This window comes from Leiobunum rupestre, chromosome 1 (assembly GCF_980474605.1).
Source record: "Leiobunum rupestre chromosome 1, qqLeiRupe1.1.hap1, whole genome shotgun sequence".
In the NCBI taxonomy this organism is placed as follows: Eukaryota; Metazoa; Arthropoda; class Arachnida; order Opiliones; family Sclerosomatidae; genus Leiobunum; species Leiobunum rupestre.
Window position 1 is genome coordinate 16042831 of NC_143384.1, and position 279172 is coordinate 16322002.

Below are 279172 nucleotides of genomic sequence, written 5' to 3' on the forward strand. Positions count from 1 at the left end.
TGTCAGATACAGCCTGTATTGGTTGCAGGACGTTTCAGATACAGCCTGTATTGGTTGCGGGACGTGTCAGATACAGCCTGTATTGGTTGAGGGACGTGTCAGATACAGCCTGTATTGGTTGAGGGACGTGTCAGATACAGCCTGTATTGGTTGAGGGACGTGTCAGATACAGCCTGTATTGGTTGCAGGACGTGTCAGATACAGCCTGTATTGGTTGCAGGACGTTTCAGATACAGCCTGTATTGGTTGCGGGACGTGTCAGATACAGCCTGTATTGGTTGAGGGACGTGTCAGATACAGCCTGTATTGGTTGAGGGACGTGTCAGATACAGCCTGTATTGGTTGAGGGACGTGTCAGATACAGCCTGTATTGGTTGCAGGACGTGTCAGATACAGCCTGTATTGGTTGCAGGACGTGTCAGATGCACCCTGTATTGGTTGAGGGACGTGTCAGATACAGCCTGTATTGGTTGCAGGACGTTTCAGATACAGCCTGTATTGGTTGCGGGACGTGTCAGATACAGCCTGTATTGGTTGAGGGACGTGTCAGATACAGCCTGTATTGGTTGCAGGACGTTTCAGATACAGCCTGTATTGGTTGCGGGACGTGTCAGATACAGCCTGTATTGGTTGAGGGACGTGTCAGATACAGCCTGTATTGGTTGAGGGACGTGTCAGATACAGCCTGTATTGGTTGCAGGACGTGTCAGATACAGCCTGTATTGGTTGCAGGACGTGTCAGATGCACCCTGTATTGGTTGAGGGACGTGTCAGATACAGCCTGTATTGGTTGCAGGACGTTTCAGATACAGCCTGTATTGGTTGCGGGACGTGTCAGATACAGCCTGTATTGGTTGAGGGACGTGTCAGATACAGCCTGTATTGGTTGCAGGACGTTTCAGATACAGCCTGTATTGGTTGCGGGACGTGTCAGATACAGCCTGTATTGGTTGAGGGACGTGTCAGATACAGCCTGTATTGGTTGAGGGACGTGTCAGATACAGCCTGTATTGGTTGAGGGACGTGTCAGATACAGCCTGTATTGGTTGCAGGACGTGTCAGATACAGCCTGTATTGGTTGCAGGACGTGTCAGATGCACCCTGTATTGGTTGAGGGACGTGTCAGATACAGCCTGTATTGGTTGCAGGACGTTTCAGATACAGCCTGTATTGGTTGCGGGACGTGTCAGATACAGCCTGTATTGGTTGAGGGACGTGTCAGATACAGCCTGTATTGGTTGCAGGACGTTTCAGATACAGCCTGTATTGGTTGCGGGACGTGTCAGATACAGCCTGTATTGGTTGAGGGACGTGTCAGATACAGCCTGTATTGGTTGAGGGACGTGTCAGATACAGCCTGTATTGGTTGCAGGACGTGTCAGATACAGCCTGTATTGGTTGCAGGACGTGTCAGATGCACCCTGTATTGGTTGAGGGACGTGTCAGATACAGCCTGCATTGGTTGCAGGACGTTTCAGATACAGCCTGTATTGGTTGCGGGACGTGTCAGATACAGCCTGTATTGGTTGAGGGACGTGTCAGATACAGCCTGTATTGGTTGCAGGACGTTTCAGATACAGCCTGTATTGGTTGCGGGACGTGTCAGATACAGCCTGTATTGGTTGAGGGACGTGTCAGATACAGCCTGTATTGGTTGCAGGACGTTTCAGATACAGCCTGTATTGGTTGCGGGACGTGTCAGATACAGCCTGTATTGGTTGAGGGACGTGTCAGATACAGCCTGTATTGGTTGCAGGACGTTTCAGATACAGCCTGTATTGGTTGCGGGACGTGTCAGATACAGCCTGTATTGGTTGAGGGACGTGTCAGATACAGCCTGTATTGGTTGCAGGACGTTTCAGATACAGCCTGTATTGGTTGCGGGACGTGTCAGATACAGCCTGTATTGGTTGAGGGACGTGTCAGATACAGCCTGTATTGGTTGCAGGACGTTTCAGATACAGCCTGTATTGGTTGCGGGACGTGTCAGATACAGCCTGTATTGGTTGAGGGACGTGTCAGATACAGCCTGTATTGGTTGCAGGACGTTTCAGATACAGCCTGTATTGGTTGCGGGACGTGTCAGATACAGCCTGTATTGGTTGAGGGACGTGTCAGATACAGCCTGTATTGGTTGCAGGACGTTTCAGATACAGCCTGTATTGGTTGCGGGACGTGTCAGATACAGCCTGTATTGGTTGAGGGACGTGTCAGATACAGCCTGTATTGGTTGCAGGACGTTTTCAGATACAGCCTGTATTGGTTGCGGGACGTGTCAGATACAGCCTGTATTGGTTGAGGGACGTGGCAGATACAGCCTGTATTGGTTGAGGGACGTGTCAGATACAGCCTGTATTGGTTGAGGGACGTGTCAGATACAGCCTGTATTGGTTGCAGGACGTGTCAGATACAGCCTGTATTGGTTGCAGGACGTGTCAGATGCACCCTGTATTGGTTGAGGGACGTGTCAGATACAGCCTGTATTGGTTGCAGGACGTTTCAGATACAGCCTGTATTGGTTGCGGGACGTGTCAGATACAGCCTGTATTGGTTGAGGGACGTGTCAGATACAGCCTGTATTGGTTGCAGGACGTTTCAGATACAGCCTGTATTGGTTGCGGGACGTGTCAGATACAGCCTGTATTGGTTGAGGGACGTGTCAGATACAGCCTGTATTGGTTGAGGGACGTGTCAGATACAGCCTGTATTGGTTGAGGGACGTGTCAGATACAGCCTGTATTGGTTGAGGGACGTGTCAGATACAGCCTGTATTGGTTGCAGGACGTGTCAGATACAGCCTGTATTGGTTGCAGGACGTGTCAGATGCACCCTGTATTGGTTGAGGGACGTGTCAGATACAGCCTGTATTGGTTGCGGGACGTGTCAGATACAGCCTGTATTGGTTGAGGGACGTGTCAGATACAGCCTGTATTGGTTGAGGGACGTGTCAGATACAGCCTGTATTGGTTGCAGGACGTGTCAGATACAGCCTGTATTGGTTGCAGGACGTGTCAGATGCACCCTGTATTGGTTGAGGGACGTGTCAGATACAGCCTGTATTGGTTGCAGGACGTGTCAGATACAGCCTGTATTGGTTGCAGGACGTTTCAGATACAGCCTGTATTGGTTGCGGGACGTGTCAGATACAGCCTGTATTGGTTGAGGGACGTGTCAGATACAGCCTGTATTGGTTGAGGGACGTGTCAGATACAGGGCTCCTGTATTGGTTGCGGGACGTGTCAGATACAGCCTGTATTGGTTGCGGGACGTGTCAGATACAGCCTGTATTGGTTGCAGGACGTGTCAGATACAGCCTGTATTGGTTGCAGGACGTGTCAGATGCAGCCTGTATTGGTTGCGGGACGTGTCAGATACACCCTGTATTTTATGAATGTATATAAAGAAATAACGTAAGAGGCGGGAAAGTGCGATAAATACGCGGTATTCGATCCCTGGTGGCGAATTTGCATAAGTGGAGCGGTCCGCTCTTCTTCTTGACGAGCCTTCGAAGTGAGAGAAATCGAAGCAGCCCGCTTCGCCTATAAATTACCGAGTTCCGATGATTAATCGTTTACCAAAACCGATTTCCTTTCCTTTTTCTACTCCTGACTCGTCCCCCTGGCGACATCTTTTGGCGACTCCTACTATCGACAATTTTTAACTTAGGTTATACAAAATAAATTTTTCATTACGTTTAATAATAAATATTTTTTACAAGTAAACGTTAGTTTGTAAGTAACGCCATTTTATTACTTATTACGCCATATGCGTTTAATTTGAAAAAATAAATAAATAAGTGTCCCAAGCATAGTATAAGTACTCTAGGAAGACGCATACTTCTGGCTTAAAATATATTATATACTTCTGATATTATATTTTCTTAAACGACCAATAAGCGTTAATTTTAGCAAAATCTGCAGCCTTAGGTAACTATTTAGTATTTGAAATGATTGTATCTATATGGCCACATATCGTTATATTTAATATCGTCCGATTCCAGAGTACTTTAAGACAATATAAATTTTACAGCGCGTGACAATTTCCATATTTCAGGCCTTCACTGATCAATCGAATACTTAATTTCCTTATACGGTGAAATATACAGTATTACAGCTACGGTGTGTCACCGATGATCTTTTGTCATTTAATTAATATTGGAAATATCGAAATAAGCGGGATTTCAATTTCGGGAACAATGAAGAATCGTGGGCAGGTTCCCAAGGCCACTTTACATCCCCGCGGCATCACCAGGGCGACCAAACAGGGAACTTCTAAATTTAGAAGGCAGATTGCCTCGTTTCGGGAAGCGCTTAATTCGTTCAAATGGTCGCTTTTGCCCTTTATTCTTCCGGTCACTTGCAAATGACCGTTAGTTAAGGGAAATTACGCTATTATGGTCTACTAACGAATGCCCTGTCAAGTCGAGGTGACACGCATCTTTTATGAAGCCTAACGATCGAGCGGGTGCCATCTTTCGCCCTGTGGTTGGATCGGATCTTCGTTACTGGCGCGGATATTTTAGATCGATGGCGTGTTTGGAACTTCTTCAAGTACTTGTTTTGAGTGGAAAGAATTCGTGTCATTTGATTCAGAATATTGTCATATATTACACTAGGGGGCAAATTTTTTATACTCCTAATTACTCATTTTCGAACAACAATTTGTGATTTGCAGTTATTTCTCACAATCTTTGCGGTGATATCTACAGATTTTTTCCAATTTTTAATGTGATTCCTACTGATTTCAACACTTTTTTCGTTATTTCCAGTAAATTATCACATTGTAGGGTTTATTTCCAGTAAATTATCACATTTTAGAGTTTATTTCCAGTAAATTATCACATTTTAGAGTTTATTTCCAGTAAATTATCACATTTTAGAGTTTATTTCCAGTAAATTATCACATTTTAGAGTTTATTTCCAGTAAATTATCACATTTTAGAGTTTATTTCCAGTAAATTATAGAGGTTCCAGTAAATTATCACAGTTTAGTGGTGATTTCCAGTAAATTTTCACATTTAAGTGGTTGTTTCCAGTAAATTTTCATATTTAAGGGGTCATTTCCAGTAAATTATCACATTATAGATGTGATTTCCTGTAAAATATCACATTTCAGAGGTTATTTCCAGTAAATTATCATATTTTAGATGTAATTCCCATTGAATTATCACATTATAGAGGTGATTTCCAGTAAATGCTTGAAATTTGTTTGTGATTTCCAGCAAATGTTCCCAATTTTTTAGGTGATTTCCAGTGATTTCTTACATTATTTCAGTGATTTCTACTGATTTCTCACAATTTTTCGGCGTTTTAACAGAGGTACTAACCCCCCAAAAAGGTCAAATAATATTGCCTTATTCGTCAGGAGATAAGTGGCTATATTGAAATGGTGTGACTTTGAATTTTATTGATTTGCGGGAAGCGCAAAACCACAACTGGGGAGATCTTAACTTGCCCTTTATTTGTATTTAAATGTTAGCCCAGTAGCAGAGAACCTAGGGGAGACCAGCGGTCGTTATGTCAACACAACGAGTGCCATCTATCGTCGACTGAGAACGGCTTTCGTCAAAACCGAAAAGCTTGAATAAACATTCAATATGTAGATACTAGGAATATATAAACCTTATATATCTACAAACTTTGCTTTATTTTATCGCTTTTATTTTATTGCTTAAATCAGTACGTAATAGTATATCACCAATAACAGCTGATCTGATAATATCTGAACGTAAATGCAGATAATCTGATATCTGATTTATCATAGACATTTACCAGAAATTAAATTAAATGTTTCAATATACCGGGTGTTTCAAAAGGTTTTGCAAAACATTTGAAGGAGTTGTAGGGGTGAGTTGAGAAGTATGCCTGTTTTTTCGCATTTCCTACGATGAGTTAAAAGAGTGCCAGAGAGCTTCAAAGTGTGGCCTACTAGCCCCTGGAAGTAGGCTGCAACGAGCGCCAAACCAAGCAGCACGGAAATGCGAACATTAAGGTTTGGGTTCGTGTGATAGGTAAAAATGGACTTTGTAAACAAATCGAGGTAACCAGCGTAAAACAGTAAACTTGAACAGTATTTAAAGGCAGTATAACCCCTTTTGTTTGGTAGGGTGCACTTAGAGTATATCGAGAAGCTTCCACAAGCCTTCCTAGCGAGGGGCGGCAAGGAGTTAGTTTAGTGAGGGTGTATAACCTTTTACGGAATTTGGGGGTAAAACCCGATCAAACTAACTCCTTGCCACCCTTCGCTAGGAAGGCGTGTGGAAGCTACTCGGTATAGTCTACACTCTTAAAAACGTTGGGTTAAATGATTTTGGTTATTTCAGTTTTATCTACCTTTTGAGTTAAAAATAACCCAAATGTTGTTGGAAATCTTGAAACGCAAAATTTGGGTTAAACAAAATTAGGTTGTTTTTAAGATAATATAATAGCAACCCAAAATTGGGTCATACTATCAAATTTAAAGTTCCCACGTGCCAAAGACGATATGAGCATCGAAAATGTGTCCATCGAACTTGTAGTCTTTGGAAGACTGGAAATAAAAAAATTTGCGCCATTCTCGCATCGTTTCCATGAGTGCTTGAAAGGATTCTTAATTTTTGATTCTAAAGGTATAGAATATTTTTAATTTAATTTACTTTTTATAATTTAAATATTTCCAATATTTTAAATTTTTTTTATGTTGTGTTGATATTTCAGCGGAAGAACGTAATGAGCTCCCTTGTTTAAATGTATTGCAAATTTCCAAGGCCCTACGATATTCTTTCCAGTGTGATCAAATTTATAAACCAAATTAATTGTTAATTTATAACCCAAAATTGAATCATATATTAACCATATTTTGGGAAACTTATAAATTTAACCCAAAATATCATTATTAAAAAAAAACGATTTTGGGTGAAAACGAAAACCACCCAATATTGTGTTTGGTTAAATACTGACCCAACAATGGGTATAAAAAAAACTCAATTAATTGTTAAATTATAACCCAAAATTTAGTCATATATTAACCATATTTTGGGCTAATGTTCAACCCATATTTGGGTAACTTATAAATTTAACCCAAAATAGCGTTATGAAAATACCCCTTTTTGGGTGAAAACTAAAACAACCCAATATTTTGTTTGGTTAAATACTGACCCAACAATGGGTATAAAAAAACTCAATTAATTGTTAAATTATAACCCAAAATTTAGTCATATATTAACCATATTTTGGGCTAATGTTCAACCCATATTTGGGTAACTTATAAATTTAACCCAAAATAGCGTTATGAAAATACCCCTTTTTGGGTGAAAACTAAAACAACCCAATATTTTGTTTGGTTAAATACTGACCCAACAATGGGTATAAAAAAACTCAATTAATTGTTAAATTATAACCCAAAATTTAGTCATATATTAACCATATTTTGGGCTAATGTTCAACCCATATTTGGGTAACTTATAAATTTAACCCAAAATAGCGTTATGAAAATACCCCTTTTTGGGTGAAAACTAAAACAACCCAATATTTTGTTTGGTTAAATACTGACCCAACAATGGGTATAAAAAAACTCAATTAATTGTTAAATTATAACCCAAAATTTAGTCATATATTAACCATATTTTGGGCTAATGTTCAACCCATATTTGGGTAACTTATAAATTTAACCCAAAATAGCGTTATGAAAATACCCCTTTTTGGGTGAAAACTAAAACAACCCAATATTTTGTTTGGTTAAATACTGACCCAACAATGGGTATAAAAAAACTCAATTAATTGTTAAATTATAACCCAAAATTTAGTCATATATTAACCATATTTTGGGCTAATGTTCAACCCATATTTGGGTAACTTATAAATTTAACCCAAAATAGCGTTATGAAAATACCCCTTTTTGGGTGAAAACTAAAACAACCCAATATTTTGTTTGGTTAAATACTGACCCAACAATGGGTATAAAAAAACTCAATTAATTGTTAAATTATAACCCAAAATTTAGTCATATATTAACCATATTTTGGGCTAATGTTCAACCCATATTTGGGTAACTTATAAATTTAACCCAAAATAGCGTTATGAAAATACCCCTTTTTGGGTGAAAACTAAAACAACCCAATATTTTGTTTGGTTAAATACTGACCCAACAATGGGTATAAAAAAACTCAATTAATTGTTAAATTATAACCCAAAATTTAGTCATATATTAACCATATTTTGGGCTAATGTTCAACCCATATTTGGGTAACTTATAAATTTAACCCAAAATAGCGTTATGAAAATACCCCTTTTTGGGTGAAAACTAAAACAACCCAATATTTTGTTTGGTTAAATACTGACCCAACAATGGGTATAAAAAAACTCAATTAATTGTTAAATTATAACCCAAAATTTAGTCATATATTAACCATATTTTGGGCTAATGTTCAACCCATATTTGGGTAACTTATAAATTTAACCCAAAATAGCGTTATGAAAATACCCCTTTTTGGGTGAAAACTAAAACAACCCAATATTTTGTTTGGTTAAATACTGACCCAACAATGGGTATAAAAAAACTCAATTAATTGTTAAATTATAACCCAAAATTTAGTCATATATTAACCATATTTTGGGCTAATGTTCAACCCATATTTGGGTAACTTATAAATTTAACCCAAAATAGCGTTATGAAAATACCCCTTTTTGGGTGAAAACTAAAACAACCCAATATTTTGTTTGGTTAAATACTGACCCAACAATGGGTATAAAAAAACTCAATTAATTGTTAAATTATAACCCAAAATTTAGTCATATATTAACCATAATTTGGGCTAATGTTCAACCCATATTTGGGTAACTTATAAATTTAACCCAAAATAGCGTTATGAAAATACCCCTTTTTGGGTGAAAACTAAAACAACCCAATATTTTGTTTGGTTAAATACTGACCCAACAATGGGTATAAAAAAACTCAATTAATTGTTAAATTATAACCCAAAATTTTGTCATATATTAACCATATTTTGGGCTAATGTTCAACCCATATTTGGGTAACTTATAAATTTAACCCAAAATAGCGTTATGAAAATACCCCTTTTTGGGTGAAAACTAAAACAACCCAATATTTTGTTTGGTTAAATACTGACCCAACAATGGGTATAAAAAAACTCAATTAATTGTTAAATTATAACCCAAAATTTAGTCATATATTAACCATATTTTGGGCTAATGTTCAACCCATATTTGGGTAACTTATAAATTTAGCCCAAAATAGCGTTATGAAAATACCCCTTTTTGGGTGAAAACTAAAACAACCCAATATTTTGTTTGGTTAAATACTGACCCAACAATGGGTATAAAAAAACTCAATTAATTGTTAAATTATAACCCAAAATTTAGTCATATATTAACCATATTTTGGGCTAATGTTCAACCCATATTTGGGTAACTTATAAATTTAACCCAAAATAGCGTTATGAAAATACCCCTTTTTGGGTGAAAACTAAAACAACCCAATATTTTGTTTGGTTAAATACTGACCCAACAATGGGTAAAAAAACAACCCAATTTGGGTCAAAAACAACCCAATATTTTTAAGAGTGCACAAGCCTTCCTAGCGAGGGGCGGCAAGGAGTTAGTTTAGTGAGGGTGTATAACCTTTTACGGAATTTGGGGGTAAAACCCGATCAAACTAACTCCTTGCCACCCTTCGCTAGGAAGGCGTGTGGAAGCTACTCGGTATAGTCTAAGCGCACCCTACCAAACAAGAGGGGTTATACTCCCTTTAAAGTCGTGATGGACCGCGATTTCTCATCCCTTTCAAACTGCAACAATGGAGTTCACTTCGGAAGAACTATCGGATATTCATTTCGTGTCTGGACTGGCGGATGGCAATGCTTTGGCTGCTCAACGTCTCTTCCAGGAAAGGTACCCGAACCGGCGCATCCCCGTCTCACGGACGTTTAACAAGGCCTACTTCCAAGGGCTAGTAGGCCACACTTTGAAGCTCTCTGGCGCTCTTTTAACTCCTCGTTGGAAAATGTGAAAAAAACAGGCATACTTCGCAACTCACCCCCTACAACTCCTTCAGATATTTGCATTACCCTGTATATTCTGAAATCTGTTCATCTTCAGATAAGTTTCAAGTGATCTGATAATATCTGAACGCAAATGCAAATAATCTGATATCTGATTTATCACAGTTTTTTGCTCGTGTCATATAACTCAATTGTTCTCTGAGAATCGGTTAGAAGCGCTAAAATCAGAAGTATTATTTAAATAGATTACGAGATAAGATTCCATCTGCAGGTCATGAAATTGAGACGTCTACTTTGGCGGGTTTAAATTTACAGATATTTCTTAACATAGAAAATATACAATAGAAATAGCTTCTCTTGTTATGAGGCAAGGCTGTAAAATCTCGTGGCAAAACCTAGTAAACGCCAATTTACAAAATTTCGAGTTAGACGTGAAGTCAAGTATCCGTGCGAATAGTACACTGAAAAAACTCCAACTCCCCCAATATAATTTTTCAGTGATATACAACCGTAAGTACTACTTATATTACCATAAGAAGTAATGTAAATTAAAGTGCCAAAACGTGATTATCCCCAATTCGAAAAAATGTCCTTTACAAAGTTTTGCCATGGGAGTCAATATCGAGTTTGAATAAAATTTGTTTGGATCGAAGAATCTTTATCAATTCGGTTAATAAAGGATAATTTCATATATTACAATACAGGGTGGAAGCTTCAGCCGTGGTCCAGTCTCGGTACTTCTCCAAGTACACCAGAGTGCTGCGGAAGGAACACTTCTACAGGCGCTGGTAGGCCAAAAATAGACCAATGGGAGAATTAGAAGCGCATCTTCCATATGCTTTTTTGGGCGATTGGATAAAGATGCGCTTCTAATTATGCCATTGGCTATTTCAGGAATACCAGCGCCTGTAGAAGTGTTCGACCCGCATCACTCTGGTGTACTAGGAGAAGTACCGAGGCTGCACCACGGCTGAAGCTTCCACCCTGTATATGCAATTCTCCTTTAATTGGATCAAAATTGGAAAATTGTGGATGGTAATTTTCGATTGAAGTCAAAATTGGATCTGGAAATTTTGGATGTAATTTTTGAATCAAATTTAATACACCATTTTCGTAATCCAATAGAAGATGCTTAAATCCTAAAATAACCATTAGCCGATTTGCTCTGTTATAATTTCAAAATTAGTACTGCGCCTAACAATATAAAAATGTAAAATTTTTCTTAAGGATAAACAATATTAAAAATTAATTTAAAAAATATAAAATAAAGGTTCAATAATAGTTGTATAAAGTTACGGATATTTCTACTTTATCAAACGTATTTTAAAAATAACCTAATAACCTTACCTTATTAAGATGTATACACTTCTAATTAAGTCATATATTATTTACTTCTGGTTATACATAAAGAAGTATACGAAATGTGTGATTAAATATTCAAATTCGGGGAGACAATATAAATAATAGTTTCCCTAATTTATTCAATTGACAAACGCCGGTAAAGCGTCACGTGTTAAATTTTATCCGTCTTACCCCGTTCATAGATGTCGCCACAGTGACGTATATATTGGGCGTTTAATTATCTCGATCCCCGTCCGTTTCTAATGAAAATTGCCTCGGGATTTTGAAATTCCCTTTTGGGAGGCAACCCCTGAAATTTATTCCGGAGTCGTTAGGACCCATTCGAACCCCTCTCCCGAAACTTTCACGTACTCACTCTTTCAAATCCGTGCCGAGAAATATCCTACGCGTTTCAAGAATGTAGGTCAAGTTTTGTTATTAAATGATAACTTGTTTATTTTTCGAGCTATTGTCAGCTAATTTAGCTTGTTATTAACGTTAAATTAACTATTCGCAATAATGTATTAAATTAAAGAATGAAAATCAGTTCTAATAGCTCTTTATATAAAATACGAGAGGTCACGTGATTATGTTAGAGAGCGCGCTTATTTTTGTTTTTGTTGAGCTCGCGCGAAAACGCACGAGACCCTCTACACGGAAATATTAGGAAGCGCGCGCTCCTAAAAATAACATTTTTTATACATGTATGCGTATATATTATTTAATAGAAAGATCTATTGTCTTATCAATAATTTATTTATTTATGTTTGAGGTATGACTACGATGAATTTTTCCTTGCCACAATAAAGGGCAGGGAAAAAGTTACCGACGTGCGCTTCCACCGGTAACTTTAATTTGTTTTGGGTGAGTTTAATTTTTTTTTAGTTTTGTTCTCTTCCCGTTAAACATTGTTAAATACTAGTTACTGGATTAGAACTAAAAGTTTGATGTTTTTTGGATAGATTAAATTGTAAGAGGAATCCGGTTGTAAAATGGGAATCAAAATTCATTATAATAATCAGTTAGGCTGATATCCCAAAGTACACCCTTAGGCCCAAGTCATCTAGCGATTTTTATTGCCTTTAATTCAGGTGGCCGGGTTAAATTTCTTCATGCTACGCGAGACAATAGCTCCCTACACTCACTAATACCGTTAACCTCAACAAGTTTTTATAAACCGGGGTAACTGAAGAACTAGAGGTAAGCCCCTTTAACCGGTGGGGAGATAACTTACAAACTCAAAGTGGAAGGACTTGTTCTGAGTTCTACCCTAGTGCCACAAGTTGGGTTTGAACCCGAATCCTCTTGCTGCGAGGCGAAAGTGCTAGCCACTCCACCACCCCCAAACCCGGATACTCTTGCTGCTCACCACTCCACCACCCCCGAACCCGGATCCTTTTGCTGCTAACCACTTCACCACCCCCGAACCCGGATCCTTTTGCTGCTAACCACTTCACCACCCCCGAACCCGGATCCTTTTGCTGCTAACCACTTCACCACCCCCGAACCCGGATCCTTTTGCTGCTAACCACTCCACCACCCCCGAACCTGGATCCTTTTGCTGCTAACCACTCCACCACCCCCGAACCCGGATCCTTTTGCTGCTAACCACTCCACCACCCCCGAACCTGGATCCTTTTGCTGCTAACCACTCCACCACCCCCGAACCCTGATCCTTTTGCTGCTAACCACTCCACCACCACCGAACCCGGATCCTCTTGCTGCTAACCACTCCACCACCCCCGAACCCGGATCCTTTTGCTGCTAACCACTCCACCACCCCCGAACCTGGATCCTTTTGCTGCTAACCACTTCACCACCCCCGAACCCGGATCCTTTTGCTGCTAACCACTCCACCACCCCCGAACCTGGATCCTCTTGCTGCTAACCACTCCACCACCCCCGAACCTGGATCCTTTTGCTGCTAACCACTCCACCACCCCCGAACCTGGATCCTTTTGCTGCTAACCACTCCACCACCCCCGAACCTGGATCCTTTTGCTGCTAACCACTCCACCACCCCCGAACCTGGATCCTTTTGCTGCTAACCACTCCACCACCCCCGAACCTGGATCCTTTTGCTGCTAACCACTCCTTCACCCCCGAACCCGGATCCTTTTGCTGCTAACCACTTCACCACCCCCAAACCCGGATCCTCTTGCTGCTAACCACTTCACCACCCCCGAACCCGGATCCTTTTGCTGCTAACCACTCCACCACCCCCGAACCTGGATCCTTTTGCTGCTAACCACTCCACCACCCCCGAACCCGGATCCTTTTGCTGCTAACCACTCCACCACCCCCGAACCTGGATCCTTTTGCTGCTAACCACTCCACCACCCCCGAACCCTGATCCTTTTGCTGCTAACCACTCCACCACCACCGAACCCGGATCCTCTTGCTGCTAACCACTCCACCACCCCCGAACCCGGATCCTTTTGCTGCTAACCACTCCACCACCCCCGAACCTGGATCCTTTTGCTGCTAACCACTTCACCACCCCCGAACCCGGATCCTTTTGCTGCTAACCACTCCACCACCCCCGAACCTGGATCCTCTTGCTGCTAACCACTCCACCACCCCCGAACCTGGATCCTTTTGCTGCTAACCACTCCACCACCCCCGAACCTGGATCCTTTTGCTGCTAACCACTCCACCACCCCCGAACCTGGATCCTTTTGCTGCTAACCACTCCACCACCCCCGAACCTGGATCCTTTTGCTGCTAACCACTCCACCACCCCCGAACCTGGATCCTTTTGCTGCTAACCACTCCTTCACCCCCGAACCCGGATCCTTTTGCTGCTAACCACTTCACCACCCCCAAACCCGGATCCTCTTGCTGCTAACCACTCCACCACCACCGAACCCGGATCCTTTTGCTGCTAACCACTCCACCACCCCCGAACCTGGATCCTTTTGCTGCTAACCCCTTCACCACCCCCGAACCCGGATCCTTTTGCTGCTAACCACTTCACCACCCCCGAACCCGGATACTTTTGCTGCTAACCACTCCATCACCACCGAACCCGGATCCTTTTGCTGCTAACCACTCCACCACCCCCGAACCTGGATCCTTTTGCTGCTAACCACTCCACCACCCCCGAACCTGGATCCTTTTGCTGCTAACCACTCCACCACCCCCGAACCTGGATCCTTTTGCTGCTAACCACTCCACCACCCCCGAACCCGGATCCTTTTGCTGCTAACCACTCCACCACCCCCGAACCTGGATCCTTTTGCTGCTAACCACTCCACCACCCCCGAACCTGGATCCTTTTGCTGCTAACCACTCCACCACCCCCGAACCCGGATCCTTTTGCTGCTAACCACTTCACCCCCCCAAACCCGGATCCTCTTGCTGCTAACCACTCCACCACCCCCGAACCCGGATCCTTTTGCTGCTAACCACTTCACCACCCCCGAACCCGGATCCTTTTGCTGCTAACCACTCCACCACCCCCGAACCTGGATCCTTTTGCTGCTAACCACTCCACCACCCCCGAACCCGGATCCTTTTGCTGCTAACCACTTCACCACCCCCGAACCCGGATCCTTTTGCTGCTAACCACTCCATCACGACCGAACCCGGATCCTTTTGCTGCTAACCACTCCACCACCCCCGAACCTGGATCCTTTTGCTGCTAACCACTTCACCACCCCCGAACCCGGATCCATTTGCTGCTAACCACTTCACCCCCCCAAACCCGGATCCTCTTGCTGCTAACCACTCCACCACCCCCGAACCCGGATCCTTTTGCTGCTAACCACTTCACCACCCCCGAACCCGGATCCTTTTGCTGCTAACCACTCCACCACCCCCGAACCTGGATCCTTTTGCTGCTAACCACTCCACCACCCCCGAACCCGGATCCTTTTGCTGCTAACCACTTCACCACCCCCGAACCCGGATCCTTTTGCTGCTAACCACTTCACCACCCCCGAACCCGGATCCTTTTGCTGCTAACCACTCCATCACGACCGAACCCGGATCCTTTTGCTGCTAACCACTCCACCACCCCCGAACCTGGATCCTTTTGCTGCTAACCACTTCACCACCCCCGAACCCGGATCCTTTTGCTGCTAACCACTCCACCACCCCCGAACCTGGATCCTTTTGCTGCTAACCACTTCACCACCCCCGAACCCGGATCCTTTTGCTGCTAACCACTTCACCACCCCCGAACCCGGATCCTTTTGCTGCTAACCACTTCACCACCCCCAAACCCGGATCCTCTTGCTGCTAACCACTCCACCACCTCACATAAGTAACATAATTAACACAACATAAGTAACATAATAGTATAACACTTCCTTTTGTTTTAATGCTATTTCCCTGACCTAAGTGGTTTCAAGTTTTCACCCATATATGAAAAGGACAGAAAAATATTCGTTTCTTTTGTAAAATCAAGAATGTATTATTTTACACTTGTGGAGATTGACTATGTTGTGAGGATCCACGGCCTTCCGGGTCTATTTTCATCTTATCACGAGGGAAGGGACACTTTCAATAGATCGGTTGTCTAGGGGAATAATTGGTACGAGTAAAATAAGTGTAAGCATTTGAAAGATATTGATTTGATTTATTTTAGAAAAATGATTTCGACACTAAAATTAACATTACATTAAAAACATCTTAAGATTAATACGACCTTTTTTGATACGGGGAATGGTTTGTTCTGGTATTTGCCCAACTTATAAAATTAAGTTTGTTCAAATCTTACGACTGGCGGGTGTAGAGGCGACGGCGGCTAGTGGCGTAGCTATGGAGGTCGGTGGGGGCAGCCCGCCACGGGTGCCACCCGTTTTCGGCGAGATTTGGTTGTGACACCCGATTGTGAAAAAAAAACTTACACAAACTAAAGACTACTAAGAAGCACACCATGATATCCGCCCCGGGTGTCACCCATGCTAGCTACGCCACTGCGGCGGCTTTCGATGTGGCACTCGCGAGGATGAAGATGCGCAGCTGGTACGGGAGCATTCGGTGCCGCGTTGCCAGGTCCCTAAACTGAAATTATAACATCGAAGCCCAAAAATAATCGAATTTTCTCAAAAAGTATAGTACACAACTACGGCCAACTTTGATTACACGCTATAGAGTGGTGGCACTTGATCATAGTTGGCTGTGACTCACATATTTCTTTTGGCACAACTTCCAAGTTCCACGGCCTATTTCGTTCCTACAACACGCATGATAAGTCCGCCGTATTTGCGAGTCTGAGAAGGTACAAACCAAACAGTCCAGCGAGTATAATATTTCCATTCTTAGCTTACTAGTTTTTAAGTTAACAGAAAAGAACTTTCTTAAATTTCTTGAATTAACGCACAAATATCGGAAATATAGTAAAATTATCGCAAAAAGCGTTCTATACAGGGTGTTTCAAAATGTTATGCAAAAATTTGAAGGAGTTTTAGGGGGTGAGTTGAGAAGTATGCCTATTTTTTTCCCATTTTTCTAAGATGAGTTAAAAGACTGCCAGAGAGCTTCAAAGTGTGGCCTACTAGCCCCTGGAAGTAGGCGGCAACAAGCGCAAAACCAAGCAGCAGGGAAACGCGAACATTTAGGTTTGGGTTCGTGTGTTAGGTAAAAAAGGACATTGTAAACAAATCGAGGTAACCAGTGTGAAAAGGTAAACTTAAACAGTATTATGCAAATATTTAAAGGAGTTGTAGGGAGTGAGTTGCGAAGTACGCCTGTTTTTTTTACATTTTCCTACGATGAGTTAAAAGAGTGCCAGAGCTTCAAAGTGTAGCCTACTAGCGACCTTTGCTGGATAGACTGCTCTGGGCTCTCCTTGGAAACATACCATAATCTTTGCTGGATAGACCGCCTCAAGCAGACTTTTGTTCCAAGGCACCTTACCAACTGCCTCCAGGTTGACGATGACTCAGGTTTTTACTCCATCTATTGGAAGTCATATATTAACGAACTGTCCTGAATATCGTGTAGAACTTTAATTGCTCTATTTGGTCGGTAAGAGTGGCAAAAGTTAATAAGATTAACATAAGCCTATCAACCCTAAGTTTGAATCGAAAGGCAGTGTTGGTTCAAGCTAACGACTGTCGAAAGTCTAAATGGGTTAGAGTGTGCAATAACTGGTGGCTTTACCGGGGAGTCGGGGTCCGGCTCTTGTAACCCATAAGGGCGGTGGCGCACTGGGAGATGTTAGCTCTGATCAAATGGTCCTATCTCCACCTCCGACTTCGGTCAGGTATGGGCTGGATACTGAGCTTCGCCTCAGGCTAACGGAGAGGGTCCGTGCAAACTGGCCGCTTCGGCGGATTGGGTAGCCTGCTGTGGGGTGGCGGGCCCCCATATGAGGGCACGGTGGTCCTGTTTCCCGGCCTTTTGGAGCACACCGGGATCTCCGGTGCCAGCTGTGCCGGGTTACTTGGGCTGCTGTGTGCCCGTCGTTCCCCTTTAGGAGCTCTCTCCAAAGGGTTTGACTCTTTACCTACGAAGGTAGGGTGTCGGCTGGAGTTGCTACAGCATCCATTCTTAATCCCACTGCTGTGTGCGAAGTGGGAAATGGTCCACCCATTGCTGCACCTTCTGCTGGGTTGAGTGGCTTGCGTCAAAGGTGCGATCATCAGTAGTAGGGTACTACTACCCATGCTGAATTTGTCACCTGTCTGGGCTAGGTGGACGCTGGCGTAGGGCACTATGATGATAGGCCTCCGGTGGTATGGTCTCTATTACTAGGTACACCGGGCTATAAATTCTGACACACTGTCGAAAGTACAGCGCTAAATCCACCCGGTGGCGGAAAAGAGAAACGAAACGCGTCCCGCAATGCATGATGCCAGCTGCTTTGGTAAGAGAGAGAAAGGGGGAAGGAAGAAGCTTCAATTTATCTCTACCAGGTGCCGATACTATCGCCTGATTTCTTCTTTTTCGCCCGTCCAGTGGTGGTACAAAGGGCGCTATGCGCGTTTCAAACTTAGGGTTGATAGGCTTATGATTAGAACCATCTATGGTCTGCAATGCAAAGAATGTTAAATTACGTGAAAAGGTAGAAAGTTTTATTCGTAGCTTGCTCGTGGTTGTGTAGTTTTTTGCCAGCGTAACGCGTATAGGTCAGCCACGTGACGGTCACGTGATTATTTCGCCGAATAGTGTGGGGTTTGGCCACGTGATCTGTGACGCGAAATTAATGTCATGAAAATCGTTTCTAGGTGGGGCTCAATTATGACGTATGCCTACGACGTTACGAGCAAGCATCCAATAATGAAAAGTGGGAAAAAACTAAGCTCTAAATAAGTAATTGATGTTTCTATAAAATAAAATGAATAAAATAAAAAAGCTTGATTAGTATATTCTTCACGCGCGCTCTGGAAAAACCTATATTCCTCTGGCGACTGTAGCGCGCGCTCGTAGCCTTGTAAAAGGAAGATACTGTGACGTAGGAACCACATTTATTTATTTAAGAAATACAGCTACTAAGCTTATAGGAGCTTGTGTGCAGCCAGCAGGGTGAGCAACAGATGAGTACATAAAGTTAGAGTTTCAAACCAAAGAATAGACTGAACATATAAAGGACGAATAATTAAAAAAAAAATTTAAGCGGTATTAAGACATTATAATTGAGAGTAGAGGTATGCCCATGCATGTTTTCTAAACGATCGACGGGTTGCACAGTTGATTACGTCTTGCGGTAAAGAGTTCCAGCAGGTAATGGATCGGTAAGTCAGATGCCACTGTCTCTAGCGGGTATTCACCCTGGGTTTGTAGATCTTCGCGCCGTGACCACGTGTCCTACGGAGCGCGTCAAAGGTAAATAAATTGGTTGGTGATAGCGCTGACTGCTTTGTGTAGATGTTCCAAATTTGGACTAGGTCATTGATGGCGTGGCGAACAAGAGGGGAATCAAGGCGCAAGCGTCTGTTTCTTTCTTCTGGGATGAGTGCTTCAAAGCCTTTGGTTAATTTAGTAAATCGGTTGTGGGCCTTGATGAGGTTGTCCTGGTCACCGGACAAAGGCGGGCTCCAGATCTCGGAGGCGAAGTTAATGTGGGGCAAGACCAGCGAGGTGTACAACGTTCTGATCAGTCGTGACGTGCGGAAGAAGAAAGTACGCCTCGTTAGGCCAGAGAGGGAATTAATTTTTTTGACAACCTTGGAAGTGTGATTACTAAACGACAGGGTAGGATCCATCCACACACCGAGGTCGCGAACAGGAGATTCGAACCTGGAGAGTAAGGTACCGCCCAGAGAGTAGTCTGAACGAGGGTTTTTGCATCCAAGGTGTAGGACACCACTTTTCATGGTATTGAAAGACATGCCATAACTATTAAAGTAGTATTTACTACGATCACTATAACTAATAATAAAAACGTTAATTTTTTAATCTCAAATTTTAAAATAAGTGTTAATAATAGTTGATTTTAACGTTTTATTTAAATTTTTTATTATTTTCCAGAAATAAGTCTTAGATTTAATCAAAAAAGCATTTTCATTTTTGGTAGGCCTTGGTCACAGTAAAAATTTAGCCGGTGAATGAGAATCCTCGCACTAATTATGTTACCTGAAGTTACACACAGCGCCAAATTCGCAAGTGGGGTACGTGTGAACTTCATAATCAGTTTGATAATTTGAATTGTCAACGATATGTATAAATTTTCTTAACTTAATTTGAAATAAATAAATGCCACGCAAATTTTTAAACGCAAAATGTACAGTTAAAACATGGGCCAAATAATGATAAATCCAGGACATGACTCTGGTACCTTCACGCGTACTAAATCGGCCGTCCACTAAAAGACACAGGCGGCCATTTTAGTAGGGGGGAAAAGGAGGAAAAAAAAATTGGGGGCAAAATCAAGCAAGTTTCCGGTTTCCCGAACGCCATCTAGTGATGACTGAGTCGGAATTCGGAAATAAGTGGCGGTTGTAATTCGAAAATCCTGCCATATTTGGCCCCTCATTTTTTGATAAATTTTAACGATTCTAGGAAAGTATATGTTTAATATTAAATAATTATATATATTATACTAATTATGAACTTAGTACGTATAAAAATAAGTACTTCCTTTAATAACCACACTATATATGATAACTGTGAATAAATATTCCAGGATATTTACGACGACGACCACGTGTATTATTTTTGAAAACTGTCCCTAAAAAATTTGCTCCCAAAATGACGTAGGTCCGCGATCGCGCGTTTTTCCCAATAGGGGGCAATAGTGGTCGGGTGTTAGCGCTGTTGGACGGGTTTTTCGCATAGAGTCATGTCCTGGATTTATCATTATTTGGCCCATGGTTAAAATATTAATATTAAAATTTAAATTTAAATAACGATTTTATCATTGGAAGAAGAAACTGAGGCTTTCCTTCGTCATCATTTACGGTGACAAATCTTGAGGAGGAGCTTGAACCTTATGAGAAATATGTCTAGAGCCGCCCCAATCAAAGTATCCGTGAATTTGAAGGACCCTCAATGTACCCTCCACTAATTCGTGGCCTCTCATCCAACCTCGGTTCGAGAGCGGAGCTCCTGATAAACATGACCGCTTAAAACCCACTCCTTTCTTGGTCTAGCCCGAGGTCTAGAAACAGCATTGTGCTGCATATGCACAGGGTGATTCGGAGCGTATTGGTTCATCTCGTACTTCCCCGCAACGCGCAAGTGTATTGCGTGTTGAGGGATGACGGTGCCACTGCAATTTCACTTAAGGTACAGACGTAATAGCAGAATATGAAGGGTTATACGTACCCGAAGTTATAAACTGGAAGATATTTTCCAGTCTGATAATTTTAGAAAATTTCTAATTTTATATTGTTTTCGAATCTGATAATCTTACCCATTTCCTAGTCTGGTAATTTTTACACTGTTTTCCAATCTGGTAATTTGGATGATTTCCTAGTCTGGTAATTTATCCACTTATTTCGAATCTAGTAATTTTTCCCATTTCCTAGTCTGGTAAATTTTCCCATTTCCTACTCTGGTAATTTTTACTTTGATTTCGAATCTGATTGTTTTGCCCAATTCCTAGTTTGGTAATTTTTACTTCATTTTCGAATCTGATAATTTTGCCCAATTCCTAGTCTGGTAATGTTTACACTGTTTTAGAATCTGATAGTTTTGTCCATTTCCTAGTCTGGTAATGTTTACTTTGATTTCGAATCTGATAGTTTTGCCCAATTCCTAGTTTGGTAATTTTTACTTCATTTTCGAATCTGATAATTTTGCCCATTTCCTAGTCTGGTAATGTTTACTTTGATTTCGAATCTGATAATTTTGCCCAATTCCTAGTCTGGTAATGTTTACACTGTTTTAGAATCTGATAGTTTTGTCCATTTCCTAGTCTGGTAATGTTTACTTTGATTTCGAATCTGATAGTTTTGCCCAATTCCTAGTTTGGTAATTTTTACTTCATTTTCGAATCTGATAATTTTGCCCAATTCCTAGTCTGGTAATGTTTACACTGTTTTAGAATCTGATAGTTTTGTCCATTTCCTAGTCTGGTAATGTTTACTTTGATTTCGAATCTGATAGTTTTGCCCAATTCCTAGTTTGGTAATTTTTACTTCATTTTCGAATCTGATAATTTTGCCCATTTCCTAGTCTGGTAATGTTTACTTTGATTTCGAATCTGATAATTTTGCCCAATTCCTAGTCTGGTAATGTTTACTTTGATTTCGAATCTGATAGTTTTGCCCAATTCCTAGTTTAGTAATTTTTACTTCATTTTCGAATCTGATAATTTTGCCCATTTCCTAGTCTGGTAATGTTTACTTTGATTTCGAATCTGATAATTTTGCCCAATTCCTAGTCTGGTAATGTTTACTTTGTTTTCGAATCTGATAATTTTGCCCAATTCCTAGTCTGGTAATGTTTACACTGTTTTAGAATCTGATAGTTTTGTCCATTTCCTAGTCTGGTAATGTTTACTTTGATTTCGAATCTGATAGTTTTGCCCAATTCCTAGTTTGGTAATTTTTACTTCATTTTCGAATCTGATAATTTTGCCCATTTCCTAGTCTGGTAATGTTTACTTTGATTTCGAATCTGATAGTTTTGCCCATTTCCTAGTCTGGTAATGTTTACTTTGATTTCGAATCTGATAATTTTGCCCAATTCCTAGTCTGGTAATGTTTACTTTGTTTTCGAATCTGATAATTTTGCCCAATTCCTAGTTTGGTAATTTTTACACTGTTTTCAAATATAATAACATGGTCAATATCCTAGTTTTGTCATTTTTATATTGTTTTCGAATCTGTTAATCTTACGTATTTCAGGGTTTGGTAATGTTACTCTGTTATCAGAACTGATAACCTAATCTTTTTAGAAATCTGATAACTTGACGAATTTCCTAGTCTGGTAATTGTACGGTTCTTTCAAATCTTACGAATTGACACGAGGGTCTACCCAACACCCTGTATAGCGAAGGAATCTCCGGCCTGAGCGTTTAAAAGAGATTGAATTATTGAAGAAAGGCAGTCCCACGAAATTGGAAAGTTAATAATTCACGCGCAATTTGGGTTTGCTCTCGTAAAGACTCTGGAGGATATACGCTACTCTCCGATCGCCCCTAAATATCTTAGCGCACTCGCTTTAATACCATTCAAGTGATTCCAGATACCCACCACGCGATTCAACTTAATACTTGTTTTCTGATCCTTTTTTTTCCTTTCAAAAATTGAAGTACTCGGTAACTACCGATATACTCGAGTACTCGGTAACTCGGGCAGTCTGTTAGCGACGATCGAACCTTTCAGCCCTAGCTCCGTCCGCCAACGCAAAAAGCTTACCAATGCCTAATTAAGTATAAAGGGTGAGCCGAACTATCCTAATGGAGCTCTAGAACCAGGATCAAAAGGGGGGGGCTAAGCGTGTCGCTAAAGCGCGGGTTACATCCCCTCCGCCGTGTCGACGGGGGATGACATTTCACCTATTTGGAGAGACCCGGAGAACTTTCCCCCTAGGATCCACAGGTTAGCGAGAGGCTGAGAACAATCGGACCAGAGAGGGGGAGGGGGCTGAATAAAGGGGTTAATCCCCCTCTACTCCGACCACCAAACGACCCGGAGAGGAAGGCCTAATGAAGTTTAACTAACTATGAAAATGGAAGGCTACCAAAATCAGGTCGGCCACATTATCTTCACTTTCCGCACTCTGGACTAATGCCACTTTGATACCTTTTTCGCGTTTCTCGTGAAATCATATTCCTCGAAAATCCCTTCAATTATTAAATTATACAAAATAGATTAATTCCAATTGCGTGATTATATGCGCGGGAATATTTGAACAAAAAAAGCGTGGGAATGAGACCTAATGTCTTTATTATTATCTGACCTAATGTCTGTATGATTATGTTGAGGCGATTGGTCGCCATCATATCGGGAAAATCAAGAATTTAGTACGAGTTATCAAGAATTTAGTAAGAGTTATCAAGAATATAGTACGTGTGATCAATAACTTAGTACAAGTAATCAATAATTTAGTACAAGTAATCAAGAATTTAGTACCAGTAATCAAGAATTTAGTATGAGCACTCAAGAAATTAGTATAAGTAATCAAGAATTTAGTATAAGTAATAAAGAATTTAGTATAAGTAATAAAGAATTTAGTATAAGTAATAAATAATTTAGTATGAGCACTCAAGAATTTAGTACGAGTAATCAAGAATTAAGTACGATTAAAAAAATTAGTAAGATTAATCAACAATTTAGTATGAGTAGTCAAGAAATTAGTAAGAGTAATCAAGAAATTAGTATGAGTAATCAAGAATTTTGTAAGATTAATCAAGAATTTAGTATGGGTAATCAAGAATTCAGTATGGGTAATCAAGAATTCAGTATGGGTAATCAGGAAAAAAGTGTTTTAAAGCACATTAGGAAAGCAACGACTTACCGGGCTGATTTGATTGATTTTAAGGGGAGGAGCACACTGGCAGCTAGGAGCAACAAACACAGCACCCCACACAAGGTAAACGCAATTTGTCAAAAGTCTTCTATTTTCTTGTGTACAATTGTCATTGGTTAGACGAAAATTCTAAAATGTCCTTCCCACTTTCCGTAAAACGTGCAGCGTAAAGGTTCGTCAAATGAAATTTGTACACAACATTGCGTTAGCGTGTTTTAAGGCTAGCTGCGTTCTCCTTGTGTTTGTTGCTCCTAGCTGTTAGTGTTTGAGGGGTATTGGGAACCACGCTAAAATGGCTCCCAACATAGTATCCCTAAATAGAAATAAATAAATTCTTTATTGCTATTATTGTTATTATTATTGTCATATCAATTATGGCCTAATTATTCTAGATGGTCGCTCCCAGGTTTCTCTATTTGGCCTTCGTTTCATCAGTCCCCGGAAATTCTAAATCGTCCTAGTTCCTGCCGGTCCCCCTCCACCACCAAAACGTGAACCCGGCGCTTGCTTGTCTCCTAATTAGGTTGAGGTCACGAACTTCTCATTCGGCGCGCTGGAAACGGATATCTTTTCCTCTTTCTGTGTCCTTAAGCCTCGTCCTCACTTTGATTCCTTTAAGAATTTGCCGTCTTTCCTCTAATTTCCGTTTTATTTGGAAAAGTTCCGGATGGAGAATAGAGAGGGGGAGAGAGGGGGGTGTGCGGCGGGATCCGGGTCTAAATTGGTACTTTTCGCGGTTTGAGATTTCACTATCTCGTAGGAATAACATACATTAGTACAGCAAAACTAATTAGCTTCTTTTATCCTCGCCCCTACTTCTTCCCCCCAAACAGCCGAGACTCTACGCAGGAGGGGGGGGGGGGCAATTGGTGTTGAAAAACTAAGTAGTTTTATATTAACCTAGACCATGGTCGATAAAGTAATTTAATTTGATTGAATTTTTTTACGATGATTTACAGTTCAAGGAAATCTAATTTTCAGTTGATACCCACAAATTCAATCTAATTTTCAGTTGATACCCCCAAATTCAATCTAATTTGCAGTTGATACCCACAAATTCAATCTAATTTTCAGTTGATACCCATAAACTCAATATAAATATCACTTAAAAAACATAAATTCAATATAAAATCAGGTGATACCCGTAAATTCAATATAAATATCAGTTGATACCTGCTGTAAATTCCATTTAATTATTAGTTGATACCCATAAATTCAGTTTATACCCTCAAATTATATCTAATTAACAGATGTTAACCTACAAATTCCATATAAATATCAGTTGATACCCTCAAATTCAGATATACTCACAAATTTAATCTAAATACCAGTTGATACCCTCAAATTCAGATATACCCACAAATTTAATCTAAATATCAGTTGATACCCCCAAATTCAAGATAAATATCAGTTGATACCCACCAATATAACCTAAATATTAGTTGACACAAACAAATTCAAGATAAATATCAGTTGATACCCACCAATTTAATCTAAATATTAGTTGGCACAAACAAATTCAAGATAAATATCAGTTGATACCCACCAATATAACCTAAATATTAGTTGACACAAACAAATTCAAGATAAATATCAGTTGATACCCACCAATTTAATCTAAATATTAGTTGGCACAAACAAATTCAAGATAAATATCAGTTGATACCCACCAATTTAATCTAAATATTAGTTGGCACAAACAAATTCAAGATAAATATCAGTTGATACCCACCAATATAACCTAAATATTAGTTGGCACAAACAAATTCAAGATAAATATCAGTTGATACCCACCAATTTAATCTAAATATTAGTTGACACAAACAAATTCAAGATAAATATCAGTTGATACCCACCAATTTAATCTAAATATTAGTTGGCACAAACAAATTCAAGATAAATATCAGTTGATACCCACCAATTTAATCTAAATATTAGTTGGCACAAACAAATTCAAGATAAATATCAGTTGATACCCACCAATTTAATCTAAATATTAGTTGGCACAAACAAATTCAAGATAAATATCAGTTGATACCCACCAATTTAATCTAAATATTAGTTGGCACAAACAAATTCAAGATAAATATCAGTTGATACCCACCAATTTAATCTAAATATTAGTTGGCACAAACAAATTCAAGATAAATATCAGTTGATACCCACCAATATAACCTAAATATTAGTTGGCACAAACAAATTCAAGATAAATATCAGTTGATACCCACCAATTTAATCTAAATATTAGTTGACACAAACAAATTCAAGATAAATATCAGTTGATACCCACCAATTTAATCTAAATATTAGTTGGCACAAACAAATTCAAGATAAATATCAGTTGATACCCACCAATTTAATCTAAATATTAGTTGGCACAAACAAATTCAAGATAAATATCAGTTGATACCCACCAATTTAATCTAAATATTAGTTGGCACAAACAAATTAAAGATAAATATCAGTTGATACCCACCAATTTAATCTAAATATTAGTTGGCACAAACAAATTCAAGATAAATATCAGTTGATACCCACCAATATAACCTAAATATTAGTTGGCACAAACAAATTCAAGATAAATATCAGTTGATACCCACCAATTTAATCTAAATATTAGTTGACACAAACAAATTCAAGATAAATATCAGTTGATACCCACCAATTTAATCTAAATATTAGTTGGCACAAACAAATTCAAGATAAATATCAGTTGATACCCACCAATTTAATCTAAATATTAGTTGGCACAAACAAATTCAAGATAAATATCAGTTGATACCCACCAATTTAATCTAAATATTAGTTGGCACAAACAAATTCAAGATAAATATCAGTTGATACCCACCAATTTAATCTAAATATTAGTTGGCACAAACAAATTCAAGATAAATATCAGTTGATACCCACCAATATAACCTAAATATTAGTTGGCACAAACAAATTCAAGATAAATATCAGTTGATACCCACCAATTTAATCTAAATATTAGTTGACACAAACAAATTCAAGATAAATATCAGTTGATACCCACCAATTTAATCTAAATATTAGTTGGCACAAACAAATTCAAGATAAATATCAGTTGATACCCACCAATTTAATCTAAATATTAGTTGGCACAAACAAATTCAAGATAAATATCAGTTGATACCCACCAATTTAATCTAAATATTAGTTGGCACAAACAAATTCAAGATAAATATCAGTTGATACCCACCAATATAACCTAAATATTAGTTGGCACAAACAAATTCAAGATAAATATCAGTTGATACCCACCAATTTAATCTAAATATTAGTTGACACAAACAAATTCAAGATAAATATCAGTTGATACCCACCAATTTAATCTAAATATTAGTTGGCACAAACAAATTCAAGATAAATATCAGTTGATACCCACCAATTTATTCTAAATATTAGTTGGCACAAACAAATTCAAGATAAATATCAGTTGATACCCACCAATTTAATCTAAATATTAGTTGGCACAAACAAATTCAAGATAAATATCAGTTGATACCCACCAATTTAATCTAAATATTAGTTGGCACAAACAAATTCAAGATAAATATCAGTTGATACCCACCAATATAACCTAAATATTAGTTGGCACAAACAAATTCAAGATAAATATCAGTTGATACCCACCAATTTAATCTAAATATTAGTTGACACAAACAAATTCAAGATAAATATCAGTTGATACCCACCAATTTAATCTAAATATTAGTTGGCACAAACAAATTCAAGATAAATATCAGTTGATACCCACCAATATAACCTAAATATTAGTTGGCACAAACAAATTCAAGATAAATATCAGTTGATACCCACCAATTTAATCTAAATATTAGTTGACACAAACAAATTCAAGATAAATATCAGTTGATACCCACCAATTTAATCTAAATATTAGTTGGCACAAACAAATTCAAGATAAATATCAGTTGATACCCACCAATTTATTCTAAATATTAGTTGGCACAAACAAATTCAAGATAAATATCAGTTGATACCCACCAATTTAATCTAAATATTAGTTGGCACAAACAAATTCAAGAAAAATATCAGTTGATACCCACCAATTTAATCTAAATATTAGTTGGCACAAACAAATTCAAGATAAATATCAGTTGATACCCACCAATATAACCTAAATATTAGTTGGCACAAACAAATTCAAGATAAATATCAGTTGATACCCACCAATTTAATCTAAATATTAGTTGGCACAAACAAATTCAAGATAAATATCAGTTGATACCCACCAATTTAATCTAAATATTAGTTGGCACAAACAAATTCAAGATAAATATCAGTTGATACCCACCAATTTAATCTAAATATTAGTTGACACAAACAAATTCAAGATAAATATCAGTTGATACCCACCAATTTAATCTAAATATTAGTTGGCACAAACAAATTCAAGATAAATATCAGTTGATACCCACCAATTTAATCTAAATATTAGTTGGCACAAACAAATTCAAGATAAATATCAGTTGATACCCACCAATTTAATCTAAATATCACACAAACAGGGCCTCTGAGTGAGAACCCAGGCCCTGCTACGGAGGGAACCTTGGTAAAAAGACACGCTGTACTACGTCCTCCCCCTCGGTCATAGATTAGTTAGTTAGAACAGTCTTTTGCAGCTCCTATGAAAAGAATTTAGCATTTAGAATGGAAAATTACTTTCGTATTTCATACAGAAATCTTTACTCTTAAATTTTATACTTTAAAGGCCAGTCCTTACAAACTTAAATAATTTTAAAAACTTGGAGATTTTGGTGTACAGACACGTCGGTAGGCAACTAATCTCGTTAAGCCTTTGGATAATCTGGTTATCTTCGTTGTTTCAGTGTCCCAGTTGGCTCCTCTTCTCACGGGTTATTTATTTCTGAAGGAAGTAAAGACGGAACAACGAAGCAAATATTTTCCAGTACAAACAAGACTATATCTCTTCCGCCAATTTTTTTCCTCTTCCTTGACTCGGTTAAGAAATCTTTTTCACCGTTCAGTTATCAGCAAATCCTTTGGCTTAAGTCCTATACATGTATACTGGAGTACATTGTAAAGACAAAGGATCGTCTCAATGTACTTCGTAACAATACAAAAATAGCCAAGTTTCGGAGTTTCCCTGTACCGCGAGTTCTTGGTCTCCTTTATCTATCGGTGCCCTCTAGCGACGATAATAGAAGGTACAAACGAACCTTAATTCGTCGAAGGTTTCGTTCGGATAACGATTTTTTTTCTAGACGGGAACTAATTGCAGCTTTCACGGTTACTTTTGAAATTAAAATATGGAGCAATAAGCTAGTTTCAGCGCTGCCAGTTCTTGAAACTCAAATTATCCTACCAGATCCAAAAAATTATCGATTTCAGAAAAACATTACCGTACGCCTGATTGAAAACTTATGTTTAAAAGTAACAGTTTTAACTGGTTTTCAGCCAATTTAAAAAATTATCGTACATAATCGTACGCGCAAGCTGAATTTTCGAAAAATGTGTACTATATAGTACCAGTAGTAGATGAACCAAAGTTATCGAAATAGCGCTCAGAACTGGAGGTCGTTTTCTTTATGAAAATGATGAGCAATTCGAGTCAAATAAACGAGGAGTAAGACACTCTGCGAACTCGGTGTGCACTGCCGTACCTTTGACAGTGCTAAATGCACGAACTCAGTGTACAGATTATATGAGACTGTCTTACCCCTCGCAAATAACAGTTAATTTCCATCCACGCCTTTTGACGCGATAAATTGCACTTGGGAATTGTGGGATAGCTATTTCTATGTATAAAAAATGTTTTCATAAAAGCAAAAACTTTTTTTTTCGACCTAGGAGCGCGCAAAATTTCAAATTCGAGGTCAAAATGTAACTTCATAAGGAAAACGCCTCCAACATGGGGAGTATAGTAGGTAGATAACCTCAGTTCATTTACTTTTGATAGTACGCCATTGAAATATCGTGCGTCCTAAAAATTAGCTAGAAATTATCGACATGTACGATAATTATCGTACGTGTGGCAACGCTGTTTAGACTAGTTTCGAAAAAGCCGGCGAAGATGGTACTTTGACGTAGACCCCCACACCGCGAAATTTTGACCGGAGCGGCAATCCGGTGATTTTCCATCGGCGGCGGCGGCGCGATTGGCGTGCGCCGACTTTTTATCGGCGGAGGCGTAGAACCAAATTTTAACGGTGGCGTCGACGCGGCGTGGCGTTTATATGAAATTTCGTAGAAAATAAACTGCCATTTATTTGCACTACCAAAGTAATAATTGAAATGTGAACTACATTTTGGTTAAAGTTGCAAAGAGACTGATATCAACGGAAAATCTGGTAACCCTGTTAAAAAATAGTATAAACCATCAGCGGCGCGCCGAGAAAACATAGGCGGTGGCGGTGCAAAAAAAAACGATCGGTGTCGGCGGCGTTGGGGTTTATTTTAACCTCATACCTCAGCCTGACCTCGGTGACCTAAGACGTCAGCTTAGTCTTATCTTTGCTGTGACAAGTACCATCTTTATAGTTTTATTAAAGCCGATAGTTGGCGGGGTGGTTATTGAAACTGGCTTATTGGTGACCCTAGTGCAGTACCTGGATGGTACGATAGATGTCGCTTTCGGCAGCTTCTCCGACGTAGTGCTTTAAGTCCGATTGGTTGAGAATTGAGATTTCCAAAACTTACGAATGTTGACTAAATAACTGCCGTATCGCATGACCGAGGCTTAGAGTTAAATTTTAACTAAATTATAATAAACCTCTTTTTCATTGAACAAAAATAAGTTAAAATGCAATGAATTATGTTTAACAATAAAGATTGTAGTAGGTTCAGAATTTTTTAAAGATTTACGAATAATTTTCGTACACATGCTCGACGAAAATTTATAGAGATTTCGCGCGTTAACTGGCAAGAGAAAATTACTTATAAAATATATCTTCTACGGCAAACATGTCAATTTAAATTATTAAAGGTATTTAGTATTGTTTTATCAATAGGATATGTACATACAATTATTGTTCGTTTTAATTATTTCTAGCTAATCCTCGAACACTTCGTTCTTTATGTGTTCGCGTCGCCCATTCATGTCAACATTTTTTCACCACTCACAGTGTTTCCACTCTGCGGTAGAGATTTTCGCCTATTTTAGGGGAAATTTTACCAGTTTTCGCCGGTTCTATAGTCGATTTTCGCCGCCGTTTTCGCCGCAATTTCCCCCCATAGATTTACCTTAATTTTTTTTAGTGAGTGTCACTGCATATTTTACTTCTCTTTATTTCCAATCTTAGATTTAGGCAATATTTTTTTATATAAAAAAATACATTTTATTTCTTTAAATGTTACACATTTTTTATTGGTATATATAAAAAATGAATGGGCGGTCATAGGGGTCAGAGTAGAGGGACTACAGAGACTACGATTTTTTAGTTTTTCTGACTGAAAATATCGAAAAATATTTTCGCCGCAATTTGCGCCGTTTTCAATGGTTTTCGCCGCTTATTCGCCTTTTCGCCGGTTTTAAAATTTATTGTGCCCACCGAGACAGTTTTCGCCGAAAACGCCCTTTTTCGCCGCAAAGTGGAAACACTGACTCACACGGCCATTGTTCGTTTGTCAAAAATGTTTTGCAAAAATGTTCGCTTTTTACGTTGTGGTTCACAAAACATTTTGCCCTCAAATCTGCGTTGTTTTACTCAGAAAGTAGATGTTATACAAATTTAAGTACATCCTAGTAGGTAAAATAATTTATACCAAAGAATATATTTTCACGTTTACAGTTTTTATTCATTTCTTTTACATAAATTTTTATATATATACTTTTTTTCTAACATTTGAATAGTGTGACTTTTTTCCTTAATTTTTATCTTAAACTTAAATTCTTGATAGTAATAAAAATATTCATCTTATATTTTTTGGCACCTTTTTATATAACGCATAAAGATTTGTTTGGTTTTCTTAATCTATACCCTCTTTTGTTGAAGTTAAAATTTATTTCGATACGGTCAACATTTATAAATTTTTATTTTAAACATTTTTGTTATTTACCGTTTAGCTTTTAATTCTCCCCATTAAAGAAAATTAAGATGACGTCAAAAGATTCCGATGACCTCAAAAGATTTTGATGATGTCAAAAGATTCCGATGACGTCAAAAGATTCCGATGACCTCAAAAGATTTTGATGATGTCAAAAGATTCCGATGACGTCAATAGATATCGATGACGTCAAAAGATTATAATGACCGTAAAGAATTCTGATAACGTCAAAGGATTCTGAGGACCTCAAAAAATTCTGATGACGTTAAAAAATTCTGAGGACATCCCAAGATTCCGATGACGTCATACTTAAACTATTTTAATTTCACGGGGAAATTATCTGGCAGTATCATCTTATTTTGATATTTTTGTAGTATCAATTGGGTACGCTTTCATGACGATGTAAGTCTGTGCATTACGTTGATTCGTTTAGTTTCTACTACGTGTTTACTGATTTATATAAGCAACCAATGAGAGACGACCATCGAACTTTTAATTTGTATATTTTAACCAATCAGATTTGACTTACACTACTATTTATAGCTGCAATATGTTTGAACGCAATATTCTTGGTTTGTGGGTTTTTATTTAGTGATTGTTATCACGCTGTTCGACACTTTTAGCTTTTTTTAATTTTTGCCTAGATTAAACACGATAAACGTACATTATACAATAGAGATGGCGCCACTGGTTTGCCGAGGGGAATGTTTAGTTTTAGTCGACGTCATTAGTTACGTAACAATCACGTGCACGTTCATTACGTTTTGTTTTTTTTGCAATATGGAAGAATTTTGAAGGTCGATTTAGTATTATTTTACTAAATTAATTTGGTTAGGTGGGTTGGAATTAGTTAATTTCGTTAATTATCAATTTTATAATTACGTTGTAAAATGTTTTATATATATTTAGAGAGAAATGACTGCGTGGAACAAATTCTGTAATAGTTTACTTAAAAAATATAGAATAGAGAGGTTAAGCCATCACCCAAAAACTTGTAGAAGGAACTTGAAACGTACGTTCGTGTGTACAGCCTGCACCTCCTACGAGTTCCCCGTACACGTCAAATTGTCAGATAAAATTGAAACTACTCACGAAACCTCTATAAACCCAAAATAGTTTCCTGTAGATATGACGAATTCCATTTACACTTTCAGAGCGCACTCGGATCGATTTTATTTTGCCATTTCTATTTAAGATTAGAGTACGAGTTCAATCTGAGAGCGCTCCTAGGTCGACCTCAGTACGCTCTGAGAACGGTCAATGGAATTCGAAACTGACCATTTGCAGCACTTACTCTATCAAAATGGACACAAAGTCCCAAATAACAAGATTTTTAACGTTATTAGTAACTAATTAGTAAAATAATTGTAAATCGATCTTTTTATCGTTGGAGGGATGGAGTTATAGGGGTAAATCTGAGTATATTTAGACATTTTAATATAATATGGGACCACAAAAATATATCGTTCATAAGATATTTATATATACATATATAATTTTTCTTTTCGTGATAATGGTACATTTCAGGAATGTTCCTTTTTGCTTTGTTTACTTTTTAATTTGGTAATTGTTTGAAGTTCGCGTCAGCTATTTCCATAATATGCTTTTAAGAGGCCCTTGAAAAATAAACATTTTTTTCGTTTGATTATTTTTGCGAACGATTTATATTGGACATTCAATTCCCTTTTTTTAAATCGGGAGGTTTTTTGAATCATAGTTTTTTGCATTTCACAAATGTAATTATAGTGTTTTTTTGTATCATCCACTTCCTTTTCAATCTTCAATTTGTCTGTTTCAACATGTATAAAATCACATGCAATCGCCACGATTGGGTTTATTTGGAATGTTTATTTTTACGTAGCGCGATTTTAAACGTAAAATTAAAAAAATAATAGTAATATAAAAATGCTATATGTTTTAAGCGATATCTTTCGACTGGGGAGAGCCTTGGGGAGTATGATAGCGCGTCCAGTCAACTTGACACATTTGGTAATCCGCCATTGACTGGAACATTTATACTTAGAGTATGGGCTATTTGCGAAAATGTTTTACGTTTAATTCTTGCCGAAGGAAGAGAAAAAAAGGAACCGGAAACTGTGGTTTGTACTTCCGGTTTCGTTTTATACTTTACTCGTGAAACACTTATGGAAAAAAATGGGTATTATAAATGGTATAGGAGAAAAGATATTATTATAAGATGAAGGTCAATTAGGGGGGTTGAGGGCCCAAAAATAAGGGATGGGATCAGGTGGACACAAGCACTAAGATATTTTCTCAAAGGTGCTACCGGAAGTCATGACCCCTAGTTGATTGGGATCAAAGTTCGCCGATACTAGGACTTGATTTTGTGGAATGGTATGCGCTTGACTTCTGCCGTTTCTCCTCAAAGATCCCCGAACTCCGACGACGCCTGGAACGCTGCTCTTGCTCGCGTCGCGACCACCTGCAGCGCTGCTCTTGCCGTTGGAGTCGGCGCTGGACGATCTTTGGGGACGTCGTCTTCGGCGTCGTGCGGGCTCATTCGTGGTGCTGATGACGGCCACTGGAAGTTCTTTTTCCTGATTGTCCATTTCGTCGTCGTCCACTTCCGCCTCTTCCGGAAGTTGATCTTCCGGGTCGCTGCTGAGCCCTCCGCCGTCGTTGCTGCCTTCGGTGATGAGTCCGTACGGTTTGGTGTCGCCTCGCATGTCGCAGATGACGTTGGTCAGGGCCATGATGTAATTCTTGGCCAGGGTCAGGGTTTCGATTTTGCTCAGTTTTCGCTCCAGACTGACGTGCGGTATTACTTCCCTCAACGCCTGTGATCAAAATTTAAATCATTAGAATTGATCAGTTGTCTTCGTGAAAGACGTGATGGCTTTGATACCATTAGCGTGTAAACCAGGGATATTTTTTAAGTAGTCAGCCTGACTAGTGAGCGTCCTATCTTAATTTATTTTAGTAGTCACTGACTAGTGGGGGGGAAATGGGGTATAAAAACAAGGACAGCCGACATTTGGCTTTACCCGTCGGAATTAAAATAGGAATTTATAATCACTTGAGTTACATGACTTTGGCCGATCACATTTATTTTATTTACGTAAATTTTTCACTAGTCAAATTGACTAGTGAGCCCCCAGATTTCGATTAATTTTAGTAGTCAGAGCATTTATTTGAAAGGGGAACGGTCAAGCTTTAACCAGTTAGATAGCCCTATAGCCCGTTAGATAGCCCTATAGCCCGTTAAAAACTAAAATTTATGGCGAAAACCGCATCAAAAAATATTGAGTGGTTAATTTTTAATAAAATAAAGAAATTTCGGGAAATCGAAAAGCGCGCGTCCGCCGCGACAACTGGTGAGAAGTTGGTGAGACAGAAAAACAACGTAAAAGTGCGCGCTGCTGAAGACGCGAAAAAATGGTTTTGCACGCGTGGCGCGTTCCAGTTATAAGAGACCTAAGCCTAAATTGCGCGATTTTAAAAGTTAGGATTGTTCGCAAATCGCTCATACGGGGTTAGGGGCGCTGGCGGCGAAAATTCAAACCCAAACACCTGGCGTTATTTTTCATTTCAACTTTTTGGGCCAGAAGCTATTTTTTCAAGACAAAAAAAGGTACGTGTTAGTATATTGAACGTATTGTTAATCTTTTGATACGGAAATAAGGCCATATTTGGAAAAGCTTTGCCGCTCCTCTTTAATAGTCAAATGCCGTGACTAGTGCCTTATGTCCAACTATGATGCAAACATGTGGGCTAGTTTATTTTGGATAATATACACAATGCCCTAATGAGGAAGATGTTTTTTGGCGCTACACAACACTAAGGGCCTGCTCTTCCAATTTTTAACGGGGGTGCCGTTAGTAAATAGAAGCGGAAATCCCCCTAGTGCTGCGTAGCGCCATCTTCAGAGTAGTCGGAGTAAAACATCTTTTTTTGATCAGAACAGTTTTCTCAAAACGTATTTAAAAATATTTTCATGACTTTTTAATTAAAAAAAAAATGCTTCTGCCACTAGTTTCAATGATAAAATTGAAATGTAGAAGTAAAATTGATTCTGTTAATAAAGAACTATTTTGAATAAATGCACACTGAAAATTTTCGGAATCGATGTTTGTTAACGTTTTAGTCTCAGTTTCCATAGTAACTGGTAACCACAAAGTCTTTACGGTTTTAATATTAAATCTTTTAAATGGTACATGGTTAAATAAGGTCTACTATAGCTTCCCGTTACGTAAGGTGAATGCAAATTACTAAATTGTATTACTTTATATATAAATCAGCTAAAGTTTAATTAAAAATTCACCGACGCTTAAATGACTTCATTCAGGCGAGCGATCCTTAATTACTTCCTATTTTTGAGAGCTTGTTAATTTATTAAAAGCTAAGCTTACCAGACATTCACCAACGAATAAATCCGTCACTCTTTCTAGCTTGAATTGAAGTGTCTGGTGGTTTACTTATCTTCAATCTCCGTAATAATTACCGGAGACGACAATTAAATTTCCCGCGCGCCATCTTTCCCACGCGGTAGCTATTTAACCTGACTTTGGAATGGGATAAAAGTGCGTAAAGAAAAGCAGGGTTTCCACGGTAACCAGTCGAGTGCGAAGGGCTCTAACCTGAAAAGCGTCGTTGAGACTGTGCATCCTCATTCGCTCGCGCTCGTTGCTCTCCAGTCTTCTCAGGTTCCTCTCTCGGGCGTTGAGGGCGTTCCTCTTTCTACGACCGGAAGTGGTGGAGATGCCGGAACCGGAAGCGCCGGAACTAGCCCCGCCCCCTCCCGTCGTGCCGATGAGGTCGCCGGTCAACAGGAGGGCGGAAGGGGAGGCCACGCTGCCCCGGTCGCTTCCGGTGGGTCCGCCTCCCAAACTGCCCCCGAGTCCCGATGACGACGATGAAGAGCTGGAGGATGAAGAGCTCGATGAAGACGATGACGACCGTTTGGCCAGTTTGGCTGTAGATGGCGCCAGCGACGACATAACCACGTCATCGCTGGCTGAGCTGGAGTCGGACTCTCCGCCGTTGATTCGGGAATCGTCCTCCGCCTGTGACGCGTACATCGGCGTCTGCGGCAGATGGCTCTGCGATTGGACGAAAAATACCGACACTTTTAGTTTCAATTTGTCAAAAGTAAATATGACGCATTGAATTGGGAATAATACTGCTAGAATTACAATTACGATTTCGGTTGCCATGGTTACGCGGGACCTTTTCTGATAAGACTGTACGAAGTTCATCTTTATAATTAGGCGGTAGCGCCATCTATATTTTGTAAAGTTATATGGCTAAAAATAAATAATTATTAGCTAACTCACCGTAACTTGTGTTAAAAAGGATCGTGTTGACAGAATAAAATTATTTTTAAACAACTTCAAAGGTTTGTTTGTTACGAGTAATTAAACCTTTCAATTTCGCATCAGATTCGCGAAAAAAAACAATTGCAATATAGTAGCCACCACTAGAGACAGATGCCGCCACGGTAGAACGATAAAGTTGATAAAGTCTCCTTATTGAACGAAATTGGTCCCGCGCCAGCCAGATTTAGTTGTACCTCTATTTATTACCAACTCAATGATATGACGTATGATTGTTAGACACTTTTTGATTTTTTTATTTTTTTACTAGATTAAACACGATAACCGTACATTATACAATAGGGATGGCGCCACTAGTTTGACGAGGGGAATATTTAGTTTTAATCGACGTCATTAGTTACGTGCCCGTTCATTACGTTTTGGTTTTTTTTTGCAATGTGGAAGAATTTTAGAGGTCGATTTAGTATTATTTTACTAAATTAATGTTGTTAGGTGGGTTGGAATTAGTTATTTTGAAACCTTTACCCGAATTTCGGTACTTCAATTCTGGAAATTATTGAAATTCAAACGATACTGTGTTCCTTTAAAGGCCTAGCTTTTCCTGTCTGTCACCCTTTAAATTTACTTTCCTTCCAAACAAATACCCTGGTGGTAGGCCAACAGCAGAACACGTTGGCCTACCACCAGGGTATTTGTTTGGAAGGAAAGTAAATTTAAAGGGTGACAGACAGAAAAAACCTAGGCCTTTAAGGATAATGGTTGGAAGTAGGGGCTGATATGAAAGCTGCTAATGACTGGCAACACATTATCCTTGACCTCATTTCATGAAAACATAGCCTACATTTACTTTGTCCCTAGACATCGTAATATGACTTTCTATCCACCAGAACATATCTATTTTGGTTTTCGCGTTTGATTCTAGATGGCACCATTTTTCTTTTAACACTTGTTAAAAAAACGTTAATCTTTAGAAATGTGTTTATTCTCAAACCGCCTTTTACATGGACCAAGAATCTAGAGAGACTCATTGCTCCCAGTGATTGGAAACGTAGGCGTGGCCTAAATCGGAATCGCTGCATCGGTTTGGGTACATTTGTTCGAATTTCATTCGTCCGAACGGTGGTACAAATGTCCGAAAGATCATTTGTCCGAATGCCGGAAAACAGGATCGCATGTCCGAAAACGTATTTCATTTGCCCGAAAAATTTATCACAACTTTTGTTGGTGATTTAGTTGTTCAATTTATGTCAACTTTACTGGCGAATTTCATTTGTTCGAATAATCGTTTGTCCGTTTTTTCGAACATTAGGAATTGGTTGTTTTTTTTTTAAATATTGTTAATATAAGAAAATAGTAACATTAACGTGAACCAAACCTAACCTAAACTAAAATATCCACAAAATTAAACGCAACAATGTAGTTTTTTATTTTTAATTCTTGCACTAAAAAAATCCGGACCAAAAAAACAGCAATAAGAAATACTAATTTAGCGCCAGAATTCGGACAAGTGATGCTACCGATTCGGACGAATGAAACAAACAAGTTGTCCAATTCGAACAATTGAAACATTTGTCATTTCGGCGGTTCGGACGAATGAAATTCGAACATTTGTTCCACCGTTCGGACGATTGAAATTCGAACAAATGTACCTACCCCGCTGCATCTAGTCAAGAAACGTAATATCCGGTTTTTATTACGTATCAATGTATTCATATCTACCACGTACAGTCGCAGTGATCCCGTGGGGGTTCTGGGGCTCAAGCCCCCTCAAGGAGAAACGTACGGTGGCAGAGCCCCCACAGAAATAAAATTGAGGATAAATAGTAATCAGGAAAAACTTGCTAACCCTTTATTTTGGTCCGAATTCAGTCTTTTTACAGAAGTTATTTTGATTTTGAAGATACAAGTAACATTAACAAGGAGACTACCAAAGGTGTAAAACACCGATTTTGTTCATGAAAATTCCCAAAAGGAAAAGTTTCAACGGTCATTAGTTTTGCTATGGCAACTGAAAATGTTTTTGACAACACAAAATGGAAAATTCCTTACCGAAAAAAAACATGGGATTTTGAAAATTTCTAAAGGTGCCCGCTTGGACAATTTTATCAATTTAATTTTTATTTCGACAATTTTGATAAAATTTTTCTAGTTTTTGCATTTTAAATTTTTTTAAATTTTGGGAAATTTTAGAATTTTTCAAAATCCCATGTTTTTTTTCGGTAAGGAATTTTCCAGTTTGTGTTGTCAATAACATTTTCGGTTGCCATGGCAAAACTAATACCCGTTGAAACTTTTCCTTTTTTGGGAATTTTCATGATTCATTAAGGCCTACTTAACCCACGAGTTTGAACAAAATCGGTGTGTTACACCTCGGGTAGTCTCTTTGTAAGTTGAAATAAGCATAAAATTGATTTCGACAGAAAATCGTCTCGTCGTGTACCCGGTTTTACCCAATTATCTTAAGTTAAGCTAGGTTCCCTTAATACCTTCGCCAAGAAAGACTTAACGATCTAGCCATGCACACAGAGATTTATCCAAAGTTAGAGATTTAAATTTTGAATTCATTGACGGATGAGATATTAGGAAGAGCACTTTTAAAAAAATATAGTAATAAATAAACAAATTTTAAATTGAAAATACTGGGCCGGGCCTACCACAGGAATTTTGGACAATCACCACCGCTGCTATCATGTCATTTATAACCTGTGGGTTAAGGATGGACGGTACCTTTCTACCCGTTTTTAAGCCATTGAGTAAATGTGATGAACACGTTGGTACAAAAATAATTTGCGTTCAATGAAAATGTATCGGGATTTCGCGCGTTAACTGGGGAAACCAATTGCTCGTAATTCGTAGGAAAACAGCTGTACAAGTAAGAAATTTGTTAATTACCATTAAGAAAAGTGTGTATTATTCGTAAGTTTACTTATTTTAAAATTGGTCGCTAAGCCTTGTCCATATAAAATACCAAGTTTCCAAATTGTATCTGGAAGGGAAACGTTACTATCTTTACAACTTGGAGTAGAGAAGTTGACTGGAGAGGAAATGCCCATATCGGTAGCATCGAGTCTCTTCCCCCATCAACGCTGCCTAAGCCCTGCCGGCATGCACTGCGTTTTTGGTAGGGGCCAACGTTTTACCTGAACTCTAGCGACGAAAAAGAGAGTTATTTCCAAGGTTTCCTTGAAATGTTTGAAATTTTGTTTCAATAAAAACCCGATTTAGGGCGACGCTTAAGGCGCTTCTATACAGCGGAGCAAAGGATTCTGGGTAACGTTGAGCCTGACAGACTTCTTACAGTCTTTTCCCCTACAGTCAACTTCTCAACTCCAAGGTTAAAACTAAGAAATCCCGCCCAAGTCTGACCCAGTGGTCAGACTTTCTAATGCAGTTAGATATTCGTAATACATCCGCATTAATACGTAGGAAATAGGGCTTGTTGAAACGTACCTGTGTGGGTGTTGTGATTGTGATAGCTGGCCGTTTGGGGGTGCTGTTGTAAGGGACCCTCCTTTTGAAGGATGTGTTTCCGTTCAGGACCGGGTTGGCCAGCGCGGACTGGGACGATTCTTCGTCATCGGCGTCCATCCTCCAGACGGCGCTGTCGGTGGCGGCGGACCCTCGCACGCCGAACTGCCTGATGGAGTAATTGGGGTCGTGAATGATCTCCACTCCTTCGTCTTCGCCTCCCTCAAGGTCGAAGGGCGAGGTCATGGCGGGCGCTTTGGGCTCCAGGACGCAAATTGAACGACGGGATCGCACCATCACCTACTCCTACGGAAAAAGACAAGACAGGGATTCCAATATTAGCGTGATATACAAATATCTAGGACTCTGTCTGTTAAAAATCATTAAAAGTATTTATAGGAATACACCAACATTTGAATTTTCCTAGTTTCTCGCTCAAGCTCTGGAAAATCAAATCAAATCAATTTCTTAATGAATGTTACGAGGGAAATACAAGTTGGGAGGGGAGAAGGGAAAGTATACCTTGGGGAGGGAAGGAAGTTAAAACCAACAAATAACGCCTCGTAGTGAGGAACGGAGGAACTAAGTAGCACTGGTCAAAGTAAGTGTATTTTTTGATTTTTCGTCGTTCTGTGGAGATGCTATCGCCATCTACCTACGATGCAATACCATAGTCTAAAAAAAGATCCAGGAAGGCGACAATAAATAGTCTTATATGTGGTCGATCTCGAGCCGAGCATTCATTAAACCTTTAGCATACGAAAGTACAGGGATTGTCACACTTTGGGTAATTATGTCACTTTTGGTAGTAGTAATAGTATTTAGGTGATTTAACAGAATTTATGGGCCGAAGTCATCTTGCGACTTATTGGCAATGATTTGTTCTCACGAAGAATTTTCACGGGATTTTCACCCAGATTTTTCAAACGCCGGAGTGGACCTTGAATCAGTGGTGTAGTCCTAAAAAACAAAGAACCTGGGTACGGCCAACTTCCATTTCGATCATAATCGAAGTTGGTTGTACCGGCCGCTTTAAATGTACATCCAACTTCGATTATTAGCGTGATCGAAGCTGGCCGTGACTAGGTGACTATTTGAAATTCTTATGGTATTTTCCTGCGGTCAAAATTTATAACAAATTCACACACCCTTTATTCGAGATAAATGATTTACGAAATAGAAGCCAGGCGCGCCCTGGCAAAATGGAAAAACCAAGGCGGGGCCGCGCCCTACCTTTGAAAGAAGCACTGGGGCGACGCCCTGGCCCGACTACACCACTGCCTTGAATATATACCGAGATTTATAATTATTTCCAGGGCCGTTGCAGGCAAAAATTTCGAAACGGGGCGAGTGAGAATTTGATGCCCCCAAATAGAATAGAATAATATTATAGAAAAATGATATTTTGGAGACCCTAGACCCTAACGCGACAGTGGCGGCCGGCCAGCCAACCCTGCCTACATGTAGCTACGGCCCTGATTATATCTACTCCGTGTTGAGACGATCCACGTGCGTCGTGGTCTAATTTTACCACCGACACGAGTGTGGGGCTAAATTATTAACGGAACCACCGACCGTTGTTGCTCATTTATTTCAATTTTTTTCTTTCTGTTTTCGAGAATTTTAGGTTTTTGGCGTGGAGGTCTGACTGGTGAACAATTAGATGTTAAATGTAATAGTAGTAAATTATGGTAAATAGTGGGAAATTATGGTAAATTAGGGTAACTAGTGGTAAATTATGGTAAATAGTGGAAAATAATGGTAAATAGTGGGAAATTATGGTAAATAGTGGGAAATTATGGTAAATTAGGGTAACTAGTGGTAAATTATGGTAAATAGTGGTAAATTATGGTAAATAGTGGGAAATTATGGTAAATAGTGGGAAATTATGGTAAATTAGTGTAACTAGTGGTAAATTATGGCAAATAGTGGTAAATTATGGTAAATAGTGGGAAATTATGGTAAATAGTGGGAAATTATTGTAAATTATGGTAAATAGTGGTAAATTATGGTAAATAGTGGTAAATAGTGGAAAATTATGGTAAATAGTGGGAAATTATTGTAAATTATGGTAAGTAGTGGTAAATAGTGGGAAATTATGGATTATAATGGTATATAATGGTAAATAAGGATAAATAAGTTTAACTAAGTGTAAATAAGGGTAATTAAGTTTAAATAAGGGTAATTAAGCGTAAAAAGGGTGAATAAGGGTAAAAAATGGTAAATAATAGTGTATATTGACTTTTATAATATAACGATATGTGAAATCAAGAAAATAATTCCAAAAGGAATACATCAACTTTAGAAGATCTATTTTAAACGTTATTTTCATTTTTTTAGAGCGTAATGGACATTGGAAGAAAAGCCAAAAATCTCAGTATAAATAAATAAGTTCTTCTATATATACTGATTTATCCCAGTAGGAAATGCAAGTTGTCTAAGTATAGCCCATTTTTGGTGTAACAATAACTTAAATATAGAACCCCAGCTCCCTTCAGTTCGCTTTTGTCGGACATCAAGGCAGTTTCGCCCCTAATGAATAATGTGGTAGAGTTATTTCGAGGTACCATACTCCCGGATGACAGGGACTGTACCGTGAAAGAGGAAAATATTTTCTTTTGTGATCGGTTGTCATGACGACGCTCGCGTTCCATTGATACGGTTTCGTCTAAAGACGTCATTTAGATGGGGCCTTGCTTGACTATATATATATAAAAAGAGCGACATCTATATTCCATCGTCGTAAAAGAATGTTAAAAATACAAGGTTTGATTGGACCCTATAGAAATAGAGGAGGGAAGCTAACCTTGGTCGTACTTTGCCTGGGGACTGGTTCGTTATCTTGTCTTGTGTAAAAGCGAGCGGACCATCTCCCTAAGTCGAAATTTGGATATGGAGGGTGACCCTATCTTTTCCGAAATCTTAAGCAGCTCTATTACGCTAAGAAGAGATGCAATTTCAGCTGGTGTTGAATGTCTAATGGTGGCCATTTTATTTAAAAAATGTACCGCGATGTTCGTAATATTTATCATTACGGTTTTTGAAATTGGAGGACCCGCCCAAGGGTAGTCGTAGATGTAAATGTAATGGCATAGAATTCCCTCATATTTTATGAGCTATAATTTGAAATTAATATATAGAAATAAGATTTGTTTTTGAAAAGTACGGTCGAAATACTGGGGTTTTTGTTTTTTAAATACTGTTGAAATATTTCTTTTAAAAAATTTCAATAGAAATAATATTTGTTTTTGAAAATCAATGTTGAAATATGTTTGTTTTTAAATTTCCTGTAGAAACACCGTTGTTTGAAAAATATAGAACTAATATTTGATTTTTTTAAATTACTATTGAAATATTGGATTTTTTTAAATTACTATTGAAATATTTGATATTTTTAAATTACTATTGAAATATTTGATTTTTTTAAATTACTATTGAAATATTTGATTTTTTTAAATTACTATTGAAATATTTGATTTTTTTAAATTACTATTGAAATATTTGATTTTTTTAAATTACTATTGAAATATTTGATTTTTTTAAATTACTATTGAAATATTTGATTTTTTTAAATTGATTTTTAAAAATTACTATTGAAATATTTGATTTTTAAAAATTACTATTCAAATAATATTTCATATTTAAAAATTACTATTGAAATAATATTTGAGTTTTAAAAACTACTATTGAAATAATATTTGAGTTTTAAAAACTACTATTGAAATAATATTTATTTTTTAACAATTACTATGGAAATAATATTTCATATTTAAAAATTACTATTGAAATAATATTTTGAGTTTTAAAAATTACTATTGAAATAATATTTGATTTTTAAAAATTACTATTGAAATAATATTTGAGTTTTAAAAACTACTATTGAAATAATATTTGAGTTTTAAAAATTACTATAAAAATAATATCATAAGAAAAATAAATATTATATATATATATATATAATGACAATATATAATTTTTTAGATAAACTACAAAATTCATATGCAATATTTTTTAAATTAACTTACTACAGAATTCATATGTAATATTCTTTAAATAAACTTACTATAGTAATAAAATAAAATATTTATTATAAAATTACTATAAAATAATATATAATATTTATTATAAAATAAAAATAGAAATGATATTATTTTTTAAATTACTGTAGAAATGATATTTTTTTTAAATTACTGTAGAAATGATATTTTTGGAAATTACTATATAAATAATATTTAATATTTTTTAAATAAACTTACTTGTTTAAAAAATTACAATAGAATATTTATTTAAATTATAAAAATTTCTTTATATTTTTGGAGTTGGCCTATGTTAATAACTTATAAAATTACTAAAGAAATATTAAATAATAACTTGGTTGTAGTCCCTGGTGACAATTCAGACCAATACAACTAAAATAAGAAACTAGTTTTATGTATTTTGTCTTAATTTTTAGATAAATTTAAATAAATTTTAATTTTCGAAGTTAATGCTTTAAAAATAAGCGTTGTTAAAATTATAAATTATATCTTTTCTTAACTTATTTTTGTATTAACTGTCTATTTAAAGTAACTCAATCGATTAAGGTGCCGTTTTAAGCGAAAATGTATTCTTGTAAACAGCGAATACGAAACTGCAAAAATGTGTACAATTACGCACGGAAAAGATAAGGGGTGTGGTTTATCGTTGAGTGTCTTCCCCCTTACCTGGAGAAAGGGGGATACAATTAATACTAGGTAAAGTGGAGGGGCGTGGTTTATCGTTGGGGGAGTGTCTTCCCCCTTACCGGGGGAAAGGGGGATACAATTAATACTAGGTAAAGTGGAGGGGCGTGGTTTATCGTTGGGGGAGTGTCTTCCCCCTTACCGGGAGAAAGGGGGATACAATTAATACTAGGTAAAGTGGAGGGGCGTGGTTTATCGTTGGGGGAGTGTCTTCCCCCTTACCGGGAGAAAGGGGGATACAATTAATACTAGGTAAAGTGGAGGGGCGTGGTTTATCGTTGGGGGAGGGTCTTCCCCCTTACCGGGAGAAAGGGGGATACAATTAATACTAGGTAAAGTGGAGGGGCGTGGTTTATCGTTGGGGGAGTGTCTTCCCCCTTACCGGGAGAAAGGGGGATACAATTAATACTAGGTAAAGTGGAGGGGCGTGGTTTATCGTTGGGGGAGTGTCTTCCCCCTTACCGGGGGAAAGGGGGATACAATTTTATTCGGGAAATCACGGAACTGTCCACGTATTCTTTGTTTACCTGAATGCATTATTGTTTTAAGTTATACACGGGACTAGTCTCGGGGTATCTACTAATTAACTTTTATAATAGTGGTCTCTCGTACTAATTACAAGTAGTAGCTTGTGTTGTTTCCAAATTAAAGAGGAATAAGAAAAAAAAACGCCATAAGCCTTTGCCCCAAAAAAAGATGAACGAAGGATGATTTTAAAAGCTGGAGCCTAGTCTACCAATCAATTCCGTTTCTTAAGTACTGCCGGGAAATTGATTTCAGGCGGGCTACGTTTGATCGCTATATGGGACGGAAAATAAACAGTAATTATCCACTAGCGACACGGGAAGTTTTAGCAGACATTAATTGATCAGGGCGTAATAGACGCTGACTTTACCTTCCATTGCACGCTTCACTCTAATACTCTTCAGCCACGTCGTCTTATTAAAAAGATTTGCGGGGGGAGGGAAGGGGGGAACGAAGTATCGCACACCCCCCTCCCTATTTGGTCCAATAATAGGAGACAAGGCGGATAGCCAGAGGGCTGAATAAAAATCTGAACATTGTAAAGGCGACAGAGAAAAAACTAATAAACGCCGTCCTACGCTGCTGCCATCTATCTAGCTTCTGTATGAATTTGACCCCCCCCCCCGCGTCGTTCGCTTTCTTACAGTTCTTTTTACCGGCGTCCGCCCTCATTAATTATACTGATGATTTTTTTAATCCTAGTTGTTACGTGGAAGCTTGTGATGAGAACTCGTCTTTACTGTCTATTCAGTAGACTCTACTGATCACTATGTATCAACTGCGCCATATTGGTGGAAATAAGTTGGCCAGGTGGTCGTGTGTTTGTTTCACCGTTTCCCACGTTATTATACAGGGTGTCCACTTTTAAAAAAAAACAAAAAATGATTAATAACTGAAAAAACTTTTTTTTTTTTCAAATTTCTATGGAACATTCCTCGTGCAGGGGGACATTTACTAGTGTAAAATTTAATGACCTTGAATAATGTCTTCAATGTCATTCAATAACTATCTCGAGAACCGTTGGGTTTACGGATTTGGTTCCAATTAGAAAGTTTCTGCTCACCATATTATTAGTTCAAATAACTTTGATTTGACCAAATTTGACCAATCAGAAGCCGAAAAATTGAAGGTTAATGAATTCAGTGTTTGATAATAAAATAATCTGATTAGTTTTAATGTGACTAAATCAAATAAATAATGAATAGTTTACAACGGTTCAATTATGCCACCGTTGGCTACGATACAGGCTTGAGCTCGTTTAACGACGGAGTTCAATTATTCTAAAACTTGTTGTCGTGACCACCAATCATACAGAAATCAGGTTCAATTCATTAAACCTTCAATTTATCGGCTCCTGATTGGTCAAATTTGGTCAAATCAAAGTTAGTAGAACTAATAACAACTTCCTAATTGGAACCCAATCCGTAAACCCAACGGTTCTCGAAATAGTTTTTGAATGACCTTGAAGACATGGTTCAATGTCATTCAATTTTACACTAGTAAATGTCCGCCTGCACGAGGAATGTTTCATAGAAATTGAAAATTAAAAAACAAATTCAGTTTTTTATTGACGAAAGGTGGCACTCTAATCTGCACTGAATAAGGGCTTCTCCTAAAGTTAGGCTTAACCTTTTCCGTTGAGACGAAATAACCATTTAAATTAATTCTTCTTTTCCGTTTCTTAAATTCTCAAAATTTATCACCTTTAAAGAAGCTAATAAAAGTAAGTTATATATTTATTTTATTTTATACTGCAACAGCTTGTACTTTGCAACGCCATATTTTTTTGTGGGCCTTGACTCTTGAAAGTTGAAACCTCGCTGTTGCTTACATGTAGGTAACGGAGTACAGATACGAGAGAACCTGGTGGCCAGAATTGTCTTACTAAAATTCCCGAAATGAACTTTCCTTTGCTATAACGTAGGCAGTGTGTCAGAATTTATAGCCCGGTGTACCTAGTAACAAAGACCATACCACCGGAGGCCTATCATCATAGTGCCCTACGCCAGCGTCCCCCTAGCCCGGACAGGTGACAAATCCAGCACGGGTAGCAGAACCCTACTACTGAAGGTCGCACCTTTGACGCAAGCCACTCAACCCAGCAGAAGGTGCAGCACACAGCAGTGGGATTAAGAGTGGATGCTGTAGCAACTCCAGCCGACACCCTATCTACGTAGGTAAGGAGTCAAACCCTTTGGAGAGAGCACCTAAAGGGGAACGACGGGCACACAACAGCCCAAGTAACCCGGCACAGCTGGCACCGGAGATCCCGGTGTGGCTCCAAAAGACCGGGAAACAGGACCGCCGTGCCCGCATATGGAGGCCCGCCGCCCCACAGCAGGCTACCCAATCCGCCGAAGCGGCCATTTTGCACGGGCCCTCTCCGTTAGCCTGAGCCGAAGCTCAGTATCCAGCCCAAACCTGACCTAAGTCGGAGGTGGAGATAGGACCATTTGATCGAAGCTAACATCTCCCAGTGCGCCCCCGCCCTTATGGGTTACAAGAGCCGCACCCCGACTCCCCGGTAAAGCCACCAGTTATTGCACACTCCGACCCATTTAGGGCCGCTATAACGTAGGCAACGGTTTCACCCAATATCACACTGTATTAAATAGTTTTCTCGTAGAATTGGAGGAGCTTCGTTATTATGACGTTGGTCACGAGCCGCTGCTAACAACCTTTTGAAATTTTGAAATTTTTCATTGCCAAGGCTTAACTCTAAATTTATTTAATTTGAATTTTTACACATTTGTTTTCATTGAACAAAAATAGGTAAAAATATTAATAGTAAACACGTTTATTTTTCCAGTCATATTTCCGAAATTCAAACTATTCTCTGCCCCTTCAAGTGATGAAGTAGAATATTTAAATTCTACCACATTGAAAGGCCATCCTAACCTCAGATGGCAGAAAATGTTATAATATTGTTCGACATTCCTAGTAAAATTCCAATACATTTAATGGTAACAACGACTCCCACTAGTGTCCCAATACTATAGCGTTCGTTCCCGGATCAAATTGAGGCGAGGAAGAAAAATGATCCATCTCGAAAAGGTAGTCTCTCCATTGCGGAATAAATTTCACGGAAGCGTAGAAAAGGACAGAGAGAGAGAAATTGCATATCCTGGTAATTCTAACGAAGACCACCCCCCGCTTCCTCGCCTGGCTCAGCCGGGGGTTGATTTTAATGGAAATGGTTCATTATGATTTGACCCATATCGAAGAAAAGGGGAGGAGAATGGGCTTTGGACAGGCGACCTTTAAGACCAATCAACGTCCTCGTTCAACTCTGACCTTCTTTCGGTCGCTTGTTTCGGGGCTTTTAGCTGCCCCCCTTCGCCCATGCATTGATTAAGTCTCACTCTAATTTCGCCTTCCACGAAAATGAAAGAAAACTGTTTATTAGAGTATTTTTTTATGATATTTTATTTTTGGAAGGCGTACGTAGGCTGTCACATTAATTTGAGTATACAGTTAATTGAAATGGATGACTGATGTTATTTCGAGCGAATCTTTCTTATTAAGGATTTAAATGGCACAATGTTGGTCGTCGTGGTAGAATTGGTAAAAGTTAACCTATTTCAGTGAAATTCGTCACCTGACAGCAAATTTCACGTAACTTTATACACGATTTTTAAAATGATACGTGGATTTGGCTTTCATGTGAGGAGTTTTTGTCCCATGGCCAGACATCGTATAACTAGTGCTCGGAATTGTTTATTCATTATCCACAAAATTTCCGATTTATTTAACAAAAGTTGGTAAAAATTATATAATTTTAACTTATTTATGTTTTTTACGCAACCAAGCATTTATTTGAATTAAAATGGTATTTATTTAAATAATTGTTTGTTTTGTTTAAATAATAGGCTTATCCACTTTCGATTATTTAAACATTTTACAATTATTATTCAAATATTGGTTATTTAAATAAATATTATTTCAATATCGCCGAACTTATTTTATCCATGGATAAAAGTTAATCGAACGCCGACCTCTACGTATAACCATTTTTTTTAAAATTATATATTTCAGTTTCTTTATTTTAATTAACATTTAATTTTTATGCTATTATTTATTATTTACAGCTATAACTCGTCCATTAATTTTTTGGTGGATTGAAATTATCATAAAAAACAATACTTATAGTTAGTACATTACTTATGACTTTATGAATTTTATAAATTTTAAGCAATCTCTAGGAAAAAATGATACGTTACTTATACGTTACCAATGGTTAAAGGGGTTTTCCACCAAGTTCTACGGTTTCCCTTCCCATAATAACTTGTCGAGGTTAACGGTAATAGTCAGTGTAGGGAACTGAGGGCTCGCGTTGCTTGAAGGGCTTGATACCACCCTCCAACGGTATCAAGGCCACCTGTTTAAGGCATTAAAAGTCGCTTGATGACTTGGGCCTAAGGTGGTGCCAAGGGTATTAGCCTAGCTGATTTTTATTATTATTTATTGAAAATTACTAATTTTGCTTAACCTGTTACGTGTAAATCCATTTAATTTATAATTATTCTTGAGCTAAATTAAGGCTCTTAGACCTGACATTTTCAAACTTAATACAGAGTTGAAAAATATGTAATTATAATATTGGAAACTTTATAAATTAACCAACGTGCTTTATAAGACTGCCTGTAGGTCTTCAACTTTATTCAAATCTTTACGTTAGATAGATCGACGTAGAAAAAATGAAAAAAGTCAACGATAATACAGAGGATATAAAAAAGAAGAGATAGTTGGGCGGAGAGCTTTTGAGCGGCGTTTCGCTTCATCTAATTAGGGGCCAACCTCGGGCTGGTTGTTCCGCCTGAAATGTTGCACCGGCTTTTTGGCCTCTGTTCCGCTAAAAATGGATAACTAAATTAGCTTCATTCTTTTACGCGCGGGGGATTATTTTTCTTAGCGCGTAATTTCTGTAGAGAAGCGCCTCTATACTACTCTCTCTCTCCGTTTAGGTTGGTAGTGCTCCGCGCGCGAGTGAAAGTTTTGATTAATTACGTCACGGGCTCTAGCCCTTCTTAATCCTTCGTGATTGGTTGGCACTTCCTGGCTCGTTTATAGCTTCGCTTAATGCCGCGCGCGCCCGCCGAAACTTCGACGCGTTAAACGTCCCCGACTTGTATCCCGCTTTCTGTCACCGCGTTCGGCGTACGGCTAAAGATAGGGACGTTGTCGAGTTATGGAGATTCGTCGTTCTTGATTTAGTTTTAGTAATAACTTTTCCCGTTTCCGCTTTTCCCGTTTTGCTATTTTTTATTTTACTTTTATCCTCTTTTTTTTTTCGTTTCAGATTAGATGATTTTTATTGCATCGAGCGCTTATTAGTTTGTCTAATATGGACGGGGGAAAGGATTAACGTTTTGCGTGCCCCCTTTTAAGTTAGGGTTTAATGATACTGGCTAGGATGGGTCAGAATTATAGGTGGGCTCGCGCAGCCCTTTGTAAAGCCTTCAAATAAGAGACGAGATGAAAGTGACAGGGTCTGACGACGACGTCACTAAAACATTCGATTAGCGTCTCAGAAATATATCAAAAATACATTGCTTGGGTACGGCGAAAGTCAGAGCAAATATAGTCCGAGGTCATAAAACAACTTCTTAAAATCGTGACGTCAGTGACAGACCCTTGAAACATAAAGGCAAAAAAAATTACTATTTCAAATCAAGCGTGAGCACCCCTTGAGAATTCACTGGTAAAGGACTCGGTGTTGCCAGATTGTGGGATATTTCCCATATCGTGGGAATTTTTGGGGTCCATTTTGGCTCGGTGGGAAAAAATTTAATTTTTTTCAAAAACGGTATTTATCCTATGTTTTTTTTTTAATTTGACTATCAATAGATAGCCCAAAATTGTCTAGCGCAGTGTATTTTCGTAAATATTGGGATTTTATAAATAATTTAAAATAAACGCCTCCTAATACTACATTCGATCAATGCATAGGCCAAACAACCAAAATGTATAAAAATTGTAATTTCAATAAAATTTTATTTAAAAAAATTAATTTCCCAAAATTTTTGAAATTTATGACATGTTTTGGTTGAGTTTTCGTTAAGGTGGGGCTAAATAAGGTGTGTGAAATCGTGGGAAATTTATTATCCAGCAATGAGAATTTCGACTTTCGAACATTGACAATACTGACAAAGACCACGTGACCAAAGGGGACGATCTACCTGAAATATCGTATGCATTTTTTAAACGATTATGTGGACTTTTAATAGCCGCTCCAATAAAACACTCTATTTTAGCTTCCCCTACTATGTAGCTGTAGCTAAGGCGAAATAACTGGATAAAATATTTTATTTCGATCGATTCACCAGATTTTCGCCAACTTCAATCCACACCAAAGTCAAACTGAGTTAACCAGGTCTGACATTCACTTTATAGAAGCAATTGTTTTTCTTAAGGCTGTTTTTCATTTTTCTGAAGAGCAAAAACTCCACCAAGGCGAGCGTAAGACGCAAAAAAATTTCTGTTAGGCCTAAAGCATTTTTTTGCGTCAACTGAAAAAAAAACTTATTTCTGGCGCTGCTTTAAGCCCAAGTGACAAGGACGATATAAAGACTAACTTGAATGACCGGGCTCTAGCGAATTATTTTATAAGTCAGTTTTATAATAGAAAATATATAAAAGGAATAGCAACTTTAACAAGTTTTTAAAATGTATTTTGGGGATCTAAAGCTAGGTCTTTGCACGGGATACTTCCAGTGTATATAATAATCACTGATCAGCTAGGCTAATACCCAAGGCACCACCTTAGGCCTAAGTCATCAAGCGACTTTAAATGCCTTAAACAGGTGGCCGGGTTACAATGCGTAGGAGGGTGGTGGCAAGCCCTTCATACGTTAGACGTAGCAGTTCAGTTCAGTTTATACTTAAGAACAGGGTTCCTCTTCGAATAAACCCTTTTGTCCAGGAGTATTCGTAGTAAAAAGTTATAGATATTTTACCCATGACGCAAGGCCAACGGTACTTTATATAAAGGGCTATTGCTAGGGCTGTGCTAGTACTCGGCCTTTTTGAGATCGAGTACCCGATTACTCGAATAAGCTGCTCTCTAAACTCGTCGAGTATTTTTTTTTTCTATCCTCGTTGCTTCAAAGTTCAAATAGGGGTTTGTACAACTTTTTGGGCGGCAATAAACGGTACCTACAAAGTTGTGGAAACTGTAGTTCATTTAAATGAAAGGAATATTTTTAACATTAAAAGTTACTTTATACTCATTTTAAATTTAATTTCATAATTAATTGAATAAAACCAGCTCCTAATCAAGTCCTCGATAACCCAACTCGCTAAAAATATTACTCGAGTGTTTTTTAGATATTCGACTCGAATAAGAGAAAGTTTCTCTTTAATCAAGTACTCGATTACTCGACTCGAATATTCGATGAAAAAAATTTTTGATACTCGATAACCGCCTCGTTTGCCTAAAACCACTAATCGCACAGCGAAACCTTGATCCCCTTTAAATTATTACATTCATTTATTCGTAAAAAGCCATGACAGAATAAAAGTTAAATATTTATAATTACTCGAATCCTCTTCCTTTATTCTTTAACCAACATTGTTTTAATAATAGAAGTCACCCTTTTCCGGCGGTTGTTATTCTAATCGCCAAGAGAATAAGAGTTAAATCTTTCAATTAATTAAAAGGGAATCCGGCTGGCAGGGGAGTGGGAGCGTCGCTATTGTGCTCGCTAAACGCCGATTGGGGTTGAAGGCCCCCTTATCTCCGCTCTCCCGTAATACCCGCTTTCTTCCGCAGTACGTTTATTTCTTCTTGATTTCGCTTTTGGCAGAAGTATTTTGCAGGGGAAACTTTCAATTCATTAGCGGGCAACCAGGCAAATGGCGAAGACGCAAAAATAAATCTGATTGTGATTGCGCGGGGAGAAGGATTAGCGTCGGCCGAAAACTCACCACTTTCAGCGCCATTTTGGTGGAGTGGGTAAGGAAGAAACTGATTTCCTCAGTCTTTCATTTTTAAAAACGGAAATTCCCTTTGATTTATGTCGTCTGCTAACGTTTAATTAGCAGACGACCAAGTTAGAAAATAGCAACTTATCTAGGCCTATAATTTAGTTTTTAGGTCGAAGTTATTTTTATCATAAGTAACATAATAACAATAGGTAGGACCATACGTCTATAATATTGTTCCATAAGTTTGTCACTTTGGGGAATATTTTACTGACAAGGAGACTACCCGAGGTGTTACACACCGATTTTGTTCAAACTCGGGGGATTGGTAGACCTTCATGTAAATTGAAAAATCCTAAGGGGATTTTATTCAATGGGCAACGGTTTTGCCATGGCAACGAAAAATGTTTTTGACAACATAAAATGAAAATTTTCCCAATGAAAATAACATGGGATTTGGAACGATTCCTGTGAAATATTTTACAAAATTGAAAAAAAAAAATTAAAATACCAAAATTATAAAAAAAATTATAAAAATTGATCACATTTTGATCAATTTTTTAAATTTTTTCTCAGGGAAATTGGTCAAAATCCCATGTTATTTTCAATGGGAAAATTTCAATTTTCTGTTGTCAAAAACATTTTTCGTTGCCATGGCAAACCCGTTGCCCATTGAATAAAATAACTTTAGGATTTTTCAAGTTACATGAAGGTCTACCAATCCCCCGAGTTTGAACAAAATCAGTGTGTAACACCCCGGGTAGTCTCCTTGTGAGAGCTAGTAACGGAGTGACGTCAACACAAGAAAAAATTACCCCCTAGCGAGGCCTTGTCAAAGGCCACGTGTGACGCTTTAGCGAGCGGACGCAAAACGGTGACGAAGCCCGTAATGCAGTCTGTCTTGTGAATAGCTCTTAGTAAAACGTTTGCATGTGAAGAGTAGGAAGTGTCACACTTATGTAATAATATTATACACTCATGGTAGGACCTAGAATGTCTTTTATCTTTCTTTCAAATCCTCCTCGTGATCGAAGAATAATTATAATAAACCTAATACTAATCCTAAATAAATGAAATCAGCCCGATCTGTCATTGGTTCCCTAAATCTGACGTCATCCAACGCGATTGAAGAGCACTGCTGTGACCTTTGCCCCGCTTTCGTGTCAGGGGGTATATTCGACCACGATCTCCACTCATCGTCTCAACATATCCATTCTAACTAAAGTAGGGATAAATACTTTCTTGGTATGACAATTCGAAAAAATTAACATTGAACTGATTTTTGGAGTAATTATGTAAGAAAGGTTTAGTTCAGCACAGAGCCTCCTAGTGTCTAAATATGGTATTAATAATAATTTTCAGCATTAGCTAGGCCCAAGTCATCTAGCGACTTTTAATGCTATTAATTACAATGCGTAGGAGGGTGGTGGCAAGCCCTTCATGCCACGCATGCCAACAGCTCTCTACACCCACTACTACCGTTAACCTCTACAATTTTCATGGAAAGGAGAATAACTTAGTGGAAATTCCCTTAACCAGTTTAGAGATAACTTGAAAATTCAAGGAGCTGTTTTCAACCACGGTCACAAGTTGGGATCAAACCAAGCTTCTTAGGCTTGATGACTTAGCCCTAAGGTGGTGCCTTGGGTATTAGCCTAGCTGATTATTATTATTATTATTATTATTATTATTATTATTCTCTTGCTGCGAAGGTGAAAATGCTAAGCATTTCGCCACCTTACGGGGCGGAATGGACGACAATATACAACTCAGTTCGGTTGCGAGTCCAAGTCGGAGGTGAGTGAGAGTGTCTGTGCCGGAAAAGGTTCAGTCATAAAATTAACATTAATCCATAGGAAGTATCACACTTATTATGTTACTTATGTTTGTTACCAATACACCACTAGCTATTTCCCAAAACGCGCATACGCCAAACAAAATAAACTTCTTTGGTAAAAGAGTAAAAAATATGTGACGCATTTTCTTCAATCAAGAATACATACCTTGAACTAGGAAAGCTTATCCTGCCGTATTCCCTATGGTAAGATGTCGGGGACCATTTTCGGTGACGCGTATAAGAAAAAAAATTCCCCTCCTCGCGAGCGTCTCAACGCCACCTCCCGTTTTTACAACTGTAGTTTTGTTGTCGACTATATTCGGTAACTCTGGAGAGTCCAGGATATTTTTAAGTCAATGAAACTCGTTTACTCGTAAGAAAAAACACATATGCTCTGACTTCAAAATGACTTAAAAAAGCGGTCCCCTAGCGGCCGAGATAAGGAGGATGGAGATTATGGGGAGGAAATTATGGAGTAGACTGGGTAGATCAGAATGATCTTACCATACGCGATACGGCAGGATAAGCATTCAAAGTAGAGGTATGGATTCTTAATTCAGAATAGTGCAATTACCACTTCGCTTAGATGCAGCAAAAAAACTAGAATATATATTTGCAGGAATTCATACCACTACTTGGAATGCTTATCTCGGCAGATTTTCGTCTCGACGTGGCTGACGGTTTATTTGACGTCACTCTGTTAACTTAACAAACAACAACGTGAGAGGGGAGCGCGCGCAGAGGGGATTTTTTCTCTCGTAGGCGGGGCCAAAGCCGTCAGAGTGATCTTACCATTCGCGATACGCCAGGATAAGCATTTTAAGTAGAAGTATGGATTCCAAATTCAGAATAGTGCAATTACCACTTCGCTTAGAGTGAATAAAAAAAACTAGAATATGTATTTGCAGGAATTCATACCTCTACTTGGAATGTTTATCGCGTAAGATTTTCGTCTCAATGTGGCGGACGGTTTTTTTGGCGTCACTATGTTAACTTAACAAACAAAGACGTGAGAGGTGGGGCCAAATGCGGTCAGAGTGATCTTACCATACGCGATAAGGCAGGATAAGCATTTCAAGTAGAGGTATGTATTCCCGTTCATATTCCTAGCCGAGATATCCATTCCAAGTTCGAGGTATGTATTCCTGCTTCAATTTATGTTTCGTTCGGGTTTGCCTAACGAGTTCGTTTATGAAATACGATAGCATCGCGAAATAATGCTGATCTTCCCCGTTGAGGAATGGGGATGGTTGAACACGGCATAAATAAAAGATGACAGTAACGCCGTGGAAACCGTCAGGGCTCTTCTTGTAAGCGCGACAGTCTATTTCCGGTACCAATTTCCTCTTCGGGCTGCACTTCCGGTTTTTCCGTCGCCCCCTCGTCGATGTATCGAACTGCGAGAGGATGAGAGGACTGATATATGACAAGCCAAGCCATTCGTCTAGCTTTTCTAAGAAACATATACCCCGTTTTCTTATTCGTTATGTTCCAGACCTTTGACAATTTTTTTCGTTTAAAATGTTAAGCTTTAGAAATGTATACACCGAAAAGTTTTGACTGAAGTTTTTGTAACGTATTGATGTTCGTTTATGGGTCATTCGGTTTATGGGTTGTAAATAAGATATGTTATTTCGGTTATGTGTTATTTTAGTCTTAACAACGTATTGGTGTTCGATTATTGGTTGTAAATATTATAGGTTATTTCGATAATGGTGATTTTTTTTTATAAATGTTTGGATTATGGAATAATCGTTATCTTTTAGTCGTTTGAAAATTTTAAGTTTAAAATGTTTAGCTTTATACACGGAAAAGTTGTGATGGAAGTTTTTATATCGTTTATGGGTCATTCGGCTTATGAGTAGTTGAAAAGACTATTTTATTTCTCGTTTATGGGTATACATTATTTAGATAATGTTTAAATTTAGTTCCAGAACGTATTGATGTTCGCTTATGAGACATTCGGTTTATGGGTTGTAAATAGTATATGATATTTCAATTATGTGTTATTTTAGTTCTATAAAGAATTTTGTTCGTTTATGGTATTGTAAATAGTATAGGTTATTTCGGTTATATGTTATTTTAGTCTCTAAAACGTTTTGATGTTCGTTTATGGGTCATTCGGCTTATGGCATATAAATATTATAGGTTATTTAAATTAGGGGTTATTTTAGTTTTAAAACGTATGATGTTCGATTATGTGACATTCGGTTTATTTGTTGTAAATAGTATAGGTTACTTCGATTATGTGTAATTTTAGTTTTACAATGTATTGATGTTCGTTAAGGGCCATTCAACTTATGGAGTGTAAATATTATAAGTTATTTCGTTTATGTTTTATTTTTGTAAGTGTTTAAAATGTTAAGCTTTGGAAAGAAAAAAAAAACGTCCACTAACACGCAACAACTGGATTTTTAACGTAAGCAGCGCCTAAAAGCCCACGCTTCTGTTAAACATGGTGGCAGAAATGTAAAATTCTTTTAGTCCAAAAAATATTGAGCTTTATACTCCTTTTAACTATTTATGTTTGTTTATGGCTCATTTTGTGTATGGGATATACATTTTATACGTTATTTTAATTATGCGTTATTTTTATATAGTTCCTATTATGGATTGTATTATATTGCTTAAAAGTTATGGGTTATAAATGTTATGAGTTAGTAAACGTTTACCTTTACCGCGATTGCCCATAAAAGCGTTTCCGTCGAGTGAAAAGCAGAAGATAATAATTATGAACTCAACGGATTAGCGAAGTTGTTCTATCAGCCTGTATACAAGCGCAGATGGAATTTCCTTCGGAAGATAAGAAGCATAATTTATCTGGTTGACATTTTTATTCTTTTCGGGGCGCGCTACAAAATGCGAACCAGACCCGTTAATCATAGAGCTGCATTTTACGCTTGTCACAAGCGCCTGCTAAAATTCAAAAGAAGAACTGCGACGTCTGTTAGACAAAAAGAGACTAGCCAACCCCACTTGTCCAATTTGTCAGTTAGCAAAGGCTGGAGAACGAACCACTTCGAAAGTGCTGTCTATCAATCCTGACTTTAGGAGCTTTCGGACGTATGTAAGGGGGGGGGGGGGGTGTTTCTTATTGGAAGAGGGGGACCTGGATTGGATGAATTATTGTTGCTAGTTTTTTTATTAACGATATTTGGCATTAGGTAATCATGGTCTTTTTTTTCTCAACGCCTCTACGCCTTGGCTAAGTGCTTATCCACTAGAAACGCCATTTCTCATCGTCGTCTGCTTATAAACCGAGGCTTATACCCGATGTTTTCTAACTTTCATTCCTTTAAGAATTTTCTTTTTTATATAGAATAAATATATATATATATATATATATATATATATATATATATATATATATATATATATATATATATATATATATATATATATATATATATATATATATATATATTTATATATTATCTGGAGTGCTGGAGTGGGGGTTATCTAAATTTATATGTATACTCAACGGGGTTACCGGAAGTGATTTTACCACCCTCTATCCTGTATTAATCGTCTTTTTTCATTTCCGATTTGAAAGGTTAAACGATAAGGTTTTGTTTTCGTCATTCTAGGCTTAGATTACAATTTAATTTAACAACCTCGAGGCTTTTGGAATGATTTGGAAGTACAATAGGTTGGCTTTTAATTAATTAAACCTTTTACCCGGTTAAAATAACAAAGGGGACTGCATAATTAATAATTAAAAGGGAAAAAATTTCATTTGGAAACGAAAACATTAAAATAAAGAGCAAGCCCGAATGTTTGTGGACGTTGGCTTGTCCTAGAACAATGCTGCGTTGCGGTTGGAGCACTTCTACAGGGGCTAGTAGGTCAAAAATAGACTTGGCCGAAAATGGGCGGTTGTTTTATAATGGTTTGGGTTATATACTGTTATTCATACCAGAAGTGCATAATATATATCGTAAAGAGAAGTTTCCATCTCATTATACTGCTAATGGTTTTCACTGAATATGTTTTGAACAGTGAAAATTAAGCGTGAGGCGAAATACATCAAATACTGACTTCCTAAAACTATTCTATAGCAAAAGTATGGTTTATAAATAAGTACATATCCCTACAGTGTAGTTGACACCCAATGGAATCTACCTCGAACATGCGAAGGTACATGTTCCATTTTAATGGCCTAGATGCGTAGTTCTCTCTTTGAGTAAATTATTAACTTCAGAAAATATATACTTCAGATCATACTAAATTACTCTTGATAATGGTACCAGAAGGGTTACCGAAACCTGGGTGGAGTTGTTTATTATTAAACATTTTAAAACGCTTGTGCACAACATCAATTCGTTGTTGTTAATTTTTATTATATTATAAAAAAATTTTAGCTACTTTGAAACCATTATTTTAAACTTAATTGCTCATGCATAAAGCAGGATTTTATACTTCAGTTCATAATAAATTGCCCATAAAGCAATATTTTATACTTAAGTTCCTACTAAATTGCCCATAAAGCAATATTTTATACTTAAGTGCATACTAAATTGCCCATAAAGTAGGATTTTATACTAAATTGCCCAATGCCCATAAAGCAGGATTTAACTAAAGTGTTGTTATATTGTAATCTTCAGAAATTTTATACTTCAGTTCATACTAAATTACCCATTAAGTAGGATTTCCCTCCAGTATTGTTAAAATTATTAACTTCAGAAATGATATACTACTGTCCATACTAAATAGCCCATAAAGCAAGATTTTCTACTACAGTGCATACTAAATTGCCCATAAAGCAGGATTTCCCTCCAGTAAATTGTGAATTAAAAACTTCAGAAATGTTATACTTATGTCTATACTAAATTGCCCATAAGGCAGGACTTCCTTCCAGTGTTGTTTCATTAAATAGTTCTTTACTACCAAGAAAAATAAAATGGTGACATAAAAATCTATTACAAAATGAAAAATAGAGGGTGAAATTTGGGATTATAACCGCCATTTCGTCCACAAATGCCACCTGCTGCTTTCTACAATAGACGATTTTCGCGATACAAAACCCATTTTGCGGAACATAGCGTACGGATATCTATAAACCCTAGGATCCCTTTTTAACGCTTTTTAACTTTCCTGATATGACGTACTTCAAAAACCTCGCAAGTACTTTATCCACATTTGCAGGCGTAAAGAAAAACAAACTTTTGAAAGCTCAAAATTTCGAGAATATGGCGAAGAGTTACCCCTTCAGTTTGGCTTAAAACTTGGAGGCCCGTTTTCTAAACGTTTTCAAAGTTGGTGAGACCCCCACACCTAGATTGAGGTCGTAAAATTTTCCATCACTAATTCGCATTTAGTCGTGCTCTCGTATTTTACCTAACACCCTGGTTGAGTTCCGTCCCGGCTTAAAAGGCATCTACTTTATCCAAGTCCCCCTCTTTTAAGGTAATACGAGGTGAGGTTACGGAGTCAAGGATAGGCCCGTCTTGTCTCGTTTCCAAAATATTTAGATTCGTCCCGTCCTTGGCTACTTTCAAAGTGAGTTCTTGAAACGTCGAGTACTTGGCCCTTCATCTTCTCCGGGCTCCTTTCGCTCGTTGCGCCACCCTATAAACTTGCTTTTCCCAGAAAAGCTTTTAAAGGAAACAATATCCCCGTATTTTGCCTCCCCCCGTCCTTAACCGCCATTTCTATTTTATTTCTTACGCTATATTGAGACTGAATTTAAAGGGTTTAATCGGATTCTACTCGAATTCTCAATCACACGCTTCACGAAATGTTCATGAAATTTCTTTTAGGTTTGGACATAAGGATTTTTTTTAGTATAGTCAGCCTGACTAGTGAGCCTCCTATCTTAATTTATTTTAGTAGTCACTGACTAGTGGGGGTAAAAATGGGGGTATAAAAACAAAAAGGACAGTCAACATTTTGCTTTACCCGTCAGAATTAAATTTATTATCACTTGAGTTACATGATTAGAGGAACTGATTTCTGTCATGGTGGAGTAATAAGTAATAATATCTATTTGTTACGGAAAAATCATGAGACTGTTGTACTATTTTACTATTTTTTTAATAAATACCTGTTCTCAATTAATCGTTTACACTTGACAAAGGATTTTGTAAAATCCGAAACGTTGGGTCCCATCACGTTGTAATTGTATATATTTTAAAGTTTTTAAGATTTATTAAAACAAAATTTGTAAAATAGTACAACAGTCTCATGAGTTTTCCGTAACAAATAGATATTATTACTGAGTTACATGATGTTAATTTTTTAAATAAAATGGGATTGATGAATGATGAATTTATGATACGCCATATTCGCCATTATTTATGAATATTTAGGTAAATTTTTCACTAGTCAAATTGACTAGTGAACCCCCAGATTTCGATTAAGTTTAGTAGTCAGAGCATTTATTTTAGTATTCAACTGCCGTGACTAGTGCCTTATGTCCAACCCTGATTTCCACTACAAAATATGTCAATTTACAATAATATTTAAATTAATATTAATATTATTAGGCCTAAGGTGGTGCCTTGGGTATTAGCCTAGCTGATTATTTATTACTCAAGTTAAAAAAACCTGCCTTATAAACAAAACTATTTACTCGACCACTTAGGCTTGGAACAGATGGAATAATTTGCTTAAAAATTTAAAATTATTATTTCTAAAAAAACCATTTGTAACTCCAACAAAACCAATTTCACTCATTCTCACAAATATCATATAATTATCTCCTTTGACCAGATTTCAAATGACTGGTAACGAGTTTAGTGACAAAAATTAATTTGTTTTGGTTAAATACCTAGATATTTTAAAGATAATTTTTTTGATTTATGATTGCGCAAACATTGTAAAATTGTTTATAAATTTTTAAATATTGTATAATTAATGTGTATTTCCTTGAAGGTATGTGTGTACATTAAACAATTTTGTATTCCATAATCCAAAATTAATTTATTTAAATATTTGAAACTAAGCCTTGGTCAGAAAATCGGTATTTTTTCAAAACTTGACCGAACAAAACCATTCGTGTGATCAAAGACATAAAATAATGTTTCTCAAATAATTTCGGTTCGTGTGAATACACTTGGAGAATGTTAGGTTTCCATGACAACCGAAAGTGATCTATTCCTTTAGGTAATGTGGAAATGGTCGGGGTTGTCATGGCGACCGAACACACAGTGTAAACAACGTAGGCTCTTTATCGGAATATATATGATAAAGTTACGGTAAACAATTAAACATGAAAGGAATATATTCCTAAAATTGTTTACCTTTATTCCCTATGGCAACGCAAACATCCCCCTATAGCCTTCTTGTATTGTGTACCTGTCTCATGACGTTCTAAAACAGTGGCACCCGATTTTTAATTAACTCCCTAATTAGAATACAACTTCTGCCAATTATTTCAGTTGAGTTCACTTTCATTTTCTAAAGTTAGGTTTCTACTTTACAAAATTTCCCCGTGTTAATTTTTCTGCCGAAATCTCCCCCTTTGAATTAGCTTAATTCGATTTATAGCTAAATAAATCCTAAATGCCTAAATACTGAACAAATATCGCAAAGCCTACTGTATATGTATATAACTTTCAGGCCTAATCATCGTCAAGGTCTCTAGGCTAACCCGTTTTATCTAATTCGGCGTTCACCCGTTCGCCGCCAGGTGGCGGTAGCGTTTCCGTCGCGTGTTATAATCGGGATTTAGCGCGCGAACAAACAAGAGAGCGCACGCGTTGTTATTGGCGACCAAATCTGGCTATCGCGCTTTCGAAAAATTCCCCACTAACGGCTCCTTCTAGTGGCGGGCAGGAGCAATAGTCAACGCTGTACGCGGCCGTATTTGAAAATGCTACTCGAAATCCTGCACGACAACAATGACACTGCTTATTAAGAAAGTAACTTTTAATTTGGATAGTAATTGGCTTTCCGAACTCAGTGCCTCCTCCCAAAAGCGTAGCGGTTGTTGGAGGAAAAGCAGAATATACAATAAGATACGCGCCCATAAATGAAGACAAGACCTTATTTAGGTTCTTAAGAACCTTCTACTCTAACATTGGCTACTGCGTAGAATTTGCACGCAGCGTAATCTGCAAGGATTGTTAGTGAATGACACAGACCAAACATTTTTGGATTGATCGTTATTATATGTACTGCAAAAGAAATTATACTTACATTGCTATAAATAAAATATATTTTTTAGAGTTATTATTTATGTTTTTTAGTAGTTAAAACAATATCAACAATATTTAGTCAACGAAAAGTTATGTTTCATGAGTTTTAAAAAGTTTTTGTTTGTTATTTTTATTAATATTATACATGTTTTATACTTGAGTTTAAAAAATTTAATAACTTTTTATTTGAAAACTATTTTACTAGATGGATCCGGTAATACAACCCAAAACATATAAATACAAGACAAGTAACATTATTAGTTTATTTTGAGTCTGCTTCATTCAATAAAATTAATATCCTATTTTCGCAATCTCCAGATGGCCGTAGCAGGTGGATTTTACGGCGTGACCCTTTAGCAGATGATGCTAACAGGTGATTTAAGGGCGTGGCCATTCTGAAGAAGGCTCTAGCAGGTGGATTTAAGGGCGTAACCCTTTGGCAGATGGTGCTAACAGGTGATTTAAGGGCGTGGCCATTCTGAAGAAAGCTCTAGCAGGTGGATTTAAGGGCGTAACCCTTTGGCAGATGGTGCTAACAGGTGATTTAAGGGCGTGGCCATTCTGAAGAAAGCTCTAGCAGGTGGATTTAAGGGCGTAACCCTTTGGCAGATGGTGCTAACAGGTGATTTAAGGGTGTGGCCATTCTGAAGAAGGCTCTAGCAGGTGGATTTAAGGGCGTAACCCTTTGTCAGATGGTGCTAACAGGTGATTTAAGGGTGTGGCCATTCTGAAGAAGGCTCTAGCAGGTGGATTTAAGGGCGTAACCCTTTGGCAGATGGTGCTAACAGGTGATTTAAGGGTGTGGCCATTCTGAAGAAGGCTCTAGCAGGTGGATTTAAGGGCGTAATCCTTTGTCAGATGGTGCTAACAGGTGATTTAAGGGCGTGGCCATTCTGAAGAAAGCTCTAGCAGGTGGATTTAAGGGCGTAACCCTTTGGCAGATGGTGCTAACAGGTGATTTAAGGGTGTGGCCATTCTGAAGAAGGCTCTAGCAGGTGGATTTAAGGGCGTAACCCTTTGTCAGATGGTGCTAACAGGTGATTTAAGGGTGTGGCCATTCTGAAGAAGGCTCTAGCAGGTGGATTTAAGGGCGTAACCCTTTGGCAGATGGTGCTAACAGGTGATTTAAGGGTGTGGCCATTCTGAAGAAGGCTCTAGCAGGTGGATTTTACGACGTGACCCTTTGGAAGATGGTTCTAACAGGTGATTTAAGGGTGTGGCCATTCTGAAGAAGGCTCTAGCAGGTGGATTTAAGGGCGTGGCCATTCTGAAGAAGACTCTAGCAGGTGGATTTTACGGCGTGACCCTTTGGCAGATGGTTCTAACAGGTGATTTAAGGGTGTGGCCATTCTGAAGAAGGCTCTAGCAGGTGGATTTAAGGGCGTAACCCTTTGGCAGATGGTGCTAACAGGTGATTTAAGGGCGTGGCCATTCGGAAGAAGGCTCTAGCAGGTGGATTTTACGGCGTGAACCTTTGGTGGATGGTTCTAACAGGTGATTTAAGGGCGTGGCCATTCTGAAGAAGGCTCTAGCAGGTGGATTTTACGACGTGACCCTTTGGAAGATGGTTCTAACAGGTGATTTAAGGGTGTGGCCATTCTGAAGAAGGCTCTAGCAGGTGGATTTAAGGGCGTGGCCATTCTGAAGAAGACTCTAGCAGGTGGATTTAAGGGCGTGGCCATTCTGAAGAAGACTCTAGCAGGTGGATTTAAGGGCGTGGCCATTCTGAAGAAGACTCTAGCAGGTGGATTTTACGACGTGACCCTTTGGCAGATGGTTCTAACAGGTGATTTAAGGGCGTGGCCATTCTGAAGAAGACTCTAGCAGGTGGATTTTACGGCGTGACCCTTTGGCAGATGGTTCTAACAGGTGATTTAAGGGTGTGGCCATTCTGAAGAAGGCTCTAGCAGGTGGATTTAAGGGCGTAACCCTTTGGCAGATGGTGCTAACAGGTGATTTAAGGGCGTGGCCATTCGGAAGAAGGCTCTAGCAGGTGGATTTTACGGCGTGAACCTTTGGTGGATGGTTCTAACAGGTGATTTAAGGGTGTGGCCATTCTGAAGAAGACTCTAGCAGGTGGATTTTACGGCGTGACCCTTTGGCAGATGATTCTAACAGGTGATTTAAGGGTGTGGCCATTCCGAAGAAGGCTCTAGCAGGTGGATTTAAGGGCGTGGCCATTCTGAAGAAGACTCTAGCAGGTGGATTTTACGACGTGACCCTTTGGAAGATGGTTCTAACAGGTGATTTAAGGGTGTGGCCATTCTGAAGAAGGCTCTAGCAGGTGGATTTAAGGGCGTGGCCATTCTGAAGAAGACTCTAGCAGGTGGATTTAAGGGCGTGGCCATTCTGAAGAAGACTCTAGCAGGTGGATTTAAGGGCGTGGCCATTCTGAAGAAGACTCTAGCAGGTGGATTTTACGACGTGACCCTTTGGCAGATGGTTCTAACAGGTGATTTAAGGGCGTGGCCTTTCTGAAGAAGACTCTAGCAGGTGGATTTTACGGCGTGACCCTTTGGCAGATGGTTCTAACAGGTGATTTAAGGGTGTGGCCATTCTGAAGAAGGCTCTAGCAGGTGGATTTAAGGGCGTAACCCTTTGGCAGATGGTGCTAACAGGTGATTTAAGGGCGTGGCCATTCGGAAGAAGGCTCTAGCAGGTAGATTTTACGGCGTGAACCTTTGGTGGATGGTTCTAACAGGTGATTTAAGGGTTTGGCCATTCTGAAGAAGACTCTAGCAGGTGGATTTTACGGCGTGACCCTTTGGCAGATGTTTCTAATAGGTGATTTAAGGGCGTGGCCTTTCTGAAGAAGGCTTTAGCAGGTAGATTTAAGGGCGTAACCCTTCTGCAGATGGCGCTAACAGGTGGATTTAGGGACGTAACCCTTCTGCAGAGGGCGCTAATAGGTGGATTAAAGGGCTTAACCATTCTGCTGCAGAAAGTTCTGGCAGGCAGATTTAAGGGCGTAACCCTTCTGCAGATGGCTCAAGCAGCCGGATTTAAGGGCGTGACCTATCTGATAAGAATTAGTGCATGGCCAAAGCATTTCCTTAGTTGAAGGTTCTTACTTACCTTTGTACGTTCTCGCGACAGGTTATTCCCAAGAGTTGGCTTAAACGTGTGGTTCATATTAACCATTAGTATTTTAATATATTTTCTGCCCTGTAGGATATTTATTTCCATATAAATTGAAGAAATACGAATTTAAGATTTGTGTGGTACGAACTGGGCTTTCGTTGTCCAAAATGATCCCAAAAACTTTAGCCCGAGCCTTCTTAAGCCTTATTAGCCATTTTGGGTAGAAAATCTTCCTCGGTGATCGTTCTCCTGATGGGAGAAGCGAGGTGCGAGGGGGATGGGGCTAAGCTAATGTTGCCAGCGACGCCTGCCGACCTAAAATGAAAGCTCCGAGAAAATTTTCTTCCGAGGCAACGTGATAAAATTTGTCGCGCCTTTTTTCGCGATTGTTTGGCAGCGAAGCGAAGTAACCGCGATTCGCGTCGCTCCTCGCTTTATTTTTAACTTGACGCGGGAAATATTTCCCAACGGGCTTTCGGCTACGTTGACAGGGACTATTTAAGTTGCTAGCTAGTCGGGAAGGCGCGTTTCGGCTTCGAACTTCGCGACGCGATTTAGTTGATGTTTCTCGTTAACATGTTTGCTCCTCTATATTTTATACTGGGCTGATTCCAGACCCTCCAAATGGAATTTTAAAGCTCGCCAGTGCCCCCTGTCTCTCTTATTTCGAAGCTTTCAGGGACTCTGCCTCGAGATGAGAATTTTGATTAAAAATACGAACTAGCCGATAGATCGTTTGGGTTCCCCCTACACCCACCCACATCACACCCCTATTTTGGTACGTTGTAAGGGGAAAAAACGGAAGATTTGGGATTAATACTACTGAAAAATACTCCTGTAAAGGCTATGGCCAGTTTAATTAATTTCGCCAAAAATGCGAGTTTATAGAAACTGCTTGATTTTTTTTTATAATTTTAATATTGTTCATGGGATAGAAATTCTATTCACGCCCCCCTCATTTTAGTGCCATCTATAGTCAAAACTAATAATATTATAATAATAATTTAATTAATTTAACTATATAGTCAATTTTAATAATATTATAATAATAATTTAATTAATTTAACTAGGTAGTCAATTTTAATAATATTATAATAATAATTTAATTAATTTAACTAAGTAGTCAATTTTAATAACATTATTATAATAATTTAATTAATTTAACTAGGTAGTAAATTTTAATAATATTATAATAATAATTTAATTAATTTAACTAGGTAGTCAATTTTAATAATATTATAATAATAACTTAGTTAATTTAACTAGGTAGCCAAATATAATAATAATAATATAATTAATTTAAATAGGTAGTCAATTATAATAACAATAATTTAGTTAATTTAACTAGGTAGTCAATTTTAATAATATTCATTTAGTTAATTTAACTAGGTAGTCAATTATAATAATATTAATTTAGTTAATTTAACTAGTAACCAAATATGATGATAAAAATTTAATTAATTTAACTAGGTAGTCAATTATAATAATAATATAATTAATTTAACTAGGTAGTCAATTATAATAATAATATAATTAATTTAACTAGGTAGTCAATTATAATAATAATATAATTAATTTAACTAGGTAGTCAATTATAATAATAATATAATTAATTTAACTAGGTAGTCAATTATAATAATAATATAATTAATTTAACTAGGTAGTCAATTATAATAATAATATAATTAATTTAACTAGGTAGTCAATTATAATAATAATATAATTAATTTAACTAGGTAGTCAATTATAATAATAATATAATTAATTTAACTAGGTAGTCAATTATAATAATAATATAATTAATTTAACTAGGTAGTCAATTATAATAATAATATAATTAATTTAACTAGGTAGTCAATTATAATAATAATATAATTAATTTAACTAGGTAGTCAATTATAATAATAATATAATTAATTTAACTAAGTAGTCAATTATAATAATAATATAATTAATTTAACGGTAATAGTTAGTGTAGGGAGCTGACGGTTGGCTCTCGTGGCATGCAGGGCTTGCCACCACCCTCCTACGCATTATAACCTGGCCACCTTAATTAAGGGCTTCAAAAGTCGCTTGATGACTTAGGCCTAAGGTGGTGCCTTGGTATTAGCCTAGCTGATTATTATTATTATTATTATTATTAGGTGGTCAATTATAATAATAATATAATTAATTTAACTAGGTAGTCAATTATAATAATAATATAATTAATTTTCAATTTTTCAATTGATTGATTGATTTACCAATAAAAAAATAAATAATATAACCATCTAGGTAAATTAAAAAATCTCCTTATTATTCGTAATTTGTATTGTCATAAATATCTTAATTATATTTGAGATACCAAAAAAAACACAAAACTTTGTTGCCTTTAAATTGCCGGTTTTTTTTAAAGTCTTATTTTAAAAATAATAAAATTACAAAAATAAGATTAAAAAAAAGAGATAAGAAAACGGAAGTTAGAAGAAAAAAACTCCCAAGATTCCTTTCTGGCCTTTATCGTATCACCCAATTTTAATTAAAACACTCACCGCGAATCTCTCTGTTCTTAGAAGAACCAAAAAATAAAACCCACACGAGATATATTTTCTTTTCTAAATCCACGATTTAAAACAAAAGAAATGAGTTCTGGATTACGACTTAAAATTAAATTGAAATATGTCAGCATATACTGCTCTAATGGAAATTGAAAAAAAAATATATTCACTTTTAATTTTAGAATCGTGGAAATGGTACAAAGATCAATCCGCGTTACTTACTAATTTAAAACCATGAGTATTAAATATTTTAATTAAAATTTTTTTATTGGACGGAATCCCAAGCTTTTAAAACTTAATTTATATTCATGCGAGCTCGTAATATTTTAAACAATTGGTCAGTTTCTAGGCTAATTTCAAATTCTAAATCCTTTTAATTTATTCAAGAAATGACTGATCTCTTAATTTTCTTGGAACTAATTGCTTTATTTCGAGTAGAAATGTCGAGGTACAATTTCTACAAAATGCTTTTTAGGTGGTTTTAGCGATTCACAAACTTGAAAGTTTACTTCACTCTGGACAGCGGTGTGATGCGGTTAGAACACTTCTACAGGCGCAATAATAGACCACCAATAGACCAATAGACGCATGCAATCCGCGAACTATTTCAATCATTATTTTCGAAATTAATAGGTGATGCATTTTCAGTTGTTCTTTGATTTTGGAGTAGGGTAAGAACAGTAACCATATTACATCATATTACTCATGATTCTGAGGTAGCGAATAGTTGGATTCAGGATAAAAACGTTCCCTCAAAATGGCTTCCGGTGGCCATTTTCCCGATAAATTCTGGATAAGCGGACGACTTGATCAGTGTGCTCTCTTTACTCCAATTTTTATTCATCCCCGTAACAGGTTAATAAACGTTTTAGATTAAAAAGAGTACACTTTTATTTCGAAAATAAACCACCTAATGTCTTTCTTATTATTATTGGACTACTATGAACTTTAACTCTTGACCTATATATATATATATATATATATATATATATATATATATAGAATAGAGAGTACGTGTGTTGTATACAATTTCGCGTTGACCAATACTGTAATACGTCAAGTCCCGCTTGATACGTGTCCAGTTAATGACCCTACCCCCTTCCCTGTAAACAGCGCCATCTACTGGCCAGTCTTGTCGCATTTAGTTCCGCGACCAATATAGTGAAGGTCGATAATGTATCAATTTTTTAATATGTTTTCTAATGACTTTGATTTACGAGATTTTTTATTGTTAGCCCGTTATATCTTGTTTAGCATTTAACGGGCTTAACTGACAGGTTCGTGTTCTTGGGTTTGATTAATTACTAAGGTACGCGTTGTATTTTCACTTTAAATCTCATTTATTGAAGTGGGAGGAGTTAACCGTGCCGAATACGTCACCCGTGACATGTTGCTCGTTTTACCGATATTTCAATTGCGTATTTTAGTTACAGTGTTTTATGCCCCAATTCAACATACCAAACTAGAGTGACGGTTATAGATAAATTAACATATTGATTATTATTATTATTGTATTTTTCGTTGTCCAATAGACAAAACAATACAATGACGTGCCACTACTAAAAAAAATAAAAAAATAAAAATAATAATAATAATAATAATAATAATAATAATAATAATAATAATAATAATAATAATAATAATAATAATAATAATAATAATAATAATAATCAGCTAATACCCAAGGAACCACTTTAGGCCTAACTTTGTTGGTGTGCAGAGTTTCCTAGTTCCGATAAATATAATTATTTTAAAAATTATTCTTATCAAAAGTCAAAATTTTAGCCAGTGATTCCAACAGCAGACCGGTTTCGCCCTTTTGGGGCTCATCAGTACTGTGTAGGAACTCTGGCACTCTGAATGTTTATTAAAAATTATTCTACTACTACTACTAAGCAAACGATAAATCGTGCAGATTTTTAACTTCCCACCTTGCCCGCTACGTAGCTCTATGTACAATAAAGAAACTAATTCAAAGAATGTGTACTTAAATTATTAGATTTAAATATTGAGGAACTAATATTTTAAGTCTAGGTCATAAAAATGGCCTTCCAGTAAAAATGTAATCATCGAAAACTTAAGTTATCAGCAAACGTTATTCTATTCGCGAGTTATCTGCATACTGACCTACTCGAAAAACTTTAAAGCAAGTGTCGGCTCGACGTGTAGTAACTCTTTTTTCGATAGATGTCGCTAGTGTCGAAATAAAATAGCCGGTACTTAAAGGTACCCCTCGCGTTGATTGGATCGTTTGTAAATTGGTTAATAACATAAATTACAGCAATTATAAACAATTTTTTATATGGGATATATAATTTAGGTTAAAGTCCACTAAATAGAGTATAGGTTGTCTAACTATAATACTCTACAATGAGTCTTTGACGACGTTATCATTTGTCGATTTTAAATTTTAGCTTCCTTTGTCATTAATATATGGCACCGCGCTCTCTAGTAAAGTCGCTTTTTTCGAAGAATTGGATAGATTCATGGCCATCTCTAATAACAGAGGCCTTTTCATAATAAAGGGGGCAATGATAAAGCCGACAGTTGCTTTAAAATCAATTTGAAATTCCATCTAAATTATTTTCCTCTCATTATATTGAACGGATATCAGTATAAGTATATAAAGATTTAGAATATGGACATTATTTCGTTATCGTTGTCATGGAAACCACGAAAATTCGGTTTTCGGTTCGACGATCCGCCTACACAAAACTTGCGCAAACAAAACCGCGTTATCGTCTAGTTAAAGTAACGCTCTTAATCTTTGAGCATACGAAGTGACATTGTAAAATGAGGAAATGTAAACGTCGAGCGCCATCTACGCTGTACCGGTGTCCCTAATAATTCAATATTCATCTCTACTTTCCCATCTCTCTATACCTTTATATAATAGATTGCAACCGTCGTTGGGAAGGACAAACTTCATCACGGAAACACCTGTTGAAGACCCTTCAGACCCCTCTTTTCATCCCCTCTACTTCCTTTACAGACCCCCCCGCGTTCCCACTTTGAGCTGGCACTCTTATCTTTGATAGATTCCCAATGGTTGCGCCACTATTGCGGTTTGGAATATTAATTTTCATTTCACATTCAAGATAGGTTGACGTCCACGCGCGCTGATTTTGGAGTGTTTGGTCGGCTCTCTCCATATGTCAATGTTATTCTATACACGCGATGTTAGCTTTAATGATAGATTTATACGTATAACTTCCATATAGGCTGAATTTTATTTACCGCGTGCGTGATTGACGTTTGGGTTTTTTCGTGGTTTTCTCTGACATTTTTTGGGGGAACGGCCTATAACCCAGTTGAGTGGAAACATTAGTGTATAATATTGTTACATAAGTGTTACATTTCCTATTCTTCACGTGCAAAAGTTTTACTAACGCGTCAGACGTAGCCTTTGACAACACCTCGCTAGGGGGAGATTTTCTACTTTTGATGACGTCACTCAATTACTAGCTCTCCGCAAAATATTCCCCAAAGTGACAAACTTATGGAACAATGTTATAGACTTACTGTGGAACCTAGTATCTATAGGGTGGGATGTTATTAATGACAACGATTTTGTTTTGTTTCTGAAGTCGTATTATTTGTAAGATGTGCGTTTGGAAGGAGTTATTATTATCAGTTTTTGCTCGTGACGTGTGCCAAAGGTTTTTGGGAAAAACATTGTATTTTTTTGGAGGTTGTATGAAAGGTTGTAATATTACGCTGTAGTTGGTATTTGTACACATATGCTTGGTATCCGATTTGGCAAGTTTACCGACTCACTAAGAAATTGCACACCTGATTACTGATTACTTAATATGTCCATTGATTATCTATGTTCTCTACCGATTCCAAAATGATCAGTATGATTACCATCATTTCTGCTGATTCCAAAATTATTCCTATAATTACGGTAATTACTATTATTTCTACTCATTCAAAACGAGTACAATAATTAAGATGATTACCCTAATTTCTACTGATAACAAAAATTATTACTATCATTACTGTGATTATCATAATTTCTTCTAATTCCAAAGTGATTACAATAATTAAGGTGATTACCATAAGTTCTACTGATTACCATAATTTCTACTGATTACAAAAATTATTACTATCATTACTGTGATTATCATAATTTCTTTTCATTCCAAAGTTATTACAATAATTAAGGTGATTACAATAATTTCTATTGATTACAAAATTATTACTATCATTACTGTGATTATCATAATTTCTACTCATTAATAATAATCAGCTAGGCTAATACCCAAGGCACCACCTTAGGCCTAAGTCATCATGCGACTTTTGAAGCCCTTAATTCCAAAGTGATTACAATAATTAAGGTGATTACCATAATTTCTAGTTGATATCTTTTGTTATAATTTGATTACGTTTGAATATCACTTGATTATGTTACTGATTTCTAGTGGTTACTTAAGTGAGTAACTCCTCAGTTACTATGTCGACGAATTGTTTTGGAGGTATAATTTATTTTGGGTAACCCTTTTTTGACCAAATATTCGTCAACATGGTATTTGGAAAACTGGTATTTATTTCATTTATATTGGTTAATTATTGACGAAACCAAATATTTGCCAATTAGTATTCGTTTCAATTTATATCGGTTAATATTGACAAAACCAAATATTTGGCAATTGGTATTCTTTCATTTTATATTGGTTAATATTGATGAAACCAAATATTCGCCAATTGGTTTTCGTTCCAATATATATTGGTTAATTATTCACGAAACCCAATATTTGCTAATAAGTATTAGTTTCAATTTATATTGGTTAATATTGACCAAACCCAATATTCCCCAATTGGTATTCGTTTCAATATATATTGGTTAATTATTGACGAAACCCAATATTTTCCAATTGGTATTTTTAGCATTTATATTGGTTAACGAAACCCAATATTCGCCAATTGGTATTCGTTTCGTTTATATTTGTTAAAATAAAAATGCCGAGTACAAAAGCTAAATGTTCCAGCCTAGAAATATTTAAATAAAAAGTTCGTCTGCTATTTTTCCGACACATTTAGTTGACAGATGGCGCAATTTGTTCCCTCGCTGCGAAACCTAATTCGGGCGCTCACTGCAAAGCCTCGCCGAAAAGAGGGCGTATAGCTTAATCCCAATTTCATCTATATAAAATAAAATCAATCCTCTGTTGAAACCGAAATTAGCCATGAGGGACCTTCAACATCCGATTTATTTCGGTTGGAAACGTCCGGAATCCCCGAGGAGGCCATAATTTAGCTACAATTTGTCCTTATAAAACTTATTTTCAAATAAGAGCGCTAGCGAGGTTCGATTCCGCTTACTAGATGTCGCGACCACTGAAAGTGAGAGGAATTCAACGGGGCCCCAATTTCTCGGTAGGATCGAAAATAAATGTATCAAAGCGGATGGCCGCTCAAAGTTATATTGGCTTAATCCTCGGAGTTGCCACTGTGTCTAGACTTAAGACCTCGACCAGCTTCTATTCGTCCGAGACAAGCTTTTTTCATTAACTCTTTCGCTATTTTTTTTATACCGAGTAAGAAGTGACCGTATACTGTCGGGGTATCTGACCAAGGCTAAATTATTTTCCACCGTCGCTATGGTTACTAGACCGCATATACGTTCCACAGATGGTTTTCCATCCTCCCGACATCTTCCTCCTCCAATTCATCCCCATCTGCATCTTCATCTTCCGGATACCGCATCGGATACCGATAAATATCGGAGCGTTTTAATTAATTTTATTGTTACTAATTAGAATCTGCGCCTAAACGAGCGACTCGATTTCTGGCTTTAATGCCAGAAGTCTATTATGTAATAGGCCTAGAATAAGCAGTGATGAGTTTGCTTATAGGAGCTTGCCTCGAGCCAAGGATACCGCTTGAATGTGGGGGGGAATCATTTTAGTTCACTCGGGAAAAAATAGTGTTGTTAATTTTCCGGAAAAATAAAATGCGGGAAAATTTCCAGAAAATTTTCCGCAAATCGGAACAATAAAAAATTGAAACCTAAATTCCTTTTTAAGGGTTTTTAATTTTTTTAGCTTTGTATCGATATAAAATGTCTAAGAACAGTAAACATACTACATAAAATTAATAGTGTTACATTGTTAATCAGTTTAAAGCTAGTTTAGAGGTTTAGTTTTACTTTTAGATTCGAAAATATGAGGCGAAAATTCCGCTTTATTTAAATTTTCAAACAATATTAGACTAATCATGAAATGAAAACTTTTTTTTATTTTTTTCGGAAAAATATAGAAATATTCCGGAAAAAAGGCCTCGGTCATTTTCCGGAAAATTTTCCGACTTACAACACTAGAAAAGAATGGTCTCATTTTGACGAACTTTTCAAAGTAATCGTTAGGAAAGAGTTGGTTAATCAAGGTTTCTTTCTGGACCCCCTTTGGAAAGCTCCTGTCTCGAGCAGTTTCATTTTTATAACCTATATGGTTATGGTTTCTTCGAACTTTTCTCCTTTCTCGTCAACAAAATTTGTGAAACTAGGCCAATATGGCTTATCTGAATCTTAAAAAATGGGTATATTTTACTAAGAATATATTTGTTAATACTCAGGGTTGTAACAGGTGGTAAATAATGGTAATTAACGCTGTGGTATAAAACATGAAAAGTGGTAAATAATGATAGATAATGGTAAATAATATATTTCCATGAACAATTTACAGTATTTAAACTTTAACATAATTTATGGAGTTCAAACTTTTTAAGATTTGGAACAGACCCTTAGAGTAATGAAAATAACGTTTGAAATAGATTTTCTAAAGTTGATATAATCGTTTTGGAATTATTTTCTCGATTTCACATATCGTTATATTATATAATTCAATATATAATAGTATTTACCATTTTTTACCCTTATTCACCCTTTTTACACTTAATTGCTCTTATTTACACTTACTTACCCTTAATAACCCTTATTTATCCTTATTTACCATTATTTACCATAATTTACCACTATTTACCATAATTTACCACTATTTACCATTATTTACCATAATTTACCACTACTTACCATTATTTACCATTATATACCATTATTTACCAGTATATACCGCTATTCAGTGCCGTAACTAGGGCGGTGCCAGCGGTGCCCAGGCACAGGGCGCCGACCTTGGGGGGGTGGGCGCAGAAATGACCAGGCCAGGCCGCCAGGACCAAGGTTTGGGCCATCATGCCATGCATGGTTTTTAGAAGCATAAGTCAGGGCCGTATTTCCGCCTAGGCCTAGGGGCCCATCCTTGGAAGGGGCCCCCTAGTGACCGTAATTACCGTAAACGAAAGCATGAATCTATAATAACAATCGAAATTTAAATTAACCAATTTTCTACCTGGCAGTTAACGGTCGTAGCCTTAAATCTCAATATTTCAAAACTATCACATATTTAGTCCACGTTTGTTAAGAGCGTTTATTTAGTAATATAACCGCAGAGCTCCGACTTCTATGCTGAATTAGGGAAATTCAGGCACAGCCTAGTTCCATTGATCAGAGTAACTCCAGCTCGTGAAACAAAGATAATATAACTACGTACCCTAGATTCAAAATCAATCTCCTTGCACGTGAACGCAGGCTCTTACTGAGTTCCCGGCGGAAGTCGGGAAAAAACTGCCTCCATGGAGCTGGGCCAGGCAGGGCTACCGACATATAGTTAAAACGTAAAGTTTTAGTGAAAATTTGCCCCGTGGTTTTTGACTCGCGGTTTTCAAGATACCAGATATTTTTGCGTTATATTGTTTTAAAATAATAATGGATCATGCCTGTAGCTCTAAAAATATTTCTAAACGAAAGAAAACTAAAGGCGAGTAAAATATTCTTGGGTTATCTATTGCTATGGAGCTCGATTTTTCCGACTTCCGGCGGGAACTCAGTAAAAGCCTCACGAGAAAACGCGCTATCGAGAAACTCCGTGATTTCCAATCTAGGGTACGTAGTTATATTATCTTTGTGAAAGAAAGGTAGCCCGGTATTCATCGCTAGTTTAAACGGAAGCCTCTCTTTATTTCTTGATTTAGAGGGTATTTAAAAACTATTAGTTTTTGCGTAGTACGGTTCGCAAATCGCTAGTGATTGGTGGGTGCAAGAAATCGAAACTAAGTTATTTTTTATCTAATTAAATTAAAATATACGCTTGTGAGTGACTGAGTGTTAGTAGTAAACATCCCAATGTCTTCTAATAACTAAATTAACACGTTTTTGATGATATATTTATAACCTTAGTTTAGGCAAAGATAATTTAAACTCGTACCCTAGATTCGAAATCACTCTCTCACGCGTTGCCGATAGCGTTTACCCACTTCCCGCTGGAACTCAGAAAAAATTCGCTCCATGGTTTGCGCCTTACCGCAACCAATGGAGCCCGATTTTTCTGAGGTCACGTGCCGGGGAAGGGTAAACGCTTCGGAACAAAACCGTCAATGGGAAAGCTCTCAGTATTCGAATCTAGGGTACGAGTTTAAATTATCTTTGGTTTAGGTGTAAAATATACTCGCAAATAAAAATAAAAAGTTTTTTTCAAAGTCAATTTGGGTACGCGAAGGGTAAAAATAAGAGCAATTTTAGGGTTAAACTCTACTAAAATAGGTAGGTTAAAAAGTAACATCAAGAATTTTCACTCAACCCGTTTCGATTTGTTTCTAAACGGTTCGAAATGTGTTCTATCTTGTAGTGTAACCGTAGCTATGAGAGTTGTGTAGGTGTGTGTCACCTACTAGGTTAATTTTAAAGGCTTGGGCTAGTGGGCTCCTATAAAGGATTATGTCGGATGGGTTTGTACGCTATAATATTTTTACATCAGGAAGTTTGCTATTTTAGTTTATATAATAATATAGAGCCACGTACCGGCAAACGCTCGAAGCTCATAAACTGCTGGACTTTCATCTGCTTAGCAGACGCTTTGTATTTTTATTATGGCAAATCGTCCGCTTACCAGACAAAAATCCAGCCGTCTATGAACTACACGGGTTTGCCACTACGTGACTCTATTTAAACTATATATACTATACTATATTTCTAAAGGGGGAGGGGGCGGACTCCTTATAGGCCTAGGGGCCCAGCATCTCTAAGTCCGGCCCTGGCATACGTACAAAACGGTACAATACCTATTATTTATCAAACCAAAATTTAGTTTTTGAATAATAGATTTTTTTAGACATTGTCACATTGTTTATTTTATAGTCAGAACCGGGAAAGATTAGAACATTGTTTAAGGACGCAGTTTTAGAAGCTCGCACCGGACACAGAAAAGGCTAGTTACGGCACTGCCGCTATTTCCTATTATTTAGCATTATATACCATTATTTAATACTATTTACCACTATTTACCATTATTTCAAATAATTTCTCATTATTTCAAATAATTTCTCATTATTTACCATTATTTACCATTATGTACCATTATTTAATACTATTTCCCATTATTTACCATTATTTAATACTATTTACCTTTATTTCCCATTATTTCCCATTCTATTTACCATAACTTACCACTATTTACCATTATTTACTATTATTTACTATTATTTACCATTATGTACCATTATTTAATAATATTTACCATTATTTCAAATAATTTCCCATTATTTACCATTATGTACCATTATTTAATACTATTTACTATTATTTACCATTATGTACCATTATGTACCATTATTTAATACTATTTACCATTATTTCCCATTATATTTACCATAATTTACCACTATTTACTATTATTTACCATTATGTACCATTATTTAATACTATTTACCACTATTTAAGAATGACTACGTTGAGACGATCTTTAGCTTTGTTCCTGCAGTCCCACTCACGCTCTAACAATAAGCTCCTCCCCCTCCCTTAAAAGCCAATCATATCAGCCCGATATCTCAATGGTTCCCTACATATGACGTCTTCTGACCCGATTGAAGCGCACTCCGGTGACGTTTCCCCCCCCCTCTCTCGTACCAGGATAGTCAATCTCCATAAATATAAAATAATACATTCTTGATTTGCCAAAAGAAACAAATATTATTCTTGCCTTTTTGTACACGTATTTTGATTCCAATACCCTCTTCAGTCGGGTTCCTTTTAAAATAATACTTCCAAAAAAAACATCAAACTTTTAGTTCTAATCTAGTAGCTAGTATTTACCGATGTTTAACGAGAACAGAACTAAAAATAAAAAAGTAAAATAACATCTTGTTCGCCAGTCAGACCTCCACGCCAAAAACCAAAAAACCTCGAAAACAGAGAGAAAAAAAACTGAAATAAATGAGCAACAACGGTCGGTGGTTCCACTGACAAAGAAATTTCTACCCTTTTCTCCCAGAGGGCGTCTTCCGCCTCTAACTGCGAAAATTGGAATTTCTGCTTTCCTTTCTATTCTTTAGGACTGAGTTTCCAACGGTGCTAAAACAAATGGCGGAATAACCCCTGTCAAAGAACGCCACCTGGAGGCTATTGATAAAACTAACCGCTGGGTACGGTCTACGTCGTCCGCTATCCTTTGTTAAATTGGCGAAACTTAAGCCTTGGCTCAAATTCCAAAAAGAGGGGCTGGAATAAAAGTAATCATTGAGAATTGAACCGTTTGATGTAGTTCTCCTGTTTTTATTCTTGCTGTATTTGTTATCAGCAGTTTATATTGCGCGTTTTGCATTTTTCCAGATTATGTATACGTATTTTTGACGTACATTTATTAGTTTTGTCATTTTAATATTTTCGAGGGAAAATATTGTGGACCAAAAAAATGAATGGGTTCCCAAATCGAAGCTAGTTGGTGCTATTTATTTGGAGGTTATTGGTTCGATTTTATTTTCTTTATCTTACCCAAAAGTAATGAAGTGTGGAATAATTTTGATTTATTCGAAGTTTCAAAATTTGAACGAAACTTAATTTACTAGTCGAGGGGCTTATCATTTCAAAAAATAATGTGCAGCATATTTCTGATTTCCTTATATTTTCTTTGTATTATGAAATATTTCTTTGTATTATAAAATATTTCTTAGTATTATAAAATATTTCTTTGTGTTATAAAATATTTATTCGTATTATAAAATATTTATTCATATTATAAAATATTTCTTTCTATTATAAAATATTTCTTTGTATTATAAAATATTTCTTTGTATTATAAAATATTTATTTATATTATAAAATATTTCTTTGTATTATAAAATATTTATTTGTATTATAAAATATTTCTTTGTATTATAAAATATTTCTTTGTATTATAAAATATTTATTTGTATTATAAAATATTTCTTCTTATTTCTTTTGAATTTCTCCCATATTTGTAAACCAGATTTCTGAAGTGGTTAGCCCCTCGTCATTAGTTAGTGAAATTCGTCTATATTTAATCTACAAGAGAAATAGTTTCCTTTCCTAGTGTAATATCCTCTATGATATCTCTTCATATTTGCAAGCAATCACTTGACTACAAAGATATTCCATTTACAATGAAGCAATTTTCAACTAGATTAATCTATTTCATGAAAATAAAGTTGCTCCATTAGAGAAAATGTGCTAATTATTTGGGGTTCCTATTAAACAGATTGCCGGGCTATAGTGGTAGTCTTCCGTGGCGCTTTTGGTAAACATGTTTACTCCCGAGTCTCATTACTAAGCGGAAGGAAAACAGCGTCCCACGTTGAGAACACCCCTCCGAAATTAAATGGCTCCATTTTCTCTAAAAGCGCGTACTTTTGTAAGGTCTTAGAGAAGCCCAAACTGTCGACATTTTTACGTTCAAAATAATAATAACATTTCGCCCTCCTCCCGTTCAAAACTGTTGTAGTTTATAACTTATAAAGGGCTATTTTCTATTTTGCTTTCCGTGGATTTGAAAAACGGGTCGTCACGGCAACGGCATGTCCCTGAAAAACGTGGTTAGACTCCGCTACCGAGATTATACTGGGGGCTATTCCCGACGTCGACCACCAGGGGTCAGTTTACCTTTTAATACTTTTATCCCATAGCCGTTGATATTTTTTGGTGCAGGCGAGACTCTGTATTAGGTGATTCCCTGAGGGTCGTCGGTTTGCTCCGTCGCTACAAGTCGATTTTGGAGCCACCTGTAATATTTATCCGTCAGCTCCCGAAAATAGAGATTGTCGAAGTTAAGGGATGGACCTGACCCCGTCTGTCCGTGTCCCTGAGGGTTTCTCTCGCTTCGCGGTGTTGCGAGAAATGGTGTAATGTTCCCTCGGCTATAGCGGGTGGGGTCCCCCTTCTGGCTTCTCCAGGGACGACCGGGCCAAACCTAATCTCTAAGACACTTATCTCGCTATGGACGGTGTAGAGTTGACGCTCTAGTCGTCGACGCGCCCGTACCAGAACTTACATACCCGTTATAGTATACCCTTTCTCGACTAGTTAATCCGGTAATATCCCAAAGAAAAACATGCCAGGAAGGTCAGGTTCGCATCTGATTTTCAGTTGTTCAAAGTTCTTTGCGATAGTTCAATGTGAAAACAACTATACAAAATTCAACGTTGATGGGGTATCAGATTGGTTAGCACTTTCACCTCGCAATGAAAGGAGCCGGGTTCGATATCGGCTTGTGGAACTGGGTGAAAGCGCTGAACAACTCCTTCCACGTTGAGTTTGCAAATACCATAAAAACCTGTTAAGGTTAACAGTAATAGTGAATGTAGGGAGCTGTTGGTTCGCGAGGCATGAATGGCTAACCACCACCTTGCTACGCATTGCTACCAGGGTTGGACATAAGGCGCTAGTCACGGCATTTAACTACTAAAATAAATGCTCTGACTACCAAAATTAATCGAATACTGGGTGCTCACTAGTCAATTTGACTAGTGAAAAATTTACCTAAATATTCAAAAATAATGGCAAATATGGCGTATTATAAATTCATCATTCATTAATCCCATTTTATTTAAAAAATCACATAATGTAACTCAAGTTATAATAAATTTAATTCTGACGGGTAAAGCAAAATTTTGGCTGCCCTTCTTGTTTTTATACCCCCATTTTTAACCACACTAGGCAAGGACTACTAAAATAAATTAAGATAGGAGGCTCACTAGTCAGGCGGACTACTAAAAAAATATCCTTATGTCTATTCCTGATTGTAACCCGGCCACCTGAATTAATAGTTTTGAAAGTCGCTAGATGACTTGAGCCAAAGGTGGTGACTTGGGTATTAGCCTAGCTGATTATTATTATAATGATTATTATTCCAATCGTACTAAATTAAAACCATAAGTAACGTAATAACCATAAGATGATGTTTCGTATTTTTAAGGCTAATGTTTCGAGCGAACGTTTTTTCGACACAATCTGACTAGGACTTGTAGCTAAATTTGGTCTATTTTTGATTGGACATATTTTAGACACTATTTGTGCTGAACTAAAACTTGATTTCGTACATGTAATAGCTCCGAAAATCAAGTCGGTGATTGTCATTCTTACATTTTTAGGCTATTTCAGCTAAAACGTATTTCAGGTACCTAAGAATATGGGTCTGCAGATATTCTAAATACAATCCTCTTGTACTTCGTCTGTTTTGAATTGCTCGTGCCATTCCCTCGAACAGACTAGCGCCATCTGTGATTAAAAAGCAGATGACCTTTCGATAAGAAGTATAAGATATACAAATGTATATTTATCGTTTTCATAACTATGTTTATTTTTACTATTGTACTAACGCTTTGACGTCTTCGTATCTAACTAAAACAGTAAGCGCCATCCAGTGCCGTATTTCCGCCTAAGCCAACCTAGGCCGTGGCCTAGGGGCCCATCCTTGGAAGGGGCCCTACAGTGACCGTAATTACTGTATTCAAAGGCATAAATCTATAATATCAATCGTAATTTATGTTGGAGAAATTCCTAGGTATAAGATTTGGTTTTAAAGTTACCAAAATTTCTGCCTGGCAGTTTACGAATGCAGCCTTAAATCGCAATGTTGCATAATTATCGCATATTTAGTCGACGATTGTTAAGAGCTTTTATTTAGTAATATAACCGTAGAGCTCAGACTTCTACGCTGAATCAGAGAAATTCAGGCACAGCCTAGTTCCATGGATAACGGTAAATGCAGCGCGGGAAAAGGGGGCCCAGACTCCTTATCTGCCTATGGGCCCAGGATCTTTAAGTCCGGCCCTGGCGCCATCTATCGGATTCTAAAATAACTATTTTGCTACATATTATAAGAAAGATGTTATTGTTCTGAATTTAAGGCTGCGCCTAAGCAAAAATTTATTTATTTCTACTGCAGGAGAAAGACTATGTTGATACCATTTGTAGCAAACAGTAGCATTGTTCCCAATGCACCTCACGCTCTGCCAGTATGCTCCTCCCCTTAAAAGTCAATCAAATCAACTCGGTACCTCATTGGTTCTCTAAAACGACAATATGCTCCTTCCCTTAGGAGTCAATCAAATCAACTCGGTATCTCATTGGCTCTCTCAAACGACAATATGCTCCTTCCCTTAGGAGTCAATCAAATCAACTCGGTATCTCATTGTTTCCCTAAAACGACAATATGCTCCTTCCCTTAGGAATCAATCAAATCCACTCGGTACCTCATTGGTTCTCTAAAACGACAATATGCTCCTTCCCTTAGGAGTCAATCAAATCAACTCGGTATCTCATTGGCTCTCTCAAACGACAATATGCTCCTTCCCTTAGGAGTCAATCAAATCAACTCGGTATCTCATTGTTTCCCTAAAACGACAATATGCTCCTTCCCTTAGGAATCAATCAAATCAAATCGGTATCTGATTGGGTCTCTAAAACTGACGTCTTCCGACGCGATTGAAGCACGCGCTAGTGACGTTTTTCCTTCATTCAATAAATACATTCTTGACCTTAAAGACAGTATTAAAACAATGTCATTATCTTACTTCTTTAAAACCTTAAAATCGATTACCCCTTACAAACGAAAATGTAATATTTTCCCTAAATTATCTCATTCTTCGTAACCTTTGAAACTCACTCATTCTAGCATAACGCAGCGAAAAATTTTATTGAACTTTGTCCAAAACAAGGCCTCGTATATATTTCACTATCGTCGCGTGGGCCGCTTTATCTCGTAACGACAGAGAGCCCCAAATGAATAACGTCTTTTCATTAGCGCCGCCAACGCCAACATTGGAAAGGCGATTGTGCAAAGGGATAATACTTCGCCTGCATTTCGATTTTCGACCGGGTACCTCCCTAGATGTCCCTAGGCCCAATTCCCTTTACTCGATTTATATTTTTGAAACGCGTACGGGTACGCGAGCGTACGTCGTAAGCTTCTAAAGACGCCGAGGTGGGGTGATTGGACCCCAATGTGCCTATAAACTACTCGATTCGATTTGATTAAATTATCATCTAAAGTTTCCCTTTTCACCATTTTCCTCCAATTTTAGTAAAGCGTTACTGATTGTAACATAAGTAACATAATAGTAGTAAGTATGACATTGACTACAAAGGGTGTATTTAAAGGTTATCTTCCCATTGCGGCGAATGCCATTCGTCCGAATTCCCATTAGACCGAATTCCGCCAATGTTTTTGATGAAATTAGCCCAAAGGCGGGTTTTGTATTTTTCTAATCGACCGACGCAATATTCACAATAGAAATATCCCTGTCTCTACTTGATTGTGTAGCAGCCAATTTTTACTCTAAATTTTTATATCAAAAATAAATTGCTTAAAATTTGTATTTGTATTTAATAAAATTTAATAAAATAGCATAGTATAAAAACTGGGTGTCTAAATAATAACAATTTTTAGTTTTCGTCTGCTTTAAAAAATTTAGTGGAAATAGTTAGGCTTAGGAAAGGAAAGGAAGTTGTGGTGGTAATGGGCAAATGAGTTGACCACTTTAAAAATTGCCTGGTTAGGTTAGGTTAGGTTAGGTTAACACTGCATGGTGTTCTGACAGATGCTGAAACGGATAAAACCAAATCCTAAACCCGGAGAAGTGCGGTTTTTTGGTCGAATGGGACAATCCCATTAGACCGAATCCTAAATTCTCCCAAGTGCGGCTTTTTCGGCCGAATGGGATTGGGTTCGGTCGAATGGGTTTCGGCGCAATGGAACAGATTCATTTAAAGGGGGAAAACATTTCTTTAAGTCTCAAGGATTCAAAACGTAAATTCCTTTTAGGTGAAAAAAGTGGTGTACACAAGGAGAACGCAGCTAGCCTTTAAACACGCTAACGCAGTGTTGTGTACGAATTTCATTGGACGAGCCTTTACCCTGAACGTTTTACGGGCGGGGGAAGACAATTTCCGAATTTTCCCCTTCCGACGGCAGCAAGCGGTAAAGCGTCTAACCAATGTAAACTGTACACAAGAAAATCCACGACTTTTGACGGGTTGCGTTCTCCTTGTGTGCGGTGCTGTGTTTGTTGCTCCTAGATTAAACTGACTATTCTCCCGAAGTTAATTTTTGTAATTACCTGATCCAAAGTCCAAATTTGGATCCCTCACGAATCAAATTGTTATTTCTATAAAGCAACGTGGCCTTCTTGTTTTAATGTTGCTCTTACGTCACAGTCTCTTACTTTTACAAGTCTACGAGCGCGCGCTACAGTCGCCAGAGGAATATTTTCTAGCCCGTGAGCAAATCGCTCGTGCGAAGAATATAGTACTATTTAAAAAATTTATATACAACGACATTTCAGGTGCACAAGGAATTTTATTTAAACAAAATTCCTTGTGCACCTGAAATATCGTTGTATATAAATTTTTTAAATAGTATATTTGCGCAAGCTAAAGCTTAAAACCATTTTAATAAGAATATAGTAATAAAGCTGTGTTTTGTGACGTCATAGCCACATATTCTATGTTTTACCTTTTATTCATTTTATTTTATAGAAACATCTTTTGGCGACCGAAACGAGTATAGATGGCGTAACTGCGCTAGCTTCTCACGGTAGCGCCTATGATCTAGTGTCTGCTACGGACAAATTAAAAAGGTTTTTTCTTAAATATAACTTATTTAAATATAAGTTATCGGTGCAAAAATGATATTAAAATGCGAGTATCATCATTTATAAAGTCAAATTTACGAATAACGATGAGGAGAAACTAATAGCTCAACCTATCTAGGTTTCAATGGCGAAACAAAGGGGGCGTAGCGATAGTTTTCGGTTTGGATCACATTATTACGATCAAATATGTATAAAATTGAATTTGATACGTTGTGATTGGATCAAATATGACACATTTTGGATTGAAATTTTCGTCTACCATATTTTGGATATAATTCGGGATCCAAATTTGATCCAGTATCGTAACCGTGTTCGAGAAATCGCAGTTGACAACCTATTTGAAATATCAGACAAGACATATTGAAAATTGAAATGATTTCAACCGTAGAAAACGACGTTTAATTTGTCCCAAAAAATGATCAATGATCGAATCGCAACATAAAGTTGACTATTAGAAACATTCAGTTCGTTTTTGAAGCTAGGTTTTTTTAGAATTTGAGAGCTAAACGAGTTGTTGTAGTTATTTATCCCCATCAGACTTAACTGACGGTTATTTTATCAAAGAAACCCGGCCACCTGTTTAAGGCATCCAAAGTGACTGTAGTTTACATCTGCCCCAATACTAGTTTTGGGTGACGTAGGGTACGCGACGATTGTATTAATAGTTGTAGACTAAACTAAGATTTTAGTTTCTTATTATCTTATAAAATGTTTTCCATTTGTCATTTTTGTTTTTTCTCCAGTATTTTTTTTCTATTATACCATTAGGTTAGGTTAGGTTTAGGTTAGGTTAGGTGAGGTTAGGTTAGGTTTAGGTTAGGTTAGGTTAGCAATTTCTGGTTCTTTTGTAGCTGATTCGTAATTAATTACCTTGTTTTCTTTAGAAACCAGCCATCTTTGTCTCTTTGTATCTTCTCCGAATGCACATTCCCTGTTTTTCATTGAAATAAAAAAATTCTGTTTCTTTTGTAGTTATTCCGTATTTAATTACCCTGTTTTCTATTGTAACAAGCCATTTCTCGCTCTTTTGTAGCTGCTCCGTATTTAAATATCCTGTTTTCCATTTAAACAAACCTTAGTTTAGTCTGCAACTATTAATACAATCGTCGCGTACCCTACGTCACCCAAAACTAGTATTGGGGCAGATGTAAACTACTTCCTTAAAAGTCGCTAGGTGACTTGGGCCTAAGGTGGTGCCAAGGGTATTAGCCTAGCTGAGTATTATTATTATTATTTAGAAGATAATCATTTGTGACGAGTTTCCTGTTATGAAACGTCCAGTTACGCCATCACTTCGGGCCAAACTATCATTAACCGAAATCATTAAGTGTCATACTAAGAGGTGTTACGTCACTTATGATTTTACGAAATATTGCATATTTCCCTCCGATAAATGTCGTTGGAACCTTAAGGCCTTATAGAATTTAAATTTTTCAAAAGTGCAGTTTTCTGTATACATAATCTATATTCGTCATACCGCCGGCAGGAACTTTCCATATTTTTAATCTAATTTATTCTCGTAATTTATGCAGATCTATACAGCGAAGAATTACAACTTTTGATTTTAATGAATTTTACTAAGCGAGCTTTGAACAATTTGATTTAAGCGCCCAGTATTATACGCGGTGGTTAAATTGTAATTAATTCCTTATCCAACTTATCCAAGCGATATACAAAGAGTTCGTCGCGAGTTCTACTGTACCCAGGGTTCTGGATGGATCGAGAATGTATTTAGATTTTGCCGTTTAGTAACGTTAGAAAAATAAACATTTCAAATACTTTTAATTGCTTTTTGGAAATGATAAATCAAAACAATTTTTATCTTAAATTTGACAGATCAAATTATGAATCAAAATTGTATCAAATGTTTTTAATCAATTTTTATAATATTGAAAGGAAAGATGTTATAACACTGGTTAAAATGAACCTGTAACTTGGATCACACTGATCGGTAAGGTTTAGTGAAACTTGAATCACACTGGTCGGAAAGATTTTATCAAACGTGGATCACACTGGTCGGAAAGATTTTATCAAACGTGGATCACACTGGTCGGAAAGATTTTATCAAACGTGGATCACACTGGTCGGAAAGATTTTATCAAACGTGGATCACACTGGTCGGAAAGATTTTATCAAACGTGGATCACACTGGACGGAAAGATTTTATCAAACGTGGACCACACTGGTCGGAAAGATTTCATAAAACTTGGATCACACTGATCGGTAAGGTTTAGTGAAACTTGAATCACACTGGTCGGAAAGATTTTATCAAACGTGGATCACACTGGTCGGAAAGATTTTATCAAACGTGGACCACACTGGTCGGAAAGATTTTATCAAACGTGGATAACACTGGTCGGAAAGATTTAATCCAACTAGGACTAATTTTCGAATTTGGTCTGTACAATTAAATAAATAATTCAAGTCATATTTCACTATAAAATGCTAGCTATTATTTGCCATGTATTAGTGCTAGGTGAGGTAATTCACCTTGTGATCCAAATACTCACGACGTCAGTTTGATAGTATTAAAGGTGAATTTTTAATCAACAAATTTTACTTTTTCCCGGATGTGATCTATTTTAGGCTTTTGCAATTTATAATGGATATAGTTTCTGGTTCCAAATTATTACGAAATTTTCGATGGAAACTAATTAGGTGAACTTCTCATTCAATTTAGATAAAATTTTTAAACAATAATTAAAATTATATTGCATACACTAATTAGGAAATGCCAAAATCCAATTACTGAAATTTGCTTCGTTTAATTTTAATGCTCTAGCTTGAACTTGCAAAATCCAATTAATGCGAATTGTTTAATAATATACGTACTAAAAACGTCACAATGATTTTGAAGCTAAAATATAGCAATTAAAGTTTATACGATTTTATTTTTTAAATATAAGTGGTGAGTTTGAATTTTATAAAATAGTGATTACTTCATATTATATATAGGAGTTTCAAAACGTTTTGCAAAAATGTTAAGGAGTTGTAGGGGTTTTTTGTAGGGACTTTAAATTCTGTTTAAGTTTACTTTTTTTACTCTGGTTACCTCGATTTGTTTACAAAGTCCTTTTTTACCTATCACACGAACCCAAACCTTAATGTTCGCATTTCCCTGCTGCTTGGTTTTGCGTTTGTTGCAGCCTACTTCCAGGGGCTAGTAGGCCACACTTTGAAGCTCTCTGGCGCTCTTTTCACTCATCGTGGGAAAATGGAAAAAAACAGGCATACTTCTCAACTCACCTCCTTCAACCCCTTAACATTTTTGCATAACCTTTGAAACACCCTGTACATTAACATTTTTTGAAAATATTATAAAATACAATTTGATCAAATACTGCTTAACAAATTGTAATCAAAAGTTCTCCTTGGTAAGTGATGTTTATATTCAAAATTTTCCAGGGTGCACCCTGCCTCTTTTTTTCAACTTGGCAGGGCGCGCCTTGCTTCTATTTCGTAAATCATTTTTCTCGAATAAAGGGTGTGTGAATTTATTATAAATTTTGTTACCTTGGTACGGCCAACTTCGATTACGCGTGAAATCGAAGTTGGACGTACATTTATAGCGGCCGGTAAATAACATAAATTTTAAAGCTCAAAGTTTATAAAAAAAATAAAAAAAAGCTATTTTACCTAGTAAATATTATTTTTTAATTTTAATGCTGCGCTCCCACTGGAGCCGCCCTGTGTCAAAAAGGTGCTATTGAATTATACGGCAACAATAAAACCTATTAACCTATTAACCTATTAACCTATTAGCGCCCCGGTTCTTTTTGTTAGGACTACACCACTACTAGTAGATAGTAAAAATGAGTAGGAATTTACATCGTAAAAGCATCCCCTACGACTTACATTTTTAACGTAACTAGTGGCTGAAATGTCAAATTAATCAATCCACTATAAATATGAAAGGCCATACTCCATGCTATTATTTTTATCTTATTTGTACGTTGTACTCTGTACATTTGATTTTCGTCGGTTGCTTTTCGATTTTTCATTTCCGCGCGCACGTGAATCTTACGCGTGATTTTGGAAAATGAAATAAACATATATTTTGGACGGAGCGCGGGTTCCCGAGGGACAGAGAAAGGATGGCCTCTTATGAAAAGAGATATATATAGAGAGAGCGGGCGTATGTCTTCGAACGAGGTCGCCGTGCACCGTCTTCGATTTGGACTCCTTGTGTTTTGATGTGGACCTTTTCCAAATCCCATATTAATTTTACGCTCGGCTGAAATTTTATCTTCCTTATCGGACTGGTCTTCTTCGGACCACGCCCGACCCCGCTTTGGCCAACTCGTATTGTATTCGACGAGACAATCTTATTATATTTCATATAAACGCCCTTTATACGTTCGACCCGGACTAAAGACGAGATAACATTTTTCCAAAACACAATTTTCCGAACACGAGTCGCGAACCGAAATGCTCCGTGCCAATTGTGAAAAATAATCCCACAACATGTTGGTAACACAACGCTTTGTAGGCCAACACGGGTCGCTAATCCAGTTGATCCGTGTGAATGTATTAACAGTTGCGCCACGTGTTGGGCAACACTGGTCACAAACTGAGTTTATCCGTGTGAAAAGATAGAAATAGTTCCACAACTTGTTCGGCACTCAAATGGTTTTGTTGGTCAACACGGGTCGCTAATCTAGTTGATCCGTGTAAATAAATAAAACCAGTTGCACAACGAGTTGACCACTCAAACTCGTTTGTTGACCAATTGGGGTCACAAACAGAGTTGATCCTTTTGAATATAGTAAAACAATTCCACAACTCGCTGAACACAAAAACGCTTTTGCTGATCATCATTCAAAACGGACGGTTTTTCTGATCGAGGCTTAGCTGCCAAATATTTAAATCTAATAATTTTCGAACATATCCTCCTGATTACGCTAAACTAAATGATAATATTAATATTATTGTAAATTGATATATTTTGAAGTTGAAGAAGTTTTTTTAAATTACATAAAAACTTTTTGAAGAACGCTGCTCATCAACACAAATGGAGAAAAATGTAGGCTAATATGAATAGTCCTTTAGGTTTATATTCAGGATTGTCATTCCCCTTTACCGGCAGAAAGGGGGAAAAGTCTACAAGAGAAAGGCAGAGGGGCGTGGTTTACCGGATTGTCTTCCCCCCTTACCGGGCGGGGGGTTGGGATAAAGGGAGGAAAGGCGGAGGGGTGAGGTTTATCTCCAGGAGTATCTTCCCCCTTACCGGCAGAGGCGGGGGGGAGATAACAAGAGGAAAGGTGGAGGGGCGAGGTTATTAGGAGTGTCGTCCCCCTTACCGGCAGAAAGGGCGAAAGATTTCAAGAGGAAAGGCGTAGCGGCAGGGTTTATCTCCAGGAGTATCATCCCCCCTTACCGGCCAAAAGGGGGGAGATTACAAGAAGAAAGGCGGAGGGGCGTGGTTTATCTCATACTCCGTTACCGGAATAAAGGGGGGCGTGGTTTATCTCATACTCCGTTACCGGAATTAAGGGGGGCGTGGTTTATCTCATACTCCGTTACCGGAATAAAGGGGGGCGTGGTTTATCTCATACTCCGTTACCGGAATAAAGGGGGGCGTGGTTTATCTCATACTCCGTTACCGGAATAAAAGGGGCGTGTTTTATCTCATACTCCGTTACCGGAATAAAGGGGGGCGTGGTTTATCTCATACTCCGTTACCGGAATAAAGGGGGGCGTGGTTTATCTCATACTCCGTTACCGGAATAAAGGGGGGCGTGGTTTATCTCATACTCCGTTACCGGAATAAAGGGGGGCGTGGTTTATCTCATACTCCGTTACCGGAATAAAGGGGGGCGTGGTTTATCTCATACTCCGTTACCGGAATAAAGGGGGGCGTGGTTTATCTCATACTCCGTTACCGGAATAAAGGGGGGCGTGGTTTATCTCATACTCCGTTACCGGAATAAAGGGGGGCGTGTTTTATCTCATACTCCGTTACCGGAATAAAGGGGGGCGTGGTTTATCTCATACTCCGTTACCGGAATAAAGGGGGGCGTGGTTTATCTCATACTCCGTTACCGGAATAAAGGGGGGCGTGGTTTATCTCATACTCCGTTACCGGAATAAAGGGGGGCGTGTTTTATCTCATACTCCGTTACCGGAATAAAGGGGGGCGTGGTTTATCTCATACTCCGTTACCGGAATAAAGGGGGGCGTGGTTTATCTCATACTCCGTTACCGGAATAAAGGGGGGCGTGGTTTATCTTCCGACGCACAAAACGCTTTGAAATAGAGTGATATCGTGGACGCGTATTTCGCATTACTTAATATTTAATTAATTAATTAAATTAATTAATTTAAATTTCCTGATTAAAAAACTGGGCGACATTTACCATCGATAGCTGAGCTCCTTTCTCTGTTGTCTTTAAATTATCAACGGCCTGAAATTCTCAGCTAAATAAAAGGCGACAAAGATGGAAGAGAAGAGAGACCGAAACTCGGGTGATAATGTAACCAAACAATAGCTCCTGTTTTTGGCTCACCGCGCTTTGTTATCCTTCGCACTTGGCCCCGAAAACCCGAACAATTCTAAGTCAGCACCATCGGGCCCGCGGATCTTGATTAAATATTATCCTGGCCGAGAACCCCGATTCTAAAACATCCCTCGACTTAAGCTTATTCCGAAGTTCAGCGTAACTTTACAATCTTTCCGTCTCCCCGTAAAGGCGAAAGGGTTTGACGAACGCTTCTTATTCTACGGACTCTATCGTTATGTTTTTCTTTGGTTTTTCGCGCACTCGTTAGTGCTTTGGGAATCCCCGGGTGTAGTTCGCGCTCGAACGGTATAGAAACTTCTTATTTTTAACAAGTTACTGGTTTGATACCATGTTTCACGTTTTGGGACTTTAAAGGCTAACTATTCCTTTTGATAGAGTACGGCTATTACCCGAGGGGTTGGACATTCAAAGAAATACCGTACACCTTCCCAGAAATCCGAAATCCGGCGAAAAATGCAGAAATACAGAAATATGACGCGAAATCTAAAAATGCGGATAGAAATCAGACATGAACTCTCGAAATGCGGATAGAAATCCGACATGAAATCTCGAAATACGGATAGAAATCCGACATGAAATCTCGAAATACGGATAGAAATCCGACATGAAATCTCGAAATGCGGATAGAAATCCGACATGAAATCTCGAAATACGGATAGAAATCCGACATGAAATCTCGAAATACGGATAGAAATCCGACATGAAATCTCGAAATGCGGATAAAAATCCGACATAAAATCTCGAAATGCGGCTAGAAATCAGACACGAAATCTCGAAATGCGGCTGGAAATCAGACACGAAATCTCGAAATGCGGCTAGAAATCAGACATGAAATCTTGAAATCCGACGATAAATCTTGAAATGCAACGTGAAATTCTGAAATCCAACGAGAAATCTTGAATTCCGACGATAAACCACTATTTTCCACCTTTTACGTATATTTTCGAAATTTGTACATCTATTTTCCACTTTATACCTCTATGTTCCACTATTTAATAACTATTTTACAATTTTTAATAACTACTTTTCAATTTTTAATAACTACTTTTAAATTTTAAATCACTATTTTTCAATATTTAATCACTATTTTTCAATTTTTAATCACTATTTTTCAATTTTTAATCACTATTTTTCAATTTTTAATCACTACTGTTCAATTTTTAATCACTACTGTTCAATTTTTAATCACTACTGTTCAATATTAATCACTACTGTTCAATTTTTAATCACTATTTTTCAATTTTTAATCACTAATTTTCAATTTCTAATAACTATTTTTCAATTTTTAATCACTATTTTTCAATTTTTAATTACTATTTTTCAATTTTTAATCACTACTGTTCAATTTTTAATCACTACTGTTCAATATTAATCACTACTGTTCAATTTTTAATCACTATTTTTCAATTTTTAATCACTATTTTTCAATTTCTAATCACTATTTTTCAATTTTTAATGACTATTTTTCAATTTTTAATCACTATTTTTAAATTTTTAATCACTATTTTTAAATTTTTAATCACTATTTTTCAATTTTTAATCACTACTGTTCAATTTTTAATCACTACTGTTCAATATTAATCACTACTGTTCAATATTAATCACTACTGTTCAATTTTTAATCACTATTTTTCAATTTTTAATCACTATTTTTCAATTTCTAATCACTATTTTTCAATTTTTAATCACTATTTTTCAATTTTTAATCACTACTGTTCAATTTTTAATCACTGCTGTTCAATTTTTAATCACTGCTGTTCAATGTTAATCACTACTGTTCAATTTTTAATCACTATTTTTCAATTTTTAATCACTATTTTTCAATTTCTAATCACTATTTTTCAATTTTTAATCACTATTTTTCAATTTTTAATCACTGCTGTTCAATTTTTAATCACTACTGTTCAATTTTTAATCACTATTTTTCCATTTTTAATCACTATTTTTCAATTTTTAATCACTATTTTTCAATTTTTAATCACTACTGTTAAATTTTTAATCACTACTGTTCAATATTAATCACTACTGTTCAATTTTTAATGACTATTTTTCAATTTTTAATCACTAATTTTCAATTTCTAATAACTATTTTTCAATTTTTAATCACTATTTTTCAATTTTTAATCACTACTGTTCAATTTTTAATCACTACTGTTCAATATTAATCACTACTGTTCAATTTTTAATCACTATTTTTAAATTTTTAATCACTATTTTTCAATTTCTAATCACTATTTTTCAATTTTTAATGACTATATTTCAATTTTTAATCACTATTTTTAAATTTTTAATCACTATTTTTCAATTTCTAATCACTATTTTTCAATTTTTAACCACTATTTTTCAATTTTTAATCACTATTTTTCAATTTTTAATCACTACTGTTCAATTTTTAATCACTGCTGTTCAATTTTTAATCACTGCTGTTCAATGTTAATCACTACTGTTCAATTTTTAATCACTATTTTTCAATTTTTAATCACTATTTTTCAATTTTTAATCACTATTTTTCAATTTTTAATCACTACTGTTCAATTTTTAATCACTACTGTTCAATTGTTAATCACTATTTTTCAATTTTTAATCACTATTTTTCAATTTTTAATCACTATTTTTCAATTTTTAATCACTACTGTTCAATTTTTAATCACTACTGTTCAATTTTTAATCACTACTGTTCAATATTAATCACTACTGTTCAATTTTTAATCACTATTTTTCAATTTTTAATCACTATTTTTCAATTTCTAATCACTATTTTTCAATTTTCAATCACTATTTTTCACTTTTTAAACACTATTTTCCACTTATTACGCAATGGACTGAATTTACGATTTTGGTAACATTGGTATTGATGTTTCTATGATTGTGAAACGTTTCTCTATATGCTTTTTGTTACAATTTTTCAATGAACTAATAGCAATAACCGGTATTAAAAATGACTAAAATTTGTCATTTATGTCCTAAAAAAAGGCCGGATTTTAGGTAACCTTACTCTGGATAAACCCCGATTTAAACACCATCTCGCGAGATTTTTTTAATGAAATAAAAAAATAAAATAAAAACCTATTGTTTCCTATAGTAACATGGAAACAAGTCTTCACCCCGAAATAGCCAAAGAAAAACAGAATAATGAAATCAGTAAAAGCGAGACAAGTTCTCTGGTCCTCGGGCTGCCAAACTCTGATTAAAAGCTTCTCTTTATTTTGGTCGTCTTAAAGGTGGACCTAAAATATTCCGCTTTAGCTCGTAAGCATTTAATGCCTTCCAAATACCCCCGAGCCACGAAAGAGAAGCTCCCCTAACAAAGGAAATGGATATAAGCGAAGGTAGCTCCCCCTTTAGTTGGTTTTTGCGGGGAATTTTAAAGGAATATACAAAAATCCTCTCTCTGACAGTGAGCGGTTTTCACTGGATTTAAAAATAGCCCCATCCTTTCAAAATGAAAAAAAAAACCTTTTTTGAGGGTTCCACCCGGAGGGGTTTACTGGTTTTTTTTTAACTTCAGGATCCGTAGATAGATGACGCCACGGTTAATTTATCGCTGAAACTAAAGAAATGTATCGTGTTGTAACAGTGTTAGCAAAATTCCACTTTTTACCTAAGCGGCATTATGGTTAATATTGGAAAAAACGCTTACTTTTTGTAATTAATGGTAAAAAACGCTTACTTTTTGTAATATTGTAAATGATGGTACTTATGGTAATTAATAGTAAATATAGATATTTTGATAATTAATATTAAACATCGATATTTTTTTAATTAATAGTAATATCGATATTATGTTTATTAATGGTAAATGACGGTAATTTTGATAATTAATGGTAAATGACGGTAATTTTGATAATTAATGGTAAATGACGGTAATTTTGATAATTAATGGTAAATGACGGTAATTTTGATAATTAATGGTAAATGACGGTAATTTTGATAATTAATGGTAAATGACCGTAATTTTGATAATTAATGGTAAATGACCGTAATTTGGATAATTAATGGTAAACATCGATATTGTGGTAATTAATGGTAAATATCGATAATGTGGTAATTAATGGTAAATGACGGTAATTTTGAGAAATTATGGTAATCATCGATATAGTGGTAATTAATGGTAAATATAGATATTGTGGTAATTAATGGTAAATATCTATATTGCGGTAATTAATGGTAAATATCGATAATGTGGTAATTAATGGTAAATACCGTATTTAAAATAAATAATTTTGATAATAAGCGGCTGTTTTGGGAAATATTGGAAAATAATGAAATTTATGGGAATAGTTGATTTTATAAAATGTCTTTACGCTTGCCCAACTTGTTGAAATGTTGCCCTGGAATAGTTCAGCCGAAGCCTAAGAATGAGTTAATAAACTCTTTAGTGGGAGAGAAAACGGATCCACAGCTGAAGCGGGGAGACAAAATTTCAACAAGATGGCCAAGGTTATTTTATAAAAAGATTTATTAATTGAAAATAACGGTATTTTGCTAAATACCGGTACTATATTAAAAACCACTTTTAACCATATTTTAAGAGATGTTATAAGTACGAACTAAAAAAATCAACTCAGGAAACGTTCTGCATAAATAGAAATACGAAAAATGTTATAATTTTCGAGGTTTTTAGATTATTTTAAAAGTCTACGCTAGCGCCATCTGGGAAGACTTCGTCTGCTTAAAAATCTACCTGTAATGGCATTATTATCAAATGCGTATCAATCTACTAATTATTTTATTGATTACGTTTTATCACAACCAACCTAAAAAACCAAGTTGTACATTACGTGTTGCAATTTTGGTAATATCTATTGTTTTAAGTCGGAAAATTTTCCATATTTTTCCAAAAAAAAACGTTTTAATTCCATGATTAGTCTAATATATTGTTTACAAATTTAAATAAAGCTGCATTTTCGCCTAATTTTTTCGAATCTAAACGTAAAACTAAACCTCTAGACTAGTGTAATCTTATTAACAATGTAGCACTATTAAGGTTTTGTAGTATGTTTACTGATATTAGACATTTTCTGTCGATAAAAAGTTTAAAACATTAAAAACCTTTAAAAAGTAATTTTTTTAAATTTTTTTCCCCGCATTTTATTTTTCCGGAAAATTAACAACACTAGTAATATCCGTCGATTTTTTAACTCCCGCAGACCTCCGCAACAAGTCCCCCGCCGGCCAATCTTCATTAATCCCTGGAGTCCATTTAGAGGAGAGGATGGTTCATTAAAATGGCTGCCTCCAACAAAAGCTTATTACGCCGTATTAACTCTTTTTGGTCGCAAAAACTAGACCTCTACTTCGTTGTACGCGTGATGACGCGAGAAGATAAAACCCACCCTCACCTCTTACTACTAACAAAAGCTACCGCGTTCCTTACGTTGATGTACTTCCTTCGTTCTAGGTGACTTTTATGGTTTTTTAGCTCGGTTTCCGCGAAATAGGAGCCGCGCTGTAAATCCGAAATGAAGCTTAAGAGATTTGCGTACGCGCTGAAATCTGGCGGCCGACCAAAAAACAATGGAGCCGTAATGGCTTTCCTTGTCGGGATACGACACTTCTATTCTTACTGCAAATTTATAACGCCAAGTATTTATCTTTTTTGGATCTGTTTAGTCGATTATGGAGTGCCAGTGAACCTCGAAGTTTAATTTAAGTTGGAGAATGGAGTATAGCATTTTACAAAATGGAGCCGATAGCGCGTCAATTATTGCTCTAAGCGCCGTTGGAGGGCGCTGTCGCTAAGTTTCTTTTTAATCCGCCTTGGGGGCTCTCTTCGCTGCCAAGACCACACTCGCTTCAGTTTATCCCGTTCTGTTGTCGAGATAGTTAATTCTACTGAACGCGATGCTTTTAAAATTAATGAGTGGGCATTTTTTTTTGGTTCTCATCTCATTTTCAAACGGTTCTGTTTATGACTTAAGAGAGACGCTCTATTTTCGTCCATCTCCTCCGCAGCCCCGCCTGGTGGGAATCGCGGAAACCAGCCTTTCGTCGGGAGTCTACTTGGAGCGTTTGTTTTTGAAGTTTTAACTTTTAACAAGGACTTCTTGAATGTCCCTTTTGACTTATTTCCTGTACAACTCGCTTTTAAACTTAATTGAGTCACAGACAAAAGATTTTCCCCGGTTGCTTTATGGAAATTATTTGGTTTGGGGTTATGACAGTCCCGTATTGTCTAATTTGAATAAGTACTCTTACGGTTACTTTTCTATTTCTTTTTTTTACAAATTGTGTAAATAAGAAACACTTTAGTTTTAGTCTAGGGGAGAACAGCTAGCTAAAAAAAGGTTAGTTTGATCAAAATAAACAATAATTTTTTTCGGGTTAACAGAGTTTACGCAGAAGCAACTCGTCGGAGTGGTTAGCGCTTTCTACTCGTAGCTTTAGGAGCCGGGTTCGATCGCAACTTGAGGCACTGGTTAAAGGGACTTTCAACGAAGTTCATTGGTTTCCCCTATACATAAAATCTTGTAGAGGTTAACGGAAATAGTGAGTATATTATATTTAATTAAACAATTATATTATATTTTATTAAACAGTTATATTATATTTAATTAAACAATTATATTATATTTTATTAAACAGTTATATTATATTAAATTAAACAGTTATATTATATTTAATTAAACAGTTATATTATATTTTATTAAACAGTTATATTATATTTAATTAAACAGTTATATTATATTTAATTAAACAATTATTTTAAATTAAACAATTATATTATATTTTATTAAACAGTTATATTATATTTAATTAAACAATTATATCAAATTAAACAATTATATTTAATTAAACAATTATATTTAATTAAACAATTATATTATATTTTATTAAACAGTTATATTTAAATAAACAATTATATTTAATTAAACAATTATATTTAATTAAACAATTATATTATATTTAATTAAACTATTGTATTATATTTCATTAAACAATTATATTATATTTAATTAAACTATTTTATTATATTTAATTAAACTATTTTATTTTATTTAATTAAACTATTGTATTATATTTAATTAAACTATTGTATTATATTTAATTAAACTATTGTATTATATTTAATTAAACTATTATATTATATTTAATTAAACTATTGTATTATATTTCATTAAACAATTATATTATATTTCATTAAACAATTATATTATATTTAATTAAACTATTTTATTATATTTAATTAAACTATTGTATTATATTTAATTAAACAATTATATTATATTTCATTAAACAATTATAATATATTTAATTAAACAATTATATAATATTTCATTAAACAATTATATAATATTTCATTAAACAATTATATTATATTTCATTAAACAATTATATTATATTTCATTAAACAATTATATTACCTTACATTACCTTACATTATCTCACATGATCTTACATAGTGTTACATAATCTTACATAATCTTACATAAACTTACATAAGCTTACATAATCTTACATAATCCTACATAATCTTACATAATCTTACATTATCGTACCTTATCTTACATAAAATTAAAAATTCTGATAAAAAAAATCAAAGAATCTTCATTGCTATAGAAGACCGCTAAAAATGCAAGATTATTGGACTATTTCAAGCAAGTCCATAGACTGGTATTTTCGGTCAATAGTCGAAACAATCGAAACTTGGTCACGAGTGATTTTAGTTTGGTCAATTTGCAGGAGAGGCCGGGCTGAAACGCGAAATGTTGAAGCACCTTTTTTTGTGAAGCAACTGACCGCCGGTCGATACGAAGAGTCGGACGAGAGTTACGAGCTAGCCATTGCTAGCGGTCAGTTGCGGTGGTCAAGCGGCGAATAAAGAATCAAAAGAGGCGGGGGGGGAGGAAGCGACAGTAGCCAGTAGAAATAAATAGAGAAACGTCTAGTTTACTCGGGTGGCAAACTTGATTAGGCCGAATGTGGAGGACGTTTGCTTGAGCGGCCGAGTGGTGCCTTTAAGGTCAATTTGGGCCACTGTCCAGCGACACGTCCCGACTTATTAGCTCCCCTGTTTTACGCCTAACCGGCCCTATGCTAACCCCCCCTTACCGTTTCCTGCGCTTTCGATAGAGCGGCAATAAAAAGGTCTTGGTTAATTAATCTTAAAAACGAACTGCTCCTTGATTTACACCACCACAGAGATCTAAAGGTTCATTTGTGGGCTGCTCCGAAACGTGCCTCCATAACCAAAGTTATCAGACTCGGAACTTTAGCAGAATATCGGACTCGAAACTTTAGCAGCAAATCGGACTCGAAAATTTACGATTATCATTGTCAATTTTGTAAAACTTATAATTATCAATTTTCTAAAAGTTATCATTATCAATTTTGTAAAACTTATAATTATCAATTTTCTAAAAGTTATCATTATCAATTTGGTAAAACTTATAATTATCAATTTTCTAAAAGTTATCATTATCAATTTTGTAAAACTTATAATTATCAATTTTCTAAAAGTTATCATTATCAATTTTGTAAAACTTATAATTATCAATTTTCTAAAAGTTATCATTATCAATTTTGTAAAACTTATAATTATCAATTTTCTAAAAGTTATCATTATCAATTTTGTAAAACTTATAATTATCAATTTTCTAAAAGTTATCATTATCAATTTTGTAAAACTTATAATTATCAATTTTCTAAAAGTTATCATTATCAATTTTGTAAAACTTATAATTATCAATTTTCTAAAACTTATAATTATCAATTTTCTAAAAGTTATCATTATCAATTTTGTAAAACTGTTAATTATCAATTTTCTAAAAGTTATCATTATCAATTTTGTAAAACTTATAATTATCAATTTTCTAAAAGTTATCATTATAAATTTTGTATATGTTATCAATATCAATTTTGTAAGTGTTATCATTATCAATTTTGTAAGTGTTATCATTATCAATTTTGTAAGTGTTATCATTATCAATTTTGTAAGTGTTATCATTATCAATTTTGTATCTGTTATCATTATCAATTTCGTATCTGTTATCATTATCAATTTCGTAAATGTTATCACTTTAACTTTTTCAAAGCTTATCATTCAGGGGTACTAGTCTATGGAATTCTCTTCCGTCACCCTTGTTACGTAAAAAATTAACACTATCACAGTTCAGACGTGAACTCCTAGGATTTGTATCTACCTTACAAATTTAATTGCCATAATCTGCCATAAACTGCCACGCTCTTCTGCGTCATCTGTTATTTAATGCTTTATTTTGTCTTGTACTTTAAACTTGTACTGTCATTTTTCAAATTGTACATTTTATCTATAAACCATATTTAAGATATTTCAGGACCCAGTTGGAAATCAGTCTCTGACTGAACTGGTTATCCCAATAAAGCCTTATTATTATTATGATTATTATTATAATCATTCTAAAATTTTAAATTTTTTATAAATTTTTAAAAACTTATCAGACTAGAAAATTTCTTAAATTTATAAGACTCGGCCTTATTGGTATTGGAGTGTTGTGTAAAAGTGAAATATTTCGTTTCTATCCTTTTCTTTCCATTTCTGAAGGGGATAATATTTGGACAGATTTTTCTTAATCTCAGGATTGAAAGAGAGATAAAATAAGCCATGGCCAAACTAGACCTTAAGACCAGGCTTCTGTCACTTTGTAACCTACTTCTTTTCCGTTGTTTATCTATTAAATTTTTAAACAATGAAATAACGGTATCGTATTAATTGCGTTTATATTACATTAATAGGTTTTCTATATTTGGAGATATACTCTGTTCACGTAGGGTACTTTAGCTATATTCGAAAAATTGACTTTCCGACAGAAGCTCCGAATAAAACATGGTAAATAGAAATTAGTGCTAAAACCTTACTAATGTATTTAGTGTTGTAAGTCGGAAAATGACCGAGGCTATTTTTCCGGAATATTTTCCGTATTATTCCGAAAAAAATGAAAAAGGTTTTCATTGCATGATTAGTCTAATATTGTTTGCAAATTTAAACAAAGTGGCGTTTTCGCCTCATTTTTTCGAATCTAAAAATAAAACTAAACCTCTAGACTAGTTTAAACTGATTAACAATGTAACACTATTAATGTTTTGTAGTATTTTTACTGTTATTAGACATTTTATATCGGTAAAAAGTTAAAAAAACTAAAAACCCTTAAAAAATTATTTATGTTTAAATTTTTTATTTCTCAATTCGGACAATTTTCCGTAACTTTTCTGGAAATTTTTCCGGAAAATTAACAACACTTCATTTATCTATTAAATTTGTAAACAAATTATTATATACAATGACATAATTGTATCTCATTAATAACATTTATATTCCTTAAATAGTTTTTCTATATTTAGAAATATGCTCTGCTCACGTAGGGAACTTAAGCTATATTCGAAAAATTGACGATCCGCCAGAAACTCCAAGTAAAAACTGGTAAATAGAAATTAGTGCTAAGCCTTACTCATTTATTTATTAAACTGTTAAACAAATCATTATTTTCAGTGGCATAACGGTATCTCATTAATAACATTTATATTCCTTAAATAGTGTTTCTATATATTCTTTGACGTTCCGGTTGACGATTTAGAAAATACCAAAGGGAGACTGGACTATTGAGGGATAAAGTAATTTTCTTATCTAAAAACCACACAGTTTTTTATGATGATCTTCGGTTTGTCTGTTATTTATTTTAAAGAGATATAGCTATGTCTATTTACGACAGTATTCTCCGAGAAAACTATATAATAAGTCCTAAAAGCTTATTCGCTCCTCGTAAAAAAAAAAATAATAAAAACATCGAAAGTTAGGAGAGAAAAAATAAAAATCCAATAAACTGTTAAGCTAGGACGCTGGAGGGTTTTCTACCAAGCAAGAAAAATCCCTAGAAAACACATTACCGGTTTATACAAGTTTGTTATGTTGAAAATGATTTAAGTTTCGATCCAAAATGTCGAAATATACGTTAATAAAAGCTCTATTAAACCCATTCGAAGGCTTCGAAAAATGAACAAATTAGCTCTTTATTTGCCATTTCTGGCACATAACGTGGTTAGGTTAAAAATAGGTTTGATTATTTATTTATTTTTATTATTTTTTTTCGACTGTGAGGCATGGCTACCTGACAGTTGGGTTTTTCAAAGTAATGTGCTATACTCACAAGGAGACTACCCGTGGTATTTATCACCGATTTTGTTGAAACTCGGGGGTTAGGTAGACCTTATGGTAGTGTGATAATTCCCAAAGTGAAAAGTTGCAATGGGCTTTAGTTTTTCCATGGCCCCCGAAAATGTTTTTGACCTCTCAAAACAAAAAAATCTCCATTTAAAGAAGTATGGGATTTTCTCGGTTTCACACTAAAAACTATTGCTATTTTTACCCAATTTTGATTTTATACCCAATTTTAGTCGATTTCAAACAATTTTTTTTTGACTTTACCCAATTTAACTTAAAAATTATCTTAATTTGTATGTAATTTATTGAAATTTTACCAAAATTTACTTAAAATTGATCAATTTTACCCAAAATAGGTCAAATTTATCATTTTGGGTAAGTTTTTAAAATTTAATTTTTAAAAATTTTTGAAACCGAGAAAATCCCATGCCTTTTTAAACGGAGATTTTTTTGTTTTGAGAGGTCAAAAAAAATGTCGGTTGCCATGGGAAAACTAAAGCCCATTGCAACTTTTCCCTTTGGGAATTTTCATACTACCATAAGGTCTACTTAACCCCCGAGTTTCAACAAAATCGGTAACCTTGGAAAGGCTAACCGTCTAATAGATAATGTACTTTTAGATAATACCAGAAATATAGAGAAAAGTATTAAACGCTATGTATTGCTAATGGGACTCACTTAAAACACGTACCGATGATTTTTTCTAAATACGTTTCGTTTGAAGGGTCAGAATTGTAAAAAAAATTGTTTTTAAATATTCACACATCGTACTGAGAAAAATGTCTATCAGTTTGCAAAAAAGGTTTGAAAACTTAATGGGAATTACTCATATATTTAATCCATTAAAATTATCCCAAAAATTGACAAAATTATTCAAGAAACATTTCTTTATACCTATACAATTTTCCAATATCTGTTCCTTGGGAGACTCAAAGCCCTTAATGCTAATAAACCGATTTGTAAAGAATTGTCTTTGTAATAAGGATTCATATCTTCAACCGAGTTGAGCTATAAAATTTACTGTAGCCGAGTATATTATACAGGGTGTCCACTAAAAAATGATCCAGAGCTAATAATTGAAAAGCTATTTTTTACTAGGAATTTGATATTTTCAGATCGCATAGCACACTCAGGGGGTTATTAGATGATACAAAACTTAATGACCTTGAACCATGTCCTCAAGGTCATTCAAAATCTATCTTGAGAACCGTTCGGCTTAGAGACTTGGTTCCAATTAGAAAAGTGTGCGTCATCGCACTTTATGCTCAAGTGGCTCTGAACCGATGTAAATTGGCCAATAGGAAGCTACGAAAATAAACACCATAAAACAAGAAGGTCATAAATAAGAATGTTCAATGACTAATTATCAACGTAAAAATGTATTTAAGTTAAGCTCAAATTAGGTCGGTTGATATAAATTTGGATATAAAAAGTGATAGCGCACACTTTTCGATTTCGAACCGACATTCCAAACCCTACGGTTTTTGAGCTACATTTTGAATGACCTTGAAGAAATGGTTTCAGATCAAGGGTTTTATTATAACGTAAGATATCTTACCTGATTGAATTTGTGCTGAAAATGTTGATGTCGTAACACAAGTACTTTCTAAACTATTAACACATAAGCATGAGCTCTTGGACATTTTTATTCATAACCTTCTTGTTTTTGGTGTTTATTTTCTTGGCTTCTTAATATCCAAGTTGCATCGGGTCATTGCCACTTGTTTATAAAATATCGGTTCTGGAGGTAGGTTTTGAATTGGTAGCAGGTCACTTCATCGACAGCCATTTCTTCGACGGACTATTCATCGACATCACTTGATCGACATGAACTTTTCATCGACAACCATTTCAACGAAACAATTAAATCGTTTAAAAAAATTTTGAAATTAAAAAATAGTTGAAATCACGAGTCGACTAAAATACAGATTTTAAAAAATAATTAAAATGCCTTTAGAATCGAAACGATAAAAATAAATTAATATACATTTAAATATAATATATATAAAGAAATAAAAATAATTAAAACATTTAAAAAAAACTGCGAGTTGACTAAAATTCAGATTTCGGCGGCAGACTCAAAGTGGTTCTGATATTCAATAGTATTTTATATTTTATAAAAATAAATAAATGGACGATTTCTAGTTATTTTTAATAAATAAATTTTGATTTTTTAACGTTGTCGTTTGTCGTTTCGATGAAATTGTCGTTGATGAAAACGCCTTGTCGATCTAAGGGTTGTCGATGAAATGTTCTTGTCGATCAAGTGGCGTCGTTGAAATGACTGTCGATGATACGTCATGTAATCTTTGAATGACCTTGAGGACATGGTACAAGGTCATCGAGTTTTGTATCATTTAATAACCCCTTGCGAGTGCTATGCGATCTGAAAATATCCAATTCCTTGGAAAAATTGATTTTGAAATATTAGCTCTGAATCGTTGTTTAGTGGACGCCCTGTATAGAGAATTGATTTGTATTCGTTTTGTTTGTATTTTGCCCTTTGTAATTACTTATTTTTCCGGCCGGCTGACAAGCGCCGCGGAAAAACGCTCAATTTTTATTCATGAGAAGTTCGCCTTTTCCCCGCTCGTTTAGTGTTCGAAAGGGCAAATCTCTGATTATGTGTGAAATCACCTGGGAGCCATTGGCTAAAGCTCCGTCTAGCGGTCGATCAATGCAACATTTATGGGCAACGACGATAGATTGCGGTATAAAACGTGAACGCGAGGAAAATACACAGTTGGGGTAGTAGTTGAGCTTCCTATTTTTGATGGTCAAGGCCTAGAGTAACGAAGTTGTAAGGCTGCTTCCAGCCAAGGCCTAGCTTCGTACATAGGACGCTTCAGGTTGACGTATAGACTTTACCAGATCTACGCTACTCGGTTTTAAAAAATAAACTTCATTTTTGGCGGTATTGAAATCGAAATTTTTATTGCGTCAGCTAAACCAACGAGTAGTTTTTCTTGTTTATTTTAAAGTTTTGTTTGAGTTGTTGGGGTTACTATGATTTATGTGCAGAGGTAATTCCGTATGCATGTATGAAGCCTAGTTCCCACTTAGCGAAAAAAACAATTTTCGCGCTGAAAATTGACGCTCGCGAATAAAATTTGCGATTTTTTTCAAATTCGCCGCTAAAGTCGCGTCTCCGCGGTATCTAGCGAATGTTCTATTTTTTGACGTCCACACCTTGGCGATAAAAAGCTTCAGCCAATCAGAAAACGCGTTCCCTCGATCTATTCCGCTTCCGTCTGTCACTTATTAAGCCTAGGTCTTTAAAAAAGCGGCTCAGCCAACTTGACCAAGATACTGAAGTAAAGGTAATTATCTCACGAATAGAATCGTTTATTTATTGAAATTATCTACAGGAACATCCATTTGGTTCATTTTGAACTGATGTTTTATGTTAGGCCTAAAACATTACTAAAAACCCGCACGAGTTGTTTTCAGCGTTTTTAAATTTCCGCGCTAAAGTGAGAACCGCTTCCCCAGCGACCGAAAAAACGGGTGTTTTTTCGTTGCGCGAAAATTTTATTCGTCTCGAAAATTCGCCAAGTGGGAACTAGCCTTGATTATGTCTCGCGTACAAATTTAAGTACCGGTGGTTTGTTGTACAGTAGTTAATTTTGGTTATCCGTGTTTGCGGGGATTGTCCCAACCTTTTTATGTTATAGATTATATAAACTATAGAATTATGAGCTATGCATCCTCGCACGTAAATCATAACTTATCCACCTTTATGAAATATATATTTTTAAATAGAAGGAACAAAATATTCACCGAGTTAAAACAAAAATTGCTTTTTAATTGAGCGAAATTATCCCCAAAAATTTAAATTAAATTATTGGTTCTCAAAATCTTTTTTATTTTAAAATTAATTAAACCAAACACCGATCTTGTGTTTTACTTCTCCCTAATCTATACATTCTTGAGAATACATTAGGACCCAAATTAGAATTTTAAAGTATTTCAGGGACCCTGAAGACAAATAAGTAATTTAAGTTATACAGGGTGTTTCAAAGGTTATGCAAAAATGTTAAGGAGTTTTAGGGGGTGAGTTGAGAAGTATGCCTGTTTTTCCCCATTTTCCTACAATGAGTTAAAAGAGCACCAGAGTGCTACAAAGTGTGGCCTACTAGCCCCTGGAAGTAGGCTGCAACGAGTGCAAATCCCAGCAGCGGGGACTTTAAATACGGTTTAAGTTTCCTTTTTTACGCTGGTTACCTCGATTTGTTTACAAAGTCCTTTTTCACCTATCACACGAACCCAAACCTTAATGTTCACGTTTCCCTGCTGCTTGGTTTTGCGCTTGTTGGAGCCTACTTCCAGGGGTTAGTAGGCCACACTTTGAAGCTCTTTTAACTCATCGTAGGAAAATGGGAAAAAAACAGGCATACTTCTCAACTCACCCCCTACAACTCCTTCAAATTTCTCCATAACCTTTTGAAACACCCTGTAATCACAATCTTATAAAATTCAAACTCATCATTTATATTTAAAAAATAAAATCGTATAAAATATTTTACATTTTTGCATAACCTTTTGAAACACCCTGTATAGGTACAATGGGAAAACTTACCAAAGACACGCTATCAATAACCAGTATTTGTGGCGAGTGCTATTGGTCAAAACTGGTATCCAAACCGACTTAAACTGGGTTTTAAGGTTTAGTGTGACCTGGGCTAGAGAGCAAAGCGTGAATCGAAAGCCGTCTCCAAAAAAAAAGGAATTTGGATGCCGGTCCGCTCGTAAAAATATTTTCTCGTAAAACAAGGTTCATCGTTTTTGTTGCGGTTTTGTGAGCTGTATATTCGGGGTGCGCTATACTACATCGGTCTTTATGTCTGTCTATTTATACTTTTAGTATTTTATAATAACAATAATATATTTATTTATACTGTTGGGAGAATTACTAACGACGTAAGTTGAGGTTGTCATCACTTTATAATTAATTCAACCAATGTAATACTGGGCGGATTTGAGTTTTTTAAATTACAAAAAGTGGGCAATTCTGCCCAATATAGGAATATTTCCCGTAAAATAATAATAATAATCAGCTAGGCACCACCTTAGGCCCAAGTCATCTAGTGACTTATAATGCCTTAAACAGGTGGCCGGGTTACAATGCGTATTAGGGTGGTGGCAAGCCCTGCATGCCACGAGATCGAGCCAACAGCTCCCTACACTAACGATTACCGCTAACCTTGACAAGTTTTTTTGGAAGAGGAAACCGAAGAACTCGGGGGAAAACCCCATAAACCAGTGTGGAGAGAACTTGCAAACTCAACGCAGAAGGAGTCGTTCCGAGTTTTCACCAAGTGCCACAAGTTGGGATTGAACCCGGCTCCTCTTGCTGCGAGGCGAAAGCGCTAACCACTCCGCCACCCGACTTAAAAAATAAGTACAACTAGTTTAATTGACATTTTTTAAGTATTTATTTTATATAATTAAGATTATTCTTTAATTAATAATAATTATCATCAGCTAGGCTAATACCCAAGGCATCAAGTGACTTTTAAAGCCATTAATTAATTACAAGGCGTAGGAAGGTGGGGGCAAGCCAACGACTCCCTACACTTACTATTACCGTTAACCTGTACAAGTTTTTATGGAAACCGCGATCCAAAGAACTCAGGGGAAAACCCCTTATAACCAGTTGGGAACGAACTTGTAAACTCAACGCAGAAGGATTGGTTCCACGTTTTCACACAGTGCCACAAGCTAGGATCGAACCCGGCTCCTCTGGCTGCGAGGCGAAAGTGCTAACCACTACGCCACCCCACTGTTTTAATGGTAAAGTTAATTAATTTTAAATTATTATTATTTATAGATAGGCTATGATGCGAAGCTAAGTTAGCACAAAGACGCTTTGGAAACCTAACTTTGAATGACCTTAGTTCCATTCGCAATGATCCGTTGGCATCATGGCTAACAAGTCATTTTTCCTTACATTCTTGATAATAACAATCGTATCAAGACTATTAAAATCAAATAAAATCAATTAAATGTATTTAAAATTGATTAAAATTGTAATAAAATCAATTAAAATTGTAATAAAATCAATTAAAATTGTAATGAAATCAATTAAAATTGTAATAAAATCAATTAAAATTGTAATGAAATCAATTATAATTGTAATAAAATCAATTATAATTGTAATAAAATCAATTATAATTGTAATAAAATCAATTAAAATTGTAAAAGAATCAATTAAAATTGTAATAAAATCAATTAAAATTGTAATAAAATCAATTAAAATTGTAATAAAATCAATTAAAATTGTAATAAAATCAATTAAAATTATTTAAAATCCATTAAAATTGTAATAAAATCAATTAAAATTGTAATAAAATCAATTAAAATTATTTAAAATCCATTAAAATTGTAATAAAATCAATTAAATTTATTTAAAATCAATTAAGATTGTAATAAATTCAAACCGACTCAATTAAAACTCGACTAAATCGATTCAAAACGAATGAAAAATTGATTTAAAGAAATGGGGTGGGTTCAATGTTAAACAACGCTTCACACACGCCGCCTTGTTGATAATTTTTATAACGCGGTAAAAAAAATAAGAACTGAGGCTTATAAAATGGCGGGAAAATCCATGACAACTGTTGCCCTTTTCAGCCCCTTGGATATTTATTTATTTTTTTTTACGGCTTTCTCTTTGGCACGTGCCATGAAAATGCAACAGGAAGTATAAAATATGTAATTTCCACGCCACACGCTGTGGTTATAGGTACGTTTCTAGCGCCACCTTTTCTTCGGGGCCATTGTTGAAAGGGAATCTACTCATTGTCTGCCAGACTCGGAATATACCCATTCTCTGAAGTGCGCGAGCTAGCGGCTGAATATGGCGAAATGACGGCTTCCAAATTTCGCTCTTTACCGCGGCGCCTCATAGCTGGCGCCGGCATTATACTCGGATAAAAGGGACGAATTACGAAAATTTACGTTTCGGTTGACACCATGGTGAAAGTAGAGCTACCCTTGCATATCTGCCAACAGATCTTTATCGTTTGAAATGCGCCATCTACTGGGGATTCGCTAGGTATTATGGGTATCAACATTTTCGCGATTTCCGTCTGCTTAGCTAGGACCGTATAAATCGTCTGCTACGTAAGTTATCGGAAAGGCTTAATCAGTTAAAGTGTAAAATACGATTTTCAAACAAGATGGAGAGACAAAACAGGTAATTAATAATAAATATTTTCGCTTATTTTATTGAATGTTCAATTTTTAATGATAGTATATTATTTTCAGTTCTTTAGAAACTCCCAAAAGGGGAGGAACAAGATGTTGTGTTATCGATTGTGGGAAAAACAGCTCCAAGAGTAAAGCTAGCTTTCATTTGTTTCCAAGGGACAAGACTTTGAAAAAGGAATGGATTAGTAGGATTCAATCAGCTCCTCATGATTTCTAAACCATGCACAAGTTCAAAAGCAAATTTTGAAACTGGATTCCTTCAGCAACTAGCAAAATCTGCGGATACCATTTCAACCCAGCTCGAGTCAAACATTACAATGCCTTTCTCCTTCGTCACTTTCCTTGGAAATCATTTGAAATGTTTTCATTGTCCTCTAGATTAATATTCCCAACTCAATGGTTGTTTTAAAGCCTTTCAAAGGTTGGAGAGTAAATAGGGGGCTTCATCGATGTTTGTTTTAGGAATATGGAGCCATCTATTGGGGATGGAGGTTAAATTTAAAAGATTAATTTTATAATTTTATAAAGTTTAATTTAAAATTAAGAATCAAAATTAAGAATTAAACTAATATTACTATAAAATTAAGAATTAAATTCATAATACATTAAAATTAATAAATAAATTAATATTACTTTAAAATTAAGAAATAAATTCATATTAAATTAAAATTAATATTTAATTTAATTTAAGAATTAAATTAATAATAATTTAAAATTAAGAAATAAATTAATATTACATTAAAATTAAGAATAAAATTAATACTTCATTACAGTTTACCAATAAAATTAATATTACATTAAAGTTTACCAGTAAAATTAATATTACATTAAAGTTTACCAATAAAATTAATATTACATTAACATAACGAATTAAAATCAACAACATTAATATTAAGAATTAAATTAATATTAAATTAAAGCTAACAATTAAATTAATATTACATTAAAGTTTACCAATAAAATTAATATTACATTAAAGTTTACCAATAGAATTAATATTACATTAAAGTTAACCAATAAAATTAATATTACATTAAAGTTTACCATTAGAATTAATATTACATTAGCATTATGAATTAAAATATTAACACTAAATTTAAGAATTGAATTGATATTAAATTAAAGTTAAGAATTAGGTTAATATTAAATTAATCTTAAGAATTAGTTTAATATTAAATTAATCTTAAGAATTAGTTTAATAATTAAATTAATCTTTAGAATTAGTTTAATATTAAATTAATCTTAAGAATTAGTTTAATATTAAATTCATCTTAAGAATTAGTTAAATATTAAATTAATCTTAAGAATTACATTTAATAATTAAATTAAAATTAAAATGTCTGGTTTCGCGTATGTAGACGGCGACATAAGGGCCGGACTATATTCCGCCTTTTGGCAACTTGTCAAGTGCGCGCGTGGCTCGATTCCTTCTACTTTCTATTTGAATGCTTGACGGTGAAGTCTTTGGAGGGCGCGTAGGAGTGTGGCGAACTCTGGCGGCGGTGATGGTATTTAAATGTAAATTAGGGTATTGCGTCTGATTCGGTATTCAAAACCTCGCTTTCGCTTTCTCATACATTCATTTTTTTTGAGTTAGCGTCCGCGGCTTGATTCGTCTAAATATTCTATTTACGGTGCATATTTTCAAACGCCAGACTTTGACTCGGCCCTTTAGCGTACTCCAGCTTAGGCCCAAGTTGAGGGAGTGACTTACGATGGCCTCGGGTTATTTTCTGTTGGGATTGGGGACTCTTTTTGAACAGTTATAGGTATAAAATTCATAAATTCAAAGACTATTTTCAAACCGTTAGGTTTCTTTTTTTTTGTAATTCGTTATTTCAAAACTGATCCCTATCACGATCTCAAAGCCATTATGTTAAGGGATTTAAAATGTAAGTTAGCTCAAACAGAATTTTATTACGTAATGCCATTTTTTATTTTCCAAACTGTTTATTATTTTACTTATGGATTTATATAGCGAGTGCTTGTAGGATAGTAGTCGGTCTATAAAGCGAGTTCTTGTAAGAAAGTCGTTGGTTTTTAAAGTGAGTTCTTTTAGGATAGTAATCGGTTTATAAAGCGAGATTTTATAAGAAAGTCATCGGTTTATAAAGTGAGTTCTTGTAAGATAGTAGTCGTTTTATAAAGCGAGTACTTGAGGGAAAGTCTTCGATTTTTAAAGTGAGTTCTTGTAGGATAGTAGTTGGTTTAAAAAACGAGTTCTTGAAGGAAAGTCTTCTGTTTATAAAGTAAGTTCTTGTAGGATAGTAGTCGGTTTATAAAGCGAGTTCTTGAGGGAAAGTCTTCGGTTTTTAAAGTGAGTTCTTTTAGGATAGTAGTTGGTTTAAAAAACGAGTTCTTGTAAGAAAGTCGTAGATTTATAGTGATTTCTTGAAGGAAAATAGTCTGTTTGTAAAGCGAGTTCTTGTAAGGAAGTCATCGATTTATAAAGTGAGTTCTTGAAAAAAAAGTAGTCGGTTTATAGAGTGAGTTCTTGAAAAAAAGTAGTCGGTTTATAGAGTGAGTTCCTGAAGGAAAGTAGTCGATTTATAATGCACGTTCTCGTCAAAACCACGTCGGTTTATAAAGCAAGTTTCAAAGAAGCGTTATCTTTGTAAAATTCTGGTATTTCGAACTGTTTTGCTTGTCGAAAACCGTGGGCTTACGAAAGAAGTTCTTGTCGAAACCGTTATTTTGTAAAGCAAGCTCTGGTAAAAACCCAGTCTGTTTATTTTTCAAGCTCTTGTCGAAAAACCGTGGGCTTACAAAACAAGTTCTTGCCGAAAACCCGTTGATTTATAAAGCAAGTTCTTGTAGAAACAGCGTTAGTGCAAGCCAAGTTTGTAAAATTCATGAAGCCCTAACAAACCCGGCCACCCGAATTAATGGCTTTAAAAGTCGCTTGATGGCTTAGGCCTAAGGTGGTGCCTTGGGTATTAGCCTAGCTGATTATTATTATTATTGTTATTGTTATTAAAATTGGCGAGCGACAACGTAGGATTCAAAGCTTTGAGTCTTTGACAGGAAAAAATTTCAGACCCTTTCCAACCGTATAAATAACCATAATTTAAACCTCCCTTAACGTATTTCTGGTTACACCACTGTACTAGTTAACGGAGTCCAAAAAAATGGCGTCACGCGCGATAACTTATACTTATTCGTTGCCAAATTAGTCGTATAAATTATAAAACGACGCCATGAACCTCCGACGTTTTAACGTTAGCGAGTCTCTGACTCTATAAACATTCACCGGAAATAATAACATCCCAAGCGTAATAATAATTCCACTCTTGAATTACATTTATATTCTTTTTTGTTCACCAAAGTGGTGGCGCTCGTGGGGGAAGCAGAAAGTAGACGGAATAAAAATTCTGGCATCCGCCAAATTTAATCTTTCTCCCGCTCTCACTTCTATCAACAACTGCTTTCCCATAACAAAAGACCCGGCCCGAGCTTCTCTTTTGGTCCCGAGAGTAAACATTTCGGGTAAAATTGGGTACAACTCCTTTTCCTTTTCCATAAAAATTCGCCATTTTCTCGGTTTTTTAGTTTTACCCGATCCTAGCAAAGGCGGGTATAAGATTCCTGTAGTCGCTATTGTCTCCGCCGCCACAGCCGCCGTCGTTTCACAGATACAGTAATTAAAACCCCAGTAACGTCGCGTGGTGGTAGGAAACCTCCTATCGCCAGAGATGATGTTTAACTATAGTGGAAGATTCCTGTAGTCGCTATTGTCTCCGCCGCCACAGCCGCCGTCGTTGGCAGATAGAGTAATTAAAACCCCAGTAACGTCGCGTGGTGGTAGGAAACCTCCTATCGCCAGAGATGATGTTTAACTATAGTGGAAGATTCCTGTAGTCGCTATGGTCTCCGCCACCACAGCCGCCGTCGTTGGCAGATACAGTTATTAAAACCCCAGTAACGTCGCGTGGTGGTAGGAAACCTCCTATCGCCAGAGATGATGTTTAACTATAGTGGAAGATTCCTGTAGTCGCTATGGTCTACGCCACCACAGCCGCCGTCGTTGGCAGATACAGTTATTAAAACCCCAGTAACGTCGCGTGGTGGTAGGAAACCTCCCACCGCCAGAGAGGTTGGTTAGCTGGAGTAAGATTCCTTTAGTCGCTATTGTCTCCGCCACCACAGCCACCGTCGTTTCACAGATAGAGTAATTAAATCCCAGTCGCCGTCATTGGCAGATACAGTAACTAAAATCCCAGTTACGTCGAGTGATAGTAGGAAACCTCCTACCTCCAGAGATATTGGTTATAGGGAAGAAGTAGACGCTGGTTCCAAAGCGTTAGTAGATAAAACTTATCACGGCAGTAGACGGGGGAAATACAGTATCACATTTTCTGAATTTGGAGATTTGCAAATTCTTATTTACAGACCTTCGAAAAGTTTTTAAACGTCAGAAAGAAGAAATAGAGAAATTTGGAAATTCAACACTTGTATTAAGCCTTCTCAGTTTACATAGAGCTACGCGATTTTCGTCTGCTAAGCGGACGATTAATTATATAACATCTGCTTAACAAACAAAAATCCAGCATTTTATTAACTTATCGCGTTAAGCGCTGAAATGGCTAATTCTATGGCAGTTTGTGGATATTAACAGTTGTCATATGTACCTATTCTCTTCGGTTAAACTCGTGTGAAACAACAAAATTAGGGCACACATTAACCCACTTGTTTTTTATCATTCTTTCAGTAAGAATTTGACAGTAGCGTTGTTTTTTCGGCGTACTGTCGCCAGTCTTCGGCCATCTTCCCCCCTCGCTCCGGTATGTAAGGCTTCACCGTAGAACGTCATCTATGACGTCATCCGTTGCGAGGTTACGCGTATGATCGCCTTATCCCCCAATTTACGTCCTTCATTTCATCAATTAATATCACCGCGGAATATATAATCTCCAATATCAGTTCATTGCCTGTTTATGAATAATTTAATGCCCTTAAAAGCTTCGAAGGTCGTTGAAAACCAAAATTTATTTTGATAATAGATGTAACATCATTCGAGGCCGATCTTTAAATACTTTAATTTTAACCAGATGGCGCCATCCGACTGAAACGTAGAAATTTGTAATTATCTCAATTTTTTTCGTCTTTCTTTTGATGATGAATTTTTCGAGAGTTGAATTTTATTTTTATAATTTTCACATCAAAAATCACTTAAAGAGCCACATAATATTTTGAGGAAGGAGTTAAATATTACGGGTTTTCTGAAGCGGGAGATATAAATGCCAAAGTCACGCGTGACGGGAGTGGGAGGAGCTAGCTGAAATTCAGCCTAATTTTTACAAAACGATTCTGTGGCTATTTAAATAGCGATAGAATTTATTTTTATAAAGGTTTAAACAAGAAGTTTAAATTGTCGCCATCTACCGTTAATAACAGCATTAAAATTGAACCTCTAATGGTTTCTCGGTAAATGTTTGTTTCCCTTTAAAGCTTGTATAAACTTCGATGCTGATCGTAGATCAACAATAATTTCTGTCACTAGGCTTAGCAAAAGCTACTGGCGATGAGGCAAGTTACGTTAAAAATAACTCGTAACGCATGATTTTTCTATTTAGTTCATACTCCCTTTAACCATTTTTTATATTTGGTTCATACTCCCTTTAACCATTTTTTATATTTAGTTCATACTCCCTTTAACCATTTTTTATATTTAGATCATACTCACTTTAACCTTTTTTTATATTTAGTTCATACTCCCTGTAACCATTTTTTATATTTGGTTCATACTCCCTTTATCCAATTTTTCTATTTAGTTCATAATCCCTTTAACCATTTTTTCTATTTAGATCATACTCACTTTAACCTTTTTTATATTTAGATCATACTCCCATTAACCAATTTTTATATTTAGTTCATACTCCCTTTAACCAATTTTTCTATTTAGTTCATACTCCCTTAAACGAATTTATCTATTTATTTCATACTCCCTTAAACGAATTTATCTATTTATTTCATACTCCCTTAAACGAATTTCTCTATTTAGTTCATACTCCCTTAAACGAATTTATCTATTTATTTCATACTCCCTTAAACGAATATATCTTTTTAGTTCATACTCCCTTAAACGAATTTATCTATTTATTTCATACTCCCTTAAACGAATTTATCTATTTATTTCATACTCCCTTAAACGAATTTATCTATTTATTTCATACTCCCTTAAATGAATTTATCTATTTATTTCATAGTGTCTTAAACGAATTTATCTATTTATTTTATAGTCTCTTAAACGAATTTATCTATTTATTTCATACTCCCTTAAACGAACTTATCTATTTATTTCATAGTCCCTTAAACGAATTTATCTATTTATTTCATAGTCCCTTAAACGAATTTATCTATTTATTTCATACTCCCTTAAACGAATTTATCTATTTATTTCATACTCCCTTAAACGAATTTATCTATTTATTTCATACTCCCTTAAACGAATTTATCTATTTATTTCATACTCCCTTAAACGAATTTATCTATTTATTTCATACTCCCTTAAACGAATTTATCTATTTATTTCATACTCCCTTAAACGAATTTATCTATTTATTTAATATTCCCTTAAACGAATTTATCTATTTATTTAATATTCCCTTAAACGAATTTATCTATTTATTTCATACTCCCTTTAACCAATTTTTGAACTCGCCTATTTAATATCCAAAAATAAAGAGACCAATAATAAGAAATAGGTCGAAATTTCGTTGAGATATAATTTAGTTAATTGTCTCTTAATGATATAATTGCAGGCAAGCAGCGGCACGTTTCTTAGATCTTTTTTTGTGAGCAAAGTTATCGTATAAACTACGTGCTCTCTCCCTACTTCAGTATCTTCCGAAACACCTGTCGCCTTTTCAAACAATACAACAGCGGTACAATGCCGCCCTCCCTTTGACGGTAGATACAGGGGGTGGGGGAGTAAATGGATGGAAGTTCGCTACGTCTATATTGCGTATCAACCAAGTTACGAGAAACAACGCTTTTGAAAGTCGTATTGATTTCTAATCATTTGGTCTCTATCAATTCAATATGAGTAGTTTCATCTTGTTATAGAGCAATTTCAGTGTTTTGTTTTACACATCTTAATTAATTGATCTGAATAATTTAACTGTCACGTGGAAGGAGTGCGTTATGACAATATTTATTTTAACAAAAAAACGTAAATATTATTTTACGGTCCTTACCTGGAAATGAATTCGAAATATTTCGTAGGTGAATTCTATTTTCAAATGTCATCGTTGGAAATTGGTCTTTGTATTATTATTATTTTAACGAGGCTCTTACGTCAAATCTACGGGCGCTGCATGCTACAGTTGTAGCAATATGCTAATAAAGCTGTCTATATTGTATATATATATATATATATATATATATATATATATATATTATACTATATTTTTTACATATTATATGCATATTTTTATATTATACTATATTTTTACATGTTATATGTATATTTTTATATTATACTATATTTTTTACATACTGTATGCATATATTTATATTATACTATATTTTTTACATACTGTATGCATATATTTATATTATACTATATTTTTTACATATTTTATGAATATATTTATAATATACTATATTTTTTTACATATTATATTAATATTTATATTATACTATATTTTTTACATATTATATTAATATATTTATATTAAACTATATTTTTTTACATATTAAATTAATATATTTATATTAAACTAAATTGTTTTACATATTAAATTAATAAATTTATATTATACTATACTTTTTACATATTATATTAATATATTTATATTATAGTATATGTTTTACATATTATATTAATATATTTATATTCTACTATATTTTTACATATTATAATAATATATTTATATTATACTATATTTTTTTACATATTATATAAATATATTTATTTTATACTATTTTTTTACATATTATATGAATATATTTATATTATACTATATTATTTTACATATTATAATAATATATTTATATTATGCTATATTTTGTTACATATAATATTAATATATTTGTATTATAAATACTATATTGTTTTACAAATAACATTAATTTATTTATATTATACTATATTTTTTTACATATTATATTAATATATTTATATTATACTATATTTTTTTACATATTATATTAATATTTTTATATTATACTATATTTTTTTACATATTATATTAATATTTTTATATTATACTATATTTTTTTAATTATTATTTTAATATATTTATATTATACTATATTTTTTTACGTATTATATTAATATTTTTATATTATACTAAATTTTTTTAAATATTATATTAATATTTTTATATTATACTAAATTTTTTTACATATTATATTAATATTTTTATATTATACTATATTTTTTACATATTATATTAATATTTTTATATTATACTATATTTTTTTACATATTATATTAATATTTTTATATTATTCTTTATTACATTACATTACCTTACCTTACATAACCTTTTACTAAAATGTCTTATATTTTGTGCATTGGATTATTATTACTTTTCTCTGTAGTTCTAGGACAATAATTTAGCGTGCTATCAAAACGTTAACTTTCGGTTTGCTTATTAATCAATGAATACATTAAGTTAATGAATGGTACGGGTTTGAGCTGACCCACATAAGGTTAATTCCAAAAATAAAATTATAAATCCTCCGCGCAATGTCGCCTCCTACCGACTGAGTCTGGCGAGACAAAATTGTCTGTACGCAACAGCTGAAAGTGTCGGCTCGCAACATGGAAATGTCAAGGTCGTCTGTTATTACCCTCCTCCCCAGATGTAATGTTAAATATTTGATTACAAAAGATGGCATTCGCATTGTTTAGCTGAAGTAGCCTAAAATTTAAGGGCAACATAATAGTTTGAATTTTGTCACTGGAGCTAAACTGAAATTCGTCCAGAATGTTTCCAACGATTTTATTAATTTTTTAAGTTAAATTATCTGATTTGTAAAATAATATTTTGCCTAGTTTTGTCAATAAGCTTAGTAACACAGTCTGTGCGTAATATGGAAATTTTGCATCGTGATGCGGTGTATGCTTCAAAGGCTGGGCGGTAAAATGGTTGCATGTTTCATTTTTACGTCCTAGGTTAAATAACTCTATTTGAGGCAGAAAAGGTACAATTCAAGTTCATTACCGTTGAAACCTTGTCCATTCCCATTCTATTTCCGTTCAAATATTGAACTCCAATCCATTCCCATTCTATTTCCGTTCAAATATTGAACTCCAATCCATTCCCATTCTATTTCAGTTCAAATATTGAACTCCAATCCATTCCCATTCTATTTCCGTTCAAATATTGAACTGCAATCCATTCCCATTCTATTTAAGTTCAAATATTGAACTCCAATCCATTCCCATTCTATTTCCGTTCAAATATTGAACTGCAATCCATTCCCATTCTATTTCCGTTCAAATATTGAACTGCAATCCATTCTCATTCTATTTCCGTTCAAATATTGAACTGCAATCCATTCTCATTCTATTTCCGTTCAAATATTGAACTGCAATCCATTCCCATTCTATTTAAGTTCAAATATTGAACTCCAATCCATTCCCATTCTATTCCGTTCAAATATTGAACTGCAATCCATTCCCATTCTATTTCCGTTCAAAAATTGAACTGCAATCCATTCTCATTCTATTTCCGTTCAAATATTGAACTGCAATCCATTCTCATTCTATTTCCGTTCAAATATTGAACTGCAATCCATTCCCATTCTATTTAAGTTCAAATATTGAACTCCAATCCATTCCCATTCTATTCCGTTCAAATATTGAACTGCAATCCATTCCCATTCTATTTCCGTTCAAATATTGAACTGCAATCCATTCTCATTCTATTTCCGTTCAAATATTGAACTGCAATCCATTCCCATTCTATTTAAGTTCAAATATTGAACTCCAATCCATTCCCATTCTATTTCCGTTCAAATATTGAACTGCAATCCATTCCCATTCTATTTCCGTTCAAATATTGAACTCCAATCCATTCCCATTCTATTTCCGTTCAAATATTGAACTGCAATCCATTCCCATTCTATTTCCGTTCAAATATTGAACTGCAATCCATTCCCATTCTATTTCCGTTCAAATATTGAACTGCAATCCATTCTCATTCTATTTCAGTTCAAATATTGAACTCCAATCCATTCCCATTCTATTTCAGTTCAAATATTGAACTCCAATCCATTCGAATTCAAATATTTGACTATAATCCATTCCCATTCTATTTCCGTTCAAATACCGAACTCCAATCCATTCCCATTCTTTTTCCGTTCAAATATTCGACTCCAATCCATTCCCATTCCATTTGCTTTAGTCCCATTCGACCGAAATCCAATTCGACCGAAGGCGGTTTTTGAGGTGTCCCATTCGACCGAATTCCGCCGAAACGTGCGGTTTTTATGTGTCCCATTCGACCGAACGCTTTTATGTGTCCCATTCGACCGAACGCTGCTAGATAAATTGGCTTTTGCTATGTTTTCAATTTAGTTACTGAAGTCGTTTGCAATGGAGCGGATAGCTAATAAAGGAGGGTATATATATCTAACCTAACCTAACCTAACCTAACCTAACCTAACCTAAACATGGATCTTCGATAGTACATACCTTATAAATAAAATACCAAATCACCCCGCCAATTGGGCTACATTTTAAAATTCTTTCGGTCGAATGGGATTTCGGTCGAATGGGAATAAACGATTCCATTTGGCATAAATTTCCACCCATTCCCTAAACGAAAGTAAGAATTTTTTTTTTGATTCTCACCCATTCCCGCTTAGTTCCAACAGTTATTATTTCCACCCATTCCCTAATAGGAAATAATTAATCTGACATCCGTTCATTCCCGTCGGATTCCCACGGTTACCGTGGTAAATGGTAAAGAAACCTTTTCGATGCAGCTACAAACATAAAAATGAAAACTCGAAATATAATTTGCACTAAAACTTTCAAAAGGAATTCGAAAAAAAGCACTAAAGGTGAACGTCCGGGTGGGTGGCCCGAGGTGGCTGCCATTAGGGACGGTAATAGACCTTTCCATCCGGGGTATATTAGAATGAAATAAAAATAATGCTAAGAAAACGGACAGATGGTGAGCCGAACGGTATATTCGCTAAGATAAATGATGCTGAAAAGAACATCAGAAAACACTAAGCAACGCCACACTGCGGCGGTGATAGAAACAAATGACGCGCGAGTCTAGCCGTACGACCACCAGGGGGAGCTTTCATTATTTTATATTTAATAGATAAGAAAGAACCCCCCCAAGTTTATTTTTACTGTTTTTAACAGCGCTTAATAGCCCCGATAAGATATTTGACGTCAGAGATAAAGCACGTGTTTCCTCAGTTGATACGAAGACTTTATCACAATCAACGTAGACTGTTACGTTCGTCTCGCGCTTATTAATAACGCGAGGTGAGACCCGTTTTTTAACGTCACGTAATGGTCCCTACTTCGTACTTAGTTGCTATATCTTTTAAGATAAATTAACGTAGAATGTACCCTACGCGAAAGAGCTCGGCGATAGTGCTAGGTTATAATGGCTACACCGTACACTAAACTTCGGAAGCTAGGGGCGAAAACTAAACCCGTCCCTAGCCTTTTCCCCTTAGCAGCGGTTGACCGTCGCAACCACCTTAGGAGCAAAAGTGGGAAGAAAACCCAACAGGTGGCCTCGTCTCCTCGGTTGTCATGACGACGTTCTCTCTCTCTCCGTACCCCTTCTCTCTCGCTTGCCTGCGTTACGTGGGAGTATGTGAAGGGAAGACTCCGTTATAGGGCCGACGATGGGGGGATGACAGTGTAACGCCCTCGGTACCCCCCTTTTTTCACTCCTCTTTTATTATAGGGTCAAATAAAGGGGGGGGGGCAATGGTTATATATAGCGGAATGCTGTGCTAGCTTTCACCTTTTTTCGCCTGTGGCTCTCCCCATGGTTTAGGAGCCATTGTTGTTCCGATTGGACGGGTGTTTCTGATACCTACAAATTGGTGGACCCCTACTCCCTACCCTGCCGTTTCTTTTATTCTTTCTTGAGGTTGTGTTCGAGGGGTATTTAAAGATATGTCAATTGGTCGTTTTGGAAATTGGAAGTGGTCAAGGTGTTTTTCTGTAATTATTATTATTATTATTACTATTAATTATTTATTTGTCCAAAAAATAAATTTACACTGTTTTATCAACTTAAACCTCAGTGGGTTCTTTTAACCATTGCCCCCTGGATTAAGAGAAGGCCTAGAAATCGTTTTTCTACAGGGGGCGGCAAACACTTTTTACACGCTCGCGAAACACTCGGTAGATGGCGCGATTTCAAACCTTTATATCGAGACGATCAAGTCGGGAATTTTAAATATTCTCGCATAAGCCAATGCCCTTAGGCAATAGCAGCCGATCTTTCGCTGTCAGCCTGACTTGATGACGTCAAAATGGAAAGATCTAGGGCCATCTTTCGGCCAACAAAGGCATAAAATTAAAACTTTGATTTTGCCAATTTCAAAAATTCAACACCTACCCATTTCTAGGCCTTCTCTTAATCCAGGGGGCAATGTTTTAACGGACAAAAATTCCCCGTAGTTAAGCAGTGCTTGTATTTAGGGGGATAATTTACATAGATAATTATTTAACATTTTTCTTTTTTTTAATACATTTATTTATTATATTTATATTTAGAATTTATCGACAACGCTGATTTTACCTCAATATCTACTCATTAAATTAAATGTTATACGTAATTTATTTTAAATTAAAATGGAGTTTTGTTAGTGCAAAGACGCTTTGGAAACTTAGCTTATTTGGAACTACTTCAGTTACATTCCCACTTAACTTCATTAGACAATAGGTGGTTTCTTTTTGCTTGTTCCGGGATTTCGGAGTAGGGTAAGAAGAGTAAGGCTATGACGTCATTTTACTACGATTCTGTGGTGGCGAATAGTTGGAGTCCGAGTAAAAACCTTTTTCCAAAATGGCTGCCTGTGGTCTTTTCAGCGGATAAATTCTGTCTAGCAGACGACAAAATCCGATTTACTCCTTTACACCTCCTTTTCAGAAGGAGTAAAAAGAGTAGCCCTAATACTCCGGAACAAGCTAATAGTTTATGGGCTGGAGTAATTATCTCCCCGGAACAGGCGAATAAAACGTTGTTAGGTAAAAAGAGTAGACTTTTAGTCCGAGAAAAGGCGAAAAGAAACGACCTAGTAATGTATTTATTTATACTTGGAGGTCGGCGTTCGATTAACTTTTATCCATGGATAAAATAAGTTCGGCGATAATTAAATAATATTTATTTAAATAACCAATGTTTGAATAATAATTGTAAAATATTTAAATAATCTAAAGTGGATAAGCCTATTATTTAAACAAAACAAACAATTATTTAAATAAATACCGTTTTAATTCAAATAAATGCTTGGTTGCGTAAAAAACATAATTAAATCAGTTAAAATTATATTCTTTTTACCAACTTTTGTTAAATAAATCGGAAATTTTGTGGATAATGAATAAACAATTCCGAGCACTATTTATACTGTAGGGATAATTACTACAATGAAACTATCTGTGGACATACCTGAACGGTCTCAGCCTCATTCTGTGAGCTCGATTTCAGACCACCCTTAAGGAAAATACCACACTTCGGAGCCCGTGACCAAGCTAAAAACGTCATCAGAGTGTTAAAAATAATAACTCAATTTCCATTTAAAATTAATTACGTTTACGATTCTAACAGTGGGGTGTAGAACTAAAACTTTTGCCTCGCAGCAAGAGGAACCGTGTTCGATCCCAGCTTGTAGCACTGCGGGTGAAAACTAGGAACTACTCCCGCGTAGAGTTTGCAAGATCTCTTCCAATTCGTTAAATATGTTTTCCCCCGAGCTACTCAATTTCCACTTACCATTAAAACTTGTAGTGGTTAGCGGTAATAGAGAGTGTGGGGAGCTATTGTCTCGCGTGACATGAAGAGCTTTCCACAATCCTACGTAATTTACCCCGTCCACCTGGGATAAAGGAAGTCACTTGGGCCTACAGGATGGTGCCTTGGGTATTAGCCTAGCTGATTGTTATAGAAAACTAGACCATTATTGCGGCGGATCGTGATTATCTCTGTAATATAAATAAGTACCTTTTTCCTTATTCTTCTTTCAATAGCTTGCCTTTACGACAGACTCGTACGTTCTCCATAGGTTCTAAATAGGTTCTCGGTGTAATATTTCACTGTTCGTTTGATCATCTGCCGTAATAACTCTGAAAATACGCGACGCGGAAACCCCAAGTCGACAGATCGTTCTCTTCCGCGATCGTAGTCCTCTAAATTTCGATTGCAGCTTTAATTCCCCCTTTCACAAAACGTCCACGATGATGAACGTTGAGACATTGAAACGCCAATTGCGGTTTGCTTCGTGGAAACGCTTTGTTTAACCTCTTACTTAAACTCTACAACTAAAATTATTTCTATTTGAATTAGCTAAAGCAGGAATTCATACCTCTACTTGGAATGCTTATCGCGGCAGATTTTCGTCTCGATGTGGCTGGCGGGTTTTTTGACGTCACTATGTTAACTTAACAAACAACAACGTGAGAGGGGAGCGCGCGCAGAGGGGATTTTTTCTCTCGTAGGCGGGGCCAAAGCCGTCAGAGTGATCTTACCATACGCGATACGGGTAAAAACCACCATACCTTGAGTTAAAAACCACCATACCTTGAGTTAAAAACCACCAAACCTTGAGTTAAAAACCACCACACCTTGAGTTAAAAACCACCATACCTTGAGCTAAAAACAATTATACCTTGAGTTAAAACAACCATACCTTGAGTTAAAAACCACCATACCTTGAGCTAAAAACAATTATACCTTGAGTTAAAACAACCATACCTTGAGTTAAAAACCACCATACCTTGAGCTAAAAACAATTATACCTTGAGTTAAAACAACCATACCTTGAGTTAAAAACCACCATACCTTGAGCTAAAAACAATTATACCTTGAGTTAAAACAACCATACCTTGAGTTAAAACAACCATACCTTGAGTTAAAAACCACCCTACCTTGAGTTAAAAACCACCATACCTTGAGTTAAAAACCACCATACCTTGAGTTAAAAACCACCATACCTTGAGTTAAAAACCACCACACCTTGAGTTAAAAACCACCATACCTTGAGTTAAAAACCACCATACCTTGAGTTAAAAACCACCACACCTTGAGTTAAAAACCACCATACCTTGAGCTAAAAACAATTATACCTTGAGTTAAAAACCACCATACCTTGAGCTAAAAACAATTATACCTTGAGTTAAAACAACCATACCTTGAGTTAAAAACCACCATACCTTGAGCTAAAAACAATTATACCTTGAGTTAAAACAACCATACCTTGAGTTAAAAACCACCATACCTTGAGCTAAAAACAATTATACCTTGAGTTAAAACAACCATACCTTGAGTTAAAAACCACCATACCTTGAGCTAAAAACAATTATACCTTGAGTTAAAACAACCATACCTTGAGTTAAAACAACCATACCTTGAGTTAAAAACCACCATACCTTGAGTTAAAAACCACCATACCTTGAGTTAAAAACAATTAGACCTTGAGTTAGAAACCACCATACCTTGAGTTAAAACAACCATACCTTGAGTTAAAAACCACCATACCTTGAGCTAAAAACAATTATACCTTGAGTTAAAAACCACCATACCTTGAGCTAAAAACAATTATACCTTGAGTTAAAACAACCATACCTTGAGTTAAAAACCACCATACCTTGAGATAGAAACCACCATACCTTAAGTTAAAATTCAACCCATTTCGTTTGCTTAAAACTTAACCATATAAAACTAAAAATAGGTCAAAATACAACACATATTTGGGTAGTTATCAAATAACCTTCATTTTGCGTTGGGAAACAACCAATTTTGGGTTAAAAACAACCCAATATTTTGAAAAGTGTAATACGGCAGGATATGCATTCCAAGTAGAGGTATGGATTCCTGGCTAAAGCGATAGATTTGAAGAAAAACCAAGAGCGAATTTATTTTTCAAAGAATGGATTTATTTATATTTAGAGAGAGTGGCTACGTTGAGATGATTTTTAGGTTTCTTCCCAATCCCCGTCACGCAAACAAATTCAAACAAGGACAATATCGCATTGAATCCCTAAAACCATAGGTTTATATTATACTAGCTCTCTATAAGTTAGAATCGTACATAGGTTGTGCGTTAACAGCAATTTCTCCCAAGACGTTGAAGTCGTGGTGAGTCGCCATCTGATGGCGAAAAATCGAAATAAAGCTTGCCTGTGAAATCCAGTTTCGTTAAGCCTAACGCTAGTTGTCGCGAAGAGATAAGCTTTAAACTACGAATATTATACGACAATACCTGTTCATATTGAAATGAATAAAATATTCTTCGTTTAAATTTCCCCCAAATCAAGGATTTTCGTCGTTAGGGCTAGCTCTGCTCTATGTGCTAACTTCGTACATAGAATCACTATGTACCGAAAACAATCAGAATAAAAACTAATTTTTGGCATAATAAATCATTTTATAACCGCAAATTATCTCCATGAATAAACAGTTATCCATAATTTTGGGGGTTAATTTATCTGTTCCATATTTGATGGAATTCCAAACGATCGAAACATTTTTAAGCGTGATCATTTGATCGACCAAAATGACAGCATCCGTAGTAGAGCTTTCTTATCAATTTCATTTATTTTACTGAAATGTTAGAGAAAAGGTTGCAGGTTAGGTAAGAGGTTAATGTAGTAGGTACGATATCACTAGTTACGATGTCAGTAGGTGGGATTTTTATACGCATCCACCGCGATTCTCAAATGGGGCTCAGTGGAACCCCAGGGCTCCATTTAAAATTGGAAGGGCTCCACAAGATTTTGAGCTGTGATATAATAAAATTAATTTCGGCAGAAAAAAATCAAATACCGAACATATTTATATTTAACTATCGAAAAACTACGTTGTCAAAATCAGTGTCAAAACAGAATAACGTTTCTTAATTTTATTACACTTTTTTTCAAGCGAGGGTTCCACGATAAATTAGAAATTGAAATTGGGTTCGACGAGGTGAAAAAGGTTAGGAACCACTTGTATACATTAATACGCAACAAAATATATTGACGGAATCCGAGGTGAAACCTACACTCGAGCGCCGCTCTGGTGGCCACCTTAGGAAGCCATTCTCGTAGAAACCACGACTTTTGACAGTTCGCTTAAAAGCTTCGATTAAGGGTAAAGTCTGCTTAATCCGGTACCAATTGGCAGTCACTGCCGTCGATGGATAATTCAAATTATAGATTACGGCATCGGGAGTTCCCTACGTGGATACATAGAATAGAGTTAATCCGTGGCAAAGTCTTATCTTTATATGGAAGATAAAAGACCTTTATTTTTTATTAAAGATGGTACGCCGGAGAATTAACAGATTAGATAGAAAAAGCAACGGGAAAAACACCGCTATTTATAAGTATTAAGACCTCTCTCGGAACTACTTAGAAATTAGAGAGAGATTAGGGCGTGCGAATTCGGGCACCTGCTTGTTGTACCCTCCCGCGAACACCCGGCTCGATCTGTGCCGTTAATATCTTATAAGACCTCATTATCGGCAACCGAATCATTTGGTCTCCCATGCACTTGACGGTTTTTTTAACCAAATTAATACGTATCCGGTTAGAGGTCGGTAACGGTTAATCATTATCCATGATTAAATTGATTTTTTTTGTGAAAAAATGTAAACAAAGAAATTTACCGTTTAAAATTTCGGAAAATGATTAAAAAATATGTATTATTCGTAAAATTTGAGCTTTTTATGGAAAAAAACGTCGTTTTTCCGATTAATTTTACAAATTTATCAAAAAATTAATCGGATAATGCAGAAATATAAATTACTTGATCAAAACGTTGAACGAATAATTTTGAGAGCTTTATCTATTGAATAAAAGTTAACCATCCCCGACCTCTATATCCGGTTTTCATAAAACAGGGTTTCCACACGTCAGGGAAAACAGGGAAAACCGGGAAATCAGGGAAAAGTCAGGGAATTCAATTTTATCTTGACACTTCTTGAAGGTAATTTAACTTTAGATCTATGACAAATTCCACGATTATCATTTATTTCCTTGAATGTTTGGCTAATTTTTTCAACATTGCAATAACCTTTTTACTGAAATATAAGTTCATCTAAATTTATTAACTTCTGATAAAAGTAAAATTTTGGCCTTAATAAGTCAGGGGAAATCTGTTAAAATGGTCAGGGAATTTGAATCTGAAAACTTTGTGGCAACCCTGTAAAAATGCGTTAATTGATGGTCGTTTCATTTATGGGGACGAAAGGCAGGGGCGTAGGAACTAGGGGGGCAATGCCCCTCCCTAGAATTTTGCTGGGAGGGGCAACTAATGTTATTGCCCCCTCCAACTTTTTGGTCAGTAGAAAACTTCGAAAGGCTCAAATTCTCATTTTAAAAGCATTTAAATCTTTTTGAACCTCAACTGTTTTTAAATTTCAGGCTTAGTAAAAAGTACACATGCATTCGGAGAAGCTACACTCCATTAATAATTCAAAACCATTTTCCAGACCCCTTTTCGTTTCTCTTTGCCCCCTCCAACTTCTAGAACGTTCCTACGCCCCTGACGAAAGTTAATAAGTTTGTACTTTCAACTAGATTTCAAGGGTTTACCCCCATTTCGCCCAAAATAGCTCTCCCAATTCCAATTTCTCCCAATCCCATTTCTCCCAATCCCATTTCTCCCAATTCCCATTTCTCCCAATCCAATTTCTCCCAATCCTATTTGTCCCAATCCCATTTGTCCCAAAATAGTTATCCCAAATCCCATTTGTCCCAAAATAGTTATCCCAAATCCCATTTGTCCCAAAATTACACTTGGTATAAACATGAATCTAAGTTTTATTTTAATATGCAAGTACATCAAATTTTGCCCATTTCATTTTACATCGAATCCCCATTTTATCGCTTCGAGGAATTCTTCTGGGGTTTTGGATCCTAACCTAATCTAACCTAACCTAACCTAACCTAACCTAACCTAACCTAACGCCAAGTCAATTCACATATTCACAAAACGGTAAACTTACTTTGTTTACCGATTCCAAATAATGATTGGGAGAAAGGGGAATCCATTTTTTTGGGAAACTTGATCGTTGGGAAAAATGGGAATACATATTTTTGGGTTAAATGAACTCCGGTTCGGAGAAATGGAATTGGGACAAATGGGACACCATGTTTTTGGGAGAGCTGATAACTTTGGGAGAAGGTAAAATTGGGTTAAATGGGAACATAGCGATTTCAAGTATTCTGAAATAATTTTACTCTCTATAGTGTTCTGAAATAATAGGTGTTTCTGTAAAATACCGGAGGTCATGTGACAATGTTTTGTCTACGTCACGTAGCTGTACCTGTTGAAGGAAGAGAGCACGCGCTGCAGGCGCGAGCCTCTTCGAATCTGAAGCCCACGTGCACGTAAAGCACTTAAATAACTGTAGCTCGTGACGCAGATAAGAACATTTTGTACTTCTAATTTTTATGGTTTTATTTTATAGAAACACCTATTTTACTCTCTATAGTGTAACTACTAACCCCATGGTTAGTAGAGTATCCCGAAAAAATAATATTGCCCACTTGAAGTCTTCTAGCGACGTTTAATGCCTTTATCCCAGGTGGCCAAGTAGTTTTTTTTTGTCAAATCTTATATTGTGGTGATTAAAATTAAAATTTAAAAGTCAAATAAAATAAATACTGTTACGTCACAGTGTACTCTTGGCACTAAATTTGACGTAAAAGTGTGAGACAGTCACTTAAGATTTATTTTAAAATAACCAGATCAAGTTAAACTTCATAAAATTATTTTTTTAGTATTTAACAATAAATTTTTGGCAATAGTAAATTTTTAACACTACAGCTTAGCGAAAACAGACAATGGATAAATTACCTGTATAGAATTGGAATTAATAAATTACGGGAATTCACGTGTCCTCCTTTTTATTTTAAATATGGTATTTCCGCATTTTCGTTTAACTCTCAAAATTGAAATAAATATGCTTAGCATACTTAAGGTAATAATATAAGTATGACAAATAACATATTATCACAGAACTGATTTTCAAGAGTTAATTGGAAATCAAGGTTTAGTTCTCAGTCGAAAAAAGGTTCGGTTGGGGATTGGGGAATTAGAATTAAAACAATAGGAAGTGTCATACTTATTGTTATTATGTTACTTTTGGTGCTACCAAAACTGAAAATATACTACTAATTTTTGTTACAAGTCCAAGTCGTAGCTTTTCAAAAATGTCAGTGTCGAAAAAAGGTTCGGTCAGGGAATTAGCATTAAAATAATATATAGTATCATACTTATGGTGATATTATGTTACTTATGCCACCAGATATTTCATTATTATCATTTCTTTTCAAAGTACTTTTTTATTTCTCAGATATTTTAAGTGGTTTTTGGGAATTTAGTATAGGCCAATCGAAAGATTGATTTTTTCACAAATAGAAACAGAGTAAAATTTTAATTTCCAATTTCTTATCAAATATTTGTAGTACTGTTTATTTAAGCAAGACGCGTTATCAATTTTAACCTTTGGCCTACAATTAGGGTTTCACATTTGGTAAGTTTAATTCTTCGAAACAAAATATATCCATATACTTGGTAAGCAATAGATCTCTGTCCTTGGAAACTTTCAAAACGCAACTGCACACGTGTGCTCAATACATTTACGTTGGAACTTCATTTTTGATATTTTTGTATTTAGTCATTAAGTTGGAATAATTATAATAATTATAAGAATAGTAATCAGCTAAGCTAAGCTAATACCCTTGGCATCACTATAGGCTTAAATCAACTAGCGACTTGTAAAGCCAATAACGAGTGACCTGGCTAGAATGCATATTACCGTTACGAGATTTTTGGAAAGGGAAAACGTATCTTTCCAAAATACCCGGAAATAACGATAGTTAGATTTAAATTCGAACTTCGTGGTATAAACCCAATTACGCTCGACAGTTTTCAAGTTGGTAAATACGACCTAAATCTAGTCTGGTAATCCCCGAGAGCGATTCACAGTTAGAACATACATCCGAAGATATACAAATGCTAACTGTGGAAATTATCTGAAACTGGCCAACAATAATGTTTATCCGTACTATCCGGTAACAGTATATAACGTCTAATTATTTCCCTGAGCAACGAAGTGCAGTCCGTATAGTTCAACCCTTCCAGTGAAGACTGTCCAATTGTCTGGTCGACATAGATGGAGGATATTGTACGGACGGAAACCTAGTCAAACCTGGCTTAAATAGTTCACTAATTTCCCCATACTGATTCCATCAGCTCTTGCTAAGATATTCGCGAAGCGGTTGGCGCTTGTGTAAGTGTCTCTACGGGGCAAATAGTCTACCACGTTTGTTTTCACAGCTTAATGGGATGGATTTTAATGATAGCTTCCACATATCACCACCGAAAGTGTAAATAACGAATTTCGTTAAATTTTTTTCCACGTTATTACATTGTTGTTTATGTTGAAGGGACGCTGTAAGTCATTACAGCGTCCCTTTAACATAAACAACGCTCTTTACAACTACTTCATCGTTATTTCAAAAGTACTTATCCGTTATTATTGAGTACGTAGTCTGTCTGATATATTTCCAGGATTGTATAGAACTTCGTCGTCGGCCTACTGAATTGCTTTGAATAGGGGCCCTTATCCTATCCTAATGAATTCCTAAGTCCTAACCAAATGAACTGACCACCAAGTTGGAGAGGTGTTATAATTTAAATTTAACTGAGTGTGATTTCAATCTAATTTCAATCAGACTTATTCATCTAATTTTGAAATTTAATTTATCCCAAAGAAGAATAATGGTTAATTTAATTTAGCCTAATGACGATACGTGGTCTATTTTGTTTCTATGGTGACATTTTAAAAGTCGTAATATTAATTATTTGCATCGGTGTCTACCTTAAATTATAACGTCTACGAAAATTCGCCAAATTGTAAATATTTATTAAATGCAAGAACGCACGTAGAATTTCTCGAGCTCAATTCACGTGTACACGTATTTCGACAAAATGGGGCAACAATAATAAATTAACTTTGAAGAGCGAGTAAACCCTAATTACCAAATTACAGGTGGAAATCGTTGATAAGATTACTATCTTAATCCCTTGTACTCCTTAAATGTCCCTCTAACAAAACTTTACCACGTGTAAGTCGGGTAATAGTTTAAAACTTAGAAAGCGAATAAATCAAAGGCAAAAATATATATAAATTTAACACATACCATATCTTGAAAATCACAATTGAATTCATGGAAAAGTTTAAAAATTTCCCTCGGTTCAAAAATTATTATTTCTTGTCTTTAAAACGTCAAACGATATAAAGTTTTCGATCTTTTAAAAATTCGATTTCGTTCTTATCTTATACGTAAACGGGAATTCCGTTTATTTGTTAAAACAAATCCGAAACTTTGGAAAAATTGTCGTTCTTATTTAAATGGTTTTTGTCTCTTTTTTTATACCCGGTATTTCGTTATTTCTTCATTCGTGGCAGCGCGCTGCAAGTAAGCCTAACTTCCGTTCACTTCGACGGCTCGAAACCGGCTGCCTCTCCCGCTTGGGGAAACGCCACTTCATTCATGGCTAGAATTTCCACCAATAGAAAGTAGCTTTTACGACTGCCTACCCCCTCTGCCCCCCCCCCGTTCTCATTCCCTTTGCCTCATCGCTTCTCTCTCTTCAACGCCCCCGTCACCGACGCTGTTGCTCTTTATAACGACGGAGATTGTGGCGACATCTACCGGGGAGAAAGGGAACTGGCGGCGAAGAAAAGGATGCGGCTCTTGGCGTTTTTTTAAATTTTGGCACCCCGTGTGCCACGGGAAGTTAAAATACAGGGGTGGACGGTTTAAAAGAGTAAGGAGAACTTGTAAAAGAACTTGTCTATTAAAATTTTATCTTGGAGATTACGGAAATTTAAAAATTGACCACTAATGGTGGTAAGCACCGCGAAGAGATCCACTGACATCAATTTGCTTACAATTTAGTTTTGAAGGATTTAATTTTTTTAAAAACACAATTCTACCATAGACTAAGAAAGGTTTTCGTGATGACATCTACCAGGAAGAAAGGGAACTGGCGGCGAAGAAAAGGATGCGGCTCTTGGTGTTTTTAAAATTTGCCCCCCCCCCCCCGTGTGCGACGGGAAGTTAAAATACAGGGATGGACGGTTTAAAAGAGTTAGAACTTCTAAAAGAATTTATCTATTAAAATTTTAACTTGGACAAATAAGTTACTGGGCCCAAATCGTAAGCAAAAACGGGATTATTGAAATTGTATCGGCCGCACAGCGATCCTACCGAGATAATCACGAAACATTTCTACTCAAAAACAAAGCACTTACGAAGACATTTTAAATATTAAGCCCTAAAAGTAGGCCTAAAGCATTTCGCTTTGTTGGAAATATTTCCAATATTGAACACCATGGCATTGCTCTAAAAGTATCAAGTGCGAAATCGAAAATATTGTCTAAACTTTCATAGCTTATTCACTCCCAAGTAAATTTTTTCGGGTAAGCAAAATACTTGTAGGGCTCAAACCCAGTAGTCGGCACCAACTTGTTAAAAGTTTTAGAATCCCCTCGTCTCTGTTGGCAGTTTTCTTAAACATAATACGCGCAGACTGCGGCGCGTTAACCGGCTTGGGCCGAAATGTCAAGTAGCATTTCCTAATCTCCGTATTCCATTTAACCTCTCTTCCGGACTAGCTTTCTTAATTTTAATCAAACTAATGGTCTAAAGGCTTGCACCACTCTGTTTATTCCGGAGACCACTCTTTTAGTCTGTTGTGTAAGCAGCCGATATAGACCTAAGCTCTGGAGACTATATGTTAGCTCTACTATTTTAAAATGCAACACGCAAATGCCGTGGTAACATTTAAATTGGTTTTTACTTTTTTCTTCCAATCGAATTTTCTCGCTACTTTGGCCGAAATAAAAGATACAAATAATTAAGGAAATTTAAGCTTTTACTTCTAATTAAAAATATCAACTAATGAATTATCGTACTTTGCACTTCGTTGTTTACAAATATTTGGTATTTAAATTGATTTTTCTGTATATCTTACGCGAGACCCAACAAAACATCCCGCCATCTACTGTACCTAAATTACGTTATTTAAAAATATTTCTTTATTTAATTTAATTTTGCAGTAATCTTACACGACACCCAACAAAAACATGAACACCCGAATCTTCTAAAAGCAGGCCTCTACATCGCGCCATCTACCGTACCTAAATTACGTTATTTAAAAATATTTATTTATTTAATTTAATTTTGCAGTAATCTTACACGACACCCAACAAAAACATGAACACCCGAATCTTCTAAAAGCAGGCCTCTACATCGCGCCATCTACCGTACCTAAATTACGTTATTTAAAAATATTTCTTTATTTAATTTAATTTTGCAGTAATCTTACACGACACCCAACAAAAACATGAACACCCGAATCTTCTAAAAGCAGGCCTCTACATCGCGCCATCTACCGTACCTAAATTACGTTATTTAAAAATATTTCTTTATTTAATTTAATTTTGCAGTAATCTTACACGACACCCAACAAAAACATGAACACCCGAATCTTCTAAAAGCAGGCCTCTACATCGCGCCATCTACCGTACCTAAATTACTTTATTCAAAAATATTTCTTTATTTAATTTAATTTTGCAGTAATCTTACACGACACCCAACAAAAACATGAACACCTGAATCTTCTAAAACCTCGCCTCTACATCCCGCCATCTACCGTACCTAAGTAACGTTATTTTAAAATATTTCTTTATTTAATTTAATTTAATTTAATTTAATTTGCAGTATATTTTACACGATACAAATCAAAAACTTAAACAAGAACATGAACGCCTAGAATCGTCTAAAACTACGCCCCACATCGAACTCCATCGTACGGAGACTAAAAATGGTTTGGGGTTTATATATTGTAATAAAACTTCAATAAAAGGACAGTGATCGGAGTTTGAATGTTAGTCGGGGGGCGGGGAGTCGGCGCTAGAAGGGGGAGGGTACGCGGGTCAGTTTCCGGCCCATTAACCCCATCTTTTGAAGTGTAGGAAATAGCTGCAGTTATATTCATATCCGGAAATGGAATTGAAGCTTCCCCCCATCCGTTCTCTTCCCAATTTTGGTAGTATGAAAGATTGGTTGCTTTTCACCCACGTCGGTCGCCTAACAGCGTCATCTATTGACGACCTTACGCAGTTTCTAGCCTCCGCCTTCACTTCCCGCACGCGTAGTCCTTATCATATCCATCTTGATGAATATACGCGGGGTGAGATATGCTTAGCTCCTCTCTTTTGCTGGCTTTGTAAATGGTATTTCTGTTACTCTGATCCGTTTTATTGCTTCGGGCGACGGCTTTAGTTATAAAGCATTTTCCCCAAATGTTCTTCTCTAGCTCTCTTCTACTGATATAATAATTGTAGCCGCGTTGTCTATTTCGCCTCTCGATATTTTCTCTTCTAGTATACCAACCAGTATACACTCGGAAAAATATCAATATTTGATAAGATAACGGCGCCGTTAATGGTATACCACCACGGTTGTTATTATTTTATCTTCTGACTATCTATATATCTCTCTTGGTTACGCGTGAATAGGTTGGTTAGGGTATTTACTATTGTAAAGCTACGTTCACAAGTAAAGTAGTAAACGGTAGAAAACGGTTTGAATCGGTTTAAAACAACTTAGCCGGATTCACATATTTTTCTTCCGAAGTTTGATGAAGGCGTTTTTCCGGGTTAAATCGAGGCGCTTTTCCGAAGTTTGATGAAGGCGTTTTTCCGGGTTAAATCGAGGCGCTTTTCCGAAGTTTGATGAAGGCGTTTTTCCGGGTTAAATCAAGGGGCTTTTCCGAAGTTTGATGAAGGCGTTTTTCCGGGTTAAATAGAGGCGCTTTTCCGAAGTTTGATGAAGCGATTTTTCCGGTATAAATCAAGGCGTTTTTCCGAAGTACTATGAAGGGTTTTTTCCGGGTTAAATCAAGGCATTTTCCCGTAGTACTATGAAGGGGTTTTTGGGGTTAAATCAAAGCGCTTTTCCGTAGTCCGATGAAGGCGCTTTTCCGAAGTTTGATGAAGGCGTTTTTCCGGGTTAAATCGAGGGGCTTTTCCGAAGTTTGATGAAATCGTTTTTCCGGGGTAAATCAAGGGGCTATTCTGAAGTTTGATGAAGGCGTTTTTCCGGGTTAAATCAAGGGGCTTTTCCGAAGTTTGATAAAGGCGTTTTTCCGGGTTAAATCAAGGGGCTTTTCCGAAGTTTGATAAAGGCGTTTTTCCGGGTTAAATCAAGGGGCTTTTCCGAAGTTTGATGAATTCGTTTTTCCGGGTTAAATCAAGGGGCTTTTCCGAAGTTTGATGAAGGCGTTTTTCCGGGTTAAATCAAGGGGCTTTTCCGAAGTTTGATGAAGGCGTTTTTCCGGGTTAAATCAAGGGGCTTTTCCGAAGTTTGATGAAGGCGTTTTTCCGGGTTAAATCAAGGGGCTTTTCCGAAGTTTGATGAAGGCGTTTTTCCGGGTTAAACCAAGGGGCTTTTCCGAAGTTTGATGAAGGCGTTTTTTCGGGTTAAATTGAGGCGCTTTTCCGAAGTTTGATGAAGTCGTTTTTCCGGGTTAAATCGAGGCGCTTTTCCGAAGTTTGATGAAGGCGTTTTTCCGGGTTAAATCAAGGGGCTTTTCCGAAGTTTGATGAAGGCGTTTTTCCGGGTTAAATAGAGGCGCTTTTCCGAAGTTTGATGAAGCGATTTTTCCGGTATAAATCAAGGCGTTTTTCCGAAGTACTATGAAGGGTTTTTTCCGGGTTAAATCAAGGCATTTTCCCGTAGTACTATGAAGGGGTTTTTGGGGTTAAATCAAAGCGCTTTTCCGAAGTCCGATGCAGCGATTTTTCCGGGTTAAATCAAGGAGTTTTTTCGAAGTACTATGAAGGGGTTTTTCCGAAGATCGATGAAAGCGTTTTTCCGGGTGAAATCAAGGCGCCTTTCCAAAGTTCGATGAAGGCGTTTTTTCGGGTTAAATCAAGGCGCTTTTCCAAAGTTCTATTAAGTCGTTTTTCCAAAGTTCGATAAAGGCCTTTTTCCGCTTAAATCAAGTCAATTTTCCGTGTCAAATCAAAGTTATATGAACGGGTTCTTTCCGGTTAAATCAAATAAATTTTTAAATCTAAAATCACCGCGCTGCTCGAAGTTCGATGAAAGCTCTTTTTAAGGGTCAATAAAGCCGATTTTCCGGAAAAAATTAGGGCACTTTTACTGCTGAAATCAAGGAAGTTTCTAGATTAAATCAAAGTGCTTTCCAAATTTCTATGAAGGCGTTTTTCAGGTTAAATCAAGACCATTATCCGGATTAAATCAAGACTATTATCCCGATTAAATCACGGAGCTTTCGAATTTCTATGGAGGCGTTTTCGGATTAAATCCATACCATTATATGGATTAAATCAAGGTGCTTTCCAAATTTCTATGAAGGCGTTTTTCAGGTTAAATCAAGACCATTATCCGGATTAAATCAAGACCATTATCCCGATTAAATCACGGAGCTTTCGAATTTCTATGGAGGCGTTTTCGGATTAAATCCATACCATTATATGGATTAAATCAAGGTGCTTTCCAAATTTCTATGAAGGCGTTTTTCAGGTTAAATCAAGACCATTATCCGGATTAAATCAAGACCATTATCCCGATTAAATCACGGAGCTTTCGAATATCTATGAAGGCGTTTTCAGATTAAATCCATACCATTATCCGGATTAAATCAAGGTGCTTTTTCGAATTTCTATGAAGGTGTTTTTCGGATTTAATCAAGACCATTGTCAAGGTTAAAACATATTTTTCCTATTGGATGAATATAGTTTTTCTTTAATAAAATTAGGATCTGACATTGGATATACGTAGAACATTTAAATAGCTTTTATTAAAGTTTGATGATTTTTTTCTCCATCTATGATGACAAAACCTCTTTGCGTATAATATTTTCGTCCGTTTCAAGTTTACGCAAATTTCCCCAGGTTCCATCAAGCGAGCGGGGGCTTATACCCCAGAGTATTTTATTACGCGACATTTCTCTAAGAAAATTTGATATTTCGTAAGCTTATTTTTCATTTGAAAACGTTTAAACTTTCACAACGGTGTCCCAAATCTTTGTTGAAAGTCTCGGCGTTCGCGTTCAACGATCATTGCTTAATATCTCCGTATTATCTCAATTTCTAGAAAAGGCCAAAGTATGAGAATCCCGTTAATGGTTTTTCAAAAGTCTCTCTCTCTCTCTCTCTCTCTCTCTCTCTCTCTCTCTCTCTCTCTCTCTCTCTCTCTCTCTCTCTCTTTGGCTTTGCTTTGATAATAAAATGTGATGAAAAAGAGAAGGTGAGGAGTAAGCTATCCCGAGACCCCCAAACACTTTAATGAGAGCTATAAAGGGAGCCTAAAATGGAGACTCTCTCCAAGATTAGCCCCTTCCAGAAGACACGGGAAAAAAGTTAGATCATCTATGGCCGCGTATGGTTTCGTCCAGTCCTAGTCAATCTTCAACCTAGGAGCAACAAACACAGCACCCCACGCAAGAGGAACGCAGCCCGTCAAAAAACGTGCATTTTCTTGCGTACAGTTTGCATTGGTTAGACGCTTTAGCGCCTGCTGCCGTCGGAAGGGAAAAATTGGGAAATTGTCTTCCCCCCGCCCGTGAAACGTTGAGCGTAATGAAATTTGTCCACAACACTGCGTTAGCGTGTTTAAAGGCTAGCTGCGTTCTCCTTGTATTTGTTGCTCCTAGCTACAACCATAGAGTATTTGTCATATAAGAAGACACTTTCACCGGAAGGCTAACGCCATTAGCGGTCGATTTTTCAATACACGAAATCTCACCAGATGGCGAAAGCAATCCAGAACGCGTATTTTTTTAAATTATTTAAGTCAAAACGAAGTTGTAAGCAAGGTGACGTCAATGGATCCTTTCACGCATTTTAACGCCATTAGAGGTCAATTTGTAAATTTCCGTAATCTTACTAGATGGCGACTGATAATTTTTTGAAAATTATCTACTTCAAATCAAATTGTAAACAAAGTGGCGTCAAAGTATTATTTCGCGGGGCTCAACGCCATTAGAGGTCAATTTTTAAATTTCCAAAATCTCACCAGATGGCGACGGATAATTTTTTAAATTATCTCCTTGAAAATCAAATTGTAAGCAAAGTGATATCAATGGATCCTTTCACGCATGTTAACGCCATTAGAGGTCAATTTTTAAATTTCTCTAATCTCACCAGATGTCGCCAGTAGTCTAGAATTCTAGAGTTGAGTTTTTCAAAAACATTATCTCCTTCAAATACCAAATTGCTATATAAATATTTAATGGGTAGAATTGAAGCCCTTGAAACTTTCTTTTTCTTTTTCTTTAATAAAATGAAGATCGAAGAAATTAAAGCTAGAACGCCCCCAATAGTTCTTTTTATAAAGCAACGTGGCCTTCTTGTTGAAATGTAGCTCTTACGTCACAGTCTCTTACTTTCACAAGCGTACTAGCGCGAGCTACAGTCGCGAGGAATATAGGTTTTTTTTAGCGCGCGTGCAAATCGCTCGTGCGCAAAATATACTAATTAAGCTGTGTCTTGTGACGTAAGAGCAACATTTTAACAAGTTGGGCAAGACCACTTTTTATTTTATAAAATCAACTATTTATTAGGAATTGAGCGTAATATTGACAATGTTATGCAATTTGAAAGTAGGTCTAAAATGTCAAGGAAAAATCAGGTGATTAACCGGATGAACAATTGTTCAAGGGGTGAATCCTTTAAATACCTGACAGTCTTAACATATGGCACCAACAATTTAAATATGTCGAAAAATATAATTGTTTTCGTGTTTCTCTTTTCGAACTTTTTCCCCGAATTAAACATGTGTAAAGATCCAAAATGTAGTCCCATTGGACGTAGGTGGTCTACTGAAAACACCGCAGACGGACAGACCCGTTTTTCTTGCCAATGAGAGGGCCAATTTTGCCGGATGGGAATTGACTTGTTCAACTCGCACCTTTTTTGCATCTGAAAATAGAGGTGTTTTTTTCCACGCTTAACTTTTTTCTCTCTCGGCCAAAATCTTCTGAGACCTAACTTTTATATAACTTGATTCCGCAGACTCCCAGGTCACTTTTCTCTCTCTTTCGCAAACTTCCATATAATACCCCTGTATTTTCTCAGAACTGGGGAGATTTCTGGAGATATATGTAAATTCTTTCAGGGTCCCTAAATTATTTGTGCCTATAATTTTCATTTTCTATATAAATTCTATACGGCAGAAAAATTATTCACATTTCTTTATGATATTTTCATATTTATGAACTTTTGACTGCTTAACCATTAAGGTTATTTTTTATTTCTTTTGGAATGTAAGGCCACGCCCCCATATTAAGCGTCATTTTTGGTTTGTATCTTTTAACAAAAAAAAGGTTTATCATAATGTCAGAAGTAAATGAATTAAAGTTATTGGACTGCTCCCCATTTTGGAGGCGTTTTCCTTATATTTAAGTTATATTTGGACCTTGAATTTAAAATTTTGCACGCTCCTAGATCGAAAAAAAAGTTTTTGTTTTATGAAACCATTTTTATACATATAAATAGCTATACCCACAATTCCCAAGTGAAATTTATCGCGTCAAACGACGGGGGTGGAAATGAGCTTTTATTTGATTCCATTTTCTCATTATTTTCATAAGGAAAACGCCCTCCAATTCTGAGCACTATTTCGATAACTTCGGTTCATTTACTTCTGATTATATTCAATAAAGTACAAAAATATTCACAGTCCTTTATGATATTTTCTTATTTATAAACTTTCAACTGTCTAGCACATTAAAGCAATTTTTAAAATTTAATCCCACGCCCAAAATTAAGCGCCATCTAGGGTTCGGTATTTTTAAACATATTTGAATTTTTGCAGTTATTTGGCTGAAAATGTCTTATATGACTTCAGATAAATACAATACAGTACCAAAATATTCTTTATTCTTTATAAACAATTAGGGCTATTTATCAAATGTAAGGCCACGCCCCTAAAATAAACGCCATCTTGGTTTTGTACCTTTTAACAAATTTGAATTTCTGCTGTTATTTAGCTGAAAAATAGTTATATTCCATAAAAATATAAGTACCAAAATATTATTAACATTTCTTTACATTAAGGTTATTATTATCGAATGTAAGGCCACGCCCCCGAATATGGCGCCACCTAGTTTTAACATATTTGAATTTCTACTGTTATCTTGGTGGTTTTTTCATATATATTAAATTCACTACCAAAATATTATAATTTTTTCCCCATTACATTTATTTTTTAATGTAAGGCCACGCCTCCAAATTTAGCGCCATCTAGAGTTTGGTGAATATTAACATATTTCAATTTCTACGGTTATTTTTGTGAGAAAATACCGCTTTTTCATATAAAATCAACGCACTACCAAAATATTGTTCACATTATTTTTAAGCCACGTTCTTTTTATTATGTAAGGCCACGCCCTCAAATTTGGCGACATCTTGGTTTTATATATTTTAATTTCTACTGTTATTTAGTGGTAAAATACCGCTTTTTTCATATGAATTCATTAAGGGGGAAGAATACAGTAAAAGCCTCTTTTTCGTTCAAGATGAACGTTTCTGTTTTAACAATTACATAATTGAATTATCTTTTTCTTATTAGGCTGAACCTTCCTCTAGTGCTTAAAATAATTTTGATAATTCTAATATTAATAGTTAACGAGATATAAGGTCCTAACTAAAGGGTAGTTTGGGCGCTTGCCCAACTTGTTTAGCTCCGGGGGTCCAAATTAAAACGTTATAAGTTAATTATTTTAAAATTTAAAATTGACAAAATTATTTTAAGCACTAAACAAGAGGCTCTTCTACACTTAAATATTAATTTTATAAGTTAAAATACAAAATTACAAGAGTTCAGCTTGAAATAGTGTGAAAGTAGACAATGGCCACTGTAGTCTTCCCCCTGAACGTACCAAAATATTTTTCAAATTTCTTTATAACTCATTAAAACTATTTTTAGAATGTAAAGCCACGCCCCTAAATTTAGCGCCATCTACGTGTAATATATTTGAATTTCTACGGTTATTTATCTGAAACTTAAAGTGCATATCGTTGTTTTCTATTCTTTTAGTTAGCAAATAATACTTTGGCAATGAAACGTCTAACTCGGATCGTCAGGCTTCAAATATCGAGACTTGGCGTTATTTTGTTGTCCGCGTTATCCGTTGGTCTTTGGTAAATAAGCGTTATGTTTGCGGAACCCGAAGTGGAGGTATATAAACTGCTCGGTCAATATCACTCGGGTAATAACAACTGTAATAATATTAATAACGAACAAATTCGCCATTTCGTACCGTTTCTTCTGGTAAATATTGTTACAGAAAAAATATAAAGGTTTTACTATCGCCTAGAAACCGAAACCTTTTTATTTGAGATCAAATTGGCTAAAACGTATTTCTTCTTTTAACCTTTTCTTGGGGTGAAAACAATGCATAGAGATCGCCAATGAAATGGCTATTTTTATTTCATTATTACACCGAATGTAGTTAGCATTTTCGCCTCGCAGCCAGGCCCGTAGCTAGACAAATTTCGTTAAGGGGGCAATAGCTTTTTGTGAGGGGGTACATTGTTTTCGTTACCTAATTTCTAAAATTAACATAAGTGGCGCCGTGAAATGTTTTTGGTGTTCAACGAAAAAAAACTTGTTTTCTGAAGCAGATCATTCTACAACTTGTATTTTATTAAGAAATAGTTACCTATAAATAACGATCTAAACCTTAGACAAAGACAAGCTGTGGTCCAAAAGGAAAATTTCTACGAATAGAAGTTTAAAAAACTAATAAAGATGAAGTGCCAGATAATATTCTTTGAAGGGGAATGGATTAAATTGAGGGGGCAAGTGGGGGAAAATAAAAATTTCATTTGAGGGGGCAACATTTTTTAATTGGGGCATCGACTTGGTTGAATATTGTATTTTTAGTTAGTACTGATCATTTCTGAACTACATTTTCAGTTCTATTAAGAAATTTGAATTTTAAGTGAGATTTCTGGCTGTTTCGCGGGACCCCACAACCCGCGTACGCACTATTGTTTTATTTGAATTTGTTACGAACTGTTACAGGCGCCATCTAACTCTTTCGCGTTTCGCTACCTTATTTCCAAAACCAGGTAACTTGAAAAATTCATTTTCGATAAAATTCCTCTTGATTTCATTCAAGATGATTGAAAATTTGATCAAATTAAAATTTAATATTTAAAATATAGCTTTAACATCGGGGGGATTGTGTGTACTTAAATGTCCGTGACATCTTGTTCCTTCTCTCTCTTCTGACGTAACAAGGGGAAAACTAGACCGTGATGTCAGCTGATCGTCTCAATATAGTCATTATCTCTGTTGATATAAAACACATTCCTACTGATTAATTTTAACTTTTGTTATTAATTAAAGTTTTAGTTGCTTCATTTTAAAAATACGTTAACACGTAATAACTCATGTGTAGCTTTGCGCAAAAATGATATCGACCAAATTGTAATCAGACTTTTTTCCACACTGAACATATAATAAGTAGACTGGAAAGATTAAAAGGCTTTTATTTCAGCTACTTTTGAAACGTATATAAGGTTATTCAAACAGTCAAAGAGGAAATTTAAAAGGGTAAAGGTTAACGGAACCTCTCGAAACGTCGCATGAAACTTCAACGTGGTTTCGGACACAGCCTTTCTTTTAAAACGTTGATGACGCGTATTTCGTAGAAACGCAATGTTAAAAGCAGTGCCAGAAACTTAATATTCTTAAACTTTCTCCACCAGAAAATAATTTTTATGGCAACGTAAGGATATTTAAAGAATAGAATTATAGCGTTGGTATATCTATAGAATAGAATTAGAGCGTAGAGATATTTAAAGAATAGAATTAGAACGTAGGTATATCTATAGAATAGAATTATAGCGTAGGGATATTTGTAGAATATAATTAGAGTGTAGGGATATTTATAGAATATAATTAGAGCGTAGGGATATTTATAGAATATAATTAGAGCGTAGGGATATTTGTAGAATAGAATTAGAGCGTATGGATATTTATAGAATAGAATTAGAGCGTAGGGATATTTGTAGAATAGAATTAGAGCGTAGGGATATTTATAAGCCATATCTCTAATCTATTGAATAGATTTAGAGGTATTTTCCCGTAAACCTATTTTGAAAAATCATCGGGAGCCTTCGGCGGTACACGATGCAAAGAAATCGATACTTCTGTCGTAAGAGATACATAATATAGTTCTGGTTTTATATTAAATAACCTGGCCATTGTGTTGTTTAAAGACTGAAGAATCTTACTGTACTTTGCTAAAAAACTCATTTAAATAAATACATTTCTTGACTCAGTCCTCTGTGTTGGACAATTTTTTTAAACCTGCCAAATCGAATAAGTCCCAAAAATAGTAACTATGTCCCTTAACATTCAAATTTCTCTTTCGAATCTAAACTTTAAAATTTTCGGGGTTCTAAGGCCCCTGAGATTCAGTGTATATTTATTTTGGAACTTGAATTTCTAACTTTGTATTTTTGAAATACAACCTTAACCACATTTTTTATCCTTTGAGCTATTGAAGTGTATGGTTTGGTTTACGTTTTGATTTAGACCTTTCGGGATTTGCTAGATTTTTACGTTATTTTTTTTTCTCGTTACAGGTGTTGTTCGAGGCCATTGTTGGTCTAAAAACGCACTGTCGATGGTACAAGAGCTGATAAATGGCGGCCCCCTTATGCCAGTGTCAGAAAAGAGGCTATAGACGATTGAATTTAGTCCCTCTTCTTTCATTTTGTTATCCAGGCCTTGTTTGGTTTCGCTCGGAGGTTTTTTGGGGCTGCTATTGATAAAGAAAGATGACCAAATATATCAACTTGCCATCAAAAACCAGACTCATTATTTTGTTAGTTGGGTTAAAGTGATGTATGGCCAAAACGTGGATATAGTTCAAGGGTAATTTTATTAAATGATGTAGGGGTTATTTGGCCATTGACATTTTTACTGTACAAGCTAAATTTCTTTTGTAGCTTTTGGGGTTTTATAATCTTATATTTTTTATATATTACATTATATATTATCCCCTACTTGCTCCTGATACTATGTATAATATATGTATTATGTATTATGTATTAAGTATTATCATAAGTAACATAATAACGATAAGTATGACAATTAACGAGATTTACAACCAAACTTATTTTCATAGTTATTGCGTAATCAAGATATTTTCTCAGCACAGAGCCATCTAGTGTCTAAAATATGCGAGGCTTCCGCTAAGCCAAAATATCTGGTTTCCAATAGATAGGGGGAATATTAGGCTAAAATGATAAAAATTAAAAACGTTTTTCCCGGCGTCACGAGCTCATGTTTTGTTTATCACGCGTGATTCGCACGCGGGCTTCCAAACAAAGCCAAAGCCCCTCACGACTCCAGAACGTGCTCTCCGATATTAGGCTTAATTTTTTATCAAAAAGTAGTCTCCAAAACGGTAAGTCGCGAGTCCAAGTCACAGCTTGAAGAGAGTATCAGTGCCGATAAAAGGTTCGGTTAGAAAATTAGCATTAAAGCAATAGTAAGTGTCATAATTATTGTTTATATGTTACTTGTGGTATTATGTAAAAGAGTAGAAGTTATTAGTACCTTTACGTGCTGTCACTAGGTGTCGCTCTAAAGATTCAATTCTATCATGACTGAAAAATAGTCCGAATAAATTCCTAAGAGACTTGGTGAACGTAAATTCTGTCTAGCCGATATAGATTTCTCGTTATCGTGAAACATCTTTCTCACAATTATGGCCTATTCAACTGAACTTAATTTTCTGTAGACATCCAATAGATTACATTTTTTCAAGCGGTATTAAAATTCTATCAAGAATGTATTGAGGTGAAGAGAGAATATACAAGCAGCGCCCTGTTCTTATCTTGATTCCCTGGAATAAAATCCACGGGCTTCCCTCGAGTAATTTATTTCCCTTTTCGCCACGCCCCTCCACCTTCCTAGAGGTCGGGGATGGTTAACTTTTATTCAATAGATAAAGCTCTCAAAATTATTCGTAAAACGTTTTGATCAAATAATTTATATTTCTGTATTATCCGATTAATTTTTTGATAAATTTGTAAAATTAATCGGAAAAAACGACCTTTTTTTCGATAAAAAGCTCAAATTTTCCGAATAATACATGTTTTTTAATCATTTTCCGAAATATTAACCACTAAATTTCTTTTTTTACATATCTTTCCCAAAAAAAATCAATTTAATCGTGAATAATAATTAACCGTCCCCGACCTCTACACCTTCCCTCGGGTAATTTATCTCCCTTTTCGCCACGCCCCTCCACCTTCCCTTGAGTAATTTATCTCCCTTTTCGCCACGCCCCTCTACCGTCCCTCACGTAATTTATCTCCCTTTTTGCCACGCCCCTCTACATTCCCTCGAGTAATTTATCTCCCTTTTCGCCACGCCCCTCTACCGTCCCTCACCTAATTTATCTCCCTTTTCTCCACGCCCCTCTACATTCCCTCAAGTAATTTATCTCCCTTTTCTCCACGCCACTCTACCTTCCCTCGAGTAATTTATCTCCCTTTTCTCCACGCCACTCTACCTTCCCTCGAGTAATTTATCTCCCTTTTCGCCACGCCCCTCTACCGTCCCTCGCGTAATTTATCTCCCTTTTTTCCACGCCCCTCGACATTCCCTCGAGTAATTTATCTCCCTTTTCGCCACGCCCCTCGACATTCCCTCGAGTAATTTATCTCCCTTTTCTCCACGCCCCCCAGGTTTATCTCACGTAACCTTCCCCTCTTTATACCACGCCCCTCCGCCTTTCCTCGGGTAATTTATCTCCCTTTTCGCCACGCCCCTCCACCTTCCCTTGAGTAATTTATCTCCCTTTTCTCCACGCCACTCTACCTTCCCTCGAGTAATTTATCTCCCTTTTCGCCACGCCCCTCAGGTTTATCTCACGTAACCTTCCCCTCTTTATACCACGCCCCTCCGCCTTTCCTCGGGTAATTTATCTCCCTTTTCGCCACGCCCCTCCACCTTCCCTTGAGTAATTTATCTCCCTTTTCTCCACGCCACTCTACCTTCCCTCGAGTAATTTATCTCCCTTTTCCCCACGCCCCTCAGGTTTATCTCACGTAACCTTCCTCTCTTTATACCACGCCCCTCCGCCTTCCCTCGAGTAATTTATCTCCCTTTTCGCCACGCCCCTCAGGTTTATCTCACGTAACCTTCCCCTCTTTATACCACGCCCCTCCGCCTTTCCTCGGGTAATTTATCTCCCTTTTCGCCACGCCCCTACACCTTCCCTTGAGTAATTTATCTCCCTTTTAGCCACGCCCATCTACCGTCCCTCACGTAATGTATCTCCCTTTTCGCCACGCCCCTCAGGTTTATCTCACGTAACCTTCCTCTCTTTATACCACGCCCCTCCGCCTTTCCTCGGGTAATTTATCTCCCTTTTCGCCACGCCCCTCCACCTTCCCTTGAGTAATTTATCTCCCTTTTCTCCACGCCACTCTACCTTCCCTCGAGTAATTTATCTCCCTTTTCGCCACGCCCCTCAGGTTTATCTCACGTAACCTTCCCCTCTTTATACCATGCCCCTCCGCCTTTCCTCGGGTAATTTAACTCCCTTTTCGCCACGCCCCTCTACCGTTCCTCACGTAATTTATCTCCCTTTTGCCACGCCCCTCTACATTCCCTCGAGTAATTTATCTCCCTTTTCGCCACGCCCCTCTACCGTCCCTCACGTAATTTATCTCCCTTTTTGCCACGCCCCTCTACATTCCCTTGAGTAATTTATCTCCCTTTTCTCCACGCCCCTCAGGTTTATCTCACGTAACCTTCCCCTCTTTATACCACGCCCCTCCGCCTTTCCTTTTGTAACCATTCTCACTTTCTGCCTCGTCCCTCCACCTTTCCTTGCGTTATTTCCCCCTTTTCTGCCAGTAAGGGGGAAGACACTGCGGTACAATCACAATAATATCTTCCGGGAATCATGAAAACAGAGGCGATAGTTGCGGCTACACATTCTCTGCTACCCTGAATACATTCATGATTCTAACTCCGGGTTTTATGTGCAGTTAAAATCGCCGATAAATATAAACCTGTACTCATCTTGAATAATATGTTCAAAGATTCATTGTTTAAGGAAAAATAGTTGTTCGCTAATACGTAAATTAAGGTTAATGTTTAAAGGGCGAGTTGAATATCCGGAATTCCAAATAATTTATACGGTTATCCGTTGAGAAAGTTTATAATTGGGTGTTTGTAACAGACTTATCGCTTTGAAATATTTCAAAGTGGTTCTTTAGTCGTCTTACATTATAAGTGATGATTTTAACCACCATCAAAAGTGAAAACCAATTCCAAATTACTAAATTAATCTGACTTTCAATATATTTTATTGTATTAGAGGATATTACATTATGTTATATTGTATTACAGTATATTACATTATGTTATATTGTATTACAGCATATTATATTATGATTTATTTAAATACAGTATATTACATTATGTTATATTGTAATAGAGTATATTACATTATGTTATATTGTATTAGAGTATATTACATTATGTTATATTGTATTAGAGTATATTACATTATGTTATATTGTATTAGAGTATAATACATTATGTTATATTACATTACTTTGTATTATAGTATATAACATTGTATTACTTTGTATTACATTACATTACTTTACATTATAGTAAAGCGCAGAGGGGATTTTTTATCTCGTAGGTGGGGCCAAAGCCGTCAGAGTGATCTTACCATACGCGATACGCCAGGATAAGCATTCCAAGTAGAGGTAGGGATTCCTGTTAAAAATATAGACCACTGTTGCATAGTAAAATTTTTAAATATTTAATTAAAAATATCGGTCAACATGTTTTAAGTCAGTTTTTCAAGCATTCAGTCGACAGACGAACACAGCGCCACAGGTTCTTGATTTCGTCATTACGTACAGCAGCGCCATCTAGAGGATGTGGGCTGATATCTCATTCGTTGGCTTTTGTCGTAGTCTTAAACCCAAATAAAATGGTTTTAAAAGTCCGGATATACTTCAATAAATGTGCAATTTAAATTCGATTATCTCTCAAACCAATTCCCCGAACAATAATCCCTGCATGGACCATCTCGGTAGCTTATGGCCAGTCACGTAAAACATTGCGCGCGCCCTCCAGTGACGAAAAGAAACAACTCCCCTGCCCCTCAGCTCGTAAAAATAGCGTCATATAGTATAGAATAAAAGCGAATGAGGGATTTGAAAACCCCCACATGGGGGCGCTCGACAATTTTTGTCTCGGCCAAAACCCCCAAATTGACATTCAAGTCAGTCCAAGCCGGTCATTGCGCGGGGGGCGGGCGCTCTAACCCCGCCATGACCCTTGACCCCTGGAGAAAAGTTCAATCTACTTTTAAATCCTTATACCGAAAGTAAGTCGATATCCTACGAGAAAATATGCCGTTTCAAAATGCCAAATCCGTCGGTTTCAACCACGCCCCCTCGTGAGAATAGAGGATAACTAAGGTTATGGCCATCCATTCATACCTCATTCTCTCCCCGCCTTTAAACGAGCTTTTCGTTAAGCCTTTGCCCGTATTTTAGGCACTTTAGTCTCTGGATGGAAAATCCTAGTGGCAAACAACGCAGACTGGGTTATGTACGGGGGGGGTGTGGTTTCTATCCCTGCCCCCCAACGTGCGTCGCGGTATTACAGCGTGCCGCGTAATTTTACGACTGCTAGATGGCGCTGACGGCATTTTATCCCCGTCCGCGGCTCTCGCGCAGTTGTCTTTGCTAGATACTTGTTGATGTTATTAATATCTGTGGCTGCAACAGCGCGTGGTGTATCATAAACAAGAGAGCTGCCTCTTTATAATGTACCGCGACCGAATAGCGTTGTTTGAAATTTGCGGGCAGCCCTAGCTACGCCAGCGCCACGCCGCGGCGTGATGTTTCGGATAAAAATTTTGAGTAATAACTGGCGGGGCCGTGTTGCCTTTAGTTTTATTGCACCCGTAGGTGCTTCCAATTCCACCCACTAGGAGCGCGCCAAGCCGACAACTAGCACTTTTATTTCCCTCGCCTTATTTTTACCTAGTACCGCAAATTCGTATTGTGAAGTGGGTACTTTATGGAATCGGTCACGTGGCCGTTTTGTTGTTTCTTTTTTCAGTACAAATCCGCTAGGCGGTGATGCAGTCTACTTGAAAACGGGAAATAAAAAATTACCTTTTAACTTAAAGCAATTGTCGGTTCTACCATTGCCACCTGTATTATGAAAAGACCCTAGTTATTAGAGATGGCCATGAATCTACCCGATTCTTCGAAACACGCTACTTTATTATTTGAGAGCGTGGTGCCATCTAATAATGGTAAAGGAAGCTAAAATTTAAAATAGTCAAATGATAACGTCGTCAGAGAGCCATTGAAGAGTATTATAGTTAGAGAATTTATATTATATTTAGTGGGTTTTAAACTAAATTATATATCCCATGTAAAATATTGTTTATAATTGCTGTAATTTATGTTATTAACCAAATTACATACCATCCAAGGGGAGGGGTACCTTTAAGTACCGCCTATTTGATTTCGACGCTAGTGACATCTATTGAAAAAAGAGTTACTTCACGTCGAGCCTACACTGATTTTAAGGAAGGCAGTGGCGTAGGTCATATGGTTGTATGTACAATTTTTAATTATTTTTATAAAAAAAATTTGGCTACGCTACTGAAGGTAGGCGTGGCCTAAATTGTATGTCAATGTATCGCACTATTTTGTTTAAAGATAGTTTAAAGTTATGTGTTCGATGGAGGATCAACGAAATTCAAGTTTTTTTGCCACTAGGAGCGCTGTCTATTGTTTCTTTTATGGCGAAAGTTCAATCGAAGTTTTTATTTGTACTACCCATTGTGAAATCCGTGTGCATCTATCTTGGCCGAGGGTGCTGGTGCTACTTTATTTTAATTATAATGAAATTATAATTTTTTCAGATTTGATTCTGCTAAACCATTTGCAGCCTAAACTATCATCTATTATGATCATGATATATCGGGATACAAATTTGGGGATTTGAAATTATATCCCTAATTTTCAAATCAATTTGTAGTCCATTTTAGCTACTCGAAATTCAATGAAATATTCCTTGATATCCTGATTTCATATAATTTCGTGCACTTGTGTAAGTCAAAGCATCGAATCCATAGTGTTCAAAACAAAATCTTTATAGATAATTAGTTCATGCTCAAAATCACATGACGTTGTGCTAATCCCTCTAAGTAACTAGTCCATGCTCAAAACCAAATGACGTTATGCGAATCTCCTACCGATAATTAGTCCTCGTTTAAAGCCACATAACGTTATGCGAATCCCTCAAGATAGTTAGTCCATGCTCAAAACAACATGACGATATGCGAATCCCTCAAACTAATTACTCCATGCTCAAAACAACAGGACGATATGCGAATCCCTCAAAATAAATAGTCCATGCTCAAAACCACATGACGATATGCGAATCCCTCAAGATAATTACTCCATGCTCAAAACAACATGACGATATGCGAATCCCTCAAAATAAATAGTCCATGGTCAAAACAAAATAACGTCAATCGGTTTTGTAAGAGCCAACATGGGTTCCAGACTGCCAGATTTACATTGATGAAATTTGTAAGGAAAAATTACGTATTTGTTTGGTCAGATTGTCGAGTTTTGTGTATTGCCCATGACTTCCTTTGAACTTGACGATGGTCTGCGCCTTTGATTATGCCGGTGGCCGCCTTGTCGCGCCTTTATCTACTATAAGGATTATTATGATGGAGTTATTACAACGTTTCTGGCCCTTCCAACCACTACTCCACTACTCGTACGTGTTGTTTGGCCAACCGAGGATTGGACGCGTACTAACCAATATTACTTGACCAAAATACCTCCATCGTTTCTATTTATGAAACAGCTTAAAACCGTCTGCGTATTAACGGTGACCATCACCGAAGTTAACTTAAAGGGTTAGAAATTTATGTATTCTGTAATTAGGATCTTTATCGTTTAGGTTTACCAATCTCTACTATTACTACTTAGCGCGTTACCGACGATAGTTAACCCTCTTTTGCTTATTAAATTAACGTTTCCTTTGTTTGAGGTACAGTAGCTTTAGCAGCTCATTATCCTTAAATAATACCCCCATTAAAAGCTACAAATTTCTGACTATTTCTATTAAATAGACGGATAGGCATTTGACTAGTGGGAAAAGCTTCTTTCACAGGCGTAATGCCATTGTAGGTGAAGTTTTAAACACCACAAGTCTCACTAGATGGCGCCAAACGTAGAAATTTTAAATTATCTAAAAACCGAGAAAATTATTATTTTATTCGTGTTTCTTTTTTATGTCGAGTTTAACTTTGGTTTATAGTTTTGTTATTATCTTTTTTTTAAAGTTAGATTTCCCAAAATTTTGGAGGCGTAGCCGTGCATTCCAAAACATAAAATATAGCTTAAAAAAGTGTTAGAAGTAGTTTTTTTTAATAAATCAGTTTTTATTCACCTCATTACCAAACGCCATCTGGTATCAAAAAAAGCATTACAATCAAACCTCTAAGGGCTTCACAATAAATGTTTGTTTCCCTATAAGCAATTTGTGTATTATATTATCCTCGATAAACTGGTATTTACCAGAAACCTTTTTGATAAAGATCTTATTTGATTCTCGACGATTTCTGTCAAGCCACCTTTCTTTCGTTTCTTCGTCTTGTTTAAAATTAGAAGCGCCATCTATGAGAGCTGGCATTTGGGAAAAAAAAACTTTTTTCTCGACTTTTCTATTATTAGTCGAACGTGCTCATTCGGCGTTTTTCTTTCGCGTCAAAGTTTATCTCGGGTCTCAGATCTTTATTTCGTAAATTCTTTTTTGAGCGTCGAGAAAAGTTTTTAAAAATGCTAATAAATTAACTAATGAGCTTTTTAAAATATCAAATTTCGTGCATTCTATTTGGAAACGTGCTTCCGAGAAACACGAGCAGTTCATTATATTATATTATATCGTAAACTAGACTGTATCTAATTAAAAACAAATTTAATATAAAACTTGAATTAAATTTTTCAGTTTCAATTTTTAATCTAGCTAACGCAAGAGATAATATAGCTAAAAATAACTTTATATTAATATAAAATTTGCGTAAATTTTTCTGTTTAGAATGTAGCTAATTTAAAATATATTTATTATACAATTTTCTTTAATATTTTAGTTTATTTCTTCTTAATCAAGCTAACGTAATAGAGAATATGGCTAAAAATAAATGTAATATATTTTTTTGTTTTTACTTCAATCCAGCTAACGTAACAAAAACTAAAGCTAATTAAAAATTAAATTTAATATAAAATTTTCTTTAATATTATAGTTTCTTTCTTCTTAATCAAGCTAACGTATTAGAAAATATGGCTAAAATAGATTTAATATTAAATTTTTCTGTTTTGATTTTAATCCAGCTAACGTAACAAAAAATAAAACTAATTAAAAATTAAATTTAAAATAAAATTTTCTTTAATTTTTAGTTTCTTTCTTCTTAATCAAGCTAATGAAATAGAGAATATGGCTAAAATTAGATTTAATAATAAATATTTCAGTTTTTACTTTAATCCAACTAACGTAATAAAAAAATAAAGCTAATTAAAAATTAAATTTAGTATAAAATTTTCTTTAATTTTTTAGCATAGAGTATACAGCTAAAAAAGAGATTTAATATAAAATTTGCGTTAATTTCTTCATTCTTATTTTAATTAAAAACCCTTTGTCAGTTCGGTTCTACTTGAACTATATTGGAAATTTGGAACTGGTAAGAACTGGCCAGAAATAGGGATGTTTGCCGCTTCTCTGTGTCTCTGTGTCTCTGTCTATAACCAGTGTTTATACGTAATCCGAATGTGCAGCCCCCTCGCGGCAATTTCCTGAAGCAGGAGTGAGTTTGGGGACGGGCGTCGTTGGACTCTGAATCCAATTTAAAATATCCTCTGTCGTCAAACTCTGGAGAATCCGTTCTCGTATTTTTGCCTCTAGTTTATATTGGCAGCGTGTGTTAAGCCTCGGCTACCTTTCCCTTAACTACCGGGTTATCTCGGTAAAATACCCTTATATTCTACCTTAAATGGGTAGCTATTACGTGACTGTTGGGACCAGGTTGATCTTATGTCGTTTTAAAACTGTCTTGTCGTTTGTGGTCAGAGACACGACTTCGTTTTCTATAACTAGCCCTTATACGTTTTATAGTGTATTTTCGACTTTGCGCTTAAATCGGTCACCATGGTGACGTTTAACGAAGTGGGGTTGGTGGGGGGGGGGCTACGAACGGAAGGCGGAAGTGACCCGCGTGTTTTTAACCCCCAACCTTGCACTTCCTCATCTTCGTTTCTTTGTGGTAATATCCTGTTTTAAAGGAGAGTGAAAGAAGTATTAGGTATTAATTTACCATTATCACGCGTTGGGTAAAGTAGGTACGACGACGAAGATTTAAAAAATTTGAACGTTCGACAACATTAGAGAGGTGAAGCAGAGCCTTCTAGCAGTTTGAACGACAGCGTTGCCAGACGTACGATATTTATCGCACAGTGCGATAGTTTTAGTGGTGTTAATTTTCCGGAAAAATAAAATGCGGAAAATTTTACGGAAATCGGAAAATTAAAAATTGAAACATAAACTAATTTTTTTAATGTTTTAAACTTTTTATCGATATAAAATGTCTAATATCAGTAAACATACTACAAAACATTAATAGTGTTACATTGTTAATCAGTTTAAACTAGTCTAGTTTTACTTTTAGATTATAAAAAATGAGGCGAAAATGCCGCTTTATTTAAATTTGCAAACAATATATTAGACTAATCATGGAATGAAAGCTTTTTTATTTTTTTCGGAAAATATGGAAAATTTTCCGACTTACAACACTAGATAGTTTCATCGAAATTTTTTGGGCGTACTATAATTTTCATGGCGTACAATATCGTATCCATTTTTTCGAAAATTCTGCCTCAACGTACAATAATTTTTTGATTTTTTGAAAAACTTACTAACGATTTCTACTTAAAAATGAATGATATACATTTTCTGCCGAACGTACTGCGTAGTCCTGAGGGTGAGTTTATTACTCCTAGCTGTTACCCCATTTTTTTAATACATTTTTTAACATATTAAGTTCAGTTAATAATGATCATATGCATATTTTGTTTATTTCCCTGAAATAAAACTCCTGTAGTGCTTTCAAAAAAATCATCTAAATTCTACGCATTTATGTATGAATTCAAATTTAGCGCCAAAAAGAAATGTGCGATAATTTTCCAGGAAAATCGATAATCTTTTGGCCTAGATACGATAATTTCCGATTTCCGATCTGGCAAAGAAGCGAGGGGCAGGTCACTTCCATTTTGGGTGCGTTTTAATCATAGTAAAATGATTTAATCAGGATAATCGTGATTAAATCAGGGTGATCAAGATTAAAAAATTAAATCGAGATTATAAAATCTAATCACGATTTAATCAATCTAATCACGATTTAATCAATCTAATCACAATTTAAACGTTATTTAATCATTCAAATCATGATCTAATCTTTTTATTCAGGATTTAATCATTTTATTCAGGATTTAATCATTTTAATCAGATTTTATCATTTCAATCATATTTAATCATTCAATCATGATTAAATTAGATGTAAACATTCGAACCATGATTAAATGTGATTTAAGCATTCTAATCATGATCTAATCTTTTTAATCATGATCTAATCTTTTTAATCATGATCTAATCTTTTTAATCATGATCTAATCTTTTTATTCATGATCTAATCTTTTTAATCATGATCTAATCTTTTTAATCATGATCTAATCTTTTTAAACATGATCTAATCTTTTTAATCATGATTTAATCATTTAAATCCGATTTAATCATTTAAATCCGATTTAATCATTTAAATCCGATTTAATCATTTAAATCCGATTTAATCATTTAAATCCGATTTAATCATTTAAATCCGATTTAATCATTTAAATCCGATTTAATCATTTAAATCCGATTTAATCATTTAAATCCGATTTAATCATTTAAATCCGATTTAATCATTTAAATCCGATTTAATCATTTAAATCCGATTTAATCATTTAAATCCGATTTAATCATTTAAATCCGATTTAATCATTTAAATCCGATTTAATCATTTAAATCCGATTTAATCATTTAAATCCGATTTAATCATTTAAATCCGATGTAATCATTTAAATCCGATGTAATCATTTAAATCCGATGTAATCATTTAAATCCGATTTAATCATTTAAATCCGATTTAATCATTTAAATCCGATATAATCATTTAAATCCGATTTAATCATTTAAATCCGATTTAATCATTTAAATCCAATTTAATCATTTAAATCCAATTTAATCATTTAAATCCGATTTAACCATTTAAATCCGATTTAACCATTTAAATCCGATTTAACCATTTAAATCCGATTTAATCATTTAAATCCGATGTAATCATTTAAATCCGATTTAATCATTTAAACATGATTTAAAGTGATGTAATCAACATAATCGTGATTAAATCGAATTTAAGCAAAATAATCACGGTTAAATTGGATTTAATCTTTGTAGGGGTGCGTCGTTAATCAAGGAAGTGACCTGCCCCTCGGGCACAAGTCATCAAGCGACTTTTAAAATCATTATTTCAGGTGGCCGGGTTACAATGCGTAGGAGGGTGGTGGCAAGCCTTTCATGCCACGCGAGCCAACAGCTCCGTACACTCACTATCACCGTTAGCCTCTACAATTATTTATTATCCACGGTTTTGGTTTTGCGTTTATACTTCCGAGTCGGAACCTTTTATAACTTGATATATTTCTGTCGAGTTAATGTGACACGTATTATAATAACTATAGTTTTTAATTGAAAATACTGAATATTACAATTTACCCGCTCAACAAATCGAGAGATTCTATAAACATGCGTTTTAGCAATCGTGATAATACAGGCTAAATCGAACTACGAAGACACATTTTAAGTAAAACAGGGTACACGAATACAAATGTTGGTCTTTAGACAATACTCACAGTCATCCAAAAGGCGTGTTTTAGTATTGGTTACAGAAGTTTTATTTATGTCATGTACCCGGGCTTAGCAAAAATTTCTAAAATTTGTTAAAATTCTATTTTAACTGAAAATGTTTTCTTTAGCATGAAAGCACACTGAATTGATTTTAAAGAATTTAATTTCACGAACGTCTAGATACTCGCGATGTTGTCGTTCAAACTTCTGGAGCGTCCTGCTTAACCTCTCTATTTACAAATAAACTAACCGCGATATTCCGATTCAATTTTATAGAAATATTACGAAAATGAAAGTCTAGACTAAAGCCCAGTTCACACTATACAATTAATTGGGCCACTTAAATGTATCCAACTAATTGTAAGTAAGAAAATTGTATAGTGTGAACAGAAAAAGTGGGGACAATTGTTACAATTTGTCTGTTCACACTGTACAATTTTCTTGCTTACAATTAGTTGGATACATTTAAGTGGACCAATTAATTGTATAATGTGAACTGGGCTTAAATTAAACAAAAATATAAAATATATGTAACTGATAATAAAAATTTAAAGACCATTGTTACTTACAAGGAGACGACCCGAGGTGTAACGCACCAATTTTGTTCAGACTCGGGGGTTTGGTAGACCTTCATGTTTCTTGAAAAACTCTGAAAGGAAATGTCTCCTTAGACAACCGTTTTGCCATGGCAACCAAATATTTTTTTCACAACACAAAAATTGATATTTTCCCATTGAATATAAGATGGGAATCTGACCAATTTTAAGGGTACCCCCTGTAAAAAATTAAATTTTTTGAAAATGCTAAAAATAGAAAATATAAATAAAAAAATAATGAAAAAGTTCGAAATTGATTATCATTTTTACAGGGGGGTGCCCTTAAAATTGGTCCGCTGTTATATTCAATGGTAAAATTTCCGTTTTGTGTTGTCCAAAACATTTTTGGTTGCCATGGCAAAATGGTTAAGTTACACGAAGGTCTACCAAACCCCCGAGTTTGAACAAAATCGATGCGTTAGACCACGGCTCGTCTCCTTGTTAGTGAAATTATCGAATTTTAGTATTTTACATTTCACTACGTAAACAGTGCTCTTTAAATTTTTACTATTTGTTTTAATGCGTACGGCTAGTCACTTTTAACCTATTTTAACCCGTTTAACGTTTACGTCACTGTAATATTGCATCTTAGAAAAACTGTAAGAAAAATATTCAACCACGTGACCGCGGTCAGTCCGGATCGGTATCCATGACAACACCTGACGCTAGTGCTCAAACGGCGTCACGTGACATAGGATGTTCTTTATATAACGACATCTACCCGTAGAAAACACGATGTTCGAGGGAGAAGGTGCACTCGCATGGTGGGAGTAGGAGGCTATCCAAATAGCACTTAATATTATTCACTTTACCAAGTTTTCTGCCGTCACGGATAACTCCATTTTTGGAGTCACGTCCAGGCTAAACCGCGTCCCGCGACTCCAAAACGTCAACACCTTCTCTTAATAAAACTCCCGCGAATCGTACGTGTACGGAGTGGCGACGAACGGCAAGCTCCAAAGGGGGGGGGGATAGAGTGACACGTCCATTTAATATCATTGACGTTGGTATCCAGTCCCAGAGGTTAAACTGCGGTGACGCTTATACGTAGCTACAAACGCCTGTGTTTATCTTGTTTCAAGGGGGATTCCTCGTGTTCCGGAGTGGCTCCTAACCCTCTACGATGATGGGGAAGACCACAGTCCACTCTAGCCAGGTCAAGATGACCTAAATGAGGTGAAAGTGCGCTGAGTAGCAAGTTTGGGTATATTTTCTTTCTTTCTCGCCAAATAAAATAAGCTGGTGTACGTAAAAAATAAATAAAATAAATTCCTTTGAGGATAGAATAAATAGGATCCAGGCGCGCTAGACTGACCACTGGCCAAACCCGGCAAAGTAAAGGAGTCCAAATATATCCGGGACTATATTTACGTGACCAATTAAATCTGCGGTGCGCCGATAAGAAAATATTCTTCTCCCTATGGAAACGATTCTCTTTCTCAGATCTGTTTGCGGAAAATCCTTCTAATTCGTGATTTTCAAAACCAAGGATGGATTTATTTCAACTTAAGGAGGATGACTAATTTGATTCTATCCTCGGCCATCGTGGTGGAATTTTCCCCCGGCACGAGTAGGTTATGGAAAAACGTCACCGGCGTGCTCAGACGTCATAAAAACTTGTCGAGGTTAACGGTAATAGTTAGTGTAGTGAGCTGTTGGCTCGCGTAGCGTGAAGGGTTTGTCAGTTGCCACCCAGGGCCGGATTAAGCAGACATTTGGCCCGGGGCAAAATCTCCAAAAGCGCCCCTACAAAACCAAGACCCTTTCGATTGGCACAGACCCTCTTCGAGCCCGGAAAACATTTCCAACATTTATCCGATTTGCATCCCCCTTGAACCGACCATACAACTTTATAATTTGGTGCGCCCCTATTAGCTCTGCGCCCGGGGGCCAATGCCCCATTGCCCCCCCCCCTTAATCCGTCCCTGTTGCCACCACCCTCCTACGCATTGTAACCCGGCCACCTGAATTAATGGCTTTAAAAGTCGCTTGATGACTTAGGTCTAAGGTGATGCCTAGGGTATTAGCCTGGCTGATTATTACATCGGGCTGATTGGAGTTTGTTTCAGGGGGAGGTGCTTACTCTCTGCGTGTGGGGGGGATTGGAAGCAACACTAACAACGGTCTCGAGTTAATTATTCTCCCTAAGTATAAGTAAATACTTTCTTTATTTTACCGACCATATATACCAGAAACTCATATCCAATAACGTAAGTGGGAAAAATATTACCCGGCAAAACAATTAGGGACGTAAGTGGGTAATTTAACCAAACCCTAATGGTTCTATAATAATAAAGTCTAAAGCTCGAGTTACATCAATTTACTTATTCAAATTATTACGCTATATACCGATTCAACATACGCATACAGGGAAACCAACACTTAGAGCGAAGCCATTAGAGGTTTCTATTTTATTGCTTTTATTTACACTAGATGGCGGCATTTTCAACTTTTGGCGGGAAAGGAATAAATACGGATTTACTAGATGAAAAAAACTTTTAACATTATTTTAAAGGAAATAAAACTAAATAATGGAAAGTCAAGCTTCCAACATAACTCGCTGGTGGCGCGACAGTCTAGAATGTAGTAGAAAAATCTATATATCTCCCAATTTTGTATTTTATACATAAATAAATAAATTGTATTGTAAATTTTTTTTCGATTTTCACGCCCATTGAATTGGGAATAATACTTCTAGAATTACAATTACGATTTCGGTGGCCATGGTTACGCCGGACCTGTTCTGAGAAGACTGTACGAAATTCATCTTTATAAATAGGCGGTAGCGCCATCTATATTTTGTAAAGTTATATGGCTAAAAATAAATAATTATTAGCTAACTCACCGTAACTTGTGTTAAAAAGGATCGTGTTGACAGAATAAAATTATTTTGAAACCACTTGAAAGGTTTGTTTGTTAGGAGAAATCATACATTTCAATTTCGCGTCAGATTCGCGCAAAAATTCAATTGCCTTATCGTGGCCACCCCTAGAGACAGATGTCGCCACGGTAGAACGATAAAGTTGATAAAGTTTCCTTATTGAAAGAAATTGGTCCCGCGCCAGCCAGATTTGGGTGTACCTCTATTTATTCCCAACTCAATGGTCACGCCTCGTGTGAGTATTTAGTGACATTGGACCTTCCTTGCTAGCGTTATACTCCCTTTAAGTGATATTTTATATTAACACTGAACAAAAGTTGAACTTGAGGAAAATTCGGCATACAAATATTCTTATTTTCGCTGTTTTTTGGATAATTTAAAATTTCAGTGATTCAGACTGTTGGAGCCATCTGGTTAGATTTGGGGAATTCGAAGATCGACCTCTAATGGCGTTACCGCTACCTTGTCAAATGTGAGACATTCTCAACGAAAAATTTTTATTTACTGTATGATTTGTTCTTCAAAGCGATAATCCGTTTCAACTGATCATATTATACTTCAGGATTGATCTACACTACCGCCATCTCTAGAATCTTTGCTGAACCACCCTTTCTAGAACACAAGAAAGCTTTGTTAATTAATAATTCATCAATTAACCTAGGAAAGACGCCACGTTACTGGCTCTCACGCGCTAGTTGCCATGACGAGGTGAGATCGACTTATTTTCAAACACTAAGTATTTGTTTTCTTTAATTTAATTTAAAACAGATAATATGTAGGTAGCACCAAGAACGCGTAGAAGTTACTAAGAACTATGTGCGATAGCATCGTCTCCTGCTGACATGATGTTATACATCTCAAAATCGAAACACCCTAAATATATGTATGTAGCGCCATCTAGACAATGCAAAAGTGGGATATTTTTCAATCGCTCTGATAGAAAATTTCAAAATGGAAAGATCAAAAGTATAACAATTTTTAATTTTAAAAATAATGATAATAACAATAAATATATAATAATTTATAGACTTCATTTTCTTCGACTGTTTGGAAATGTAGGTACTAGAGGGCGCCAGTAAATTACCTGAGTTTGAGGAGTAGAACTTCATGGTGGCAATATTTAATATTTTCACACTTCTTAGTTACTTCATCATAATGATTATATTTGGTTGACGTATATTATAGTTAGCAACTCTAAATATTTTGCCTTTCTGCCTAGTACGGGTATAATATCAAAGAGATGTTCTTTCAACCCGGCCAACTTGGATTAGCCACTGCGGAGGCGCTATAGCGCGTAATCAAAGTTGGCCGCGTGTGAAAAGACGACCGAGAAATGGGCTGGAGATGCACGCGGTGTAATAAGGAAAGAGTAATTAGGGTTCTTATTCATGGCAGTTTTCAATGAACTTTAACCTCAAAATGGTTTCAAAAGATTCATTTAATGAGACGCTGGCTTCGTTTCGGGGGTTGCGCCCCCTCCCCCCCCCCCCCCCCCCCCCAACAACCTCCAGGCCTCATTTTCCAAAAGCCCCCGCATTTGGGAGTTGGGGGTGGAGTTAGTTAAATATATCTGCCCTTTATTGGGATAGAGAAGCTAAATTAAATCCTGGACGTATTCAAAATGCAATCTTTGCAAACCTTCCTTCCCCCCTTTGGCTCCCCCCTCGTCCATTTCCTTTATGTAAGATTGCGGGCATGTGTAATGTTTCATAATTGGATGCTTTTCGACGAAATATTCATTACTTCACCAATGACCCGAAAGATGGAGCCACCATTTTGTTTTCACATACCACTGCGTTTTTAAATTTCACGATTTTGTTGCCAAAGTCGGCGGGAGTATCGACCTTAGACAAATAAACTACTGGACTAGAATTTGAGATTGCGCTCTGGGTTCATTTAGAGCAGCGCCGATTTTAGCGCCACTGTTTCCGATATTGGAGATATTACCACCCAAATGTGAAACACGTGGGCGATATAATAAGGAAACGACGTTAAGTGTAATATCTTTAACACTAGGAATGTGTAAGGAAGACTATGGCTTAATATCAATAAACAGGAATCTATATATGTAAACACTAGGAATGTCTAAAGAAGACTATGGCTTAATATCATTAAACAGGAATTTATATATGTAAACACTAGGAATGTTTAAGGAAGAATATGGCTTAATATCATTAAAAAGGAATCTATATATGTAAACACTAGGAATATCTAAGGAAGACTATGGCTTAATATATTTAAACAGGAAACTATAAATGTAAACACTAGAAATGTCTAAGGAAGACTATGGCGTAATATATTTAAACAGCAAACTATACATGTAAACACTAGGAATGTCTAAGGAAATCTATGATTCCCATAGATATGGGCGTGATTGATAGCTCGTAGTTGACATTAAGCCTTATCTCAATTAGAAGTTAGCTTACCCTCTGTGCTATTTCTAAACCACTTAAATATCTGCTTTTACAAGGAATATATATATATATATATAGTTTTCTGCTTTAACTGAACATCTAAAGTTTTTCCGCACGTTCTTTGTATTTTTGGGTGGAAACGTTTCCCGATTATCTCGCTAGGAGAGCTGGCGTGGACATTTCTACGTACTTGTTTCGAGAATATGATTTCCCTTGGGTTGGGCTTCCTTACGAAGAAAATGTTGGTATTAATATGAAATTTTTTTATTCAGTTGCTTTCACCTATTTTTCCTATTGTTGTTTGAAACATTTATTTATTTATTTTATTTTATAATTAACTTAATAGATTTTTAATTTCACTCAATTTATTTATTTACGTATTTTTTATAAATTACAGCAAACTTGTTTCTAACTTGTTGACAACTTTAAAATCATGAATTATAAATTATTAATTTTATTTAAGTCACGATTTAAACTAGCATTTAAATTAGCAAACCCTGGTGGCCATTTTTCTTGTATAGCTAATGCAACCACAAAATTAATATAAATTTATTTAAATATAAATAATTAAAACAAATTAATTAAATATAATTAATAGTTATTTAAAACAAAATAATGAAATATAATTAATAGTTATTTTAAACAAAATAATGAAATATAATTAATAGTTATTTTAAACAAATTAATTAAATATAATTAATAGTTATTTAATTCAAATTAATTAAATATAATTCATCGTGACTTAATACAAATTAATAAACAATAATTGATCGTGATTTAACACAAATTAATAAATAATAATTAATCGTGATTTAACACAAATTAATAAATAATAATTGGTCGTGATTTAACACAAATTAATAAATAATAATTGATCGTGATTTAACACAAATTAATAAATAATAATTGATCGTGATTTAACACAAATTAATAAATAATAATTGATCGTGATTTAACATAAATTAATAAATAATAATTGATCGTGATTTAACACAAATTAATAAATAATAATTGATCGTGATTTAACACAAATTAATAAATAATAATTGATCATGATTTAACACAAATTAATAACTAATAATTATTGATCGTGATTTAACACAAATTAATAAATAATAATTGATCGTGATTTAACACAAATTAATAAATAATAATTGATCATGATTTAACACAAATTAATAACTAATAATTATTGATCGTGATTTAACACAAATTAATAAATAATAATTAATAGTGATTTAAAGCAAATTAACAAATAATAGTTAATCGTGATTTTAAAGTACGATTTAAATCAGCCAACCCTGATCTGAACCCACCTTAAAGTTTTATGTTTTTAGTATATTCATTCGAGTTGTAGATTAATGATAGTTGATATAAAAACAATTAAACTTTAATTTAATTACGTAGCGGATTATAAATTAAAGCTATAATAATAAGAGCCTTATATACTTTGATAAAGTTGTCTGTCTTTCGCGATCCTTTTCACCCTTTAACCTTTAGAGAAGAATTTAAAAGTTGCTAAACTTTCCTTTTTCCAATAAAAAGAAAGTAGAAGATTTTGCTTTAAATAGGCCCTTTTCTTAAAGCTGACAGAAATGTAAACTCCGCGATAATCCCTTTTCTAAAACGGATGAAATCTGAGGGGGGAAAGTTAGGTCAAAAAGAGGATTAAAGAATCGCTCTTTCTTTCAAGGGAAGTAATTATTTCCGTCCAACCTCCCTCAGGTATTTTCGTATCTTTTCCTAATCTGATTTAGAATTGAGGAAGCCGCGGCAAAGGAATATTTGACCACTTTCCGTCATTTTTAAACCTCCGCTTCCGTTTGCCATTTTACCGTTATTGTATCAACGGTAAAATTTATTATTTTCTTTGAGAAAACCTAATTCTTTATTTATTCTTTCCAAATTCTTACGTCATTAATTATTTTCATTAAAGATATATTTTTATTTTATTTCATTTAAAGGCGAGGGGCAGATCACTAAGCTTTAGAGTGGCCTAATATTCATGATTAAATTATTACAAATTTAATCATGATTAAATCATTTTAATAGCGATTAAATCATTTTAATAGCGATTAAATCTTTTTAATAGCGATTAAATCTTTTTAATAGCGATTAAATCATTTTAATAGCGATTAAATCATTTTAATAGCGATTAAATCATTTTAATAGCGATTAAATCATTTTAATAGCGATTAAATCATTTTAATAGCGATTAAATCATTTTAATCGTGAGTAAATCAATATAATCACGATTTAATCAATATAATCACGATTTAATCAATATAATCACGATTTAATCAATATAATCACGATTTAATCAATATAATCACGATTTAATCAATATAATCACGATTTCATCAATTTACTCTCTATCTAATCTTCTCAATCTCACTTTATTTTTTTAATTAATTAGTAGTCTAATTTTTAATATCAATGAACTATTGAACTTAATAAAATACCTCGTAAAATACTAAGACAATTATTGTTTTCTAATGGTTTAATAATCATTTTGCAAAGATAAGTGTTAATTTTAAATTTTAAATTTTAAAGCGATAAAATTGTGGCTAGTAGTTCTAAGATTAAAATCATTCAGGCACGGCTTGCGCGCATTCATAATGCATTCCGCGAAATTTATTTCAGAAATGCAAAGTTGAGGACGTAGCCACTAGGATGTGCCGATTTTTAATACCTACCTCTTAATAACGGGTATGTGATCGCCCAAAATTTGGCCTAGACCTTTGCTTATGGGGACCTTATGATAGTCCTTCGATTCACGTTTGGCTATTTACGCACGGTCACACTAAAGCTTAAAACCCAGTTTAGATAGGTTTGAATGCCAGTTTTGACCGCCGACGATTATTCTTGGTTCACACGTGAGAGATCCGGTTCGCTTATAGCCAAGGCTTAATGTCATTTCAAATTATGACCAGAATTTTTGAAAATACTAAAATGTATCCAAAAACCAGTGGCGTAGCCAGACATTCATCAAGGGGGGGTCGAAGTATGTGAATGTTAAGAGGGGGTCGAGAAGGGGTGGAAATTTAGTACAGTCAAAGGTAGGCCCAAGCGGGGGGTCTAGACCCGGAACCCCCCCCCCCTCCTGGTCTACGCTACTGCCCAAAACGATTAGTTAAACATGTTTACTATACATACAGTAATATTATTTGACATTATTTAGTATTTAATTCCAATTATTTTTGAAAATACGAGGAATGTTACTACCTCGCCTGGTCGTTTTGAAAGCGATTCTAAGCGAACCGACTTGGACGAGTTGCTTCCCGAACCAACACGAAGCGATTTCTCACGCTGGTTTTGAAAACTAGTTATCTAAAACGAAGCGATTTTTGTGTGTCGGCTGCTCCTAGTTGATAGTGTGTCTTTGGTTGGTCTTTCCAGGGAAATACCTAAAAGTTTCCTTTTTGTCCTCAGAGTCCCTGAACCACCCTAGCATCCTGATTGGGATCCTAATGTATTTTCAAGAATGTATACTTATTATAATTATTATTACCAAGAATGTATTTATTTATACCTAGGGAGAATGTCTATGTCGAGACGGTTTTTAGCCTTTCTCTCAATCCACCCGTTGGTCCCCCCGGTACGCTCCTACGTTTAAAATAAAACGAATAGTCCCGGTATTTCATTCGCTGCTTAAAATTTACGTCACCTAAGGCGATGGTAATCAAACGCCGGTGACGTTTTGTCTTTCCCCCCGCGCGAGACGGGGGAAAGGCGTTCAACGTGCCCGGCGATTGTCCCAACATAATCATTCTTCCTAAATATAAATAAATACATTCTTGTTATTACTTAGGGCGGGAAGGAAACACGACTAAGGCGTAACACTGGGAAAATAAATACATACTCGTTCCAATATTTTCCTAAATTTTCGAAAGGGTCTTATAAAACCCTACAGTTTCATTTTTGTATTCTATATTTTCACAATTTTCTAAAGGTATTGGTGGAAAGCCTACTGAGAAATGTTTAAATATATTATAGACTAACAAAAAATATATTTTTTTCTTTGAGTATTTTGATCATAAAGACGTGATCTCCCTCAAAAGGTTATTTTGATTCCTTTCAAATGTATCCTAGAAAAAACATATTTTTCGATATTTTAGCCCAATAAAACCGCGATAAATCCACACCTTTTAAACCCGTAAAATTCATAACATTTTGGGGGTATATTTTTTGGAAGTTTCCTTAAGCCGTTTCGTGTATATTTTATTTATTAATAACGTGAATAACTGAGATATATTTCAACCACCCATTTTAGATAACAACCATTTTACTTATTTTATTTATTTATTTAATATATTTTATTCATTTCCATGGAATTTATGGTTTTACATATTGTAACCCGCCATTTTAAATCCAATATGGCTGCCATTTCACTGAAAATAATGTTTATCGAGAAAGTTAATTAAGATAATAACATGTTTCCTGTACTTTTAATGTTTTTAAATTGGACTTTATAAATAAGTGTTTTTGAACGTAAAACGTTCGCCATTTTGAATGCAATATGGCTGCCATTTCGCTGAAAATAATTACATGTTTTTCGAGAAAGGTAATTAAGATAATAACATGTTTCCTGTACTTTTAATGTTTTATAAAATTGTCTTTAAAAATAAGTGTTTTTGAACGTAAAATATCCGAAATTTTGAATCCAATATGGCAGCCACTTTACTGAAAAACTGCATTATATATATTTTTGATTTGGGTACATTTGTTCGAATTTCATTCGTCCGAACGGTGGTACAAATGTCCGAATGATCATTTGTCCGAATGCCGGAAAACAGGATCGTATGTCCGAAAACGTATTTCATTTGCCTGGAAAATTTATCACAACTTTTGTTGTTGATTTAGTCGTTCAATTTATGTTAACTTTACTGGCGAATTTCATTTGTTCGAATAATCGTTTGTCCGTTTTTTTTAAATATTGTTAATATAAGAAAATAGTAACATTAACGTGAACCTAACCTAACCTAACCTAACCTAAAATATCCACAACATTGATCGATATTAATACGAATATGAAGTAAAATTTACAATATATAGATATAGCAGCAAGTAAGAAAAAACAACTTGAACAAACAACGATATTTACAATGTAGTTTTTATTTTTAATTCTTGCACTAAAAAACATCCGGACCAAAAAAACAGCAATAAGAAATACTAATTTAGCGACAGAATTCGGACAAGTGATGCTACCGATTCGGACGAATGAAACAAACAAGTTGTCCAATTCGAACAATTGAAACATTTTTTATTTCGGCCGTTCGGACGAATGAAATTCGAACATTTGTTCCACCGTTCGAACAAATGTACCTACCCCATATTTTTTGATCAATCTAATTAATTAATAACTGTTAATGTTTTCAAAATTGGTATTTATGAAATTAATAATTGCCTTTTCTAAACATAAAATTGGCCGCCATCTTGGACTTAAGATGGTGGGCATATTTAGAAACTGTCATGTTTTTTTTTTAAAAGTGAAGCATTCTTTTGAAGAATTGCACTTGTATTTTGTAAATATGAATTTGTAACACAAACAATATATGCTAATATTACTACAGGAAACATTTTATTTTGTTATTTTTGCTTTTTAGTTAAAATTCTTGAAATAATTTTAAAACGGAAGCTGTAACTTCCGTTACCCGGAACTAATTTCCGCGCATCGTTAACTAAAGAAGATATTCACAGGGTAGGGTTCAACCTCAAGTACTTAAAGAGCAAAAAAAAAAGGAAAATATTAACCCCTAAATCGATAGGTTTTTCTGGAGATTCGGTAACAATTGTTACTTCAAAAACCCGGAAGCATTTTACGATTTATTTCCACCTTATAATTCATTAATTTGCAACAACCCAAAAAGATAGCGTATTTCATTTACAGCGTTGTGAAATCACGATATTTTTACCGCCTATCACGCAATGGCGATGAAGTCGGCAGCCAATTTGAAATCGCTCAACCATAGTCGCCATCTATCGGCGGGGTGTGTGAAATTTAAATCTTTTCTCGTGTAAAATCGTATCCTAACTTCGACGCCTGTTAAATAAATAGCTGACAGTAGAAATTCGCCGAATTCTTTCGCCTCTGATCGCCCACTCAACAGTTTTTATAGTCTTTCCCGCCTTTTTTTAGCTTGTGTCTCGCTAAGCCTCGGCTACGAACCCCGTTAAGTTAAGCCTTTGAAGCGAGCTCGCTACCTTATTATTTCCGCTCGATATAAGAAGAAGAAATAAAATAAAATTGTGCAAATATCCTTCCTTGTTTTTGGTGATCGAATAAAAAAAAACAGCGAAGAACCTTAACTGGATTTTTATTGGCCAAGTGGGCATACTTGAATACTTCACCCTTTCAAATCTAAATAAAATATCGATTGTCTGGCAGTCCGTAGCGACATCTACTAGCCAACAGCGGTACTATTTCGTAATAAAAAGAAACCAAAAATAATTTTATTTTTAAACACGTTTTGCGATTACGTTTGGGCGTTATTTTTAATAAATCTAGTTATTTAATATTTTTTGTTGAAGTTTCACAAAGCGAATCGTGTTAAACGTAATTGACACGTAATACCGGCTTTTTCTGACATCTGTCGGTAGTTTGGGGGTAAATTATAACAAAAAAATGTACGGTCACACCCCTTTTTTTGATGTGATATAAAAAATACTTGTTGCAGCCAGTATATTTCTTCTGATTTTTTTTTTAATTGTATTTAAAAGAAAAAAGGGAGTGGTTTTCATACAAGTTTTTTATACAATATACCCAGAATATTTTGGTATTAAAATAAAAAAGTTTAGCTTTATTTTTTTACCCTCATCGAAGCTTATGTCTACGTTTAGTTGATGAAAAATAATCTAGGTGGCACTAGCATCGTTGGTAGTCTTTTTTTTTGCGCTTCCGCGTTCAAATCACGTAGACGTCCCAAACCGAAATAAAATCTCGATACAGAAAATGTTTTTCGCCTCGGGTTCGGGTGGGGCTATTTTTAAAAAGTACTAGTTTTATTGCACTTTTTGATATTTTACTTCGACTGTTAAATCAATGTTACCTGAGATTAAACCCTTAGAAGTAAGCTGGATTTCAGTATAAGTATACCAGAATACCATCGAGATTACACTTTGAAATCATAAATATTGTCTGCGTTAGCGAGGGTTTAAAATATAATTTATGTAATATTGTTCTTTTATTACGGTTATTCTAAGTTTCGTATTTAGTAGGGAGGTTTTTCCTAGTTTTAATTTTAATTATTTTTCCGTTAAATGGGTCTCGCGTTTTTAACTACAGTTGAATTTTCCTAGGATGCTTGTCAAGTTGATGTATTGCATTACATTTCTTAAGCGTTGTTATAGTTTGATTTATTTATTCACCTGCCTTTCTTCGGTTGTTTGTTTAACCCGTTCTGTTTTTCTTTTAATTAAGTGTACCTTCTGTTTTTTGGCCTTGACAAGGGCGTTTATAAATGTACCCAGTTCGACGTTTCCCGCAACTTATTAACAATTTTACGGGTCTTGGTTTAGGGTTTAATAGGTGTTTCTATAAAATAAAACAATAAAAATTATGAGTATAAAATGTTTTTATCTGCGTCACGAGCGCCAGTTTTTAAGTGCTTTACTTGCACGCGGGTTTCAGATTCCGCAGGGTCTCGCGACTGCAGCGCGTGCACTCTACCTTCAAGAGCTACAGCCAAGTGACGTAGACAAAACATTGTCACATGACCTCCCGTATTTTATAGAAGCACCTATTGTTTTGGAATAGCAAAATTGATCAATTCTAAAGTAAAAATATGCAGGTTTCTGAAGGATGCAAACCATTTAGTTCTGAAGGATGCAAACCATTTAGTTTAACCCGATATTCATCTGAAATATATATCACAAATATATACATGCTAAATGTAAAAGTCAGAAACAGTTCAGAAAACTTAATATTTTAAGAAAAATTGTAGCAGATCGGATCGAATAGTTGGCATAATGGAGCAGATACAATTTTGCGCGTGACAGTACCTTTACATTATGAGGTATAGCAGGCTTATTTACCTGCTTTTATACCCTAACATGGCGACGTATTTTCACGCGCAAAATGAATTTTAAAATCCCCCAATTCTGGAAAAATCAAAAATGACAAAGCAAAATCTCGATCCGTCAAAAATGGCAATACGTGTGGAGAAGGGGCGGATATCAAAATATCAAACTATCGATTGTGTAAGTTAAATTTTAAATAGTGGCCGTATGTTACGTTATATCCGGAATTTTAGTAAAATCATAAGCTAAATACTTAAGCGGATGAAAAATATCCGTTTATTTTTGGTGCCCAAGGCTTAAATTGGCACCATCGACCGTATGTCGAAGCATTTCATGAAAATCCCTTACGTCGGAATTACCGACCGCCACGATTTTGAATTTGACCAATACAATCGATAGTTCGATATTTCGATAGAAGCCTCTTCTGCACACGCGCATTGCCATTTTTGACGGATCGAGATTTGTTTTTCAATTTTATATTTAGAGAATAGCTTCCCAGACAGCTTGACAAGGGGTTAGTAAAATATGAAACTGATCTTACTAATTGTCTTTTTTTTTCGATATCTGAGAATTTAGTCGGAATAACTTGATCAGGAACCATGATGGAATAATAAATAATAAATAAATAAAGGTTATTTTACCATAACCCTTTAATGCAACGATTCATAAATTTGTTACAGATAAACCAATTTTTACAGGGTAGCCATTAGATGTTCAATTTTAATGCATTTATTTATACTAGATGGTGCCAATTTAAACCTTTTGGCGAAAAGGTACTTATTCATATTTGTTATTAAAAATCAACTTCCAACACTATTATAAGTGATATTATATGTAAGAACTGTTAACAAAAGATCAACTAGAATCAAAATTCAGCTTTAAAACCAAACCAAGTCGAAAAATCTGGTATTTTTTCAGACTACTGGCGCCATCTTGTAAAACGTCTAGTATTTAAAACGTAACCTCTAATGGCGTTACTCCCGTGAATGGATCTTTCCCTTAGTAAATAGATATCGATCTATCACTTTTCTATTCTGCACTTTGTATATTACCAACCTTGGTATAATATTGGTGAAATTAATTCTCCATGAAAAATATCATCCATATTAATCAATAAATTCACAATATTTCTTAGAAAATGCAAGATATTTAATACAGTCTATTAGCATAAGTAACCTTATACCATTAAGTATGAAAATTAGCAAAAATTATCACCGAACTAATCTTCAGTGTTATTGCGCAATCAATACAATAAATCAGTACAAGGCCCCATAGAGTCCAAACTTAGACCAAGAAACACAGGGACGTCGCACGGTAGATATTTCGCGCCCGAAGCTTCGTTGCGGCTGCCTATTTCGTATTTATCTCGCGCTGTGTCGCTAGTAGCGAAGGTGAGTCAATTTTTATTGGCTATTTGAGTCACGTGCACAGCCCTACAATCTGTCAGCACGTGGCCTGCAGCAGCGTGGCTCCAAAAAATGAAATTTCTGGTATGTTTTTTAATATTTGTATCCCTAAAATATTAAAAAAATATAAAATAATTTAAAAATATGTAACTCTTAGCTGACTAATTTTTTTCAAGTTATTTTTATCTCTCATGGATGGCGCTTATTGACTATCTGTATCACCTAACCCCCCTCTCCCTACCGCAGCCGCAACAAAGCCCCCCCGAAAAATAAAGCGTTGGGTATTCTATGAGCGAGACGTCCCTGTGTTTCTTGGTCTCTTGGTCTAAGGTACAAATATCCCCAAGGCGAAATAAACAACTACCAAGGACGATAATAAACTGCTCAGTTCGGTTCCCAGTCCCAAGACGGGAGCTAGGCGAGAGTGTCAGTGTTGAAAAAAGGTAGCATTAAAACTTCAAAACTTATTGTATTATGTTAATATTTCAAGATAAATATCTCTTAAAGTACTATATTTAATTTTTGTAATTTTTGTAATTTAACGGTGTAATATCCGTATTTCACTCTCAGATATAATCACAGGGGCGTAGGAACCAGGGGGAGCAAGGGGGGCAATGCCCCTCCCTCGAATTTTGCTGGGAGGAGCAACTAATGTTATTGCCCCCTCCAACTTTTTGGTCAGTTGAAATCTTCAAAAGGCTAAAATTCTCATTTTAAAAGCATAAAAAATTGTTAGAACCTCAACTGTGTTTAAATTTCAGTCTTTTCCCGCCAATTTACATAGAAGTAAAATATACACGTGCATTCGGAGAAGCTACACTCCATTAAAAATTCAAAACCACTCTCCAGACCCCTTTTGGTTTCTCTTTGCCCCCTCCAACTTCTAGAACGTTCCTACGCCCCTGTATAATCAGATTAGTTGATTTGGGTTAAAATGCCAGATAATTTAAGCATGAAATTAATCCAAATTCATTATACCTAACAGTTATTGATAATAATAATAATCAGCTAGACTAAAACCCAAGGCACCACCTTAGGCCTAAGTCATCAAGCGACTTTTAAAGTCAGTAAATATCATTCGATTCATTTCCTTTCGACATTACTATTAAAGATTATTTTAATTTGCTTTCCATACGATTATATATTTACTATCATATTATAAGTCAGATCTCATCTGATTTAGTTGACTGAATCAGATGAGACGAGCTATAGCAAATCAGATGAGATGGGTTACTTGTTCTAAGGAATCAGATACAATTTGAGATTAGATTGATGGATGAGGAGAACGTAAAATATGAACCTGATCTGAATAACCTGATCAGTTCACCCTTGAACCTGTTTGATCCTTCTCACCTCAAAGTTCGTCATCTGACCCTTTGTCCTTCCAAAAACAGTTGAGCCACGTCATAAATATTAATTTCCTTCAATCTGGCTCTACATCTTTCTACAACATTCAGAAAATCTTTCGCAAAACCCAAAGTTATTACCAAGAATCTATTCAAGTTATCAGAGAATATGTAATCGCTATAGCCTCTTTTCCAATGATTCCCGGAAGATACGCTCCGCCTACACGAAGAGAAATAACACGCTATCAAACCGGAGTTTTTCCCCCCTTACCGGCAGAACGGGGGGAAAGAAAGCTCACGATAAAGGCTAAGGGGCGTGGTTTTTATCAGGGACAACACATTCTCGGCTCACCTCAATTACATTCTTGCTATTATTTAAAAAAAATCACCGCTTGGTGCTAGGTATTTAACATTCTTAAGCTTCAAAATAAATTTATAATTTGGCCGATAAAGACTTAAGAGAGGGTGGGGGATAAGAGAGTACTTATAAGGGGGGGGGGGTTTAATCTTCGCGAAAAGCGATCCGTCGATGATAAGCGCCACTTCGCGGCAAAGTACGCGTAATATGAAATTATACAAACGGGCTAATTACGAGACTGCGCGCTCGCAAAAAAAAAGAATTTCTTAATTGGCAAGATTACAATCTCTTCACTTAACACATCCTCTCTGTATATCAAAACCCTTCATTTCCTTTTTCGAGCAAACTCCCTCCCTTCATTTCGGTCATTTTACTTTGTAATTATCCCGCAAATAGGGTGCCAGCGCGGACCTCACTCCTACCGATGGTCACTGGCCTAATATTAGCCAGAGCAAGGTAATAAAAAAAGAGTTGAAGGAACCCGATGTCTTCCCCGCCTGATATTGTCTGCTCGAGTTTATTTCTTTGCTTTATTTTTAAAATACTTTTTCCTCGCCAGACCTGGAGCTAATGCCTTTTCTTTTGGGGATATTTTTTATTGATATTATCGAGAACAAGTTTTCAGATTTTTAAATAAGGGTTTATTATTATTTTTTTTTCGTTGGAGCCGTGTAAGTCTTTTATTCTTTTTATAGTAGTTTCATCCTTGTATTGTGATGGTGCATATATTATTTTTTGGGGTTCTTTTACTATATTTTTTATTTTATTTTACATCGATTGACTTTACCCAAAGCTCTTGGATATTTGACGCGTCTTAGTGGTGAGGTTTATTGAATATTAATCATTTTTAATAATAATGGAGATTTAATATTAATATTTTTTAATATTAATTGAGATTTAATATTAATATTTTTTTAATATTAATTGAGATTTAATATTAATATTTTATATATTAATGGAGATTTAATATTAATATTTTTTTAATATTAATTGAGATTTAATAAAACTATTTTTAAATTAATATAATTTATTTTTAAATTAATATAATTTAATTTTAAAATAGTATAATTTTTTTAATTAATATAATTTAATTTTAAAATAAATATAATTTAAGTTTTTAAATTAATATAATTTTTTTAATTAGTATAATTTTTTTTTAATTATTATAATTTAATTTTTTTAATTAATATAATTTAATCTTTTTAATTAATACATTTTTAAAAGTAACGCATTTTTAATATTACTTGATTTTTTCAATATTATCATATTTTAATTAATTATTATTAATATTAATATAAATAATTTTTAAATAAATATACTAAAACTATAAAATCTAGCTAAAACATAGGTAATAAATTCAGAAATATGTAACATATTGACTTAAAAGTATGACATTTCCTGATTTCACACGGAATATACAATCGTTGAACCGTAAATAGAAAAATCTTTCATTTTCTACGCCCTTAATTTCCGTTTACCATCTGGTTACTTAAACACGTCATAAATCTAACTTTGATGTAGCCCAAGTTGCGATATTTTTAAGCTACAAAGTAAAAAGTAGATGAGCCGTTTTTCGTCACGGAGTTGGAAGTGACGTAATTTACGTCATATTAACAGGGTTTCATGAGATAAAATAAGATTTATATTCATTAAAATAGGATTTATATTATTATAAATTTAGCGATTATCGTGCGCAAATTATATATTTGAAAACTAAAAGTTAAAACAAGAAGATTAAAACTGAACATTGAATTAGAATTGTGCACAAGCGTTAAATTTAAATAAATGTAATTTTAATTTAATTAAATTAAATTAAATTTAAATAAATTTAATTTTAAATAAAATAAATTAAATAAAATTTAAATAAATGTAATTTTAAATAAATTTAATTAAATTAAAATTACATTTATTTAAATTTAATTTAATTTAATTTATTTAAATTTAATTTAATTTAATTTAATTAAATTTAATTTAATTTAATTTAATTTATTTAAATTTAATTTAAATAAATTTAATTTAATTTAAATAAATTTAATTTAAATAAATTTAATTTAATTTAAATAAATTTAATTTAATTTAAATAAATTTAATTTAATTTAAATAAATTTAATTTAATTTAAATAAATTTAATTTAATTTAAATAAATTTAATTTAATTTAAATAAATTTAATTTAATTTAAATAAATTTAATTTAATTTAAATAAATTTAATTTAATTTAAATAAATTTAATTTAATTTAAATAAATTTAATTTAATTTAAATAAATTTAATTTAATTTAAATAAATTTAATTTAATTTAAATAAATTTAATTTAATTTAAATAAATTTAATTTAATTTAAATAAATTTAATTTAATTTAAATAAATTTAATTTAATTTAAATAAATTTAATTTAATTTAAATAAATTTAATTTAATTTAAATAAATTTAATTTAATTTAAATAAATTTAATTTAATTTAAATAAATTTAATTTAATTTAAATAAATTTAATTTAATTTAAATAAATTTAATTTAATTTAAATAAATTTAATTTAATTTAAATAAATTTAATTTAATTTAAATAAATTTAATTTAATTTAAATAAATTTAATTTAATTTAAATAAATTTAATTTAATTTAAATAAATTTAATTTAATTTAAATAAATTAACTCTTAGTTTTTAAATATAAGTTTAAAATGTCATACTTATGAACGATCAAGTTACTTGTGATAGTATAAATATTATTTTTAAATTGTGGATGATTAAGTGGCATCCTTATGACTGATTACGTTACTTATGTTAGTATAAATAATATTTTGAACCTCCCGTTACGTTGGGTACGGGAGAAGAACTAGAACTTGATATAAATTTGGTAAATTTGGAAAATATCGTTTGATGAGATTTCGTGCGTAAAGCCAGTAATTTGGAAAACGCGAGAGGCGGACCTCTCGCGCTCGAATGTGATATTTAAAAGGCCGGTTTCGTTCTTGCCAGTGATGGGGGCTTTAGAAACGCGGAATGAAGAGATGGAAGGGGGGCGGGTGTCAAAATGTTTCGCGGGGTTTCGTATCAAGGGCAAAACGTGGTTTGCTCAAGTTCGAAATCGTGGCTTTTTAGATCGATGCTAATTATTGGGATTTGATTTTTCAGAACGTTTGACTTGAATTTCCAATTCAATATTAGCTGGCCATCAAAAGGGGAGAGTAACACTGAAATTAAATCTAAATTTTCCAAATGTATAACTGACATTGAATAGGAATTGCCAAAACAGTGACTAAAATTGAATAGGAATTGCCAAAACAGTGACTAAAATTGAATAGGAATTGCCAAAACAGTGACTAAAATTAAATCATTTTTTCCAACTGTAATTTACATTAAATTTGAATTTTTTAAAACAGTAATTGAAATGAAATTAGAAATTTCAAAACGCTGACTGAAACGAAATCGGAACTTTAACCAACTGTTATTTAAATGAAATTGGAATTTTTAATAACGATAATTTGAAATCGAATCGGAATTTTCAATAACGATAATTTGAAATCAAATCGGAATTTTCAATAACGATAATTTGAAATCAAATCGGAATTTTCAATAACGATAATTTGAAATCAAATCGGAATTTTCAATAACGATAATTGAAATCAAATCGGAATTTTCAATAACGATAATTTGAAATCAAATCGGAATTTTCAATAACGATAATTGAAATCAAATCGGAATTTTCAATAACGATAATTTGAAATCAAATCGGAATTTTCAATAACGATAATTGAAATCAAATCGGAATTTTCAATAACGATAATTTGAAATCAAATCGGAATTTTCAATAACGATAATTGAAATCAAATCGGAATTTTCAATAACGATAATTTGAAATCAAATCGGAATTTTCAATAACGATAATTGAAATCAAATCTGGATTTTCAAAACGCTGACTGAAATCCAATCGGAATTTTCAAAACGCTGACTGAAATAAAATCGGAATTTTTAAACAATTGACTGAAATAAAATCGGAATATTTAGACAATTGGCTGAAATTAAATCTGAATTTTTCAAAACGGTGGTTGAAATTAAATCCGAGTTTTCAAAACTCTGACTATAATCAAATCGGAATTTTCAAACAATTGACTGAAATTAAATATGAATTTTTAAAGAATTGACTGAAATCAAATATGAATTTTTAAGCAATTGACTGAAATCAAATATGAATTTTCAAACAATTGACTGAAATCAAATATGAATTTTCAAACAATTGACTGAAATCAAATTTGAATTTTTAAACAATTGACTGAAATCAAATTTGAATTTTTAAACAATTGACTGAAATAAAATATGAATTTTTAAACAATTGACTGAAATAAATCCGAGTTTTCAAAACTCTGACTATAATCAAATCGGAATTTTCAAACAATTGACTGAAATCAAATATGAATTTTCAAACAATTGACTGAAATCAAATTTGAATTTTTAAACAATTGACTGAAATCAAATTTGAATTTTTAAACAATTGACTGAAATTAAATATGAATTTTTAAACAATTGACTGAAATAAAATATGAATTTTTAAACAATTGACTGAAATAAAATATGAATTTTTAAACAATTGACTGAAATAAATCCGAGTTTTCAAAACTCTGACTATAATCAAATCGGAATTTTCAAACAATTGACTGAAATTAAATATTAATTTTTAAAGAATTGACTGAAATCAAATATTAATTTTTAAACAATTGACTGAAATCAAATATGAATTTTTAAATAATTGACTGAAATCAAATATGAATTTCTAAACAATTGACTGAAATTAAATATGAATTTTTAAACAATTGACTGAAATCAAATATTAATTTTTAAACAATTGACTGAAATCAAATATTAATTTTTGAACAATTGACTGAAATTAAATCGAAATTTTTCAAAATGGTGATTGAAATTAAATATGAATTTCATATTTTAAATAAATATTTAGTTAAATAAGTTCTGAAGTTAATTATTCTTACAAAGAATTGCAATTGTTTTTGTAAATATTAATTTGTAACCCAAACATTTAAATAAGGAATTTTAATTGGTTTGCGGGTACCTGTACGAAAAACGTTACAATATATTTCAACTTCTTATTTTAAATCGTTTTAATAACAATAATATAGTGATGGAAAAAAAAATGACGGATGAAAATATTTTATCCCTAAATGTCAAACGCACGTGTTGGCGGTTAAAATTCTTCCACTTCCTGAATCGGAGGTAAAACAGATCGAATATTTGAAAACAAGTTTGACTAAATTTTCGCGATGACCCAAAAGTATTTGAAGAGTGATAATTAACGAAAAACTAAATTTCTAAAAAAAAATGGTATTTAAAATAAAAAAAGAAGAAAAACTAATTTGCATAAAATTAAGAGTGGGTGAGGTTAGCTTAAATTTTTAATTACGAAATACAAATTCCAAAATCTTGGGGTGAAACAATGTTTTTGGAACATTTTAAATCGAAGAAAAGCGTTCTCGAAAATATCACAATCTTGAAAAATATCATATTATTGGAGTAAATAAAATATTAATAAAATTGCAAACGAAGAAAAATAATGAAATAAGATATCGTTACGGTTATGTAAATACGTTGTACGTTGAGAATACGCGAAATTCCTGGGAAATCTATTTTTTTTTTATTTATTTGAACGTACGTTGTACGCTCTAGTAATTTTCTAAATTTCGAGCGTGTCATTTCAATGCTCTGTGAGGAAAATCACGTTTGGGAAAACATCCCAAAGATCGCTTTCTCAAAATGTATTTTTCTTCTTTTTGAAAAAAACAAACTAAAACTGGATGAACATTTGTAGGGAATATATATATTTAAATTTATTGAGGCATTAAATTAAAAGCGATTTTAATATTCCGGACTATTCTAATTCGATACGATTTTCTCTAATCGAAAGCCTGTTCATTTTCTAATTAGGACGAAAGTTTTATATTAGGTTCGGTTTATAGCGAAATTATAGCGCTTCATTTTACCGTAAAATAGGAATTTTTCCGTGCCTAAAATGTATTTAAATTTCATGATAATTTTAGTTTAAATTATTCTTCATTTATTTTAAACGACGGCGTTTATAAATCTTCTTTTTGGACCTTGACCATCGTATTTTAATTACACCAATAATTATTCGTTATATTTCAATAATTACGTAACGTTTAACGGTTTGAGAAAAAAATTTGAATAGTTTTAGCAGCGTCTCATAGACTGGCCACTGTCTATACACACCCAAATTCTTAATATTTTTTAAAATGGAATTCAAACGTACTTTTTACTTTTCCAAGTAGATTAGACGCGGCGTTTTGCATAGATTTAAAAGAATTCTACCTTGAACTAATTTTTTAAATAATCTCCTCGTTTAATCTTTATGGTTACCTTCTAAAAGTTCTCCACTCGCGGTAAAAAAAGAGATTTTGAAGTACCGCGCAATTTCGAAAAAGTTTCGATTAGGCTTGACTTTCATAAGGTACGGAATCAAAACAAACGCCTAGCTACGTATGACCTCTTTATTGCCTGTCAAATCTTCACGACCTTGGCTCCTGTAATTTCAATTTGAAAGAACATACCAGGGTCTTCTTTGAACACGCGTTAATTTTCCACTTTTTTATTTTGGAAAAAAGTTTAAAAGATTTTTAGTTTAAATTATTGCTTTAAACTGCTTTGGGGCTTATTCGCATATATCCCTTGCAACTGATACATATATTACTTTTCGTGGAGGTTTTATGGATCGAGTTAGGTAGGAGCTAAATATTTGTGCACACGTGGTTTTTTGGGGTGGGTTGATTTCAAATACATCTAGTTTGGAATTGTTGTTCTGATCGTAGTTTGCTTGGAAAAAACTAACACTTGAATGATTAATTTATTTATTTTTCTGCTGAGAATTTGGGCGTGAGCAGATGATCTCAAATTTATTATAATATAATTATAAATTATAAATATAATTTAAATAATTTCCATGAAGGGTTAGAAATTGTTTATTACTTGTTCAATTATAAATATAATTTAAACAAATATCCATGATGGGTTAGAAATTGTTTATTGCTTGTTTAATTATAAATATAATTCAAACAAATTCCAATAATGAAATATAAATTGTTTATTGGTTGTTTAATTATAAATATAATTTAAATAAATTCCATGATGAATTATAAATTGTTTATTGCTTGTTTAATAATAAATATAATTCAAACTAATTCCACGATGGATTAGAAAGTGTTTATTGGTTGTTAAATTATAAATAAAATTTAAACAAATTCCATGATGGATTAGAAAATATTTATTGCTTATTTGATCTAAAAGTTACCCTATTTTAAAAAATATTTATATAACCCTTAGCGAATGTAAATTGTCAGTTTCCCCAAACACGATCAAATATATTAACGTTTCTATTTTTTAAATATTGAAATTAATTCAATCCACCAACCAGAAATTAAATCATTAATTTTAAAAATGCAAACCTATTCTGTAAAACTTGCATAAAAAAATTAAAACTATATCGGAAGAATATCTCCAATACTTTGCGTAAAATCTGCGAACGTCAAAGAATTCTTCGATATTAAATAAACTCGCGAATATAATATTTTGCAAAATATAGTGTAGTAATCTTTCATAGCTCTAGTACCGCGATAGGAAGCATTATAATTGCAGACATCAGCTGAAGCGATAAAGCTTAACTCGATAACGAGTTAGACATTTTACGCCTTTCCTCCTTGCCAACACCACCAATTAACAAAAATAAAAACCCTTATTAATTAACGATTAATTAACTTACCTTAATCAGTATATATCCATAAGATTTAATCCAAATAAAATAAATATAGACACAAAATTGTCGATGTTAATATCACGTCAATGGTTGAACAACGTTTGGAGTAAACTCCACCACGTGGCAAAACGACCTGCGCTTTTAAAAAACGCTCCACCGAGAGGCAGGTAACCCGTTATGTTTCATACACCTAGTCTATCTCTCTCAACCCTTTGCCGAATTTTTTTAAATCATTCTTTCCTCTGAAACTTTTTTCTTCGGTTTTGTAAAGTTACTTTATAATTTTGGTTGCACCAGCTCGCAACAACTCGGTTGTAGTACGTTACGGTTGTCGGATGTCGGTATATTTAATGATTACGTTGGTTCTTCGCATCCCCCTAATGCTTGCTCTATATAGTTCGAATACTCTCGATTCACTGGGTTAAACAATTTTTCCTTGGGCACTCTCAAACTACCGTTTTACAATGTACGCGTCAGTATATATAAACTCGACTTTATCGCGGCTGAAACGAGGCGTCGCGTAAGAGTGAGTAAATATAATAAGAAGCTACTCTTCATTATTTCAAAGTGTTGATAGACAGAGTTTATTACTACAGAGTAGTAGCACTACGTAGTCTTGACCACAGCCGCCATTTTGGGTGAACTAAATTATTCATTGGATGTCAATATATTTATATTTTAAATAGTTGGTAAAAATAGTCAAACATTATAGGTTAATAGCACTACGTAGTGTGGACCACAGCCGCCATTTTGGGTGAAATACATTATTAATTGGATGTCGATATATTTATATTTTAAATAGTTGGTAAAAATGATCAAACATTATAGTGTAATAGCACTACGTAGTGTGGACCACGGCTGCCATTTTGGGTGAACTACATTATTAATTGGATGTCGATATATTTATATTTTAAATAGTTGGTAAAAATGGTCAAACTTTATATTGTAATAGCACTACGTAGTGTGGACCACAGCCGCCATTTTGGGTGAACTACATTATTAATTGGATGTTGATATATTTATATTTTAAGTAGTTTTTAAAAATGGTCGAACATTATAGTGTAATAGCACTACGTAGTGTGGACCACAGCCGCCATTTTGGGTGAAATACATTATTAATTGGATGTCGATATATTTATATTTTAAATAGTTGGTAAAAATGATCAAACATTATAGTGTAATAGCACTACGTAGTGTGGACCACGGCTGCCATTTTGGGTGAACTACATTATTAATTGGATGTCGATATATTTATATTTTAAATAGTTGGTAAAAATGGTCAAACTTTATATTGTAATAGCACTACGTAGTGTGGACCACAGCCGCCATTTTGGGTGAACTACATTATTAATTGGATGTTGATATATTTATATTTTAAGTAGTTTTTAAAAATGGTCGAACATTATAGTGTAATAGCACTACGTAGTGTGGACCACGGCCGCCATTTTGGGTGAACTACATTATTAATTGGATGTCGATATATTTAAATTTTAAATAGTTGGTAAAAATGGTCAAACATTACAGGGTAATAGCACTACGTAGTGTGGACCACAGCCGCCATTTCGGGTGAACTAAATTATTCATTGGATGTCGATATATTTATATTTTAAATAGTTGGTAAAAATGGACAAACTTTATAGTGTAATAGCACAACGTAGTGTGGACCACAGCCGCCATTTTGGGTGAACTACATTATTAATTGGATGTCCATATATTTATATTTTAAATAGTTGGTAAAAATGGTCAAGCTTTATAGTGTAATAGCACTACGTAGTGTGGACCACGGCCGCCATTTTGGGTAAACTACATTATTAATTGGATGTCGATATATTTATATTTTAAATAGTTGGTAAAAATGGTCAAACTTTATAGTGTAATAGCACTACGTAGTGTGGACCACGGCCGCCATTTTGGGTAAACTACATTATTAATTGGATGTCGATATATTTATATTTTAAATAGTTGGTAAAAATGGTCAAACTTTATAGTGTAATAGCACTACGTAGTGTGGACCACAGCCGCCATTTTGGGTGAACTACAGTATTAATTGGATGTCGATATATTTAAATTTTAAATAGTTGGTAAAAATGGTCAAACATTACAGAGTAATAGCACTACGTAGTGTGGACCACAGCCGCCATTTTGGGTGAACTACTTTATCAATTGGATGCCAATATATTTATATTTTAAGTGTTTGGTAAAAATGGTCAAACATTATAGGGTAATAGCACTACGTAGTGTGGACCACAGCCGCTATTTCGGGTGAACTACATTATTAATTGGATGTCGATATATTTATATTTTAAATAGTTGGTAAAAATGGACAAACTTTATAGTGTAATAGCACAACGTAGTGTGGACCACAGCCGCCATTTTGGGTGAACTACATTATTAATTGGATGTCGATATATTTATATTTTTTATAGTTGGTAAAAATGGTCAAACTTTATAGTGTAATAGCACTACGTAGTGTGGACCACAGCCGCCATTTTGGGTGAACTACATTATTAATTGGATGTCGATATATTTATATTTTAAGTAGTTTTTAAAAATGGTCAAACATTATAGTGTAATAGCAATACGTAGTGTGGACCACGGCCGCCATTTTGGGTGAACTACATTATTAATTGGATGTCGATATATTTATATTTTAAGTAGTTGGTAAAAATGGTCAAACATTATAGGGTAATAGCACTACGTAGTGTGGACCACAGCCGCTATTTCGGGTGAACTACATTATTAATTGGATGTCGATATATTTATATTTTAAATAGTTGGTAAAAATGGAAAAACTTTATAGTGTAATAGCACAACGTAGTGTGGACCACAGCCGCCATTTTGGGTGAACTACATTATTAATTGGATGTCCATATATTTATATTTTAAATAGTTGGTAAAAATGGTCAAGCTTTATAGTGTAATAGCACTACGTAGTGTGGACCACAGCCGCCATTTTGGGTGAAATACATTATTAATTGGATGTCGATATATTTATATATTAATAAGTTGGTAAAAATGATCAAACATTATAGTGTAATAGCACTACGTAGTGTGGACCACGGCCGCCATTTTGGGTAAACTACATTATTAATTGGATGTCGATATATTTATATTTTAAATAGTTGGTAAAAATGGTCAAACTTTATAGTGTAATAGCACTACGTAGTGTGGACCACAGCCGCCATTTTGGGTGAACTACATTATTAATTGGATGTCGATATATTTAAATTTTAAATAGTTGGTAAAAATGGTCAAACATTACAGGGTAATAGCACTACGTAGTGTGGACCACAGCCGCCATTTTGGGTGAACTACTTTATCAATTGGATGCCAATATATTTATATTTTAAGTAGTTGGTAAAAATGGTCAAACATTATAGGGTAATAGCACTACGTAGTGTGGACCACAGCCGCTATTTCGGGTGAACTACATTATTAATTGGATGTCGATATATTTATATTTTAAATAGTTGGTAAAAATGGACAAACTTTATAGTGTAATAGCACAACGTAGTGTGGACCACAGCCGCCATTTTGGGTGAACTAAATTATTCATTGGATGTCGATATATTTATATTTTAAATAGTTGGTAAAAATGGTCAAGCTTTATAGTGTAATAGCACTACGTAGTGTGGACCACGGCCGCCATTTTGGGTAAACTACATTATTAATTGGATGTCGATATATTTATATTTTAAATAGTTGATAAAAATGGTCAAACTTTATAGTGTAATAGCACTACGTAGTGTGGACCACAGCCGCCATTTTGGGTGAACTACATTATTAATTGGATGTCGATATATTTATATTTTAAATAGATTTTAAAAATGGTCAAACATTATAGTGTAATAGCACTACGTAGTGTGGACCACGGCCGCCATTTTGGGTGAACTACATTATTAATTGGATGTCGATATATTTAAATTTTAAATAGTTGGTAAAAATGGTCAAACATTACAGGGTAATAGCACTACGTAGTGTGGACCACAGCCGCCATTTTGGGTGAACTACATTATTAATTGGACGTTGATATATTTATATTTTAAGTAGTTTTTAAAAATGGTCGAACATTATAGTGTAATAGCACTACGTAGTGTGGACCACCGCCGCCATTTTGGGTGAACTACATTATTAATTGGATGTCGATATATTTAAATTTTAAATAGTTGGTAAAAATGGTCAAACTTTATAGTGTAATAGCACAACGTAGTGTGGACCACAGCCGCCATTTTGGGTGAACTACATTATTAATTGGATGTCCATATATTTATATTTTAAATAGTTGGTAAAAATGGTCAAGCTTTATAGTGTAATAGCACTACGTAGTGTGGACCACGGCCGCCATTTTGGGTAAACTACATTATTAATTGGATGTCGATATATTTATATTTTAAATAGTTGGTAAAAATGGTCAAGCTTTATAGTGTAATAGCACTACGTAGTGTGGACCACGGCCGCCATTTTGGGTAAACTACATTATTAATTGGATGTCGATATATTTATATTTTAAATAGTTGGTAAAAATGGTCAAACTTTATATTGTAATAGCACTACGTAGTGTGGACCACAGCCGCCATTTTGGGTGAACTACATTATTAATTGGATGTTGATATATTTATATTTTAAGTAGTTTTTAAAAATGGTCGAACATTATAGTGTAATAGCACTACGTAGTGTGGACCACGGCCGCCATTTTGGGTGAACTACATTATTAATTGGATGTCGATATATTTAAATTTTAAATAGTTGGTAAAAATGGTCAAACATTACAGGGTAATAGCACTACGTAGTGTGGACCACAGCCGCCATTTCGGGTGAACTAAATTATTCATTGGATGTCGATATATTTATATTTTAAATAGTTGGTAAAAATGGTCAAGCTTTATAGTGTAATAGCACAACGTAGTGTGGACCACAGCCGCCATTTTGGGTGAACTACATTATTAATTGGATGTCCATATATTTATATTTTAAATAGTTGGTAAAAATGGTCAAGCTTTATAGTGTAATAGCACTACGTAGTGTGGACCACGGCCGCCATTTTGGGTAAACTACATTATTAATTGGATGTCGATATATTTATATTTTAAATAGTTGGTAAAAATGGTCAAACTTTATAGTGTAATAGCACTACGTAGTGTGGACCACGGCCGCCATTTTGGGTAAACTACATTATTAATTGGATGTCGATATATTTATATTTTAAATAGTTGGTAAAAATGGTCAAACTTTATAGTGTAATAGCACTACGTAGTGTGGACCACAGCCGCCATTTTGGGTGAACTACAGTATTAATTGGATGTCGATATATTTAAATTTTAAATAGTTGGTAAAAATGGTCAAACATTACAGAGTAATAGCACTACGTAGTGTGGACCACAGCCGCCATTTTGGGTGAACTACTTTATCAATTGGATGCCAATATATTTATATTTTAAGTGTTTGGTAAAAATGGTCAAACATTATAGGGTAATAGCACTACGTAGTGTGGACCACAGCCGCTATTTCGGGTGAACTACATTATTAATTGGATGTCGATATATTTATATTTTAAATAGTTGGTAAAAATGGACAAACTTTATAGTGTAATAGCACAACGTAGTGTGGACCACAGCCGCCATTTTGGGTGAACTACATTATTAATTGGATGTCCATATATTTATATTTTAAATAGTTGGTAAAAATGGTCAAGCTTTATAGTGTAATAGCACTACGTAGTGTGGACCACGGCCGCCATTTTGGGTAAACTACATTATTAATTGGATGTCGATATATTTATATTTTAAATAGTTGGTAAAAATGGTCAAACTTTATAGTGTAATAGCACTACGTAGTGTGGACCACAGCCGCCATTTTGGGTGAACTACATTATTAATTGGATGTCGATATATTTATATTTTTTATAGTTGGTAAAAATGGTCAAACTTTATAGTGTAATAGCACTACGTAGTGTGGACCACAGCCACCATTTTGGGTGAACTACATTATTAATTGGATGTCGATATATTTATATTTTAAGTAGTTTTTAAAAATGGTCAAACATTATAGTGTAATAGCAATACGTAGTGTGGACCACGGCCGCCATTTTGGGTGAACTACATTATTAATTGGATGTCGATATATTTATATTTTAAGTAGTTGGTAAAAATGGTCAAACATTATAGGGTAATAGCACTACGTAGTGTGGACCACAGCCGCTATTTCGGGTGAACTACATTATTAATTGGATGTCGATATATTTATATTTTAAATAGTTGGTAAAAATGGACAAACTTTATAGTGTAATAGCACAACGTAGTGTGGACCACAGCCGCCATTTTGGGTGAACTACATTATTAATTGGATGTCCATATATTTATATTTTAAATAGTTGGTAAAAATGGTCAAGCTTTATAGTGTAATAGCACTACGTAGTGTGGACCACAGCCGCCATTTTGGGTGAAATACATTATTAATTGGATGTCGATATATTTATATATTAATAAGTTGGTAAAAATGATCAAACATTATAGTGTAATAGCACTACGTAGTGTGGACCACGGCCGCCATTTTGGGTAAACTACATTATTAATTGGATGTCGATATATTTATATTTTAAATAGTTGGTAAAAATGGTCAAACTTTATAGTGTAATAGCACTACGTAGTGTGGACCACAGCCGCCATTTTGGGTGAACTACATTATTAATTGGATGTCGATATATTTAAATTTTAAATAGTTGGTAAAAATGGTCAAACATTACAGGGTAATAGCACTACGTAGTGTGGACCACAGCCGCCATTTTGGGTGAACTACTTTATCAATTGGATGCCAATATATTTATATTTTAAGTAGTTGGTAAAAATGGTCAAACATTATAGGGTAATAGCACTACGTAGTGTGGACCACAGCCGCTATTTCGGGTGAACTACATTATTAATTGGATGTCGATATATTTATATTTTAAATAGTTGGTAAAAATGGACAAACTTTATAGTGTAATAGCACAACGTAGTGTGGACCACAGCCGCCATTTTGGGTGAACTAAATTATTCATTGGATGTCGATATATTTATATTTTAAATAGTTGGTAAAAATGGTCAAGCTTTATAGTGTAATAGCACTACGTAGTGTGGACCACGGCCGCCATTTTGGGTAAACTACATTATTAATTGGATGTCGATATATTTATATTTTAAATAGTTGATAAAAATGGTCAAACTTTATAGTGTAATAGCACTACGTAGTGTGGACCACAGCCGCCATTTTGGGTGAACTACATTATTAATTGGATGTCGATATATTTATATTTTAAATAGATTTTAAAAATGATCAAACATTATAGTGTAATAGCACTACGTAGTGTGGACCACAGCCGCCATTTTGGGTGAACTACTTTATCAATTGGATGCCAATATATTTATATTTTAAGTAGTTGGTAAAAATGGTCAAACATTATAGGGTAATAGCACTACGTAGTGTGGACCACAGCCGCTATTTCGGGTGAACTACATTATTAATTGGATGTCGATATATTTATTTTTTAAATAGTTGGTAAAAATGGACAAACTTTATAGTGTAATAGCACAACGTAGTGTGGACCACAGCCGCCATTTTGGGTGAACTACATTATTAATTGGATGTCCATATATTTATATTTTAAATAGTTGGTAAAAATGGTCAAGCTTTATAGTGTAATAGCACTACGTAGTGTGGACCACAGCCGCCATTTTGGGTGAAATACATTATTAATTGGATGTCGATATATTTATATATTAATAAGTTGGTAAAAATGATCAAACATTATAGTGTAATAGCACTACGTAGTGTGGACCACGGCCGCCATTTTGGGTAAACTACATTATTAATTGGATGTCGATATATTTATATTTTAAATAGTTGGTAAAAATGGTCAAACTTTATAGTGTAATAGCACTACGTAGTGTGGACCACAGCCGCCATTTTGGGTGAACTACATTATTAATTGGATGTCGATATATTTAAATTTTAAATAGTTGGTAAAAATGGTCAAACATTACAGGGTAATAGCACTACGTAGTGTGGACCACAGCCGCCATTTTGGGTGAACTACTTTATCAATTGGATGCCAATATATTTATATTTTAAGTAGTTGGTAAAAATGGTCAAACATTATAGGGTAATAGCACTACGTAGTGTGGACCACAGCCGCTATTTCGGGTGAACTACATTATTAATTGGATGGCGATATATTTATATTTTAAATAGTTGGTAAAAATGGACAAACTTTATAGTGTAATAGCACAACGTAGTGTGGACCACAGCCGCCATTTTGGGTGAACTAAATTATTCATTGGATGTCGATATATTTATATTTTAAATAGTTGGTAAAAATGGTCAAGCTTTATAGTGTAATAGCACTACGTAGTGTGGACCACGGCCGCCATTTTGGGTAAACTACATTATTAATTGGATGTCGATATATTTATATTTTAAATAGTTGATAAAAATGGTCAAACTTTATAGTGTAATAGCACTACGTAGTGTGGACCACAGCCGCCATTTTGGGTGAACTACATTATTAATTGGATGTCGATATATTTATATTTTAAATAGATTTTAAAAATGGTCAAACATTATAGTGTAATAGCACTACGTAGTGTGGACCACGGCCGCCATTTTGGGTGAACTACATTATTAATTGGATGTCGATATATTTAAATTTTAAATAGTTGGTAAAAATGGTCAAACATTACAGGGTAATAGCACTACGTAGTGTGGACCACAGCCGCCATTTTGGGTGAACTACTTTATCAATTGGATGTCCATATATTTATATTTTAAATAGTTGGTAAAAATGGTCAAGCTTTATAGTGTAATAGCACTACGTAGTGTGGACCACAGCCGCCATTTTGGGTGAAATACATTATTAATTGGATGTCGATATATTTATATATTAATAAGTTGGTAAAAATGATCAAACATTATAGTGTAATAGCACTACGTAGTGTGGACCACGGCCGCCATTTTGGGTAAACTACATTATTAATTGGATGTCGATATATTTATATTTTAAATAGTTGGTAAAAATGGTCAAACTTTATAGTGTAATAGCACTACGTAGTGTGGACCACAGCCGCCATTTTGGGTGAACTACATTATTAATTGGATGTCGATATATTTAAATTTTAAATAGTTGGTAAAAATGGTCAAACATTACAGGGTAATAGCACTACGTAGTGTGGACCACAGCCGCCATTTTGGGTGAACTACTTTATCAATTGGATGCCAATATATTTATATTTTAAGTAGTTGGTAAAAATGGTCAAACATTATAGGGTAATAGCACTACGTAGTGTGGACCACAGCCGCTATTTCGGGTGAACTACATTATTAATTGGATGGCGATATATTTATATTTTAAATAGTTGGTAAAAATGGACAAACTTTATAGTGTAATAGCACAACGTAGTGTGGACCACAGCCGCCATTTTGGGTGAACTAAATTATTCATTGGATGTCGATATATTTATATTTTAAATAGTTGGTAAAAATGGTCAAGCTTTATAGTGTAATAGCACTACGTAGTGTGGACCACGGCCGCCATTTTGGGTAAACTACATTATTAATTGGATGTCGATATATTTATATTTTAAATAGTTGATAAAAATGGTCAAACTTTATAGTGTAATAGCACTACGTAGTGTGGACCACAGCCGCCATTTTGGGTGAACTACATTATTAATTGGATGTCGATATATTTATATTTTAAATAGATTTTAAAAATGGTCAAACATTATAGTGTAATAGCACTACGTAGTGTGGACCACGGCCGCCATTTTGGGTGAACTACATTATTAATTGGATGTCGATATATTTAAATTTTAAATAGTTGGTAAAAATGGTCAAACATTACAGGGTAATAGCACTACGTAGTGTGGACCACAGCCGCCATTTTGGGTGAACTACTTTATCAATTGGATGTCGATATATTTATATTTTAAATAGTTGGTAAAAATGGTCAAACATTATAGGGTAATAGCACTACGTAGTGTGGACCACAGCCGCCATTTTGGGTGAAATACATTATTAATTGGATGTCGATATATTTATATTTTAAATAGTTGGTAAAAATGATCAAACATTATAGTGTAATAGCACTACGTAGTGTGGACCACGGCTGCCATTTTGGGTGAACTACATTATTAATTGGATGTCGATATATTTATATTTTAAATAGTTGGTAAAAATGGTCAAACTTTATATTGTAATAGCACTACGTAGTGTGGACCACAGCCGCCATTTTGGGTGAACTACATTATTAATTGGATGTTGATATATTTATATTTTAAGTAGTTTTTAAAAATGGTCGAACATTATAGTGTAATAGCACTACGTAGTGTGGACCACGGCCGCCATTTTGGGTGAACTACATTATTAATTGGATGTCGATATATTTAAATTTTAAATAGTTGGTAAAAATGGTCAAACATAACAGGGTAATAGCACTACGTAGTGTGGACCACAGCCGCCATTTCGGGTGAACTAAATTATTCATTGGATGTCAATATATTTATATTTTAAATAGTTGTTAAAAATGGTCAAACATTATAGTGTAATAGCACTACGTAGTGTGGACCACGGCCGCCATTTTGGGTGAACTACATTATTAATTGGATGTCTATATATTTAAATTTTAAATAGTTGGTAAAAATGGTCAAGCTTTATATTGTAATAGCACTACGTAGTGTGGACCACAGCCGTCATTTCGGGTGAACTAAATTATTCATTGGATGTCGATATATTTATATTTTAAATAGTTGGTAAAAATGGTCAAGCTTTATAGTGTAATAGCACAACGTAGTGTGGACCACAGCCGCCATTTTGGGTAAACTACATTATTAATTGGATGTCGATATATTTATATTTTAAATAGTTGGTAAAAATGGTCAAACTTTATAGTGTAATAGCACTACGTAGTGTGGACCACGGCCGCCATTTTGGGTAAACTACATTATTAATTGGATGTCGATATATTTATATTTTAAATAGTTGGTAAAAATGGTCAAACTTTATAGTGTAATAGCACTACGTAGTGTGGACCACAGCCGCCATTTTGGGTGAACTACATTATTAATTGGATGTCGATATATTTATACTTTAAATAGATTTTAAAAATGGTCAAACATTATAGTGTAATAGCACTACGTAGTGTGGACCACGGCCGCCATTTTGGGTGAACTACATTATTAATTGGATGTCGATATATTTATATTTTAAATAGTTGGTAAAAATGGTCAAACTTTATAGTGTAATAGCACTACGTAGTGTGGACCACAGCCGCCATTTTGGGTGAACTACATTATTAATTGGATGTCGATATATTTATATTTTAAGTAGTTTTTAAAAATGGTCAAACATTATAGTGTAATAGCACTACGTAGTGTGGACCACGGCCGCCATTTTGGGTGAACTACATTATTAATTGGATGTCGATATATTTATATTTTAAATAGTTGGTAAAAATGGTCAAACTTTATAGTGTAATAGCACTACGTAGTGTGGACCACAGCCGCCATTTTGGGTGAACTACATTATTAATTGGATGTCGATATATTTATATTTTAAGTAGTTTTTAAAAATGGTCAAACATTATAGTGTAATAGCACTACGTAGTGTGGACCACGGCCGCCATTTTGGGTGAACTACATTATTAATTGGATGTCTATATATTTAAATTTTAAATAGTTGGTAAAAATGGTCAAGCTTTATATTGTAATAGCACTACGTAGTGTGGACCACAGCCGCCATTTTGGGTGAACTAAATTATTCATTGGATGTCGATATATTTATATTTTAAATAGTTGGTAAAAATGGTCAAACTTTATAGTGTAATAGCACTACGTAGTGTGGACCACAGCCGCCATTTTGGGTGAACTACATTATTAATTGGATGTCGATATATTTATATTTTAAGTAGTTTTTAAAAATGGTCAAACATTATAGTGTAATAGCACTACGTAGTGTGGACCACGGCCGCCATTTTGGGTGAACTACATTATTAATTGGATGTCGATATATTTAAATTTTAAATAGTTGGTAAAAATGGTCAAACATTACAGGGTAATAGCACTACGTAGTGTGGATCACAACCGCCATTTTGGGTGAACTACTTTATCAATTGGATGCCAATATATTTATATTTTAAGTAGTTGGTAAAAATGGTCAAACATTATAGGGTAATAGCACTACGTAGTGTGGACCACAGCCGCTATTTCGGGTGAACTACATTATTAATTGGATGTCGATATATTTATATTTTAAATAGTTGGTAAAAATGGAAAAACTTTATAGTGTAATAGCACAACGTAGTGTGGACCACAGCCGCCATTTTGGGTGAACCACATTATTAATTGGATGTCCATATATTTATATTTTAAATAGTTGGTAAAAATGGTCAAGCTTTATAGTGTAATAGCACTACGTAGTGTGGACCACAGCCGCCATTTCGGGTGAACTAAATTATTCATTGGATGTCGATATATTTATATTTTAAATAGTTGGTAAAAATGGTCAAACATTACAGGGTAATAGCACTACGTAGTGTGGACCACAGCCGCTATTTCGGGTGAACTACATTATTAATTGGATGTCGATATATTTAAATTTTAAATAGTTGGTAAAAATGGTCAAACATAACAGGGTAATAGCACTACGTAGTGTGGACCACAGCCGCCATTTCGGGTGAACTAAATTATTCATTGGATGTCAATATATTTATATTTTAAATAGTTGTTAAAAATGGTCAAACATTATAGTGTAATAGCACTACGTAGTGTGGACCACGGCCGCCATTTTGGGTGAACTACATTATTAATTGGATGTCTATATATTTAAATTTTAAATAGTTGGTAAAAATGGTCAAGCTTTATATTGTAATAGCACTACGTAGTGTGGACCACAGCCGTCATTTCGGGTGAACTAAATTATTCATTGGATGTCGATATATTTATATTTTAAATAGTTGGTAAAAATGGTCAAGCTTTATAGTGTAATAGCACAACGTAGTGTGGACCACAGCCGCCATTTTGGGTAAACTACATTATTAATTGGATGTCGATATATTTATATTTTAAATAGTTGGTAAAAATGGTCAAACTTTATAGTGTAATAGCACTACGTAGTGTGGACCACGGCCGCCATTTTGGGTAAACTACATTATTAATTGGATGTCGATATATTTATATTTTAAATAGTTGGTAAAAATGGTCAAACTTTATAGTGTAATAGCACTACGTAGTGTGGACCACAGCCGCCATTTTGGGTGAACTACATTATTAATTGGATGTCGATATATTTATACTTTAAATAGATTTTAAAAATGGTCAAACATTATAGTGTAATAGCACTACGTAGTGTGGACCACGGCCGCCATTTTGGGTGAACTACATTATTAATTGGATGTCGATATATTTATATTTTAAATAGTTGGTAAAAATGGTCAAACTTTATAGTGTAATAGCACTACGTAGTGTGGACCACAGCCGCCATTTTGGGTGAACTACATTATTAATTGGATGTCGATATATTTATATTTTTAGTAGTTTTTAAAAATGGTCAAACATTATAGTGTAATAGCACTACGTAGTGTGGACCACGGCCGCCATTTTGGGTGAACTACATTATTAATTGGATGTCGATATATTTATATTTTAAATAGTTGGTAAAAATGGTCAAACTTTATAGTGTAATAGCACTACGTAGTGTGGACCACAGCCGCCATTTTGGGTGAACTACATTATTAATTGGATGTCGATATATTTATATTTTAAGTAGTTTTTAAAAATGGTCAAACATTATAGTGTAATAGCACTACGTAGTGTGGACCACGGCCGCCATTTTGGGTGAACTACATTATTAATTGGATGTCTATATATTTAAATTTTAAATAGTTGGTAAAAATGGTCAAGCTTTATATTGTAATAGCACTACGTAGTGTGGACCACAGCCGCCATTTTGGGTGAACTAAATTATTCATTGGATGTCGATATATTTATATTTTAAATAGTTGGTAAAAATGGTCAAACTTTATAGTGTAATAGCACTACGTAGTGTGGACCACAGCCGCCATTTTGGGTGAACTACATTATTAATTGGATGTCGATATATTTATATTTTAAGTAGTTTTTAAAAATGGTCAAACATTATAGTGTAATAGCACTACGTAGTGTGGACCACGGCCGCCATTTTGGGTGAACTACATTATTAATTGGATGTCGATATATTTAAATTTTAAATAGTTGGTAAAAATGGTCAAACATTACAGGGTAATAGCACTACGTAGTGTGGATCACAACCGCCATTTTGGGTGAACTACTTTATCAATTGGATGCCAATATATTTATATTTTAAGTAGTTGGTAAAAATGGTCAAACATTATAGGGTAATAGCACTACGTAGTGTGGACCACAGCCGCTATTTCGGGTGAACTACATTATTAATTGGATGTCGATATATTTATATTTTAAATAGTTGGTAAAAATGGAAAAACTTTATAGTGTAATAGCACAACGTAGTGTGGACCACAGCCGCCATTTTGGGTGAACCACATTATTAATTGGATGTCCATATATTTATATTTTAAATAGTTGGTAAAAATGGTCAAGCTTTATAGTGTAATAGCACTACGTAGTGTGGACCACAGCCGCCATTTCGGGTGAACTAAATTATTCATTGGATGTCGATATATTTATATTTTAAATAGTTGGTAAAAATGGTCAAACATTACAGGGTAATAGCACTACGTAGTGTGGACCACAGCCGCTATTTCGGGTGAACTACATTATTAATTGGATGTCGATATATTTATATTTTAAATAGTTGGTAAAAATGGAAAAACTTTATAGTGTAATAGCACAACGTAGTGTGGACCACAGCCGCCATTTCGGGTGAACTAAATTATTCATTGGATGTCGATATATTTAAATTTTAAATAGTTGGTAAAAATGGTCAAACATTACAGGGTAATAGCACTACGTAGTGTGGACCACAGCCGCTATTTCGGGTGAACCACATTATTAATTGGATGTCCATATATTTATATTTTAAATAGTTGGTAAAAATGGTCAAGCTTTATAGTGTAATAGCACTACGTAGTGTGGACCACAGCCGCCATTTCGGGTGAACTAAATTATTCATTGGATGTCGATATATTTAAATTTTAAATAGTTGGTAAAAATGGTCAAACATTACAGGGTAATAGCACTACGTAGTGTGGACCACAGCCGCCATTTTGGGTGAACTACTTTATCAATTGGATGCCAATATATTTATATTTTAAGTAGTTGGTAAAAATGGTCAAACATTATAGGGTAATAGCACTACGTAGTGTGGACCACAGCCGCTATTTCGGGTGAACTACATTATTAATTGGATGTCGATATATTTATATTTTAAATAGTTGGTAAAAATGGAAAAACTTTATAGTGTAATAGCACAACGTAGTGTGGACCACAGCCGCCATTTTGGGTGAACCACATTATTAATTGGATGTCCATATATTTATATTTTAAATAGTTGGTAAAAATGGTCAAGCTTTATAGTGTAATAGCACTACGTAGTGTGGACCACAGCCGCCATTTCGGGTGAACTAAATTATTCATTGGATGTCGATATATTTATATTTTAAATAGTTGGTAAAAATGGTCAAACATTACAGGGTAATAGCACTACGTAGTGTGGACCACAGCCGCTATTTCGGGTGAACTACATTATTAATTGGATGTCGATATATTTATATTTTAAATAGTTGGTAAAAATGGAAAAACTTTATAGTGTAATAGCACAACGTAGTGTGGACCACAGCCGCCATTTTGGGTGAACCACATTATTAATTGGATGTCCATATATTTATATTTTAAATAGTTGGTAAAAATGGTCAAGCTTTATAGTGTAATAGCACTACGTAGTGTGGACCACAGCCGCCATTTCGGGTGAACTAAATTATTCATTGGATGTCGATATATTTAAATTTTAAATAGTTGGTAAAAATGGTCAAACATTACAGGGTAATAGCACTACGTAGTGTGGACCACAGCCGCCATTTTGGGTGAACTACTTTATCAATTGGATGCCAATATATTTATATTTTAAGTAGTTGGTAAAAATGGTCAAACATTATAGGGTAATAGCACTACGTAGTGTGGACCACAGCCGCTATTTCGGGTGAACTACATTATTAATTGGATGTCGATATATTTATATTTTAAATAGTTGGTAAAAATGGAAAAACTTTATAGTGTAATAGCACAACGTAGTGTGGACCACAGCCGCCATTTTGGGTGAACCACATTATTAATTGGATGTCCATATATTTATATTTTAAATAGTTGGTAAAAATGGTCAAGCTTTATAGTGTAATAGCACTACGTAGTGTGGACCACAGCCGCCATTTCGGGTGAACTAAATTATTCCTTGGATGTCGATATATTTATATTTTAAATAGTTGGTAAAAATGGTCAAACATTACAGTGTAATAGCACTACGTAGTGTGGACCACAGCCGCTATTTCGGGTGAACTACATTATTAATTGGATGTCGATATATTTATATTTTAAATAGTTGGTAAAAATGGTCAAACATATAAAGTGTAATAGTGCTAGGTTTTTTTAGCAAGACCGCCATTTTGGGTGAAATATCTTAACGTTAATTATGGGGGGGGGGAAGTGGCTGACGTCTTTATATTATAAGTGATGGTAAATATGGTATTCTTGGCCATGGATGCCATTTTGGGTGAACTATTTTATCGTGATTCAAAGGAAAAACTATCACCACTTTAAAAACTTTAATTCTTTTATTAATTATAAAAACATCGAAATTGAATATTTTTATTAATTAAAATTATATTTAATTGTTAAGTAATTTTAATCTCCAAAAATCTTGTACCCCTAGTTCCACAATAAAAATGTAAACCAAATTTATTTAAATTTATCCCCCCACCCAAAACAAATCTTAAACACTCCTAAATTACTTCCATTTAATTTACTTTCAAATCATTGAACGGTCAGACACCTTTCACCAGCACCAATAAGCCGGACAATAATCGTAACATCCCTTAAGATTTAGTAGAATGTAAAGAAGAGCGTTTAAAAAAGTGCCCTAAACAGGATTTTCGCTCGAGGTATATCCTTCTATTCAAGCAACCGCGATAAATTCTTTTTTGCGCCATGAAAACGAGTCCTTCCCACCCCCCTTCGAGCCCTCTTTTTAACAACCCCCTTTTTATACCCCCTTTCTGTCTCGAGAAGGGACGGGTTTTGTCTTTTGCTCCACATTAAAGAGACTACACCCTCGTGAACCAGCCCCATATCATACCCCCTCCCCTCTCTTCGATATTGTCTTCCCCCTCTTAAAATAGAACTTCCTCCCCCCTACAAAGCCTTCCCCCCCCTCCCCTTGACTTGTCCGCGTGGCTACACATGCCTCATTCTATTAAAAATCATACCAACACGAAATCAAGTTTATCCAGGGATCTGGTAACGTTTTCAGTTTTAATATTATCTGCACAGGTTATTTTTTTATTGTTTATTTATTAATATTTATTGTTTACTTTTATGAATTTCGATATTTTTTTTTAATCATTTTGGTATTAATTTGTTTCCATGAAGGTAAACAATTGGAAATAATAAAAATAAAGAATACATTTTTAATCTTGATTTAATCTTTTTAATCTTGATTTAATCTTTTTAATCTTGATTTAATCTTTTTAATCTTGATTTAATCTTTTTAATCTTGATTTAATCTGTTTAATCATGATTTAATCTTTTTAATCTTGATTTAATCTTTTTAATCTTGATTTAATCTTTTTAATCTTTTTAATCTTGATTTAATCTTTTAATCTTGATTTAATCTTTTTAATCTTGATTTAATCTTTTTAATCTTTTTAATCTTGATTTAATATTTTTAATCTTGAGTTAATCTTTTTAATCTTGAGTTAATCTTTTTAATCTTGAGTTAATCTTTTTAATCTTGATTTAATCTTTTTAATCTTGATTTAATCTTTTTAATCTTGATTTAATCTTTGTAATCTTGATTTAATCTTTTTAATCTTGATTTAATCTTTGTAATCTTGATTTAATCTTTTTAATCTTTTTAATCTTGATTTAATCTTTTAATCTTGATTTAATCTTTTTAATCTTGATTTAATCTTTTAAATCTTGAGTTAATCTTTTTAATCTTGAGTTAATCCTTTTAATCTTGAGTTAATCTTTTTAATCTTGATTTAATCTTTTTAATCTTGATTTAGTCTTTTTATTCTTGATTTAATCTTTTTAATCTTGATCTAATCTTTTTATCTTGATTTAAGCTTTTTAATCTTGATTTAATCTTTTTAATCTTGATTTAATCTTTTTAATCTTGATTTAATCTTTTTAATCTTGATTTAATCTTTTAATCTTGATTTAATCTTTTTAATCTTGATTTAATCTTTTTAATCTTGATTTAATCTGTTTAATCATGATTTAATCTTTTTAATCTTGATTTAATCTTTTTAATCTTGATTTAATCTTTTTAATCTTTTTAATCTTTTTAATCTTTTTAATCTTGATTTAATCTTTTTAATCTTGATTTAATCTTTTTATTCTTGATTAATCTTTTTAATCTTGATTTAATCTTTTTAATCTTGATTTAATCTTTTTATTCTTGATTAATCTGTTTAATCTTGATTTAATCTTTTTAATCTTCATTTAATCTTTTTAATCTTGATTTAATCTTTTTAATCTTCATTTAATCTTTTTAATCTTGATTTAATCTTTTTAATCTTCATTTAATCTTTTTAATCTTTTAAATCTTGATTTAATCTTTTTAATCTTTTTAATCTTGATTTAATCTTTTTAATCTTGATTTAATCTTTTTAATCTTGATTTAATCTTTTTAATCTCGATTTAATCTTTTTAATCTTTTTAATCTTGATTTAATCTTTTTAATCTTATTAATCTTGATTTAATTCCGATTTTATCCATTTAATAATCTTAATCATGATTTAATCCATTTAATTATCATAAGCATGATTTAATACTGATTTAATCCATTTAATCATCTTTATCCTGATTTAATAAATTTAATCATCTTAATACTGATTTAATCCATTTAATCATCTTAGTACGGATTTATCCATTTAATCATCTTAGTACTGATTTAATCCATTTAATCATCTTAGTACTGATTTAATCCATTTAATCATCTTAGTACTGATTTAATCGATTTAATCATCTTAGTACTGATTTAATCATCTTAATACGGATTTAATCATCTTAGTACTGATTTAATCATCTTAATACGGATTTAATCCATTTAATTATCTTAATCATGATTTAATCCATTTAATCCATTTAATCATCTTAATCTATTTAATCCATTCAATCCATTTAATCATATTAATCCATTTAATCCATTTAATCATCTTAATCATGATTTAATTCATTTAATCATCTAATCCTGATTTAATCCATTTAATCATCTTAGTACTGATTTAATCCATTTAATCATCTTAGTACTGATTTAATCCATTTATTCATCATAATACTGATTTAATCCATTTAATCATCTTAATCATGATTTAATCCATTTAATCATGATTTAATCCATTTAATCCATTTAATCATGATTTAATCCATTTAATCCATTTAATCATGATTTAATCCATTTAATCCTTTTAATCATCTTAATCATGATTTAATCCATTTAATCCATTTAATCATCTTAATCATGATTCAATCCATTTAATCCATTTAATCATATTAATCATGAATTAATCCTGATTTAACCCATTTAATCATCTTAATCACTATTTAATCCTGATTTAATCTATTTAATCATCTTAATCATGATTTAATCCATTTAAGCATGATTTAATCCATTTAATCATGATTTAATCTGATTTAATCGATCAAGGGTGCAAACTAATCATCGAAGTGAACGGCCCCTCGAAAAACCAACTGTAAATACAATCAAGCGTTTCTAGGGGGCTTATGCTTAGCTTGACGCGGACTGGAGGGAGGTGCCTCGCACATACCCTTTCTTTGGTTTCTAGGTGTGTAGTTTTCCCCTCTCGGTAATTTATAGCAACTGTCGGCTCCATCATTGCCACCTGCCTTATGATAAGGCCTTCGTTATTAGAGATGGCAGTGAATCTATTCGATTCTTCGATAGAAACGATTTTACTCGAGAGCGTAGTGCCATCTATTAATGGCAAAGGAAGCTAAAATTCAAAATAACGAAACAATAACGTCGACTGAGTACCATTGTTGAGTACTATAATTAAACAACTTATACTCTACTTGCTGTTAGTGGACTATAACCTAAATTATATATCCCATAAAAAGTATTGTTAAAAATTACAATAATTTAAGTGAGATCGTCAAATTTACAAATGAGCCAATCAACGCGAGGGGTTTTTTTTATGTCCCGCCTTTTGGCTCACAATGTAGCTTAAGAATCTTGTTTTGATTTCGGCACTAGCGACATCTTTTGAATAAAGAGCTACTTCTCCTCGAGCCGACACTTGCTTTAAGAGAAGAATCGCTGTCTCTTGAGGGGGGTGATTACGGTCGTTGTCATCCCCCTCTCTAGGGTTATTGAGCGATGACGCGTAGGGAAAATACTGCTTACGTTCTGTATATTGCTATTCGATAACTTTGGTTCATTAATTTCTGATAAAAACTGATAAAAGAAAACAATGCTTTTTTCAGTCGATGGTGGGGCCTATGAAGGAAATCAAGAAGGTGATTGATCCTACACTTTATACTCGATTTTGTGTGTAGATATTATAAATTAATTTTATTTGATCTCGGTATCTTATGATCCCGTCTCGTTAATTTATGTGGGGATATTTTAAATTAATTTAATATGATCACGTCTTGTTAATTTATGTGGGGATATTTTAAATTAATTTAATATGATCACGTCCCTTTAATTTGTGTGGGGATATTTTAATTTAATTTAATATGATCACGTCTCGTTAATTTATGTGGGGATATTTTAAATTAATTTAATATGATCACGTCCCTTTAATTTGTGTGGGGATATTTTAATTTAATTTAATATGATCACGTCTCGTTAATTTATGTGGGGATATTTTAAATTAATTTAATATGATCACGTCCCTTTAATTTGTGTGGGGATATTTTAATTTAATTTAATATGATGACGTCTCGTTAATTTATGTGGGGATATTTTAAATTAATTTAATATGATCACGTCCCTTTAATTTGTGTGGGGATATTTTAATTTAATTTAATATGATCACGTCTTGTTAATTTATGTGGGAATATTTTAAATTAATTTAATATGATCACGTCCCTTTAATTTGTGTGGGGATATTTTAATTTAATTTAATATGATGACGTCTCGTTAATTTATGTGGGGATATTTTAAATTAATTTAATATGATCACGTCCCTTTAATTTGTGTGGGGATATTTTAATTTAATTTAATATGATCACGTCTTGTTAATTTATGTGGGAATATTTTAAATTAATTTAATATGATCACGTCCCTTTAATTTGTGTGGGGATATTTTAATTTAATTTAATATGATGACGTCTCGTTAATTTATGTGGGGATATTTTAAATTAATTTAATATGATCACGTCCCTTTAATTTGTGTGGGGATATTTTAATTTAATTTAATATGATCACGTCTTGTTAATTTATGTGGGGATATTTTAAATTAATTTAATATGATCACGTCCCTTTAATTTGTGTGGGGATATTTTAATTTAATTTAATATGATGACGTCTCGTTAATTTATGTGGGGATATTTTAATTTAATTTAATATGATCACGTCTCGTTAATTTTTGCTCTATAATAAATGACCATAGTCATTTTCTCTAAGTAGAAATAAATACCATTTAAATACAAGTTTCGTTTTGGACAATTTTTTCACGTACTTGCGTTCTCCTGTAGAAGTGTAGTCTACGCCGTAAATGAATGAATATTTATTAACCCTTTGTTGAAGAACAAATCCCTTTTATAACAGGGAGGAAACCATAAATATGGTTTCACGAGAGACATACTTTAAATATATTTGCCATAGTCAAAAAAAACATATTGTATACTATAATTTAGATAGAATAAGTGTGACAAAATATTATTGAAATTTAGAAAAATAAAATAAAACAAAAGCATGGATAGGACTAATGATAAAATTATGTACAGTAAGTACATTTCAAATTGCATTTGCCGGAGGGAATAAAGTTTTAAATTTGGCACTAACTAGAAAATGTTTTAATTATTAATTAATTAATTAATTGCCTTAAAGTTTTACGTTGAACAGCGACTTCCGGCTTCATTGAACAAATCTTTAAAAGTTTCACTTTTAAACAAAGTCTTACTTGAAAAAAAAATGATATTGTGATAGTGATGTTAAGTCTCCGACTAGAAAATAGTAAACACACTAAAGACTTAGACTATAACCTAGGCTTAGTGACGCAGCCCCTATATTTTGATCACGACCAATCCCGATTGCGGAAGCGCGTTATAGAAGTTGGCAGTGCTATGACGAATTTCCGGGAACATTTTAACATTTTTAGAAGGAATCCATAGCTCTACTTGGAATGCTAATCGCGGCAGATTTTCGTCTCGATGTGGCTGACGGTTTTGTTGACGTCACTATGTTAACTTAACAATCAACAACGTGAGAGGGGAGCGCGCGCAGAGGGGATTTTTTCTCTCGTAGGCGGGGCCAAAGCCGTCAGAGTGATCTTACCTTACGCGATACGCCAGGATAAGCATTCCAAGTAGAAGCATGGATTCCGGTTTTTAGCTAAGACCAAAACAATAGACGAAACTATAAAGTAAAGAGGGCTGAAAAGATGGTAGTCACGTGACTTTGTGGAGAACTGCAGCGCCATCTATCCTAAGAAATACGAACTATTATTACTTTTATTTTGCTAATGGTGGTTTAAATTTTGATCGATTCATCTAAATTATATATTTATTATTATTATTTAAAACATTTTGTAATAGAAAAGTGTAAGTTATTTGCTGTCTGCAGTATCTGGAAGGAATATATTTTTTCTTTAACGTCGCACGGCCAACTATTTACACGAGTTACTGAATCGAAGTTGGCTGTGAAAGGGTAGTCACGTGATTTTGTTCTCCCATTTTAACAAGTTATTTAAGACCAAATTTACCTTATAGTTTCGCCTGTTTATGCTATCGCGGAATCGCCAATTGTCCACAACGCCCTAAAATTCGTTTCATTACGACAACGGGTGCGTCTAGTTGGTCAGAATTCTAACTCAGAAGCTCAGAAAGTTTTCCTTCTGACCGGAAATAGAATTATTGGTTTTGAACATTTTGTGCCAAATAGTCAGAATAGTTTCGAGGTACCTTGCCTACAGAAATCAAAATGGCGGGATGTAGTTTTGCTGATATTGATGTGACCAGGGAGTACAGAACGGGAGTCGTTTTGACAGATCTTTTAGGTTATCAACCAAGAAGCCAGAGAATCGAGGTGGGGTAGGTTGAAAGTGGGTAGAAAGGTTGGTAAAATACGGGACAAGATACGGCTTTTTGCGCCATCTACCTAATTTTTGTGGCTAATTTGTTGTTTATGGAGGAAGTGGATGCTGCCGTCTTTCATTAGATAACGTAGATCCTAATTGTAAATATTTAAATTATCTTACGACTGGCAATATTCCAAGTTTCTTGAGTAAAGCGTATCATTTTTAGGATACAATACAACTTAAATCATAGTACTAAATCAATGTAAATATAATTTTGTATCATATTTCAAACCTTAAGCCTTTGCAATGATTGCCTAATATATTTCCCATTTTTTCCTTTAACATGGCCTTTTTAAACATATTTCCTAAAATAGAAAAACAAATTGTATAAAATGATGTAAAATAATTCTAAGATCTGTTAAAATAATAACAATTTTGTCTTCTTTTGACTTTTGAAAGTCGATTTATGTAACAATGGTCCATGCTTATTTTCACCACGTGAGTGTAAAATTTGAATTTCTCAACAAAAACCGCATGGCCGCTGATAATAGACGGCGATAAATAGTCGATGTGTCCCGTATTTTGCAGAGGCTGAAGTGTAGCTCATTGCAGCAGAACCAAAAAACCCCCCTCTTTTCATCTCCCGTTCTGTACTCCCTGATGTGACACTATACAGATAAAAATTATATTTAACCTGTAAAACAGTGGAAAATACGAAAGAAAGGTGAGTGGTAAGCAATATTTAGTTATTATTGGCCATTTATTTTTAATGCGTAACCGCTTTTTCCACGATTTTGGTCCGCTGTTAACTACCTAGTTAGGTCTACTGAAAATTGTGTTTTATTCTTCCCCCTACCCCCGTTGTGTCTTACGACGCGGACCAATTAGTAGTTTCGGTTTTAAATTTTTGTCATCAAAAAATTAACGACTTTTGAATAGTAATTAAAATCGAATCAAATTAGCATTTCTAGTTTTTCGTTTGGAGAGGAAACCCTACAGGCAGGCCAGAAAGGGGGAAATATTTTCACCACGTACTTTAAATAAGCTCGCAACTCCTGAGGCGATTTTAGATTTGGAATATTTTTATATTTATCTCGCTCATACGAATCGTGGCGCCATCTTTGGTGGTTTTCCCAACTAATTTCTACAGCTACTACATTTGATAATTAAATAATAATTAATAAATTATGATAATTTAAATTAATGGTGGAATTATTTTAACGTTTATACTTAACATTTTATTAAATAAATAATACAAGTTGTACTGTCATATTCACTATAAAAAATACTTTATTTAGGTGGTATCAAGAACATTGTCACCCTCTGCCATGATGTTATACTTCTCACAATGGAAACGCCCCAAAACTCTGTCAGTAGCGCCATCTGGGAAATGAAAAAGTGGAATATTTCCCCCCGGCTTTGATTGAAAATTCAAAAATTATAAGATAATTTTTAATAACAAATATTAACAAATTAAATTGAAATGAAATGGCGTGTTTAATGTGCATATCAATAGTACATACCTTCAAGGATATACACAGCATTTATACCATATTTAAAAATTCATAAATATTAAACATTTATAAACAATTAAACATTATTACAATGCTTAAGCAATCATAAAAAAATTTGGAACTTGGTCATATATACATGTTTAAAATATCAGTTTATCAGCTTTAAAATATCTTGGTATTTACACGAAAAAAATATCAATTTTGTATTTAAATTGGTCATTTGGAATCTGGTCAAAGGAGATGAATTGTTAACACCATGCTATCAAATTTCTGTAGTTCTTAGTTATTTCTATGCGTTGTTGGTGATATTTTTAAGATTTTTAGACAAGATGGCGGCCTGATTTGAAGGTAACCTGCTTCCACTATAGTCATGATGACGTCACCAGAATATTTATTTTTAACCAATTGTAATAATTAACAGTGAAAAATCAGTAAGCAAGAAGTTTTGATTTTTGACTTAATTAAGTGTAAAATATTAGAAAGCAGGAAGTTCTGATTTTCGACTTAATTACTTTTAAAATATTTTATTAATATCTATTATAAAAAAATAATTTCATATAATCTTAAAGAAAGCCTATCAATCATTAAATCAAATTTATGACGACCCTGACAGTAAAAAGTAGCATTTTGGGGTGCTGTAGGTTCAATAATCTTGGGCTATAATTAAAACAATTTAGTAACAAAATAAAAAGAGAACCTTAAAAATATTTTTCACATTGACATAAAATATTCGTAATGATTTAAAAAAATTAATTATAGTAATTAATATTGTCACATCAAAGGGTGTAATTAAAATGATTGAGCGTATCATGGTCGTTAATATATCTAATTTTGCCTCGATATAAATCGAAGTAAATTAATTATTCAGTGACATTCAAATTAGAATTTCTCTAAATAATATAATTTGCGTATAAAAGAGGCGCTTGTCATTCCGAAATTATATTTTTCTCAAAAACCACTTACGAGTCTACGAATATTCTTTTAAATCTTTTAAAATGAATAAATATTTTTACTTACGTATGGAAACTGGGTCTTTCGGTAAAGGCGTGTTTATCATATATCTCTTTATTAATTAAATTAACCCTCGGGTTGTTTCCTAACTGTACTAGAGAAAATGCTCAGTATTTTATCACTCACCACAATCTGAAAAAAAAATTCGTTTGAACTCAATACCCAGATAATTTAAATATTTTCAAAATATTTATTTAAATGGTGCAACCAGAAATATATATATATTTATATTTGGGAGAATGGCTAAGCTAAGACGATATCGTGATCTAGTTTCCAACACACAAGAGGGTGAAGGAATCGCCCCGGAATACGTCATTTTTAGGAAACCAATGAGATACCAGGATTATTTGATTGACACTTAAGGGGAGGAGCTTGGCGTTAGATCGCGAGGGGAATTGCAGGAGAAATGAAAAAAGCACGCGTGAATACTGGGTTAATTTTAGTTCAATCATTTCAATGTGGACAAACTTGGCGTCGCTGAAGTCGACTTCCGGCGTAGTTTCGTAGAGAAGCTGGAACCTTCACGTTCATTTTTGAATAAAATGGCGCCGTTGTTGTCGGTTAAATGATTAGGCTTAGTAAGTTTTAGACCTTTTATTTTTGAAATTGATTCTTTAAAATTTTAAGTAATGGTAATTAACCATTGAGTTATGTAACAGTAACCAGTAAGCCGCGTATGGCTGAGGGTTTTTAAACAAATTAACTGGAATCCATTTCATTTCTAATCTAAACAAAATTAATGAACTAAGCCTAGCCTAACTTTATCGCACGTACTGTAGTCTAAGCCTCTCGCAGTGATAGTTGAACAGAATTCTTGAGGCGCTTCAAAGCGGCTGGTGTACCTCAGTAAGCCTTCCGATTTAGGCCACGCCTACCGTGTCAAAATATCGGGAACAGTGAGTTCCCTTCGATTCTTGGTCCATGTGTCAACATGGTCATTCCCTCGATGTATAAATAAATAACTCCCAACGTGGGAGCACCACCTCAATTTTAGACAATAATAATATTAATAATAATCAGCTAGGCTAATACCCTTGGCACCACCTTAGACCCGGGTCATCAAGCGTCTATTAAAGCCATTAATTCAGGTGGCCGGGTTACAAAGCGTTGGAGGGCAAACTCATCACGCCACGCGAGCCAACAGCTCCCTACACTCACTATTACCGTTAACCTCTACAAGTTTTTATGGGAAGGGAAAACCGAAGAGCTCAGGGAAACACCCCCTAAACCAATGGGGAGAGAACTTGCAATCTCAACGCGGAAGGAGTTGTTCCGAGTTTTCACCCAGTATAACGAATTCCCTACCTCTAAATGTATTAAGCAGCAAACACTTACGTCGTTAGTATGACTGTTGAGATGAATCCACGTAAATAAATCAAAAATAAAATATGGAATGTAATTATTTATTCCTTAAAAAAAACTAATTAATCTAACTAAGAGGATAATGGTAATTTAAAATATTCTAATAATTTTAAAATATTTTAAATAATAGTAGATTGACATAAACATGAAATGGCTGAATATCCTTTCAAGGTGGTAACGTAATTTAATTTTCGTATTTTAAATACTCGAAGTCTTACTAGATTTATTTTAAAATTATTAAAAACTATTAAAATTTTAATTTGTCCTCAGTAGCTAAAGTCTAGGGTTTCTTCTAAGAATAGGGAAAGAACATTAAAAAAAAACACATAATTTATTGCATATTTTTATTTTATTTTTTCCCAGACGTACATGTAACTTTGATTCGGATAAGGAAATTTGAATATTGCTTAATCTTTCTACTATTTTATAATATATTTTTTTCCCCAAACGTAACTTTTATTTGGATAATTAAATTTAATTTTTGCTTAATCTTTCTTTAAAAAAACAATTTATTTCAATACATTTTTTTATTTATTTTTTTAAATTTAACTTTAATTTTGAAAAGTAAATTTAAATATTGCTCAATCTTTCTTTAAAAAAAATATTTATTGCAATATTTTTTATAATTTATTTATTTCCAGACGTAACTTTTATTCGGATGAGTAAATTTCAATATTACTTAATCCTTCTTAAAAAAAAGTTATTGTATTATATTTTTATAATTTATTTTAATTTTTTTCGTAGACGTAACTTTTTTTTTATAAATAAATGCTTTATCTTTTGTTGACATTAATTATGCCAAATAAAAGCAGTTTCGTAGTATAGACACAACTTAAATAAATAACACCACTCAACTTTGCATAAAAATTAGTAATATGTTATTAAAGGACGGTTCTCCTAATGAAACAAGTTTTTATTTAACGTAACGACGGACTTTGATGCTTTCATATTTTTATTATGATCCGATATTTTGAAAACTGACGTAATACGCGTTAATAGTTTGTCGGGTATCGCCGTAGATGTCGCTGTTAACGTCCCCCCCCCCCCCCATTTTTTATTTTACAGGCCATTAGCAGTTTGCGGTGGCGCTGCTATCGGAGACGCGCAGCAGCGCCTCGGGTGCCTGACTTAATGTTAGATGTCTTCCAACGCGTAAAAGCATTCTTGATTTTTAAATTGATACCCGCTAATCACGTGCGCTATAGGAGATTTTATCCTTCACCCTTTAAACGGAACCATTTAATAGGTACCTTATGATTTAGTTCCTATTGTAATAGTGTGACTTCAACACTGATAGGGTTGACATGGGTTAGAGAAAATAATCCTAAGAAATGTCTTTCACTTGCTTGAATTTTTTTTTAAATATTAGTCAAATATAAAGTTAAAAGTTGCCTATTTTCGTCAGAGATAGTCGGGGAATATAAATTGGAAAAACATTTATGACAACCCTGTGACGCTACTCAATCTTCATTCTTGACGGGGGAAATAGCATCGTGGTCTTGACTATCTTGTTTTTCTTATCCAATGATCTGCGTCTATCATGGGATTTTTGAACTCGAGCAATATTCAGTTTTTTTATAATATTTTTTTCTGGAGAGAGGGGCTAGCTAGACAATAATTATTATTACATTGTCTAGTTTTTTTTCCTGCCCCTTTTTGCGGCAGGGGGGGCGAGGGGGTGGAGATTGAGCCAGGCACGTGACCTGCATGTTAACATGAACGCTCTCGGGCTATGCATCTTAAAATATATATTTCCAGAAAAAAATATCAGAAATAAAATTTCTACCTGACGATGAAGTTTTGCAGAAAAAGAAAAAAATGGCAGTATATTTTTCAGCTTTTAATTGTAAGGTATTTTTACCAAGAATTATTATAGTTGAATTTACGACCTTTATAATATATTTCCATAGATAATTTGATTTTCATATTATAAATTCTATAAAAGGAAGAGTAATTATAAATATATGTTTTTTTTTTTGGTAATCAAATATTTTCATCAAGATATTAATGTGTTTATGGATATACCTGTATATTTATATTCAAATTAACTAAAAAAAGTTAGTATTACTTTATAAGCCTCTAGTATAACCAGAAGTAAATAATATATTTTTCGAGAGAAGTGGTAACCCACCTATCTTGCTAATGTTATTAGCTTGAAACCTGTATCTTAGCAAGCTCCCGTTGATTTTTCAAAACATGTTTCTTAAGAAAAATAATGCAACGCTAATTGCAGCATACACTAACTTTATAAAACATGGTTTTTATAGAATAATACAGGAAAGTTAATATCCTTACGCAGTTCATAGCTAGATGGAATAATACAGGCGGTGTACGCATCCGCGATTTGGCGGGGAAAATAGTTCCCATTGAAAAGTACCAGGCAAAATACATGTTTCATTTAAATGGCATATCAATGGATACTTCATTTTTTAGAAGATTAATTGTATACTTTTACATTGTTTCGTCGTCGATAAAGATATTCCCAACCAACACCACACTATATCACATTTTATCTAAAAAAAAAGCAAGAATGAAAATATTTCTACTTAGGAACAATTATTAGCTTTGATCACAATCCACCTCATGCTCAAACAGTATGCTCCCCCCCCCCCCCTGAACCTGTATATCGCTTCAAATCGATTCAAAACCTTTCGAAGGAGTTGTGTAAACCAAACTAAAGCCACGGTCACACGACAACTAAAACCCACTAACTAACTAGTTAAATACCTAAAACGAGTAGCGAAGATACTTGTTGTTAACTTGGTTCGGCTGCGTTGGTTTTGGAAGCAACACCAAGTCGGTTCGGTGGGTAGTTATGAAGGGTAAAGCATTTAATGGCTATATTTTTGCGATAAACCAGGGTACATGAAGTGATTGGACGAAACTACAACCATGGTAAAAGGACCATTGGACTGCAGTCTATGCTTTAATACTCCGTCGTCATGTATTCTGCTTTATTAAAAAATACTATCAGGGCATAAAGATTACAACTATAGTTTCTATTTAAGCCCGTGGGAACTTCTTCAAATAAACTTGCATCGAAACCGTTTTATAAAGTTAGTTTAAACTCAGTATTGATCTGATTTAGTTCGTCATGTGTCCGTGGATTAATCGTTTTAAACCGATTCAAAACGTTTTCTACCTTTTACGTGTGAACGCAGCTAAAAATCAAATCAGTCCATCTCAAAAGTTTTTGGTGTCGAATGCATTTATCGTATGTCTTTTAATATAGTTGACACCGAAAATGTTTAATTTGATTGTTCGCAGTGGCGTCACCAGGATTTCAAAACTGGGGGTGCTTAAGTCAAAAGCCCTGGTCAGGGATATTCCATTGAGTGATATGGGGGAAGGGGGGTCACACCAAAAGATTTGGAAAGTTGGAATAAAGTTTTTAATCTAGCTGATTATTATTATTATTATTATTACTGTTGTTCGAAACTGTGAACGCTGGAATAATTCTCCATAAGAATAAATACATCGATTCTTGCCATAAATTTATAAATATTTAATTGGTCCCAAAAAGCAGAACGAACGACGTCGTTTAGTTTAAATTTAAATTTTATAAATTAAATAAGAAAAATTCGAAATATTTTTCTCAGTTAAATATGTAAGTATTTGAACTGATAACGGAGATCTTCCTGAACTTCTTTCTAAAGATCTGTAATTTATGCTCGGAATTTTAAAGATTCCACTTTTCGCTTCACCCCGAAAGAAGTGCAAAAAGATAATTACTATTTCTTCACTCATCGGCTTCTTTTTATTTTCTGGCCTTTTTCGGAAGCCGAATTTCAAGAACAAAATATCTTCAAGTTGTCGTCGGAATTTTTAGAGGTTAATGCCATCTATAGTCGACATTCGGAACTAGTTTTCCCCGCGCTCGGTAGCTGGAATAAACAAATATTTACCCGTTGCTTCTAAAATAAAAAAATAAATAAATGCAATATCGATAACGCGTTTATCCAAATTTGTTATCGTTGTTGTTTGAAAACGTGTTTTCATTTTGTTTATTTTGGTCTTTGGGTTCGATCTTCGTGGGTTCGACGATATTTGCGCGGCAACAAAATTTGGGATTTCCAAGGGCATTGCAGTTGCAATAAATTGCCGGTAACAGCGATGCTGAATGCCGATTAGAAACCCCAAAATTGAATGCACATTTCACTTCTTCATTCCAGCGTTGTCTAGTCATCCAGTGTTGAAAATTAAATCAATTCAATTGAATTATTTGCCGATTTAATACATTTTTTTCTTGAAAATGTTGTTTTTGACTTTAGACTGTGATATTTTATTAATTTTATTTAGATTTCTGGGCGGGGTCAGTTATGATCAACTTTAGCTGTACTGCTGCTACCGTATAACGTACAGAAATTATTAAGTTTTGATTAGTATAATATCGATATTTTTTAATTTAGCACTGTATAGAACCGGTTCTTTGTAGTGTTGTAAGTTGTAAAATTTTCCGGAAAATGACCGAGGCCTTTTTTCCGGAAAATTTTCCGTATTTTTCCGAAAAAAATTAAAAAAGTTTTAATTCCATGAAACCTCTAGACTAGCTTTAAACTGATTAACAATGTAACACTATTAATGTTTTGTAGTATGACTACTGTTATTAGACATTTTATATCGGTAAAAAGTTAAAAAAAATCAAAAACCCTTTAATTTTTTATTTTTGCGATTTGCGGAATATTTTCCGCATTTTATTTTTCCGGAAAATTAACAACACTAGTGCTTTGTTGAATAAAATTGTTAAAAATTTTAATTTTAGGAGCTTATTGATAAAAATAATTAGTAACATTTCTGACATCTTAAGGGTTATTGATGGAAAAAATATGTCATATATTTAATTTAATAGTTCACCACAGGGTCAATTTTTAAGCTTACCTCGGGCAAAAACCGTTTTACAAATCTCATTTGATCAACGTATCTACTCCCTTTAAAAACTACTTAAAAAATAACGATACAGAAATAGAACTTATTATATATTAACGGAATACTCATGAGTGTATTTAATTAAGATTTAATAAAATCGATAAAAATAATACATTATTAAACAACTTGATACTTTAAAACAAAGTTGGACACAACGTTTCGGGTCTAAAGCCCAGTTCACACTATACAATTAATAGGGCCACTTAATTGTATCCAATTAATTGTAAGCAAGAAAATTGCATAGTGTGAACAGAAATATTGTAACAATGGTACCAACTATTTCTGTTCACACTATGCAATTTTCTTGATTACAATTAGTTGGATACATTTAAGTGGCCCAATTAATTGTATAGTGTGAACTGGGCTTAAGTCTAACTAGACTCTTTGTCAAGTATCCAACTTTGTTTTAATGTATTAAGTTGTTAAACAATGCATTATTTTATTGATTTTATTAAATCTTAATTAAATACACTCATGAGTATTCCGTATTACCACCATGACAAAACTAATTTTGTTCATTGATCCGATATCAAATGCCCGATTTGATACGGGTAACTTGATACCACTTCCGTTTAGAGGATGCCTATCGTCTTTTGAAGGCAAATTTTTATTTATTTTTTCATGACGCTTTGATGTCTTAGAAAACCAAATATCAATTTGGGGGTGGTTTGTGGCGGGAGCAAATAGTGAATTTCACGTACGATCAATCAAGCGAAGTGAAGAATTTTCCACCGCGTTGTAAAAAAAAATGTACAGTTTTCGTACGGGATTTTTTGTTCTGACACGAATTCACTTTAATCTTTTTTCAAATTTCAGTTGTCGAGTCGAGATGTCGCCACACAGTGATAAATCATTCGATACCGATTATAGATCGTTTCAAGTCCATGTTTCGCCATGGGCGCGGCCATTTTTAAGGTAGTTTCCGTAGTTTATTTTGGGTTGCAGACGAGTTATGGGAAAAAGTTGTTTCACATTCTCACTTAGCGCCACTTTATAGCTATGACCAAGGCTTAAGATTTAAATTGGTAATTTGTGTAATTTTTTGCGTTCTGAACTTTGTAGAGTGTAATGACTAGGTTATTGGGACTTAGCAGGCCAGTAGGCGCCATTTTCGTGCCAAGCAAAAACCCGCTAGCATGCGCAGTCGACGTCCTAACTTGGAACGCCCACTGCGCCGCTAAGACCCGGGAACCCCAGCCAGAATCGTCAACTTCTACGCTAATGAGCTTCTGGTGTTACCTTTTTCTCCGTATTTCACAAAGATACTATTCTAAAGTTGTTTTAAATTAAACTTTGATATTATATTTACATTTTAAAGAGACCAAGATTCATAAATACCTTTAATCAATCGATACTAAATTCGATTCAATTAATATTTCATATCATATCTTCACGCTGAAATTTTCAAATCTTCGCGAGTGCTACTTTACCCAATAAATATCATTCGCAAATTTGGACGAAAGCGACGAAACCTCATCATCCATTAACTTTCGAAGGGTATTTTTTGCGAGGGGTAAGACACTCTGCGAACTCGGTGTACACTGCCGTACCTTTGGCAATGGAACTCGCGAACTCTTGAAAATATGTACCTTTAACAGTGCTAAATGCACGAACTCGGTGTACAGATTATCTGAGACTGTCTTACCCCTCGATTTTTTGTAGAAATCCAACACTTGTTGCATCAGCTAGCAGTTGCTTTTTCAATATATTCCGAATTGTATTGAATATATTTACCGCAAACATTTTGGAGCACAAATATTTGATAAACACGACGAAACGCGCATATTTCGCGCCAAATTTTTTTGTCAAACTGCACGCGCACCAACTTGAATACCGCTCGTCTCGTACAAGCACGTGTTCACAGAAACGGAGCTCTGGCAATAGACTTCACGTGGGACCCACTTCCGTCAAAGGATTGACGATTAAACAAACACTTCTCCGGTTTGTAACAAATGCTAATAATCAATTCGAACCCTGCGAGATTCTCGCGACACGCCAAAACCGGCTCAACGATACCACGCCTACTTTGCTCCGTAGTGAAACCCTCCTTTGAGCCCGCAAAAGATGACGTAGTCACCTAGACACAACTTTTGCTCTGTCCTCCGATGCTTGCTTAGAATCCTTTCCCCTTTTCCGATACTGATGATATGGTAGACATGTTGGGCTAAAAAACGCCGTCAACCAACGCCTAACCAGAATTTTTCTTTTTCTTACGAAGCCTTTAAAAAATACCTAAGATGGAATATTCAACCTTAAACGAATATCTTCTGTGTTGCTTCCGAGTTTTTAACCCGCGCTTTTATTTTGTCGTTTGTGGGTAGGTTATGAAGTAGGGATTGTGTAGTCGTAGTGGTGTTATATTAAAAATTTTATTCCAACGAATTCTTATAATAGTAATATTAATATATAGATCTATCTATATTACACTAGACTGATTGCAACGGGTAAAAAATATAGAACGAAGCGAAGTTTACACCACTACCAAATTTTTAAAATTAGGTTACAGCAAATGGTGTACCATAAACCAGGGTTGGACATAAGGATATTTTTTAGTAGTCAGCCTGAGTGAGCCTCCTATCTTAATTTATTTTAGTAGTCACTGACTAGTGGGGGTAAAAATGGGGGTATAAAAACAAGAAGGACAGCCAACATTTTGCTGGATATCCAACAGTATTAAAATAGGAGTTACATGACTTTGGCCGATCACAATTATTTCACGACTTCGAGTTTTTGATTAGTTTAAAATATTTTCATTGATAATATCATCAAATGACGCATTAATATGAGATAGAGGTTCTGAATCAGAACTTGTATGAGGTGCAGTGGACTCTCTGGACTCTCGATTTTCTACAAGCTCTACAAACATGTTGTGATTGTTTTTAAATAAAATGGGATTGATGAATGATGAATTTATGATACGTTATATTCTGGATTATTTATGAATATTTCGGTTAATTTTTCACTAGATGAACTGACTAGTGAGCCCCCAGATTTCGATTAATTTTAGTAGTCAGAGCATTTGTTTTAGTAGTCAAATGCCGTGACTAGTGCCTTATGTCCAACCCTGGGAAAGGTCAAAGGTACTCTCCTATTTATTGTAAAATTCATAATCACTTACCGCCATTTACTTATAGCTTTGTTGCTTAAAGGGACATAGAATCATTTGAAAAAGTCATCCCGAATTTCCAGTAGCTCCTCCCCATCTGTATCTCGTGATAGCAAATTCAACCAATCATGATTGGGCATTCTTTCTTGGCAATTAAGTAAGAATCATAATTTAAAAGTTTAGCCCCTCGAGACGGTTATCAAATCAATTTCGCAGTGACGTGTTTAGATTTATTGCTGAACCACTATTTAGCAGCCATATTGTACAGTGGTATCAGATACTCCGTAAAATGCATAGGTGGCATAGTTGGCATAGTTCCGGCATAGGTCGATTTCCTACCGTAAACATTGCTACTAAAGCAAGTAAACCAAGGAGCGGAATCACTATTTATAAGGCATTGTTGTTTTGTATCAGGCATAGCTCTTTTTGCAGCTCTCTGGCATAGCTCCATAAAATCGACCAACGCGACATCGGCCCACGAAAAACGTGGCGGTTTGGATTCGCCGAGGGGGGATCGAATTCTTTTCCGAGTAATGTCACCTGACGGCAACGTGCACTCACTTCGCTCGAGCGCCGGGGGCTCGCGGCGCCCCCCAACCCCATACTAAATAATGCTAGGGGCCATCTATAACGCAACCTAAAGGACAGCACCAAGCCTTACGCACCAGGTAAAGTCGGGCGTGGAGTGTATTCTATCCCTACGAATCTCGACAAAAAGAGCTATGCCTGATACAAAACAACAATGCCTTATAAATAGTGATTCCGCTCCTTGGTTTACTTGCTATAGTAGCAACGTTTACGGTAGGAAATCGACCTATGCCGGAACCATGCCAACTATGCCACCTATGCATTTTAGGGAGTAGCGTGGTATCAATAAACTTATGCTGATAATAAAAGCGAAAATGTGCCGCCATCTATCGAAGGTAACCACTGACTTTTGTGACGAAATTCTTTGACGACATTTTCGATTAATAGTTCTATTATGATACGATTTTGATATGTTAATATTATCATATTGTGATTTTCTAGCGAGGGGCTGACAACTATCCGTAATCGATTGTACTAAAGTGATTAGGTAATCGATTAAAGATTTAGCACTACCAAAGGCTGTTCTCGCTGTAATCGGTGTACAGAATTTAAGAAAGTGGTTAGCACCTCGTTCTCTAGGGTAATAAATAGGTTTATAAAATGTCTATTGTTGGGTTCTTAAATATTTAATTTAATTTAATTGGAGGGATTGTGTGGTGTGAAGTCCTAAATTCCTTCCTGATTTTCCTAATTTAGGATTACATTTTCTATTTGTAAATATCTGTTTATAAATAAAATAACAAAAATAATATATTAATTTATACTTAAGAATAACAACTATTTCGCTCCTCCCCTTAAAACGTCAATCAACTCAGTCCAGTATATCATTCGTTCCCGAGGCCTGATGACTTACAACGCGATTGAAGCGCATGCCGGTGACGTTTTCTCTACCCCCTCTCGTAACGGGGGGGGGGGGGGAACTAGACCATATTCATTATCTCTACAGTACAAAACACTAGACCACGATTTTGTCTCGGCTATGTCATTCTAACTACAGTGCAAAAACTAGGCCATGATTTCGTCTCGGCTATGTCATTCTCCCTACAGTGCAAAATCTAGACCATAATATCATCTCACCATAGTCATTCAACCTACAGTGCCAAAAACTAGACCATGATATCGTCTCACCATTGTCACTCTCCCTACAATACGAAAAACAAGACCATGATATCGTCTCGCCATTGTCATTCTCCCTACAATGCAAAAACTAGGCCATGATTTCGTCTCGGCTATGTCATTCTCCCTACAGTGCGAAAAACTAGACCATAATATCATCTCACCATTGTCATTCTCCCTACAGTGCAAAAACTAGGCCATGATTTCGTCTCGGCTATGTCATTCTCCCTACCTACAGTGCCAAAAACTAGACCATGATATCGTCTCGCCATATTCATTCTCCCTACAGTACAAAAAACAAGACCATGATATCGTCTCGCCATTGTCATTCTCCCTACAATGCAAAAATTAGGCCATGATATCATCTCGCCATTGTCATTCTCCCTACAGTGCAAAAACTAGACCATTATATGGCCACACCATTGTCAATCTCCCTTCAGTACAAATAAATATATTCTTTAGCAACTTCGACAATAGTAGCGAAAAGCAAGTTCCATAAGGACGCAGCCTTCTTGTTGGCGAAAAGTCCCCCTCCCGGGCGTAGCTCGGGCTAGTTGGTTACCCCCTTAATTTTTTGGTGGCGGGTACGAAGGGGGTTTTAGGCGTTTGAATACCTATCGCGACGTCGGACCCCTTTCCCATTTTATAACATTTTTGGCCCCCGGCTTATTTTTTTTATATAAAACGTCCCCCCCCCCTTTAACTTCGCTTCCACCTCATCCTCTTCGTATTAGAGTACTTACTCATTAAGTAGCAGCAGCGGCGAATGGCCAGTTGGCTTTGCAGATATTATGAAATAGAGATTTGCCCATCGGGCAATTTTTGATATTTTCTCTCTCTCTCTTACTTGATTTTTACCCTCTCCTCACCCACCCCCCGGATTTTGAGAGGGGAGGAAGTAAAGTCAACGTATTATAGAGTCCCCTCCCCTTTTTTACATGTCTGCTCTACGTTTCAGAAACGCGTTATCTACAAAAAAAGACGATTTTGAGAAATAAATCGAAATTTTTATTTCGTACTGAAAATAAAAAAATTGAAAATACTTTGTGCTGGTTTTTTTTATAGTTCGATGAGTTGTCAAGTTCTCTCCCCACTGGCTAAAGGTGTTTTCCATCTAGTGCTACGGTTACCTTTTTCCCTAAAAAAACACTTGTAAAGATTAACAGTAATAGTTAGTGTAGGGAGCTGTTGGTTCGCCTGGCATGAAGGGCTTGCCACCACCCTCCTAAGCGTTTTGTAACCCGGCCACCTGAATTAATGACATTTAAAGTCGTAAGATGACTTCGGCCTAAGGTGATGCCTTAGGTATACGCGGCCGAAAACTATAACTTCGCCCCCCTTAAATAGGTAGCGGCTAAAGCAGACGCTATTAGTATATCTTCATCGTAAATTTGACTTTATAATGATATTGACATTTTAATATAATTATTGCATCGTTTACTTACGTTTTGATAAGTATATTTCAGAAAAACGTTCTTATGACTTTTTAATTTGTCTGTAGCAGACGCTAGATCATAGGCGCCACCTCGGAGAAGCTAGCGCCGTTACACCACCTAGACTCGTTTCGGTCGCGAATTAGCTAATAATCAGCTAAAGCTAATATCCAAGGAACCACACAGGCTTAAGTCAGTTAGCGACTTGCATTCGCACAACGTATTAAACGCTTTTTAAGTTTTTGTTTTAGGATCTACCAGTGCAATTTTATTCGCATAATGCCAAAAGTAAATGAACCGAAGTTATCAGACTGCTATACTCCCCACGTTGGGGGCGTTTTCCTTAAGAAGTTACAATTTGACCTCGAATTTGAAATTTTGCGCGCTCCTAGGCTGAAAAAGAATTTTTTTTGTTTTTATGAAACCATTTTTTATACATAGAAATAGCTATACCCACAATTCCATAGTGCAATTTATCGCGTCGAAAGACGAGGATGGAAATTAGCTTTTATTTGACTCGATTTTTTCATCATTTTCATAAGGAAAACGTCCTCCGATTCTGAGCGCTATTTCGATAACTGTAGTTCATTTACTTCTGATAATGCGTATTGAAATACAAAATGCGTTTCACAAGATTATTTTCGTATTTTTGTGCGATTTTACATCCACTGTATCACAGTTACTGTAAGAGCTACAATTAATTTGATTTCATATTTGAAATTAACGCCATCGAATCAATGAAAAGAGTTATTGATATTCAAAATATCAAAATTGGTTTATAATGCATTTCTTAAACGTTGGGTAGGTAATAAAGAATAAAATTTTAGATTTTTCATTACACAGTCTCTCCCCGATATTTCATAGCCGTTTTAGGTTTGAATAGTTTACTGTTTATATTTGAACGTTACGAACATTTGTAATTTTATGTTATGATTGAAGACGTGTTAAATATATATATAACGTCATTTAGAAACACACACGGCACTGGGATAAAATAATATATGAACACTTTTTATACGCTAAATTATTATTTAAATACGTATTTTATTTCATACCTGTTTATGGAGGGGAGAAGGTGAATTTTTCATTATTGTTTTGGCGTAATTAATGTTAGCTAGCTAACGCAACTACCGCCAATAACTCTTAGCTTCTGTGATGATAAATTAGTTTATCCGCGATAAACATTTGAATTAATAAAAAGACTAACATTTAGATGTTTTAGGATTTTGAATCCCAAACATAATTAAAAAATCTAAGCTTAATTCGATAAATTTAATATGACATTTTGTTAGTAAAATTTCGTATCAGATTTAGAAATTTTTAATTATAGTTTATTAATTATTTTGTAGATTCTTTAAGCATTATAATAATTTATCTACGATTGCGACATAATTTTATTTAAAACATTTTAGTATTTTCTAGTGAATTTCAATATTTTAAGAATATCAGAATTATAATGTTTTTCGGAAGCTTTTTTCGAGGATTTTACCGAATTTCCAACACCTCAGAAATTTAGATTAATTTATTTATAATAGAAAATTTAACATGTTTATTTTAGTGGTAGTGACAATAATATTAATTTGTAAATTTATAGAAAATAAATAAGTGAAGTAAGCTTTTTGAAACAGGAATTTAGAAGGAAATTTTTTTATGTTACTGCATCTTTGTTAATTTTTGTAAATTCGGTAACCTCAGCCATAAAATAAATTATAACATTATAAATTATTTTAAAATCTTCGTTTAAAGAATTAATTAATTAAATTCCATGTAATTGAATTAACTTTAGTGAAGTTTTTTCATCGCCTTATTCTCTCGACGGGGGGTAGCTCGACCATGGTGTAAATAAATACATGATTGTGTATAACTATAATAATTTTTGAGATAATTTTATCTATATTTTAAAGTTTATATTTATACATTTTCTATTTACGTGTTTTTGTTTAGATTTATTATTACTTTAAATTTGAATTATTATTCTTTTAAAATGTAGATATATTCCAGAATTTATTACTGACCACAGCAATTCTATAATAATATTATTTTATTATTATTATTTTATATGAAATATTTTGCAATTTAACGAAATATTTAAAGACGTTGAATTATACATAGAGAAGTTAATTTTAACCATAATAATAAAGAAGTTAAGCTAACACCCGAAAACGTTGAATGACTATAGACGTAGCTTTGCGCCTGCACATTCTACAAGTTCCCCGTAGACGTTTTCTTCCCGTTTTCTGGTGTAAAGCATCGAGTTATTCTCGCGGTAGAAATAGTTGCGGGGAATTGAAGGGTTGGGGGAGCTCAAAACGGTTTTATAAAAATTCGCCCAACACGAAACTCCGCAATATTAAGCGGACAGTGAATTTATCATACAAGTACATCTCCTCACGAGTTAAGAGCCCCGAACCGGCACCAGCTACTTCGAACCAAAGTAACCACTTCTCTCAGGATAACGTTGCAACGGTACCAGCTAAGGGGCTGGTATGTTTGAAAAATACCCCCTTCAATTAAAACGCCAGGGTGTTTTTTTAGATATGAGTTTTGCCGTATAAAGGTTGTTGGTTGCGGTCTGATGATGGCTCCCTTAACTATTTTTAGCCACTGTTCGTCACGATGCGGGCATGCAGTTACCAAATCGCCACTGGTACACGATTCGAGGTTAAAAGCGGACGGGGAAGACTATAACAGCCGCCAGCGGAGAAAGATAAACCGTGAACCGAGGATGTTGTGATGGGTAATTGCCGATTCGCAGCGTCTCATTCCGACGTGACAGGCGCCATCAACTTCGCTACTTCCGAATGATGATGATAATGATGCTCGCGCGAAGTGGGCGAAGGAGCGTCCGGGAAAGACCGCCAATGTCCTTGAGGGCCCGTCCCAGTTTGACCAATAGTCCGACTCACAAATTTCCCACGGAGAAACAAACGTTTACAGGGTAGCCATTAGAGGTGCAATTTTAATGATTTGCCTTATACTAGATGGCGCCAATTTTAATCTTTCGTGAAATAAAATGTGTATCGGTCTATTAGAAGTACTAAGTCATATTCTCAAAAGTATTGTCCTTACTGTGTATAGGTCTATTAGAAGTACTAAGTCATATTCTCAAAAGTATTGTCCTTACTGTTTGTAGGTCTTTAGAAGTATTAAGTCTTATTCTCAAAAGTATTGTCCTTACTGTGTATAGGTCTATTAGAAGTACTAAGTCCTATTCTCAAAAGTATTGTCCTTACTGTGTATAGGTTTATTAGAAGTACTAAGTCCTATTCTCAAAAGTATTGTCCTTACTGTGTATGTCATATTCTCAAAAGTATTGTCCTTACTGTGTATGTCATATTCTCAAAAGTATTGTCCTTACTGTGTATAGGTCTATTAGAAGTACTAAGTCCTATTCTCAAAAGTATTGTCCTTACTGTGTATAGGTTTATTAGAAGTACTAAGTCATATTCTCAAAAGTATTGTCCTTACTGTGTATAGGTCTATTAGAAGTACTAAGTCATATTCTCAAAAGTATTGTCCTTACTGTGTATAGATCTATTAGAAGTACTAAGTCATATTCTCAAAAGTATTGTCCTTACTGTGCATAGGTCTATTATAAGTACTAAGTCATATTCTCAAAAGTATTGTCCTTACTGTGTATATGTCTATTAGAAGTACTAAGTCATATTCTCAAAAGTATTGTCCTTACTGTGTGTGGTTCTACAAAAAGGACTAAGTGATATTCTCAAAAGTACTATTCATATAATTCTATTAAAAGCACTAAGTAATATTCTCAAAAAATATTCTCCTTACCATGTATAGGTCTATTAAAAGGCCTAAGTTATATTCTCAAAAGTATGGTTCTCCCTGTGTATATTTCTACAAAAAAAAAGTAATATTCTCAAAAGTATTGTGTTTACAATGTAACGATCCATTAGACGGACTAAGTTATATTCTAAAAAGTATTGTCCTTATTGTGTATAGTACTACAAAAAGATCTAACGTCGTAAGTGATATTCTCAAAAGTACTGTTCTTATAGATATATTAGAAGCACTAACAAGGAGACTACCCGTGGTGGTTATCACCGATTTTGTTGAAACTCGGAGGTTACGTAGACCTTGTGGTAGTATGAAAATTCCCAAAGGGAAAAGTTGCAATTAGCTTTAGTTTTCCCATAACAACCGAAAATGTTTTTGACATCTCAAAACAAAAAAATCCGCATTTAAAAAAGCATGGGATATTCACGGTTTCACACTAAATATTCTTCACAAATTCGAAAAAATTAAAAGTTTCAAAACTTACCCAAAATGATAAATTTGACCTATTTTGGCTAAAATTTATCAATTTTGGGTATTTTTTTTAAAAATTTCAATAAATTACATGAGTAAAGTAATATTGAGATAATTTTAAGTTAAGTTGTCTAAATTCAAATAAAATTGTTTGAAAATGACTAAAATTGGGTTAAAATATCAAAATTGGGTAAACCTGATAAAATTTGTTAAACGATGCAGACGACGTGCGTGGAATTTAATTATATTTATCTAATTTTTAACGAATTTTATTGCGTTTACCCAATTTTCGTCCAACTTTATAAGGTTTACTTAATTTTCTTCGGTTTATCCAATTTTATCGAAATTTAATCACATTTCCCTAAATTTTAACAAATTTGGTCTTTATACTGAATTTTGATATTTTTACCCAATTTCAGTCGATTTCAACAATTTTATTTGAATTTACCTAATTTAACTTAAAATTATCTCAATATTACTTTATTCGTGTAATTTATTGAAATTTTACCAAAATTTACCCAAAATTGATAAATTTTACCCAAAATAGGTCATATTTATCATTTTGGGTAAGTTTTGAAAATTTTAATTTCTTCGAATCTGTGAAGAATATTTATAGGTACATCCCATGCTTTTTTAAATTGAGATTTTTTTGTTTTCAGAGGTCAAAACCTTTTTCAGTTGCCATGGGAAAACTAAAGCCAATTGCAACTTTTCCCTTTGGGAATTTTCATACTGCCATGAGGTCTACGTAACCTCCGAGTTTCAACAAATTCGGTGATAACCACCACGGCTAGTCTCCTTGTAAGTCATATTCCCAAAAGTATTGTACTTACGGATCTTGAAAATATGAAAATTAATCCTAGGTACTTTTGTTTTGGCGATTTTTACCTCTCCGAGGGGACAAAGTCCCCTAGGAGGGGTTATACAACGACCGTGTCTGTCTGTGGGTCTGTGGGTGGGTCTGTGGGTGGGTCTGTGGGTGGGTCTGTGGGTGGGTCTGTGGGTGGGTCTGTGGGTCTGTCAGGCCTGCGAACGCGTTCGCATTTTCGGTGCAAAGTGTAATCACTGCGTACGCAGTTTCTCGAGATCTCTGCGTTCGCAGTTGCTAGTAATTAGGGAAAAAAGTCGAAAAACCGTGTTTGCAAAACCACCGTGGGACGGTGAGCGTTAACGGATTAATTTGCAGTCGGGGTTGGTTTGGTGGTTTTGTTTTCGTCAACGCTCGCCGTCACGACAGGTTTAATTCAGTAGTTTGGATATTTCGCTATTGTAATGTTTATGTGTAGGGTGGTAATGTTGTGTTATTGTTATGACGTTTGTGGGTGTTGAGTTTGTGGTGTGTATGTACGGGTGGTAACTCTCCAACTCTTTCTTATTGACTTTTGGGACGGACCGAGTGCTGAGTGTAATGCTACCTCTCAACATCCAATGGCAGGGTTTCCACCAATTGTTCACGGTATTCGTCTTAGTATCAATTTGCGATCGCATCGGGCGGGTTTCGAACCCGAAACCGCCTGTTTGACAGGCGGACGTTCTACCACAGAACCACCGACACTTATTACGTTTCATTGAAAATTAGACCTTCAGCTTTATCAAAAGCGTATTTAATAGAGCATGAAATTTTGGTTTAATTGAAATAGAGCAAAATTTCGTGAAAGATTTAAATTATTGCATCGAAGAAATTCTAATTTAGCGATTTCTCATTTGATTAAAAACAAATGCGTCACCCAGGTTTCGAACCCGGGCCGTTCAGTTAGGCAGTCGAGCGCTCTACCACAGAACCAACGATAACTTCAAGCTGTACTGCAAATAAGACACTCATTGTAAGCATAATAGTTAACAAAGTCTTGAATTTTTTTACGAATGAAATTGTGAAGGCCTAATGTGGTTTTTTTACGAAAAAATTATAAAGACTTAATCTTGTTTAATATAATAAGTTGCTTTATTTCAATTTGATACTTTTGTTTAGTGTTTTTTTAATGAATGGAGTTAAAGATTTTTTTCTTCTATTATTTGACGTTTTATTTTAATGAATGGAGTTTAAGATTGTTTCTTCTATTATTTGACGTTTTATTTTTGCGGTTGTATATTTGTTTTATCTTTTATTCTTTTAAAATTATTTACTTCTTCCGCAAAATGGTTCATTTTTTGGAGGAACCTTTTTACTTATTTTTTGTGTATTAATGTTTTGAGAACCTTTACGTTTGGGAAAGGATAATTTTTGACGGAACCTTCAAAGTGTATACGTCGCATTTTCAAAAAATTTAATGGTCAAATCTTGTTTTAGCGCAGTCAGCAGATAAGATAAAGGGTAGAACCCGTTAGTTTTTTGTAATTTGTTTAGTTTTTTCAGTCGTATATTCTTATCTATTAGGTTTAGCGTATTGGTTTTCAAGCTTAATAATTCATTTATTAACAACATATCGAGTTGGTCTGGTTTTCAGCTCGGTCGTAATTTATTTTAAACGTTTTCTCGGCTGATTAAGATGTTTAATGCAGTTCATCAATTGGGTTCGTTTGTGTTTATTTATAAAGAACCCTAACTATTCCCTCTACGGTCATTTATTGATATACGTTTAGTCAAGTGGATTTCTGTGCTTTGTGAATGGTAAGTTTTTCGCTTCTTGTTAATAAGTTTTTTGTTGGTGTGGATATTTGGATATCTACGATTCCTAATGCAGTCATTGATATCCTGGGTGTGCGAGTCATTATATGATATTGGAAATTGGACGGTTTTGGTCTTTTTCATGCGGTATGTGTCACAACGTCAACAGGTTCCGATAGTCTACGAGTCGTCCACTACCAGATATCTACGGTATCTTGATCGGGCGAACGTTGAAATAAAATGAGCGTTAACTATGCGGCAAGTATTTCGTAAGCGACAAAAATACAAATACCCTCTGTAGATATTTCTTTCATTAAAATTGGCTTCGTATTATATTTAACTGCCAAACTTGTACCGTAAATAGGGTTAAAGTCAATTGTGCATTGTTTTAGTACGTCTAACTCACTGTTGTAACTACTTAATTTATAATATTCTGAATAAATTAATCTCGGTTGTTTCGTCTCAATTATTTTAATTCAAATTAAAATTTTATACCGGGCGGGATTGAACGGGGATTACGTTATTAGTAAATAACTTTGAATTGGGGAGATATAACTTAAAGGGTCATCTCGAGAAATTAATACCACTAGGGACAATGCTTCCGAGGAGAGGTATATTTTGGCTTGCCAACTTGTTAAATCCATGCTTTGCTCGTAAAAAGCCTTTGTACTTTGTACGAAAATGTAAAAGTGTTTCATATTGGTTCTCTACAAAGTAACTATCTAAACCCTTTTATCTTTTGAGCCACCCTTTTGGGACATTTAAACTCACATCCATAAAGAACGAAAACCCACTCGAACTGGCTGTTAAAAAAATCCGTGGACATTATAAATCTACCCCAAAGGACACAAATTACTTTTCTCTCTTTCTCAAAGAAGCTAGAATTGAGAAAATTATTTTCCCAAAGGAAACTTTGGCCCCTTGGACAATTTAACACGTTTGATGTCAATGGACTCGTCAAGAATTATAATCTGTTTAGCAGTTTTGATTGCCTGTAGAATTAAAAAGATGATATTATAATAATCACAGTCTGATTTGTAAAAATATTATACGCGTCGCATAAATTATTTTTTGTTTATTATATAACTCTTACGAGATAAGTATTAGATGGTTAATTCTAATGTTGTTAATTTTCCGGAAAAATAAAATGCGGAAAAATTTCCATAAAATTTTCCAAAAATTAGAAAAATAAAAAAAATATAAACATAAATTACTTTTTAAAGGTTTTTAATGTTTTTAACTTTTTATCGATATAAAATGTCTAATAACAGTAAACATACTACCAAAAATTAATAATGTTACATTGTTAATCAGTTTAAACTGGTCTAGAGGTTTAGTTTTACTTTTAGATTCGAAAAAATTAGGCGAAAATTCCGCTTTATTTAAATTTGCAAACAATATATTAGACTAATCATGGAATACGGAACATTTTCCGGAAAAAAGGCTTCGGTCATTTTCCGGAAAATTTTCCGGCTTACAACACTAGTTAATTCTCTCGAAAGAGGTAAATTATAATATTTTGAAAATAATCAAATTTTATTAAAAATTCGTCATGAAATTATAATATTTTGAAAATAATAAAATTTTATTAAAAAATCGTCATGAAATTATAATATTTTATAAATATAAGTGTGGCAGATTCAAATCATTGTTAACTTTGAACTTCATATAGTCCGTTTCACTACAGAACATTTAAAACCGAACGTTGATAAGGACTAACCGGAATTTCGGCAGAGGCTTAACAGACATTTAAAAAAAGACTTTCAAAAGTTAAAAATAACGCTTACTTAAAATAATTAAAGAATTTTGAAACGGAATAAAAAATTTAGGTATGCAAAAACTCGTCTAGTTTTGACTATGATAAAATTCAAATTAGCAACCTAAACGCGTTTTGGCAGGCATTTATCGCCATCAAGCTAAGCTAATTAGTAATTATTCTAAGAAAGAGCAATAAAATTATCGCTTGTCATTAGGGAGTCGTTCTGTGACAAACTCTCATTAACTTATATAATTCGGTGTTTACTTATGGTAATTATTTTACTTGTGATATCACGCAACTAAAGAAACCATTAATTCCAAGTTTTATTTAAAATATACAACGTTTGAACATGGACGAATTCTTCTCGGGCAGCCTTCTACAACGCTATCTCTAAAGTTTGATTCCTGTACTGAGGTAATTTTCAAACGCGCGCCAGAGGGGGCGGGGGAGACAAGATCTACCTAACTTTTCAGGGACAACACGTGATCTTATACGTCACTCACAAATCGGTGCTGCGCTCTATCGCCGATAAGTAAAACGCCGTGGTCCCGCCACAACGCCGATATCACCAATTATTAATTAAATTAAATTAAATTTTTAACTGTAATTATACTTAAATAGACTTACTGTTATTTAATTTGTCAAATATATTTATAGGTTACAGACGTTACCGTTAAGAAACAACTATAGCAACTTAAACCTTGGTCATTTTGTCCATTTTATCACCTGTAACCCATTCATAAACATAATTATTGTCTAAAAAATATTTTTTGAAATACTCAGCACTCAATAAATTGTCAAATTGACGAGAGTAAGGCCAGGCGCTCACTGCTCTTCGTAACGTCTTCGGTCCTAGCTTCCACAAGGCTTTGCTTCGTAACGGAGACAATGCCTTGTGGAAGGCAGGACGGATACGAAACGGAGAGCCAGTGGGCGCCTAGCCTTAATCGTAAGATCCAATGGCAAATCCATTATCACTGATAAAATTAATAAATATCTAAAATAATTTAAAATAAATTCCAATATTCGAAGCCAATACGCCCTTTTGAGAAAATCGCGAACTAATGCCAATTCGTCCATGGTTTGAAAGATTCAATTGGTTTAGCTTGAATCTAATAAAACTGTAATGAATCGCCCTTAACGAATATCATTTCGTGTTTACTTATGGGTATTAATTTACTTTCGAGATCACACTACTAAATAAACACCTGAATTTCAAATTTCACTTAAAATATACAAAGTTTCAAAGACTCAATTCAGTAATTCATCGATCTAATCGATATCGTTTAGTGTTTACTTGTGGGTATTATTTTACTTGTGATATCAAGCCACTAAATAAACCCCGAAATTCCAGGTTTCACTCAAAATATACAACGTTTGAAAGACCCAATTTGGTTATTCATTATCCTTAATCGATATTGTTTAGTATTTCTTACTTTTATTATAACAACACTAAATAAACCCCAAAATTCCTAGATTTACTTAAAATATTCAGTTTCAAAGACTCAATTTGGTTTTTAATTACCCTTAATCGATATCGTTTAGTATTTACTTCTGATATTATTTTACTTCCATGACTATTATTTGACTTATGGCTATTATTTTACTTATGGATATTATTTTACTTGTGATATAACAATACTAAATAAACCCCTAAATTCCAAAATTGAAAGTAATATATACAAAGTTTCAAAGACTCAATTCGCTATGCTTTGAAACTGATAACGAGTGTCACATATCATATTTAAAATTCCTCTCTCAATTGGAACGATAACTTAAAAAATGAAAAAGTCTTTGTCTAATCTGTTTGGTCGATTTCGGCTTGAAAGTTCGTTAACTTGGTATTGCTTTTGATTTAATGTAGCTATCGATATTTCAGGTTTAATTTTTTAATAGTCGATTATGAAGTGACCTCCGGGAAAACGTTGAGAGACATTTTTATTTCGCGTCGGCGTCAAAATAACAAGATACGTATATGCACGCCGCGGGCGTTTTAATTGAAATTCATTCGGTTCATTGCATCAGATCACATCAGATCTGCTTCAAAACAATTATTTGTCACGTTTATATTTATTTGTTCAAACTTATATTCTAATATTTTTAACGAGGAAAAATCAAAAAAATATTAAATTTTGAACTGTCAGAGAAAGGTCAGGGAATGTAAACTAGATATCCATTTGTCAACGGAGGAAATTTTTTCGCAGAGGTAACGCCATTAGAGGTCAGTTTTCAAATACCCAATGTCACACCAGATGGCGCCAACAGTCTGAAACGTTAAAATTTTAAACTATCTAAAAAACAGTTAAAACTATTTTCAGCATATTATTTTTCGATTTGTTTTATAGTTTTTACATAAAATATCGCTGAAGAAAGTGTATTAAACTAATATTTATTCCTTTCCCACCAAAAAATTTAAATTAGCGACTTCTAGTATAAATATTAGCAATAAAATTGAACATTTAATGGTTTTACTCTAAATGATTGTTTCCATATCGGTAATTTGTGATTAGGTCTGTTTTAAAAACTAGAAAAAAACAAATATCAGTAAAATGTTAATTAAAGTTCCTTTTTTTTTCCTAATTTTGATTTTTTAAATTGAGAAAAATACCTTGAAATAGTTAACTAAAAACAAGAATAGTAAAATAATTTTAATCCGAAAATGCATACTCATATTAGTTTCAGTGATGAAGATTTTTACTTCGTATAAGCTGTAGATTTTTACTCCGTATAAGCTGTAGATTTTTACTCCGTATAAGCTGTAGATGGCGCTACACAACACTAGGTGGCTTTTCATCTTCTAATTAATAACGGCGCGCGACGCATGCATGCACCAATTGCTGTTTAGCGCCATTTTCAGCTTGGTGGCTGTTAAAATCTTTTTAATTATGTAAATCTTTTTTGCTTTTATTAAAAAAACAATCATTATATAAAATTATTTTAAATTTGGGAAACTATATATTTTTAAACACTAGTGTAAAATCCTTTAAAACATTTTCTCAAGACAATGTTACTAAAGCGTTGTAAATTGTATAATAAAAAATTAATTTTCTAATTAAATATAAATAAATAAAATCTATTCTATTGAGGGGGAAAGTAACAATTTGATTTCCACCCTCGATATCCTTCAAAAAATTTAAAAATAAATGTTTTAATATTTTGGTAGAAACAATTTACATAAGGCCCCTCCTCACACGTGACTCGCTTAAAATATTTCCAAAAGCCAGTGACATTCTCTGGAGTCTTCAATGAGACCGATTATGCTTCTAAGCTTCTTAAATATGCAAGAAACATTCTGTCGGCTATTATATTTTATATCGGTGGTTTTTTGAAATTTCTGCTGCTATCAACCGGTTAATCTTCACTACGTGTTTCTTTATTGGTAATTAAACAAAATTTCCAAAAAAAATACACATGGTATATTCTTAGACGACGTTTTGACTATGCTGTTTTTTTTTAAATAATTTTTCCACCCTTATTTTGAATCGGAAAATATTGTCAACTTAAAAAAAAATTGCTCCCAGTTCCGAAGTCAGAACAGGGGTGGTCCAAAAGGGATAATTACCACTTGGAATATAATTATAATTGATTTAATTGTTCGAGTACGAAATTTCCTATACACTCAGCCTTACTTGTTGTATAGTTAGAAAAGGTATCGGTATGTAAATAACGCGATAATTTAATTATATATATTCCTTCAACGTAACTTTCATACTTGATCTGGTAAAATATCCAGATTCTTGAATTATCAATTAGAGCAAGTTCTTGATTGTGCTTGTAAAGTCGTTTTTAAAACAGCTAATTTAGATAACTTTTACAGATCTGTAAACGTAAATTTTGTAAGATTAGGAAAAATACGATTTAATTAAATTCAATTTAATTTAATTTAATTTAACAATTGCAACTTTACAGCTTTATCTCAATTCAACTTTCCGAATGGTTGAACCCACCAATTTAAGCTCAAATTACATTAATCGTTGTATCCGTAAAATTTCTCCATTTAATATTTTTATTTAAAATCAGAATTAGAATTGAAAATTAAAAATAAAAATAAAAAAAGAATTAAGAATTTATATCAAATTTATTCAAAAATCGGAATCGAGATTAAAGTTTTAAAGCTGAAAATGGAAAATGAAAAATTGTAAATATAAAAGAATTAAGAATTTATATTGTATTTATTAAAAAATTGGAATCAAAATTAAAATTTTAAAGCTGAAAATTAAAATAGAAAAATTGTAAATATAACAGAATCAACAATTTATATTATATTTATTCAAAAATCGGAATCGAGATTAAAATTTTAAAGCTGAAAATGGAAAAATAAAAATTGTAAATATAAAATAATTACGAATTCAAATTATTTTTATTCAAAAATCGGAAATAAATTAAAATTTTAAAATATAAAAGAATTGATAATGTAATAACTATACTATTTTATTTAAATAGCAGGAATAAAATTTAAAATTTATAATTTATAAATTTAAAAATTTGAAATTTGATATTTTAAATTTGACATTTGAAATTTGATATTTGACATTTGAAAATAAAAATTTTTAAATATAAAATAATTTATAATTCAATTACTACGAAAAATATGTATTCTTGTAATATGATTATTTTAAAATGAGTTAAGATAGCTTCAACGGTGAAAAAAAAATCATACTTTAGTGTCGAAAATTTGTGGCCCCTTGATACCCTTAAGATAGCTATACTCCCAGCGCCAAATCTCCCCCTACCGGTTGAAAACGTAAAGACGTTGGGGAGGGGTACATATTGGTCCGGTAAACCTTTCGGTATTATGAAAAAAAATTTATATTAATTCCGAAAGCTTGGTACCTACTTCGATAGATTCAACTCAACGATTTCCCCCCCCCCCTCCGCCCCATTGGGTGTGGCTATTTTGGAGCGAGCCGTGACGTCACCACCCTCCCCACCTCCAAAATCGAGGGTTACCCGCGAGTGCCGTTCGGGCCGTTATTACTTTATACCGCCTTTCACCGAACTGCCAGCTAAAGCGTTTTTGGCGGATGCGTTTATCGACCTTTTCCCCGCACTTACGACGGTGTCGATTTTTGTTATTTGCCAATTTACCAACGCAATAATCTTTCACATTAGTTTTAAAGAAAAATGGAAAACGATATTGTTATAATAAAGAGGCTAGAAACGCATTTTGGAACGCGTACTTATACGTCTGGAACACGACACTTTATGGTGTATTGCTGTGGCTCCAACTTGTTCGCGCAACGGGAAATACAACTTCATGAAAAGTTATTTTAGTAACCTTAAATGTACTGTAGATTTCTATATTTTTCTTAAACCTCTATAATATCATAAGTAACGTAATATTTATAAGTATGACACTTACTATTCTATTTTTTTAATGACGGTTTGATTCGCCAATGACCATACAAATCGTACTAAGAACTATCCGAAAATTATGAGATTAGAGATATTTGATTAGTAAAACTTTATATTAGAAAAAAAACGATACTTTAAAACATAGCAATAATTACACAGGCGTGTATTAAAAAATATTAACACTAATTTTCTTAGCACAAATGTTTTTAGGATTTTTTTGAGACCATTTACTGTTTAATCTCCTTTAGTTTTTCATAAATCTTTGTAATTTCCAGGTAACCATGCGCGGAAAATGGCCGCAGCCAACATTTTTAAAGATCAGACAAGACCTATTTCGGGGCCGAAACGAGTATAGATGGCACTATGTTCCAGCCAGGGTTGGACATAAGGCACTAGTCACGGCATTTGATTACTAAAATAAATGCTCTGACTACTAAAATTAATCAAAATCTGGGGTCACTAGTCAAATTGACTAGTGAAATTCATAAATAATGGCAAATATGGCGTATCATAAATTCATCATTCATCAATCCCATTTTATTTAAAAAAATAACATCATGTAACTCCTATTTCAATTCTGACGGGTAATGCAAAATGCTTTCTGTCCTTATTGTTTTTATACCCCCATTTTTACCCCCAATAGTCAGTGACTACTAAAATAAATTAAGATTGGAGGCTCACTAGTCAGGCTGACTACTAAAAAAATATTCTTATGTCCAGCCCTGCTGCCAAAACGCTAATAGAGTATGCTAATACGCTACCAATGTAGTTTCAGACGGCCACCAAATTTAAACAAAAATTAAAAATAAAACTTACTTTGCAAATATAATGATGAATTTTTTAATCGAAACATAAAATTAATTATTACAAATTATTATTGTAGGTAGTTATTTTCAAATTTCCAATGAATCAAAATATAAGTATATTTTCGAAGGTAGTTGAATTATAAATTTCAAATTAAAGGAGTAGGAAGTGACGTATTTCCTGCTCGAAAACTACGCAATCTCTCTGTAACAGACATTAATTAATATAAATCGTTCAATATAATACTTATGTTTAGTTATGTTACTTTTAATAATAATAATACTATTACCAAAAAAAGTTGGGAAGGCTATAACTAATAATTGCATTATATTTTGGCAGAAGTAAATGAACCGAACTAATCGAAACAGCGCTCAGAATCGGGGGGCGTTTTCCTTATGAAAATGATGAGAAAATCGAGTCAAATTAAAGCTAATTTCCATCCCCGTCTATTGACGCGATAAATTGCACTTGGGAATTGTGGGTATATGTATAACTAAAAGTTTCGTAAAAACCAAAACGTTTTTTTTTCGGCCTAAAAGCCCGCAAAATTTGAAATTCAAGGTCAAAATGTAACTTCATAAGGAAAAGGCCTCCAACATGGGGAGTACAGCAGTCTGATAACTTCGGTTCATTTACTTCTGATTTTGGTAAATTCCAATTTGAAATTGAAATGGCGCATTCTTTCTGGTGATTTTGAAGGGGCGGAGAACACGAGGTTAAATTGGGTGAATATGAAGAATTGGGTGTGGTAAGCTATATAGCGCTGGGTGCCATTAATATCTAGGGCCCTTGAAATATCAACTCTTCCGTTGAAGCTATATATTCTGTCGGGGGTGAGGGAGACTGCGCTATGGCCACGCCCCCTGGCGATACAAACTTCCATCGGAGTGGCGCATTTGCATAACAAGCTTCGAAATTCCTGGGCAGAGGACGCCCCGTTTAAAGTCTTATTGCGAGCAGGCAGTGCCACTGCCCTCTAGCGTAGTCTAAAGTCATTTTTTTTTAAGCGTCACGTTGATCAATTATGATATTTCTTCTTTTTTAGTCACTCTTAAATTCTGGAATGTATTTTCGTTTAAATGCTTCAGTCGTAGCTTTTCGGTGAAGCGGTATTATTGTGGGTCTTAAGCGACTTATTTATTTTGTTTAAAGGGAAATGTTACCATTTTAAAGGAGGGGATATTTTAAAATAAAAAATATAAGAATCGTAATAAAATTGACTATTTAGCATTCAATTAAGGTGTAACCTTATAATATTGCAACAATAACACAATAAAATAAATGAAAACTGTCAATGAACTTCGTCTTTATAAATTAATAATTTTCTTAGTCCTGCATCATGGTGCCACCTATTGTCAAAAATATTTTTAAAATTGAAATGTAAAAGAAAAATTTTAAATTGTTAATTTTTTGGAAAAAAAATGCGGAAAAATTTTCAGAAAATTTTCAGCAAATCGGAAAAATAAAAATTGAAACATCAATTACTTTTTAAGGGTTTTTAATTTTTTTTAAACTTTTTATCGATATAAAATGTCTAATAACATTCAACATATTACAAAAAAAATATAATGAGTGTTACATTGTTAATCAGTTTAAAGCTAGTCTAGAGGTTTAGTTTTACTTTTAGATTTGAAAAAATGAGGCGAAAATGCCGCTTTATTTAAATTTTCAAACAATATTATACTAGGCCAAATCATGGAATTACAACTTTTTTTTTCGGAAAAATACGAACTTACAACACTAAAAAAATGGTTGAAATAAATAAATAAATATCTACAAAAAAATTATATTGACGTTCTCTTTGATATCGTACCAATTTTATTTTTAAAATTAAAATCAGTTAAAGTTTTGGTATATATATATTTTTTCAAACCACGATTTAAACCAATTTACAGGATATTGAGACGTCAAAACAAAACTTAGCCCTTTGGAAAAAAGCCTTTAAGATAATATAACTTTATGATTCTCCACTAAATGACCTTACTAAAATAAGGTGCAAAGGCTTAGCTTAGCGGTTTAGGGTCTTGTTAAAGTGGCTCCCCCATGCTGCGAAAAACGATATCGTAAATTTGGACGAAAAGTACCCGTAACCTGTAAGTTACTTGGCACTGTTTTTTGTAGAGATATTTATCTTTTGAACGTGGCATTATTATCTTAAGAAAACTCCGCCATTTCCCAGTTCCTGCGCTTCTGTGAATTATTTTTTTCCCTTTTCAAACGGCGAAACACTTGGCGGGAAAAAGGGCATCATTTTCACGCGGCGCGCGCGTTTCCCACCAACGCCCTCCTGCGGAGATAACAGGCGTCGCCACAGGGGTGCGCTACGTGCTCCCCAACATGCGCGTAATTTGATTGACGTAGAGTTATCTTCCTGTTTTTTTTAAGTTCCCTCAGCCAAGATATATATGCGATATATTTAGGAACTCGAAATTGCTTCTTTTTTTTTATAAAACTTTAAAACTTCTTTTCCGTTTTGTTTCTAAGAAAACGGCTATAAATGTTAATCTGAAATCGGTTTAAAAAACCTATGTATTAAAAAAGAATACGTGCTTTTAAGGTAAACTGTCGAAACCCGCGATAAAACGGTGACGGTACCTGATTATAAGGTTTATAAGTGACGTCACTGGAACCCTAACTGTACGCGTTTAAGACATGCCCCTTCCCTGTAGCACACGAGAGTCGGTTATCCTCCTTGGCGGAACCACTCTACGGCCTCTCATTGGCTGAAGGTTCAAGGCGAACTGACGTCAACCTCGGCCGTAGGCGGCAGCATTCTAGTTACCTATGAGATTTCTATGGGAAAACACCTACTCCCAACCCTTTAAGGGGACGCAAAAATTTAAAATTTCTTAGACTTTATTCGAAATTTATTACAGGTGAGATTGAAATTTTGAGTATGAAACACAATATTTTGCTACGCAGTGTTCTGAGGTGGAGATATCCAGGTGCCAAATAGTATGAAAACAGTGGAATTTTCCAGCCTTGTTATGAGTTTTGTGGCCAGTAGGCGCTTAAATAAAACATCCTTCAAGGAAATCCCAAAAAAGTAATATTTCCGAGAGCCAGGATCAAGTTACTGTTGATTTGGTGCTTGTTGAAATAATGGAAACTTTTCACCTGTAAAGAGAACGTCGTGTTTTTTCTAAGCCTTAAAGGGGCTCCAAAGTTCGATAGCAAAATGTGTGTAAAGTTAGTAAAGTGCGAAATTTACGGTTGACTCTGCCCGCCTCTGCCAAGCCCGAGTGAGGGGTTGTGGGGGGGGGATGAAAAGCATGCTAAATTTTCTTTTTTTTTGCCACCGAACTTTGGAGCCCCTTTAATATGTCAAAAAAGCTACCTGGTGCCGCTTGTAAGACCCTTGGTTAAAAGGGAACACTTGTTGCATACCATACAGGTGAAAAGATTCCATTATTTTAACATGGAGAAAGAAAGTACTCTCTTCCTCCATGATTTTAACAAGCACTATATATATAAATATAAAAAGTGACTTGCAGGTCCTGACTCTTGGAAATATTAATTCTTGGCGATTTCCTTGAAGATATTTTATTGAAGCGTCTATGTGGCAAATAGTTAACTATTAATTTTTTTTAATTCGTAAAAATTATACATTAGATATCCACTTTAAAATCTAGAAATCTGGTCTTAAATCTCGAAATCAGCCTTAAACCAAATAAAAATCAACACGAAAATAATGCTCTTAATTTGATTTCTGAAATCTCTGAGATTAAACTCATTAATTTCCTTTATTAACCACTTTCTGCCATTTTTTTTAAATATTTGCCACTGCCCTGTTCTTTTATAAAATAAAGGGTCCTTTTGGTAACACTGCTTCAAAGAGGCCCCAAAAATAAAAATAGGGGGCCCCACGTACTTGGCTTACCTAACTGAAAATTTGTGGTGCCACCACTGATTTATCTTTGGGCTTTTAGCTTTGAAAGTTTCACCCGTCAGGTACGATTTTTTATTTGACTTTATCAACTTGTTTGAAAGGCACTACTTGGTCTTAAACAAATTATCCGAAGTATTAACTAAGAACCAATTCTAATATAGCGTAATTTCTAATATTCTTGACAGTTATTATATAATCCTTATCCCTCTTTATAGATTGCTACATTACCTATAAATTTTTCACCAGGAATTATAAAATTGTTTCACCTGAAATCTAGTTTAAATATCCGGAAAAAAAATATATCTTCTCTAAGGTTTTAAACGGCTCTATAAAATATTCCAAGTTGAAGAAAAAAACTGGTCCCATAAATAAGAACCACTTTCTAATAATTATTTAAAAAAAAATCCCATTTGCTTAAAAGAATATCGTGCGTTTGAATTTATTAAGATAGGATAGAAAAAGTTTATTTAAAATATGCATATTTTTTTTTAACGAAACTACATTATTTATACACAAAATGGATGTAAAAACAACTTTTTTTTTCCATTTCTTTAGAGGTATCTTAAGACCATGTATCAACTTCATCAAACAATTTTGGTTTTACAACCGAGTTGTCCGTTCCTTCATTAACTATATGAAAAAAAGAGCGGAATTTAAAGTCAATATTGCAAGAACAAATAATATTGAGAAAACGACGATTTTACTCTGAGATCTAGAGATAACTTCTCCCATATCAACAAGATTGTTTTTAGTGTCTGTTTCCCTTTAAATGTAAAAAAATTCAACATAGCGTTAACCATAAATGTTGTAAATTTTTGTTTATGATAATGAACTAACATTTTTGTTTCAGCATTTTCACATTTTCGCTTCTTAAGTTCCGCCTCTCGGTTGGATGCTGATGGCGAATCAGCTTTATGACTATGTTTACGTTTATTCAAAAGTTTTCTATTCTTGTACTCTTCGTACGTTATGACTTTGACTGTGCCCTGGTAACCGTCGCTGGTTAACAAAGATTTTGCTGTCATTTTAATAAAAATTTTTGATTATAATTTCATTATTTTAAATTTTAGATTCAAGTTCACCATTTCGAGCGTTATGAGGGTTTTTCAATGAAACGAAAGCCGATTCATCGTCAATCCAAGAAACAAATGAATACCCTATTAATTTAGATGAGAATTAAGGTCTTGGTTGGGAATAATAACAAATATATAAAATATTATATAATAAAATACCACATGGTGAAAATAATTCTAGAATATCTGGTGTTTTCCACTCCCGCGGAAAAGAAACGTGGAAAACGTGACTCCTGTCTGGTTGCACTGAATTATCATATAAACAAACGTTAGTCGATTATTTAATGAAAGTGTTTAATAGGAGTTTCCATAAAATGAAATAAAAATTTTGAAGAATAAAAATGTTTTCTCAGCATCACAAGCCCAAGTTTAATTATGTTTCTTGGCATCAGTGATTCTCATAATGTTTTTAAAATATAAGGCTCTCCGTGATTTCAGCATGTGCTTTTATAATAATAATAATAATCAGCTAGACTAATACTAAAGCCAACACCTTAGGCCCAAGTCATCGAGAGTCTTTTAAAGCCATTAATTCTGGTGGCCGGGTTAAATTGCGTAAGAGGGTGCTGGCAAGCCCTTCATGCCACTCGAGCCAACAGCGCCCTACACTTACTATTACCATTAACCTCTACAATTTTATCCACACTAGCCAACCGCACTCTACATTTACTATTACCATTAACCTCTAAAAGTGTATCCACGCAAGCCAACAGCCCCCTACACTTACTATTACCGGCTCGTCTTGCTCTGCCACCCCATAATAGCTTGAGATTGTGATGGCGAAAAAAAAAATAACATGGAAAAACCACATTTTATGGAAAGATCTTCTGATAATTATCTTACAATCAGGCCCTCCGATGTTTAAGTAGGGAATATCGGGACTTAGCATCATAAACATTCTTTAAAATTAAATTAAATTATTAGATAAGTTAATGCTTTCGATTGACCTTAATTAATACTTGTTAGTAAATGCTTCGATTAAGGGATTGTCAGGAAATATGTGTTTGGATGGTTTCTTCTTGGATTTATTCAGATTTCCTGAAAGACACCAATTCGGATTAGTCATAATATTGACTTTCGATAATAACAAACTAATTACCAAGGTAATATGATAGCGACAAATAGCAAAGTCCCGTGATAAAGGCATCATAGCCAGCTTCGTGTAACTGTTCCGAAGTTGTTTCATAACAACCTTCAAAATTAACTTCGGGCTCTGTAATTAAATTGATTAATAACTTTGAAACGGCAAGAAATTAATTGTTATTTACCAACTGTTATAGCTGTAAATGGTTTTTCCCTGGTTCTCTTTAGCAAATCATTTAGGGCAGTGCTGTTAAAGTACTCCTGCAAATGTGACAAAATTTATATAGATTCTTTATGCTATTTACTGTTAACATCAATTCGTAGCTTGCTCGTGGTTTTGGCTTTTGTTTATTGCCATGGTAACGTGTATAGGTTAGCCATGACATTAAGACACACATGATGGTCACGAGATTATATGGCAGGATCGTGTGGCGTTTTGCCACGGGATCTGTGACGTGAAATTAATTTCATGGCGGGCGTTTCCAGGCGGGGCTTAGTTGCTTACGACTCTACGAGCAAGCACCCAATATACCTTAAAAGGGTTTGTAGATGACATAACTTTAGTGTCCAACACTTTAGGAAATATACAATGAGCTAACGTCTTAAAATCATCGTAATTCTGCATAGAAAAATTTAAGTATATTAAGTTCAATTTTACATCATGATATTTTTTTATATTACATCAGGTAAGGGTGTCACAAATTGGTTGACTAAGTGCATTAAATCAAGGAGCATGTTGTGTCCTATGACCAATTTTTCCGATGCACTGATGGCCCTTATGACTTTGGTAAAACCAAAGGCTTCATCTAACTCTTCAATTTCCTTATCCTGCCTCTCTTTAAGTTTATTTTTCGCATCGGCTAATGTTTCTTTGGAGACTCTAATGTATTTGTCACCACTTTCCCCGTTAACGGTTTCCATATTCAGGTTAACTTCGTCAGTATTGAAAACTGCTTTGACAGTTTCGTATATTAGTTTCCGTTGATAGGCTGAACATGTTGGTAGAGTTAAAACTTTTCCAGTTTCCCATGTTTTTAAGTAGTTGGTTACATTTGAGCTGAAAATAGGTTTCAAAATAATTTTAATTCAAGCGTAAAACATTATTTCCTATTAAAATTTTTACTGAATGTTTTTGATGAATTTTTCATGTTCTTTCGGAACTTTGTCAATAACGCTGTTCGATGTTTCAGTTTTTTTCCCTTTATTAGCCACGCCTTCAGGTGTATACTTTTTCTCTTGTTCAGTGTGTTTGGTTTTTAGTTTCTCCCTAAGAATCTCTTCGTCTGTGCTTGTTAAAAATGGTATACCTTCTTTCAACAATTTGTTAAAATCAAACCCTTGTGAAGCTAGGAACTCTAGTGATGAGGACTAAAAGAGTTACAATGTAACTTTTATAAAATCTTTATATCATATTCAAGCTTTACTTGACTGTAAAAACGTGGATCAGGTGAATGTTTCCCAAATGAACGAGGAAATATATAGAAATTGAAAGCTTTGTGAGTATAGCTGTAAAAAAAACTGTTTTAGATATGATATACTGAAGTTTCCACTCTAGTACAATTTACTTTTCTGTAGATTTGTTGTATTTAAATGCACAGAGACCAAACTGAATTACCAGAAATTGCATAGCTCCCTAATTTATAAAAAATTTATTAGTTTTTAAAGAACTTATCATGCTTATTATGATTTCCTACATCCTTAATTTTTTCAAATCTTTCGGCTGGAGTATCATATGCCCTTAAATTCCATTCTTCGTTTAACCCAGTAAATTCGCAGTCTACGGCTAGAAATGTCGCCTCGTTGATTGAGCTTTTGATCAAATCAAATTTATCTCTGAAATCTGTGGTAACAGACAGTTAAATCAAATGGAAGTTAAACCAAATTAAAATGTGTTGAAAGTTAAACAGTTAGGTATTTTATGATTTTTGTTTCACTATAAAATTGTATTATTTAATGACTTCACAATATATCACTGATAAAACTTACTGCTTCTTGTAATTTCCATTATGCGTAGCAAATGTGGAATATTTAAATACTATTAATTTTTTTGCATTCGGTTTTTGTGGTTTTTTTTTCAAAGAAGGAAGATACTCCCGGCTTCGGTTAATGGTTTCAAAACAGTCATTTTTCCCCAAACAATTTTGTAACGATGCAGACGATTTTTAAGTTTTTTTCTCCCCCGATTGCCTAGTTTTAGGATTGGTGCTGCGATCTATCGATTACTCTTGGTAAAACAAAAATCGTAACTTTATATTGAATGAAAGCTTGGTGCTGCGCCGGGAGTAGTGGCTCACTCCCCCCCCCCCCGTTGGCGTGGCCGTAACACATATCTCGCACCTGATTAATCAAATGGACGAGCGGACTGTATTGTCCCACCCGTCACAATCGCTCATAATGAGCTTCTAAAAAAAAAAAAAAAAGCTTGGTGCTCATAGATCCAAACAAAGCTGGGACTCGCTGGACACGTTTTATTTGAGTCGGAGAATTAGGCTTAAGTTTCAACTTTATCCAATCGTGTTGGCGCCATCTGTTTCTATAAGCAGACACTTTTGCAAAATAAGTTAAGGTTTAGTTTTCCAATAACACGATAGATGGCGCCAATACGATTTGATTAAGTTCATTTACTAGGTCTAACTCTCCAACTCAACAAATACTGTCCCGCGAAACGGTAGATCCTGGAAGGCGGATTCGGATCTCTATTTATTTTACCTCATTGCTAATAGATAGAGACAAATTCGTAACTATCAGGGCCGTGTTTTGAACCCAGAACGTACCCATTCGCGCATGCGTAAAGACAGCCCTGGTAACTTATGTTTATTATTCGCAACCGAAAACTATCGCTACGCTCCCTATGGTTCGCCAGTGAAACCAGGGGCGTGATTCTACTCTTATCGTTAGCTACTTAACGAAAATAATTTTTCGTTAGCTAATATAATTTCAATGGAGCCAACGAAAATTTTCTTTCGTTAACTCCTAACGATAAGAGTAGAATCAAGCCCCTGGATAGGTAGTGGCTAAAGCCGACGCTAATAGTTTTTCCTCATCGTTATCATTGAATTGGGAATAATACTACTAGAATTACAATTACGATTTCGGTTGCCATGGTTACGCGGGACCTGTTCTGAGAAGACTGTACGAAATTCATCTTTATAATTAGGTGGTAGCGCCATCTATATTTTATAAAGTTATGTGGCTAAAAATAAATAATTATTAGCTAACTCACCGTAAATTGTGTTAAAAAGGATCGTTTTGACACAATAAAATTATTTTAAAACAACTTCAAAGGTTTGTTTGTTACGATAAATCATACATTTCAATTTCGCGTCAGATTCGAGCAAAACTTCTATTGCCATTTAGTGGCCACCACCAGAGACAGATGCCGCCACGGTAGAACGATAAAGTTGATAAAGTTTCCTTATTGAAAGAAATTGGTCCCGCGCCAGCCAGATTTAGTTGTACCTCTATTTATTCCCAACTCAATGATCGTTATACAGAAATTTTACTTTAAAAATAATGATACTTGCATTTTCATATAATTTTTGCATCGTTTACTTATATTTTGATAAGTTTATTTAAGAAAATAACGTTCTTATGACTTTTTAATTTGTCTGTAGCAGACGCTATATCTTAGGCGCAACCTCGGAGAAGCTAGCGCCGTTACGCCACCTAGACTCGTTTCGGTCGCGAATTTTCTTTTACACTACGCGAATAACAAAATAAACAAAATTGAGTTAAATTAATCTGGTTTAAGAGATAAAAACTAGGGTTGTGTTTTTTATTAAAAATCAAAGCAATCGACTTTTTGCTTTTAGATTGAAATAAAGTTTTATATGGGTAGAAATCAAATTGATCACGCCGGCGGGACCCTGAATGGGTGTAGTTTCCAGCGTGATCTTTTTAAATAGGGACTGCGTTTAGTAACGCTCTGTAACGGTAACGGTCAGTGTGTACACAGTTGAGTAAACATTGAATCCCGTTTATTACACACAATCCTCAGGATTTGTGTGTATTAGTCTCACGTACAATGTAGCCGATGCCGCCGATGGCGCCGTGTCGCGTATACCTCTTCAACGGTTATAGCTAGAAGAGTCAATGATATCTCGTTCGAATATACATACATTACCATTGATAGCCTTTCCTAAAGTTTTCAAATCGGAGCCCAAGAAGTTTTGCATTTGCCCAATTTACCGTTTTCGGTAGTTTGGCTTGTGTGGTTGATATTTTGTTAAAAATTGAGTCAAGTAACGTTAAAAAAATATTATTGGATAGGTTAGGATTCAGTGGAACTACAACTTCGGTTATATCAGTAAATATTAAATTTAAGTATAGTTTCGGGGTTATTTACGGGACCCCAATGTTCGTGGTTTTATATTTCCGCCTGAAAGTCGACATAACGTTCCTTAACTTAAGTCCGCTTTTCATGAAAGTTATTTTTTTGAATAGCTGTGGTTTTCATAGCACATAGAATTTCAATTACTTTGCTTCATTTTAATTCTAAGTAAGGTTTTTTGGGCAGCGTATACGGACCCCCTCAACTTCCAACATTGGGAATACGTGTGCTTATAGACTTTACGCGAATTTATCTCTGGCATTTTTCAAGGCCGTTCTAACATGACCAAAAGTAACAAATAAGTGTGTCACTTATCGGAGAAATACGCGATGCTTACAACGTATGACCTAATGTAACAAATAAGTGTGACACTTACCGGAGGCCGTTCTAATATGACCAAAAGTAACAAATAAGTGTGTCACTTATCGGAGCAGTACGTGATGCTTGCAACGTATGACCTGAAGTAACAAAGAAGTGCGACACTTATCGGAGAAATACGCGATGATTACAACGTATGACCTGATGTAACAAATAAGTGTGACACTTATCGGAGAAATACGCTATGCTTATAACGTATGACCTGAAGTAGCAAATAAGTGTGACACTTATCGGAGCAGTACGCGATGCTTGCAACGTATGACCACAAGTAACAAATAAGTGTGATCTAAGTAAAAAATAAGAAAGACACTGATCGAAGGAATGATGCTTTCAAAGTATGACTAAAAGTAACAAATAAGTGTAAATATGTATATATGTGTGACCGTGGATATATTTTGGTTGTGATACCGGAGTTGCAGGTTGCTGTGAATAGCTCAAACAAACTTAACACATTAGAAGGATTGTGCGTATTCTGACCGTCGTACGTCTTGTTAATTTACTGTACGTTTCGAGTATCGAAGTCACCGACTATGGCTACGTTCAATAACGTTTAAAGCAACTGTCGGTGCTATCATTTCAAGGCCCCTGTTATTAGAGATGACCATGAATATATCCGGTTCTTCAAAAAAGAAGCGACTTTACTGGAGAGCGTGGTGCCATCTATTAATGGCAAATGAAGCTAAAATTTTATTGGAGTTTTAAATCCAATGTTAATCAGCAGAGCTACCCTACACTAACTAATGAAACTAGTAAGAAATCATAACGTAGTGATTTAAAAAGACAAACGTTTATTAAGAATGAATACTTTACAAGATGAACGACATATTAGGAGTGACGGCAATAATAAACGCTGTAAGCGAATATATATACACATAAGGTTAAAAAATAGTAATATAAGATTAGTGATTAAAAATATATCTTATTTACAATAAACATTTTTTAACCTATTAAAAAAACTAAACGAGAAAAGCCGATAACGCTTTTTATCTTCAACACTCGCCCTCGTTGACGACTTTCTCGTACTGTCGTAAACTGAGATTCTGACGGTGGCGGGTGAAGACTTCTTTAGGTAGTGGCTTAGTGAAAATGTCGGCCAGCTGTTCTTCACTCGGGACATACATAACGTCGATGACGCCCTCTTCGACCAGTTCACGAATGTAGTACTGGCGAATACTGATATGTTTCGTTCGGCGATGAAACTCAGGATTTCTGATGAGTTTAATGGCCCCTGCATTGTCGACTCGGAGTACGGGTACATCATCGTCTACGTTGAGACCCAGGAAAGACTTGATTCGTTCAATCCAGACGACATCTTTCGCCGCTTCAGTGGCAGCTACCAGTTCAGCCTCCGTGGTTGACAAAGCAACAGATTGTTGCTTTCTGCTCGCCCAAGTAACTGGAGTTGAGCCAATTAGGCATACGATCCCAGACGTTGAACGTCTTGTTTTCTCACAACCACCGTAATCAGCGTCGCTGTAGGGGATGGTTGTCATGGAATTCTCGGACTTGAATAGGAGACCAAGTGTAGAGGTCCCTCTAAGATATCGAAAGATCCTTTTCACCCAGTTCCAGTCGGCGACTGTGGGGTTGGCCATAGCTTGTGACTCTCGATTAACAGCGTACTCTATATCAGGTCGTGTTCCTGTCGCTGCGTATCTGAGACTTCCAATGGCCGAGGCATATATGGTCGTTGACTCGAAACTCTCCTGACTTTGGTTGGTCGTGCCTGGACTGCCGATAGGAGTGCTCACTGGTTTACAGTCTTGCATGTTGAACCTTTCAAGAACCTTCTCGATGTAGGCGCTTTGGTGTAAGAATACGGAGCCGTCGCTTAACTGTCCAAGATACGTTGACGCTTTTCCGGTTATGATTTCGAATTCATCGCTAAAGTCGTGAAGAAAAGTCATCAACTGCTTTGGTGGTACTGCCGGCAACCAATCCATCATCGACGTAGAGGATCAAGACCAAGAAAACGTCATTGGTTGAGTAAATATATAGACAGTGATCTCCATCAGCACTCTTGAAGCCATGGTTCTGAAGCGATTTGTCAATTCGTTCATTCCAACATCGTGGAGACTGTTTAAGACCGTAGAGACTTTTTCTTTAACTTCCAGACTTGTCCACTACTATTGTCGAAACCTTCAGGTTGACGCAGATAAATTTCTTCGGATAGCTTCCCATGAAGGAATGCGGTCTTTACGTCGAATTGCCTGAGGTTGAGATTTTTCTGGGCAACTAGGTTGAGAAAGATTCGTAGTGTCTCGAATCGGGCAACTGGAGCGAAAGTCTCATTGAAGCCGATTCCCTCTCGTTGCGTAAAACCTTTTGCGACAAGCCGGGCTTTGTGCTTGACGATCGTCCCATCTTCATCATTCTTTGTACGAAAGACCCAACGATTTCCGATTATCTTGCAACCAGGTGGAGGATCAACCATTTCGTAGACGTCGTGTCTTTTCATTGCCGAAAGTTCATCTACCATCGCTTTCTCCCACTCGGCGGATTCGTTGCTTGAACGTGCTTCTCGTGCCGTTTGTGGTAACATGTCGCAGATGAGGAATGCTTTATTTGCTAGCTGGCAGCTCTGACATGGTTGGACTTTCCTTAGTGTTGAACGATCTCTAAGGACTGGACCGCTCTTCTCAGGTTGATTGTCCCGGACATTGTCAGAAAGAGACACTGTTGCCTCATTATGTCCGGTAGCCACGTCTTCCGACGCTTCGACGGATTTGGTTGTCTCGTCGTTTGAGTAGTCGGCAGCTCTGGTTGGCATGCCCGATGGTGCATTAGTGGCTCTGGCTGGTCCGTCTTTTGATGAGTTGGTGGCTCTGGTAGGCCAGTTTTCGCAAACGAAATCGTCGGTCAATTGCTCGCCCTGGCTGGAGGACTCCCCAGAGACAGGAATCCAGGAATCAGGAACGCACGTCTCGGGATTGAATTTGACATCTCGAGATCTTAGTACGTCGTCCAGCTCAGGAACATAAACTCGATATCCGTCTGCATTGTCTTCATAGCCAACCAGGAAACCTTTAAACGCCTTCCGAGACAGCTTCCTTCGCTTCTCTTTGGGTATGTGGACAAAACACTCAGTGCCAAAGACACGCAGATGCTGGATCGATGGGTTTGTCTTCCCTGTCCACAATTCAAACGGCGTCTTCCCAGCAATGCATGTAGGTGCTGTTCGGTTCAGGACATAGACGGCTGTGTTCACCGCTTCAGCCCAGAGTTTCGGTGGTAAGTCCGATCTGGAATGCAACATGGCCCTTACAGACTCCATGATCGTACGATTTTCTCGTTCAGCGACCCCGTTCTGTTCCGGCGTGTATGGCATGGACTTGCGGTGATGTAACCCTTCTTGAGACGTCCATTGACGGAACTCCTCGTTGACATATTCAGTCCCATTATCCGTGACCAGCTCTTGTACTGTGTGATTGCGGGTTCGGCAAAAGGCAAGGAAATCTTTGAAACAATTGACTACTTCGGATTTCTTCGTTAGGAAATATACGGCTCGAACACTGGAATACTCGTCTTTGAATAGGAGGTAGTATTTCTTCCCTTTCATGGACGGTGTTGGTGGTGGTCCCCAGAGATCTGAATGGATCCTTTCACCTGGTTTCGTAGCCTTCTCCAAACGAGTGCCGAAACTGTGCCTAGTCATCTTGCCGTAGATGCACCCTTCACAGAGCTTGTCAGACGTCCGATTTAGAACTTCGTATCCTAGTCTCCGTAACGTCGCTGCTACATGCCGTTTATCCTGATGACCCATGCGTTCATGCCAGACTTGGAGATCTGCTTTCCGGTCATTTCTCGGATCTGCTGCGATGTGAGCGGAGCATGATGGCTGCATGACTTTGATATCCAGACGATACAGACTCTCGACCTTGCCAGGTACACAAAGGTTCCTTTTGCCTCCGACAACTTCATAGAGACCGCAAGAATTTGCTGTGACCTTGAACTCCAGATTGTTGTTTCTTTTCATTGCGCTTTTCAGCGAGAAAACATTGCAGGCAAAATCACGGATGTGCCAGACATTGTGGACTACCTCTTGATAGAGTTTCTTTCCAATCCGGAACTGAATCCTTATGTCTCCTTCACCATCCGCTGTCATCTGCGTCTTGTTTCCAATCTGAAGAGTCGCTGGAGTAGCGAACTTGCGGAAGTTTAGGAACTTTGTGGCGTCGTTCGTGATATGCTGTGTAGCACCAGAGTCAAAGTACCATGCTGCTTCAGACGATGAGCAAGCAACGAGACCATTTGCTGCGATCAGACCCCCAATGCTGGTGCGATTACTTTCGTCAACGCTCGTCCTTCTAGGAGTCTTCCTTTGTCCTCGGCAGTCTTCTGCTATGTGACCAAACTTTCGGCAATTGGTGCATTTTGGCTTACGTCCCATGCCTTTCGTCTCGTTTGATGAGTGACTGCGATGACCTCCGGCATTGCGTTTCGCCATCAGACCAGATGAATCTCTGAACGAGTCACCTTCTCGAGTTGCACGGCCAATCAATAACGTTCCAACTCTGCGACCGTCTGTTTTTCGGTTGGCAGCGTGTCCCAGAGCATACCGAATTCTCGATACTCATCCTGAGGTAGAGACTCGAAGATGCAGGCAATCAGGATGCAGTCGTCGAATGTAACGTTCTTCTCTGTCTGTGCCGTTGACAAGATATCTGTCCAGAGAGAACACATCTGGGCAATGTGGGTGACCATGTCGACGTCCGGTGACTTCGTAGTTCGCATGAGCTGCGCCAGAAGCTTTCGAAGACGATTTGAAGACTTCTGCTAGAAGATTTCGAGCAGCTTGTCCCACATTTCCTTTGGTGTCTCGCAATTGGTAATCATGTTTTGGACCTTCTTGGATAAGGTTGACCAGAGGATACCACGGACCGTGCTGAACGCCACTCGGTACTTCTTCTTGTTTGAAGTGTATTCGGACTTCTCTGCTGCTGTTGCTCCAGGTACCGGTTCCGTAGGTTCAATCCATTCGCCAGTAAGAATCTCGTATACGTCTCGAACGGTGAGGATGTCGACTATTTGTCTTTTCCAACTCCTCCAATTCTCCGGACCCGATAGCTTCTCGACGTCTTGGCGAAGTAGGCTATCCATGGTGGCTTTCGGGAACTGTTGACAGGATACGGATTACGGTGATGGTAACTGAAACCGGGATACAGCAGACTAGATCATCAGCATAGTAGTGGCGCAGTGGAAGCGTGCTGGGCCCATAACCTATTGGAGTTTTAAATCCAATGTTAATCAGCAGAGCTACCCTACACTAACTAACTAATGAAACTAGTAAGAAATCATAACGTAGTGATTTAAAAAGACAAACGTTTATTAAGAATGAATATTTTACAAGATGAACGACATATTAGGAGTGACGGCAATAATAAACGCTGTAAGCGAATATATATACACATAAGGTTAAAAAATAGTAATATAAGATTAGTGATTAAAAATATATCTTATTTACAATAAACATTTTTTAACCTATTAAAAAAACTAAACGAGAAAAGCCGATAACGCTTTTTATCTTCAACAAATTTCCAATCGCCAAATGATAACGTCGTCAGAGCCATTGTACAGTATTATATAATAATAATAATAATAATAATAATAATCAGCTAGGCTTTTACCCAAGGCACCACCTTAGTCAACTTGTACTCTATTTAGTGAACTTTAAACAAAATTATATATTCCGTGTAAAAATATTGTTTATATCTGCTATAATTTATGTTATTGACCAATTTACAAACGATCCAATCAACGCAAGGGGTACCTATTAGAACCACCTATTTGATTTCGACGCTAGCGACATCTATTTGAAAAAAGAGTTACTACACGTTAAGTCGACACTTGCTTTAAAGTACTCATCGGTTCGAGGGGTTCCGGCACTGGCAAGAATATTATCACCGGAATCTGAGCGGTAATTTCAAACATCTTATAAGAATTAAATATATAAAATCTTGAAAATCACACGGAGTTATAGAGAATCACACAGAAATCGTGGAATCAGGCTACTGAATCACCGATTATTAGAGGAATCAATGAATGATATTGTCGGGTCATGGAATCAAATGTTGAATGACCGAATCATTTAGTCGTAAAAGGTTGCAAAATCTCAGTGCCAAGCCAGCGAGGGTTTCACTCGAGGGGTCGGACATTTGAACAAAATCCCGTACACTTCGCAAGAAATCTCCGACGAAATCGCGAAATCCCTGACGAAATCGAAAAATCTCTGACCAAATTTCAAAATCTCTGACGAAATCGCGAAATTCTAATAAAATCGCGAAATCTTGGACGAAATCGCTAAATCTTTGACGAAATCAAGAAATCTGATGAAATCGCGAAATCTGACGAAATCACGAAATCTGATGAAATAGCAAAATCTCTGACGAAATCGCGAAATCTCCGACGAAATCGCGAAATCTTTGACGAAATCGCGAAAAATCATTGACGAAATCGCGAAATCTTTGACGAAATCGCGAAATCTTTGACGAAATCGCGAAAAATCTTTGACGAAATCGCGAAATCTGGAAATCATGAAATCTTTGACGAAATCGCGAAATCACAGAGATTTCGAAATCCCGTACGCTTTTTTTGGGAATGTCCGACCCCTCGGTTTCACTCGCAATTGTTGCTACTTGTATCTCATCCAAGGTAGAGTAATTAACTTTGAACTCCTTCCACATTTCCTAAGAACTTCCTTTAATTGTATTTTTACTTGATGTTCCAACTAGCCATCCTTATTTGTCGGTTTTCCCTTGTTCTGAAATGGTTATGTGTGAACAAGATTCATTTGACTTGGTCAGTCATTATTTTTGCGAGGAAATTATTTGGCTTATAACTACGGTTTTCATAAATAGAAAAACACCATAATGAACTTCGATGTGGTACAAGAGAAACCACCGGAGCAAGTTGAATCATTTTCATTATTTTTTAACCCATTTTTCGATATTAAATATTAACTGTATTTCCCGGAACTAACTTTAAAACTATCAAACCTCAGAAGACAATTGAAAAACAATTTAGATAGGTTAAAAAAATAAAAATTCCAAAAACGTGAAAAATTTCACGATTTTGTTGAAATTTACAAATAATAACGAGAAGGTAATACCGTTTTTGAGCAAAATGCCTGGGGCGATCAAATTAAAACACCCTGAATTCCGGATGCTCAAATGTAATTTGCCAAAAATTATCTGTAATAATGAAAAAAACCACAGTATTCACTGATTTAGTCGAAATTCATTTAGCGATTGCTGAGAGCCAAATTATGGAGGCTGACAAGATTGCGAGAACAATTTCCTCAATTAATATAGAATTCTCAGAGTTTGGAACGGAGAAATCGGTCGTTAGAGATTCTGAATACCAGTTCTTCGCAATGCGTATCACAAGATATTGATGTATGCATTATTTAAAAGAACAATGCCTAAAAATATTTCGCTTCACTGAAATTCATCGTGAATTCCTGCGGACCCTTTGTGGATTGTTATTTCAAAAAGAAAAACACGATAGTAAGAAAAAACGCTCTTCTTTGGACTTAGGATATTACAAGATCCGAATCGACTCTCTAACAAGCTCTAACGATCGAGTTAATTACAAATAAATATATTCTAAATCTTTTTATTATCAGGAAAGCAACGAAGGATTATTTTTCGGACAAATTTTACAGTTTTGCTATTTTTAAGGAAAAAATAAGTTCGAAACATCAGTCTCTGAATTCCAGCCCCTAAAAAATAAGTCAGAAAGATCAGTCTCTGAATTCCTGCCCCTAAAAAATAAGTCAGAAAGATCAGTCTCTGAATTCCTTCCCCTAAAAATTAAGTCAGAAAGATCAGTCTCTGAATTCCTGCCCCTAAAAAATAAGTTAGAAACATCAGTCTCTGAATTCCTGCCCCTAAAAATAAGTTAGAAACATCAGTCTCTGAATTCCTGCCCCTAAAAATAAGTTAGAAACATCAGTCTCTGAATTCCTGCCCCTAAAAAATAAGTCAGAAACATCAGTCTCTGAATTCCTGCCCCTAAAAAATAAGTCAGATAGATCAGTCTCTGAATTCCTGCCCCTAAAAAATAAGTCAGAAAGATCAGTCTCTGAATTCTACCCCTAAAATATAAGTTAGAAACATCAGTCTCTGAATTCCTGCCCCTAAAAATAAGTCAGAAAGATCAGTCTCTGAATTCCTGCCCCTAAAAAATAAGTCAGAAAGATCAGTCTCTGAATTCTGCCCCTAAAAAATAAGTTAGAAACATCAGTCTCTGAATTCCTGCCCCAAAAAAATAAGTCAGAAAGATCAATCCCTTTCATTACCTAAGCTCCAAAACTATAGAAATAGTCTTATTATATTGGTTTAACGTTTTATCAGAATCTAAGAATAACAAAATTATTTGTTGAAATAAGGAATCTTAATGGAATAACGGAATTAAAACTGGAAACCAAACCAGGTCGGCGCTACGGGTAAGTGAGGCCGGCTAGAGCTTACGTTGGTTTTCCACAAATCGCCTTGAGAGGGCCCCGAACTCAAGTCGATCTTTACGTCCTCAAATTAAAATAAAATATTTGATAATAGTTAATACAGTAATACTGTAAAAGTTTAAAAACCGCTATAATAAAGAAATTATAAAATAAATTACCCGACAAAAAAACGAAATACCAAAAGTTTTAATCGATTTAACCGACCGTTTATAAATTACCTTTTAACTTTCACAAATATGGAACTTTCTATATTTTTAATTCTGCCGTCGTCAGTTTCGAGTTAGTAGACATCGTACCGTTTTCGAATTTACTAACATTGGCAGATTGAGAGGCACGACTTGACGACTGTCGCCAAATTAGTTGTACCTAGGTGCTGTGTTTGTTATTCCTAGGTTGTACAATTCCTGACGATTTTAATGTTGAGAGTAAGTAGGCAGGTTTTAATTTTGTAAATACTGCTAGCAACAACGGATCTAAAATAAGATTAAGTTATTATATATGGAGTCAATTTATTTAATGGTGGCTCACAATTGAGGAACATGATTAGCCTACAACCTAAAAATCTCCTGCGCCGCCCCTCCTGCTCTAAAAACCCCTTGCTCAAACTGAAAAATAACATCTGTTCCTTCATGATTTTCGATTATTTGATACCTTCTCATAAGCCTTTTGCACTTCTGTTTTTTGTCGGCAGATAGAGTCACCAAGTTTGAATTTATATCGAAATTTGTAATTTATTTCATTTTTAACCACGAAATTTTAAAACAAAATGAGGTTCAAATTTTAGCTACACTTAGTTTAGCGACTAGATTTTTCATATCGTCGATAATCTTCAAGAAGACTTCGTCTATCTTGTGAACATTCGCCACCCGTTTGGCTCTCTCTGGGTTGGAAATATGGGACAGGAATTTGTCGAAGACCAGCTTCTTTTGCCAAGCCTCTCGACACAACAGCAATACGGGCTCGTCACTCGCTCCGTCGCCTTGGTCGCTCGTCATAAGGGACATGGCCAAGTCCTTTAACTCGAGGACGGTCCCGAAGTAGACGTTGACGTTTCGTTTCAGCTCCTTCTCGTAGAAGGACCGGAGATAACGGTCCGTTTCGATTTGCAAGCGTTCTTCGCATTTCTTCATTTCGCGCCGCGCCAAGACTCGGCTGAAACCAGCCCTCAGGGCTTCTCTTTCCAGGTCCAAGACGTTTCCCCTTTGAGCCACGGCGTCCGCTCTCCTCAGAGTTTCGATCATCAAGTCCCTCGTCTTGTCCAGAACGGCTTCCACGATGGTCAAAATTCCGTCGACGCTGGGGCGGTACCACTTCTTGAAAACCTGATAAAAGACGTAAACCAATAAACCTCGGCTCAGTAGCGGATCCAGGCCATCAAGTAAGGAGGGGCGATCATGGGCATTCAAAAGTCGTCTGCTATTTCTTCACAAATTTAGTTGGCAGGTATTTAAGTAGATGGCGCTATCGTTTCTAAGCTCGAAGCCTATATGGAGCGTGAAAATGTAACGTGGAGCTCTCATTTTCGTTTGCTTAAACGAAGTACTTTCTACAACTAGAAAGTCTAGTATACTCTAGTCTCTATAAATATATTTCAATAACTTCAAAAATGGTTATGTTTTTTCAAGTATTCTAAGGGGGGGGGGCGATCGCCCCCATCGCCCCCCTATGGATCCGCCCCTGCCTCGGCAGTAATAGATTAACTCGCCCTTCTGAAGTCCTTGGACGTTTTAGCCCTCGTTTTGACCACGAAGCTCGTCAGTTCCTGGTGTAAGTACACGTAGTCCAGATGGATTTTGGACTCCAAGATGGCCCGTTTTTCCTTAGTGGGAACCTCTTTATCCACCTCGTTCCAAATCTGTTTAGCTTCGTTCAGAATCGTGTCTGTCGTGTCCATAACGGGAGGCGATGGCTTCGTCGTCACCGTTCCATCCAACTTCGCGGCTTCTTTGCCTGGCCTAGTTTTTTTCCCGGGCGTCTTAACTTCTTTCTTGGCGCTTTCGGGGCGTTTCTTCTCCGTCGGCTTCTTTTTGGGAAGTGTCTTCGGCTTTCTAATACTCGATTTCTCCTTCAATTTCGAGCCAAGTCCTTTCACCAGTTGTTTGACCTGAATGGTTTCAGACTTAGGTGATTCGAACGTGGTATTCGAACGCACGGCTATGTTGATCTTACCCGTTGACGTTTCCCCGACACTCTTCGTAACATGTCCAGAAACGGCGCGCTGGGTTGCATATTTTCCTGGATGGGTTGGCCGCTGGTGTTAATCGTCTTTTCGCTTTGTAACAGTCGCGCGATTTTGCGCGTGTGTCCGTACATCTCGGTCGCCCGTTCGAAGAAGTCTTCAAAGTCCGCGCCTCGGTTTTCCAATAGCAGATGCTCCTCGAAGAAAGCTTGGCATTTCGTGAAGTAGTCGATAATTGTCGTGTGCTCCACACCGGGGACTCTCTTCGCGTATGCCAACATCTAGGCGAAAGATATTACCAAAGTTAATTACGAAGATTTTTCAGATTGCTCTCAACATCGGCATTACCCTGCAACGTTTGAACTCGTCCTTCGATTTTAAACATTCCAACTCGATGAAGGTCGAGATGACCTCGTTCACCGTGTCCCTCAATTCTTCCGCGGTTTTGTCCGCTTGTAACATTTTTTGGTGCGCCCCTTCCGTAAGTGTTTTGCCAGCCTCCACTCGCTTCAGCGTTGTCTTCACTCTGTCGGCGTTTGCCTTGACACCCGCTTTCGCGTTTCGCACGACGTCCATCGCCTCGCCGTTGTAAGGAATATCCCGACCGTAATTTTGCAGCGCCTTAAAATGTGGAGTTTTGTCAAAAACTTTACTTCCGACACTTTGGGAAATATCGTGGACCACTCGAATCCATGAATTTTTACTTTTTCAAAATCTTCGAAACGTTTCTCTTGTTCGTCCGCGAACTCCCGTATCAATTTCGTCGTTTTTCCGATTTGTTTCCTTTGAAAAGGCACCCCGAGGTCCATCTTGTAATAGTCCTCTCGCGGCTCCTCGCCTTCAGCTGCTCCGTCTATTTTGGGTGGACCGTGTCTTCTCTTGGCTGGCTCTATTGTTAATAAAGAAGAGACAATAAAGATGATTCGAGGTCTCATTAGGATTAACGTACCAGTAGCAATTTGACAGCCAGCGGGTCGTCTAGGTTTCGGTGCGTCGGGAGTTTCTTTAAATAGCTTTTCGTATTTCTTGGGCTTGGGTCGCGGTTGTCGGTATAGTCTGTCGACCATTCTCTCCTCCCAGCTAAGTAGATCCTTGGGATTTTTAGGTTTCTTCTTTAGCAGTTTTGAAAAATCTAGGAAGGATTCGGTGGACGGAATCGGTATTCGTCTAACAGTGGTCATAGACTTCTCCTCGCGGGCTTTTTTGGGAGCGGATACTCCGGCCGCGGGGGCTCTTACGCCTGATTTCTGGGCCAATTTAGGCGTGGATTTAGGCCGACTCGCGGCGCCACCAGAAAACGCTTTTTTCATTGTGGACTGTTCTTTGTCTCTTCTTTGGGTTGTCGGTTTCGTCGCTTCCTTGGTCGCTTTTTCTTTCGTTTTCTGCGAAACGCAAAAGCCGTTTAGTTTATTTCGTTTGTAAAATGGCGACGAGATATTCTTACTTTGGGCTTGAAGGCTTCCAAGAAGTGTTTATCCGAGTGCACAAACTTCGTATCTGCCGATTTCTTCGTAAGAGGTTGTCCAGTTTGGGACTCCAAATCCCTCCTAACGCGAGCTAGTCGTTCGTAGTTTGAGTTGGCTTCATCGAAGAATTCTTCGAGGTAGAGGCCATCTTCCTCCAGATTCACTTCTTCAACGAAGAACGTCTGGCAACCGTCGATAATTTTCAGACTTTCCTTCAACTTCGAGGAATCCGTGCATTTCAAGTAGGCGAAAACCTGAGGTGAAAAAAAACCTGAATAAAATTATCTTCCCTGATATTTTGTCAGAGGCAACACTCGTACGTGGCAGTTCCGAATGTACTGAATCGCTTGACGACATTCCATCGCTTTCCCGATGTTAACTCGCGAAACTAGAAACCGTGTGATGTCTCGCATTTGGTCGCCGCCGGCCATAGCGTCAGTCAGGATGTCCTCGATTCCCTTCGGGCTGGTTTCTGAGTCTTGGAGCTTCTCTAAGCATTCAATGACGTAGTCCATTAGTTCGTGGAACCTCTCGCTCATTCCTCGACTGACTTTTAAGGCTGGGACGTAATGTGGGCAGTCCTGATTCTTCCGGTGCTTCTCTATCGCCTGTTGGAGACAAATTGACGGTAATAGTTAGTTAGTTATGGATAGAAAAACTACCAAGTTGTTTCGCACGAGTGTGTCAGTTCAATTCAATTCAACTTAATTTATTACTTTTAAGTAAAAAAATAGTTCGTTTACACCTTATTTGAGGCCAAGTCAGGACTGACTTATATAATAGGCCTCTGCAGACAGAGATTCTATATAGCGATTTACACTATCAGTAGTACAATTAGCTTATTTAACAATTTATAAATATAACAATATTATTGGTAAATACATTTAACAAAAAATAAAGAGAAAATAAGATAAATTTAATAGAACATATTCCTTTGCCTGTTTTTCTAAAGATGGAGAGTGAGTCAGCTTGATTGAAGCTTAGCTGATTAAACATATTTGCACCTCGTACAAATACCGAGTTTAATTTTCTAGTGGTCTTAGCAAAAGGAATGGAGAGCAAATTAGTTGATCTCGTATTGTGCCGTGAAGCGATTTTTAAACTAAATTCTTTATGAAAGTTACAATATGGGGATTTATAAAAAAAAATCGAAGACGCTAATATTTCAACACTAGCGAGTTTAATAATTTTTAGCTTTTCGAAAATTGGCGCGGTGTGTTCTCTATAGCAACTATCATTATAACTCTCACAGCACGTTTTTGCAAAGTATCGACCCGGTTTATATGCTTTTTAGCGACATTTCCCCAAATGTGGACTACAAACAATAAATGGGGATAAACTAATGCATAATATAATTGTTTTCTAATTTTTAGACTAAAATACCGCCTATTGACATTAATTCTATAAATATTATACGATATCGTTTTTGCTATTTTATCTACATGCGCATCAAAATTTAAATGACTGTCAATACAGACCCCGAGATACTTATATTTTACAACTCTTTCAAGTACGGCATTTCCGATTTTAATCTCAAGGTCAATATCGTCCTGGCTTGTTTTTATTACATAGCATCATATAAACAGTTTTATCACAGTTTAGTTCAAGCTGGTTTTGATCCAGCCACCTTTTTAATATAGTCAGTAAATTATTAGTTTCTAATCCTTATCTTACTCCTGTCAAATTTTACTTTGAGAGCGCATTTTTGGCGGAAGAGTTAGTTCTAATACGTGACCTCAATTTCAAGTCACTCCACGCTTAATTACACTTTAACTAACTGACAAACTTAATGAACGTAAACATTACCCTGGTAATAGCTCCGAACGTTTCCAGGTAAGTCGTGACTTGACTGATTTGAAGTTCGGCAACCATCTTCGTGGCTTCGTCGAAATCGGCAAAATCTTTCATTTTATCTTTCAAACGATTGAGTTTTTCCAAATGATCGTCTGCCTCGTCCGATTCGTCGCTGTCGTCGTCGGGTTCCGGGGCATCGGGAACCGCCGACAGTTTCCTCGCTAAGGAAGACATTTACAATCACCTCTTGTCCATTTTGAAAGAAATCGCGCTCGCTTAACTGAACATACCTTTCGCTTCCGTGGGTGGTTTCTTACGACGCGTCTCTTTGGCGGAGACTGGCCTGCCGAATGCCAACTGCATATCAGGAGGTTTCCGACGACTTGCCACTGACTTCTCGATTGATTTCTTTTGACGTTCGGTGACCCTCTTAAGTCGTTCTTTATCCATCGGCGCTCTTTGTACTTTGCGTCGTTCGGACTCGCTTTCCTCCGCCCCAGATTGGCCCCGTTTGGATCTTTCTCTGGCAGTGACCGCTTTTTGGAAGGCGGCGTGTCTTCTCTTCTGGAGCGATTGCGCGTCCACTTTCGTGTCCTTTTTTCCGGGTTTCTTTGTCGGCGCGGTCTTTTCGACGGCCTTTTGTCTCTTACTGATGGACTTTTCGTAAGCTTCACTTGTCCTCTTCCGCAACCGCGCCCAATTAGGCTTCGTCGTGGCTGTCTTTTTGGTCGTTTCGGCGGCGGAAGGCTCTTTCGAACGGGTCTTTGATTTGTAGAACGCGTCTTCGGCTAGTTTTTGTCTCTTGGCGACGGTGTCCCTGGCTTCCTTGGCTGACTTTCCCCGCCCCGAGGTGGCTTTCGGAATGGAGTTCTGGACCGTCACGCCCGATTTCTTTCGCTTGATTCTGGGAAGCTTTTTCTCCGATGGTGCGCGGCTGGCGGCTCTGTTTCTGCGACTGATTGATTTCTGGTAGGCCTCGGCTTCTCGTCCCGTCAGCTTAGTCGCGTCGGAAGTTTTTCCTCCCAATCTCTTCTCTTTCCTACCGCTTTTAACGGACTTCTCGCGTTTAGAAACTTCCTTGTCCGGTTCACGACTGAACTTTTTTCTTAACATGCTGATCGACTTATCGTAAGCTTTGGCCGCTCTTTCCTTGACACTGGCGGGTAAGGGTTTCTCCGCGGCTTGTTTCTTAACCGGTTTAGGAACGTCTTTGCCCTTTTTCAATTTATAGAAACTTTTCAACGACTCCGCTTGTCTCTTGGCGACGGAATCTTTTCTGTCCGGGGCCATGGCGGATTTAGAAGCGTCCCTCTTCGAGATGGAACTTTTAACTCCTGGAAATCGCTCGCTTTTCTTGAGCATTGGTTTTCCAACGGCTTCTCGGCTGGCGGTTCCTCTCCTCAACATCGCGATGGACTTCTCTCTCGCTTCCTTTTCCCGTTTCCTTATTCGTTCCCAGTTGGCCGGAAGTGTCTTTGACGACTTGGGACGCGAAGGTTTCGGGGTCGGTTTGCCTTTTTTTAGGCTGATAAATTTTTCCTCCGCTTCTTTCTGTCTTTTGAGGACGGATCTGGATTGAGGTGGCACCTTCCCCGATGATCGTTCCGATTTTTGGATTGAGCTCTTGGCGTCTTTGTATTTCTTCGTTCGGAGGCGCTCGCTCTTCGTGTCTGGCGGCTGTCGAGTTCCGGCTCCCTTTTTCATCAAGGATATCTTTCGTTCGATCGCCTCCCGCTTTCTACGCTCGAACTTTTCCGCGTCAATCGGTTTCCTACTGACCCTTTTAGCGGGTTGAGGTTGAGGCGCCGTCTTTGGCGCTTTAAGTTTCAAGAAGCGCTCTTCCGCTTGGCGTTGTCGCTGAGAAACTACCTGTCTGGCTGGTCTGGCGCTTCTGTCCCTTTTAGGTAAGGAGGCTTGGACGTCACCCTTAGATCGTTTTCTTCTCGGGACTCTTTTTGTCAGTTCCGGCTGACGGCTGGCTAAGCCCTTCTTCTTCAAAGATATGGACCTTTCGTACGCTTCCTTTTCTCGCTGACTCGGTTTTTTCGGTTTCGACAGAAATTTCATTTTCGGTGTCGAGTGCTTTGGGAGCTCTTTAGCCTTTTTCAAATCGAAGAATCTCTTCAAAGAAGCCGCTTGTCTCTTGGCGACGGACTCGACGTGATCCTCCATGGACCTCATAGTTCTCGCTTTGCTCTTGGACGCGCTTCCGCTCTTGGACGCGCTTCCGCTTGACCTTGGAGCCACTTTACCATGTCTTTTCCATGGCTTCTTTTCTGGTTCGTTTTTCTTTTGCGAAGAACGAATATTGGCGATGGACTTTTCGATGGCTTCGTCCATCCTCTCTTTGGCCCTGGCAGACAATGGCGCCGGACCTCTACTTTTCGACTGAGAAAAGATTAAATTTTAATTTCTAGCCGTTTTCAGCAACCAACATTATTTACTCGATCATCAGCGAGTGATTCGGAAGTTCTACCAGTTCTGGAATCTCTACTTCTTTTCGATTTTGCAGACTTTCTGCCAGTAGATCTCTCGTCATCTTTGTCTATGTAGAGTTTCAGGTTAAGGAAATCCCTTAAAATTCTCCAATTCGTAAGCGTACCTGATAATCGCGAAGTGATCGTTTTGTATGGCCTGAAGAATCGACTGGACTCCCAGGATTCTTTAGCGCTCGACACGGACTTCAGGCTGCGTGGCTTGAAAACGTCGGTGGGTCTTCCTTTCGAGCTCTTTTCCAGAAACTTTTTGATGGATGCTTGTTTGACTTCTTCGAGACGGGATGGATCGACGCTCTTCCTACTGGGCAAACTTTTATCCGGAGCTGGTAAGGCTGGGAGCCTTTTGGAACGCCCCGATCTAGATGGACGCCCGCCAGTCGGTACCACTGCTAAACGCGGAATTACCGGCTCTCGCGATTGTCTTCTGACCCACCTCGGTTGTCTGGAGGTTTCGTCTAAATTTAACGATATCCTAGTTTCAAAATCCGCGTTTGCTTAACCATAAATCCAGTCCTCAACACTATATATAACACCTTGTTTCTTTATGATGGCCGATCTGATCCGAGTGGCGTGTTCCAGATGAGATCTGGCGCCTCTTTTGGCTCGCCTCGCGACGTTCTTCGTGAACTCTTTGATGGACTCCTGGGCTGCCGTTTGATCTTTGCTCATTGACAAGATGTCAACCACGCCTTTTTTCAAGAACTCCGTGGTGGCCGGGTCCAGTACGGTGAACTTCTCCACCTCCGTGGTGACTCTGCTCTGGATTAGTTGTTCACCTTCGGCCATAGATCTGATCATCTCCTCCGTTTTTCTCTCGTGGATTTCCGTTTCTTCTCGGCCATCCAAGGTCTTAATCACGGCAATCTTCACTTCCGACGTGGGTTTCTTCCGACGGGCTCTGTTGAGTCTTTCCAACGGAGGAAAACCTGCGTTTAACAGCAATTGGATGGCGAGGAATTATTTCAAACGGAATTTGCGGGAAAGAGAATGTACTTACCGCCGTCAATTGTTCTGTATATGGCATTGCTGGTTTGAGGCTGGTTTTCCCGCCTTAAGGGCTTGGACAATCGCTGCAGTCGATCCTGTCGTCGTTGAGCATTAGCGCTCTTTCGCTCGTTGGGTGGTGGCTGGTCATCGCTGGAAGTGTCGGACATTTGCGGAGGAAATTAACGTTTCTTCTTAGAACGAAGATAGCATTCGACCCTATGGATCTAAAAGTATTTTACTTTAAAGATACGCCATTTTTAATACGAAAATAAGTCCCTTTTGCTTACCAAAATTATAACGACGCCGTTAGACCCAAACTACTTTTGAAAATGAAAACTTGATATCGAAACGCGCGCACGAGCCTTTCGTCGTTTTTCAGCATTTGAATTTCACGCGCGCGCCATTCACGTCTTAGAAACGTATAACAATCTTATTGGCTGCGGATTAGGTCATAGTAGGTGTTTTTTTTTTCGCCTGGGCCGCGTCAAAATTCTGAGAAGGAGTTCTTCTCTTGAGAAGAGTTCTTCGTGAGAATTTTTCTCCCCGTGAGAATTCGCTAAAACGCGTCAAATGTAAAAAGATTTAAGATTTAAGATTTAAGATTTATTTACTGACAACCCTTTTGGAACAGGGCGGCTCACTCACAAACGAGGAGCACAGTCGAAAAAAATACAAAAATGAAAATTGAAAGAAAACGCACATAACTCGAAAAATTTTCATTTTAAAGACCTTTGTGATTTTGAAAAACAGTTACTCGACTTCCTATTGGTCAAATTCGATCGAATCAAAGCTAATTAGACCTACAATGTGACATGGAACACTTTTCTAATTGAAACCAACTTTCTAACACTTACGGTTCTCGCGTTAGTTTTTGGATGACCTTGAAGACATGATTCGAGGTCATTGAAATTTTTAAACTAAAGACCCTCAATCCTGATGAGGATGTGTAGAAAATGTCAGTACTCTAACACGAGTATCTTTAGAGTTATCAGCTCCCTAACCTCGCTTTCGACACGTTATCAACTTAACGAACTTCTTGTTTTTCATCTAGCATTTCTCGGCTTCCTATTGGCCAAATCCGATCAGGTCAAAGCTATTGGTACTTAGAAACTCACGTGGAACACTTTTCTAATTGGAACCAACTTTGTTACACTTACGGTTCTCGAGTTAGTTTTTGGATGACCTTGAAGACATGGTTCAAGGTCATCGACATTTTCGCAGTAGGTTTCCCCCTACATCTGGTATACGACTTGAAAAGTTCAAAATCGTACCTAAAACAAATTTTGAGATATTCGCCCTGGTTCATTTTTTAGTGGACACCCTGTATGAAAACAAAACTAAAAGTTCAAAAAATCTTACCACTATTATTAGCAATATGATAGAGCTAGCGCGGATTTGATTTGGGTCGGTGGCGGCGTTTCGCGATAATCAGCCGGCGGCGCGGCGCACTGATTTTTCAAAAATCCCAGGCGGCGTTGTTTTTGTTTTCGGCGGCGGCGGCGCGAAGGCGCAAAAGTTTCTCCTCGCTTTTGAAAATTTGGAAAAAAAATCAAAACGTTTTTTGAAGGAAAAAAAGTAAATTTACGTAGATTATCTCAAAACAAATTCGGCGTTGGGATCAACATTTATCGGCTGCGCTAGGCTCTTCAATATGATAGTTGACAAACCTAAAGACTGGAACACAAACGTTTTTCAGGATTGTGACTCCAATCAATTTGATGCTTATTTACTTTCTTCTAAAATTGCTTTATTAATGTAATAATTTCTTCCGTTCCTTGCAATAATTCATTTATTATAAATATAAACCAAATCCAACCAAATAGCGTATTATATTATATAGACTTAAATTAGCATCGGGAACTATTATGTTACTTTTGATATTACATTGTTTAATCCTCTTTTACGGAACTAAATTTTAATAATTTGGTTCCCACCATATTTAGAAATATGCCACATTTAATTTAAAATTAAATGAATCTGATACATTTTTATGTTGATTTAATTTAAATGTTTTAATTTCAAAGTAATTGATATCCTAATTTACTTTGTTGATTTAAATCAATACCACGAAGACACGAAAATACTGATAATAATTTAAAATACTTGTAGTGTGTACAGTTTCGATTCGGTGGAGCTAGATGGCGGCAGCGACTCCATTTTCAATCAAATAAGCAATATATAAGAGAGATTGTATAAACCAATCAAACTTGCGTGGGTATTATTTGGTAAATAAATTACTACGAAATTTTGTAACTACGCTACCGTCGTTTTTTTTTTATTAGTTGCTGTTTTGCTGAACCACTTTTAGTTGACGACAGTTTCTAGAATCATGGAAACTTTGAAAATTCATAGTTCAACAATATACTTAGGGATGGCGCCACTTTTTTTGCTGCGACGTGCTAGTCGCCATGACAACGTGAGATCGGCTTTTAAGAGATCGTTTAAGACTGACAGCCAAAATAAAACGGCAAAGAATGTCTGCGGCTTAAACTCATTTATAAATGAACGATTTTTCGTTTCAATGCTACTGAATTTCTCTCACAAACGCGTATTTCGATCCCTCTATCGGGAAAAATAGGAATAAAAGCGTTTGCACGTGATCAAAGTTATCTCATTATGCAGCCATGTTTAAAAATAACGCAAGCTACGCCACCTAACAGCCCTCAGCGATATTACTATTTCGATTGCAAAAAACAGACGCAAAAAATTGAGTGTTGCAAAATAACGCCAACAGGAGACGCTAGCTAACTTCCAACACACGAATAGGGAGTTCCGCATTTTTGTATCAGCTAGAGGGACGGGAATTAGCGTTTCTAAGTTACAGAAGCTATTCGTTTTTACTTCCCGCCGTTGACTGTGCTATTTCTGATACTGTAGTTTCAAATTCAATCGGATGATTACGTTGGAATAATTAAGAAGTTAACCAAAATCAGTAGGAGTTTTAACGGGAACTTTAGTGTACTTTGACAGCACTGCCAAGTTAGATTAACGAAACGATCGCATAAGCACTGTAGAAACGTAGACGTTACCATTCGTAACGTGGAGTGCTTAGCCTATCTCAAATTACACCAAAGAATACTGCATCGAACTGGATAAAAGTACTTTTGCAATTGGAGCTCTTTTGTATGACCATAAGTCTATTATTTCCTTTTAAGTGTATCTCTTTTTTAAATATTTTACTGAGAGCTTATTATAAATAATAAAACATAAATAATAATCAGCTAGGCTAATACCCATGGCACCACCTTAGACCCAAGTCATCTTGTGACTTTTAATGCCTTTAAACAGGTGGCCGGTTTACAACGCGCAGGAGAGTGGTGGCAAGCTCTTCATGCCACGCGAGCCAACAGCTCCCTACTCTCACTAGTGCCGTTAATTTCTACAAGTTTTTTATTCGTCATAGGACGTATCTAGCGAGAGGCTGATTTGGGTCTTGAAAATGAAGCTTTCATTAATCATTTTAAATATGATGTGTTACACTTATGGAAGCTACTATATACTTATGTAACTATTTTATAAAGATACGGTAAGCTATTCCCAAGGTAATATTATCCTTAATACATGTGAAACAAAATGAATTATGGTAATCAGGTATACAAATGTGTACTACTGACTACACCTACCTTATCTTTGATAAATATGTCATTGAGAGCTTTCCACGAAGTGACGTCATAAGAGGAAGAAAATCGCCCCCTATTGAGGGACTGCCAAGACGAGAATTTATTTTTTTAATTTCTGGAAAAGGATATATCTTGATTAATCTTTAGAAAAAGCATGGATTTTTTTAGATGAAACAGTGTATAGTCCCTTGCTATATCTTTTTGCATTCAAATTGCCAACAGAATTAATTGGAACGGAGAGGGAGTTGAGAACTATTTCGGAGTAGCCCAAAGAATCAATCTACCCAAAATCGAGGGGCAGATCACTCCTCTTTCGGCCGCATACTTAATCAGATTTAAATCCGATTCAATGTATTAAATCGTGTTATTCGAGATTAAATTTTTAATCAGGATTTAATCTTTTTAATCTTGATTTAATCTTTTTAATTACAAGTTAATCTGTTTAATCACGATCTAATCAGCTTAATCATGATTAGTGATTGAATCGACTTAATAGTGATTGAATCGACTTAATAGTGATTGAATCGACTTAATAGTGATTTAATCGACTTAATAGTGATTGAATCGACTTAATAGTGATTGAATCGACTTAATAGTGATTTAATCGACTTAATAGTGATTGAATCGACTTAATATTGATTTAATCGACTTAATAGTGATTGAATCGACTTAATAGTGACTGAATCGACTTAATAGTGATTTAATCAACTTAATAGTGATTGAATCGACTTAATAGTGATTTAATCAACTTAATAGTGATTGAATCGACTTAATAGTGATTTAATCGACTTAATAGTGATTGAATCGACTTAATATTGATTTAATCGACTTAATAGTGATTTAATCGACTTAATAGTGATTTAATCGACTTAATAGTGATTGAATCGACTTAATAGTGATTGAATCGACTTAATAGTGATTGAATCGACTTAATAGTGATTTAATCGACTTAATAGTGATTGAATCGACTTAATAGTGATTTAATCGACTTAATAGTGATTGAATCGACTTAATAGTGATTTAATCGACTTAATAGTGATTGAATCGACTTAATAGTGATTTAATCGACTTAATAGTGATTGAATCGACTTAATAGTGATTGAATCGACTTAATAGTGATTGAATCGACTTAATAGTGATTTAATCGACTTAATAGTGATTTAATCGACTTAATAGTGATTGAATCGACTTAATAGTGATTTAATCGACTTAATAGTGATTGAATCGACTTAATAGTGATTTAATCGACTTAATAGTGATTGAATCGACTTAATAGTGATTTAATCGACTTAATAGTGATTTAATCGACTTAATAGTGATTGAATCGACTTAATAGTGATTGAATCGACTTAATAGTGATTTAATCGACTTAATAGTGATTTAATCGACTTAATAGTGATTGAATCGATTTAATAGTGATTGAATCGACTTAATAGTGATTTAATCGACTTAATAGTGATTGAATCGACTTAATAGTGATTTAATCGACTTAATAGTGATTTAATCGACTTAATAGTGATTTAATCGACTTAATATTGATTTAATCGACTTAATAGTGATTGAATCGACTTAATAGTGATTGAATCGACTTAATAGTGATTTAATCGACTTAATAGTGATTGAATCGACTTAATAGTGATTTAATCGACTTAATAGTGATTTAATCGACTTAATAGTGATTGAATCGATTTAATAGTGATTGAATCGACTTAATAGTGATTTAATCGACTTAATAGTGATTTAATCGACTTAATAGTGATTTAATCGACTTAATAGTGATTTAATCGACTTAATTGTGATTTAATCGACTTAATATTGATTTAATCGACTTAATAGTGATTGAATCGACTTAATAGTGATTGAATCGACTTAATAGTGATTGAATCGACTTAATAGTGATTTAATCGACTTAATAGTGATTGAATCGACTTAATAGTGATTTAATCGACTTAATAGTGATTGAATCGACTTAATAGTGATTGAATCGACTTAATAGTGATTTAATCGACTTAATAGTGATTGAATCGACTTAATAGTGATTTAATCGACTTAATAGTGATTTAATCGACTTAATAGTGATTGAATCGACTTAATAGTGATTTAATCGACTTAATAGTGATTTAATCGACTTAATAGTGATTGAATCGACTTAATAGTGATTTAATCGACTTAATAGTGATTTAATCGACTTAATAGTGATTGAATCGATTTAATAGTGATTGAATCGACTTAATAGTGATTTAATCGACTTAATAGTGATTGAATCGACTTAATAGTGATTTAATCGACTTAATAGTGATTGAATCGACTTAATATTGATTTAATCGACTTAATAGTGATTTAATATTTTGAATATATTTATTTTTAAACGTGATTTAATTGGCTTAATCACTAACTCGGTTTAATCGCGATTAAATCCTGATTTAATCCATTTAATAATCTTAATCATGATTTAATCATCGAAATGAACTGCCCTCGTCCAACATTTTCTCTACAGGAGGCAGCCATTAACGTGATACATATGTAGCTTTACTTTTCATCTAAAATGAGTCCACTCTCGATGTATCACCTTAGACTAATATATCCTCTCTTTCTTTTAGGTTACATTCAGTACGAATACTGACTGGTAGCAACAAAATTAAAATTGGAATTGTAAAATCCCAAAAACAGGTTTCCTTGCAATTTTTATGAAAATTATGAATTATGCAAATGATTCAATAGCCGTGTACAGGCAGAAGAACCAGCTACACGCCTTGGCCAAGTACTGCGAGTTTGGAGTCCTTTATGATGAGCTTGTACGAGATAGGTTTATCGTTGGCCTCCGTGACAAGATGCTGTCGTAGACAGTGGCGTAGCTAAGGTCTCCCCCCCCCCGCCACGAAACCCTTTTGGGGTCCCCTATAATCAGGGGCGTTATTAAAAGACGAGTGGAGACCCCCTCCATTATGGTGCCCTTTGAAGTCGGGGTCGGCGGGGTCATTATTTACGCCACTGGTCGTAGGGATTGCAGTTCGATTCAGACCAGACATTGGAGAGAGCCGGCAGTAGGGCCCTACAGGTCAAAGCGGTCAAGCAACAGCAGCGCGAAATGGGTCCTGAGACGTTCACGAACATTCCTTCTTCGAGAGTGATCTAGAAGCTGCAGGCCAAATCAAGGTCATGTTATCAGATTTATAACCTGGTGCACCTGGAATTATATCCTTATCGAAGGAGGTCTTCACCATAATGCCCTACGCCAGCAGGCACAGCCCGGACAGGTGACAAAATAGCCAAGGCAGCGAGAGAACCCGACTACTGACGGTCTCACCTTCAACGCAAGCCACTCAACAAAGCAAAAGGCGTAGCAATGGGTTGAGGGTAATAGTTAGTGTAGTGAGCTGTTGGTTCACGTGGCATTAAGGGCTTGCTACCACCCTCCTACGCATTTTAAGCCAGTCACCTGTTTAAGGCATTATACGTCGCTAGATGACTTGGGCCTAAGGTGGTGCCTTGGGTATTAGCCTGGCTGATTAGCTGATAAGCGCACAGCTGTGGTATAAGAGCGGATGCTCTAGCATCTCCAGCCGACACCCTACCTATTACCTCCGAGGAGTCCAGTATGCCTGGACCCTCTCCAATAGCCATGTGTATCAGATTTTTAGCCCGGTGTACCACAAACAGAGTGCACACCACCGGAGGTCCTCATCATAATGCCCTACGCCAGTGTCCACAGCCCGGACAGGTGACAGAACAGCCAAGGCAGCGAGAGGACCCTACCGCTGACGGTCACACCTTCGACGAAAGCCGCTCAACCCAGTAGAAGAAGAAAAAATGAGACAACCAACCCCCCACTTCACACACAGCAGTGGGATTAAGAGTGGATGCTCTAGCATCGGAAGCCAGCATCCTACCTACGTAGGTAAGGAGCCAAAGCCCGTTAGAAATGGCACCTGAAGGGGAACGACGGGCACACTGCGGCCCGGCGTAACCCGGCACAGCTGGCACCGGAGATCCCGGTGTGGCTCTTCATAGCACCTCATACGGAGACCCGCCGCCCCACAGCAAGGTTACCCAGTCCTCCGAGGCGGCCAGTTTCACCCTACCCTCTCCGTTAGCCTGAGCCGAAACCCAGTTTCCAGCCCATACCTGATCGAAGTCGTAGGTGGAGATAGGACCATTTGATCACAGCTAACATCTCCCAGTGCGCCACCGCCCTTATGGGTTACAAGAGCCGACCCCGACTCCCCGGTAAAGCCACCAGTTATTGCACACTGTGACCCATTAAGGGCCCCAAATCCCGGCGAAGGCAGCAAAGATTCCGATAAAACGATCACACGAAACAGGAGCAGTCTTCGGAGAAATCCACTAGGTGTAGCCGCGTGGAGTCTCACAGAAGAGAGCATTGCCCAGCCTTTAAAGCCACGTGCCATGCGTGTGGTAGGAAAGGTCATTCCTAGAGCCAGTGCCAACTAAAATGCAGTAGTACTACTGATGGTCGCACCTTTGACGCAAGCCACTCAACCCAGCAGAAGGTGCAATATGATTGGCCAAGGAACTACTTGAATTTCACCTAGATTTTCTACACCAAGCGTATTTATTTTAAGCTGTCAAAGGAATAATGCTATGTATTTTAACTTCTAATTAGCTACCTAGTGGACAACCTCAGTGTTTACTTAGATTCTGAACTTTCGTCTGCTATAAGCTTTGTGTTTGAAAACGACAAAGAGTCTGCTTAGCCAGCTGGTTATATATTACCATAAGCAAAGGTCTAGGCCAAATTTTTGACGATCACATACCCGGTATTAAGAGGTAGGTATTCAAAATCTGCACCTCCTAGTGGTTACGTCCTCAACTTTACATTTCTGAAATAAATTTCGCGAAATGCATTATGAATGCGCACAAGCTATGCGCGAACGTTTTTCAACTTAGAACCACGCGGGATAAATCTCCGCCACCAGCCCTAATAGGTACGGTGCTAAGGGACCGTAGCCAAGGCTTATTCACAATTTTATCACTTTAAAATTTAAAATTAACACTTAATTTATCTTTGCAAAATGATTAATCAGAACCTAAAACTGGCTATTAGAAATAAGAGACTCGGTGTTTCTGAAGGTATTTATTTTTCAAATTTGAGATTTTGACGTGTTTTGTGTGGCATTTATCAACCCGAGCGTGCCTGCTCTACCAAGTAAGATAATATTTTAGATGTAGAAATTTTGAAAAAGAAGATGTCGCTACTACCCTAACGTCGTACGTTAATTTTCTTCTCACCAATTATTTTTAATAATAATCAGTTAGGCTAATTCCCAAGGCACCAAATCATCTATCGACTTTCAATGCCATTATTTCACGCGTAAGAGGGTGTGTCAAAATTTATAGCCCGGTGTACCTAGTAACAAAGACCATACCACCGGAGGCCTATCATCATAGTGCCCTACGCCAGCGTCCCCAAGCCCGGACAGGTGACAAATCCAGCATGGGTAGCAGAACCCTACTACTGATGGTCGCACCTTCGACGCAAGCCACTCAACCCAGCAGATGGTGCAGCAATGGGTGGACCAATCCCCACTACGCACACAGCAGTGGGATTAAGAGTGGATGCTGTAGCAACTCCAGCCGACACCCTACCTACGTAGGTAAGGAGTCAAACCCTTTGGAGAGAGCTCCTAAAAGGGAACGACGAGCACACAGCAGTCCAAGTAACCCGGCACAGCCAGCACCGGAGATCCCGGTGTTGTTCCAAAAGGCCGGGAAACAGGACCGCCGTGCCCGCATATGGAGGCCCGCCGCCCCACAGTAGGCTACCCAATCCGCCGAGGCGGCCAGTTTGCACAGACGCTCTCCGTTAGCCTGAGCCGAAGCTCAGTATCCAGCCCAAACCTGACCGAAGTCGGAGGTGGAGATAGGACCATTTGATCGAAGCTAACAGCTCCCAGTTTGCCACCGCCCTATTAGGTTACAACAGCCGGACCCCGACGACCCGGTAAAGCCACCAGTTATTGCACACTCCGACCCATTTAGGGCCACGCGTAAGAGGGTGGTGGCAAGCCCTTCATTGCACTCAAGCCAACAGCTCCCTACACTTACTATTACCAGAAAATAGACTAAATTCGAAATTCCCGCCGCCGATTTACCGGAAATTCATGCACTAGGAAATTTCCGCCAATTATACTAGATATTGTGCCATTCTTAACCTGCGACTGACAAGGAGACTACCCGAGGTGGTTATCACCGATTTTGTTGAAACTCGAAGGTTAGGTAGACCTTATGGTAATATGAAAATTTCCAAAGGGAAAAGTTTCCATGGGCTTTAGTTTTCCCATGTCAACCGAAAATGTTATTAACCTCTCCATTTAAAAAAGAATGTGATTTTCTCGGTTATCCAAATTTTGTTAAAATTTAACCAAAATTGATCAATATTACCCAAAATAGGTCAAATTCATCTTTTTGGGTAAGTTTTGAAAATTTAATTTAATTTTTTTTAAGTAAGTAAGTAAGTACCCTGTGAAACCGAGAAAATGCCATGCTTTTTTAAATGGAGATTTTTGGTTTTGAGAGATCAAAAACAACTATTCCCTTTGACAATTTTCATTCTACCTAACCCCCGAGTTTCAACAAAATCGGTGATAACCACCTCGGATAGTCTCCTTGTGAGTATAGAGATGATCGGGAGAAGGTGAAAGGAAATACGTCACAGGTGTGCGCTTCATTGACGTCAGTGTTAGGGAACCAATGACGTGCAGGTCTGATTTGATTTTTTTTAGAGGGAAGGAGCTAAAATCGTTTCAACATAGTTACTCTTCCGAAGTATAAACAAATAAATTCTTGCTTTTAATACACCTTACAGCAATATATCGGTCAAGGTCTTATTCGCGAGTACAGTCTGATTTATAACTTATGTTCGTTCGACGTTGTAGAAGAATGGGTTGTAATAAAATATGACGTATGCCGTGTTCTTTGGATTTTTTTTACCTAACGATAGAAAAATTGGGACGGTTTTCCAATACAGTCTCGCTTGGCCCCCAATCTTTCAAATATAGGTCAATCGGTACTTTCTTCGACCCCCCTCCAACCTATAGATCGTTCCCCGTTTTCAAACCTGTCTTCCTTGGTGCGTGATGTACCACATTCTTTGGTTTTTGCTCGTATAAAACTCGATAATTTCGACCTGAGTTTGAGCCTAAAACATAGTTGAAAAATCACTATCAGTATGTCCACCATTCTCGATTGTAGGTAGGGCCGTCTTATCCATTAGGCAGACTAGGCAAAGTGCCTAGGGCCTACGATTCCATATAATAGGGTCCGAAAAGTCGGTAAATGAGAGATTTTGGCCTAAGGCCTATACGGAAAGGTTAAAACGGCTCTGATTGTAGGTGATGCTTGTGAAAATTTATCCCATGTTACTGCGTGCTTCTACTGAAGTGTTTTTTTTCCGTGTTTTGGACACATTTTAAATATATATTGATTATTTAATGTATTTAGTGACATATATTTTAAACAAAACATTGTATACAACGAAATTACTATACATCATTGATCTTGTTAATATTTCATTTATAATATGGCTATATTTTAAAATATTCGATATTCATATAAGTCGCCTTAGCTACATTGAAATAATCAACCCACAGGCTGATCATTTAGATTTGGCCGTGTTTGAAATAGGTAAATTATTAAAGTGCTCGTATTAAAGGCATATTTTGGTAACTTTTTTAAACAAACCGTTGTTTATAGTTTAATAAGGATATTTCATTAGCTGTGTAAATATTTAATTTTATAATATCACTATATTTTGTAAAATAAGCTAGTCACGTAGGTCAACTTAGCTATATACAAAAACCTTCAAAATATCCCACTTAATGTTGTTTTTCCTTTTTAATCGGGATTGTAACGTGTGGGGCAAATTCAGTCCACTCGTCCACCTGATTAATCAGGGCGAGATATGTTTAACGGCCACGCCAACGGGTGGATACGTTGGGACAGGGGTGGGAACACCCGCAGTGCCGTATTTCCGCCTAGGCCAACCTAGGCCGTGGCCTAGTGGCCCATCCTTGGAAGGGGCCCTCCAGTGACCGTAATTACTGTATTCAATATCAATCGTAATTTATATTGGAGAAATTCCTAGGTAGAAGATTTTGTTGTAAAATTACCAAACTTTCTGCCTGGCAGTTTACGGGCGCAGCTTTCAATCGCAATGTTGCATAATTATCGCGTATTTAGTCGACGATTGTTAAGAGCTTTTATTTAGTAATATAACCGTAGAGCTCAGACTTCTACGCTGAACCAAGGAAATTCAGGCACAGCCTAGTTCCAGGGATAAGAGTAAATGCAGCCCGTGAAAAGGGGGCCCAGACTGCTTATTTGCCTATGGGCCCAGGATCTCTAAGTCCGGCCCTGGACACCCGTGGCGGAAGTATTCCGACCACCCGTTGGGGGATTGGTGGTCGTCCTCACACGGCCATCCACAAACTCTGCCTCCCAGACGGCCAACCAAATGTTGCTTTTGGTGTAACTAGGAGCAAAGGCATGATAATTTCGACCAGCGTTGCCAGATACTGATAATCAAATTATCGTACCAAAGCCAAAAATTATCGATTTTAGAAAATAATTATCGCACGGCCCAAAAATTAGTTCGTACATCAGGCAACGCTGCTTTCGACTTATAAACAACTCCGGCAGCAGTGTTGCCAGTCCGGGTTGGTATAAAAATGGCGGCGCCCACATTCTGGAGCTCGGAAACCAAGTCAGGAACTCAATTCGGTCCATTTGATTTACGGACGTTCAGTCTATAATCCTTTTAGAGTTGAATTTATGTGATAACGAGGAAGTCGCGAGCGTTTTATTTTGAAACAAATTGTACGAGATTTGTGCCGGGTGTAAATTAACATGTCAAAGTTAACAAATCTATATTATTAATAAATAATTTATCCGCGAATGGCGTTGGAGTCGCGCTTTTGCTGGAAATTTATCCTCTCGGGAAAAATCAATTTCGATGTACTCTTACGCGCCACTAAGAAGTAATGGCAACGTACGGGTAAAGTTTACGTTGACCGGAATCTCCTTTGAATGTCAGATTATGAAGGCACGTACCATTCGTACTGGGATAAGAAAAATACGTGCCGTTTGCGATTTCTGTAGGCACGCCACTGGTCCATTTTCTGGCCACGCCTACCTTTCGCTCTCCCCCCCCCAGAACCCAGCCGCCCTTTGAGCCCGTACCTTCCCTTGGCCTTTACCGGCGGCTTGACCCCCTTATGGGCACGTAGGAGGGGGCGCGAAACCCCACGCCTCCCTGCTTTATAATCAAGGTCATAAAATCATTCTGGACGCTGATTAGATTGGGGGACACTTCTATTTTTAACTCACCTTTGCTCCAGCTTTCGCCTCCTCATACTGTACTCGCTTTTAGCAAAAATGGAACCATTTAGCTTTTGAAACACGGAAATGGACCTTAAGGGACTTTTGTGAAAGGTTATTTGTCTCTAGCTGAATAATTAATATCTGTCTTTTCTAACAAAAATGGTGTCCGATTTATGTATAACACATTTGATTTGGCGTTAGCCTTGGTTGGTATTTCATGTTGAAACCCGAAATTCAATTAGACCAGTTAGTCTGTCAGAAGTAAATGAACCATACCGGAAGTAATTGAACCAGATATTTTTCCAAAGGTGGTAATTAGAGCATAGCGTTGATTTGTTTCGGCGGCGGCGTGAATGGGGAAAAATGACCCCCCTTTTTGAAAATTTCATAAAAAAATTCCAAAATGTTTTTGTTAGAAAAAAAATAAAGTTGCTTAGAAAAACTCTAAAAATGTCGGAGGCGGGAACAAAATTTTACGGCGGCGCGCCGAATAGTAAATGACTTGGCGACGGCGGTTTGGCGCCAGAGAAAATATCGGCGGCGTTAGATCTGCGGCGCTTGGCTCTATAGTGGTAATGTTCGTAAATTGTGTAAGGGGGTTAACTTCTTACCTTTAGTAGTGCATTCATAGCTTATTTGCCCTGTTTAATCTCTGCCCCGCGCAATAGTTCTTTTTATAAAATAACCTTTGCCATCTTGTTGAAATTTTGCCTCCCCGCTTCAGCTGTGGATCCGTTTTCTCTCCCACTAAAGAGCTTATGAACTCATTCGTAGGCATTGGCTGAACTATTCCAGGGCAACATTTCAACAAGCTGGGCAAGCGTAAAGACATTTTATAAAATCAACTATTGAATAATGGTTATCCAATTATAAGGAGTGACGTATTTTGTAGTAATTAATTTAACTTTGAAATCTTGTTCTATTTTCGACCTATTTTATCAACCTATATTGGGCGTTCCAATCAATAATTTCCAACGTTGATCGATGACGTATAACGATATAATAGACGCTAAAAGAAATTATTCGCTCCAAAATAAAAACCGTCAAAAGGAAGGGTTTTTAAATTAAAAACGCGTGAATCTCGATGAT

The 279172-nt window shown here is 35.5% G+C and overlaps 3 protein-coding genes and 1 long non-coding RNA gene across 7 annotated transcripts; 1 reads left to right on the forward strand and 3 right to left on the reverse strand.

The window, feature by feature from the left end:
• Window positions 1-32051: 32051 nt before the first annotated feature.
• LOC149961193 (uncharacterized) lies at window positions 32052-183729 on the reverse strand. 3 transcript variants are annotated; one of them, XM_090170087.1, is made up of 4 exons: window positions 183675-183729; window positions 41002-41325; window positions 36856-37317; window positions 32052-35055 (listed from the first exon to the last, which is right to left on the reverse strand). In XM_090170087.1, exons 2-4 carry the CDS (start codon window positions 41314-41316, stop codon window positions 34519-34521), a joined length of 1314 nt encoding a protein of 437 aa, XP_090026213.1. In that variant the 5' UTR covers window positions 41317-41325; window positions 183675-183729; the 3' UTR covers window positions 32052-34518. The 3 variants fall into 3 exon arrangements, with proteins under 3 accessions (XP_090026213.1, XP_090026114.1, XP_090026156.1); XM_090169988.1 differs by lacking the exon at window positions 183675-183729 and adding an exon at window positions 133941-134245; XM_090170030.1 differs by lacking the exon at window positions 183675-183729 and adding an exon at window positions 77332-77413.
• A 24011-nt stretch (window positions 183730-207740) lies between these two features.
• On the forward strand, window positions 207741-208636 carry LOC149961194 (uncharacterized). Its single transcript, XR_016480059.1, has 2 exons — window positions 207741-207866; window positions 208434-208636. It is a non-coding gene; the product is annotated as an uncharacterized LOC149961194 (long non-coding RNA).
• Window positions 208637-241305: 32669 nt separating this feature from the next.
• LOC149961195 (poly(A)-specific ribonuclease PARN-like) lies at window positions 241306-245210 on the reverse strand. The gene is made up of 16 exons (XM_090170225.1): window positions 245015-245210; window positions 244723-244868; window positions 244594-244661; window positions 244453-244534; window positions 244152-244396; window positions 243710-244085; window positions 243561-243647; window positions 243214-243289; window positions 243045-243158; window positions 242905-242983; window positions 242789-242844; window positions 242105-242191; window positions 241955-242029; window positions 241710-241890; window positions 241577-241635; window positions 241306-241502 (listed from the first exon to the last, which is right to left on the reverse strand). Exons 1-16 carry the CDS (start codon window positions 245031-245033, stop codon window positions 241435-241437), a joined length of 1818 nt encoding a protein of 605 aa, XP_090026351.1. The 5' UTR covers window positions 245034-245210; the 3' UTR covers window positions 241306-241434.
• An 11695-nt stretch (window positions 245211-256905) lies between these two features.
• On the reverse strand, window positions 256906-265495 carry LOC149961196 (uncharacterized). 2 transcript variants are annotated; one of them, XM_090175693.1, is made up of 15 exons: window positions 265412-265495; window positions 265135-265348; window positions 264671-265063; window positions 264242-264592; window positions 264084-264184; window positions 261930-264027; window positions 261652-261860; window positions 260166-260453; window positions 259824-260099; window positions 259329-259761; window positions 259084-259268; window positions 258728-259000; window positions 258370-258660; window positions 257906-258304; window positions 256906-257522 (listed from the first exon to the last, which is right to left on the reverse strand). In XM_090175693.1, the coding sequence occupies exons 2-15, from the start codon at window positions 265289-265291 to the stop codon at window positions 256974-256976; spliced, it is 6003 nt and encodes a 2000-aa protein (XP_090031819.1). In that variant the 5' UTR covers window positions 265292-265348; window positions 265412-265495; the 3' UTR covers window positions 256906-256973. The 2 variants fall into 2 exon arrangements, with proteins under 2 accessions (XP_090031819.1, XP_090031826.1); XM_090175700.1 differs by having other exon boundaries at window positions 265135-265340; window positions 265412-265487.
• Between the last annotated feature and the right edge of the window lie 13677 nt (window positions 265496-279172).

Excerpts from the sequence above, each read along its gene's own strand:
- LOC149961193 (XM_090170087.1), bottom strand. The coding sequence starts at position 41,316 with ATGGTGCGATCCCGTCGTTCAATTTGCGTCCTGGAGCCCAAAGCGCCC. Across the intron at positions 37,318-41,001 it reads CAATCACAACACCCACACAG|AGCCATCTGCCGCAGACGCC; the intron begins GTACGTTTCAAC and ends GTCCAATCGCAG. Across the intron at positions 35,056-36,855 it reads GTCTCAACGACGCTTTTCAG|GCGTTGAGGGAAGTAATACC; the intron begins GTTAGAGCCCTT and ends TTTTGATCACAG.
- LOC149961195 (XM_090170225.1), bottom strand. Across the intron at positions 244,535-244,593 it reads TACAACAAATCTACAGAAAA|CTATACTCACAAAGCTTTCA; the intron begins GTAAATTGTACT and ends TTTTTTTTACAG. Across the intron at positions 244,086-244,151 it reads AAATTCATCAAAAACATTCA|CTCAAATGTAACCAACTACT; the intron begins GTAAAAATTTTA and ends ACCTATTTTCAG.
- LOC149961196 (XM_090175693.1), bottom strand. The coding sequence starts at position 265,291 with ATGTCCGACACTTCCAGCGATGACCAGCCACCACCCAACGAGCGAAAG. Across the intron at positions 264,185-264,241 it reads GATCACTTCGCGATTATCAG|ACAAAGATGACGAGAGATCT; the intron begins GTACGCTTACGA and ends AACTCTACATAG. Across the intron at positions 260,454-261,651 it reads CGTTCGGAGCTATTACCAGG|GCGATAGAGAAGCACCGGAA; the intron begins GTAATGTTTACG and ends TGTCTCCAACAG.